The sequence below is a fragment of the Eretmochelys imbricata genome, chromosome 8 (assembly GCF_965152235.1).
Source record: "Eretmochelys imbricata isolate rEreImb1 chromosome 8, rEreImb1.hap1, whole genome shotgun sequence".
Lineage (NCBI taxonomy): Eukaryota > Metazoa > Chordata > Testudines > Cheloniidae > Eretmochelys > Eretmochelys imbricata.
The window spans coordinates 79,889,931-80,119,693 of NC_135579.1; the positions used below are offsets into that span (position 1 = coordinate 79,889,931).

A 229,763-nucleotide genomic window follows, 5' to 3' on the forward strand; every position below is an offset into this window, starting at 1 on the left:
CTTATTATATGCTGCTTCTGTGTATGCAGCCCACTTACTTTCCACCAGAGGGAGACATCCTCCAGGACCCTCTTAAAGAAATGACAGTCACTCACATTCTTCCCCACTTCAAAGACCCAGTGTCAAGGACACCAGAGAAAGGCTGGATACCTCTCCCTTGAGAATACATTATTGCTAGTCCTCAAATTGGCCAGAAGGGGTCAGTAGAGACTCCTCCTCATGTAGGGGCTGAACATGCTGCCTTCACAGCTCTCCCCAGCCTCCTACTGGCCTTGGAGCACAAGACCTACCAAGTTTGGGGTTGAACACCAGTCTCCCAAGACTTTGTTTGCTATTTGTTTTCTCCTACCAAACTCTGTTCAGGCGATTTCAGTATTTTGCCTTTGATTTTCCCCCATCTCTTTCTACACAAACTCTCTTATGAATCAGGGATGCATCTGCACCATTAAGCACTCTACATGCTCCCATTATCCAAGTCTTTCAACATTGCCTTTAAGACTTAAATCTATGGATTTTCTAATCAGCTAAGAATCCTAGAAAACATCTGTTAAACACAGTCAGAATTGATTCCTTTCTGTGGCTGACCTCAGCCAATTGCTTTCAGCAGCATCAGAAACAACAAATCATTCAGAATGTTACCCATTAGTTATTAATTCAGAGTGATTCCAGACAGCATTGCTTAACCTTAACCTACCTTCTTATCTCAGATAACCTTTTTGGCTCTGCAAGTTGTTAGTAAAACCTGCACATAACTAGCTTGACTCTGGCTTTCATCCAGTAATTTAAGGAGATGAACAGCAAGCAGTCACTCACAGGAAACACCTGCTTTTATAAAATGCTTCTACAGCTACAGCTTTCAATGTACAAAAGAAGTTCAGCAACAGATATTCTCCATTTTAACTGTGCCATCCCTGTCAATAGCTCAGTTGTAGCATCAATAAGGAAATAACAAGAACTAATTTATGTATATTTTTCTGAAATCAGGCGAAACACTTCCACGGTCTCAAATGATTTAAAGGGACTCCCAAGAGGGAAACAGAGCTACAGTCAAAGGTCTTTATAATACATATTTTGAATATGAATATAAATAATTAGAAGCCAAAATTCAGCCTTTACATACGTAGCCCAAGATTTCATTGTAACCATTGGGATTTGCATGCATGTGTCCCAGGGCAGAAATCTGGCCCAGAGACTTACTGCTCTAGCTTCCTTTAGTTTGGACACGAAAGACAAGGACATTTACAGTATCTTTCATCTCTGGGCAGTCTTTAACCCTGGAGTCTAATCCCAGGTGCACAGCACATATATGTATATCTGTTTATTTATAATTCACTCGTCACTATGGAATGCAAAGGCTCTCAAAGTTTATGTGAACATACAAGTACTCAACAAGACTGTACGATCTATTGGAGTGGATTTAGACATTTAAAAAATTAATTCTCTTGCTTCACTTTTCCTTCTCTCGTCTCTTCCTGCATCTGTCTATACTGAGCTATGCTTGGATTGCTAATAGGGAAAGCAATGCCAAGGTGGTGAATCTTGCATCTGACATCAACACTCATGAGGTTCAAGATCACTGTGATGGAAGGGAGCTCCTGCTGCCGAAAAGGTCTAGTCCCTGCCCTGATGAGTCCTACTCTTATAATAGCAAAGGCCAAGTCCATTTTGGGCCTTGACAGTCAGGATTCAAGTTGTAGATTGTGGCCAGTATTGGACAGAGTCAAAACAGCATGCTGAGCTGAGCTGAGCTGGGTAATGTGCTCAGGAGATTGATTTTGGCCTGTTCTTTCAAAGGTTCCTCTTCCCACTATCACCACTTCCATCTTGCCCGGGCTTAGTCAAGCAGCAACGCTAGACCACTGTGTGTTTCAGAGTGGCAGGAAGATCAATTTCACTGAAAGAGGCGGCGATCATCTCTGTCAGCACAGGGTCCACGGTCTCCTAACTGCTTTTCACCAGCCACAAAGAACAGGAGCATAATTGTGGATGGTGGCTCAAACCTCACTGAGCACTTTGGGGGTCTCCCAGTTGTGTGACTGGCTGTTGCTTCTCCTCGGAATCCTGGGGTCTATATTTGTATGTGACAACAGAATTCTGGAACTTTGGAGTTGCATGGTAACATTGCTTGTACATTAGCATTTTAGCCCCTTTAAAACATTTTCTGTCATTCATTAAATATAATACAAAATCATTCCACAGCAATGACCCCAAAACCACAGTAAGTTAAGGGCCAGGCTGAGAGCCCTTCACAAACAGACCCACTGATTTCAATGGGGCTACTTGTGGACTAAGAGACTATTCACTGCAAGCAAAGGATTTGCTAACCAGGATCAGTACTGCAGAATACTTGTAGTACTTCTGTTAAATACACAATTCATTTTAGTTTAAGATTTTTCTTGTTGCTCAAATTGTGATGCTTAAATCCTGAAATATACTATAAAAATCTATGTCCACTCAACATTCACAAAGCCACTGTAATTTGTAGGAGTGGAGTTTATAAGTATTACACAAATCTCTGCATTTTCCCCAAGGTGCAGAATATTCCTCTCACATCACATTTACAATCTGTGTCATCATTCCACTTAAAATAAAAATTGAGCATTAAAAAAGTATAGTGAATTTTAAAAGTGCTTAATTTTCCATATTCTTTCTATATAGCAAACGAAAGATTTAATGTGGAAAAATGCCTATTAAAATTTTGTTTACTAACGAATACGTTTTAATTTCAAGCTTATTGTACTTCAAGGCATGTTTTAAAACATCTTTATTTTTAGGTTTTAGTTCTCCATGCTATTGCTCTTACAGTACAGGAAATATTTATGCATAATGGTCCAGACTCATATCAGGTATAAATACTTCAATGGAGCTACACTGGTGATTAACTTGTCCTAATAAATGCATGCTCCTGCCTCACAAGTAACAGCCTCTTGCGGGACCTCAAGTGAGAGGTGGTTTCAAAAATTACGGAACTTAAAGCTTGGGAGGAGTGTGGCGGAATCCAGTTGAGTCTGGCTGGATTTGTAACCTTTTCTCTTGGCTCCCAGACTGTGGATTGAACAGCTTCCTCATTGCCTTATTATTGTGCAAAGCTCAATTCTTTAGACAAGGAAAGAGAATGTCTGAGAATCATAACTTAAGCCATAAATACGTGTTTATGTCCGGCACACAGAGTGCCTTAAAAGCTTAAAGGGGCTGGCGTTTTATGATCTGACAGGTTGAACTGCCAGGTACCAGATGCACTGATTACGAATAAAGTTGTGGCCTGCTTGCTTTTCACCACTGTCTGTGTGTTGTGCCTTTATTGCCATCATGTGGTGGAAGCAGAAAGTTCTGGAAAGATACAGCAGTATCTTGAAAAAACAGCTTTTACTAAAGCTATTTATAACCTCCTTAACATTGTGCCAAATGCTTATTTTGTACATCAGCGCACGCACGCTGTATACATTCACTTAGAAACCACAGCTCCTGTTCAATTGAATTACATTACCCACCAGCTTTAAATAGCCACCTTCAGTTAGTAGCTGAGCCTCTATCATTTGAGCCAAAAGGGAAAATACATTAAATATAAGCTGTCCTTGTTTTGATTACTTTCCCCCTGCAACACCCATGGTAAAGGTGAAGCTGCTAATTGAGGGTGGTTTCCGAATGGACATACAGGTATGATCCATGTATAGTTACTGCATAAGTGTATATTGCTGTGCTGTAACCAATGCTTAAAGTAGATCTCAATAGGAGGGGAAGCTCACCAGTTTTGATAGCTGTCATCAAAGGACTTGATGTTACGTGGTAATAAGGTGTTGCATCATCATCTTGTAGCGATGAGATGCAGCACGGGGGGAGAGATTAGGAACCATTTATCTACCTGGCTTTATATCATGCCCATCACTGTGCAGTCTATTTCCTTTGGAGGAAATGAGAAGGAATGTGTCTGAAAGCAGTTTATGTCCCCAAGCAGCAGGCTTGCAGCCAACCAAGCCGAAGTATGTTTCTGTGTGTGTACATGCATGCACGCAGCTTGTTGTTCCCACCCAGTGTCACTATTTAGATTTGACCAGGGTGAAGAACCTGCACCGATGTCAAAAGGAATAAAAATAGCAGGTCGTGGAGGTTTTTAGACAGGAAAGTTGGAAATACATTATTTCAGACAAGACATTGCACCAAATGCATGCATCATCTCCATCTGTCATCATCTCTGGATAGGAGGAGAAGCCAGCAGGGGAACAGAACTCTCTCTGGAACAAGTGGATAGGTGCCTCCCAGCTGGGACACTTCTCCCATCAGGCTGCTGTGCCTCGCACTGGCAGGAAACCTGGAAGCCCCAGGCAGGTACCTGGCCCGCCTACTACCCTTCTTCTAATCCCCTGCCTAAACAGTTCTCACCTCCTCAACAAAGGAGGAGCTCCCCCCATGCTATCTCCTTTGTTAATCCCTGGTTGTAAGGATGGAAGGTGCTGTGTAACTTTAGATGCTTACTCTCAGAATTTGTACAAATACAAATTCATGAAAGCTCTATATGAATAGCAAACAAAGAAGAAAAGAAAAGTGCAATGAACTGCAAAGATTAAGGCCCAGAATTTTAAAGGTAGGTAGGCATTGCTGTGCTCAGCAGTGCAACACCTAAATGATTTAGGAGCCTGAATTTCATATTCAAAAGGGATTTATGAACATCTACTGTCAATGGGATTTATGCTCCTGAGGAGTTTCAGAATAACAGCCATGTTAGTCTGTATTCGCAAAAAGAAAAGGAGTACTTGTGGCACCTTAGAGACTAACCAATTTATTTGAGCATGAGCTTTCGCGTCCGATGAAGTGAGCTGTAGCTCACGAAAGCTCATGCTCAAATAAATTGGTTAGTCTCTAAGGTGCCACAAGTACTCCTTTTCTTTTTGCTCCTGAGGAGGCAGATTCACTTAGGGTGACCAGATAGCAAGTAAGAAAAATAGGGATGGGGGGTAATTGGCACCTATATAAGAAAAATCCCCAAATATCAGGACTGTCCCTATAAAATCAGGACATCTGGTCACCCTAGATTCACTACAGATTGGAGAACAGCCTGGCCAGTGGCAGCATCTACCCTAGGAGCATGCACAACAGCACAGTGCTGGGAAAAGGCGCATACAGGTGACCAGGTGGTGCCTTGCAAATGTCTGCGATGGATAAGTTCTTAAGTAGGGCTATAGAAGTGGATTGTGCCCTAGTGGAATGAACAGTGACTGTAGGTGGCGATGCATTCCCAAAGCTTTGTAACATGCTAAAATGCATCCTGAAATCCATTTAGATAGTGTTTGGGTGGAAATTGAACATCCCGTCACTCTCTCTGAGAAGGCGACAATCTGGGAGAAGCTCTGAAGAGGTTACTCCTATCATGATGCACGGAGCATTGTTGTTATAGTAATGTTATAGGTTGTAATTTCATGTATATAGTTATGAGGCTGAAAATGTGTCCTCATGGCTTAAAACAAGCCCAGGCAAAACTCTCCAGGAACAGAGGGGCAGTTCATACCTCCTCAGGGCATGTATGGGACAAACCCAGCCCAGCCTCACAGGAACAAAGGACACCGGCCTAGGCAGCATCAAAGGATCTGTTGGACTCTCGAGTGAGTCACCCCCGCTTCCCTTGGTCAGTTTGGGATTACGATGAGGTAATGCTCATCTGACCCTGAAGGGTGGGAGGCAAAGCCAAGAGGGAAGAAAGAACATGATAAAAGAGAGGGACGTTTGCCATGCTCTTCCTCTCTCTTCCACCTCCAGCTACAGGCATCACCACCACGCGACTGAAGCAATGTTCCTGGGAACATGTGGTACGGATTTCACCTTGACCAAGTCTAGTTTGTTAAGTTTAGCACTAGAAAGCACTTTATCTTTATTTCTGTTGTAACCATTTTTGACTTTAATGCCTGGAACTTGTAGTCACTTTTTGTAGTTAAATAAACTTGCTTCATTCTTTAAACAAAAACTAATCCAGTGTTGTGTTTAAACTGAATTGTGCAGGTAACTCTCCATTTAAAGTAACAAACTGTTGGATACTGATGCCGTTACAAGGGCAACAGACCTAAAATATCTGAACTGTCCAGGAGAGGGCTGGACAGTGCAGAACACACATTTTGGGTGAAAATTCAGGACTGAATTCAATTGGCCTGTCAGATAAATTGCTCCGATGTCTACGTAATGGGCGATGCACCAGGCTCTGTGCACAGAGACTTGGATCTTTCTCCTCCTTGGCAATTTACGTGGTAAATAGACAGTTCTGTAGACTGTCATTACTTTGACTCAGAGAATTTTTGATCTTGGGTAGGCAGTGCTAGCAAGCATATCAAACTGTTCTGAGTTTGAGGATGCTGATGGAGCAAGACTCCTGGGGTCAAGATTTGCCTTGAGCTGAAAGTGGGTACCCTCACCTAACACGGAGGCAAGTAGTGATGAACTTTGTGGGAGATCAGAGCAAGAATGGAACTCCCACATAAAGCTTGTAGGGGTCTCTCAACAAGTTGTGAGAGTTGAGGACTCTATTAGGAACAGACAGCTTGTGCTTGTTGGGACAGTAGACAGATTTGAGCCAGGCTTGAAGACACCAAAAGTCCAGTCTTGCATTGAGTGTCATAAGCTGCCATCTGTCCCAAAAGTTTAAGGGCTTGCTGTGGTTTGGGGTCTCTGATGTAGTGTAGCAATGAGACTGACTTTGAGGGGAACCTGTCTGGGGGGCAGGTATGCTCTGGCAGCTGTAGTCTAGCTTGGCTCCAATACAGTCTATGTGTGGAGAGGTATTAAGGTAGACTTTTCTGAATAGAGATGAAGGGCCAGAGAGTGGAAGAAGGGTAGGCCCTTGTTGGTTGCTGACTATACCTAAAGGAAGGAGCAACCCTTGAAGAGTGAGTCATCCATATAGAGGAGGATGACGATTCTCATTTGTCGAAGATGCACTGTGATGACGAAGAGGATTTTTGTGAAGACTCTCTTGTTGGATGAAAGGCCAAAGGAAAGAACCCAGTGCTGGCAATGGTTGTTGACCACAACAAACCATAAGACTCATCAGTGAGCTGGATTACTAGCCATATGGAAATATGCATCTTGGAAGTTGAGGGCGACAAACAATCCCTTTGGATCTAGTGAAGGTACAATTGCTGAGGAATATCTCTTGCAACTGAGAAGGTGAGGGGTTTGAGCTCTTTATCGTGAACGGTCCATCTAGACCAGTACTATTTATTTTGTTAGCAGTGTTGACCACTAGAGAGTTTTGGGGAGATGGGAGAAAAAGATACTCTGAATGCTTGGCTGGTACTTAGTAGTTTTTGTTAGCCCTCTTGCAGGTAGGCAGGATGGTCACTAGAGTTTGTTATATTGTACAGGCTGGTAACAGTAGAGCATCATTGCTAGGCAAGACAATTTTTCCTTGAGGGGAGGGAAGCAAATCAGGGGGTGCTGAGGTTCCTATATCTCCTCCAAGGGGATCTGCAGGGCCTCTGATATTCTCTTCATTATCTCTTGGAAGGTCTTGAAGTCATCTGCATAGGATGATGGAGGGGGCATAACAGCCCTATCTGTTGAGGAGAGGACTTCACTGATGGAGATACCTCCTCCTCCTCTGACCTTAACTCCTGTGCCCCAGGAGGGTCTGGCTGGGGAAGAGGGTCCCCGGGTACCAGTGGCTGTTGTTCCTGGTGAGTCCCATTGCATGACAGCAGTCTATATAGCTGATCACTATAAGGGGCCTGCCACGGCGTGCGCTACTCACCACTTGAGGCGCCTCCTCCTGGTTGCTCTGGGAATTAGCTCTTTCCAGGTCCAAGGCCCCCTTCTGCTGCTCACTGCACACCCTGCTGCCGCTCTCGCTCCCAGGTGTTACTCAAGGTGCTCTGCCTTCATGGCTTGGCCCGCCGGTCTGGTCACTATAGTCCTCCTGTTCCAGGGTATCAAAGTTTTTCCTTACAGTCTCAAGCAGTCTTCTCATTCCCAATGGTGCCACTACCCTAGCGGCTGGTAGGGGAACCCAGGCCTGCCCTCTATTCCAGGTTCCAGCTCAGGGACCCTCTGATCAGCCGCCAAGGCCTGCACCATCCTGAACCTTGCTGTCTTTTCCCTGAGCCTTTCTTACTCCTCCTGGCTCCCCCGTCTGGGTTTGCCATCCAAACCCCTTCCTCCCAGGGATTAACTGCAGACTAAATTCTATAGCTCCAAACATGCCTCCCTTCCCAACCGGAGTAACTGCAGACTACTTCCTGCAACCCCTTTCTGCTACCAGCTCCCTGGCTTCATAGAAGCCCTGCCTGCTCCTGTATAGGTGAGCTTACCATAATTAAGGCTTTCCTTTCAGCCTAACTATTCCCCCAGCTTGCAGCCTAATAGGGTTAATTGGCCCCCTGGCCTACATTAACCCCTTCAGGACGAGTATGGGGAACATGCCCCATCACAGAGCCCCAGGGTTCACAAGCTCACTATGGTGAGGTCCTCACAAGGTTGACGGGACAACTGGTTCCTGGGATCTCCTGGGATATACCTAGGGGAGAGGGAAGCTGGAATGGGAAGATGGTGGAGTCTTGAATGGAAGTGTCTGTGTCTGAGAAGGTATCATCCCTGCCTCCAGTGGAGGAGCTAAGGGAGTCATTACCAAAGGCTGCATCGGTACTGGAAGCCTAGGTGATGCCCGCTGTCTCATTGTATCTGTGGCTGAGTCTTTGTTTAGTAGTGTGGCAACACCGGGGGACATGTCGGCTCTGGGGGGTAGGTTGGTACCAGCAGGACATTCCTCTCAGTAGCCCTCAGCAAGAGAGATTCAGGATCTTCAATGACTTGGAGATCCTTGTTAGAGAGGAATCTGATCGGTACCAGTGATCCTGGGCATTGTTCCTCAAAATGAAGTATGTTGAATGACACCAGAGATGATATAGATGGCCAGTCTGTACACTCTTTAGGACCTGAGGAAAACAGTACCAGAACAGGGGCCAAGAGGAATCTGTGTTTGGAGGACTCCAATCCAGGTACCCACGATGGTGCTGCACAAGGATGCTGGAAGTCTTTTCAGTGGTACCAGCATGTTGATACTGGAAGGGGTGGAAGCCTTGGCAGTACCCATACTGGGATGCAGGGTTTCCTTGCTCTCTGGCCTTTGGGGTGACTTTGCCTTTCTTTCAGGTTTCCTGTTAGGAGAATGGTAGTTTTCATTTTTAGAAGGCTTTGAAGCCTCTGAAGCTGCCCATTGGTCTATGTTTATCAGAGCCAGAACCAAAGAAGCTAGAGCACCCTTAGAGGCTGAGGCTGATGTACTGAGGGGGGTGTTCAAAGCCCGAAGAGCCCTCCATAAGAAGTAGTTTCAATCTGTCCCCCTTTAGCTTCCTGGATCTGCTCTTGAAGCTGAAGCAGACCTTACCCTTTGATGGGATGTAAGATGCACCGAGGCAGCTGGAATGCCCATCGCTGAGGGGGAAATACCTGTGGCAGGTCTGGCAGGGTTTGTAGCCTGGGGTTTCGGGTATAACCTATGTAGGAAAAAAGGCCACAAACCAGCAGAGGTCAAGGGTGGTGGAGGCCCTGATCGCAAACAAAAGAAGTGTGGAATGACCCCACCCCCACCCCAGAAAGCACAATTCTGTGCTAGAAATTAAAATAAGAAAACAGCAAAGTAAATAAAGAAAAAACAAGCAAGCCGGATTAAGGCTAGCAAGTGAACACTGATATTCCGACTGAAGCCGCAAGGGGCTGAGAAGGAACTGGAGCAGTGACAGCTCAGTCCCACCCTATATACCTCTGGGCCAGAGCATCAGGATGGGTAGGGCACAGGTGCAGATCCATGGGCACTGCTGATGAAAAATTTCCAATCGAAAGTGCACGGGCACACACGCACCTGGAGTGGAGTACCCATAGGGACAATTACTCAAAGAAGAACAAAGCATTTCCCCCCACAGACCATTATGAACTTGACATGATCAGGTACACAGTGCATATTTGCTTTATGTTTGTTTTCACATGCAGAGTGCAGAAAGGAATTCCATTACAGTCTTGGTTGAAAAGAACCCAGCAGGATGCCCCCTTTAACCAATGTAAGGTCTGAGACCTCTGTTTCCCAGCTGGAAAGCAATAAAGACAACGGCAAATGGGGAAAGCTTGCAAACCCATAAATACACCGGTTCCCTCCACCCCCAGCCATGAAAAGTAATGGAGGAATTAAAACTAAAACCAAAATTTCTTTGTTGTCTACATATAACATACCCCAGGAACTCACTTACTTTTTGACATCCAGAGCGCCATTCTCCTTGTTTTCCATGTCAACAGACAGCATGGAGAGGGTTGAGGTTTCTTTAAGTTCAGCAACTAATCAATAAGGAGGGGGAGGGAAGAGAGGTGTTTAATAATCAGTAAATACAAAAGAGAAATATAATGTAACAGAAATGAGTGTTCTCTTGCACAAGACCACCTTCCCTTTGGAGAGAAAAAGTGCAGTCAGGGCCCTGCTTTCCTCAGAAGCTGGACAAAGCTGATATCTTATAAACTAGGAAAAGCTGATGAGCAAACTCCAGAGGTGCTCTCTGCTCTACAGACAAGGACTGAACATTCGATTTGACCCTTTTCCAAAATAAGTGCTTTTTAATACTTATTTATAGGGTTTTCTATGCCCCCCTCCCATTACTCTAGCATCTCACCTATGTGTATAGAATTTATTCTCACAGCATCCCTGTGAGAAAGGAAGCATCGGTGCCCCACTCTACAGGTAGGGAACTTTGGTACAACGAGCTGGGTGATTTACCCAAGGTTACCCAGGAGGTTTGTGGCAGAACCAGGAATTAAATCCATGTCTGCTGAAGCCTACTTCTGTGCCTTACCCACACAACTATCCTTCCTGAGCTAGTGAAGCGTCTTCAGTAGCTGTAGTGAGTGCAGAGGAGAGAAGTGGGGACTCAAGGTTAGAGTGAAATTGAAGAAAATCCAATTTGTTCTCCCTTCTTCCCCACCCTGTGCGGGGATATTTTCGCAGTACATATTTTTGCACCATTATCATGTTCATGGGAGAAGTGCAGGGGTGACCCAAGACTTTTCCCCCCAGCAACTCACTCCTGTTTCACAGAGCACTGGGTAACTAACTAAATATTCAAGATGTTCTTGTTGTGGCATTAATGGATGCCTATGACATGTCACAGAGAAGAAGAAAAGAATGGGAAATCATTAAATCCATGTAAAGTTTACAAAAATCTAGGATATAAATTAACGTTTAAAAACACCTTTTGAAAAACCATTACTATATTTAATATATAATTAACAGGATGCAGAACACCAAATACAACTATTACAAACTCATCAAAAAGGTGTTTCTTTCTGTACTGTAGATCAGATCATTTAATACAATTCCCCCCAATCACGTCTCACTCCATCTAAGGAGATTACTGCAAAATGACAAGTGCAACAATTATACTATTCGCAAAATGTTCTCCCGGATACCGTGAAACAAGATTAAAAGAAACAAGCTTAAAAGAAGAAATAAAGCTGCAGGTGTGTGGTATTTTCATTTACAGCACACACAGACAAAAACTTGCAGTTTTTAATTACTGAGATGATCTGTTGAGAGTTGCTTTCTTTTTTTGCAATATACAAGGAAAGATTTTGGAAACTGAGTTACACACATTCACCATTTTATAAGCATCTCAGAAATCATTCACTAGGCAACGTTACACCACATTGTCATTTTTCTAGGAAAAAAGTAAAAAAGAAAAACCTACCTACAAGCAACTAAAACAAATCATTTTTACAAGCTTATCAAGAACAGCAAAAGAACCCCCAAGGATTTCTTTCATAAAGTAGGCTGGCAAAGGAATTCAATAAGGAGGTACAATTTGACACAGTGAAATAAGATCAGGCTGGCTCAGAGCCAGCATGACGTTAGGAACCACATACAAGCTGCACCAACTGCCTTCTGTTTCATGGCTGACTTTTTAAAGACACAGTGTTCTGCCAGCTCACTTTAGCTAAATACCTTCAGCATAATTATTTAATGCTATAAATCACACGTCTCCTGCCGCAGAATCCACTTAACAACTGCCTTGTAAAAGAGCCACAACTCTTTTGAAATTAATGAGTCTTTCCCCCTGCCCTCTTTTATCAAACAACTGCTTCCTCACAACTGCTTACACTGTTAAATATTCATAAGCAGTTTCCAACTAATTTAACCTGAGTGAAAATAAAGAGAGAGCACATTTCAGATGTTGCAGGAACAAATATGCTGCTGAGGGTCTAACAATATTTGCCCTTGGAAAGAATCTCAGAGGGTCCAGTTTAAGCAATTTCTTTTTCAGGAAAGAGTTCCTGCAAAGAGAGCAGAAAATCTTCCCAAATCATTATATGGGGGAGTAATACATTTAACATTCAGTGTAAGATTCATGATTTGCTTCTTGGGACCTCGACACTGTAAACCTTTCCCACCCACCCCTACTACCAAACGCAATGTATTTAGTAACAGTAAATTCTGTTAGGAGCAACTTTGCTCAAACTGTAAAGTAGCTGATCCAAGGAAACTTTTATGGAAAGTGGAAACAATTAGGGCTGGGAAGGTTAGTCACTGAATTCATAAATGAGTTCACTTAATAACACAAGGGACAGAATACTCCAGCCTTAAGCACACACCCAGAAATCGTAAGTGCCACCTAATTTCCTTTGAAATCTGTGCACTTCTGGTTCAGCATGAAAAACAAAGAAGTTTGAATGGAAGGGCACAGACTGTCAGAAGGGTACCACAATTGTGCTGCTGAAGGGATCAGACAAAGGCAAGAAATGAAAGAAGAAACTGAGGGGGATAAATTCATTCAGTTGATTCGTACCTTATTTCACAAGTTGGTTCACTGATATCAATGAGACTACTTGTAGAGTAAAATACTTCTCACTGTGACTACAAGTGGCTGAGTCTGGCCCAATGAGAAGCAAAACCAGGCAATTTTCCATGGCCATCAGCATGTTCTATCTATGCTACAATCATCTTATTTTAATTTCTCCCCCTAAACTTTTCAAGCAGGACATACAGTGACAGAGATTGTTTAGGTGGCTCTGCTAACCACTGCTTACACCACTGCAAATCTAAACTAACTTTCCTGGTTTTAGGAGTCTTTCAGTTGTGAAGAAATGTTTGCTTTTATGTAGATTAAATGACTGGCAGTGCATGAGGGGAAAAAACCCCAACTATGTACTGTTTGGCCGCATTAACATATTGCGGAATTCCCTCGCACTGCTTCTCAGCTATGACCCAAAGGGGTTTAAACACAATTTGAGCATGAGTTCACCTTTGACAGTCTGGGCTAGCACAGATCCAGGCATCTATTTGATACAGATTTTCTCCTATGCCAAACCTCTTAAAATTATATCCATTCAATTCAAATCCTGCCAGGGTCAGGAATGACAGAAGGAAATCATTACTATTTGATGGCTGCTTAGAAACTTACAAAGTAAGACGGAGGCCTCTCGCTGATTTCCAACGGACAGCCCATGACTTCATGAAACAACTACCGCAGCTAACACCGACAGGTGTCCCTGCTGGCAGTCTCAAAAAAAAGAGGCCGAGACTGACTATGAAGTACCTCTGCTCAATTCACACTCCAAAGATGGTCCCTCCAGAGCAGTCCTGATGCACTCTGGCTGTGTAGTAAGGGGGAAATTTTGCACTACTGTTATCTGTGCCATAAATAGTATGTGAATGGCGTACTTTGGTCTCCACGCTATTAATCTGACATCTTCATGAACACTCCAGTCATTGAAAACATGGTATTAGTGGTTTTGGCCAAAGTATTGTATGCAAGAGTTAAAGTTCATTTCCCTGGCAATTTCACTTTGCCTGCATTATGCAATGACAGGTAAATAAACAAAGCACACACAAACCATTCAAACAGTACAATTTTGTGTTAAGACACTGCAAGCAGTGATGGTACATGCTTTTTTGGTGTTTTAGAATTTATTTAGAATAAATATATATATACAGATAAATCAAATGGAATAACAGACACTTATGGGGCAGTGTTACACAGCAAAAGAACCCACCGCCATTTCACATCTCACTTAATGTACTGGAAAATGTGGCATAAATACGTGTTTGTTAGTTTAGCTACACAAAGCAATTCTCTTTGTTTCTCAAAAAGTGAGAAAGTTCTAAATGAGGACACTTTGAATTTGCTGTTTTGGGTGGTTTCTAACTTTGGTAACAAAACTGACATTTGAGGATACAAACATCAGGCAGCTATTCCCTCACAACCTCTCATTCCTTCCATCATGCTGTTCAATTAATCCTTAGAGTATTTAAAATAAAGTTCACACTGCACATGTGTTCTGCCTAAAAGTCCTTTAAAAGCAGAGATATGAATCCAATACATTAATGGCCTATGGAAGAGTTCGATGCTGAGCCCTAATCCCCAGGTTCTGTTGTTTTTAATCAGTTATGAGGTAACTTAATTCAATTAACAAGGAGATACCGTTGGAGAAATATTGCAGGAGAGGGTGCGGGCAGGCAGGGGACGGATATGGAGTCTTGTTGGACTGTTTGGCTTCTGTTACTGGTGAAAGGTATTTTCCAGGCCACACTGGGAATGAAGTGAAACTAGGCAGTTCTCCGTTCCATGCCATGGAGTCAGTCCGAGGTGGCCCTAAGTTTATGTTATCTGCACAAGATCAAACATTCAGAAATCTGTGCAGACATACATTTATTAATATCCAAATGTCGGCTTTCTACTGACAAGCTTTCCATGTTCCTGGAAGCGTTTGCAGTACAAGAAAACCAAATACCTCACACACATGCATGGCAGCAAAGTGCAGCAATCCTTTAGTGGAAGAGAGAGAGATGCTGGAATTTAGATCTGGGAGAGCAAGATAGAGCCAGATGTCTTTTCTTTTGCAATGACATGGGGGAGAAAATATCCGCAAATTTGTTCAAAGGGAAAATCAAGTGAAACAAAAAATCAAATCACTTTCACTTTGGAACTTCAGTTTTCTGCTGGACTAACTAGGCAAACTTCTCTTGAAAGAATGAAACAATTAGTGTTAAGCCATGTGGAATGTAAACTCTTAAGAGTGTGATAATCCCCTCTTTTATTCTTCTTTTTAAAAATGATGCATGATCCTTTTTGAGCTCATCTTCAATCCAGCAGCAAGTCCTGGCTCTCCACACAGGACTGTTGAAAGTTGCTCTAAATATACTTTAGGGCAAAGCATGCATTTTTAAGGAAGCTGCTGAGGGGAGGAATATAGCAGTAACTGAATCAGAAGAAGGAAACTGAATATTAAAAAAATCCCATTCCCTCTGAAGTGCCCAGCAGACCTCACTTACCTTTCTTCATAGCCAGCAAAAGGCTGCCTTCCTCCAACACAGCTGCACCCACATGCAGAGTTCCAAATAGAAGATGCTCTGGCCAATCACAGACAATCTGTCAGGTAGTGTGGCATTCTGGGAGCTGTAGTCCATAACTCCAGAGCAAGAGTAGCCTTCTAGATTTTACTGTTACTATGAGATCTCAATAAAAATATGTAGACCTACATCTGAGACTCACTAGTTGGGAAGGAGACTTCCTCCATGCTGCATTAATTTTTAAAGCATTGATTAAAGGGGCAGGGAACCTGATTTACTCTTTGCTTGTAAACAACCTAGTAAATTAGAACTGTATAAGTTACTTTTACTATGACTATTTAAAATACACTTTGATCATGGAATAAATGATGATAAAACAGACTGGGACTCCAGGAATGGAGGATTTTGCTCTGTGTTCGTCAACTGGATATTTAAAATCTTCTTATTGGTTTTCCTTATACGTCCTTGCAGTTAGACAGGAGAGACACCCCACAAATTAGGAGTTTAACAAAAGAAGAGCAAAAATGCTCAGAGATTTTATCCAAACTTAAAAAGAAGGCAAAAATCCCAAATTCCCCTTCTTAATAAGAATCTTCCACAACCCTATAGAAGATGAAAAATATCTGACGGTGAAGAAATCATCTGGCAGTTTTGTTGTTGTTAAAATTAATTCTTGCCAGGACGTAGATGGCCATTTGAAAGTGGCACAGATTTAGGCCAATCCATTGCCAGTCTACCTGCATAATATCCATAATTATCTCTTAGATCATTAATAGCAAAAAAAAAAAAAAGTGAGAATTCACACAACCTGCTTTCTCATCCCCCTCCAAACTCTCTGTTCTCCGGCTCTAAATATTCATTAACTTGCCAAGAAGGGGCTGCATTTCCCCCTCAACTTCCCACTTTCCTGTAGTTTGATGATCATTTCTTAATTGCATTAGGATAGAATCTGTTACTTACCTTGGCACACAGCTTTGAGATTTTAACATGGTTTGCCTTGCCCTACCATGCCTTCACAAATGTTAATGTCCCAAGCCACACATGCCATTACATGTGCCAGGATCAAAAACTGCTGTTCCCGAATTGAACAAAGAGGTCACTGTAGAGGAGCATGAGCTACCCTCTCTTCCCTGAGGTCCCCTCCTGGCTGAGCGTTGTGCTGCGGCTAAGCAGGTGTGTGTAGTGTGCTGGCTAAAAGCCAATGGCAGCAGAGATGTCAGTGGTTTTGAAAGGCACTTCTCAAGTAGAAAACGTGTGAAGAATACAGTAGTGTAACTTGCACAAATCTGGCATTCAGCTGGCCTTTATAATGAGTGCAAACGTATACACCAAGGCCCTGATCCAGAAAAGTTCATTACGCGCTTAGGATGCTCCCATGCTTAAAGTTAAGTATGTGCTTATAATGTGTTGCTGGGTCAGGGCTTAAGGTCATCTACTCTGATTTACACTCTGTGCAGCTACTTCAATGGAGTGACACCGGGTGTAAATTAGGGCAGAAGGGAAGAGGTTTTGAAGGAACAGCAATGAACAGGTGCATTCTGGGGTGCAATCTAGACTAGTAAGGGGTTGTATCACCACCTGCCCTGCAGCCTGGCTGTCTTACAATGCCTTGCTGCTGTTGCTCCCAACTAGGGTGACCACCTTTTCAAAAGGCGAAAGTGGGACACATGCAGGAGCCCCGTCCCCTCTGTGGCCTGCCCCTGCTCCTCCTCTTCCCTCTGAGGCCCCACACTCTGGCCAGGCTGGAAGCCAGAGCCAGGTTGTGGTCAGAGCTGCCCAAGGAGCCCGGGCCACTGTGGGGAGCCCCCAGATCCTCTACCTCCCCTGGGTCGGGGGCTGGGGTGACTGAGAGCAAGCTCCTGACCTGTATCCCCATTCCCCAGGGTGCGCCCCCCAGGGAAGGTGGAATGTCCGGTACACCCCACAGAGGCCCAGGCTCCCTGAGCAGCTCTTACTACTGCCCTGCTCCTGGCTTGGCCAGGAAGCAGGGCCTTGTGGGGGGAGAGGCCTCGTGGTGAGGGGAGGCTAAGGCCCACCTCAGTTAACCCCGTCCTCCCTCCTGAAGAGGCTGGTGCCACCCCTGAGCTTTGGGCGGTTTATTACAAGATTATTATGATGGCGTGTCTGGTGTGAATATAAGTGTGCATTCAGTCCCAGAAGAATAAAAAGGAAAGGGGCTCCGGCTATATCTTACACCTGTTTTGTTGGTGTTGGAAGGATTACGCACAAGGGAGTGTCTTGTCCCCCTATTCCTTCTCAACTTTTCTTGAGACGATTGTTGCTGTTTCTCTTCTTTCCCATCCATTTTCTCTCTCATTTCTCTTTCCTGTCTATTCTCCTCTTTCGGTCTTTCATCTTGTCTACTCATTTTTACGTCTGTAGTCTTGGTAGCCATTTTACTCATTGTGGGGTTCTCTTTGACCCCAGCTCACCCCTTCCTCCCTTGTAGCTCTGTCTCCCCCTTTCTCTCACTCACCACATGGGAAAGTGGGTGTGTTTCCTGCTGCATTACATGCACGCTGTGTGTGGAGGGAGAAGGGGGTGAATATGGAGTCCTGCAGCTTTCCCACTCATTGTTCCCTTCCTCTGCACTGCACCTGCCTTAGCTAGTTTGATGCCATGATTGAAGGTTGTTGAGGTAAGGACTGCTCCTAGCTCCTGAAGAACTAAACAGCAATTGCTAATTTCTTTTGACAAATGCACCTTCAAGTATCTTCCTTTTACCTTAGAGACAGACCTTCACCTGTCAAGAACACATTCCCCAAAGAGTGTCAAACCATTAACAAGTAGGTTCAGAATGGGTGATACCTGTAAAGAAACATAGATTGAGCTATGAATGGCTTTTAGACCTTTTGACCATAATTCCAATTTAGAATTTGCTGTAGTAAATGTTTTATTGGCCTTACAGAAAGAACGAGAGCCCACAGTGATTGTCTTTATTCATCCACTCCACCAAAGGGCCCCTTTTCCTGCACATGATGTGTTGATATCTACATACCCAGATCCAGAAAGACTTCAATGAAGGGTCCTATTCTTCTCTGGTGAAGAGTCATTCTGTGTTGGTTCTTGGGGTACCCAGGACTGTGGGTCACCTTGTTATGCCATGCCTCCAGCGAGAGGTAGACCTGCTTGTGCTTAACTGGGTGTCAGCTCTCTGACACCACCAGCCTGTTAGCCACCCAAGCACTCTCCTCTGGGCTATGCCAGCCCTCACTGCGCCTTGCAGGCTAATAATAGGTACACTGTAGTCCCTGAGCCCCTTCAAAAGGTTCCCCTGTACTATTCACACCCATACCATTGAACAATCTCAGAAATACCAGGTCTGCTCTCCCCCAGGGAAGAGTGTACACACCAGCTTGCATGATTCAACTCAGGATCATCACCAGGCTTAATTCCACAGCACGGAGATAGATTTGTAATTAAAACAACAAAAGGTTTAGCATAAAAAATTCAAGATTCAAGAGGTACTGAGTAAGGACAATGGAAACAAAAGGCTACATATGAAACAAAACCATAACATTTATCTAAAGACTAAACTGAACTATTAGGCTTACCTCCTGTCTAATGCAGGGCCGCCTGGGGGAGGGGTGGGGCAAGTGGGGCAATTTGCAATTTCGGCAGCGGGTCTTTCAGTTCCTCTCTTCCTCATCAGCGGCACTTCAGCAGCAGCTCAACCGCTTCGCTTCAGTCTTCTGCGGCAATTCGGCCACTGGTCCTTCTGTCCTCTTCTTTCTTTGGCGGCACGACTTGGGTTTTTCTTTTTTTTTTTCTTTACCACTTGGGGCGGCAAAACTAACTTTTTTTTTATGGAAGGGGCCCCCGAAATTGCTTTGCCCCAGACCCCCGAATCCTCTGGGAGGCACTGGTCTAATGAGGTCTTATCTCATCCAAAGTCTTCTGCAGCATCTTCAGCCAAGGCTAGCTGTGATCCTGTTTTCATGAATCTAAACACATCGCCCATTTACTTCCTAGATGCAGGATCAGGGGATGTCTTCCTTGCCTACCACTTATATTCCCCACGTCCACTGTCTGTACTCAGAGACAGTATAGGGTTGCCAACTTTCTAGTTGGCCAAAACTGAACACCCCAGCCCCGCCCCTTCCCAGAAGCCCCATCCTCCGCTCACTACATTCCTCCTCCCTCAGTGGCTCGCTCTCCCTCAATCACTTTCACTGGTCTGGGGGAGGGGAGTGCAGTGCGGGAAGGGGTGAGGGCTCTAACTGGGGGTGTGGGCTCTGGGGTGGGGCCAGAAATGAGAGGTTCAGGGTGCAGGAGGGGGCTCTGGGGTGTAGCAGGGAGAAGGGCTCTGGGCTGGGGGGTGGGGCCGAGGGATTTGGAGTGTGGAGGGGATTGCAGGTTGAGTAGGGTGCAGGAGGGGGTGAGGGCTCTGCGGTGAGGAGTTCCGGCTGTGGGAAGGGGGCTCAGGGCTGGGGCAGGAGGTTGGGGTGTGGGCTTACCTCAGGTGGCTCCCAGTCAGCAGTGCAGCGGCAGGGGGAAGGGTTAAGGCAGGCTGTCTGCCTGTCCTGGCACTGTACTGTGCGCATCCTGGAAGTGGCCAGCAGGTCTGGGTCCTAGGTGGCAGGGCCAAGAGGCTTCATGCGCCACTCTCGCCCACAGGCACCCTCCCTCCCAGCTTCCATTGGCCAGGTTCCAAGCCAATGGGAGTGCGGAGCCAGTGTGTGGGGTGGGGGCAACACGCGGAGCCTCGTGGCCCCGCTGCCTAGGAGCCAGACCTGCTGGCCACTTCTGGGGCGCAGTGTGGTGTCAGCCTGGACAGGTAGGGACTAGCCTGCCTTAGCACCACAGCACTACCAACCAGACTTTTAACGGCCCAGTCGGCAGTGCTGACCGGAGCCCACACGATCCCTTTTCAACAAGGTGTTCCAGTTGAAAACCGGACACCTGGTCACCCTACTCATGCAGTAGAGGCTCATACATTAAGCTTCAGAGGTCCCAGGCTTGATCCCCGCTGCCAAAACCCCTGTGTAGGAGTTGGGTACCGTAAAGTGAGATTCTTCTCTGGGATAAACCCTACCCCTGTTGGAGAGGATGACTTTGAATCTTGGGTGTACCAAGCTACCCAGATGAAGGAATAGCAATGCCCAGGTAATATCAAAAGGCAATGACTAGTTGAAAGTCTGAGGGGACCAGCCTCTGATGTTGTCAGATCATTATGCATAAGTAATCCCTCTGCTGGTGCTATGGCATATCTAAATGATCTGGATGATATTTATGAGACTATTGAGAGTAGGGAAGGTTTATACCTGCTCTTGTGGTCCACGTATCAAGAAGAAGGAGAAAAACTTTCATAGTAGATATGCTGCCTAGACAAGCTACTACATAAAGTACTGGTAAAGAAGGGGGGTGCTACCTGCTTGGATCAGGTGAGGATGTCGCAAGCACTGAAGGGTGCTTGTCCTGGCAATCTAATAGCCCTGAAGTTGCAGCTTTCGGATTCACTTTGGAATCCTCCCTCCTCCAGGCTGGTATGGGATATCAGGGAATCATGGAGATTGACTCACCACTCAGGAAGCTGATCACATATCTGTCGCTTCTATATACACTCACCTCTGCTGTTCCTCATGATGAAATAGCTGATCTCAAGAAGCGCCTGCTGTGTCTAACTGAGCAAGTTAATCAGCTACTCCAGTTGAATATTCAAGTGGGAAAACCTGACAATTCAAAAGGAGGGATGTCCATGAGCACCAATGACAGTAGTTGGTATTATCACCTGTAGTTCAAGAGACTGTTGAAACTCCTTACAGAAGTGACATCTTCTGCTACAAGTGTGGACCGTGCAAAAAGTACATCAGCATGAAATCTAACTGACTCTCAACCTTTTTGAGAAAGATTCCCTTGCCTGGTCCCCGCCAATGTGGAAGATGTTTGGAGACATCTACATGACTTGATAGCCACTGGAATAATTTCGGAGACATGAAGTCCGTATACCTACCCAATTGTTGTGGTGAGGAAGAAAAATGAGTCTCTCAGAACGTGTGTAGATTATAGAACTATCAGGAACCTTGGTCTCCCCAGAAAACAAACTTGCAAACCATTGGAGTTCACAGCCCTACATTGTGGAAAAATCAAATGCCTGGGCTACTTGTCTACCAACTAAAACCTGAAAAGAATGGTGGCCCTTTAAAGACTTTACACTGAAACCATTTACTTCCTCTGGGGCAACACGTCAGAACAGATGCTCCATCAGATATCGAGCCTAGCCCTGTACCTAGATCATCTTGCCAGAGGAGAGCCTTGACTTCCAAGAGTTCCTCTTCCAACTCCATAAGTGGTGCTATTCCTGTGCCAGACTCTGCTATCTCAAAGGATATATTTGGTCCCCACTCACGGAGGAGGTTCACCCTGACTATATACCTATGTATCATGGACCCTCAGATATGTCTTCTGGGTCTATTGTACCATCACTTGAATGAGGTCAATCTGAAAGCTCAACTGGAATGCCCCCTTTAAACTCTGAAGGTCTTCCATTCTTCCCTGTGGGAGAAGTCCTTAGGGAGTGTGCAACAATCCCCCTGGGTTTTCCAGTGTAGGGAAAGAGGTTGCTACAGATGTTGCTCCTTCTGAAATGGGTAATTCTGCAATGGACGCTGTGTCTGAAGGCACTTTATTAATACCTCCTGTAGAGGAGGAAGTAGGAATGACAGACCTTAAGGAGCTCTCAGGTGGGAAGGCAGCTAGATCCTGCCTCTTCTCCAGTCAGCTCTAAACTGAGCCAGGCTCTCTCCCCTCCAGGCCTGGCATGGCCACAGGTATAACAGGGCAGGGTTACCTGGGCCCAAAAGCTCTTGTTAACCCCTTATTTTCTGGCGGGCAATTTCTCTGCTTCACCACTTCCTGATTGACCTTCCACACAACTCTGGGCAGAAGAGGGATGGAGGGAAAAGCATACAGCAGACCCTCTGATCATGGTAGTAGAAAAGTATTTATTAGTGAACCTGGGCTGCGACCTGCTCTGTTGTCCTTTGTTGAAAACAGATCCACTTAGGGAGTTCCGCAGAGCTGGAAAATGGACCTTGCTATGTCTGGGTGAAGGGATCACTCATGCTGATGGATATACAGCCTGCTTAGGTGGTCTGCCAGTGTGTTCTGAGACCCTGGGGGGTGGGCTACCTTCAGACGTATAGCGTTGCTGATGCAGAAATCTCAGATCAGGATTGCTTCCCAATAGAGTAGTGAGGACTGGGCTCCTCCATGATTGTTTACGTGAAACACGGCAGTCATATTGTTGGAGAGCACCAATACACCATTTCCCTTGATGTGAGAAAGGCATGACATGCAAGCTAAATGGCTAGCCTTCAGCTCCCTGATATTTACGTGCAAACTGAGATCAAGGGGAGACCAGAGATTTGTGTTTGCAGGTGCCCCAGGTGAGCCTCCTACCCCAGCTCTGAGGCATCTGAGACTAAGGTAAGCAAGAGGTGGGGTGAAAGGAACTCCCCTGCATACGTTGGTCGGGCCCAACCACCAATCTAGGGAGGAGATGTGACTTGCATGTATTAAGTACATGCATTAAGATGTCTATGTGGTGCCTTCTTGGAAAATAAACCTCTGTCACCCAGCCCGGAAGGAGTCTGATGTACTGGACCACAAGTGCACACTGCCATATGCCCCATCAGCCTTAAAATGTGATGAGAGGATCAGTCTTCAGGTCCAGAATGAGGCTTTGCATTGAAAGAAGCCTCATCTGTGGTAGCAAGGCCCTGGCTGTTGTGGAGTCCAGGACAGCTCCTATAAATTAGATTTTCTGTACTGAAGACAGGACTCACTTGTCTGTGTTGATTAGCAGGCCAAGCACATCAAAGGTGGACCAGATTATGCAGATACTGGACACCACTAGTGACCTGGATTGACCTCTTATCAGCCAGTCATCCTGGCAAGGGAATACATGAATTCCTAGTCTTCAAAGGGAAGCTGCTACCACTGTCATACACTTTGTAAAGAGACAAGGGGCAGCCAGAAGACCAAAAGGGAGGACTATGAATTGATAATGGTGGGTGCCAATGGTGAATCTTAGATATTTTCTGTAGCCCTGCTAAATTGCCATGAGAAATTAGGTGTTCTTTAAGTAGAGAGTAGCATACCAGTTCCCCAGCTCCAGCTTCCGTTATTCGTTCCCTTAAGTCAGCATTCAGAATTTAGATTTTTTTTTAGAATCTTTTTAACTACTTTAAAATCAAAAATAGGCCTGAGACCCTCTTTTTCCTTCAGGATCAGGAAGTATTGGGAGTAAAACCCCTTTCCCCTGAACAATGGAGGGACTCCTCTACAGCTTCTACATGGAGCTTCTACATGGAGAAGCTATTGGATCTTATGCTGAAGTGCTTTCTTGTGAGGGGGTCTCTGAAAGGGCATAGGAATGTGGGTCAGGAATAAAACGGAACAAATATCCCACTTCCACCATGCTTAGAACCTACCAATCTGTTGTGATGTGGGCCCAAGCATAGCTGAAATGGGACAGGCAGTTTGCAGAAATTGGAACAAAAGAGCATGGCACACTCAGAACTGGTAGACATTTCTCGATCTGCCATCAAAATGAGCTCTGGAAGATGTCTCCTGCCATGATGAACCGGCAGCTGAAGATGCAGAAATGAGGAATTTTCATCTCACCTTGTAACGGGGTGCACTCCATCCATACCCACTGATGCCCAGAAACTTCTCAGACTCTCCAGTGAGCAGCACTTCCATGTTATTTATTTATATTCCCACCAATACAGTCTCATGCAGCCAAGTATTTTTAGTGGTTTCTTGCCCTTTCCCCGAGGGGCAGAAAGGAACAGAGACCTCCCTCTCTTGGGATCTCAGCACATACTGGTCTTAGCTAACCTAATCCTCTCTCCCTCGCTGTGTCTTCTTAAATAGCCTACAGCTGATGGCTAATTGGTTCATCAGCCCCCAGACTGATCAGCTTATTAACTGCATATTCCCCAGTCAGCCTTCTCCAGGGGAACTAACTGGTGCCTAAGAGATCAGAGGGCTGGCTCACTTGTTAGCCTACAGCACTCTGTCACACACCTCATCCGGGAGCTTGTCTTTAAATATTAAATCATATCCCACAGAGTGAAATGATAACATCCCAGCAAAGCTTGCTGATTCACAATGTGAAGCTATTATTCATCTGTGGAATAAAGCTTCCTCCCCAATAAATCCAACTTCTTGTCCTCTTTATTCTTTGGTGTTGAGGCCTGGTGTCTGTTTTCCCCTTTCATTAGCCATGGCAACTGCAAGGGAACCTAGAGGAGGATGGTTATTCAGGTACTTGAACTCCTGGGAGGGGACATAGTACCTTCTCTCTACTCTTTTCCCAGTCAGAGAGACAGGGAAGCTGAGGTCTGCTAAAGGATCTTGTAGGCACTAAGATAGTCTCATTTATTGGCAGAAATGTTGGGCTGCAGACGTTAGCATGTCCACTGGCTTCCAGGATTTTTCCAGTCCTTCTCTGGGTGGATATCAAGAGCCACAGCCATCCTCCTCAACAACTCCTGATGAGTCTTAAAATTGTCCGGAGGTGGAGAAACAGGCTTCGCAACAACTGCCTTATCAGAAGATGAGGAAGAGGATGCTAATGGTACTGGGGGCGGGTCCAGTATCTGGTCTTCTTGCAGTTGCTTGTGTGAGGTATCCCAGGTTTGCTCAGTACCGATGCAATGATACTGATGATGTCCAGCAGATGGAGTTGGTTGAGATGGCTTCAGGTATGTTCTTGACTGGGCAAAAAAACCCACAGGTCCCAAAATGGCCACTAGTATGTCCCCGGACTCCCACTATGCAGAGCCCAAGAATCCTTCCTGTAAACTCCCTGCTGGTACTTGGGCAGAAACCAGTCACATTCCTTCCTGATGGGACCAGTGAGGTAGTGATATATAGGAACCCAACTTCAGAATCTCATAAGGATGACGCTTCTTCTTGAGACCATGGTAACATGTGCTTGCTGGTACCAAAGAAGGCAGCTCAGATTCTTAAGAAAGGGGAGCCAGAGATAGCATGCGTGGCTTTCCCCTACATGGTTTTTGGCCTTGCTGGTATCCTGGCAGGTGCTTCCAGTGGAGCTGCTTGGTGCCAAGGTGAAGGCATCAGCGGCAGTACTGTGGGCACCAGTGCCAGGCAGGACCCTTGAACCGGTGGTGAGGGCAGCACCAAGAGGTTCAACAACTTTCTTGCAGCCTCAAATGCATCAGGAGTAGACAGCACCAGGATGCTACTCTGTGGTTTCATGGCACAAGGAGATGCCAGGGAAGGTGCTTTGGGAACTGGTCTCGACAGGCTCGCATTGGGCTCTTGAGACAGCCTCTGTGTAGAAGTATGCTCTGGGGAGTGCTTCCTCTTTGAACATCTTTATCAAAGCTCATCCTCTTCAATTCCATTGATGACCTGATTTCCAAGGCTGCCTCTTTGGTCCTGGGGACCTGATCTGCTGTTCAGCACCAGTAGCATGCTACTGACAGACACGCCGAAGTGCTTAGTGCTCAGACCAATACAGAGGACTCAGATGGAGGGTGTAGTGCCAATTCCATGATCAGATATTTTAATCTGGTTGCTTGGTCTTTTTCCATACAGGGTTTAAAGCCCTATATAAATGCTGCACTTGTTGCTCACATGAGCTTCCCCCAACCACTTCAGGCAGCTGGGGTGAGGGTCCCTATTCAGCATAGCCTTGGCGCAAGAGTGGCAGGGCTTGAAACCCAGAGAGCATGGCATACCTCTTGTATCGGGATCAATACCCCAAACTGAGTACCGGGAACCCACGTAAACAACAAAAGCCACCTCTCTCTCTATCTATAGATATTACTAACAAACAGACGGCTAACTATACCTGGGTTCTATATATCGAGAAAGACTTGCAGAAGCAAGGACAGAGAACTCCAACAACTGTCACTGGCAGTAGGAAGGAACTGATGGGGGTCTAGGGAGGTTCAGCTCTTTATGCCTGTGTGAGATGTGTGAGACAGTAGAGGTGCTCAGGCCACCACGATGGGTACTGCTCGGCCAGCTGTGCACTGGAGCACACAAACCCTACAGTGGAATGGATACATGCAGTCACTCAGAGAAGAACTTCTAGATGTTCATTAGCTGCTATGACAGAAATGTTTGTTATGTGTTAGAAATTTAACCTATTTTCCCTTCTTCTCTCATCAGCCCCTTCTTAAAAAAAAAGAACACCAAAACGTAATAGGCAATTATCTTAACCAGAAATGATATTCAAAAGCCAAGCATTTTATTATTTTTTCTATAACTTACCTTTTAAAATATACGTTTGTGCAATACTGATGTGAAAAAATTAAAATGGATAATTTTGAGCCCCTCTTCAGTTATTATTCCTTAATTTTCTCCCCTCCAGTTGCTTTGGGTCTTTTAGCATTTAGATGAAAATTGATTTATGCTTTTTGCCTGTAATTATTATCCGAATAATTAAATGGCCAAATACAAATAAATCTGTTTGATCAACATTCACATGTTTATAGGACTTTTTTTACTCAGCCAGTTTGCAAACACTTTCTCCATAAGTTTCTCATTCATTCTTATACTGGAAGATTTCATATTGTTTGGTGTTCAGCATCACCGCCAGACTCTACAACAAAGGCACAAGGTATGTTGATCTCTCCTATCACACCTATTTGACTGTAAAGTTAAGTACAGATGTGGGAAACACAAAGCATACAAAATGCAATAAGTTTCAGAACAAAGGGTAAGGCAAGACCACCTGGCAAGCAAAATACCTTTAAAATGAAAATATGTCCAAGATAGAAGGGATGTGGGGTCTAGAATGTATTTTATGAAAGACCAAAGAAATATATGAAGTATCTAGGCTAACCTTTTCAATGCAGGAACCTAACGTTTGGTGCCTAAGTCCACATTTGGTCTCTTAAATAAAGGCATGATCCAAAAATATAATGAAACCAACTGGAAGATTCCCACTTGTTTCACTGGGCCTTGGACTAAGGTCCAAGTAGCCAGATTTTTAACTCAGTGGGAGCTGAACACTTGAGTATCTGGCCACTTATTAAGTTCTTAAATGTGTATTTAGAGCCTAATTTTAGGCTCTTGTATTTGAAAATTTGGGCTTTAAAGTTTTGTTTTAAGGGTCAGAGCCTGACCAAGTCAAAATAAGAGACATACGAATATTGGTGGTTGTGGGGTTAGTTTTGCAGGTCTTTTCTGTTACTCTATCCTTCCCCTTCTCTCAGCCTCCAGAACCAAGCAACCCTTCGTTGCATTATTTTAAATAAAGGTGCCCAGAGTAGCACCTTTTTGTAATACATCACTATAAATCAATAAAACGTAAGTGCTGCTTTTGGAGTTCAAGCCAGACATCTCTTTCCTGCTGTTTTATAACTTAGTTTGCTTCCCATCCCACAGATGCTTACTGAACAGCAGCAGCAATGTTATTTGGGGTTTAATCCAAGCTCCTCCTCCTTCACAATTAACATTCAGGACACAGGATCCCCTCAAAATTAACAACACACTGAGAACACAGAGTGTTAGCAGGAACCAGTCTTACGTATTCAGACCATGCCTACCACAATGGAGGCCCAATTGTGATTGTGGTCTCTGGGTATTATTGTAATTCTGTATACATAAAATAAAACCAGGACCATGGCACTGAGGCCTTCTGAATATTGCCTTTTCATCCTCTGCACTGGCTGCTTGGTACAGAGACGTTTGAACTGAGGACAGCGTAGTACTGAGATATTCATCTTTTTTCTTTCAGATTATCTATTCATGGCAAGTTTATTACTTGTCTTGGGGAGAATGCTGAAGAATAAATACAAGTCTGCCTGTCAAATGCCAGTCAGCTCCTGAGCTGTGACGTGCATGTAATACAGCAATGGGATCACATGCTGCTCAAGTAAAAGAAAGCTGGGCTGGGCCACTTATTCCAAGAAGATTTACCAATTGGGGAATATCCAGCTTTATTACAATTGATGCAATGAAATATAAAGAGCTGTTTTGTCCAAACTGGGCTCAAACACTTCCTTTTTAAAGATGGTTATTGGTATAAGAATGCATGATTGTAGTTTAAACACAAATATTGCTATAAAATCTGTTAGATACAATTATACTTTATTAATAAAATATCACCTTAGAAATGTGTATTCTATGGCACTGATAACCAGAAGAGGCTGGCCTGATTTGTTACCTATAACATGTTTTATAATGATGCAGATAATTACAAAGGCACACTGCAATCACAGAGACTTTGAATAAATACATTGGCGTGAATTGGAAGGTTGAGTCCAAGGCTAGGACCCAGGAATTCCAGCATTCTAGTGAGGTCATTAACTTTTCTAACACAGTTGCCCTACAAGGAAAATGTCCATCTGCTTCTGAGTGTTGTGAGGATAAGTTAATATTTATAAAATATTTTGAAGCTATTAGTACGTAAGCACTAAGCATTTATTATTAATGCCTTGTGTAGTATGTTATCTGACATACATGTCCAAGGAGGCATATTCTGTTCCCTACAATTCTTCAACAAGCATTTTACATAGGCTTGTTTGTTCACACAAACTCAGAAGAAGTTAATATGTGAACTTTTCCTGTTTGTCCTGATCCAGGTCTTACTGAATATGCCATCTACTGGCCAATTCTGTTTATTTAAATTGTATCATCTTGTTACAGAGAAGCTAAGCAGAAATAGAAGTATGGTTTTTATTTTGATTGTATGCTAAAGTATTTTGGAACTTAATTTCCATAGTATGCCCCATTTACTGTATAATATTACATTTGCCAGGGCCTGGAGGTTGCAACAACCATGTTTTTCTGTATAAAATAGTTGGAGTAATAAAAAGACATGAATCAATTCACTGCTAAGAATTCCCTTGCCATTTATTAAAGTGGGAAAATCAGATTTATTTATTATTATTATTAGCAGATCAATTATGAGAAGAGCACAGAGAAACAAATTGTGTCTTAATTGCACAAATCACCATAAACCTGAGAAATAACCAGACAGTGAATATGCAAATCCCTGTTCCCCAATTGGCTAACAATATCCTCTGTCATCTGCACTGTATGGTTCTGAAATAACTGTAGAGCTATTACAGAAATAAGAACTCTTCATCCAATAAAAGTGCAGTAAATGACATAGTTGAGAAACAACAGTTAGAGGTCAGTAATAGGACTGGTCAAAATTTACTAAATTTTTTTAAATGAAAAATTGGATTTTTGACAAAATGAAAACATGCACTGAAAGTTTCTGCTTTCCTTGAAAAGGTTCGATTTTTTCTTACTGGAAAACCAATGTTTTTTTTAGCTGAAAATTGGACAAAAAAACAACCCCCAACAGTGTGGGGCCAAAAGATTTCCAGTTTCAGCAGTTTCCAAAAATATTAGCCTTTGGCAGTTTTCTTTTCTCACTTCCTCTTTTTTAAAAAGAAAAGTCAAAGTTTTCTGTGGAGAAATCCTATTTTCCAACCAACGCTAGTAGTTAATAACTATATGGCAGCCCTGTGCTACAAGGGGCTGAAGCCAATCTAGCTATATCAGTGGAATACAAAGCTGACAGAGTTAAAAATCTTAAAACTGTTAGCAGCGGCAAAGATGAACATAAAATAAAAATAGCTTGTCAATTTCACAAACACATTTTAGATTTGGGTGAAAGGAAGCCTAGAGAATTAAAAAAAATAAATCAACGTGAGAAGTTGAGAATACTTCAAATAAGGATATAGTCAATATTACTGGCAGCATTACAGTCTCTTCCCCTCACCCCTGCCCCTTCATCCTTTCTCAGAGACTTTCAACTTCTCTTCTTCTCCTTCTGGATCTCAGAACAAGTGCATATATTCTTGGTGTATAATGCAACACCTCCTTCCTTTCCCCCTCCCCGTTTCCTGTCCTTCCCTGAACAAGTTATTCCTGGTTATATCAATATTTCAGTAACAAGATTTGTCCCACCAAATCTCTGTGTTACTAATTAAGTTATAATTTAGCTTATGTACTAATACTTCCAGTTCTTCCTGTTTATTCCCCGTACTTGTTGCATTTGCGTATAGACATCTCTATGAACAGAGATTCCCCCACTGATTTCCCTCTTGTTGCTACTATGACCCGTTGTAATTTTCCATGCCCCGTCCTCCCAACATCTAGCCCTCTGTTAAGGTAACCTTTTTTAAAAATACCTACTTGTGGGCTTTTGTCATATGCCCCCTTTGAACACAGCTTAAAGCCCTCCTCACTAGGTTGGTGAGTTTGTACACAAAGATACTCTTCCCCTTCTTGGTCAGCTGGATCCCATCTCTTCCCAGTAGACCACCTTCTCAGCAGACCTTGTGATGTCAGAATGCTCCTCTGCCTGCAGCATCAAATGGCACTGTGTGGAAATCAGGCATTTCTGGTGTTCTGGTTTTCTGACTGTCACCAAAATCATTAGGGTTCTTTCCAGTGATGCCTAAAATGTTCCCGGAAACTTTGAATTGATCAGATGTGGTCTTCAAAAGCTATCACATTAGACACACAAACACTACTGAGTTGAATGTTCAGCTTCCCTTTGGTCGCTCAAATGTATCTCAAGCTGTGCCTTGTCAAATCTTCTACAGGACCTTGGAAGCAAAGGAAATGGAGACATAACTATAACTGTATCTCCCAGTGAAGAAGAAAAGCATCTGTGACGGAGTTTGGACTCCAGCGTACTCATGAATAGACCTCAGGACTTGTGTGTTTAGATTTTTTGCAAACAGAACAACAGCTGGATGTTTCCATTTGACAAAGATTGAAGATGTCATTGTCCTTGAGAAACCATTCTAGTTGGTCTGCACCGACTCACCTTGTACTATTGGGTCAAGTGTTCTTCACTTCTGCCACACGCAAAGCCAAAGGAGTCATTGTTCTGATGCACCACTCTCAGTCAGGCTACTTGTTGATACAACAGGGGAGATAGAGGCCAAACTTGGCAAATCACATACTAGATTTTCACAGATAACACAGGGGCAATCTGCACCATCTTGCCTCTGACTACAAGGAGGAATGCTTTTAGGACAAACCTTACAACCAAAATCTCTAACAGGCTGCTTGTGTGTAGAAGTAACTGAGTGTGGAAGTAACTGAGTCTCTTTCTGCTTACACATTTCATGGGTCACAAACTGACTCAAATGAGTACCATAAACATGTTACCTCTACAATCGAAAAAGAAAGGGTTTTGCACTGGTCCACCTCAGGAGTGATGTCTTGACCTCCTCAGATCATAGAACCGTGTCCAGACTGTGAGTCACCAATGTTTAAAAGGGAATTGTACCAACACTGAAATAGATTCATGTTATCATTTACATGACTTCACAGGAAAGTGTAAGTAGCCATCAGGTCTAGCACCCTTACGCAGAATTTGATTGGAGTGCAGAGTCCCGATGATGCAAGGATGATTGCCCTTTATAGATCTAGAAATTTCTTTGAAGCAGACAAGCCCTTCTGGAATCTGCAGAAACCCCTGTAAATGTTAGCACAGTAGCTCTCAGATTCAACACAGATTTTTACTCATTCACCCTCAACCTCAAAAAGCTACACAGAGAAAAGTTATCTTGAGAAACTAGATCACATCTTGACCCAACTGAGCCAGCTGTCCAAGTAAGGGAACTTCTGTATTATCCCTGCCAGACCAGCTCTATATATCCTATCTGTAAACCCTTTAGCAGTTTCTTATGGAAGATGATTTTCCTTAATAAGACATAAGAAAGGGGAATTCAGTTTGGCAACTGAAAAGCATAGCCTCATTCTATAATCTTTGGAACCCAGCAGTAAAAAGTGACTGTCCAAAGTTTGATGGCAAACAGTCCCTTCCTAAATGGTGAAAAATTATAGGAGTCATTTCCAGATTAGGATGACATCTTATCTGCTGCTTGACAGGCTGTGTTCATTCAATGCAGTGCAGAAGAAGCATAAGACACGTGATCTAGAAGACTGCAACAAATTTGTCTAAGAAAGCACAAACAAAAATCTTTAAACTGTAATATGGTGTTTATACTAGGAAACTAAAACACAAAACCAAAGTCAATAGGCCTATAGCAGCATAAAATAAACTTTTTCAAGTTCTGTGACCACAACAATGTGAAAAGAGAAGCCGAGGTACAGACAGACAGCAGTGTCTTTTAAAACATGAACTGCAGAATGCCCTGAGGATAAATGATACCAGTTTTTGCTTTTATCAATAGTTTCATGGCTTATAAGGCACACAGTCTGTACAACAAGAATCCGCAGAGATTATTTCATAAGAGAATTATTTTAAATAAAAAGAAATAAGGAATAAATGTGAGATGATAAATATGGAAAATTATTTGCATTTGATGACCAGCTTGCTCTCTCTTTGTTTTAAAAAAATCCAACTCTCATTGCCTTCTGGCAGTGCCTTCAGCCAGTACCATCCTCTTCAAAACACCCAACTTTAGCGTGGAATTTAATAGGCCCAACCTAGTATGTTCAGTACATTACTCAGAGTCTTTCCCAGTTATTAGTAAATTCAATTTTAAGAAACCATGTATGTGATGTGGTACAATTAAACAATTAATTAATATACAACATTCTAGTAAATTTTTACTATATTTCACACTATTGCAGTACTTAAACATCTAATTATTTGCAAAAAAAGTAAAATATTTTCAACACTAGGGATTTAATAATAAGGGTTTTAATGCCACTGACGAGAATAAAGAAGCGATTTACTTAATGAGATACAATCCTTTATGTTGGAAATGAAATTGCTTATAACTAGAGTACAGTTAAAATATACTATATAGTTCAACACTTAATTCCTCAATTGTGTAAAATTAACAAGCCTTTATTTTTAGATATACAATTTTTCATATGGTAAAAAGGATTTTTGAAATTAAACACAAGTATCATGACATTCTTGTGGTTATATTTTTATGACTGTGTTTAAATGAGAGGATTGCATAATATTCACATTGTCAAATGTACTCACTAATGCCATGGAAGCTATGCTCCTTCTCTTGCCCCAAATAAAATCTCATTTCCTTACTGAAGTCTATTATGCCGTGTTGGAAATTTATTTTACTTCCCATAGTTAACTGCTTGTTGATACAATTAAGAAATAGTATATCATCATGGAAATTATTAAGAGGCCGCTTCAATTTATGCCCATCTAGAGTTTAATCTGGATATCAAATAGACATGTTAGAATCAATACCCTAGACTCCTCTGTTTTACTGTACACCCAGGGTGAATGATCACTGTATTTTATAGAATAGAAAATCTCGTAACCATATTAGATTATAAATGACTGAAAATTAAAATAATAAACAATCAAACTGTGATCTCCAGCATTTATTAAAATCTTTTAAAGTTCATAAACGACAACAAAGTTACTGTAGAATTTATCGCATACAGCTAGCATACAACAGCATGTCCTCAGTCTAAATGAAATACAAAAGATTTTAACATTTTTTTATACAAAGAGTTTTTCTTTAATTTATTAATGTGATGATATATTTTTATTACATAAAATTTGCTACAGCAAAGTATTTTATACTTTTCTTGTACGTATGTAAATATGGGTGGACAAAGGCTGCAATCAGTGTCAACCTCCTAATGACGTTGTGCAAAAATGCTTGACAACCTAAAGACATACAGAATGTTGGATGTTACAGCTCATACTGGTTTGTAAAATGTCTACAAAGGCTTTTCTTAAAGGAGTGTCATACAGATGAAAAGGATGTAATGTCAATGGTTCATCTGCACTGACATTCAAACAAATACAATAGCTATGTATCAATATAGATCAGTTTTAATAAAAACGAGTCATTCTTGTATGCATGTAAATTGGTCATAAAATATGAGCCTAGTTTATTTTAAACTGTTTAGATGTGCTGTTTTAAAGACAGGTCACTGAGATATCCAGAATCAAGTGCACAAATAAAAATAGTATGGATAAGTTTAAAAGCAAAAAATAATGTGCTGAGCCACTGATTATTAATAAACACTGAAATAAATGTGTAAAAGTGCCAAAAGCTAGTACATGGCAGCAGTATCTTAAGTCAGTTGGTGAGAGTATACAAGCCCAAATTCTTACATCTGTGTGATCATACATTCTGTTTCATTGAAAGGAACTAGGTTAGAAATGAAGACGCAACGTAACTAAGAAAACAACTGTGGCAGTTTTTAAACTATGTCTCTTTTACACATGAATGAAGCACTGTAATTAAAAATCAAATGATCATAACAGTTCTCCATCCCCAGTTTACTAATATAGTATACCAGAATAAAAACTTGGCGATAACCTCTTTTATTTTAACAGCTAACAAAAAAAAACCAACACCATATTCATCTAGCAATGCATTCATATTACTTTGCATTTGCTAAACCCCCTTGTTTCCTCATAGCTAATGACAGAGCACTTTTTTATTTTGTTTTTCAAACCAACGCCTTAAGTTAAAAAAGGGTATTAAACAAGGAATACTTTCGGAGACACAACATTGACTTTTTTTAGTTAGTCATATTCTGTTACAATACTGACCAAACCTTCTTTTAAGAGTTTAGGGTTTATGGTGTTAAAAACCCATTTAATACCTACCGACTGAAATGCTGGTAATTTACTTGGTTAAATATGGTCTGAAGTTCAGACCCGGTACAGCTGTTCCTACTCAATGAGATTGCGTGTTTCCCATGGCACAGACAGGTTATGGCATATTTACCTACTGCCCAGGTGAGGAATACAAAGGAAGGAGGCAGTGAAGAGAACTGCAGGTATGTAGAAAACCAAGGCACGGGGTCTAGCTACTGTCCCCTACTTAAGCTGTCCAATTTATGTTAATTTTGGTCAGGCTCCAGGAAGTAATGTTTTTAAGTTAATTTAGCATAGACTTATGTGGCGATAAATACTACCTTCAAAAATGCTAAAAATGTTGGCTAGATTTAGTCTGAGCTACCAAAAATATATATATATATATAATCAACTGTAGTCTCAGATACAAGACAGACAAGAAGTATTGGCTGGCACAGACTAGAAGCAACACTTATCTTCCACTTCAGTCTAAATCACAGTAGCCGCAACACCTTCCATTTCACTCGCACAAATACATTATTCAAAATAAAATGGAGCATTCTTGGGTAAAACTACTTCATTTTAAAAGGGGGAACCGAACATTACACAGAAACAAATGAAACGACAGAAACCAAAGATAAGTAGGAAAGTGGTCTAGTATTCTGTGATACAGCAAAACAGTGCTTGCTTAATTGTGCCTAGTTATAAGGGTTGGTGCAAACTGCACACATGGAAGATGGCAATAAAGACCTCAGTCAGCTTTGTGGAATGAAGTAACTAGGTAACTGTTTTGACATATGACTGTCTCAGCTTCACCTCATCAGTTAATAGAGTGCAAAGATCCCAATGTAAGTCCTGATGTCATCTTGTCCTCTTACACATACTAAAAATCAGCAAATTCTTTTGCACATTTCTCTGTTAGAGACACACGAATATCTTCTTCTTCATAGTCATCAAAGTTGCTGGTATCTCCAGGTCCTCTGCACTTTGGTATAAAAGGAGCTTCTACCTATATTTGAGAGAAAAAATCACGTAAGATGTCAGTTAAAAGAGCAGACAAGTAAAAATCTACCTTTTAGATTTACTGATATGGTAACAAGCATAAAAAAAAACCCCTTGATCCTCCACCAGCACTTCTTTATCACTGGCAAGTCAGAAAGCTTAATCAGAATAACTTTACCCAATATCATCCATTATCACATTTACTTAGGGCTTTCTAAAATGAACATATCAAGTAGTGTCTAGATGTATGCACAGAAATTTAAAATCATATCACTTACTGACAAATGTCCAACAAAAATGACTTTCGTCCAAAGAAAGATTACCACCCTTCTCAGTCACCATCTCAGACAAAAGCCTAAGCAAATACAGCTATTTCTTATGCTACACGTGGAAGGTCAAAAAACTCAGATTCCAACAGACAACAGGGGAAAATGAATTTCCTGTTGAGAATATCCTGCTTCCTGGAGATGATAAAGGTAGAGATAATGCAGTGAGGGCTGCATGCAAGAGAATCTATCACAATGGTTGAAGAGACGTAAAAATGGACTCCTGGCTAGCAGCACTACCTAGAAATCCTGGGACAATTTGGGATCCAAACCTCCCAGATTAAAAAAAAATCCTTCCAAAAGACTGGGCAATACCCAATAACAGGAGCACACATCATTTCAGCTGAAGCTCCCTGACACTTCTTACTTACTGGCACCTTGCCTGCATTGAACATCAACTAGTTTGCTCTCATTCATGCCCCTATCTCAGCCAGGCATTAGGAAAGGAGAGAGCTGGCACTGAGTATAATGGAAGGGGCTATTGTGAATCATCAGCATATATACCAGATGAAAATCCAAATCTTTTGACTATCTCCCCCACAGCTTCACATACATGTTGCTCAAATATAACTTTCAGGACCCCTCATGACAATTGTTCCACATTACTCAGAGATCTCCCTAAAATGAAAAAAGTCTGTTTAAATGAGAAGCAAGAGCCCATCCAACCAGACCTAGAATTGGGACAAAATGATATGGCTACTGAAAGATTTTTAAAAAAAATCCAGGGAACTCCTTCACTATAGTTATTTCTATGAGGAGAACAATTATGTCATCTCCATGACACACCCACAGCAGTTTAGCTTTAGCATGCCTCAAAAGGCTGACTCCTGTGATTGGATTAAGTAATTGGTTGGGTTTAACAAGTTAGATAGGTCAGACTACACTGTTTTAAAAAAAACAAACAAACCCCAAGGTTGTTTCTATTCCTTCCAAAGGTATTATTCACACTATTCAATATAAATGAGGTCAGAAACTCCACTATAATTTTCCCTACAGTTAATTCTAAGAGTAAAATTGAAATGAATGAGCAGATTCACCTCATCCATGTAAGTTCAATAATCAGCTACTTTCTGCAGATGCTCAAAAGACATATTACTGCCTCTTGTGAACAAAGAGTATTAAAGATGAATATTAGAAAGACGGATATTTGAGGTTAGAAAATATGATTTATGAGGAAAGTTTGAAAGAACTGAGCATGTTTGGTCTAGGGAACAGATTGAGGGAGGGCATGATAACAGTCTTCAAATAGGTAAAGGTTGTTATAAAGAGGACAGTGATCAACTGTTCTCCCAATCCATTGAGGGTATGACAAAAAGTAATCATCTTAATTTGCAACAAGGGAGAATCACATTAGGTATTAGGAAAAAAATTTAACTATAAAGATAGTTAAGCACTGGGGGACTTCAACTAATCAAACATCTGTTGAGAAAACAACACAGCAGGGCACTGATTATCCAATAAATTCTTGGAATGTATTGGAGACAATTTTTTTATGTCAGAAGTTGGAGAAAGCTACTAGGGGAGAGGCTGTTCTAGATTTGATTTTGATAAATAGGGAGGAACTAGTTGAGAATTTGAAAATGGAAGGTACTTTGGCACTTTCAGTGACCATGAAATGACTGAGTTTATGATTCTAAGGAATGGTAGGAGGGAAATCAGCACAAAAAGGATAACGGATTTCAAGAAGACAGACCTTAGCAAATTCAGGGAGTTGGTAGGTAAGATCTCATGAGAAGCAAGTCTAAGAGAAAGAGATGTGGTATATCTTGACTTTAGTAAGGCTTTTGATACTGTCTCACAAGACCTTCTCCTAAACAAACTAAGGAAATACAACCTAGATGGAAAAAAGAAAAGGAGTACTTGTGGCACCTTAGAGACTAACCAATTTATTTGAGCATGAGCTTTCGTGAGCTCACGAAAGCTCATGCTCAAATAAATTGGTTAGTCTCTAAGGTGCCACAAGTACTCCTTTTCTTTTTGCGAATACAGACTAACACGGCTGTTACTCTGAAACCTAGATGGAGCCACTATAAAGTGGGTCCATAACTGGTTGGAAAACTGTTCCCAGAGAGTAGTTATCAGTGATTCACAGTCAAGCTGGAAGGGCATATCAAGTGAGGTCCTGCAGGTATCAGTTCTGGGTCCATTTCTGTTCAATATTTTCATTAATGATTTCGAGAATGGCATAGCATGTACACTTATAAAGTTTGTGGACAAAACCAAGCTGGGAGGGGTTCCAAGTGCTTTCAAGGATAGGATTAAAATTCAAAATGATCTGGACAACTTGGAGAAATGGTCTGAAGTAAACAAAATGAAATTCAGTAAGGACAAATTCAAAGTACTCCACTTAGGAAGGAACACATACAAAATGGGAAATGACTGCCGAGGCAAGGATACTGCAGAAAAGCATCTGGGAGTCATAATCACTGTTGCCAAAATAACAAAACAAACAAAAAAACGAACATCATTCTGGGATGTATTAGTAGGAGTGGTTTAAGTAAGACACGAGAAGTAATTTTTCCACTCTACTCTGTGCTGACTAGGCTTCAGCTGGAGTATTGTGTCGAGTTCTAGGTGCCACATTTCAGGAAAGATACAGACAAATTGGAGAAAGTCCAGACAAGAGCAACAAAGATTAAAGGTAAAAAAAATATGACCTATGAAGGAAGACTGATTTCCACTGAATGCATCTGAAGAAGTGAGCTGTAGCTCACGAAAGCTTATGCTCAAATAAATTTGCTAGTCTCTAAGGTGCTACAAGACCTCCTTTTCTTTTTGCGGATACAGACTAACACGGCTGCTACTCTGAAACCTGAAAAAAAATGGTGTTTGTTTAGTCTGGAGAAGAGAAGACTGAGGGGGGAACATGATAACAGTTTTCAAGTACATAAAAGGCTGTTACAATAAGGAGGGAAAAAAATTGTTCTCTTTAACCTCTGAAGATTGAACAAGAAGCAATGGACTTAAATTGCAGCAGAGATGGTTTAGGTTGGATATTAGGAAAAACTTCCTGTCAGGAAGCACTGGAATAAATTGCTTAGGGCGGGCTGAGGAATCTCCATCATTTTATTTTTTTTAAGAAGAGGTTAGACAAACAGCTGTCAAGATAGTTTAAGTTTCCTTAATTCTGCCTCACAGTGGATGCTAGCTGACCTCCTAAGGTCCCTTCCAGCTCAACATTTCTATGATTACAGTGCAGCCCAGAGGCCTAGCAAAAGCACAACATGCTGCCATGTGGGAATCAAGTAAACCAGTCTTGAACGCCAAGGCCTCTATCTGATCTCTGTGGAGTGGCAAGAGAAGCACACTTGTATATTACATGGTATCCTCCTATGGCCATGTTAAAAACAAAGCTGACAAGTTCCAAAGGGAGCTGAAACCACTTTCTTTGGCCCAAAGGACTGTCACTGCAATGTGAGGGCTTTCAGAGTGGAGGGAAGGTATGCAGGACAAAAATAAACCACACAACTTTATACAAAGGGAATACAGCGGAGGTGACCACTATGGTGGATTCTTTGTTGACATCAAGGGATTCTGGTATCTCACAACCACCAAGAAAGTAAAGCTGAAGTGGTTTGTGAAATCATACAATTCAAATATACCTATACAGTTTTAGTATCACCATTTTCCTATAGTGAAACCCTTATATTTTAAAGGAGAAGAGTAAACTTTGATACTGTTTTATATGATTTTGTATGGTGATGTTTCATCCGAACATTTTATGTGTTAGAGACAGAATGTGCCTGTGCAACATACTAGTGGCCAAATGGTGTTTTTGCCATTTTTTATTGCTTTTAAACCTTGCAATGGTTAATCTTATTTGTAGATTCAAAATCATAGGGACCTCTGAGGATCACAACAAATCTGCCTAGTGAAATTTGTCAGTGAATCTGACAGACTGCCAAATATTTAAAGAGATTGTGATCTGAAAACATCAGTTACTATTTAGTGTTAGATCATGACATTATGATCTGCATAGTGCAAGGAGTGGCATGTTATTGCACTGACTTGAATATCTTGAGAGGGAGACAGTGACTCCCTGCTATGCTTGGGAGGGAGGAAACTATTGTGCTTATACCCAGTGCAGCATAGGAAGGCTCCAACTTCCTGCCCCACATCTGCATTTGGATGGAGGGAAGTAGCAGCTCTGCAGAACCAGCTTCCTTTCCTGTACTGCCACCTTTGATGTAGACATACACATGTCTGGTCCACAGTACTACTCACTAATATTTGTGAAGCTAGAAATCACAAATAAGAACAGGGCCTCATTGCACATGGCTTTATACAAACATACATCCCTGCCCTCAAGGCAGGAACGAAAAAGTGGGTGCTCAATAGCCTGAGTGCATACCTAACCTATGTAACCATATGTTCCTATTGCCATTACCCTCATTCTCCCTCCATTTGTTCCCATATTATTCCCTAACAAAAAAACCAACCGAACAGACTAAAACTGGGATTTTAAGCAGCGTTTATCAAATGTGGCCACCAGGGTCTTTTCTTAGATTCATAGATACTAAGGTCAGAAGGGACCATTATGATCATCTAGTCCGACCTCCTGCACAACGCAGGCCACAGAATCTCACCCACCCACTCCTGCGAAAAACCTCTCACCTATGTCTGAGCTATTGAAGTCCTCAAATCGTGGTTTAAAGACTTCAAGGAGCAGAGAATCCTCCAGCAAGTGACCTGTGCCCCATGCTACAGAGGAAGGCGAAAAACCTCCAGGGCCTCTTCCAATCTGCCCTGGAGGAAAATTCCCTCCTGACTCCAAATATGACGATCAGCTAAACCCTGAGCATATGGGCAAGATTCACCAGCCAGATACCCAGGAAAGAATTTTCTGTAGTAACTCAGATCCCACCCCATTCTAACATCCCATCACAGGCCATTGGGCCTATTTACCATGAATATTTAAAGCTCAATTAATTACCAAAATCATGTTAAATTGGAAAAGATGGGGATCAATATGAAAATTGAAAGGTGGATAAGGAACTGGCTAACAGGGAGATTACAGCGGGTCCTACTGAAAGGTGAACTCTCAGGCTGGAGGGAGGTTACCAGTGGAGTTCCTCAGGGATCAGTTTTGGGACCAATCTTTTTAGTACAGACCTTGGCACAAAAAGTGAGAGTGTGTTAATAAAATTTGCGGATGATACAAAGCTGGGAGGTATTGCCAATTTAGAGAAGGACCGGGAAATCATACAGGAAGATTTGGATGACCTTATAAACTGGAGTAATAGTAACTGGACGAAATTTAATAGTGAAAAGCGTAAGGTTATGCATTTAGGGATTAATAACAAGAATTTTAGTTATAAGCTGGGGATGCATCAATTAGAAGTAACGGAGGAGGAGAAGGACCTTGGAGTATTGGTTGATCATAGGATGACTACGAGCCACCAATGTGATAAGGCCGTGAAAAATGCTAATGCGGTCTTGGGATGCATCAGGCGAGGTATTTCCAGTAGAGAAAAGGAGGTTTTAGTACCGTTATACAAGGCACTGGTGAGACCTCACCTGCAACATCTGGAATTCTTGTGGCCACAGCCCCCTGGGCTGTGTGGTGAATAACAGCCCCTCCCTCTCCCTGTTGGCTGCTGGGGCTTCTAGCAGGGGTTGGGCCCTGCCCCCTTCTGGAGACACCTGGAGCACAATGCTGGAGGAGCAGGCAGCGGGTGCATTCCCCACCTTGCATTCCCCACCTTCCCAAAGCCGGAGGGGCTCAGGCTTTGGGCTTCAGTCCTGGGGCTTTGGGCTCCAGTCCCAGGTTCAGGCTGCAGAATGGCAGGCCCTAGGCCACGGTGGCGCAGCTTCGGGCTCTAGCCCCCACAGAGCTTAATTTGTCCCCAAGGCTGATTAAGTCTGCTGTGAAAAGTGATTTGTATGTTAATATCACTTTTCTACAATGGACTTATTAGCTAGCAATAAATAAATTACAATGATTTGGACGTGTATATGTGCATATTTATTTGTTTTTCTTAAAGCTAATTAAGTATTTTAGAAAAAAGTGTGAGAGCGGCCACCAGCAAGAGTTGGTGGCCGCAATCTAAGGCCACCAAAAATTTTGTATTAGGAACCCCTGCTAGCTCAAATGAAAAGCCCTAGATGTTTACTTGTCCTTGCAATACAGGGTTATTTTTCACAATATTATTCTCAGATCCCTACCAGAGGAAATCTCTGAAGGTGAGCTCACAAGGGAACAGGGATATGTAATGGAAATACTGTTCAGCCTTAATTAAAGCCATATTACCAGACACGATTTTAATAAATTCCTATGCATGCATAAAGAGAAAGAGAGGATCTGATCTTATCTGAAATATTAAATAACTGACTGTATTATGCACAAGTGTAACTCAACTGTACTATTCATACCATGTTAGTTGCTAAGGAACTATTTTTTTCATTATGCAGAGTAGGTCCAGTTTAGGCAAGTGACTTTACTATAAAAAAGCACTGGTGAAAAGAGTCATTGTGAAAAGATGGCATCAAACATAACAGTTGATCTCTAGGTTTCAATACACCCTGAAATATTACTATTGTACTGTATTATTATAGTGTTAGCCTTCTAATAGTATTTATTTCCCATAATTAATAATTTCAAAGCCATTCTTCATTAGTATTCCAAATCTTTTACAAAGGATAATATAAAGTAGCAATAGGTGTGTCACTAATTCACTTTTAGATATTTCTTGCTTCTAATAAAAAAAGTTTTTGACAACAATAGGATAGTGAGGTTAAGCATATGTAGCAAAATATTAAAATATTTATTATTATAGGAAAAAAAATCAGAGGCACATCACAGAGGAATCCCCACTGCATATAAATCGTGTTTTAAATGGGCATTTAAAAACACAGAGAAGAGATAATTACAGTTCTGTAACGTTAAATCTTTTCTTAAAATGTCTCCACTTAACACAAAGAATGCAAGATGTGTTAATAGTACCCTGCCTTATAGTAATTAATACATCAGTGATTACAACTACTGTTCTGTCAATTTGTGTAACCAGACAACCAGTTACTGTTTATAAACTATTGTTAGATTTTAGGTTTGGCCTTTAAAATAATTTTTAAAATTATTATTATAGCAGCACTTTCACACCTCTGTTAGCATTTGAATAAGATACTAATATTCGCCGAAGTGTGTCACTTGACTGTAAACTCATTTATGACAAATGTCTCAATTAAAATAAATTATTTCTGCTCTCAAAATTTTCAGAACAAAACCAATGAGATTTTAAAATTTTACTACTTCCTATTTAAAGAACAGAAAAATACTGGTTTAACCTAAGAAACTGTTCATATCCTAGGTGTATGTCATCTGGGAACTGGCTAATTTCCAGTTGCTTAGTGATGCTACAAAAGTGGCACTATGTCATAGAGGGGAGCAGATTCTGGGAGCTGCTGGGAGGCAGGGCCTGCAGTAAGTCCCACCCTGCTTCACTCACTCTGTCAGGAACCAAATCTTGCCCTTCCGCCAGCCTTCTCAGCAGTTGTATCTATGATGAGAATTTTCTTAAGGTCTCATTCTGCTACAGCTCCAACAGTGGGAGCCCTAGCATAGGCTTGCTGCCAGGATTGTCTGACTGCTCAGAACCTGAGCTAGTCTAGAAAACACTGGTAAAAATGGTGACAGCCAACCAGGGCCAGATTTTCAATTAGGCACATGCCTAGGGGCACCAGCATTCTAGGGCACCTAAAAGTGAAAAGTGGGTTAAAAGTTTCATTTTTTAAAGAAAATATGAAGGTCAGCTGTAGGTGGAGGGGACAGGGATGCTGAAGGTGCTGTGCCTAGGGACATGTGAAGTGTAAATCTGGCCCTGCACCCAACCACTAGAAGGGATCCCAACATTGCTACCACTGATGGAACTGCACTAGTGCTAGAAAAACATACTGGATAATTTAAAAGAAATCTTCTGTGTGTTCAAGATTAACGAGATCCGCCGTTCTCAGAGGAAGACAGCAGAGGAAAGGTGTATGACAGCAGAGGCTGAGTGTGTAATAGCAAAGGCTGGAGACAAATCCCTGGATTAAGACCAGAGCATCTCCATGGTGAAGAACAGGCTGGCTTCTGAGAACAACTAGGCAAAGAACATAAAGATTTCTTAGTGGGAGGGACAATTTCAGTAGCCATTATATGTTAAGGATTAAGTAGAAGGTTAGAGGTGCAAGAAATAGCTCATTTTGAAGATGAGCAAGAAAGAAATTAGAGTAGAGCGTGAACCACGCATTAGGGGAGCAGGGAAGTGCATGAGGATAAGTATACCTGTCCTTTGTAATTTAATGCATTCCTCAAGACCCTAAGGAATATCATGCTTTTCTCAGAACATTTGAATTGGATGTGTCAAATTTGCTAACTTTTCCATTCATAATACAATTTAAAATACCCAACTTTGACTTTGCTTAATGAAATCAGAAATACATATAATTTTAATTAATTAGATGAGAAAGTGCCTTACCTTTCTCTGATAAATGGCAATCCAATCTGTTGTAGCAAACCACTTGTGGTTCTTTATGTCATTTACACCATTCTTTAGATTTCCATATCGTTTGGTCAAGTCTACCTGGAGTAAATTTCTTAGTAGATCCTTCAGGTCTGAACTGAAGTGTGATGGGAACCGTACCTAAAAATCACACCCATAAATTAACACCACAATATAGATTACATTTGTTTTTTCTCCCCCTTTGTGAAGTAAAGAGAACAATGCTCATATAAATTAGAACTGTGGAGTCATTCTACACTTCTAACCATACATATCAGTTGGAGCACATAGACACAGATGGAGTTAAGGTTGCTTATGCATTTTTATTTCAAAGGGCCTTTTCCAATGGCATATAACTGTCAAATTTTCACTTCTTGGGCTGAAATTTTCTAGGTCTTGTCTGTCTCTGGATTATTTATTTCTTTATTTTGAATTTTCAGTATACGGAAGTGATTCTGTAAGGACTAAGAAACTAATTTAGTTTTTACTAACTGATGTCTCTCCAACACTTCTGGGTCCCCCTTTATCAAATAATTTTTAAAACCAAATTTTAAGTTAGCATCAGATTTTGCCTCCCCATTTTTGAGAATATAACTGATTTTTCCAGTAAAGAGGGGATACTTGCCTGACTTATGCACACAAATGGTGGTTTGTATCCCACTTACGCTGGTGAAATCAGATAAATAAGTTGAAGAATGAGGACAGCAATTTTAATTCTGATTTGGAAAATCATAATTATAGAAAAGAAGACTGAATATATAAGATCTGTGAAAACTGACAGTGAAATATAAATACTTATTAAAAATTCCTACAAAATAAAAACAAAATACATGAGATGATGATGAAACTACTAAAATTCACATTGGCACAGTTGGAGCTGTAACTCCTTAGTACAATAAAAGGCTTATCTTTAACTGGTTTAAATCTTACAAGATTTATCTTTCCTTACAGAACTGAGAAAGGGTAAGCCAAAAGCATATGACTGTTTGTAGCTGAGGCCTGGACTGACAAGAGTAGTCAACGCCTGAAGGGAGGGCTCATTTCTTGGTGGATAGAATTAGGGAGGTAAAACAGATCATTATGCTGAAAACAGAATGTTTGTGCTAAATAAGATAAGTAAATAGGTCAGTAGACTAAAGAGATAGAATGTCTGAGACAGCTAAGATAAGAGGGAGAATACCCTGGGAAACATTTACTATTGTGACAAAGCTCTGCCCTTGCCTCCGTGGGTCCCGCGTTTCCTGGCGGATTTCACTAGCCTCAGAGGCTCACTGTGATCCTCCACGTAACCCTTTTCTCTCTAGAGACAAGGGTCACAGTCTACTGAGCCATTTTCATCATAAGCCAGCGAGGGAGCTGAGGAGAAGTTATCCTTCCTTGCACAGTCTCTGTTGTCTCCCGGTCTCAGTGATTAATCAGGGGGCAAAGGTGGGGGGGGGAGCCCGGGCCCACCCTCTACTCCGGGCTCCAGCCCAGGGACCCTAATAGTATCAGTGATGGTAGCTGACCTTTTAGAAACATGACATGTACAATTCCCTGGGCTACTTCCCCCACAGCAGCCCTCACTTCCTCAAACTCCACTTCACCCTTACCTCAGGGTCTTCTTCCTTGTGCCTGATATGGTGTATACTACTCAGTCTCTCCAACAGTGCAACTTCCTCCCAGAGCTCCTGACATGCACACCCACCTGACTAACTGGGAGGCTTTTAACTAGTTTCAGCCAGCCCCTGATTGACTTCAGGTGTCCCAATCAACCTAGCATTCTCCCTGCCTTCAGGAAAGTTCTTAATTGGCCCCAGGTGTCTTAACTGACCTGGAGTAGCTGCCATTTCACTTATCCTGGTACCAGGGATTTGTTTAGCCTGGAGCTAATATATCTATCTCCCACTACTTTTCTATAGCCATCTGACCTTGCCCCGTCACACGATGAACAAGGGAACAATGGACAAAATAAGTTAGGAATGTAGAGATGAGGTCTTCAAGAGGAGGCTGAGTGTGGACAATGCACGGACAGAGCATGCTGCACAGGGATTCGTTCTTGGAAACTAACTAATCCAATAACGCGTGATGCAATGTATAGCAAATGCAGTATAATGTGTAAGTGTATATAAAGAAAGATGTTTTTTGTGTAACTTTGGATGTGTGGTACACCCTATACCTGCCCCTTCACCTGAGTAGGATCAACTCAGCACAGCTTTTCTGAATGCCAAATAAAGATGCCCGAGAAATCTGGAGTTGAACTAAGTTTTTTGGATTCCAGGTAACTGCATAAAGTGTTCTCTGAGAACTGGACAAGGTGCTCTGGATAAGATGAGTGGAAAAAGTCTCAGAGGGAATCCCTCTGGTGTTTTGTGTTTAGTTAATTACCACTATAAGGGCATTCCATAGCTACTGAACTCATGTATCGGATTAGGAGGATCCGGTTTCTAATTAGTTACTAATTGCACACTCAGCAGTCATGTGTGAGAATTCAATCTAGAAATTTACCTATACTGTAATCTCACTATAGATAGCACATACACTGCCAATCAAGCTCTTAGCTGAACAATTCTGAGCATTGTTTAAATACATGAAAGTTTGTTTGCCTTGTCAAAGTAAATTTGTGACTATTTAACAGATCATCTCAAACACAAAATAGTCATATCCAGTCTGCACTGGCAAGGTAAACCAGGTTAGCATGAACTATGCTTCAATAGTGTTTAAAGAAGATCTAGCTGATACAGGTTTTGCTGCATAGTTTTACAGGGCCTTAATGATCCAAGAAACACCATCAGAAAGTCTAATGCAGGATCTGAAATTGGGAAAAAAAAAATAAATAAAAAGTCTCTCTTGCCACATCCATGCTTCCAGAATTTGGCACTTACTATGCCCAATTGATCAATGGTATTCTGTAGATATGAAATGTCATTAAATAAATTAACTTAAAGAGTTAAATGCAGTCTGCAGGATTATTTAATCTGTGAAGAGATGTGGCAAAATCATCAGCTCTGATAGCTAAGTATGCTCCTCCTATTTATCAGTCTGGGCATGTGTATGGCTCTCATTAGTGTAGTATCTGAGTGCCTTACAATTACTAATGAATATTACCCTCAAAACACTTTGAAAGGCACGAAAACGTTAATCCCATTTTACTGATGGGGAACTGAGGCAGAGGGTAGGTTACATGTCTTGCCCAAGGTCACATAGGAAATTTGTGGGTGAGCTGAGAACTGAACCCAGTTCTCTTGAGTTCAAAATCCAGTGCCCAATCCACTAGACCATCCTACCTTCCCAGAGTCAGTAAAAATATTGAATAATAAAACTAGAGAAACTTTAGGTACAATAATTACTGCAAAAATGAACCTTTTTTTTCCCCAATATGAAGATAAATCTTTAATGAATATTTAATGAATCCAATGAAGTGAGCTGTAGCTCACAAAAGCTTATGCTCAAATAAATTGGTTAGTCTCTAAGGTGCCACAAGTACTCCTTTTCTTTTTGCGAATACAGACTAACATGGCTGTTACTCTGAAACCTTTAATGAATAGGCAGTTTAAAGAATCTTTCAGTAAAGAGAGATTTATTGACATTTGTGGTCATTCTAAAAGTCAATACTTCAGGCAAAATGTAACCAAGTAAATTAATAACCTATTTTTACAGGAAGAGCCACAGGAAATTTAGTAATCACAAGTGTCCTCAATTTTATATTTCATCCAAAAGACAGACTCATCAGAAGCAATATTCTGTAACACCATGCTACAACATTGGTTCCATACTGACTTAGAAGGAGGAATGCCAGTATTTGAATCAGCAGCACCACCTGGGTTCCCCCCAAGGTCTTTTGTACAAGTAGTGAACCAGTTAAACCTGTTTAAGTTAGGAGATCTGATGAGCTCACTGAATGAAGTGATATGGCTGTACATCATGGCAATGTCTACCAGCCTAATAAGTAGGCCAAATTCACAGCCATGAAAAACGTGTCACAGACCATGAAATCTGGTCTCCCCCTGTTTCTCAAATTGGGTCCTACCCAAAAGCGAGTTGCAGGGGGGTGTTGTAAGATTATTTTAGGGGGGTCATGGTATTGCCACTCTTGCTTCTGCGCTGCCTTCAGAGCTGGGCGACCAGAGAGTGGTGGCTGATGGCCAGGCACCCAGCTCTGAAGGCAGCTCCCCACCAGCAGCAGCACAGAAGTAAGGGTGGCAATACCATACCATAAAGAAAAGGAGTACTTGTGGCACCTTAGATACCATGTCACCCTTACTTCTGCAGTGCTGCTGTTGGCATCAGCTCTGCCTTCAGAGCCGGGCTCCCACCCAGCAGCCACCACACTCCAGCTGCACAGCTCTGCAGGCTGCACTGCCGCCAGCAGCAGCGCAGAAGTCATGGTAGCAGTACCACAACCCCCCTACAATAACCTTGCGACCCCTCCCCCCCACAACTCCTTTTTGGGTTTGGACCCCTACAATTACAATACCATGAAATTTCAGATTTAAAAAGCTGAAATCATGAAATTTACTATTTTTAAAATCCCATAACTGTGAAATTGACCAAAATGAACATGAATTTGGTAGGGCCCTACTAATAGGCCATCCTCTTCTTTCTCTTTTCTTTTTTACCGTGTCTCACATGTTGCTGCCTCCCACAAACTGTTCAGTTGTTCCCCTTTCCCTTCCCCATAGATAACTCCTGTCAGCAAGTGATCAGCAAAGTAAAACTGCTAAGAATTTCTTACCTCATAGTTCATTTTTACTTTGTTTCTCCACATGGAGTTGAATGAGAAAAAAAGCTCCTGCACTGATGCATATTGGCCTAATCATATGAAACCTCATAATTTTGATTATTTTAAATTATATCTGTTCCCCAAAGATTAATTTTGGGGCATTCCCCCATAAACGGAGAAAATGCACCTCATCTCCACTGTCCCTTTAACACTATTTCATTGCAGTCTTTGTCATGAATACTGGGTTCCACTGACTGAATAGCTTAAATTGGTTCTCTTTAATGTCTGCACAGGAAGGAAGTCTCTTTCCCATTTATGGGTCCACTGCTTGTGGAATATCTTCTCTCTCACACAGAACCTCCCTTTTCTTCTTGGAACTGCCACCCTCTTCCAAATTTCTGATTGCTGCCTTACGTTGACCTAACTCTGTAGCACAGACCAGGCCTGAGAAAGAGACAGAACTTGAACAATGGGGCTCATTACAACTTGGCGGAGCTCTAGGCTAACCGGAATGGGCTATGCTTTAATCTTCCTTTCTCTGTGCTAACCTAAGGATTCCCATTGCAGTGTTGACTAATAAACCCCATTGTTTTGACAACACTTTGGGTGTCACTGCAAATGCTTGGTGAGGTTCATTAGTCCCTGAAGAATGCACAAGTCTCTACCAGGGACCAACTGAGTCTATCTCAGTTGGATTTGATCAGCAGACTTCATGGCGTGAAACAGGAGTGCTGGAGCCCCAGACGTTCAGTCTAAAGGAGGCAGTGAGGCCACGTGGCCTACTCTGTGCAGGAGTAGGCACACTGAAGGTGCCTCCTAGAGACTGTTCAAAGCTCGGGGTGTAGCATCAATCCTGTGGATTTGTGACATATACCTACTGGATTACTTCGCCATTTTCTTTTAAACACGAAAACATAAAATTCAGGGTGTGGGATTGCAAGAATCTGAGTTTTTAAACTTTAAACACAGCAATATTTCAGAGAGTTAAAAAAATGTATGCACTTTTAAAAAATTATTATTGCAGTAAGGATATCCATGGATTCAAAAGTACATGTTATGGACTGGAATTTTCTAATTCTGTATCTAAATCGCTCAACCTCTAACAAATCAGTGAATTGTGGATCCACTCAGTAGATAATCAGGTTACAGGAAAAGCTATGCAAAGACAATGGTACAAAAAAAAATTAAAAATAGACAGTTTTTGCATACCTTTCCAGAAACTATCTTTTCATAAATTTGAATTGGTTGATCTGCAAAGAATGGAGGATATCCAGCGGCCATTTCATAGATTAACACTCCTAATGCCCACCAGTCCACTGCTTTGTTGTAACCCTGCGAGATGAAGGGGAAATATTACTGTTTTATCATAGCTAATAAGATTTAAGAGTTCCTCTACACTTACAAATACAAAATATATAGTATTAGTATAAAACATTAAAACAGAATAGTTCAAAATTAATTGCCTCATGACTTCCAGTTTGTAGTAGACTTAAAACACACATGGATGATGCACTATGAGATTAAGTTCACGGCTCAGTTCTTGAAACTTCTTGCACAGATTGCTGTGCTTTGGCAGAGCCCCAGTGAAACCAATGGGACTCTGCACAGGTGCAACAACCCACCCACCCAAAAGAAAGCACAAATAGCACCCACACAGCAACCCACCCACAGAGAAGAAATATTGAGACCCAGGTCTTTATTTGAAAGAAACTTAGTTTCAGAGTAAATTAAAGACATTTCATTGAGTCCAATCATTCCTCTAGCAATGTATATACTCTGTTTCATTCTTCATATTATTTTAGTATCTTAAAACTTATTAGTTAAGTTAAAATGGAACCTCTCAAAGCTTTTAATAGAAACCAGTTTTAAAATATTTAGTTATTTAGCTTTTATTGATTCATCTATTAACTGACCTGTACTTAAAATTTATCTGAAAAACATTTTTTTTTAAACAAAAGCGGTTTACTCTGAAAAATATATTACTTAAATTACAAATACATTTACAAACAGTACACTTAAAAATACGTTCTTTTTCTGAGATCTTACCAGGACCTGAGCTCAAGCTTCAATGTCCTCCCTGAAAAAATTGATATCAATATACTGAAGTGAGAGGGGAAGGAATGCAGCTTCCTGTGCTGCTTTACATGTTAAGTGTATTAAGATACAACGACTAAGAACTATTATCACCACCAACAGTTTCAAGAGAACCATCACCCTGCACTAAGACCTTGGAAGGTTACAAGTAGTTTCGATTGACTTTTACAGACAATAGATAAGATATTGTGTAATAAGGGGGCATCGGTAAAACAGGGATAATGATACTTGCTTTCCTTTGTAAAGCACTTTGAGATGTATGGATAAAAGCCAAGTATTAATTATAATAATACCTTCTCCATTCAGATACTTGTTTTATTATTTGAAGAAAGAGATGATGTGAGATAAGCCAGTTATGCTTAAAGAGTAGTGTCACATTTGACTTTTTTATTTATATTTAAAAAGACTTTTAAAAAAAGAAGAAGATTTAATGCATAATGCTTGCAGGTTGAAACACTCCCTCAGCGGGGTGATTCCTAAATACCTGTTGGTTTATCCAGTATGCAGGTCTGGTTACCTTCTGGAATTTTTTACTAGTTCATTTTACTAGTTCATGAAAATATACCAGAGCAGGCAAAACTGGCATACACTTATGAAAAATGCTAGTGAAAAAAACTCACCTAATTATAATTTGCTTCCTGCCCCGCAAAAAGTTACTTGCAAATGTGAGAACAGAATTTTGCAAGGTTGCATTAAGAGCAAGTACTAAGAGATAATTTGGAGTATTTTTTAATAATCTCTAATTAACATAGATGATTGCATTTTGTGTACTTTACTAAGGACTGGCAATTCAGGGACTGATTTTCACAGGTGCCTAACTACTGCAGCTGCCTCAAATGCCAATTATTAAATAAATAATATTAAATTGGATCAAATGTCAGGCCTGAACAACAAGACCGTGCTTATTCTTAAGATATATATATTGAAATACCTTGCTGAGAATTATTTCAGGAGCCAAGTATTCTGGTGTTCCACATAACGTCCAAGTCCTTCCTTTTACTCTTTTTGCAAACCCAAAGTCTGTGACCTGGAGCACAAAGAAAAGTACTTGTAATTATTTTTAAATGTAGTTTAAAAAAAATTTCAATTACGAGGATGTTCTGAAAAGTATCTTCATCCACAGAAGCAATTCACCATTTATGACTTGTTCAATATGGTATAAGACTTCATCTTGTTTAGCCAGTTATTTTGATCCTTTAATTCAGACAAAAACTCATGAAAATACTGATAAAACTAAAAAAAGGAAAGATATGGCAGGTACTCCACCCTGAGCACAAGCCACTGTATTAAAAAAATGCAAAGCAATGAGAGCTAAGCATGGATTATTATTTTACAGATGAATTATACATGTATTAAATGTTACTCCCTACTGTTACTTTTTATTAAATATAAATATAGTCTTTTTATTAAATATAGCTAAAAATGTTGAAAAATGTGATTATTGATAAATGGATCACAACTTCTGTAGATGGCATAAATAACTTGACAACTGGATCAGAAAAAAAAACAGCTGGTCAAGAGATCAGCAACTCCTTGAAAATCTGGGAGATTTTTACTGCAAAATTGCATAAGGATTATATGTACCCTTTTGGCAGCATCAGTGTAACATTATGTAATCAAGTAAGCTATCATAAAGGAGGTCTTTTCAGATGATAGTAACTTCTGATTTAATCCCTCTGAAACACTTTCTCAGACATTATATACTATTCAATACAAACTCCTTTAGGTGCAAAGAGATGCAAAATGGAAGAGGAATGTTTCCATAGCTCCGCTACTAAGGTATTTCTTTATGTAGCTGAAAGTTCCAGTCTTCTTCCACATAAATAGGGCATATATCTTTGTTATTATTATTATTATTTTGGTGGAGGAAAAATACTAATGCTAATAATAATAATAATAATAATAAAATTATCTGACTTGCCACTGCTCAAAAAATCATTTATGATGATCCAAAAACCACTTATTCAGTATAAGACAAATACATATTCTTCTCTCATGCAAAGACAGATGGCTCTTACGAAGACTTTACTGAAAATAGCCAAATCACAAACACTGATCTTTGTTCTTTTCTTTTTGTGCTTTTAGGCTGAGTGGACAAACTATTAAGGTTTTCTGTTTTATAATTTCAGTCACACTGTTAATCAAACTTATCAAGAGAATTTTTATTTGCAGTTATGTTGTTTGAAGCATTGCACAGTTAACAATCTTGAGACGTATGTGGAAGGTGCCTTATGGGAGTTTTCCTGAAACGTCAAGAACTTGCTATTTGAGTTCAACAGTTGTACTGTGAGATTCAAATATTTACATTTGCATAAATCTAAGCTTTTACGCCGTTTTAGCCTGAGTGGCTAGCCAATATATGGGGTCTTGCAGGTTGTTTCCATTAGGAGGAGAAGTTGATGATAGTGAGTTATTTCTCTGATGCCATCCTGTGTATTTACAAATAATGTGCATAAAGTTCTCTTTCCTTAAACACAGTAGGAATCAAACAGAAGACAGTTTCTTTGCTCACAATTGCAAGGCTCTTCTCAATCAGAACTTTGCCCAAAAAGCTCTCTTTTGGTTCTCTCTCAAGGCCAAGTCACCAGTGCTTCACTTATTGTCTCTCCTGGCTCTCTGCTTGTTTTCCTGTTGGCATATCCGTTTCTGGCTCACAGTCACAAACAGCTCCACCAAACAATACTCACCCCTTCACTTGCATTCAGACCCAAGGACAAACTTTTCAGACTGCATAGCTCAGCACCTACTCCAGCCTTCCCATGATGGTCAGAGATTTGGGCAGTGGCTTCTTATTGTTTCAGCCATTACTAAACATAGGACATTTAACCACTCCCTCATTTAGCCTGAATGGAAGATGACTGTCACATCTACCAGCTTCAACAAGGTTTGTGACTGCCCATAATTCATAGATGCACTTCCTAGGAACTACCCAACCTCCAGCATACTACAAAACTCTCAAATATATAAACCATATAAATATATATGTTCACCAGCATCATACCTGGATATATCCTTGTTGGTCAATTAAAAGATTTTCAGGCTTTAGATCTCGGTAGATGAGGTCTAGTGAATGGAGGTACTCAAATGTTAGCACTATCTGAGCTGCATAAAACCGTGCATGTGGTTCACTGCAACAAATTAAAACATTATTATGCCTCTAACAATAGCCTTAAGGAGTTACAATATAAAACGCCACAATCTTAAAGCTGTAGACAATTTAAATATCAAGCAATTGTTTCCTGGTTATTTATGTGATAGAAAAAGAACAAAGGCAAGCAACAAGATTTTAGTATCCAAATACCCATAATCTCAATCCTCAAGGGTTTATAACATTTAAAATTGCACATGCAAGATAAGGGGATAACGTGCTCCATAGGATAAATCTTTCTGTTTATTTAATTCTTGCTTTGTTGCAAGATAATGTTTTCATTCCACTTGGTCTTTTGCATTGACTTTTGGAAACCAAAAAGACTGCCAACAACAATCTATACACTAGTCCCAGGATTCTCTCTTGTACAGATTATGAAAGCCTACATTAACTAATTGCAAACTAATACATGTAATTAGGAGACTTTCACTGCATGATTTCAGCTCACTGACAAGGGGAAAAATTAAAATGCATGTACCCATATTATGTAATTACATCTCTATTCCTTAATGATTACAGTTTTAAGAAAAAAATACACTAACTAGAAATTTTAGATTTTTATTTCTGAAGGAATAATCTAATTAAGTATATAACCTGAATCTTCCAATTCTTCTTAGATGTGAGAACATTTCACCACCAGGGACATATTCCATAATCATGTATAAATTAGAATTGTCCTAAACACCAAATAAAAAGATACACATAAATATTAAGAATTCAACATTCTAGAATCTCTAAAGAAAACAATTTTTCAAGTAAAGCACATTTTACTTTTTACTAAAGAAGTAAAAGATTAATCTCTAACCACATACTCAACACAAAACAACATAGTAGTTGGTGGAAAAGTCAGACAGAGGACACAGACACCACTGTGACGTTTGCACGCCATATGTTCTATGAAAATATGCTAATGAGTGTCAATACAATGTAACTGGAATATGCTTTATGCAAAAGGTTTTTTGTAAGGTATCATTACAAAGCTTATAATCTACTGAGTGTGTTCATCCTATATGTATGAATGTATCATTCTTTTATTAAAACTAGAAATATGAAGTATTACTCTGTATTGTAATTCTGCAAAGTGTGGTCCATTAATGGTGGTTTAGAATCTTGATGGCTCCCATTGACTAGGACAATTGGTTGTAAATGGCTATTTACTTGTAAGCCTTCCTGCGTTCCTCTGAGTCAGGCCGGGAAGAATGGAGGCTTGGGGTCTCACAGGACATGTGACCATGTCACCTGGTACTGGAATCCATCTTAAACTTGGTGCTTTTCCATTTAGAAGGAGGGGTGGGGGCCCAGAGAGACAAAAGACTCCCACCTTGTGCCAAAGCTATAAAAGGGGATGGAACAGAACAAAGGGGGCTGCTAGTCATGAGAAATTCCCTAGTTACCACCTGAGCTGGAACTAAGAAGAACTGTACCGGGGAAAGGATTGGGCCTAGACTAAGACGGAGTCCAGTCTGCGAAAGAATCTTATTGGAACATCTCTGAGGGTGAGATTTACCTGTATTCAGTTTACCTGTATTCTTAAATGTAATAGGCTTAGACTTGTGTGTTTTGTTTTATTTTGCTTGGTAACTTACTTAGTTCTGTCTGTTATAACTTGAAACCACTTAAATCCTACTTTTTATACTTAATTAAATCACTTTTGTTTATTAATTAACCCAGAGTAAGTGATTAATATCTGGGGGAGCAAACAGCTGGCCATATCACTCTTTATAGAGCACGGACAATTTATGAGTTTACCCTGTATAAGCTTTATACAGAATAAAAAGGATTTATTTGGGAATGGATCCCATTGGGAACTGGGTATCTGGGTCCTGAAGCAGTTTTTCGTTCAAGTCTGCAGCTTTGGGGGCGTGGACCAGACCTGGGTCTGTGTTGCAGCAAACTAGCGTGTCTGGCTCAACAAGGCAGGGTTCTGAATTTTTCCTCCCTTGGTATTCTACTGTTAATTGAATTGTCTCGTTAGCACTGACTCCCCACTTGGAAAGGCAACTCCCACCTTTTCATGTACTATGTATATATACACCTACTACTGTATTTTCCACTCCATGCATCTGATGAAGTGGGTTCTAGTCCACAAAAGCTTATGCCCAAATAAATTTGTTAGTCTCTAATGCGGCACAAGGACCCCTCATTGTTTTTACCTTTTGGGGATGGTGTAGATTTAGTGGGCCTTGGCTCAGTGCAGGGGGATGGACTACATGATCTCTTGAGATCCCTTCCAGCCCTACACTTTTGTATGTCTATTATTCTCATTAGGGCCACGCTCCATAAGATATATAAATGTGTCTCACAAAACATACATGCAGACAATGTTTGCTGCACTTAAAAAATTCTTCCAAATGGAGCATAAAGATTGTCATTAAAGTAACTGTAGTTATTCTGAAAGATTCCTCCCCACTGGAAGCTGAAAATTTCTCATGTTATTTTCAAGTTCTCCTTTGCTCATCAATATACAGCATGCGCCCGTTTATTTGAATGGCTTGGGGGCACCCAAAAGTTTCAAATAACGTGACATTTGAACAAACAGAAGTGCTGTTCACTAACACAGGACATGCTGTGGATTCAGATAACTAGGATTATCAGATAAAGGGAATTTGGATAATTGGAATTATATTGAATTTCACGTGGGGTATATGGCTAGTTTTCAACTATATTTTCACTTCAGTTTTGAAGGTCTTTCTAATACAGAGAGGGCATCCCCAACTCCCAAGATGCTGACATGTCACTGACTCTTGGAAAGCTCATGCTTCCGAAGCATACACCCCACACTGCGCATCACCCATCTATACACACACTTTTCATAGTTAAGAGGCACCTGTGGTTAAAATAATCTGAAGAGAAGGAATTTAGAATGTCACCTGATTAACAAGATCATAACATTAAGTTCCCTCATATTCTCTTTAGCTTCTATTTCTTGTATGTCTGCCTCATTTTAGAGTATGTCACAGATGTTTCAAAGGTCATCAAGCAAAAATGTGTAACATGGATCTCTCCGATACTTACTGAATCTTGGGACTTGTCTACACTACAAGATTTGTTGACACAAGTTATGCTGATGGACAGCCACCACTGTAATTAAACTGCTGTTTCATGTCCACACTATGCTCCTTGTGTCGATAGAGCACATCCACAATAGCACCTCTTGCATCGACACAGAGAGCAGTGCACTGTGGGTAGCTATCCCACTGTGCAACTGGACGCAGGGAGCGTTGGGAAAAGTTTTGCAAGGCCTGACAGGGGCAGGGGCAAGCGCAGTGTCACATGATGACAGCTTCTCAATCCTGTCATTCCATGGGCATCTTACTAGATTGACAACCACTTTTCAACTGCCCTGCTAACCTGCAACCCAATCATCTCTGTCAGAAAGCATGGATCCTGCACTGCTATTCAGTATTGTTCTGCGCGTTATGAACACAAGTCTGTAAGAGGAGCCCAACGGTGGGCTATTCGGCTGGAGGAGCATATTAAGACTGAGCCACAGTAATGTGTGTTGCTGTAGTGTACTGAGCCTGGCATTGTTTGTTTGCAACATGCTATGAACCTTGTAATGCTCATGCTCAAATAAATTGGTTAGTCTCTAAGGTGCCACAAGTACTCCTTTTCTTTTTGCGAATACAGACTAACACGGCTGTTACTCTGAAACCTGTAATGATTACCGTGTGTGCCCGAAAAGTAACACACTTTAAACCACTTTTTAAAGTAGCACTCGGTAATATGACCAAACTGACACTACTGAACACTAACACAAGAAGCCCACATAAGTGTGTGTGGGGGGGGTGGGGGGGGTGAGTGTGTGACAGTGAGCGTGTGTGACAAGAGTTACAGAGACAGAGTGTGTGTTGGGGGAGAGTGAGTGTGTCGGTATGCTGTCTATATGTTCAGACAGCAGCCAGAAACAACCAGTCCTGAGACAGAAGCTGGTGCACAGACAATTAGTGTCCCCCTGTCCCTCCACTGCAGTTCAGTGGAGACTAGTATACCGGTGGGGGAAGGGGGACACCCTGACATCAGTCCTCACCTCTGCACAGCACAAGTCTCTCCCCCCTATTCCCAGCAGCAGCCCACTCTGCCTGCCACTGTGGTCCTAGTACCAGGGAGAGCAGGATTCCATGTTAATGTTTGATTCTGTGATTCCCTCAGAGTACTGCCACAGCCTCCTCTCCGCACAGACCAAGGAGATCCACCCACTTCCCTGTCGTCCAGTCAGGAGTGTGCTTTCTGCCAATAGCTTTCCACGCTGAGCAATTTCAAAACTTCCTGGGGCCCTGAAAGTGGAGGGAACACATGCCTGTGTAGCTGGCTGCAGGGCAGCAGAGTTCAAAACCATGAGCGGAGTGGTCATGGTGGGCATTGTGGGATACCTCCTGGAGGCCACTTACGGCGATGTAATGAATGCAGTGTCTACACTGACTTTTTGTTGATCTAAATTTGCCGCAAAAGATTCTAGTCAAGGTGGTTTTACTTGGCCATCAAAGCAGGAGAGTTTTGTCAGTGGGAGGAGATTTATACGTCCACTGTTTTGTTGACAAAAGCTGCCTTTTGCCAACAAATTGTGTAGTATAGACAAGCTCTTATTCTCCTGAAGGAGAAAAAAGGCTTTAGCTTAGCAGATAGGAGCAGAGGCACAAGGTCTTAAGTCTTTTTCAAATACAACCAAAATGCCAACACACACACAAAATAGATAACGTGCTTCTTCATGTAACATACACACGTACTTTATTGGTTATATATATAGGCTGGTGTTGATAGTGGAAAGAAGAATGATGGAGAAAGACCTATTCTTTTTGCTTTAGCATAATTCTCCCCAGGAGTACACAGTTAAAGGGACAGCATGAACTTTAAATGTTACTTCTATTTGAAAGTTTTACTAATGATTTTTACAATTATCATTTAGATTATTACGACTGAAAGAGATGAGAGAAATGACACTAAAAAATGCAAAGCCTAACACAACACAAAAATAATTGGCTACATTTCAATTTGATAGTGTCCCTTCATGGAAAGGTTTTATGCAAAGTACATTTTACCAAAAGCATGAATTACTGCATATTACTCATAATTTACTTAGTATTTTGAACACAAAGCACATACTTTATATTACCCATGGCAGAGAAGAAAATTAATTTTGCATTAATAATTCTTAGGAGGATGTGATGTACTTTATCATAACTGCATTATAGTGCAATGGCTTTACAGACTGAGCAAGAAAGTTATCTGTACACATCTAAAATTTGAGCATATACTTCATTCACATTTTGAAGCAACTGCTTTCAAAATATTTACCTTAAAAGAATACTCCAGTCTCACAAGGAAAGGAAAGTTCACTGCCTGTAATATTCTCTTTTCATTCAGTGTGTGTTCTATTTGCTTCAGTTTGACAACCTACAAACAAACAAACAAACAATCTTTAAATTTTTCAGTCTAAACAGAACATCTTAGGTTTTCCAATAAACATATTAAAGTTGAACTGAAATGTGAAACATGTAGATACACATGGCTAAATGAAAGGCTTTCTGATACAACAACAATACGAAGTCATATTTAGAATTTCCTTCCTTAAAATTTTAAGAGAGTTTATAATTCTTAAATCATGGTTAATGGATATCTTTAGTAATTGAAGGCCTTTTTAGATCACCAAAATTGGAGCACAGGAACCAATGGGGCAAATTTCACACATCCATTACAATGCACCCAGCTGACCTAATGGCAGTCATCTGCAACAGTGACAGGGTACTGAATCTCCATACCCATTATCAATAAGGGTGTTGATTAGTTCTAATGATGAGTTTTGTGGGTGAAACATACTTATTCACAAGGAACAGGACTGAGACCCACTCATTTTGCAAAGCCCACTTAACAGCCAGGAGAAGATAATGGAAAATTTGGGTTTAACTAATAATTTCCTTACTCAGAACAGTTGCATCTGTCACACTTCACAATGGGTTTCGTATATTCTGCTGTATACAGTAATTCCAAGGCCTCCTAGCAACAGTGTCAAAATCTGAGTTTTGTCCTCTGCTTGGAAGCTACTATAAATGCTTTAATGCCAAAGGCAGTAAATGGTAGGTTCCAGCTCTCTGTTCTTCTGTTGCTAATAGGAAATAATTCTATTTCCTTTTTTTAAACTCCTGCATTAAGTAATCACTCCAATTTTCCTTACTCCCCATCACCCAATTTATCAATACCCCATTGAGAGAAAGGTGGAAGTGCTTATGACTTGAGAACCGCTTTCAGTTACTAATGATCTGGGTCAGCTTTGAACTGATTACCTGAAGATGAAAGGCTTTGTATCCCATCTCATTATCAAGGTGCTAAGCTATTAAAGTCTTTCTAAGGTGAATTAATTTTATCAAATAATATAGGCTTTCTAAAGCAATTTTAGGCAGCATGTAACAATTTTTTTTAAAACACAAAACAGAGCAAACAAGCCAACAAAAGATCATGATAAAATTGGAGCCACTCAAAAACACTGTTTTTGTTAAATAGAAATCTGATCTTACTACTGTAAATAACTGATATGCCAGGTCCCAACCAACTCTGAAGATTGACTTGTATTAGTTATTTTGGTTGCAAAATAGCTGTAATATGTAGAAATGCCCCCCTCAAAATTTTGTATGAAGATGTTTTTTCTTTTTGGTTTTGTTCTGTTTTAAACGTCTCTTCTGAGACAAATCACAAACCCAGATATTTATACTCACCAAATCAACTCAGTTTGCCCTTTCAAAAAAGTAACTATGTAATGAAAATAACCAAGCAACATCACTTTATTGATATGCTGTACCAAAAAAGGACAAAGTTTTTTTAATTACATTTTTAAGCCTTGATGAACCTTGACTTAGAATATAGAAAGGAAACACTGAATCACAATGACATTTTGCATTAGGGTCCAACATGTTATGTTGTTATTGACTCTAGACAAAAGCGGTCTCCATGACCACAAACTCTGGACTTACAAATCCCTCGGAAGTGCTGAATCTGGTGAAGTTTTTGAAAAGGAAATACATCAAGTTCATTTGTCTGTGGAAGGGAAGGCAAACTTTCTTCAGCTGACTGAAAATTGCATACAATTCTCTTTTTTAATCAGTCAGATCTCCTCCCCTCTCTCTTAGATGATAGGACACCACACACAGTTGCAAGATGGTACTAGAATTCACCGTAGAGTAAGGGTGGTGATTGTTTGAGTGACCTCTAATATCACAATGATCTAAGAGCTCTTGGCATGGCACAGATATACACTTTGCTGTCACAGGAATGTAATCTGTAAAGTCACAATGGCTGAGAATTTAAAACCTGGATGATAACAGATTGCAAATCCCAGTGATGACAACCTGGTAATAAAAACAAAAAGTACTCTCAATCATGCTTGTAGCTGTTTCCATCTCTTCACACTGACTCAGCCATTTTAGGCTTCAGTGTGACACACGGAGTGACATTTGTGGAATCTTATTTTATAGATAATGCATATGTGCAAGAAACTGAATTAAAATTGTATGGGCAACCTTAATTCTGACATTTCCTAATTTTTGAGCCCTTCGCTTTATAAGCTTAATGTTCTTTTAATGTATTTTTTTGCATGAAATTTATATAGTATCATAAATGTGTCAGTGCCTTACAAATAATATGAGACGTCTTAGTCTTGAGAACCTTACAATCTGAATTACAAGTATTATATTCCTGAACAAGTTCTAGATGAAAAATTATCTGCAAACCATAAAAATATGCTTTACCATAAAAATAAACAAAGGTATAGATTATTTTAATAATATTACTTTGCATTCCAAAATTCCAACTTTGTTTAAAATGAAATTTAAACAAATGGTAGTGTTTATTGAATCTAAAGCAGACGTGATTAAAAAAACTATTAATAAAATGTAGAGTGGCATAACAGAAGTGATTCAAACCTTAGCAAGGCATTTCAATTTTCAATAGATAGCAAATGTGTAAAACAGCAGTTCTCTCTGTAGTCTGTGGAAAGCTGTGCATGGTGTTGGCTCTCCTCTTTATTTCCAGCTGCTAAATCAGAGCACTAAAAATATTTTCAATTCTTTCCTAGATTTACTCCTCCATCTAAGGGCTTGTCTACACTGGCAAGTTTCTGCGCAGTAAAGCAGCTTTTTGCGCTCAAACTGCAGACGTGTACACACTGCCAAGCCACCTGTGCGCAGAAACTCCTCAGATACAGAGGCTCCAGCGAGCTATTGACAGTGTAGATACTTGATTGCTTTCTGTGCTGTAATTGGCCTCCGGAGCTGTCCCATAATGCCTCAAGTGACAGCTCTGCTCATTAATTTGAACTTGGCTGTCCTGGAGACATGTGCTCCTCCCCTTTCAAAGCACTGTTTCTGACAGCTGTTGCGTGCTGTGCTGATCTGCTCTGGGACACAAAGCAAACCATTAATGTGGAATGCTCGTGCTGTTGAACACAGAGGCAGGTGTGTATGTGTGTGTGTGTGTGTGTGTGTGAGTGTAAGCGAGTGAGAGATATTGCTGTGCAGAGAGCCCAGGAAGGAAGGCAGGGGCTGATGTTGCAGTTTCCCCCACCCTCAGGACTGGTTGCTTCCTGCCGCTGTCTGAATTTACAAGAGAGCTTGCTGTCACACTCTCTGTCCCCCAAAACACACTGTCTCTCTCCCCCCCCCTCCATACACAAACACTCTCCCACCCCCTCTCCCCCCACACACACTTCAGTTGAAAAGCAGCTAGCAATGTAGTAGGATGCCCCTGGAACAATGGGATTGGGAAACCTGCATCATGTAATGCTGTGCCTGCCCCATGAGGCACTGCAAACCCTTCCCAAAGCATCCTGCGGCCAATTGCACAGTGGGATAGCTACCACAATGCACTGCTGTCTTTGCTGTTGCAAGAGCTGCTAATCTGGATGCACTCCAGCATCACAAGGAGTACAGTGTGGACATGCAACAGTGGCTTAATTCCAGTGTTTTAATAAAAGTGGTATAACTTGTGGCACAGAAACTTGCCAGTGTAGACATACCCTAAACTGCTACAGGTACGTTAAATGATCATGAATGAATACGGAGGTTGACTATGGTATAAAGAATGGAGATGAAATTATCTAACTGGACAATCTCTATTTGCTTGTGGTCCACGCTATGAAAAATTTGTGGACTCTTGATCCAAAGTGTCCTTCAACATTCTTGAGCTACATTGTATCAACATGTAACAAGGTAATTTTCAATTTTAGAAGCTCAATATACACCAGGGGTTCTCAAACTGGGGGGCAGGACCCCTGAGGGGGTCACGAGGTTATTACATGGGGGTCACAAGCTTTCAGCCTCCACCCCAAACCCCACTTTGCTTCCAGCATTTATAATGGTGTTAAATATATTAAAAAGTGTTTTTAATTTATAAGGGGGGTTGCACTCAGAGACTTGCTATGTGAAAGGGATCACCAGTACAAAAGTTTGAGAACCACTGCTATGCACAATACAGTTTGCTTATGCTGAAGAATGTTTGAGTAGATTCCATCTAAACCCTAGTCAGTTACATTTGAGCAGAAGATAATTAAAAGCAAAAACGTTATCTTTAAAATCAGCTGTTTCTGTATTTTTTTAACATGATCTTTTTAGCATATTCTGTGAAACATCGTTGCTAATGGCTGCTATGAAGCAAAGACATTCCTGCACAAATGTAATTGAAAAATGTAGGAACTACCTAACAAGAAACAATCAATTAGATCTTCTTTACACTCTATTTGAACTGTCGATAGTACTAATTGTAGTAAGCAAAGAGTACTACACATGGTATATATTTAATCAGATGCATGCCAACACAAAATCTCTTCTTAGAAATATCTAGTTAATAAATTATGTGTCAAATTCTCTGAACTTGAAAATTTTACTCTTTAAAATTTAGTGCCAGTACAATATATATGGTTTATTTTGCACATGTATAGGATTACCCAATCTAGTGATACCAGACTATTTCAGGGGGCAGAGCAGGATCAGCGTAGCAGTGAAACCTGCACCACCCTGGATACAGGACAAACAGCAGACAACTCCTTTGAAAGTGACTGCCTCCCCAACAGTCAAAACTTCAGCAAGACATAGGAGTAGCTCATGCGTAAAGGGCTGCACATTCAAACAACAGCCAACCGGCCCATGCTGCTCATCTTTGTTCCCTTGGGACTAAGCTCACCTGTCCTGGCAACATGCAGCCTTCTGTTGAGTGGGGAAATGGGGGGGGGGGGGGCAAAACCCAAGAAAATAATCAAAATTAGGGCTGTCAAGTAATTAAAAATTAATCATGATTAATCAGTTTTAATCACAACATTAAATAATATTAGAACACCATTTATTTAAATTTGGGGGGGGTTTCTATATTTTCAAATGTAAGCTCAGGACTCCAGCCCCTCCCCGTTGGCTAGGGTTGCCAACTTTCTGATTGCAGAAAACTGAACACCCTTCCCCCACCTCTTCCCCAGACCCTGCCACTGCTCACTCCATCCATCCTCCTTCGCTCACTCTGCCCCACCTTCACTCACTCGCTCATTTTCACTGGGCTGGGGCAGGGGTTGGGGTGCAAGAGGGGGTGAGGGCTCTGGTTGGGGCCAGGGATGAGGGGTTTGGGTTGCCGGAGGGGACTCTGGGCTGGGACAGTGGGTAGGGGTGCAGGCTCTGGGAGGGAGTTTGGGTACAGGAGGGGGCTTAGGGCTAAGGTAGGGGGTTCAGGTGCAGGAGGGGGTACAAGCTATGGGCGGTGCTTACATCAGGCAGCTCTCAGGAAGTGGCAACATGGCCCTCCAGCTCCTAGGTGCAGGGATGGCCAGGGGTCTCCATGCGCTGCCTCCGTCCGTAGGCATGGTTCCCGCAGCTCCGGAAGCTCCCGTTGGCCGTAGTTCCTGGTTGACCGCTGTGGACAGCATATCCTGCCAGCTCCTAGGCACAGGGGTAGCCAGGGGAGCTCTGCATGCTGCCCGCACCCCAAGTGCCGACTCTGCAGTTCCCATTGTCCAGGAACCACAGCCAATTGGAGCTGCGGGGGCAGTGCCTGCCGACAGCGACAGCGCGCAGAGCCCCCTGGCCGCCCCTGTGCCTAGGAGCCAGCAGAACATGCCAGCCACTTCCAGGAGCTGTGCAGAGCTGGCCGCTGTGGCCAACTGGACTTTTAATGGCCAGGTCAGCTGTGCTGACAGGAGCCGCCAGGGTCCATTTTCTGGTTGAAAACCAGGCGCCTACCAACCCTATCCCCTGCTGCCTAGGAAGCTGCAGGCTGGGGCTGCTCCAGACTCCCCGCTGCCCAGGAAGCAGCAGGTTGGGGTTGCTCTAGCCCTTCCTCCCCCACCTCCAGAGCTGCACAGCCCTCCTGCCGCCGCCTCCAACCCTGCCCAAAGATATGCGATTAATGCATTAATTTTGCTTTAAGTTAACCACAGGTGTTAACTGCAATTAATTCACAGTCCTAATCAAAATAGGTTATAAAAAAAAAGAGAAAAAAATCCACACAATTAAAAAAAAAAGAGAGAGAAAAGACAATAGGACAATGAACAAAAAAAAAAAAAAAGATGGGTGAACCAAACGTATTCTCTTCAAAACACTACAAATCCAAAGAGCCAGGGAATGAACTATGATCATCCACGTACAATTGTCTTATGCTTTGACTAGACTGCAGGACTTATTTTTTACTTATGCTTTTAAAAAAATATTGAATCCTTAGGACAAGGTAATTCTCTCGCAGAGTTGTTAAAAAAAAATAAAAAAGCTCAACAATTCTATTTTCCTGTCAGAGGCACAACTGCCAGCTAAAACCCACTGTAACAGCATGAAAAGTGAAAATAATAAGATGCAACAATTTTTCAGACCACACACAATGATTTCAATGAACAGCATGCTCTCTGCTAGCAAAGACAGTTTTTAACCACACAAATTAGTATAATTATAAAATGCTCCAACCTTCTGTTTATCCAGTATCTTCATAGCATAATACTGTTCTGTGGATTTATATTTCACCAACATAACTCGCCCAAATGATCCTGTTCCAAGGGTTTTTTGTCTCTCAAAATCATCTAGGCCAGCAGTATTCTACATGAACACAACAAAGTATAACAGATTAATAAATAATGATTACAGTTTTGGTACACAGAGACACTTAGTGATGGAAAACGTAGTAATTTATTAAAGAGGATGGATGCAATTTCTTCTGTCACAGCTAAAAGAAACTAGAGCGCTAACTAATGTTAATATAATTTCACACAATGAACAACTGGATTGAGAGAACTGTAATAGTGCTTGCATTAAAATAGAAAGGGATTTAATTTAATTTATGTTTTAAAATGACAGAAATATTGTTATCAAGATGGTATCTAGCAAGCAGTGGGAATTTAGCTGCAAGGAGATCATGATGTTAACACAAGAAAAAAGAAAACAAAACCTGCAAAAGATTACAGTCATCAAGTTTCCACAACTAAGTTCTAAAGAGAATTCTATGTGGGAATGTGTTGAGGAACTACCATTCATACATTGTCTAGAATTCATATTTGAACACATTTATAAAAGATATCTATCACCACAATATGTGAACGCTATTTGAAAAGTAAGTAAAATTACAACTTTTTCTCCAAATAGGAAACATATACTATGCAATCTCGTTCATTAAGAGGGAAATTTCTCCCTAACACCAAAGGATTACCAACCAGGAGAGAAATTTCCAAGGGGAATGTCCAGGATATACCAACGTGTCCGGTTACGAAAAGCCAGTTGTAATAGGTCATAAGAGTGGCGAGATTCAAACTATCAAATTGTCAGTGAGAATGAATTTCATAGCAAGTAACCTATCACTAAAAATGCTCTTTCCCAAGCTTCTGAGACCAACAACCAAAGCATCTTTGCTGATCTCAACTGCAATTACAAATAATGGTGTTAAATTCTTAGCATGCACACTCCCTCAACAGTTTTTGTACTGAAAAATATCTTCGATTTTCTGCAGTGTCCACCACAGTCGTATCTGAGTACTGGATACTGAATTCATTTCCAGAAAAGCTACCAGTAAGAGTCATGCAATGCATTTGTATTTTAAATCACAGTTCCTTACCTGAGGGGGGCTTTCCCATTTTCTTAAGAAATCTTCTTTGGCTTTGGCTAGGAACTCTTTCACTGAAAATACAAAAAAAAATTCTCAAGTTCAATTCACTAAACATGTAATGCAGAGGTTTGAAACGTATCTATTAAGTATGGTTGCTTTAAATAAAAGTACATGATAAACTCCTCTTCAGTTCTCGTACACTAAATAGACTATTTGCCTTTACTAAACACAAAGCAAGCTCCAGCATCTTTAAGATTTCTACAGTATCTCTAGTAGACCCCTAACTCTTTTGAAGTACTACATATTTCTATATAAATTACTTAATCTACTTTAAGTCAGATGACCCACAATACTGTACACGCAAGCAGTCTTTAAGGTGATGTTAAGCATTGTCAAAATGACTGGAAAAAACCTGCCCTTTGCAAATAATCTACATTCATCTAAGGCAAACTTTTTTTAAAAGTTATACTTTCAATAATTGGAGAACAAAATAGTTCTCATTGCCTTTTTTTCCCCCATCACCTTTATTTAAAGGCTGATTGCAAGCAGAAGTACAAATTGCACAGCATTATTGCAAGCACAGACAAAACACAGGGCTACAACACTGCGCATTAGAGATGCCCACAGTCAGAGAATAAACATTTAAGGAATTAATTTCCCATTTGAAATTAAAGCAATGTAGCAACAGTACAATTCTGGATGACTGTTTAAAATGTGCACTAGCATATTGTAATCCAAGATCACTTTTCAGATATTTTAATCCTAGAAGGTCTTTATCAGCCAAATCAGTGTAGGATATTTTATAGATGCAATGAAAAACAGGGGCTTTTTTAGAGAATCACCATTAATAACTCATGCGTATTTTGTTTTCTTGGGGTCACTCCACATAACATGAGATTAGCAGTGGTAGGTTTTCTGTATTGATGAGTTTTGCTATCGGTAATTTCTAAAAGAAATTCAACATAATCAAGCATTTTCTGAGTAGTATACAGAAACATATTTTAACAAGATATTGTCATTTCTGCCGCTAAAAAAGAAAATCCTGTTTTATGATTGGCTAAAAACAATCATGTGATAAGTAAGGACGTTCCTTTGTTTGCTTACTCAAAGAATAGGTATGCCTCATCTATACAGAATATTTTTTAAAATTCTCCTACCATTGCTCTAGTACTGGGGCAGCTCCAGCAATGCTAGCAAATGGTGGGATCCCTAAAGCAGAGTAGCCACTGGCATTTTTACCACTATGCCACCTAGATCTGAAGTTAGACAACTCTAGGATAAAAATGCCAGTGGCTGGTCTGCACTGCTGGCACAGGGGGAAGAGGCAGGGGGAAATTCAGAAAATCCTCAGAGCAGATACAGTCTTAAAGACTTGAGCAATGTTTAAAGCAGCGGTGCCCAACTTTATTATGCAGGAGGGCCATGTAAACCTAAGCATAACCTTGTGTGGGGCAAAGAGATTCTACATATTTTAACAAGATTTAAAGTCACCTATATTGATTTATATTTTAAGTTCAACTTGTTTTGTATGTATTTAGAGAGGCTGTTTCTAAGTTCAGTATTGTCTATTTATACATTAGTGTAAACTAAAATTATGTAAACATGATGACAAAACGTTAAAGAATCGGCTATTAGTATGTTGTGTTGAAACCAGCCACGGGCCTTATGAAATGCTCTGGTGGACAGTGTACAGCTCACAGGCTGTAGGTTTGGCATCCCTGTTTAAAAGGAAGCATAATCAGTACTCACTAATTATTCAATAATCCCTAACTTCATTTCTCTCCCAGAATGTTAGTTTAAAAGAACCCAGCAATGAGAGTGGTGAGGAATACACATTATCCCTGGCTTTAGGAATCATGGAAATAGGAACACAATAGTCAGTAACTAGAAAACAAGTTTTGTATGAAGAAATTATGTTAATCAGTGTTAGAGCAAACTAAAATTAAATATTTTAGTGAGTGATCCGTAAAATATTTAGCACATCCACCCTGAAGGGGGGAAATATAAATCATTCCTTTTGCCTTTGAAGCCTAATCTCATTTAAGGAGAGTAATGGGTAGGCCTTCCCATGGCATGAAATTCCTCCTTACTACAAGAGGAACTACGAACATCTGATTTCACACCTCATTGTCTTTGACCCAGTAGGGAAAGAAGAATAAGGCAATCACTTTTTGACCAAGTTTTATAAACCTAACTTTGAATTACATTCAAGTAACCTGAAAAAATATTTCAAGTTAATAAAGACAAGAAAGCAAAACAAATACTTCAGGTTTTGTTTTTTTTTTGTTTTGAGTAGTTGGAAGGACACCAAAATGTGTGGCGTATGTAGCATTATTACATAAAGCGCTTCACCCCTTTACTTCAGAGCAGACACAAAAAATTAACAAAATTTTATGTTTTGTTATTCCTCACTGAATCATATTCTTTCATGGACATTGTTGGCCTCATTAAATATCTCCAGGGCATCTATCATTGTCTGTGTAAAACATATATATTATATATATATATATATTTAAAATTCCTCCATATTTAATTTCACAGAGAATTTATGAACTAGAGCATTTTACAAGTAACCATCCCTTTCTACGCTATTCTAATTATGGAATAAAACATTCTAAATATTAAAAAAAAAATAGCATACTGGAGAGAGAGTGTCAAGTTGCTTGAAACATGAGAAAAAATGCTGTTCAGTCCTAGAACTCCAAGAGGCAACAGGAGTTCTTCTTCCATATAAAGCCTCTACCTTTATCCTACCTCACTTTTCATCTGCTCTCTTCAGAGGCAACGACGAGAATAGCTTCTTTAAACAAAGTTTCTAAATCCCACTTATTTATCCTTTAAATATGCATACTATAAACCTGAAAAGTTATAATATGTTACAATTAACTGAAAAAAAAAGCCCCTACCATAAAAACATCTGGAGATAAAATTTTCAAAAGCACCTCAGTGACTTAGGAGCCTAAGACTATATCTACCCTACAGACGTCTATGTCGGTCAGGAAAGTGAAGAGAGGTGATCCCTTACCAACATGCTCACAAAGGCCCCTACTGTAAATGTAGCTATACCAGCAAAGCTGTGCTTTCACCAGTATAGCTTGTTTAGCTCATGGCAGTTGATTTTACTAGACTGGTAAAGAGCACAACTTTTGAGTATTGCTGCGTCTATACTAGTAGCGTTTTGCCAGCATAGTATACTGATATTCCTACACTGGTAAAGCACTTCTAGTGTAAAAATCACTTTTTGGAGTGCCAAGCTGTGACAAAACCATGTAAAATGACAGATTTATCAAATGACGACTTCCAAGTTTCCCTCAAGTGCACATTTTAGCCATTTTTCAATGTTATGATTGGACTTGTTTGGTTTTTTAATCTTCATTGTTTTTATAACATAGTCTGTGACTTTGGGCTCTAATGAAAGAATGAGCATACCAAAGGTCTCTATACGTTCACCAAGGGTTTGCAGGAACATTCACCCACACAGATGAGATGATCAGAGAGGAAAGAAAGAGAAAAAAAGGTTTTATGCATTTCCACAACAAACATATAGAGAAAACAAATTAATTCCAACCTGCCCCTCTAACCCCCCAAAGAATAGACTCCAGAGAGAACCAGTCTTCCCCCACATAGAGAAAATGGATCATGCTATATCACAGAATGTTTGAGTAGAAGGTACTAAAGCAAAACACACAAAAAACACAACACAACTCACACAGCTAAATGCTCTTATCTAGGAAGAGAAGGGCTGCATTAAAAAGTGAAAGTGAAAAGTCATAGAAATAAGCTGTTTGCAAAATTTCTGATGCGATCAAGTGTTTTTCTTTAATTTAGTCAGTCCCAACCCAGTTATATAACAAATAAATAATAATAAATAAAAACTAGATGTATTGCATTATGTTGGATTAACTACTGTAATCTTCTGGAAATCGCGAAGGGGGGGTAGGAGGGAGGTTTGCCTTCCTCTGCAGCCCAGGGAACAAGTCACTTGCAGGTTTAAACTAATATTAATAGTGGATTCTCTGTAACTTGAAGTCTTTAAATCTTGATTTGAGGACTTCAGTAACTCAGCCAGAGGTTGTGGTCTATAGGCGAGGTTCTGTGTCCTGCAATGTGCAGTAGGTCACATGATGATCATGATGGTCCCTTTTGATCTTAAAGCGTATGATTTTTTTCTGCCCTTTACCTTGTTCTAAAGACTGTTTATATGAGCAGTACAGCGGGTGTGGGCTAGCACAGAAATAGAATGCAATATCACCAAAATAATTCACAATAAAAATTTCAGTCTCATTATTGTACAATAGAACAAACTCCTTCAAAACACCGATTTGCACGAGTGAACCTAATTTAAGGTGTGTGTGTGTGTGTGTGTGTGAGAGAGACTGATTTTCAGCTGCACTGTAATAATTTATGAATATTATATGTGCTGTTTGATATACAAAGTTAATTCAATAGCACGATTGTCAGGAAATGCACTCAGGAAGTTGGGGAGGTAGATCCTAATATACAGTTTCCCAACACTTTGTAGACAATGATATTCATTTTGATGTTCATGCTTGACCAACTGCAGAGTTCACCTAAAATGGTTTTGGACTAGCAGGGCTAACAAATGCCTGGGAAGCGAGAACAATGAATGACACAATTTATCGGGAACAGACTGAGACCCAGGCCCCCCCAGAGGTTAAGTGTCTGAGATAAGCGAGGCCTACCTAAGACTTTATGTGAGACAAATGTGTGCAAATCCTTTTGGGGTTTTTAAAAATCCTTTTTCTCTTGTGCTATGCTTTTTTCCTCCTGTTAAGATTAAACAATATTCTGTTTTAAGGAGACAATTTGGGTCACTGTATTCACTGCTGGTCACAAGCTCCTGAAGGGAAAAACTGAAGATCCTGAGCCAAGTCAGGCCTGCTGGAGTAAGCACGATGAATACACAGAGTACTACATCCTAGGACCTGGTGTAAGAGTGGAGGAATCGTGGGGATCCCACTCAGAGAGATGAAGGCACGAGGTCTCACACATTGGGGGTGCACTCAGACACTACAGCTAGTACTGAACCATGACCATTTGAATTACTCTGCCTTTCTTCCCCTGCCTCCCCCACATGGACACTTTGAGAAATATGTATTTGTTTTTCTCAAGTATAACCCACCCACTCCCACAAGCCAACAAGCCAGACATTTGGTGGTGGGTGGGGAGGGGAAATCTATGGATAGGGTTGCAAAATGGAAAGAAAGCAAAAATTAAACGGATCAAAACTAAATACTGAGCACTACTATGAACACCCCATCTGCTGTGCTAAATGCCAGTTTCTGCTTGGCATTTAGCATGCCCTTTATCAAACACACAATTTAATTTCAATTCCCGGGACTATGATATAATCATTTAAAATCTGTAAAGATAATCAGTGTCATAAAATGAAATATTCTATGAAATCTCTACTCTCCAACTACTGACACAATATACAAACATGTACAGAGGCTAATCTTGTTTCAGAAAACAACATATTTACTTAGTTCATTCTGTGAGAAACACCAATCGCTTAGTTTTATTGCCTGAGAGCTAACCTTTATACAGATAAATATGAATGTTTTATGAGTGAAACATGGTACAGTAACAACTGGAAGAGTGGTATGGTCTAAATATAGGACTGGAATTCTCCGGAGTTCTAAGTCCACTTCTTACACCCACTCACGCTGTGGTCTTGACCAAGTCATAATCTCACTATTTCAGTCTTCCCTTTATGAAATGGGCATACTTCGAAAACTCATGTGGCTGAAGTGTGGATTTGTTAATCCCTGTAAAAGTCTTTGGAGATGAAAACAGACGTAAGTGCTAAGTATTAGGATGTCTCCCAGGAGATGAATGAGCTTTTCAATTAAACTTCTCTAAATAGAAACCAAACTCAATTGACAAAAACCTCAATAAAAGCAAATATCTGAGTTTTGACAATGTGAAAGATAGTTGGTAAAAATTAAAAACCAATGTCAGATTGGTGCATGGTATGGGCAAGTTAGTCAGCTCATGAAAGAAAGCTCTGTGGCTTCTAGAGTTTTGGTCAGGGTCTTCCGTGGTGGTCTTTTCTTGAAAGTCTCCAAAATTTTCATGGGTGGCTAGAAAGAAGTGATACACACATGGTGGTTTCCTAAAGGAAAAACTTCTGCTTACATACTGCCATTTTGAAGCTAGTAAATTATTTTATTTTAAAAGTAAGAGTTTTAGGCAAGCCTGTACATGAAGAACACTAGACTGAGAACTACTTAGCAATCCATAAATCATGCTCTTTTAGCTATGTAAACCTGTAGATTTCCTAGTCCCATTAGGATAGACTTCTTTAAATTAGTGGGTTAGCACTAAAGCACCATGGTGATGGGTTCAATTTAAATACACTACTTAAATCACATCTTGAAAATTAAAATGTACAAGACACCTTGTCAAGGTTCCTTCCCCACTCTGAACTCAAGGGTACAGATGTGGGGACCTGCATGAAAACCTCCTAAGCTTACTTTTACCAGCTTAGGTTAAAACTTCCCCAAGGTACAAACTATTTTACCCTTTGCCCTTGGACTTCCACTGCCACCACCAAAAGTTTATCTGGGTTTATTGGGAAAACGTTGTTTGGAAACGTCTTTCTCCCCAAAATCCTCCCAACCCTTGCATCCCACTTCCTGGGGAAGGTTTGATAAAAATCCTCACCAATTTGCATAGGTGACCACAGACCCAAACCCTTTGATCTTAGAACAATGAAAAAAGCATTCAGTTCTTGAAAAGAAACATTTTAATAGAAGAAACAGTAAAAAGAATCACCTCTGTAAAATCAGGATGGTAAATACCTTACAGGGTAATTAGATTCAAAACACAGAGAATTCCTCTAGGCAAAACCTTAAGTTACAAAAAAGACACACAGACAGGAATATTCATTCTATTCAGCACAACTTAATTTCTCAGCCATTTAAAGAAATCATAATCTAACGCATATCTAGCTAGATTACTTACTAAATTCTAAGACTCCATTCCTGTTCTGTCCCCAGCAAAAGCATCACACAGACAGACACAGACCCTTTGTTTTTCTCCCTCTTCCCAGCTTTTGAAAGTATCTTGTCTCCTCATTGGTCATTTTGGTGAGGTGCCAGCAAAGTTATCCTAGCTTCTTAACCCTTTACAGGTGAAAGGATTTTTCCTCTGGCCAGGAGGGATTTTAAAGGTGTTTACCCTTCCCTTTATATTTATGACACACCTACTATTCATAAATTGATATGAAAGATGTGCAGGGGTCATACCAGCAAGCTCCTTAGACAATACCATTGTAAGAACTACAGAATTCACTCCAGGCTGCTAGGAAGGGATGCTAGGGTTTCACAAGAATGCTTCCCTGAGAACCTTGCTAGTGAATTCTGTCTTCTGTATCAACTTGGGTCTTTTGAGTGCCTCAAATTTGAAGCCCTCCTTAATTCCAAGATTTGACTGCCAGAAATAGTCCCGCCCATTGCTCCTGTACCCCAGTTCTTTTTTTGGGGGGAGGGGGAGTCTCTCTCTCATGAATACTTCAGTCTCTGCCTTTCCTAGAGTTAAGATTTTCCAAGCTCTAGTGCTCAGCTCCCCCAAGCAGCAACAGACTGAAAATGACATTCTGGTAAGTTTCAGTGCTGCCCACAAGATTTTGAAATAGCAGCAGCGAAATTAGCCACAGTATTGTTTTAATTTTATGCAGTTACTGCTTGAAAAAACTACAAGCAATAGCAGGGCTCTGTGGCTATCTATAGTCTCAGAAAGACAGCTAACTCTGCATCAGTTCAGCATTTTAAATTAAGATCTTCACAACGACGGATATCTCTTCACTGCAGAGTTAACCCAGGCCAGCCTAGCACGGGTGAAGCATCCTCAATGCAAATCTTACTCATGCTAGGCCTGCATAAATGCCTCCACAATAGTGCTGTATTAAAAGAGTCTTCTGGGTTCTCCCAGTCCCATGGTTTTCCCAGTCCATGAAACTGTGCCACTAAGTATTAATCTGCAGGTTTTGCTCTCTCTCCTGCCTAGCATGGTGCTGAAGGCTGTGGCTGTGATGTGAGAACAATACTTAAAGTAAATAAATTTCCAATAACTTCCAACTGGAGTTTTGAAGGTGAAAGCAAAAAGCATTTGGCAGCAAGAACTTTTAATTAAAATGTCATTGAGTAATTCAGTCTGCAGACCACGAAGTGTTTTGAAGGGCACCCAAATGACTTCTCTGCCTGTTTCTTTCCTGTCCACTAAACATAAAAAAAGTGTCATTTGGGGTACATTTCTCAAAATTATGCATCTTACTGATATGACACCATAGATCTCTCAAAAGGATAGTGTCAGCTTCTGGCCAACTGGCAGCATGGGAAGTGGATTTCTTGGATAACATCTCTGTTCATATGTTGTAGAAATGCAGCAGAAATGGGGCAGGCAAATCTGGGATGAAAATGCTAGCCAGTGTGGGTAACTTTCAGTGAAGAAGGGAGGAAGTACACAAGAAAGTACAGCCAAGGTAAAGTTGTAGGTTATGATTAGAGGACTAACAGAACTCAGGCTTGACTAGCTTGCCTTCTCACTGAAAAATAGGCAGACTGCCAGCCTGGGCTGAAGAAAAACTGAAGCTCAAGCCTATATCCTCAGCTATGCCAGCTAGCCCAGGCTTAAAGCACCCTCAAATCCATGATGGAGGCTTTTCTTTGTGGATGGACAAGGGTTAGGAACAACAACTCAGGCTAGAGCCTGAGCTAACTCTGCAGTGTAGACATACACTATAAAGGGCCAGAATTTTTTTGTAAGCAAAACTTAAATTCTGCAATAATTAACAGTATAGTTTCCCTCACTTGACAGAGCAAACTTATGACTTGCCCGTCACAATTAGGAGAGTGGATTTTTCAAGCTCTGACATAGATGAATGGGACACTTAAATCAAAACACATATGGGGCATGTCTGCAAGACACCCATGTGCTGGAATATGAATACAAAACAAAAAATTAGCAAGAGAATGGCTGAGCCAAGAATACTTCACTGCATACAAATAATAGTAAAGGGATAGCGATATTAACTAATCTAATTACACCATTCTGAACAACCTCAGATGGAGGCAGAGGGCTATGGCAGAGAGTAAGAAGCAGAAGGAGAAAATGTAGGGGAAAAATATGAGGAACAGAGAAGGAGAGGGAGGCAGGATACAGTGATGAAGTAAGGGGGAAAGGAGAATATAATGGCAGCTGCTGCACCCAAGGGGTAGATAGTGGTAATTGGAACCTCTTCAATTTGCGTGCTCCACACATTTAGGAATGAATTTGAAGCTGCAATGTACACAAATTGAGGAAAGCAACTTTCACCTAAAGGCCCAAAATCAGAAGGCAGACAATTTGTTTTTCTTTAAATGGTCTCATTCATGAGTTTAAACTCTTGGCCTTGACAACACTATAACCAAGTCTGTGTTTGAACCTCAGGCAGTTACACAGTTGTTAAAGGGCTCTTGTTAGAGAACCCAACTATTTTCAACAGTTATGGCCGTAACTCTATAAGCAACAATTTCTTTTTAAGATTCAGTTCAAACAATGCAGAAGTGTAACGCTCACCTCCCTAGTTTTCGGGTACGGAATTGCAATAGAGTCTTGTATGAGAAGTTGGACAGACTTCTAAACCTAATAGCAGGGTAGGTACTGTTTCTATAGCAACCATGGAATGAAAAGCTCTTTTACTGAATTTTAAACGGGGGATGTTTGGAGATTCTTGCATAAAGAGGAAAGGGTAAATTATACTTTCTTCTCCATTCCATTATGACTTCTACAGCCAGATTGACTTTTTCTTTGATTCTTCCATCCTAGCAGGAGTAGTGAGCTCAAATATACTTCCAATTGTGATTACTGATCATTACCCCTTTATTATTAATCTAATCTCTTTAGAATATATAATAGTGACCCTCAAAATGAAAGAGGCAGTGATGCTGAAAAGGTTAAATGTTAATGTTAATAACAGAGTGGAACAGTACAATACAATGTGGAACTGATTTTGGGCCTTTCCAGGGAGGCAGAACCAAACACAAATTAGCTAATGCTGAACAGGCCTGAAGCAAGAAATGTAAAACCCTGGACTTAAAAATTCAAGAAATGAACTTTTCTGTATATGCAACATCAACTCATATGACCACAGAGACAACCAAGACTTGTACCTGCTTTGCTTTAAGAGACGATTGTTGTACACTTCAGTATGTTTTAATCATTACCCTTAATAAAAAAGTTTAAATTTAAATACATTACAAATGAACAATTAAGATGAAAGAGTGATTATTTTCTGCAGTTCTAACATTATAAAGGATCTAAAACTAAAAACATTAATACTTCAAACAGGATGCATATACTTTATCAAAGATTAAAAAGTCAAATCTAAAAGAAATCATATTGGTCACTTAATCCTAGGTTTAAAAAAAGAAGGCATTCATAATCTAAAATGTTGCAACTAGCCCAGAATATTGAGAGTTGAAGATTTCCTGTGGGAAATGACTCTCATCAGTTTTCACAACTTTCCCACCTAGCTTTATATCAATTCTCTTGACATCTCAAACCCTTGTTTCTACAATGCAGGTACATTTTGTAGTGGTGCCCTGGAAACAGTGGCTATTTTTTTGGCTAGGTGATCTCTCTTGGGTGGAAGTTGTTTAAACTGCCTGCCTATCCCAGATATATATGAATACACAACAAGCCAATCAGGTTTTCTAGTACAGACCATAATATTTAGCAGATAAAATGTATACACAAATTAAATTACATTTCTACTTATTTGAGCCATCCATCCCTCAAAATTTCCCACACCAAAAGATGTGGGCCAACCCAATCTTTTTCTTTTCTAGACACTGTACCACCCTGGCTCTGTACTAAAGGCTAGACTGTCTCTTAAAAATACAGAAATTAAAGAAATTGCTTGGAGGACTTGTTGGCCTGCTGTCACAGAGACTATTATTTAAGGTTACTGTATTAGAGAATATGTGTAAAGACCTGCAGGTAGTTGATCTGTGCATGTCACTCACTGATTAACTTCCTGCAAGGAGGTGACATTTCTATCCCACTTCTAACACAGTACACTACATACAGTCCAAATTTACACCCTTCTTGGGATTTATTTTACTGTTAACTTAAACAGAGAGAAAAACTTCAGCCAGAGCTTGCTTTAGAACTTGCTTGTTTCTAGGGTTGCTCCTTGGGAAAACCCCTCTCCCCCAACCCATAGATACCTCTGCCTCAGATAAACACAAACTCTCATATCTGACTTCAAGCTAACGGGACACATCTGGTCTGGCTACCAGGGTAAATCAGTATAGTAGCTCTGCATCTCTATGTAGGGATTCAGCAATTCACATTATGCCCGAATGCTGAAATAACCCTTGTGGAGTGTACTTCTAATCTTTAAAGGAAATGGTTGCCTACAGTAACAAATTGAGAAGTATTAGCGGTCCATTTATAGCCCTTAAATAGCACAGAGACTCTGACTTCCTGGAGAAGGAAGTCGTGTAAATAAACAAATTTTCACATTTCTATGCACATCAAGTACACACCATAATTTTTCTTCATCTACTTGAGAAAGGGGTAGGCAGAAACTAGATAAGGCTACTTATTATATTGTATAGATAATAGAGCAACTACTTTAGAGAGAGAAATAGGATAAAGCCATAGTATGAGACTATCCTGACAAGAGGAAAGGCATGAGTTGAACAGAAAAGAACTGGAAGCTCACATGCTATCCTGCTAGAAATGTCAACTGCAAGAAAAATGATCTTGGAAGTGAAAAATAAATAAGAATTGAGTTAACCAGTTTTTACGATCCAAATTAACTGCTGGAGATTCAAGGGGATATAACATGGTGTCTAATGCAGAAGACTGCTCTAAAGAATCTGAATAATAAGAGACAGGAAACTACAGTTATGCACTGTAGCAGTACAAGTACAGTAGTTACCCACACACTTAGGGTACGTCTACATGGGGATAAAAAGCCCATGGCTAGCTTGAGTCAGCGAACTCAGGCTTGTGAGGTTTGGGCGCTGGGCTGAAAAACTGCTGTCTAGACATTCAGGCTTAGGCAGGAGCCCTGGGACCCTGCAAGGATGGAGGGTCCAAGAGTTTGGACTGGAGCCCAAGTCCAAATGTCTATACAGCAATTTTTAGCCCAGCAGCCTGAGCCCTGCGAGATCGAATTAGCTGACCCATGCCAGTAGTGGCCGTACTGTGCGGCTTTTATACCCATACAGACATACCCTTAAGGAAATGAAGGCAAAGAATTCATAAAAACAACCCGGCTCAGGTAAAAACTATAAGCTGGAGGAAACAACTCTTTTGATGGAGAATATTTAAGACATGCACCAGTGATTGGTTAATCCCTAGGCTTTACAAGAAGGCCACAGAAGTACCCTTCTTTCTAGAAAACAACACCAACTTTGTTTAATGTAACCATTTTCTCTCTCAGACTCCAGACTAAATGCCTTCTTCTGAAGGCAAGATTCTTTGCTATATGGCTGCATAATAGGAGGACATGAATCTGACAACTGCCATTCATACATCTCTGAGCTACAACCTTCTGAGTCATTCTGTGGGGTGACCAAACAGGTTTTATTTTTTAAATCTATTTATTTGCACTTTCTTTAAAGCATTTCACATGAGGAGTCAGGGAAAAACATGTACCAGATTCAACATCTAAGGAAATATCCTATGCCACCATCAGTGAGTACAGATTTATTTGTGGTTTTTCCCTATCAGATTACCAAAGGGAGATAGGCATTTATCCCAGAAAAATTCCAAGGAAGATGCCAGTTCTTGCATCTGCACCACTCTGGAGTCATCTCATTGTCTACACTCTTTTCAATGACAGAAATAGTAGATACTTCCTAGAGTCCCTCAGAACACCAAGATGAGCCAATATCCAACAGGAAGATATATAACTGACAAACAAATCCTTACGATTACCAACTCTACAGGTTCTGAGATGTACTCTACCACATGCTTTACTGCCCATGATATTGTCCTCTTAGTGATCCAGACTTCCTTAGCAAGTCAGCTAGATAGGGGATTACACTAAATACCTCCTTTTGGATAGCTCCTAACTACTAAGGTTAATCTTTGAAGATCTGAGGTATGATAGCCAAGTTCAAGTTGGGGAGAGAAGCAAGTGTAAATACTGGGTTTCCTGCAGAGAATTTCAGTATCTGATGACTGGGAACCCTGACACCTGTGTAATCTCCTTAGCTGACTGCTCCTAGCATGCACTTGAGAGTTCATCTTGAATCCTACAGCATATGTTTTGATTCAGCTATTTTATGTCCAATAGCAGATAGGTGCACCAAATTTGTCAAAACATGGCTTGTCTGGAACTGACCCCTTCACGGTAATGAAGTACTCAGCAACCTCCAGAAACAGCTATCCGAAAAGGGACACAAAACAAACAACTATCCTGGATGCACAAAGGACAATCAGGAATTCTATTAAATAACCTTGGTTTAATATTGAAATAACCATTTATCCAACATGATCAATGCCCAAGCTAGCTGTTAAATTTGGTATGTTTCTTCCCTGTAGGGGAGCATCTGAGAGAAGGAGAAGTTATCAGAATAAGCATTTGCCTAGTTTTGGGGGTTTTTATCTCAGTAAAGGTGCCAAATGACTGTCCAATCTTCCAAAAAGAATAGCTAGGAACATGAATTTAGAATGTTTTACAAGTTTTGAAATAGAAAAGTTATGCTTAGAACCCTACCAAATTCATGGTCATGAAAAACAAGTCACAGACCGTGAAATCTCGTCTCCTCCCATGAAATCTAGGCTTTTGTGTGCTTTTACCCTGTATTATACAGATTTCACAGATGAGACCAGTATTTTGCAAATTGGGGGGTCCTGACCTAAAAGGGAATTGCTGGGGGGGTTAAAAGGTTATTTTTTTGGGGGGGTCGCAGTATTTCCACCCTTATTTCTGTGCACTCTTCAGATTTGGGCAGCTGGAAAGTGACAGTGGCTGGCTGGGTGCCCAGCTCTGAAGGCAGTGCCCACCAGCAGCAGCGCAGAATAACAGTGGTGATACCGTATCATTCAGAACTGGGTGCCCAGAGCATGGAAGTTGCTGATTGAGGACCCAGCTCTGCAGGCAGCAGCACAGAAGTAAGGCTGGTAATACCATACCATGCCATCCTTACTTCTGCGCTGCTGGTGGCAGCAGCTCTGCCCTCAGAACTGGGCTCCCACCCAGCAGCTGCCACTCTCCAGCTGCCCAGCTCTGAAGGCAGCACTGCCACCAGCAGCAGTGCAGAAGTAAGGTGAGCAGTACTGCAACTCCCCCTACAATAACCTTGTGACCCCTGTCCCCCCATGACTCCTTTTTTGGATCCAGATCCTTACAATTACAACACCCTGAAATTTCAGATTTAAATAGCTGAAATCATGAAATTTACAATTTTTAAAATGCTATGGCAGTGAAATTGACCAAAATGGACTGTGAATTTGGTAGAGGCCTAAGTTATGCTGTTTCAACTATCCTACTCACTAAAAGTGACATTCACTTGATTTGGTCTTCACCAAGCACTGCTCTCTCTCCTCCAATCTCTGTTACTGCGTTCCCGCTGCCCATCATGCTGTCATTCAGCCTTCTTGTGATTTCTCATCTGCTCACAGCCCTCTCTTCTCTGCCTTCTCTTCCACTGATTTGGCTGTTGACTCTCTCCATACCTCATTCTTCTTCAGCCTTGACTCTTTGCCCCCTCTCCCACAGCAAGGTCCATCCTGCCACCCCTCAGCCCTGGTTCACCCCCAAAACCCATGTTTTTTGCTCCTCTTCTCATGCTGCAAAACGTGTCTGGTGAAAATCCATGACCAGACTGACTCCCTATACTACAAATTCATTCTTTCCTCCTTCTCTTCTTCTATCTTCTTAGCTAAAGAACTTTCTCTAACTTAACTGAAACCCATGTCCTCCATCTCAGCTGTCTTTACACCTTTCACTCACTCCTCAAACCCTCCCCACTGGTCTTCCAGCCTCTGCTTCTCTCCACACAGGATCTCACCAAGAGAAAACTGACAAAATACAATGTGACCTTGCCCCTCCCCTTGGCTCACCTTCTGTTTGATTAAAAAAGAGAAACAAAAGAAATAGTATTTTTCAATTCACTTCATACAAGAACTGTAGTGCAATCTTCTTATAGTGACAGTGAAATTTACAAATATACATTTCAGAGTAGCAGCGGTGTTAGTCTGTATCCATAAAAAGAAAAGGAGTACTTGTGGCACCTTAGAGACGAACAAATTTATTAGAGCATAAGCTTTTGTGAGCTACGGATGCATCTGATGAAGTGAGCTGTAGCTCACAAAAGCTTATGCTCTAATAAATTTGTTAGTCTCTAAGGTGCCATAAGTACTCCTTTTCTTTTTACAAACGTAGAATTTTTATTATATAACTGCACTCAGAAACAAAACAGTTTAAAACTTTAGTGCCTACAAGTCCACTCAGTCCCACTTCTTCTTCAGCCAATCACGAAGACAAACAAGTATGTTTACATTTACAGGAGATAATGCTGCATGCTTATTTACAATGTCACCTGAAAGTGAGAACAGGCATTCGCATGGCACTGTTGTAGTCAGTGTTGCAAGGTATTTATATGCCAGATATGCTAAACATTCGTTTGCCCCTTCATGCTTCGACTTACAGATTGCACTCTCTTTTCTTTATCTTTTTACAGTGCAAATATTTGTAATTAATAATAATAATATAAAGTGAGCACTGTACACCTTGTATTATGGGTTGTAATTGAAATCAATATATTTGAAAATGTAGAAAAACATCCAAAAATATTTATAATAAATTTAAATTGGTACTCTATTATTGTTTAACAGTGTGATAAAACTGCAATTAATCACAGTTTTTTAAATCTTGTGATTAATAATTGTTAATTTTTTTAATAGTTTGACAGCCGTACCTTAAACTCAAGCTAACTGCCTTGTGCGGGCATGGGTTGAAGCAAGAGCGCTGTCAGTGCTGGAACTAGTAATGGGAAGCGGAGCGACGTGGCCCCAACCCGCCAGCTCCCAGCTACGGCGCTCCGCTTCCCGCTGCAGGTGACTGCAGGACCTTTCCCAACCCCCCCGCAGCAACACGGCTGGGGCAGGGTCAAGGAAAGCGGAGCGAGTTGGGGCCACGTTGCTCCGCTTCCCGTCACAGGTGAGTGCGGGGGGCATCCTTTCCCCAACCTCCCCACACTCACCGGCGGCGGGAAGTGGAGTGCTGCGGCTTGGAGGTGGCGGAGTGGAGCGGGCTGGGGCCACGTTGCTCCGCTTCCCGCCGCTGCCAGTGAATGGCTTTCGGGGGTGTGGGGTGTAGATGGGGTCAGAGCAGTCAGGGGACAGGGGGGTTGGGGAGGGGGTGGAGTCCTCGGGGTTATTAGGGACGGGGGTCTCTGGAGAGGGCGGTCAGGGAACAAGGAACGGGGGGGGGGCAAAGCAAGTTCGATATAACACGGTCTCACCTATAACATGGTGAGATTTTTTTGTCTCCCGAGGACCGCGTTATATCAGGGTAGAGGTGTAGTTAAGTTCAAAACAGACTGCGAAAAGTTACGAACGGATCTCATAATACTGGGTGCCTGGGCAACCAAATGGGAGATGCAATTCAATGTTGATAAATGCAAAGTAATGCATACTGGAAAACATAATCCAACTATACATCCAAAACGGTGGGGTCTAAATTAGCTTTTTCCAAGATTTCTTTCTTATCACTGCAGATAGTTCTCTGAAAACATCCTCTCAATTTATGGTGGCAGTCAAAAAAGCTAGGAACCATAATGAAAGAGACAGATAATAAGACAGAAAATATTACACCACTACATTGATGGTATGCCCACACCTTGAATACTGCATGCCATCCTAGAAGCCCCATCTCAAAAAAGATATATGAGAATTTGAAAAAGTACAGAGAAGGACAACAAAAATTATTAGGGCTATGGAACAACTTCTGTATGAGGAAAAATTGAGACTTGGACTGTTCAGTTTGGTGAAGAGATGACTAAGGAGGGATATGAGAGAGATCTATAATCATAAATGGTGTGGAGAAAGTGAATAAGGAAGTGTTATTTACCCCTTCACATAACACAAGAACCAGGAGTCACTCAATTAAATTAATAATCAGCAGGTTTAAAACAGATAAAAAGGAAGTACTTCTTCACACAATGCACAGTCAACCTGTGGAACTCATTGCCAGAGGATGTTGTGAAAGCCAAACTATGAGTGGGTTCAAAAAAGAATTTGATAATTTCATGGAGGCTAAGTCCATCAACGGCTATTAACCAAGATAGTCATCTATGCAACCCCATGCTCTGGGTGTTTTAAGCCTTTGAGTGCCAAAAACTTGTAGTGGACAGCAGGATATGGATCACTCCACAATTGACCTGTTCTGTTTATTCCCTCTGAAGCATCAGGCATTGGCCATTGTTGGAAGATAGGATGCTGGACTAGATGGTCATTAGTCTGACCCAGTTTGGCCATTCTTATGTTAACTCAGCACAGGCAATTTCACATATATTTACCAGGACCACATGGTACTGATCAGACTCAGCAAGTATGTCTTCACATGTGCACATGCAGTGTTCTGAAATCTGGCCTTATGTTTCAATATTTTGTCTGTTGTAAAAAAAACTTTATGCCAATAGGGAGCTGGCAACAACGCATTTCATTTCAGGGAAGTTGCCCAGAAAACAAACAATGTTACAAAGAGTATTGTGACAAAGTTTCTGTTCTACCTTGGTGGGTCTTGCGCTCATTGGCGGATTTGCTTGCCTTAGAGCTTCACGGCAGCCCTCAGCTTGGCCGTTTTTCTGAACCCACAGTCCAGGTCGACTCCTCCTGTGTCTGACCAGGAGTTGGGAGGATTTGGGGGGAACCCAGGCCCGCCCTCTACTCCGGGTTCCAGCCCGGGGCCCTGTGGAATGCAGCTGTCTAGAGTGCCTCCTGGAACAGCTGTTGACGGCTACAACTCCCTGGGCTACTTCCCCATGGCCTCCTCCAAACACCTTCTTTATCCTCACCATAGGACCTTCCTGCTGGTGTTTGATAATGCTTGTACACCTCAGTCCTCCAACAGTCCGCGTTCTCACTCTCAGCTCCTAGTGCCTCTTGTTCCCAGCTCCTCACACATACACACACACACCACAAACTGAAGTGAGCTCCTTTTTAAAGCCCAGGTGCCCTGATTAGCCTGCCTTAATTGATTCTAGCAGCTTCTTGATTGGCTGCGGGTGTTCTAATCAGCTTGTCTTAATTGTCTCCAGAAGGTTCCTGATTGTTCTGGAACCTTCCCTGTTACCTTACTCAGGGAAAAGGGACCTACTTAGCCTGGGGCTAATATATCTGCCCTCTATTACTCTCCTGTAGCCATCTGGCCTGACCCGTCACAGTATCTAAACTAAGTTATATCTGTCAGGCATGCTGTAACTTCAGCTGTCTTTCCCATATCCTATGTCATCTACGTGGGATAAATCTCAGCAGTAATAGTACTCTGAATACAGTAGAACCTCAGAGTTATGAACATCAGAGTTATGAACCACACACCTCATTCGGAACCAGAAGTACGCAGTCAGGCAACAGCAGAGACAAAAAAAGAAAAAAAAAAAAAGGGAAATACAGTACAGTACTGTGTTAAATGTAAACTATTAAAAAATAAAGTGAAAGCAGCATTTTTTTCTGCATAGTAAAGTTTCAAAGCTGTATTACGTCATTGTTCAGTTGTAAACTTTTGAAAGAATAAGCAAAACATTTTGTTCAGAGTTACAAACATTTCAGAGTTATGAACAACCTTCATTCCCCAGGTGTTCATAACTCTTAGGTTCTACTGTAATCTCAATTTGTGGAGTAAATAAAATACTTTTTTTTGAAAAAAAGGTAAATTTAAAGAAAAAGCTCTAGTAAGAAATAGATTATTTAAAACTTTCTCCATTTTGTAAACAACTTTCAAAACAAATTATTTTTCAGAAATAAAATGGTGTGTATTTTTGGTTTATATATTTTGATTCAACTTTTACTGATATGTCAAAATGGAATAGACTGCTTCACAAATCTTTATCTCAATTTACATTTATATAAAGCAGTGGTTCCCAAACTTGTTCCGCCACTTGTGCAGGGAAAGCCCCTGGCAGGCCGGGCCGGTTTGTTTACCTGCCGCGTCTGCAGGTGTGGCCGCGGTTCACTGCTCCAGGCCAATGGGAGCTGCTGGAAGCGGCACGGCCAAGGGACATACTGGCTGCCGCTTCCAGCAGCTCCCATTGGCCTGGAGCAGCGAACCGCAGCGACTGGGAGCCGTGATCGACCGAACCTGCGGATGCGGCAGGTAAACAAACCGGCCCGGCCCGGCCCGCCAGGGGGCTTTCCCTGCACAAGTGGCAGAACAAGGTTGGGAACCACTGATATAAAGGATAATTAGCAATATTAGCAATCACCAGGTTTTTGGTAAACAAATATCTGCCTGATTAATTTACTAGATCTGTTGTAATTCTAAGTGCCAAATACCTTGATTTAAGTGAGACTCTCCTTCCCTCCATGAATGACCTCAACAATTCTGCTATCCCACCATTTAGACAGAATAAAAGCTAGAGCAGAACAAGTTTGTTCATGGAATTCAGTAGTAAAAGACTAAAAATGTCCAGAATTTGAAAATTATAACAACAAAAATTTTAGAAGGCTCTCCAGTTTGAAGTACTGCTTTGCATACATTCACATAAAATTATAACAGAACAACTTAATGAAGTATACCAAAGGAAATGATAAGATTTAAATAAAGTGATTTAATTCAGGATCACATTACAAATTCCTCATCTGAAATCTGATGCCTTCTATTTACTGATTTGGAATAAGATTATTTCTAATAAGAAACCTTTAGCAATATTAAAATTTAAAATATTAATTAAATCTCTGTTATGAAAAGCAAAAAAGATACATCCTCATGTTTGATACAAAACATAAACCTTTATGATTTGTCATTTTTTATTACTCATGCTGACTCAATTATGAAAAAAGCTTAATATATTAATTTATTTACTGTTGAATATGTGGGAAAGATTGAGGAACAGGGTAGATTTTTTCCATATCGTGAAGACAGTATTATTAAATAAAAACAGACTGTAGTGTCATAGGTAATAAAAAGACTTACCATTCATGTTGAAAAGCTAGCTTTCAGAAACATATTGCTCATAATATTAATCCAACATTTGAGGAAGTTATGTTTATCTCTAGAAATACAAGAACTGATCCAGTAAAAAAACAAACACACACACACACTCTCTAACACACTGTAATAGATAGCACACAAAAATCCAGAAATCTTGTCTTCCTTAAGAACTCCTTGAGATGTGAAACAACTATCAAATACAAAATACCAGGAGTAAACACCAGATCAATGTTCAGGATGTGGATGCTTAATCTTGCTCATTAAACTACTTATTTTCTACCCAGCATTACCTCTACATGTCTAAAGCAACTGAAAATGGCAGGGGGAAAAAGCATTAAAAAACAGGATGTTTTAAGATGTTCTCAATTCTATCAAGCACTGGTTGTTTCCATGGCAACCTTAGACCAGAATTATCTGTTGAGTTCTACCCAACCAGTAGTTACTCTAAAGCTTTAATCAATCTACACAATGTACACCTTCATATTTAAGATTTAACATTTCTCCCCACACAGTTACCATTTATCCTGCTGAAGCTCTATTGTGTTTTTTCAAAGGTTTACAAGACATTCTACGTTAATACATATAACTTCTTTTAAACATATTTAGTGTCATGCTGAATCAGCAACCTAAATTAAATTCTCCCCACTATTAATCACCCATACACTCACATTTTAATGAGAATTCCAGTACTCACCTATACTAAAACAATGTAATGTTAGTAACTCTTCTAATGAGTTATGTTATCAAGATTGCTAATGTCATCTCATTTTTCATATTTTGGGAAAATGGAAGGTAGTGTGAGTAATGGAGGTAGGTGATTTGGAGACTGGGATTTGCAGCATTAAGACATATCTTAACCACTCTTATTTCCACATTAAAAAAATAGAGTACTTGCTCAACTGATCATGTTAAATTTATCTGAAACTGAAATATAGAATTCTGAATACTAAAAAAATATTAATTTGGTCCTGAAGGTTTTACAACATTATAAATGTTGGCTAATGGCGAGTTTAAATTATTCAAACACATGTGCACTCTGTCAATTTTTCCCCATAAAATTAAAGCTGTGCACTATGAAGAATCAAATTTCCTCTCACAAGAATCTAAAAATGACACAAAATAATCTCATACACCTTCTGAGGATGCAAAGACACTTTTAGAAACATTTTACCTATTTTACAGATTGAGAAACTGAAACACAGAGAGGACAAATGATTTGCTCAAGGTCAAACACTGAGTCGGTGGCAGAGCCAGGAAGAGAACCCAGGGTTCAGAATATATACCCTATTACCTTACTCATACCACTAAACCACAAGCCTAGATAACTAATGGCACTAAAAAACCACAAAGAAGCAACTTCCTCTTTAAGTGCAGTAGTTGCATCAGAAAGTGCTTTACAAAAGAGGTACAACAAAGAAACAGAGCATTCAGGACATTCCATTATAGCAGAGGGTGTTATATTAACTAAATGTACTTTTAAATTGATGCCACTTCAGTACTTAATATATTTAGAAGGGTTCTCTTGTTCATGTTTCTTTCTAGAATTATAGAGTATATTTGCTTGGGAGAGTTCAGGAACATATTACCAGGATTGCAGCATTTGATGTCACCTAAACAGTTAATAAGAACTCTACAAGTGCAGAGACACAGATAGGAGGACATTTACGAACATTTTAAAATCCCTTTATCAAAAAATTACGGTATGCAGCTTATTTAGATAAGTGCTTATCAATAAACTTAAATTTTATGCTACATTATTCCAGAAGGTGAAGGAAAGCTATTATGCAGCCATATATGATCAAGACTACTCCTCTTCTACTTTCTGTTGTACTCTGTGAAAGCACAAAGAAAGAGTCAAATATTTTTAGTATTTTCTTCTCAATAGGAAAAGCAAGACAATTTCCCACTCGGGGTAGACAAGCATTCTGTCTACACCACAGCATTCACTGTTCCTATCACCCTTAAAGCCATGATAGTAGTGAATTAAGAGTCCTAAATTTACCATATAGACACAAACCCATGTATGACTGGGCTTTATTCTTTGTCTACAAATGGTCTAAACCGAGAGCAAAGATTTAGAGTTAATATCTGCACATTTCAACTTAAAATGAGACACATATATCCATGACTGCTCGGCTATTAGTTCACAAACTTTGCTGATACAAAAATGCTACAACCAACATGCATAATTATCGCTTAAAATAGTACTTTAAGAACAAGCACTGGTTCACTATGTATATCATCAACAGACATGACATTCCATTTCCTCTTCAAACAAGTCATGCAATCAAGCTTGCCCTAAAATAGAGAGAAAGAGGCTTGTATGCAAACAGGCCCCAGTTTGTGAAGACAGTAGGTCAATACCGTTTTTTCATTTTATTAAACAAATGAATAAATGACAGTGCTGTGGTATTTTTCAAGTAGTGTTCTCAACATTATAATCATTTACTGGAAGCTTGAAATAGTGTCTGATGAAATGTATTCTCTCCCTCTTGTGAATATACACTAGCATGGAGTGGTACAGACATGTTTAGGGATCCTAGGGCTCAGTGGTTCATTAGGTTTGGTAGTTTCTATTCAGAGTTTCTCTCCCTCAAAACTCATTCTTCTATCAACAGGATTTCATATTAAGTTATTTTTAGAGTATCTGACTGTGCCACGTACATTAATGAATTAAGCCTCACAACACAGGCGAGAGGAAAAGGAGTACTTGTGGCACCTTAGAGACTAACAAATTTGTTTGAGCATAAGCTTTCGTGAGCTACAGCTCAATATGCTCAAATAAATTTGTTAGTCTTTAAGGTGCCACAAGTACTCCTTTTCTTTTTGCGAATACAGACTAACACGGCTGCTACTCTGAACACAGGCAAGTTAAGTGACTTGCTACGGTTCCCACAGAGAGCTTATGGCACAACCAAGAATGGAATCCCTATCTCCCAATTCCCATTCTTGTGCCTTTATGACAAAGCTAGCCCTCCATCTCAAAGTGTCAGACGTTTGGCCCATCCAAAACATGTGGATCTCAGGGAGAGAATAGAATCAAGGACCATCAATATCAAGGTCCTATGCTTCCATTCTGCCTTCCTTGATCCACAGCAGCATGGTTCTGACAGAGCAATACTGAGAGGGCCTACCCCAATGACTGTGGAACAACAGTGAATTCCATATCACAGAGAAGAAACCTGTTAAGTTACCTGTAAAGAAAAAAAAATTAGTTTGTGCGCCTTTTTTTACTTTTTATGTATAAAGATGAGCTGAAAAGTTTTAGGTATCTGAGGTCATGCCACTTCTCTCCACCCTCACAACTCCAATCCTCTTGCCTGCCTCCCCACAAAACTAGTATGTCTCTCCCCACCTGAGCTGGGAGATCTTGATTTAATTTATCTTCACTAAGGGCATTAACAACTTTCTGGTTTCCATATTTATCTTCCATTTTCCATCTTTTGAGATTAGGGCCATTCCTAATCATATACACTCAAATTCAAATTCACAGTAGGCACATGTGTTAACTTGGCCTTTTCCCCATGATAATACAATACTGTGACATGAGCACATTTTGCTAAGGCCTATTACTTTCAGTAGTAAAAATTGCTTGTGGTATTCTAACCCATTGCTGTATCCAAATTCATGTACGAAATTAATACAAGTTATACTTAAAAAACAAATTTAAGATAATACATAATTTACTAAATAATAAGTTGTTCTAAAAATAGGAAATGGAGATAGCGTGATACTTGACTTAGACTGTGAAAGACCTGGTACCTCTCAACTCCACTCACCAAAACATATGGTTGCAAAAGGTATGGATACAAATTCCTAAATAAACTGTTTGTTTTAAAGTGGAGTATGTACAGAGCAGTGATGACTATTTTGATCTCAATAACTTTATTAATGGTTGCCTAGAATTATGAACTGTATATTTTGTGTGATTTAGAAAATAACGGGGGGAAAGGATGCACCTGCTTGAGCCATATTTCTGATCAAGCATGTTTTATGCAATACAAATAAGTTTACCCCTTTCTCTCCCACAAATTAAGAATATTATAAAATCAAAATTATGGATAACTAATGTTATAAATCAAAATTATTACACTGAATTAATTTGAAATAGTAAACCATAAAAGTCTGCTCTAGTTTTAATGTTCAAACTCTCACCATAAAATGGATTTTGAAATATCCATTAAAAATAAAAGGACACTATAAATATTAAATAAAAGCCATGTAATTAAGGATCTAATCAGCATAACATAATAGCCAACCTTCCAAAGTTTACGACAAGGAAAACCAATAATTTAAAAACAAGTAAACTAACTATTATTGCTAAAACTAGCAAATTTAGATCTGAAATACTGGGAAGAAAAGTTCACAAAAATACATAAATTAAGTTAACATTTGCCTAACAAAAAGGAAAGCAAACTCACAAGTGAAACTCTGTTACCAGACACCAAGTCCTTGTGGAAGAGTATCAGATTTCCACCTGCATGTTCTTTAAACCAATACTTTGTATTATACTACAAAAAGGCTGATAGAATATACTCTTGTCTATTTACAATATAAAGTCTTTTAATTAACACACAAACTGAATCTTGAGTACCTACAGAACACTTACTTGATCTGTCCCACAGGGCAGCAAGTTCGGAGAAATGATGGCTCTCATTTTCCAGAGCCACTTTCTGTTCTTGTAAAGCACCCTTAGAGTGCCTATGAAAAAGTCTGTTAGCAAACCCTTCAAGTCTCTGCAAAGCTGTGGATGTCCCTGTGCACTGGTTACAAGGTAACTCCCGCTGTGCAGCCATCTACATACATTGATAATTTACTTTAAAAAAAACAAAAACAAAAATCTAAAAAGGAGCTAAAACAACTTACACAGAAGCTAAGAGCTATGCTTGTGTCACACTTCCTGAATGCAGTGTTTTCTAACCACTACTGCTGTTCTACTTCCTGTTAATATAAAACAGCACATTATGGTGTTTTTCTTAGCAAAACTCTTTTGTATCAGCTAAAGATGGTGATTAGAAGAGCTGTAATATTTGTCTTAAACTCTCAGTTTAACAACTTTTTTCATATAAAAACACATAACAAGTTAATGAAAATATACAACAGCATGTGATATAAAGTGGAGGAAAGAATCAGAAGCCAGATAAAATTAAAATAATAGTTGCCATAAACATACATAAACTAAAGGAATTACTGGAAAAAGGCAAATGACTAGTTCTACACATCCTTCCCTCAAGACAGTTTTAGTACTACTGTAATTACATTATAACATTATAGGTAGTTAATTAAATTATGGTGTCCCTACATTTTCTACAACAGTATAATTTTCTAAGCGAGGAGGTTAACTTGTTAAAACAAATGATGGTTTATACTAAACAAAAATGAACAAAGTCACCACTTTTTTCCTTTTACATTTAGGAAACCAGAATGGAGTAAGATACAGAATAGTTCTTGTGTACGTAAGAACAAGAAGCCAGATTCTGCCAACCATACTCATGCTGAGTTTTACCTTGCCCCAAATCTCTATCAACAAGTCAATGGGGCCACTTGCTGAGTAAGGTATTACCCAGTGACAGTACTGGGGCAGATCCCAGCCCTTAGTAAAGAAATATATGCATTTTCCAGCCATCCAAGAAGAAAAACAGAAGGCAATGGAAAGACTTAATTAGCCTGAAACTTTATACACTTAATATATCTGGGAATACCAGGCAATAAGTTGTACTGTGCTGGTCACAGTTCTTTTCTTAGTCATTTCCACCTATTTTGGAGGGCTGCTATCGGTCTCCCCCCACCACCCCGAACACACTTGGTCCCAGCCAACCTGTTGCTGGGACCCTATCGCTCTCCCCTCTATGAGAATTCAGGGGACTGTAAAAGGAGGGTGGGGGGATTGGTTCCACACTGTAACCCTTCTATAACACATACCTGCACTGGACATCTACCACTTTTTTTAAGTTACTAAGCTGCAACACTTTGACCAAAACTCCCTGCCTACCCTACCAGGTCCTGACCTGCTGTGGGGAAAGCAAAAACAAGAAAAAACTACACCACCCCACCTTGGCCAATCGGGCATTGAGGGAAAAATTCCTTCCTAGCCCCTAAGAAAAAGGTGATTAGTATAATGCCCACAGTAGATCATGAAGAACAAATCCACTCCTACTCTAATTCCATTGGTGGGAGAGCAGGTGCTAACCAGCTCAACTGCAGTGAGAGAAGGCTTCCCCAGAACTGCCAGGGGTATAAATATTTCCCCCTCTCCTGGAAGGGCAGTGGTCAATACCTTCTATTGGACCAACTTCTGCTGGTGAAAGAGACAAACTTTCATGCTTACAGAGAGCTCTTCTTCGGGTCTGTGAAAGGTACTCCAAGCATCACAGCAAAATGCAAGATGGAACAGACAGTTTAGCATAAGTAGCTCGCACATATTCTAAGGCAGTGGTTTCTCAACCTTTTCAGACTACTCTCTCTCTTTCAGGAAGCTGATTTGTCTGGTGTACTCCACATTTCACCTCACTTAAAAACTACTTGCCTACAAAATCAAACCTAAAAAATCTAAAAGTGTCAGCATACTATTACTGAAAAATTGCTCATGTTCTCATTTTTACCATATAATTATAAAATAAATCACAACCCCCAGGTTGAGAAACACTGATATAGAGCAGTATAAACAAGTCATTGTCTGTATGAAATTTTAGTTTATACTGACTTTGCTAGTGCTTTTCATGTACCCTGTTGTAAAACTAGGCAACTATCTAGGTGAGTTGACGTGCCTCCTAGAAGACCTCTGTGTACCCAGAACCACTGTTTTAAGGGACCATTCAAGATAGCACATATTCTGGACCACTCTAACTACTTATGCTAGACAATCAGTTCCACCTTGTATTTAGCTGTCCTGCTCCGAGTACCTTTCCCAGGCCTGAAGAGCTCTGTATGGCTTGAAAACTGGTCTCTCTCACCAACAGAAGTTGGTCCAATAAGAGATATTACTCCACCCATCTTGTCCCTCTAATATCCGGGGACTGACACAAATACAACTGCACTGCATACGTCTAGTTCAACTCTATTGAAAGATCTGCCCCTATTTTTCTCCCCGTAAAGCCCTATTTATAGCTTTCAAATGTTTGCAGATATACAAATTCCAGTCCTATGATTCTATGACACATTCTGGGATTGTACTTTAAATCCATTTGATAATGTCAGACAACTTTTGCACAACACAATCTATGACAAAATGGATACATTTTTAACAAAACAAGATCAAGACAATGTAGCCAAACATGTGGAGGAGAAGCGTTTTGGTTTGGTGTTTGGAGGGCTGTTTGCATGGGGGCTTAAAAATTCCATTGGCTCCTGGTAAGTAAGATGAGTTTTTGAGTGACTACCATCAACTTCAAAAACATAACCTTATACATTCCTCAAAGCAGCCAGCAGTCAAGGAAAGGTAGAACAGTAAAGACATCCTGTCCACCAGTGTAGTAACCAAGTGACTCGAGAATTGAGGGGAAGAATAGAAATAGGTGGTATTTGAGGGTTGAAAAGGGAAGTCCTTCTCAGAAAGCTTGATAACAACAAAGGTAAGGTTTATTCCCCGCACTTTTTCCACAGAGTTCACATTCTTCCTTTTCTTCTCTTCTCTCTCCTCCCACTCCTCGATACATCCTGGGAACTGTAATTCCTGGACTCAAAGCTACAAGAACCACCTAGGAACAAACTTACAAATAGTCACAATGTTTGTGAGTAGCTATGTGCACTGACCTAGAAACAACAGGTTGGTTTAAAATATTCCAGGAACCTATGGTGCTCCCAGAAAGGATCTAGATCAGCAAGCTAGCAGAAATCCCAGCATCCTTCTCTTTTCTAGTAAGTAGGGGAGAGTGGTTTCTTCCCAGGTCTCCTTTCTGGACAGCCCTCTTACAAGCCCATCTTTCATACTTAAGAGTTACTTAAGAGGTGGTGCTCTCCTGAAGGTGGAACATATTTGGCTTTACTTGTACCAGGACTTCAGTTTGCCAATCAACACTTTTGCCTTACAATAATTGAAATTTAACAGGGAGCCTATTGTATGGGGGAGAATGGGGACAGGCTACTTGGCTGGACTACATCTCCCATGATGCACCCCAGAGGGACACATGACTCCACTGATATGGTCACCTGGAGCCACACTGCATTGTGGGAGATGTAGTCCTCCAAGGAGCCCAGTACACAGAAGACAATGACAGGTTTCAGAGTAACAGCCATGTTAGTCTGTATTCGCAAAAAGAAAAGGAGTACTTTTCTTTTTCCGATGAAGTGAGCTGTAGCTCACGAAAGCTTATGCTCAAATAAATTGGTTAGTCTCTAAGGTGCCACAAGTACTCCTTTTCTTTTTGAGAAGACAATGAGGGGCCTGAATTACAACTCCAGTAAAGCAAGAAAAATGCAACTGAATGTTGACCTGACTCAAAACGAAGCATTTGGGTCAATAAAACAAAGTACTTCAATTTCAGGAATGTCAAAATATTTTGTTTCAATTGACTATGTCAAAAATAATGTTTCAACATTTCCAAATCAAAATTCTTGGAAATTTGCATTTCAGAAAAATATCTTAATTCCAACATTTTGTGTTTTGGAAAAACAAATATTGAAATGTCAAAATTTTCCATGAGACAGAAATTCTGAATTTCAATCAGTGCTAGTTATGAGTGTTTAAGAATATTTTTAACATATTCCAAAATTCCTGGGAAAAAGGTTTATCAATACTAAAAATGAAAACTGTTGGCACTGAGATTTTAAATAGAAATTTCTGCTAGATCTAGGGCAAAAGTTCTTTAGGTCTTTACAAAACTTTCACAATGCTAACAGCTGTAGGAGGAAGTTATCAATGGGTCATTTAGCCTGAAGGAAGTCAGAAACTATTTGCACCTTTCTTGATCCTATACCCAACTCCCTATAAACATTGTCCAGTAGATGACTCAACGGATCTCCTTGCATATATGTGGGCTTGGAAGGATTAGATTTTTGATAGTAGACCTTGATTTCGTTGTGCACTCACAAATCAACAAAACAAAATTTTTATTGATAATAATCAAAATGTACAAACAGGCGAAGTAAGAAAAATGCTAACCTAAGAGTTTGCTTTAAAAATATTTACTTTGTATATTTTGACATGTGATGTTGACAATGTGTATTTTAAACAGTTATAAAGCTTTAAAATTTATTGAATCTCAATGTCTGTGGTTAAATAAATTAGTGTGGACCTCCCCCACATAATTTATGTAGTTTCAGAGTAACAGCCGTATGCATCCGATGAAGTGAGCTGTAGCTCACGAAAGCTCATGCTCAAATAAATTGGTTAGTCTCTAAGGTGCCACAAGTACTCCTTTTCTTTTTGATAATTTATGTGATAAATCATTTATGTGATGAATTTTTGAAAACTCATGAATCTTGCCAAATTTAGCAAATCTCCCATTGACTGGTAAAACATTTTATTGCTTGAAAGATGTCATCAACACTTACTACCACCAAATTATATAATAATGGGAAATTATAAAAAGGGGAAAATTGTTTAACATATCTGAATTACAAAATGCTGTGGGGTCCCTTTATAAGCAGCATTAACACAATTACAACTTGTTAATCAAAGCATAGACAGTATTATATGCCCTAATTTTATATGCCCTAAAATATTTTGAATACTGTATAATAATAAGAATACTAAAGTATGTGTGAGATAAAGACATGAGTAAATATATATTATGTAATAATCCCTTCCCAGTTGTGTTTGAAAGCCCCAAGGAAGTCATATAAAGCCAAAATAGTTACATTATTGTTTTATAACTGAGAATAACAATTCTTCTTAGAAAATTTGAGTGTTAGTAGCAAGTATCTGAACAAGTGAAACCTTGCTTATGCTCTGCAAGTTGTCAATTTACAAAAGAGACTAGAGAGAGTTGGGGGGATAGGTAGGCTACTTTTTGGAGAGGCAGATACTGCTTCTCTACAAAGAGCGCTTCATTTTTGAGAGAGTGGAGTTTGCTTTTTTGTATTCAAAATGGACAGTATTTGCTAACACTCTACATATTTTAATTGTTTTCCATCTTAAATGCATGAAAATAATGCCCAAAGTTGGCACGCTGCTTTTGGCATACTGTAAAAGTATTAGTAATTAAACATGGTAATAAAACCAAATCCTAGCCAAAGATTATCTATACATAATATTTTCCCCTTCTTAGACCCAACATGCCAAATTTCAACTCCAATCAAGATTTATAATCAAACTGTTAATCTGTTAAAGTAGGTTTTTAAAAACAGATGGTTTAATACAAAAATAAAAATACTACAGTAACAAGTGGCACAGAAATACCTACAAGTAAAATATATACAGCAAAATAAATAATCCCACTATTTAATAATGCCTGAGATTAAATCCGTGCAGTTTTAAATCAAAAAGTGTATCTTTTCCACAAAGATTTTAACCCTTGTTAGAAAGTTCCACTGTGATGAGTAATATAAAGTTGGGCCTGCAGTACTTCTATAAATAGTAATGCTCAGAGGAAGTTGTTGCTATGGAAATGGTGATCATATTTCTATTTTAATTCGGAAGATCTCTACTGGCATCTACTGCAAGGAAGTTTAACTACAGCAGTCAGTGACAAAAAATGCTTACTTAGGAAATCCATCTATGCTAAAGCATGTAGGCTGTCATGTTCCAGTAGCATTAAACATTTCAGTTTTACATGGTGGCTACAAAAGGAATGAGTAAGATAATTCTGAATAGCTAAGAATATGCAGAAGCAAAAAAAAGTAAAACTTGAACTGTACAGTGTTCAGCATGTGATAATAAAGAGCAAGCTAATAGTTATTTGCATTATTTTCCCTTTCAGTTTAGCTCTTGAGAATTTGCTAAATTAATAATCCAAGACAATTAGGCTCTTCATTTGTCCACAGAACATTACAACCTGAACAGCGGGAGTATAAGTTTCCCCATCCACAGCTCTACTAATGGGCTTCACTTCATTGTTTTGAAGTAAATAGCCTTTAAGACAGAGGTTCTCTACCTAGGAATCATGATCCCAAGTTTAGTCACATGTGGGTAGTTGGGTTGCAGGCAAAATCCTCCATTAAAAAGAAAAACTAACCTGTTTGTTAGAAGATGGCCACTAGCATCCAATGAGAAAGTCACCACCTAGCATCCAATGAGAAAGTCACCACCTCTTAAAGCGGCCACCTCAGCTCTAACATGACTCCCCTAACCCTGCCTGGCTCCTGTTGCAGTATCGCTGACGACTGCTCTCCACCTTACTTAAGCGATACATTCCTCACACTTCAGTAGGATGGTGGAGAAAAAAAAAATCTACAATTGAAAGAGTCAACTCTGGCAAGAGAAGGAAGCTAGGGTGTCCTTCCTATTTCCTCCTCTCCAAAAATCCCAGCACCAATGAACTCTGACCCCACCTACAACACCTCTGATTTAGTAACCCCCACATCAAGTACTTCCTCAAACCCTAACCCAGCACCTATTGCCTCCAGCATACCGCAACCCAGTACCCACTTAGTAGCTCAAACCCAGCACTCCTTTTCCAGCACCATCCAATATCTAACCTACAGCACTGTCTCTTGCAGTAACTCCAGATGACTGTGGATGCAACCACAAAGTATTGTGGAATTGGGTTTTAGGAGAAACAAGAGTTGGTTTTGGGTTGACAGGTAGAGAAAAGTTGAGAAACCTGTTGTAGGCATCAGTTCCATTTCCATGGCAAATTCAGTCACCCGCCACTCTACTGAGATCGTCGATAATTCTATTTTGTATGAAATGAGGTATGGACACATGCCTTTTAGAAAATGAACTAATACCATCAACTCATTTAATTTTTGGTCTCTATAAGCGTTGTCAACTTCTGCCATTTTTTTGTCTGATATTGGTGTTCTTAAAGCCCCTGCTACTGGAGTCAAGTAATTACATGAGAATCCAACATTCATTTTAAGATACATTTAAATTTCTAGCCTTCAAGTGGTGAAACCTTGAAAATGCGAACCCTAGACTCAAGACCCAGAAAGCAAATAAGTACTCCAAATTTATTATTTTTTATTATTAATTTTAAACTGCTATAGTAGTGCACAATCAACCTAATAATAAGACTAAAAGTACTACCATTATATCATTTCTTAGTTTGCAGTCAGCTATGTGAAGATAGTATGTGATCTCTGAGGACAGGATCCTCTTCTTTGTAACTGGCTGACTTGTAAGCAGTGATTCGGGGGAAGTTAAGGGTGTTCAGGCATTCTTCAATTGTGCGTTTTCAGGATAACTTATTTTAAGAAGTTTCCATGATCAAGGTTTTTTCACCCCAAAAGAAACGCAGATATCTAGGACTTTAACTCAAGCTTAAGAATTATTTTTTGCTTGAGAATTTCTCTCTTCTTTGTAGTCAAAATCAGAGTTTAAGGGCAGAAGTGACCACCAGAATCATCTTGTCTGACTTCCTGTATATCACAGGTCATCAGCATCACCCAGCATCCACATACTAAACCAAACAATGGAAATAAGACCAAAGTAAAAGAGACCCACAGGAGACGAGATTATTATGTACCACAAGCAGAAAATAGGAGGAACTGAGGTGCACCACTTCTTGAGGCCCCTGCAATGGCAGGGAAATGATTAAATAAGATATATCCAGATAATCCTGGCAAGTGACCTGCACCCACATGCTAAAGAGAAAAGTGATAAAACCCTAAGCACTCTGCCCATCTGACCTAGGAGAAAATTCCTTCCTTTCCACACATATGGCAAATCAATTAGACCCTGAGCATGTGAGCATGAAGCAGCCAGCCAAGCTCCTGAAAGAGATAATGCTCAGTACCAAACCAGAGCCCTGGTCCACCCGACCCAGTGTGCCATCTTCAGTTCTGGCCATTCCTGATGTTTCAGAGGAAGGAGATAAAAAGCCTCTATGAGATACCCAGAATACAATCTAGACTAGTGAGCAGCTATGTCACTCCTGCCCTCTAACCTGTGGTGCCCTTTATACTGCTGTTGCCTCCACTCCTAGACTGCTCACAATCAGCCTCTAGCATGGACGTTACTCCCAGCTATGTCTGTGTGCACTTTCAGCCTACCAGTCACACCCTGGCTTTTACCAACAAGAATTATACTGAGTGACCCCAGTTCCAGATTTTTCCCCAGAAATGTAGGTCTTGTATTGCCCAGCCCTCTCCTGGGCAATACAAACTCATATATAGACCGCCTTTTTATTAATAGACATGATATGCACAAATCCTGTTATCCCAGATGGAGTTTCCCAAACACTTCAATTCAAACACACTGATTTAGATAAAACAATAAAACAAGTTTATTAACTACAAAGAGAGAGGTTTTAAGTGAATACAAGTAACGAGGCATAAAAGTCAGAAATGGTTACAAGAAAAATAAAGATAAACCACAACTAATGCCTAACAAACTGTTTTAAATTCAAAGCAAAGTTTTCCCTCACCACATGTTCTCAAGAGTTTTACTGGCCAAACTTCTTCAGTGTAATGGCTGCTTCCTTTGTTCCTTCTGATGCAGTGAATCAATGGAGAGAAAGAGAGAGAGGAGGAGGAAGGAAGGGGTGGTCTTGGGGTGTCTCCCCTTTCTGTTTATATAGGGTGACCATATTTCTCTATGCTGAATACGGGACACCTGGTAAAATTACTTGTATTCAAGTGAGTTCAGTGACAATCAAACAGAACTATGCAGTATAAACATTCAAATTAACATCAAGTTGACAGAGCCCCCGTTAAAAAGAAATACTGAGCAAGTTGGATTCTGTTTATTTACCTTCTTATCGTTAAGGCTTTAGGGTTCACACAGGGAGACGTGATACACACACTCCTATACACCCTTCTCACATGGGGATGGGGTGTGACCAACTGAGCCTCCCCGCCCTGCCCAGTGCTCTCCACCCTGTGCCAGTGCTGTGCAGAGTTTTGGCACACGCAGGGTTCTGCTCCTCCTGGCCAGTCCCCCAGGCCGGAGGGTCTTGGGCTTTCCCGGGGCACTGGCCCAGCCAGTGGCAGTGGGGGAAGGAAGGAGCCTGCTAGCCAGGCTGCTGCTGAGCTGAGAGCTCGGACCAGGGGCTGGTTCTCTGCACAGCACTGGGAGCGGGATGCGCCCTGCCGGGGGGATATAAACAAGCAGCAGGGCTGGGGAGGTGAAGGAGCAAAGCAGGGAGAGGACAGCGAGAGGGGGAACACATAAAGGGCCGATGGATGGGCAACAGAGGCAACACTTAACCGGATGTTGCCTGGCACCTGCCCACACTCACCAGCCACTGCAGCTCACAGCGCACAGCCAGTGCCAGCCGGAAATGGGACAGGGGTGTGGGGCCCTGCTGGCCAAAAGCCAGCACCCAGCAGGAGCTGTGCTGATGGACCAGCAGGGGAAGCAGCGTGGCCCCGCGTGCTGCAGCTTTGCTCCATCACCAGCCTTGCACACACACCCCCATCGTTGGCCACTGGACTCCCCACTCTCCCATTTGCCGCTAGTAGGCGGGCACCTGGTGAGTAGGGATCTGGCCAACAGCAGGAACCGCCAGCACTGATGGGGTGGGGAAGACAGAAAATATGGGACAATTTGCCCGTTTTTAAGAAAAAGTCAGGACACTTGCAGGACAGCTTAAATACAGGACTGTCCCTTTAAAAATGGGATGTCTAGTCACCTTATGTTTATAGTCCTCTACCTCCTTTGAGAAGCAACTCCCAAAGTCCATTTGGATAGGAACACCATGCTGTTTCTTTGCTAAAATGTAGATTTTTCGCCCAGGCCCCTTCCCCATTTCCTGCCAAAGAACAATCACTTAGCAGGTAATGGCCCATTGACCTTGTTTAGGCATTAGTGTGCCCTTTGTCTCTGAGGAACTGGTTAGGCCACTCCCAAGACTTGGAACATGTTATAAGATTTTACGGTACATGTATTACTAAAACATTACATACAGTGTTGCTACATGTTTTACCAGGACAATAGTGATCAGCAAATTATGAGTTTTCAAATGATACCTCACAGGTATACTTTGTACAAAAATTATTACAATAGTGTGCAAGGGGTGAATACAGGGGTACAGTCTGTTACAGCCTTCAAAAGTACATCAGGGAGGGGGTGGCCAGCTGACACTATGACGCATGAGCTTTAGGGACATAAGATATAAACCGGAAGCAAGCCCCAGTACTGTTGACCAATGTCGTTACACAACTGCACTCATAAATTTTTCTGGCTTTTTCTCAAAAATAATTAAGCCATTTGCCCCCATAACACCTATTAGGCATCTGTTCCTGAACCTTTCCCTCTAACAGTTAGAGACATTCTTCTAATTTCCAGCCTGAATTTGTTTATGGCCAACTAACACCCATTTATTCTTGTGCCAACATTGTCCTTTAGCTTAAATAGCTCTTCACCCTCGCTGGCATTTACCCCTTCCTCCCACCCCTTCACCTCCAAGTGTATTTACCGTGAGCAATCATAACCCTTATCAGCCTTCTTTTTGTGACAGCCAAGCTTTTCCAGGCTCCTTTTATAAGATAGGCCCTCCATTCCCCAATCATCCTAGTAGTTCTTCTCTGCCCCTGTTCCACTTTAAATTAATTTCTCTTAAACATGGATGACGAGAAATGTACAGAGTATTCCAAATGAGGTCTTACCAATGCATTGTACAATGCCCCAAAACTTTCCAGAGAAGTTCTACCCCATAAGAAGACCATGCCTATGAAACTTCAGATGGATCACTTCAGTTTGGATGAAGTTAGGAGGATTAAAATAAATGTTATTATAGGAAGATATCTTAAATTTAACTACTTAAACTTGTATATCCACATTGTAAAAAAAAAAAATTCTCAGAGCCATCAAAGAGATAGCAGAATACCTCCATAATAATTGTTTAAATACTTGGGATCGTTAAGGAAAAGTTAGCACATGTGACTCCATTTTTGTTTGGGGCCCACCATTGTCTATAAGCAAGCACATCATACACCAGGAGGAGTGATCCTTATATACTGAATCCCTGTGAAAATTTTCCTCCTTGTTTCTAGCCTGCCTTGACTTCCAGTATCTGTTTTTTGTCAGTCTCTAACTCCCTATCTCTTGGCCTTTGATGTGAGGTCTCCCATCCTGATAATAAAAGTTACTGATGCATGGCTTTAGGACCATGCTGTGTAATTAACATACTGGTCTAGCACGAGGAATGCACCAAGCAGGGATAGGTGGTAGATAAGAAAACGGTTTGTTTATTGGCTAAGGTTTCCGATGCACGAGGGCAACATGCTTTGCTAAAAAGTATATAACCTTTGTATAATCTGTATTCAGGGTCCCCTCCTGGCTAGCAGGGGGGCACCATGCTCGAGCGTAATAAACTTAGTGTCTTTTGGGAACTCTGCAGTTGTGGACTTTGTTTATGTGCCTCAGCCTAGATTCGAACTGTGCGTGACTTATCAGGTATAATTCGCAGCATTGGTGTGCGTGTCTTACCAGGTGTAATTCGTAACATTTGTGTGCGTGTCCTATCAAGTATAATTCGCAGCAGTTGTGTGCGTGTCCTCTCAGGTGTAATTCGTAACAGTTTTGGTGACCACGAAGGGACTCTAGGCTCGCCCTAACAAGCGAGACTACACTCCTCCTCTCGGACAGCTCCAGCCGGCACAGGGTGAGTTCACCTTTGAGAACTCTGGGGGGGGGGGAGGGGCTGTGAGCCATCGCTTAGGCGATAAGGTGGCACATTTGGTGTCCTTTTGGTAGCCCATTATGGGTTCTGGGCAGAGTGTAAGTAAGGGGACCCCTTTGGCTGAAATTCTCGAGAATTGGGGGAATATTTCTGGTACCATGGGTTAGGTAGGAAGAAAGCTGTTATTTTATGTAAGGTTGAGTGGCCAGCACTAACAACTCAAACATCTATTGAATGGCCACCAGATGTGTCCTTTGCTGGAGATACATTAACAGCGCTTAGGAGGAGGCTGGAGGACAAAGCTCCAGCCCAGATGGATTATTGGTATGTATGGGACAACTGGGCTTATGCGCGTGCGAAAGGATGTCCTCTTTCCTCCTCCTTTTCCTATCTATCTCAGGGGTTTTCAGCCCCGCTCTGTGCTATGCCTGTTTCTTCTCCTCCCCGGCCTGCTTCTGCCCCTCCCCCGGCTTACCCTCGGCTTTCTGACTTATGCCTATCATCTCCTTGCTCGCCACCCCCCTGCCCGTACGGGTCCACCACTGACCCGCCAGTTACTCGGCAAGCTCCCCTCATTCAGCAACCCCTTGTTACTTATGGTACAGACTGGAGTGAATGGCTAACCTTCCCCTATGTTCAACGCCCCTTTGGCCCAGGCGATTTAGTAACATGGCAACAGTAGATGCCTCGCCTACGTGACGATCCAGAGAAGGTTCTGCAAACCAATCGGTCTGTATTTACCGCATTTAATCCTACATGGGGAGATGTCCAGGTAATCCTAGACACACTTTTTACCCCGACGAGAAATATTCCATTCTGGATGCTAATAGGCGCTGGGCAGGGGAGAATAGTACCCGGGCTTCTTGGCCCCTGACTGATCCCAGTTGGAATCCTAATGTGCTTACTCAAATGGGCCTTTTAAAGGCGGGTAGAAGCAGTCTTTTAGAAGCTATACGCAAAGCTGGTAGTAAAACAGCTAACTGGTCTAAAATCCGTGAATGTCAGCAAGAGCTTACTGAGCAACCCTCTGCCTTTTTGGCCCGGTTGTCCAAACAAGTTTGTGTATATGGGGGCAGTATAAACCCTGAGGCGGAGGAAAACCGTCCTATGATGGTCTCCTTTTATGTTGATCAGGCAGCATCAGATATAAAAAAAAATTTTTCTAAGCATGTGCCTGGTTGGCCAGGAAAACCCCTCCAGGAAGTAGTCTGCCTGGCCACCTTTGTGTTTAATGGCAGGGACGAGGAGAAAGCACGGAAAAAATGTAAACAGAAGAAGGAGGAAGTAAGTATGTTAGCTGCTGCCTTGCAGGTTCCTTCAGGAAACCAGCATTGGCAAGGGCGCGGAGAGATGAGGGGAAGAGGGCATGGACGGGGGACAGGAGGAGGGGGAGGTTCGGGTAAAGTAAGGGACGGAAATTGTAATTATTGTAAGCAACCAGGGCACTGGAAAAGGGAGTGTCCCCTGCTTCCCCGAGGGGCTCCTTGGAAGAGCCAGGTAGAGGCTAATCCTTTTCCCCCTAACGTCCCCCAGAACCTTGTTAACCCCCAGTGACTAAAGGCGGAGGTTTTGGGGACTCTGGGAGAGTTGGAATGGGACTTGGGGTTACAGTCGCAAATTTATTTGAAAGTTGGGGAACAGCTTGTGCCTTTTCTAGTAGATACTGGGGCCACCCTCTCCACTTTAACTTTTGTTCCGGGCTCTCTGTCCGATACCAAGGTTTGGGTGCAGGGTATAGAAGGCAATCCCTGCCCGGTTCCTTAATCCTACCCTGTCCCTATCGAGCTTGGTTCTTTAAAGCTATCACATAAGTTTGTTGTAATGCCGTAGGGCCCCGTGAACCTCCTCGGGTGGGATGTGCTGGGCAAATTGGGGGCACACATATATTGTGCCCCCGAGGGGCTCCGCATGTCCATTCCGGACTCGGCGGTTGCGTCTCTTATGGCATCGGTTACCCCTATTCCTGGTGTGCCCTCTGAATTGTCCAGTGTTCCCCACATTTTGTGGAGCACAAATCCTACTGATGTGGGTCTTCTTAAATCAGCCATTCCAGTGAGTCTGGAAACAAGGGGCGGACCGCCTCCATCCGTAAAACAATACCCCTTGCCGAGGGAGGCGGAAGAAGGCATCTCACTTCTTATTGATAGCTATTTGACTCAGGGGGTTTACTCCCCTGAAGTTTGCCCTGTAATACTCCCATTCTTCCAGTAAGGAAGCCTAAACCGGGACCAGACAGGCGTCCAGTCTATCCATTTGTTCAGGATCTACGGGCTATAAATAGTTATGTTATAGCCCCCCATCCAGTTGTCCCTGATCCGAGCACCATTCTAACACTGATTCCTCAGTCAGCCACTTGCTTTACTGTCATAGATTTGTGTGCAGCATTTTTCAGTATCCCTTTGCACCCTGATTCTCAATATTTATTCGCATTTACCTGGAAGGGTCAGCAGCTAACATGGATGCGTCTTCCCCAGGGGTTCTCAGAATCCCCCACTATTTTTTCCTGGATTCTCACCGAGGATTTAAAAGACATTGTTTTGCCTAGTTTGTCTGTCCTGGTTCAGTATGTGGATGATTTGTTAATTGCCGCCTCAGATCATAATGCATGTTTAATTGACTCTGTTGTTTTGCTTACTGCAATAGCTAATAAGGGTCATCGTGCATCTCCATCTAAGTTGCAGCTGTGCCTAGATCACGTAATTTATTTGAGCTTTGTAATTAGGCCTAGTGAGTGCTTACTCTCCCCTGATAGGGTGCGGGCAATCCAGGATTATCCGCGTCCGACTACCAAAAAGCAGTTACTGGCTTTCCTGGGGGCTGCGGGGTTCTGCCGACCCTGGGTCATGGCTTTCAGGGAATTGGTGAAACTGTTAGTTCGAGCTGCTACAACACTGACCCTCGATCCTGTCTCCTGGACCCCGGAAATGGAAGACGCTTTTAAATCCATCAAAAAGGCTCTGATCTCTGCGCCCGCCTTGGGATTCCCGGATTACAGTAAACCATTTTCTCTTTTCACTCACGAACGGCAAGGGGTGGCTAGCGGCGTCCTTTTGCAATACCTGGGGGATCGCCCACGCCGCGTAGCCTATTACTCAGTACAACTGAACCCTGTTATTCAGGGCTCTGTTTCCTGTGTACGGTCTGTTCCTGCTGCTGCTGTCATGGTTGAACGGTCACGACCTATTGTTTTGGGGCACCCTCTGACTGTCTGGGTCCCTCATGAGGTTAAAATTCTCTTAAAACAGCATTCTACACAGGCATTGTCTCCACAGCGGGCTCACAAATATGAACTAATCCTGTTGGCCGCTGACAACGTTACTTTACGCTGCTGTAATGTCCTCAATCCACCCACAATGCTACCCCTCCCGGAAGACGGTACCCCTCACCATGTATGCATGGATGTCGTCGCGCAGGATGGTAAGCCCCGCCCAGATTTAGTGGACTCCCCTTTAGTTGAGCCCGATTTACTTCTTTTCACAGATGGATCCTCGTACTATTTAGATGGCCACCGGGTCTCGGGCTATTCGGTTACCTCTCAGGCAGACGTTATCGAGGCTGCCCCCCTACCACCTTCCTTCAGCGCCCGGGGTGCAGAGTTAAACGCGCTTACCAGGGCTTGTTTATTGTCTTCAGGAAAAACTGTTACCATCTATATGGACTCTAAGTATGCTTTTGGTGTTTGTCATGCTACAGGCCAGCTCTGGAAGCAACGAAGATTTTTAACCTCCTCAGGCACAAAAATCGCTAATGGCCCTCTAATCTCTGCCCTTTTAGAAGCTATTCAGGCCCTTCGCCAGGTGGCGGTGGTTCATTCTTATGCGCACAGGCAGTCTAACAGTTTTGTATCTCAGGGCAACGCATTAGCTGATTCAGCCACAAAGGCTGCAGCTCTACAGCCCCTTCTGATTTCGGCTTCCCTCCCCCTGGATGTGTCCTTCCCACCTGCTGACTGGACACTGCTGTATGCTGAAGTATCCTTGGAGGAGCTGCACGACTGGAAACGCTGGGAGGAATCTGAGGGCCCCGATAAGGTTTGGCGAATCGGGAACAAACCTATTCTCCCCCGCCGTTATCTACTCCCAGCTGCTCATTATTTTCATTCCCTGGGTCACGCTAGTATTCAGGGCACGGTGGCTGCCATACTAAAGTTTTGGGCAGCACCGCATGTTTATCCCACGGTAAAGCGGGTTCTTGGCTCCTGCCCTACTTGCCTGGCCTTCTCTGCTAAGACTCGGCTAGATGCCAACTCAAAGGTGGGGAGACCCTGGGCAAACTTCCCGTTTCAGCGCTTGCAGATGAACTACGCAGAAATGTCTAAATGCTCAGGGTTTCACCACCTCCTTGTTATAGTGGACCAACTTTCCAGATGGCCTGAAGCAATACCAACCAGAAAGGCAAATGCAAGATCTGTGGTCAAGTTCTTAATGAAAGACATTGTACCCAGGTTTGGTGTCCCTGAAGTTATTGATTCAGATCAGGGCTCACACTTTACCGCAAAAATTTACTGCAAAAAAAAAAAACAAAACAAAAACCTGTACCGGTGCTTGGGGATTATCCGACAATTACACACCCCGTACCACCCCCAGTCTGCAGGTCAAGTGGAACGCATGAACCGAACAATAAAGACAATGGTAGCAAAGTTTTGTAAGGAGACTAGACTTAAGTGGCCAGAGGCCTTGCCTATAGTTTTATGTCATATAAGACGAACGCCACGCATGCCTTTAGGCCTGTCCCCATTTGAGGTGCTGTTTGGGAGACAAGCTTTAGTCCCGGGAACTTATGTTCCTGTACATGCTAGCCTCTTAGATGGAGATAAAACTTTGGCCAGATATGTTGCTAGACTGCAGAAGGAGCTGACTGACAACCAGTCTGAAGCTCAGTTGTTTCAAACCGCACCCTTAGGGTTACAGGTTCATTCCTTTAAACCAGGGGATTGGGTAATGGTAAAAGAAATCCCCCGCACCGACCCCCTGGAACCCCGGTGGGAGGGGCTGTGCCAGGTTCTGTTATGTACTTATTCTGCTTTAAAAGTTGCAGGTAAAAGTTCCTGGATTAACCATAGCTACGTCAAGTTGGCGACGGAACCCCCACCTCACCCTGGCGAGCCAGCAGACGAGCCACTTCACGAATGAACACTACAACCAACCCATGGACTGAGCTTTCCAGTTACTGGGACCTTCACAGCCCACCAGGACTTTTTGTGTTCCTGTTTATTAGACTTACATTGGGGGTAGTGTTTTTTGTATAGTACAGGGAAGGATGTCGACATTGGTATGGTTTGCCTGGGGGGTCCTCTCCCTATTCCCAAGTCCAGTACAAGGATGGGAGGGCAATAGCTTCTTGAATTTCAACCCGCGCTATCAAACAGGGTGTAAATCGAACGCAGTGTTGAATTTGTATTCATACCCCCACATATTTAGGTCGGGGGTCCCGTTGGTAGGGGTACCTATCCCCCTTAATCAAACACTCCAAACTAAGCTATGGGCAAACACTACATTTAACTGGAATGTTACAATCCAAATATAGTCTATTGATGTGGTGGCCCAGAGTAATTATGCTTTATGTGTGTCTCGACGTAAGGGAATAAAAAATACAGTTTTTGTAGGGAATTTTGTGGAGTGCAAGGAAGCCACCCAAATCAGCTCTGGTGCAGGATGCCCCTCTACCTACTCCAGGACCCCGTGGCCAGTCCCCAAGGGGTCTGGCTGGTATTGGTTATGCATCACACAGCCTACAAGGTTCTCCCAGCAGAATAGTGTGGTATATGTACCTTAGGGGCTATAGTACCCGCCGAGACAGTACACCAGAACCTGACCTGGGAAGAGATCCGCAATCTAGTATGGAAGAACCGATGAAGTATTCCTTTAAACCCCCTTTCTCAACAGCCCAAAGGCTTTCACTCCTTTGTGCGTTGGTTTCTGCCACGGTTGGGAGTAAGCGAGCTGGAAAAAGCTATAGTTAACATTTCAGCTGCTTTGGAACTAATGGCAAATGCTACTGCAGATGCTCTATCTGCCCTTCAAATTGAAGTCACCCAGCTATCCCAAACTACATTGCAAAACCGCCTAGCCCTGGATTATCTCCTTGCAAATCAGGGCGGGGTTTGTGCTCTGGTCAACTCAAGCTGTTGTGTATTTGTAAATCAGCACCATAGGGTGGAAACTGACACCCACACTCTCAAGCAACAGGCAGCCCTATTCCACCACATCAGCCTCGACACTACCAGCGCCGGATTCCAGGAGGTCTGGGACAGGCTAACCTCATGGCTACCGGATGTGGCGACTTGGGGACGGCGTATTTTGTATTTACTTTTTTTGACTGTTATTGTTTTTGCGTTATTTTTTGTATGCCTACAATGCTGCGGTATGTGCTGTTGGCAGTTGCTAACCCTGCAGCGTGGTTACTCAGCCCCGATATAGCTTACTGATGTACAAAAAGAAAGGAAGGACTGTTAAGGAAAAGTTAGCACATGTGACTCCATTTTGGTTTGGGGCCCACCATTGTCTAAAGGCAAGCACATCATACAACAGGAGGAGTGATCCTTAGATACTGAATCCCTGTGAAAATCCTCCTCTGTCTCCAGCCTGCCTTGACTCCCAGTATCTGTTTTTTGTCAGTCTCTCAGAGTAACAGCCGTGTTGGTCTGTATTCGCAAAAAGAAAAGGAGTACTTGTGGCACCTTAGAGACTAACCAATTTATTTGAGCATAAGCTTTTGTGAGCTACAGCTCACTTCATCGGATGCATGCTGTGGAAAGTGTAGAAGATCTTTTTATATACACACAAAGCATGAAAAAATACCTCCTCCCACCCCACTCTCCTGCTGGTAATAGCTTATCTAAAGTGATCACTCTCCTTACAATGTGTATGATAATCAAGTTGGGCCATTTCCAGCACAAATCCAGAGTTTAACAAGAACATCTGGGGGGAGAGGGGGTAGGAAAAAACAAGGGGAAATAGGTTACCTTGCATAATGACTTAGCCACTCCCAGTCTCTATTCAAGCCTAAGTTAATTGTATCCAATTTGCAAATGAATTCCAATTCAACAGTTTCTTGCTGGAGTCTGGATTTGAAGTTTTTTTGTTGTAATATAGCAACTTTCATGTCTGTAATCGTGTGACCAGAGAGATTGAAGTGTTCTCCGACTGGTTTATGAATGTTATAATTCTTGACATCCTGATTTGTGTCCATTTATTCTTTTACGTAGAGACTGTCCAGTTTGACCAATGTACATGGCAGAGGGGCATTGCTGGCACATGATGGCATATATCACATTGGTGGATGTGCAGGTGAACAAGCCTCTGATAGTGTGGCTGATGTTATTAGGCCCTGTGATGGTGTCCCCTGAATAGATATGTGGGCACAGTTGGCAACGGGCTTTGTTGCAAGGATAGGTTCCTGGGTTAGTGGTTCTGTTGTGTGGTATGTGGTTGCTGGTGAGTATTTGCTTCAGGTTGGGGGGCTGTCTGTAGGCAAGGACTGGCCTGTCTCCCAAGATTTGTGAGAGTGTTGGGTCATCCTTCAGGATAGGTTGTAGATCCTTAATAATGCGTTGGAGAGGTTTTAGTTGGGGGCTGAAGGTGACGGCTAGTGGCGTTCTGTTATTTTCTTTGTTAGGTCTGTCCTGTAGTAGGTGACTTCTGGGAACTCTTCTGGCTCTATCAATCTGTTTCTTCACTTCCGCAGGTGGGTATTGTAGTTGTAAGAATGCTTGATAGAGATCTTGTAGGTGTTTGTCTCTGTCTGAGGGGTTGGAGCAAATGCGGTTGTATCGCAGAGCTTGGCTGTAGACGATAGATCGTGTGGTGTGGTCAGGTGAAAGCTGGAGGCATGTAGGTAGGAATAGCGGTCAATAGGTTTCTGGTATAGGGTGGTGTTTATGTGACCATCGTTTATTAGCACTGTAGTGTCCAGGAAGTGGATCTCTTGTGTGGACTGGACCAGGCTTAGGTTGATGGTGGGATGGAAATTGTTGAAATCATGGTGGAATTCCTCAAGGGCTTCTTTTCCATGGGTCCAGATGATGAAGATGTCATCAATATAGCGCAAGTAGAGTAGGGGCGTGAGGGGACGAGAGCTGAGGAAGCGTTGCTCTAAGTCAGCCATAAAAATGTTGGCATACTGTGGGGCCATGCGGGTACCCATAGCAGTGCCGCTGATCTGAAGATATACATTGTCCCCAAATGTAAAATAGATATGGATAAGGACAAAGTCACAAAGTTCAGCCACCAGGTTAGCCGTGACATTATCGGGGATAGTGTTCCTGACGGCTTGTAGTCCATCTTTGTGTGGAATGTTGGTGTAGAGGGCTTTTCTACATCCATAGTGGCCAGGATGGTGTTATCAGGAAGATCACCGATGGATTGTAGTTTCCTCGGGAAGTCAGTGGTGTCTCGAAGGTAGCTGGGAGTGCTGGTAGCGTAGGGCCTGAGGAGGGAGTCTACATAGCCAGACAATCCTGCTGTCAGGGTGCCAATGCCTGAGATGATGGGGCGCCCAGGGTTTCCAGGTTTATGGATCTTGGGTAGTAGACAGAATATCCCAGGTCGGGGTTCCAGGGGTGTGTCTGTGCAGATTTGATCTTGTGCTTTTTCAGGGAGTTTCTTGAGCAAATGCTGTAGTTTCTTTTGGTAACTCTCAGTGGGATCAGAGGGTAATGGCTTGTAGAAAGTGGTGTTGGAGAGCTGCCGAGCAGCCTCTTGTTCATATTCCGACCTATTCATGATGACAACAGCACCTCCTTTGTCAGCCTTTTTGATTATGATGTCAGAGTTGTTTCTGAGGCTGTGGATGGCATTGTGTTCCGCACGGCTGGGGTTAAGGGGCAAGTGATGCTGTTTTTCCACAATTTCAGCCCGTGCACGTCGACGAAAGCACTCTATGTAGAAGTCCAGTCTGCTGTTTCGACCTTCAGGAGGAATTGAACAACATACTAATCCACAGAGACCTCCCTACCAACACTACAAAAAGAAGGATTCTAGGTGGACTCCTTCTGAAGGTTGAAACAGCAGACAGGCTTGAATAGAGACTGGGAGTGGCTAAGTCATTATGCAAGGTAACCTATTTCCCCTTGTTTTTTCCTACCCCCTCTCCCCCCAGACGTTCTTGTTAAACCCTGGATTTGTGCTGGAAATGGCCCAACTTGATTATCATACACATTGTAAGGAGAGTGATCACTTTAGATAAGCTATTACCAGCAGGAGAGTGGGGTGGGAGGAGGTATTTTTTCATGCTTTGTGTGTATATAAAAAGATCTTCTACACTTTCCACAGCATGCATCCGATGAAGTGAGCTGTAGCTCACAAAAGCTTATGCTCAAATAAATTGGTTAGTCTCTAAGGTGCCACAAGTACTCCTTTTCTTTTTGTCAGTCTCTAACTCCCTATCTCTTGGCCTTTGATGTGAGGCCTCCCATCCTGATAATAAAAGTTACTGATGCATGGCTTTAGGACCATGCTGTGTAATTAACATACTGGTCTAGCACGAGGAATGCACCAAGCAGGGATAGGTGGTAGATAAGAAAACGGTTTGTTTATTGGCTAAGGTTTCCGATGCACGAGGGCAACATGCTTTGCTAAAAAGTATATAACCTTTGTATAATCTGTATTCAGGGTCCCCTCCTGGCTAGCAGGGGGGCACCACGCTCGAGCGTAATAAACTTAGTGTCTTTTGGGAACTCTGCAGTTGTGGACTTTGTTTATGTGTCTCAGCCTAGATTCGAACTGTGCGTGACCTATCAGGTATAATTCACAGCATTGGTGTGCGTGTCCTACCAGGTGTAATTCGTAGCATTTGTGTGCGTGTCCTACCAAGTATAATTCGCAGCAGTTGTGTGCGTGTCCTCTCAGGTGTAATTCGTAACAGGATTTGCAATATTCAGTCAATATTTCTGTTTCTTTGATTACCCCTGACAATTTCAGAATACAAGTGCCACATTCCATGGCACACAAAGCATTACAAGTGGCATAAGAATTCAGAGAAGAGTCAATAAAATTAATATAAAACTTTAAACTGACCCTAAAATCACTTAATAATATAAACTAGACACAGTTTTATAGGGGATGCGGTGCAACAACATAGGGTTAACAATTGACCTTTCTTGGCAGTGGTTCAATTTCTACAGAAAACTGTTCCCGTTTTGCTCAACAGGGCAATCAAAATTAATATACAAAACCTTCCCTTTTATCTGCAAACTGAAATTTTAAAATAAAGGATTATTTTAATTAAAATTTGCATTTCAGAGCCTATTTCTGAGATGCTTGTGACTCAGTAACATGGGAGTCTGACATAAAAAGTCTGAATACATTTTTCATTCTGCTTTGCTCTCAGTTTCTCATCAAAAGAGATTTACATGTTTTTGATATTTAAACAAAATGTGTAACATTTACAAGTGAGTGAACAGTGTTGTCTACATTTAATGAAACTACTATGAGTCCTGTAAGGTGACCTGTGAACCGAGATATTATTAGTAGAGCCCTACCAAATTCATATCCATGAAAAATGCATCACGGACCGTGAAATCTGGTCTTTTGTGTGCTTTTGCCCTATACTATACAGATTTCAGGGGGAAACCAGTGTGTAGTGGGGCGACTGCCCCCTCCGATTGGCAAGGGTTAAAAGCAGCCAAGCTAGGCTGATTGGGGAAGCAGCCACAGCTGTGGCCAGCTCAGTTAGGGCCCAGCTGGCCCTGATAAGAGGTTTGTAGGTCAGAAGCTGAAGGAGTCTTACTCTAGCCCTGAAGTGGGAAAGGCTAGCTGCCTGGGAGCAACGTACCAAAGCAGAGCAGTGCTGGGGGAAAGGGCTGGGGAAATGGGCAAGAGGAGCTGGGGCACTCCAGCCTGGTAAACCCCTAGGCTGCAGGCCTTGTTGAAGGCCTACAAAAAATACTAGGGCTGCAGAGAGGCAGCCTGGGGATAGGCAAAGGCAGCAGGTCCTAACCCCTTGCCAATGATGAGTGGCCACTACAGACTGCAGTCTGCCCCAGTGAGCGGGGGCTACAAGATGACTGGCAGTAGCCACTGAGGCAAGGTGGGGATAGAGGGTTGGAGGTTCCCCTGGGAGGAGAGCCCCAGACTGTGGGGTACTGCTGGGGCAGAACTCCGAGGTAAAAGGGCACCAGGGTCCAGGAGGGACACAGGGTCAGTGGCAGGCAAGACACTGGCCTGCAGAGGCTGCTCCATATCCCAGCAGCACAGAAGTAAGGGTGGCAATATCATACCATGCCACCCTTACTTCTGCATTGCTACCTTCAGAGCTGGGCGGCCAGAGAGAGGAAGCTGCTGACTGAGGGCCCAGCTCTGCAGGCAGCAGTGGAGACGTAAGGGTGGCAATACCATACCATGCCAGCCTGACTTCTGCGCTGCTGCCGGTGGCGACACTGCCTTCAGAGCTGGGCTCCCGGCCAGCAGCCGCCGCTCTCCAGCTGCCCAGCTCTGGCAGGCAGCACCACCACCAGCAGCAGCGCAGAAGTAAAGGTAGCAGTACCGCAACCCCCCGCCCCGCTACAATAAACTTGTGACCCCTCACCCCCCCAAACTACTTTTTGGGTCAGGACCCCTACGATTACAACACTCTGAAATTTCAGTGTTAAATAGATGAAGTCATGAAATTTACCATTTTTAAAATCCTATGACCATGAAATTGACCAAAATGGACCCTGAATTTGGTAGTGCCCTAATTATTAGGCTTAGCCATGAAGGCCTGTGGGTAATCAGACTTTTCTGACTTGGCAAAAGTCACTGAAACTGGATGATTGATTGTGGAGTGGAACCAAGTCAAAATAGATAAGAAATACAAGTACAGTAATAAAAAGGAGGAAGTTTCCCAATGCCTGTTAGAACTCGGATGAAGATGGGACAATCTGTGAAAAGTGGCTTGCTTTGATCCATTCTGACTCATCATCATATTTGTTTTCCATTGTATTAAAGTCCGCTCCTCTAACAAGCACTGAAAATGAAATTTGTGTAATGTAGACTTTTGTCATAAAACATGTTACACACATGTTCTGAAATAGCATTTAATCTTGATTTGTAGTCTCCTAAAAATCCAAATAAGTAAATTATTCCAGCTCTGAAGTGAAGCAACATTTGTTGTATCATCTTAATTATTTTTTTCTGTTAACCTCCAAAAGTTTGTTCTGCTTCCATAACCACGTGTGTGAAAGTCAGAGTTAGAAATAATACTGGGTCACAAATTTGGGTCATAAATTCAGGTCACAATCAGACCTTCCTAATAAAGCAGTCAATAAATCCTACTCAAGCAACCACACTTATACAACGTAATCAGCTAAATATAAGAATTTGAAATAGGACATGAAATTCATCTACTGTATGGAGATAATCTGCTCTTTAAAATAGTCACTTTTAGTGTGTACGTAAGAAAGGACTAGAGGGAAACAAAAATCCAGTAAACCACCTCAAATGTCTGAATAGCTGCTGAATGGAAAAGATATTAAGAAACTGTCTTAACAGATTTTTAATGTTCTACAATTCCCAAGTTTAGAAGTAGTCACTACCTAAATTTTAATTGTAGTCTTAAGCCTTGCGCATAAGAGTCATGATAAATTCCAGGTAAACTAAACTATTGTGTCATCAGCCACAGTAAACATTTCACTGTCTCCAGAAACAAGGTTTAAAAGTACTATTGAAAAGTGTCCTACAGGATCCTTAATGTTGCTTTTGCATATTAGTTTGTGAATTAAGTCCCTGGCATATTCTCTAGGAAAAATGGGTAGCTGTTTATGACCAAATATTTTAAAAAAGACAATTTGTTTTCCTTTCAAATTGGAGTACTTCCTGCATACATTTGCACTTCTCTGCAGGCCATGATAAGATGACGTATATGGGATTTTTAAAAATTGAACGATTAAAATGTGAAATTACCCAAAAGAAAACAGCCAGGGCTCACAAGGGTTTTGTACATAAATTAAAGGAAGGAAAGGTGCTTTTTTCACCCATTAGAAAGTACACTCATGTCTCTCACTGCTTCGAAGCATGGGGCATTTACTTTTGTGATCATGGAGATCTGAGCCTCCCTGCTGTTGTTGGGAAAGAGAACCTGTTACCCCACCACCCCAACCCGAGATAACAGGCTCCTCTGGAAAGGGCTGTCATCTCTCTCTCGACCCCCACTGGTGTTTTCTAGATATTGTGTGTGAGACAATAATAGAGCTCTCTCCAAGTAAAGGTGAAGCTGTTACAATCCAGCCTCGTCCAACATCTGAGACATGGAAGGGAAAACTCGGACAGTCTTCCTTGTAAGTACCATGTGGCTTTATAGGCCAATACCTGAGATATAATAGGTATGAACGAGGCCACCTCTAGGTTTCTACATGTCCTAAAAAAAATAACCACTATGCTTGCTAATTGGGTAGTGCCACATTACATGCACAAACACCATCCCAATACAACATCGGTCAGTTAAACGGCAGGGCTAACTGACTTGTGTTGCTTCTGCCCCTAATACTATGGTGTATAAATCAACTACAAGTCTGCACTTAGATAAAAAAAAATATGGTTATTACTACTAACTTTTTGGTTTATGATTTAATGAGGTGTGAGCCATTCTATTATAAAATCTTTATGTATTTTTGATTTGCTATTCTACTTCTTCAAAGTCCTATAAAAATACCAGCTAGTCAATCATTTAAACAGCTTATTCAAAGGGGAGAAATGCTTATCTTATGAAATTTCTAATTGCTCACTGAGCAACTTGGGTGCAATTTTCCTTAATAAGATACTAACTAGAAAGGTGGATGGGCCATTGGTCTATTCTCCCCGCCCCACCCACCACCACCACAATTTTCCCTTACACATCTTTGCATTTGTAAAATGCTTTAAGTAAATTCTTCAATAATTTCTAAATGGGGAGGAAACAAAAATAAATGAAGTCAGCAATCCTACAATATTCAAATATGGGGGATTTTTCTGTTAAAATAAATTTCAGTTTCAAGTTTATATGGACTTATTACATAAACAAGAATAAAAAAGGGCTTTTCATCATTTAAACTTAGCATTTGCAGGTATATTTTTTATTCTATAGAAATAGCTTAAGATATCAAAAACGAAGTATAAAAATGTTTACATCCTATTTTTCCTGTTAATGAATTTTGTTTTCTATCTGCTACTGACTTCACTGGAAAGATAGGCATTTAAAGTTTTCAGCTTTTTTGCTCCTAGCGGCTCTCAGCTGTTTTTAGAAAGTGTCATGTAAAATCTGTAAAGGAGTCAAGTAAAGCCATATATAGACAGAAATTCAGACAGTTCCAATTGTAAGTTTCAATTGCCACTAGGAGGAGCTACAAGAGTCAAAAACATTTAAAAGACAGGTCATCTTTCTTTCTTGAACTCATTCAAAATTAGAAAAAAAATATCAATGCAAAAATGGTGTATTTAATTTATTCTGTCATGTATTCTTAGCACAATACAAATACAGAGAGAATCTTTTAGACTTATATTTTGTAAATTTTTAATCTCTTTTCTTTAATGTAAACTGCCTAAGGTGCTGAGGCACTTTATATTTCATTTGGTATTTAATTTATTAAGAGCACTTATTGCTTCAGCGCTTACATTAAGAAAATACATACAAATACAAAAAATATAGTTCTAAAAGATTCTGTAAAAGTCTCCATATTCTGCACACAAAATAAGCCAGACTGAAGTAAAAAGCTTTATATCCACCAGGATTAAATAACTTACAAAACTAAGGCAATTCACTCAAGAAACCCTGCTGATAGCTTTACCCATGAGAGCAGACAGCAGACCGTAGTCCGTTTATCCTGTAGCAAGAATGACAGCCTAGCAAAGAGACAATTTGCCAGCATGGACCCACTCTACAGCCATCAACTATTATTTGTACTTTTACTCTTTTAAAAATTGTAGAATGCAAATTAAAGGTTTTCAGCAACAATGAAAGGGGATTATTGGTGGTTTCCATCAGAGTTTAAAGCAAAATAAACGAAGTTTATGTTTTGAATATAATTAACACAAATATTTTGTTTTATTCTAAAGAAACTATTATAATCAACACTTCAGGACAAAGTTATGTATTTGAACTTTATTTGCCAAAATCTAGTAAGACTTGTAAAGAATACAAATAATATCTATATTTTTTAAAAATAAAAACTGTTTTCCTTTGTAATGAACTTTTTACTATGCTATTTCAGTTACACTGTACAAACTGATTTTTCCATAATTACTTAAATAGCATTTAATCTGGTTCAAAAAGTAATTCAGTTATTAATTGACATTTAATTTTCAGCTGAAACAGAGAAGTCTCATCAAACAACCTTGAAACTATTCACCCACTTCTTTTAATTGCAAGAACACATAGTAACTGATACAATTAGTTTCATTTTTTAAAACAGAACAGCATATCATGTCTAAAATAATTAAAAATTCATGTTGTAAAGCTAATCATTCTACATCATGCTGTGTACAACTTTTCACTACAGGTCATCTCACAGCATTGTCAACATTGTCAAAGTAACTGTCAACCCATTTCCCTCTTAATGAAAATACAGCCTGTTGTTGCATTGTATACTAGTTATACAGAGCATGATTCTGCAAACTCTTACTCAAATAGTGACTGCTAGGGTTGCCAGGCCAGTTTTAGACCAGAATGCCCGGTGGAAAAGAGACCCTTGCAGCTCCGGTCGGCACCGCAGACCGCGCTGTTAAAAGTCCAGTCAGCGGCACAGTGGGGGCCCAGAGCTAAGACAGGCTCCCTCCCTGCCCTAGCTCCACATAGTTCCCAGAAGCGGCCGCCAAGTCCCTGCAGCCCCTACATGCATGGGCGGTCAGGGAGGCTCCGCACGCTGCCCCTGCCCAAAGGGCCAGCTCCACAGCTCCCATTGGCTGGGAACCGTGACCAATGGGAACTGCAAGGGTAGCACCTGTGTGTGAGGGCAGCGTACAGAACCTCCCTGGCCCCCCATGAGTCTAGGGGCTGCAGGGACGTGGTGGCCGCTTCCCGGAGGCCGTGGTAAGCGCTACCGGTACCCTGCACTCCGAACCCGCTTCAGCGCACCAACCCTCCTGCCCCAGCCCCTCCAGCACCCTAAGCCTCTTATCCCCAGCCTCACCCTAGAGCCCGCACCCCCAGCCGGAGCCCTCACCCCCTCCGCACCCCAACCACCTGCCCTCACCGAAGCACCCTCCTGCACCCCAAACACCTCACCCTTTGCCCCACCCCAGAGCCTGCACCCAGAGCCCATACCCCCCACGCCCCAACTCCCTGCCCCAGCCCAGAGCTCTCTCCTGCACCCTGGACCCCTCATTTCTCGCCCCACCCGGAGTCCGCACCCGCAGCTGTTCTCCTGAGACTGCACTGGCTTCTAAGTGCAGAATGGACTTTGATCTGGGAAGCCCTATACAATTTAGGTCCTGGCTACCTTAGAGATTGCCTTTCCTCACACACATTCATAACCACTGAGATCAAATGGGCTGAGCTGCTACAAGTTGCAAAATTTGAACTTGGATTCCTGGGGATAGGAGAAGCTCAGTGGAAGAGTGTCAATTATGGAATCTGTTTCCCTTTCAGATTCAAAAGAGTACAAGTTTGTTGACCATCAGGGGAATGCTGTAAGGCCCAGTGTTTTACCATGCTGGAATGGCTGGTAAGATAAAAAATGAAACTAATTGAATCAGTTACGATGTGTTCTTGCAATTAAAAGAAGTGGGTGAATAGTTTCAAGGTTGTTGGATGAGACTTCTCTGATTAAGCTGAAAATTAAATGTCAATTAATAACTGAATTACTTTTTGAACCAGATTAAATGCTATTTAAATAATTATGGAAAAATCAGTTTGTACAATGTAACTGAAATAGCATTGTAAAAAGATAAATTGGTTTGGTTTGTTTTTTTATTATTGGCTAAGGTTTTTTTATTTTTTACTAACAGATATATTATAGAAATTGTGTATGTGCTGTCAAAGGCTTACAACAAGTACACTTTATATATCTACAGATAAATAAAATAAAAAGTAAAATGGAAATTTTGATAGTGATTCCTTCATTATAGAGTATAAATGAAAAATTCATAAAGTGTTTACATAAAATGAAATACCACAAAGTAATTCTGAGCTACTATAAGTAATGTGTATTCCATTTTCATTTAGATATCAAAATACTCCCAAAACCGTAAATGAGAAATGAGAGGAATTCTCTTTAGTTTGCTTACTTTGCAGAAGGCAGTAATTGAGAAATAAGGATTTATACAAGTCATTTCAGATTAACTTCAACTGTTTAAGATTAGTTTCAGAGTAGCAGCCGTGTTAGTCTGTATTCGCAAAAAGAAAAGGAGTACTTGGGGCACCTTAGAGACTAACAAATTTATTTGAGCATAAGCTTTTGTGAGCTACTGACTGCATCCGATGAAGTGAGCTGTAGCTCACGAAAGCTTATGCTCAAATAAATTTGTTAGTCGCTAAGGTGCCACAAGTACTCCTTTTCTGTTTAAGATTAGTGTGCACCACAGCCTTGAAACTGGGCCAAGGAGACCAATGGATAATTCATGATCCCTTTTGGAGGCAATTTACGTGGAAATACATAGAAAACCTACTCAGTGATAAAAGCCACTAGTTTGCAATGCACTTTCCAAGAGTCTATCTACATTTTTAAAAAATTAGTATTGTTAGCATGTGGCAGTCACATATGTAGGCCAACTTCTCTTTTTGCACTAAATTAATAAGCACTTAGAAAAACATGAAGTGAATTTATATCCTAATTGAAGTACAAAAAGCTATGCTTTCCCTTTTGTAACAGGCTTGCCACTTTAAATATATGAGCCAAAAATCAAAATACACACTGTCATGTGGCAACAGTACTACAAGACTATACAATTCTCAAGAAGTCTCCTGTGTATGTCTCTGCATATTCAACTGTATAATAGTTACTTAACAGGTTTAATAAATATTCGCAATGAGTTCCAAGATCCTCACATGGAAAGTGCTATTAAAAGTGCCAGCTTTCATTTTTATTATTTTAAAAAAATATACTATTAAACTCCTGAAAAGATATGCTATCTCTGACAGGAGATTCAGAAATAGTTAATAGTAGAAGGATGATTGTTTCAAAACTATGTCATCTTTGAAGAGATTGACTGAGCTGCCTGCTCTGAATATACAAATAGATCACTGAGGTGCCTGAGAAGTAAGGATTTAGATAAGTCATGTGATTCCAAGTTTAACAGCTTGGATTTTCAGGGCACCAAACCTGCACAGACAAGTCAAACAACATGAAAATAGGTCTTGTTATTAGATAAGAGTTCAAGCACACCTGTACACAATTTCACCATTTTATTGTAATTCAAAGCTGAAGACACAGCTTCCGTTATTCTTATATTATTGATTTACATTCTACTGTGGACACTAACAGAAGTGTATTATGTGGTCAGTATTCTGTGATATACTGGCTTAGCTCAAATATTTTATTATTCTAAACTTAATTAATTAATTAATCAATCTGATGGACAAGGTAGCTGAGGTAATACCTTTACTTATCCAGCTTCTGTTGGTGAGACAGACCATCTTCTTCAGAAGAGCTCTGTGTAAGCTCAAAAGCTGGTCTGTCTCACCAACAGAAATTGACCCAATAAAGGTATAACCGCAACCACCCCGCCTCTTTACTACCCAAAGACCAATGCGGCTATAACACTCCATTCATTAACTTAATATTATAGATGTCTTGTATTACTTTATCTCAGCCTTGAAAAAGTTTCATAAAAATTCACTGGATCAGTCACAAAAATTATTTGTGCACTATAGCCATAATAATAATAATAAAAATAAATATCTTACTAACTGTAAAAATGAATCTCTGGGTGAGCAGAATTTTACTGTGCACTTCATATTCTGCAACAATCAGAAAACCAATTAAGACCTCATGGAAGACAAAGGACAGAGGAAAAAAGTGAACCTATCAACTATCCTTTTTGCTATTATAATTAACAATACTTAACCTCATTACATCAATAGTCATGAACAGACAGAATCTCACAAACCAAATAATTATCTCAATTTTCATATGAATACATAGATCAAAACAGTGTTGCGTGTCAGTTAAGGTTGGCCTAAAACATGCTACCTACAACCCCTCCCCCATTTGTTAAAACATCATCATTAAGATTGCGAAGTCAAGGACTCAAAAGTTAGGAAGCGACAAAAATGACGGTTAAGAAAATACGAATGGCCCCACTGGGTCAGACTAATGGTCCATCTGCCCCAGTGTCTTGTCTTCCAACAGTGGCTAATGCCATTTTTGTCACCCAGTTTATTGGAATCCCATTGTAACTCTTCACACTCTGCTTTGGCTTTAACAAATCTGGAGTAATTTTGCATCATCTGAAAATTTTGCTAACTTATTGTTCAACACCTTTGTCGAGATCATTTATAAATAAGTTGAATAGCACAGGTCCCAAACAAATCCTTGGGGAAACCTGCTATTCACCTCTCTGCATTGTGAAAACTAACGATTTATTCCCCCACCGTTTATTTCCTCTCTTGTAACCAGTTATTGATCCAGGAGAGGACCCTCCCTCTGATCCCATGATTGCTTAGTGCACTTAAGAGCCTTTGGTGAGAGACCTTGTCGAAGACTTTCTGAAACTCCAACAACACTATAACAACTAGATCACCCTTGTCCACACGCTTGTTGACATCCTTTAATAGATTGGTGAGGTATGACTTCTCTTTACAAAAGCCGTGTTGACTCTTCCCAACACATCATGTTTAGCTACGTATCTGATCATTCTGATTTTTACTATAGCTTCAAACAGTTTGACTGGTACTGAAGTTAGGCTTACTGGCCTGTAATTATCAGGATCACCTCTGGAGCCTTTCTTTAAAAAAATTAGCATTACATTAGATACCCTCAATTCATGTGGTGCAGAGGTTGATTTAAGTGATACGTTACATAGCATAGTTAGTAGAGCTCTAATTTCATATCTCATTTCCTTCAGAACTCTTGGGTGAATACCATCTTGTCCTGTTGACTTATTACTGTTTAGTTTATCAATTTGTTCCAAAACCTCCTCTGTTGACACCTCAATCTAGAACAGTTCCTCAGATTTTTCACTTAAAAAGAATGTATCAGATGTGGGAATCTTCCCCATGTTCTCTACAGTAAAGACCAAGAATTCATTTAGTTTCTCTGCAACTGCCTTGTCTTTCTTGCGTGCTCCTCTAGCGCCTTGATTGTCCAATGGCCCCAGTGACTGTTTAGTAGGCTTCCTGCTCCCAATTTTTTTTTAAATGTTGCTATTAGCTTGTGTACTTAGCTAGCCACTCTTCAAATTCTTTCTTGGCCTGCCTTATTATATTTTACATTTGATTAGCCAGAATTTATGTTCCTTTCTATTTTCCTCATTAGGATTTGACGTATTTTTGAAGGATGAGTTTTTGTCTCTAACCACCTCTTTCACTCTGCTGTTAGTCAGGGTGGCTTTTTTCTTATTTTTTTTATTAGTTATTATTATTAGGGATGTACATTTAGTTTGAGCCTCTATTATGGTGCTTTTAAAAAGTTTCCATTAGGAATGTAAATGTTTAACTGGTTAACAAATAAGCTTGATGCTTATTGGTTTCTGTTAACAGTTAAACTGCCCTGGGGTCCTGGCTGCCGGGCCCCGGGATCCTGGCTCTGAGCCCCCCTCGACCCCCGGTCTCAGCATGCCTGGGATCCCCACTGATGGTGGGGAGCCCGGCAGCAGGGATCCCCGGGCATGAGGAGCCAGCAGCGGGGATCCATGTAAAACGTGGGGGTGCTACAGCTCTCCCAGTTCCTCGGTTAAACATTTAACCATGTAACTGATAGAATTTTAATCAGTTACAAGGTTATTTTTTTTACATGTTATTTACATCCCTAGTTTCCATGCTTTTCACCCTTGTGAGTGTTCCATTTAAATAGCTTCCTTTTCTGTACTTCCCCTTTTTGAAGTTAAATGTTAAATGGGGTGGGTTTCTTTGGCACTTTCTTCACCCCTTCCTACCCAATACAACGATGTTATATTTAATTACATTAAAGTTGCTATTAGTGAGCAGTTTAGCTATATTCACCTGCTGGTGCTGATCCTGTGCTCCACTTAGGACTAAATCCAGAATTCCTTCTCATCTTGTGGTTTCCAGGATGAACTGCTCCACGAAGCAGTCATTTATAGTATCCTGAAATCTTATCTCTGCATCCCTTGTTGAAGTGACACGTACCCAGTCAACATGAGGACAGTTAAAATCCCCTATTATTGTGTTTTCTGCCTTTGTAGCCTCCGTAAGCATTTCACAGTCACCATCATCATCCTCTTCAGATGGATATTCTTTATGGATTATTCAGTAGTATATTCTTACTGCTAAACTCTCACTATTCAAGCATGGCATTTCTATCCATAGAGATTCTATGGATCAGTTTGATTCATTTAAGATTTTTACTATATTTGAGACTCTGCTTTCTTTCACATATAGTGCCACTCCTCCACCAGCACGACATACTCTGTCGCTCCTATATATATTTTGCACCTTGGTATTACCATATCCCATTGATTATCCTCATTCCACCAAGTTTCTCCCAATGCCTATTATAGGAATATCCTCATTTAATAACAGGCACTCCAGTTCACCCTTCTTAGTACTTAGGCTTCTAGCCACTGGAGGGGAGTGTGTGGGCACAGATACATTTGTCCATTCCCCCAAAGCCTGACCACTTAACCTCCAACCTGTCCCTCTGCCAATCCTGTCTCATCTCCACACCTGGCTCCTTGTTCCAGTGTCATTCTTTTTGCCTATCCAGACCCAGTCTCCACTTTGCAGGCTTCTCATCCCAGCCTCCATCTCAGTCTCCTTCTTTGGCCTTGCTATCCTAATTTCCTCTTCCTCCTCCCCCAATCTTTCCCTCTCTGCTTGACCAGTCCCAGTTTTCCCCTGCCAGCTCCTAATCTTGTCTGTTTCTTTACCCACTCCTGCAGTGTCTTCAGATCCTAGTCTCCCTCCCCAGGTTCCTCATCTAGTCCCAGTCTCTCCCTCTACCTTAGCTCCTTGCCCAATCTTAGTGTTCTCCTGCCAGCCAATTGGCTCCCAGTTGCCTTCCCCACCATTTCCTTCATGTGCGCTCAGCTCCAGTCTTCTTGCCCAACCAGTCCCAACCTCTCCTCCCCCATTCTGGTTCCCAATCCCAGTCCCCTTCTCTCCCCCCACTCAGCCAATCCCAGGTTCCGCCCTCATCACCCCAGCAAAACAGATTCCCTGTCTCAATCTACTCCTTTTCCTCTTCCATGGTCTGGCTTTTGTCCTCCCTGCATTCGAATCAGACATCTTCTTCTGCCACTTTGCCTTGGTGCCAGTGTGGTGTGGTAGGGGGAAGTGTCATTGACAGCACTAGAAAGACGGACTCCCTGCTCTCATTTCCAGGCCTCATCCCAGTCCAGAACATCTGGGAGTGGCCACTACAGACAAAGTCAGGTTATATGCAGGAGCTACAATGGGATGGCACATGCACAGTCTGGTCAGCATGAGGAGATGCAGGAGTCTCAAGCATGTTCAGTAAGGCCAAAATCTTCTGAAAATGTTGCTGTTAAAAATCAAAGAAGTCTACTTATCATGTGCAAACTACAATTGTTCAAAGGCTTACAGTTTGGCCAAATTTAGACAGATTTTCACAGAGACAGCAAAAGGTACATCTTTCATACCAAGCCAAATGTCAAGACCTTGCTCCAAAGCATGAAGGGGTTAGAGCTTTTAAAAGAAAAGGTCACTAAAATTTAACATGGACAACAATGTATTTTTTGCCAGCCTCATCCTCAGAAATGGCTGAACTACTTTGGTTGACTTTTTACCCTCTGAAAATCAGCCTTAGGCAGAAATCCAGCATGTAAAGTTTTAGGCAAAACAGTTAAAGTTTGGCAAATTTATAAGCAACTGAAACCATATCTTATAACAGGAAATGTTTGGCAACCATACTAATAGGTGGCACAACCACCCCACCTATAATCTGACAGAAAGCCTAAAAAGCAAGAAAATGAAAAGTTAAGGATACCTACAGCCCATACTTTCTATTCTTCCATCCAGAGAGATGCACCTGACCACTGGCACAACGATCATACACCACAGACCACAACCTTAACTCTGCTCCAAATAGAGATGCTGGCCTCCCACCACTTCCTTCCCTAAACAACACCATCACAAACAGATAAGACTCTCCCGTCCTCCCATTATCAGTCCTTTTGTTCAGTTCAGTGACAGTACGTACACATTTAGGTTTTGGGAAGAAAGGTGGGTGGATATATTGGAATCCCCACTGGATCTGCTCCTAAGCCAGTCAATCTCTTTGATGAAGATCCTGCTCTTCCTGAAAGGAATCATTGCTATACTGAAGATGTAGCCTTTCATGAACCTGTTCAGCTGGCTCAGGAGATCCACTCCTGAACAATGGAGCTCATCATAATTGTTTTAAATAAAAACACTTATCAAGCAATGGAGTTTTTTACCCCAAAATAAAAATGTCCCATGAAACTCATTAGGGTCTCAAACTTTTTTAAAACTATTAAATGACAATTTAAGTCTGATGAGATTGTTTTAATTTGTGCTTTCCATTTTTGGTCTTCATGCTTGGTTGTCATTTCTTAAGTGGCCTGTGTAGTTCAGGAGATCTTGGAAACCAATTGTCATGGGTATCTTGGTTGACCAGGGGACCTACTGACCTGTTTTTCCATTTGGTCATTTTCTTTAACAGTGCCACTGAACGCTTTCACAAAGAACAGCATTTTCAAAAAAAATAGGGTACTTTGTTGACGACTCTGGTCTTAACGTAATTATTAAGGCAGTTGGAGTCTTAGGACTGCACAGAAATACATAAGGATTCAGTTTTGATGAAAAAAACGAGGAGTCCTTGTGGCACCTTAGAGACTACCAAATTTATTTGGGCATAAGCTTTCGTGGACTAGAACCCACTTCATTAGACGCATGGAGTGGAAAATACAGTTGCAGGTATATTTATACATAGTACATGAAAAGATGGCAGTTGCCTTACCAGGTGCAGAGTTAGTCTAACGAGACAATTTAATTATCAGTAGTGTTATCAGACACCATCATAGGACCTAACCACATCAGCAACACCATCAGGGACTCGTTCACCTGCACATCTACTAATGTGATATATGCCATCATGTGCCAGCAATGCCCCTCTGCCATGTACATTGGCCAAACCAGACAGTTTCTACGCAAAAGAATAAATGGACACAAATCTGACATCAGGAATTACATCATTCAAAAATCAGTAGGAGAACACTTCAACCTCCCTGGTCACTCAATAACAGACCTAAAAGTGGAAATTCTTCAACAAAAAAACTTAAAAAACAGATTCCAACATGAAACTGCAGAACTGGAATTAATTTGCAAACTGGACACCATCAAATTAGGCCTGAATAAAGACTGGGAGTGGATGAGTCATTACAAAACCTAAATTTTACCACACTAATTTCCCCCTACTGTTACTCACACCTTCTTTTCAACTGTTTGAAATGGGCCACCCTCATTACCACTACAAAAGTGATTTTTCCTCCCTTGGTATTCTACTGATAAAATAAATTTTTATTACTTTCTACAGTTTATATTTTCTAAGAGGGGCCCAAAAACATCATAGTTTTGTGAATTCTAACTTTTTATAGGCCAATTTTTAATTGATTGGGACCAGAAAGCTAACGAATTTACTTGAAAATCATGAGGAAATTCAACTTTATTTAAGAAATTATCTGCTGAAAATTTGTGGCAAGCATACTGATAAACTGCTTCCTGGACCTTGTCTACGCTAGGATTTTTTTTCTTAACATTTTCTTCCATTGCTGTCACTGGTTTTGTTGCAGCAGCCACAAGGTCAGTATTTAATCCTTCATATATATAAACATGGAAATTGGGACTACTTTAAAATACAGATACCGCTTAGTCATCTATGCCTTTGTTTCTCAAGACAAGATTACTTCCCTTAAGGATTCATTTTAAATCCCTCTAGAAACTGATGTTGGTGCAGAATTCAGCTGCCTGTTTGTCAAATGGTATATTTTATTGTGAGCACGTTACACTGGCAGTGGCTGTATGAACTGCATTGCTTACACATTGTTGTTTTAGGTAGAATTTAAGGAGCTCCTTTTAACTAAAGACTTGGCTACATGGCAAGTTAGTGAGTGCAAAACAGGGTGCAACTACCACTACTTAAGCACAACTATTATAACAATTATAGATTTGATGCAATAATTGCATTTATGTTTTTATATGTTGTCAAAGACACCTAGAATTATAGATAGGTATTCTTATGTTTCCATAAATAAAAATAAATACATGAATAAAGTAAAATTGAAATTTAGACCATCTGACTTCTAAGTACCCCACCGAACTCCTCGTTGTTTTTGTCGATACAGACTAACACAGCTACCCGATACTTGACAAATAGAAAAAGTAGCTGCAAACAAACACTAATTCAAGGAATTTGTTCATCTTCTGATTGAGTAGATTATTAGACCATAAGAACACCCACTGTCAGAACTGTAGGTGTGTTGAAACCTACAACTATATCTATGCAGAACCATCAATCAAATTGTCTGTCACACCACATAAAGTTTACACAGCTTATCAAGTCAGTAAAAAAGGGGAAACCCGTGATTTTGGTTTATATGCTATCCACCATATTACTATCCTTTTTGTAAAAATATCAAACCAAAGAAACTTGCTTGCAATTTTAAAAGCCAATAGTGTCTGCAAGGGAACATCTTGCTTATAAATGTTACTATTTCACAAATTTCAAATCCCCAGAACTGTTTCCTGTTCTCTGATGAGAACCAGAATCAGGATGAATGACAGGAAGAATCTTGAAGTAAGATATATAAAAGTGTAATAGCCAACTAGATCTGAAGGCAGCCCTAGAAGAACCATACTATTAAAAATATTTATCTCATGAGATTATTTAGGAATAAGAGAAGTGAGTTCAATTTATTAAAATAAGAGGGTTATTTAATAAGCTACTGCTTGATCCAAACTACTCTGAAGAATCGTCTGGTAGTTCAGAAGACCATAAGTCCATAAAAATTCATTTGCAAGCTCTCTTTTTGGTCCTGGTTGATAAAAATAGTGTCACGATTCTTTAAAAAAACCTCAACAAATCACATAACTGCCAACTGCACTAGCTGTAGCAGAATGCCTGATTTTGCATGATACATGTTGTGCTTCAGTTTATCTGATGACATGACTGAGCTCTTCGAAGCTAATTCCCCGCTGGGAAAATTTATATAGATGTTAATTGCTCATGCAAAGTAACCTGATATGATACATCATTTGAAAATTCATTTTTTAACCTGCTTTGTGAATAGTAAACCATTCAGTCACAGCCTGAGAAAACTAAAATAGAACAATAATGCTGTCCTGAGGCATCACATGCCAGTGGAGCTTCAGGTCAGCTGGGTAAGAAGGAGACTGTGTTGCTGAAACATGCTTTATTCCATAATAAATAAATATAGCAGCAGGAAGAAGCAGCAACAGAAGATCTTCCAAAGATTTGAATAAAGCTACAATCCAGGTTATTCTTAAATCAGATAGTGTAGTTTTCAATACCTACTTCAACACTAAATAAATCAGACTTTTTAATGTAATCTATAGTCCATGCAGTAAAAACACAAAAAACCATAAGCTATTTTTTCTGCATCTTGATAGGGACTAGAAATACAAGGCAATTTAGAGGTGTGTCCTACTGAAAAAAAAAACCTTTGTTTTTTTTTTGTGCAACTGGGAATTCCTTCCAGCTATTTTTGCACAGTATAAGAGGCAGGTTCAGAAGAAGCAACATTCTCAGTAGTCCTGTACTGTGATTGAGCAGATGAAAAACACCATACACAGAAAGAATAAAATAATATTCATTTAAATACAGAGAGAGAACGCATTATGTGTACTAGTTTGCAGACATGAATTCTGAATTTGGTCAATTTTATTATGCTTACAATAATGACTTATTGCTGAAGTCTTGTAGATAATTTTAATTATCTGAGAATTTAATAGTGTACATTCATAAAATAAGTATGAAGTCATAATTTTTATTCGTTGCCATCTTACCAAAATATAAACAAATATTAGGAGTGCAGTGCCTTGTAAATTTGTAAAATAATTTCTCTCTAAAATATGTGGTCATTTATACACAATTAACCAAATAGTGCTGTATCTTATTATTTACGTAATAGAAATTTTCTATTTACATGGCTCAACAGAAAACCAAGAATGTATAACTTTATCATACAAAAAAATCTTCCGGTACTAGACCTGATTCATATGTCCTCATGAGAGGCTGAAAAAAAATCTATGGAACTAACTTGATTTCAAAGTTACAAAATTCTTGTTCCAAATTAATGTTTTCATATCCCTAGACAAGAAAAAGTATTTACCAGTACCCAATAGTTATTAAAAATCCCCCCTGAAAATTTAGGTCAAAAATTTCAGTTGGGCCTTAACCAGACCTCCAATATAGTAAATGCAATTTTTTGCCCGTGAATAATTTTGCCTCTGATTCATCACATGCATACAGGTGGGTTCTCAGTTGCTATTCCAAAGCCTATCCATTTATATCTAAGTCTTAGTAATATATTTATATGGAGGTACAAGAAAATATTACTGGCATCATGCATTGCAAAATGAATTTGACTGTTGTATTCTACAAGCTCTGCATCCATTTGAAGCCAATGGAAAGATGAATAAAGTTGTTCTAAACAAGAATATAATTATTTCAAATTTATTTTTTTCTTTCCATTTATAGATAGATATGTATGTTTATATAATTTCCATATATATAAAAATGGAAATTATATAAACATACATATCTGATACACTATATAGTTAAAAGTCTGTCCACTGACAATGTGTAAATTTTCTATTTGAAAACCATACAAAACTAAAACATAATATTTCTGAAATTTAAACAGGACACCTAGTGACCACTATTTCCAGTCCCATACACAGACCTACCAAAGTATAAACTTCCAAAAAACATTGTTTGCAGTTTCCTGGTTTTGGCCTTTGTGTATTACATGATTTTTAAGAGACCAATATTTGAGCTAGACATATTTTAATTAGAAAAAATGAATATATGCTATTTATGATATTCAGTACCTTCACTAACAATGTCTTTCATTAATCTACTCCCAACTTCTTATGAATCATTTAATGAACAGCAGCAACATATTAGTCATTCACACAAATCAGTACAGTAGAATGCTAATAACCAGATATCTTATGAAGAGATAATTAAAATAATATTTTCCTTGTTCATGAAGAACTAAAACTTGTCTTTCCCCTTCACCTCTCTTTCTCTAACTTCAAAAGCCATATTATAGGAATAGAAACTACAGACGTGGTTACCTCTTTAACCGTTCAAATGGAGACTGCTCTTCAGTTGTTGATATAGTGATTCCTGTCTATACAGTATGTGAAGTGCTTTAGTATCCTTCTGGATAAAGAAGCTACAAAAATGTAAGATATTAATTTATTATTAATAGTAATAATAAATAATAGTAATAATAATAATAATCTGTTATTTTTAATACAATAAAATACCTTTTATGACCAGATTGTTGTTTTGTTAGCATTCATCCTTCAAAAGATGAATATCATTCTTTTTTATTTTAAAAACTACCATCACTAACCACATAGCCTCTCTTACTTGTAAAGTATGAATTTCTAAAAGTGCTTTGACAGAAACTTAATACAGGACTCTAAACAGAGTGTTTTAGTACTTCAAACAGTACTTTAATACTTCATTGGATGTTCAGTTTTATCCAATGCTGTAGCAATTAAACTGAGTATATACTTTCAGAACCATACCAATTAGAAGAGAGAACCGCGTAAGAAATAAATATTTTATTTTTGTGCTCCCAGATTTAAGACTGTCTGCCGCCAAAGAGTAGCATAAAGAAGCCATGTGCTACACCAAGACAAAAATCTCAGAACATATCCCCAAGCTTCACACGTAGATGAACTCTCCCAAATAGAAACAGACATGAATAGCATCTATATCACTATCCTGTGACGAATCACCAGAAAAGGTAATATACCCTACTCTGATTCCCTCTAGGCAGTTTCAGAGGCAACCACAACCAAAAGGAGTCCCTGCTAAGGCAATGCCAACGTAACCATGCTACTAGGGCACTGCTGTGAGTCATAGCAAGTACAGAGACAAACTGTACCCTACAATGGAATAATACAGGAGAAATTCCACAATGGAAGTTGTTTTTCTTACACAAGAGTGAATGATTTGGCTCCACTACAGGAAACAAATTGATTTAAGTTGAGGGACATTATGGTACTTGTATAATAAATGATCGACCACATCTTTTTCACCCAAGGCAAAAAGAGATTCCCCTTGGTAACAATAGCTAAAAAAAAAAATTGAGTTAAAAGAAATGCCAAAATTGTATCTTCCATGTTATGAATCTTGTGTGTTTAGTGCTGAAATTTTGCAAGAGAGAGGAAAAAATATTAATAGGGCTGTCAAGCGATTTAAAAAAAACGAATCACAATTAATCACACTATGAAACAATAATAGAATACCATTTATTTAAATATTTTTGGATGTCTTCTACATTTTCAAATATATTCATTTCAATTACAACACAGAATACAAAGTCTACAGTGCTTACTTTATATGTATTTTTGATTACAAGTATTTGCACTGAAAAAAACCAAAAGAAATAGTATCTTTCAATTCACCTAGTACAAGTAATGTAGTGCAATCTCTTTGTTACAAAAGTGCAGCTTACAAATTTATATTTTTTTTGTTACATAACTGCACTCAAAAACAAATCCATGTAAAACTTCAGAGCCTACAAGTCCACTCAGTCCTCCTTCTTCTTCAGCCCACCGCTAAGGCAAACAAGTTTGTTTACATTTACAATGCTGCCCTCTTCTTATTTACAATGTCACCAGAAAGCGAGAACAGGCATTTGCATGGCACTTTTGTAGCCGGCATTGCAAGGTGTTTACATGCCAGATATGCTAAACATCCATATTCCCCTTCATGCTTCAGCCACCGTTCCAGAAGACATGCTTCAATGCTGATGGCGCTCATTTAAAAAAAAAAAAAAAGTGTTAATTAAATTTGTGACTGAACTCCTTGGGGAGAATTGTATGTCCCCTGCTCTGTTTTACCCGTATTCTATCATATGTTTCATGTTATGGCAGTCTCAGATGATGACCCAGGACATGTTGTTCATTTTAAGAACACTTTCACTGCAGATCTGACAAAACGAAAAGGAAGTCCCAATGTGAGATTTCTAAAAGATAGTTACAGCACTCAACCCAAAGTTTCAGAATCTGAAGTGCCTTCCAAAATCTGAGAGGGAGCATGCTTTCAGAAGTCTTAAAAGAGCAACACTCCGATGCAGAAACTACAGAACCCAAACCACCAAAAAAGAAAATCAACCTTTTGCTGGTGGCATCTGACTCAGCTAATGAAAATGCGTCGGTCTACACTGCTTTGGATTCTTATTGAGCAGAACCCCTCATCAGCATGGACGCATGTCCTCTGGAATGGTGGTTGAAGCATGAAGGGACATATGAATCTTTAGCACATCTGGGAAATAAATATCCTGTGACACCGGCTACAACAGTGCCATGAGAACTCTTATTCTCACTTTCAGGTGACGCTGTAAACAAAAAGCGGGCAGCATTATCTCCTGCAAATGTAAACAAACTTGTTTGCCTGAGCGATGAACTCAAGAAGAAGAAGAAGGACTGAGTGGACTTCCAGGCTCTAAATTTGTTTTATTTTTGAAGGAAGGTTTTTTTTGTACATAATTCTACATTTGCAAGTTCAACTTTCATGATAAAGAGATTACACTAAAAAGATCCCCTGGGAGAATAACATGATGGGGAAAGGAGTCCAGGAGAGTTGGCTGTATTTTAAAGAATCCTTATTGAGGTTACAGGGACAAACCATCCTGATGTGTAGAAAGAATAGTAAATAAGGCAGGCGACCAGCTTGGCTTAACACTGAAATCCTTGCTGATCTTAAATACAAAAAAGAAGCTTACAAGAAGTGGAAGATTGGACAAAAGACCAGGAAGGAGTATAAAAATATTGCTCGGGCATGCAGGAGTGAAATCAGGAAGGCCAAATCACACCTGGAGTTGCAAGTAGCAAGAGATGTTAAGAGTAACAAGAAGGGTTTCTTCAGGTATGTTAACAACAAGAAGAAAGTCAAGGAAAATGTGGGCCCCTTACTGAATGAGGGAGGCAACCTAGTGACAGAGGATGTGGAAAAAGCTAATGTACTCAGTGCTTTTTTTGCCTCTGTCTTCACAAACAAGGTCAGCTCCCAGACTACTGCACTGGGCAGCACAGCATGGGGAGGAGGTGACTAGCCCTCTGTGGAGAAAGAAGTGGTTCGGGACTATTTAGAAAAACTGGACATGCACAAGTCCATGGGGCTGGATACATTGCATCCGAGAGTGCTAAAGGAGTTGGCGGATGTGATTGCAGAGCCATTGGCCGTTATCTTTGAAAACTCATGGCAATCGGGGGAGGTCCCGGGTAACTGGAAAAAGGCTAATGTAGTGCCAATCTTTAAAAAAGGGAAGAAGGAGGATCCTGGGAACTACAGGGCAGTCAGCCTCACCTCAGTCCCTGGAAAAATCATGGAGCAGGTCCTCAAGGAATCAATTCTGAAGCACTTAGAGGAGAGGAAAGTGATCAGGAACAGTCAGCATGGATTCACCAAGGGCAAGTCATGCCTGACTAATCTAACTGCCTTCTATGACGAGATAACTGGCTCTGTGGATGAGGGGAAAGCAGTGGACGTACTGTTCCTTGACTTGAGCAAAGCTTTTGACACGGTCTCCCACAGTATTCTTGCCAGCAAGTTAAAGAAGAATGGGCTGGATGAATAGACTATAAGGTGGATAGAAAGCTGGCTAGATTGTCTGGCTCAACGGGTAGTGATCAATGGCTCCATGTCTAGTTGGCAGCTGGTATCAGGTGGAGTGCCCCAAGGGTCGGTCCTGGGGCCGGTTTTGTTCAATATCTTCATAAATGATCTGGAGGATGGTGTGGACTGCACCCTCAGCAAGTTTGCAGATGACACTAAACTGGGAGGAGAGGTAAATATGCTGGAGGGTAGAGACAGGATACAGAGGGACCTAGACAAATTGGAGGATTGGGCCAAAAGAAATCTAATGAAGTTCAACAAGGACAAGTGCAGAGTCCTGCACTTAGGACGGAAGAATCCAATGCACCACTACAGACTAGGAACCGAATGGCTCGGCAGCAGTTCTGCAGAAAAGGACGTAGGGGTTACAGTGGACGAGAAGCTGGATATGGGTCACCAGTGTGCCCTTGTTGCCAAGAAGGCCAATGGCATTTTGGGATGTATAAGTAGGGGCATTGCCAGCAGATTGAGGGACGTGATCGTTCCCCTCTATTCGACACTGGTGAGGCCTCATCTGGAGTACTGTGTCCAGTTTTGGGCCCCACACTACAAGAAGGATGTGGAAAAACTGGAGAGAGTCCAGCACAGGGCAACAAAAATGATTAGGGGACTGAAACACATGATTTATCAGGAGAGGCTGAGGGAACTGGGGATGTTTAGTCTACAGAAGAGAAGAATGAGGGGGGATTTGATAGCTGCTTTCAACTACCTGAAAGGGGGTTCCAAAGAGGATGACTCTAGACTGTTCAGTGGTAGCAGATGACAGAACAAAGAGTAATGGTCTCAAGTTGCAGTGGGGGAGGTTTAGGTTGGATATTAGGAAAAACTTTTTCACTTGGAGGGTGGTGACACGGTGGCATGCGTTACCTAGGTAGGTGGTGGAATCTCCTTTCTTAGAAGTTTTTAAGGCCTGGCTTGACCAAGCCCCAGCTGGGATGATTTAGTTGGGGATTGGTCCTGCTTTGAGCAGGGGGTTGGACTAGATGACCTCCTGAGGTCCCTTCCAACCCTGATATTCTATGATTCTATTCACTCCAGTACCTGTATTAGGTGAATTGAAAAATATTATTTATTTTATCATTTTTACAGTGCAAATATTTGTAATCAAAAATAATATACACTTTGATTTCAATTACACAGAATACAGTATATATGAAATGTAGAAAAACATCCAAAATATTTAATAATTTTCAATTGGTATTCTATTGTTTAACAGTGCGATTAAAACTGCGATTAATCACGATTAATTTTTTTAATCACAATTAATTTGCTTGAGTTAATCACGTGAGTTAACTGCAATTAATCAACAGCCCTAATTCTTAATGATGTAAGGTTACTGTTTACTAACTAGTCCACTAATAGTATACTAAACAAGGACCAATGCTAGCATATCTCCATCTTCTAAAAGGAGTTTTTCCTTCTGGAATGTTTTACTACCTTGCTTTCCCAGAAAACCTGCTGTATATGACTTGGGATCAAGAATGCACTTAAAGTACTCCAACTCCCACAATGACTACATGCATTTTACTACACCCAGTTTCTGCACGATTAAGCACAGACTCAACCTAAACCACAGTTCATTAAATATACACTTTTTCCATCATCAGGTTACCCAAAGAACAAATTGGTTTCATCACTATACTATTTAACACCTTCCCTCAGTGAAAATACCACTCTGTCTTCTGCCCACAGAAATCTAAATTCCGTCTGCTGCTTTATTGCCTATAAATGCACCAGACCCCACCTGTAATTTGCAGTCAACTTCTATAAACGTGTCTCCAGTGTTCCACAAATAACAAGTTGACTCTGACGATCAACAGATTTGCTATTGTTGTGCTCAACAAGCTGGCACCAGATGCATGTGTCTTGTTAAAAAAAACATCTTATTAGGCATTACTCACAATTCATAGGATTCCCTACCACTTTTAGGATTCCCCACCACTTTAGATCCTTAATATCGCAGACACACACCGTCTCTTATTACCCGCAGAACCCGAAAAGAACGTATAAAAGAAGTATAAAAAACAAATTCCTTCCCCCCAAATCAGTATCAGCAATAGTCCAATTAAATCAATGGTAATCTCCATACCTGAGAGATGTAGCTGAATTAGGATAATGAGATCTTAATGAACTTTCTCTATCACCAGGCAACGTAAGTGATGTATTACTATGCAGAAGTATGGTGCTAGTCCCTTGCAAGATTAAGCTAGCTCAATTTTAAGGAAGAAAATTAAAGGGGAGTCACAAATACATTGCCATTATCAATGCCATGTGTGGAGAATGAACTACATTTTCTTCACAGCATGACTGAAGCACACTGAAAGGGATTATATGTGGAAAGCTTGTACAATAAAAACTACGTTATCCAGCCCTGTAGCAACCAGAAAGCTCTATAAACTGACCTTTCTAATCTTCATAGAAAGTCCGGTTCATAGTCCGGTTGGCGCGCGGTCAGCAGGTTCCGTATCTGGCTCTGCGTGGCTCCCTGGAAGCAGCGACATGTCCCTGCTGCTCTTAGCCAGAGGAACAATCAAGAGGGGTTCAGAGTGAAAGAGGAGGTGTAGGGTTGGGGCACAGGAGGGGTATCGGGGTGCCGGACCCAGGCAGCACTCTCCTCGGGCGGCTCCCTGCAAGTGTCTACCTGTCCCTGCTGCTCCTAGGCAGAGGTGCGGTAGGTGGCTCTGCACTCTCCCTCCACCCGCAGGTGCCACCCCCGCAGCTCCCAGTGGCTGCAGAAAACTATCAGTTTCATTCATATTTTAAAAGAAAGGTTATAGCTTATTTAACTGTAGAATGAAACTACTCAGACCTTGCCCAAGTTATCCCCTTCATTTTCATAGACTGAGAAAATAAAAAAAACCAACACGTATCCCCAGATGGTGCAGAAATGTGTAAAGTGCTCTTTTTGGTGCATAGATTTCCATTGTCCTAAACCCAAGGACAAGACAGAAGATTGGAGGATCCATGCATGTGGGAAAGAAAAAGAAGTGCATAGTCCCTGTATCAACTTTGGAGAAATTTTCTAAAAACACGGAAAGACAATACCCCCTCCCAACACCTTGACTATAGGGAAGGGTAAGGCTTGCAGGAACAAAAAGTTAGAGATATTTTGGTCCCAGTTGGAAAGGAAAGCAGGCTTCCTACCATCTTCATCTGAGTCCCCTGAGCAGGCATAGACATACTGGTTTCTAGGAGATCCCCCCTCAAATCCCCAAAGACCTCAGGTTATCAATATCTCCCCTGCTTCACGGATCAAGGAAGTGAGAGTGTCAGAGGAACATGGGAGAATGTTAAATCTCTCTCCCCCTCTGCAATGCAAAAGTAAGTGAAAAATACCTTGAAAGAAATCTCACAGTTAGCAGCAACCTATATGCTAAAACCTTATTTTTGAGACATTAACAATCTGGGTCTGTTCTTCTGCCACCAAAATCAGGAGATGCTCTTATAGCACAAGTCTTGCACACTAAAAAACTACAACAGTGCTCTGGTACAGCAATTTTTTCAAAAAACATAAGTTATAACCACAGTTTTTATTATTATTAATCTGATGCAGATATTCAAACAAACACCATTTCAACAGCATTATTCTCAGTCCAAATGACTTGGAGAGCATTTGGTTGAACTAGGTCCTAGAATCCTGCTGTAAATTACTTAGATGTTTTTCATCAACAAATTTCATTGTATTGAGCATCTACGAGAAAAAGCTGCTTTAAAAGGAAAAAAGATATCACAGAAGTATAGAATATCAGGGTTGGAAGGGACCTCAGGAGGTCATCTAGTCCAACCCCCTGCTCAAAGCAGGACCAATCCTCAACTAAATCATCCCAGCTGGGGCTTGGTCAAGCCAGGCCTTAAAAACTTTTAAGAAAGGAGATTCCACCACCTACCTAGGTAACGCATGCCACCGTGTCACCACCCTCCAAGTGAAAAAGTTTTTCCTAATATCCAACCTAAACCTCCCCCACTGCAACTTGAGACCATTACTCCTCATTCTGTCATCTGCTACCACTGAGAACAGTCTAGATCCATCCTCTTTGGAAACCCTTTCAGGTAGTTGAAAGCAGCTATCAAATCCCACCTCATTCTTCTCTTCCGCAGACTAAACAATCCCAGTTCCAACAGCCTCTCCTCATAAATCATGTGTTCCAGTCCCCTAATCATTTTTGTTGCCCTGTGCTGGACGTTTTCCAATTTTTCCACATCCTTCTTGTAGTGTGGGGCCCAAAACTGGACACAGTACTCCAGATGAGGCCTCACCGATGTCAAACAGAGGGGAACGATCACGTCCCTCAATCTGCTGGCAATGCCCCTTCTTATACATCCCAAAATGCCATTGACCATCCTGGCAACAACGGCACACTATTGACTCATATCCAGCTTCTCATCCACCATAGCCCCTATGTCCTTTTCTGCAGAACTACTGCCTACCCACTCAGTCCCTAGTCTGTGGCAGTGAACGGAATTCTTCCGTTCTAAGTGCAGGACTCTGCACTTGTCCTTGTTGAACCTCATCAAATTTCTTTTGGTCCAATCCTTTAATTTGTCTATGTCCCTCTGTATTCTAGCCCTACCTTCCAGCGTATCTACCACTGCTCTCAGTTTAGCATCATCAGCAAACTTGCTGAGGGTGCAATCCATGCCATCCTCCAGATCATTAATGAAGATATTGAACAAAATCAGTCCCAGGACTGACCCTTGGGGCACTCTGCTTGATACCGGCTGCCAGCTAGACATGGAGCCGTTGATCACTACCCGTTGAGACAGACAATCTAGCCAGCTTTCTATCCACCTTATAGTCTATTCATCCAGCCCATTCTTCTTTAACTTGCTGGCAAGAATACTGTGGGAGACCGTGTCAAAAGCTTTGCTAAAGTCAAGGAACAACACGTCCACTGCTTTCCCCTCATCCACAGAGCCAGTTATCTCATCATAGAAGGCAATTAGATTAGTCAGGCATGACTTGCCCTTGGTGAATCCATGCTGACTGTTCCTGATCACTTTCCTCTCCTCTAAGTGCTTCAGAATTGATTCCTTGAGGACCTGCTCCATGATTTTTCCAGGGACTGAGGTGAGGCTGACTGCCCTGTAGTTCCCAGGATCCTCCTTCTTCCCTTTTTTAAAGATTGGCACTACATTAGCCTTTTTCCAGTTACCTGGGACCTCCCCCGATTGCCATGAGTTTTCAAAGATAACGGCCAATGGCTCTGCAATCACATCCGCCAACTCCTTTAGCACTCTCGGATGCAGCGCATCCGGCCCCATGGACTTGTGCTCATCCAGCTTTTCTAAATAATCCCAAACCACTTCTTTCTCCACAGAGGGCTAGTCACCTCCTCCCCAGTGCAGCAGTCTGGGAGCTGACCTTGTTTGTGAAGACAGAGGCAAAAAAAGCACTGAGTACATTAGCTTTTTCCACATCCTCTGTCACTAGGTTGCCTCCACAATTCAGTAAGGGGCCCACACTTTCCTTGACTTTCTTCTTGTTGTTAACATACCTGAAGAAACCCTTCTTGTTACTCTTAACATCTCTTGCTACTTGCAATTCCAGGTGTGATTTGGCCTTCCTGATTTCACTCCTGCATGCCCGAGCAATATTTTTATACTCTTCCCTGGTCATTTGTCCAGTCTTCCACTTCTTGTAAGCTTCTTTTTTGTATTTAAGATCAGCAAGGATTTCACTGTTAAGCCAAGCTGGTCGCCTGCCATATTTACTATTCTTTCTACACATCAGGATGGTTTGTCCCTGTAACCTCAATAAGGATTAATACGACAAATTTAGAAGATGAAAAACTTTTTATTCACTTATCAGCTTCTGAGAATTTCATGATTTTAAAGGGACTGTCAATTTAAAAAAAATTACTTTGGTCTGAAAATATTTGATCTATGTTTGTTATAAACACCATCTATAATTACCATAACTAAAGAGATTGGGGGGAAAAAGGTATTTTCTCTATTCTTCCAGTTTGCTTGCTAGCCTTCCAAGTTAACAAGGAACCATACTGTATTACTTAAATAACTGGAGACAATTTCTTTAATATCTACTAACGGAAAACTTTTTGCTACTCTACATGAATTGCCTGGGTGAAAATAATGTATTTTTAACAAATTTAGCTTAAATGCAAGAGTGGCTTTGTAATGTGATCTAGACCGACATTTTCACTGTGTGTCATACCTTAACAGACACTCAACAGACTGTAATAAATCTCAGTTCCTACTGGCATAGATCAACATACACGTCGCACTCCCCATCAGTACTTCACCCAAGCTGGGGAAGCTAATGATCCAACCAGTGGACCAAATTCAATGATGAATCCTGGTCACATGCCACCTGACACACATTGCGCATACACTAAGAAGAAGACAATAACTACTGACCTTGCCTAAGCCATTTAATCTCCCTTCAATGTTGCACATTTAATTTTAGCAGAGTGAGGGCAAATCATCGGTTCTGTACAAAGAGGGAGAAGTTTCTAAGGCCATGTCTACACTACCGGTAGGTTGGCACTGCTGCAGTCAATACAGTGGTGTCGATTTAGCAGGTGGACTCTAGTACTCCACCTCCCCAAGAAGACAAGGGAAGTCGGCAGGAGAGTGTCTCCCATCGACCCAACTCACTGTAGACACCGCGGTAGGTTGACCTAAGCTACGTTTGACTTCCGTTACGTTATTGATGTAACTGAAGTAGCGTAACTTGGGTCAGCTTGCCGCAGTCGTGTAGACCAGCACTAAGGGTATGTCTACACTGCAAAAATACAGACACCTCCCTCCCCCAGCAGCAAGTCTCAGAGCCAGGCTCAACTGACTCAGGATTGCAGGGCTCACACTATAGGGGAAAAATAGCTCAGTAGCCATTCAGGCTGGAGCCTGTGCTCTGAAACCAGGCAACCGGGGTGGGTTTCAGAGACTAGGCTCCAACCCGAGTGGGAACATCTAAACTGCTATTTTCAGCCCAGTAGCGAGCTCTGCAAGCCTGAGTCAGTTGACACAGGCTCTGAGATTTGCTGCCATGGGGTGGCTTTTGTTTTGTGTTTTTTTGCAGCATAGACATATGCTAAATTTGGGGGGGGGGGGAAATAGGTCAGAATGCAATATTATTGTTGTACTATGAAAACACTTGGTAGGATTTCTATCTTTCAGGTTTGTGAGGAATCCTCAGTTTTCTAGTTTTATAAATATAATTTAAAAAAACAGTATGAAGTTCACTTGTTAAAACATTCCAACAACACGTTGTTGGATTACAAGTTTATTTTCTATTATTTGCCACCTCAAATAAAAAAAACATGCTATAGCAGCTAATTAGAGTAACTACGCAAATCATTATGTTCTGTTAAGGAGGTGTACAGATAGCTGGGCAAACTTTTTGGAAGCTAACAACATAAAATATGAGTTTGAACACACCCCATTAACACTGTTTCTTGACTAAAACTGTAACAGTGTTCCGCCTTAAAAGTAAGCCACCAACTTGAAATGAATATTGAGTTAAAACCATTTCTGTGCACTGAATACCCACCTACATCCTTTAAAGTAGTGTAGACAATTAGGGAAGGGGGCTGTCACTTGGCAGAAAGATACATTTACCTTAAAAAAAGAATGCCATAACTTATTGTACCTAATGCTATACCATTCTTCACCAAAATTAAGAGCATTCAGTGCAGAAATTTAAGATTAATTCAATTTTCATTTTAGTTTCTGAAGATTTATCATTAACTTGGCATATACAAATTCACCAAGGAGAACAAAACTCTACTAAATATAAAAATAACTGTTCAATTCTTCAGAAGCACTACCCACAATGAACCTCCCAGGTCACCTAGTTCTATATGAAGCTATTGAAGACTCCGGAAACTCAAACTGCTTTGTTTTGCAATTTGATATTTATGCAGGACATTAATCTGTAATATGAAATAGTGTCTGAAATTATTTCACTTTGAAATTCAGTTTACAGAAAATGAGTACTTTTAGAAACATAACTTAGCTTAAGTATTTGGAACACGGACTTAGTATACATACACAGTAGCCAGTCTGACAATAGGCTGGAACGTTGGAATGCACTATTGATAGTCTCTTCTCCCAATAATTTCAAGCTGGAGCCCCAGTCTCAGAATCTACCTTGCATGGATGGACCCTTGTGCCTGATTTCAATGGGGCTCCAACACGAATCCAACTGTATCATTGGGGCCAGGAATTTTAAAAACAGCAACCCTAAAAACAATACTATTTTATTGATTTGTAGAGAACACTTTAGAAAAGTACAAAGATGTAGATGTATTCAGAATGGGCCTGATTCTCTTTTCACATCAGTGAAAGCAAGGGACAATCAGGCTCAAAGGACTTCCAAAGCTCAAAACAATTATTTTAATCAGGTAAATAATCTGCATTCCTAAGATTATATGCTTACCATACATAAACTAAGCTATTTTGTTACAGCTAAATGTTAAATTGTCCAATAAATCTACTACAGCTTTGTGTATTTCCCATCACTGCATGTATTAAATATAAATTAGCCATTAAAAATTATGTTCATTAAAAAAATTAAATATCAAAGCTGTAGCAGAAGTCACCAGAAATGTTAAAGATACAGCTGACACGTCTATATTAATTCAATGTGTACCATTTTCCTTTGCCATACTGGTGCATGTTAAAATACAGTCTCAAACGTTTAGACTGATACCACCTCCCACCCCCATTTTCGCCCTGCAACACTTTCTCCCTTCCCACTCCTATAGTGTTTACAGTGCTTACTTTGTATGTATTTTTATTACAAGTATTTGTACCGTAAAAAAAAAGAAATAGTATTTTTCAATTCACCTAATACAAGTACTGTAGTGCAATCTCTTTGTTGCAAAAGTGCAACTTACAGATGTAGATATTTTTGTTACATAATTGCACTCAAAAACAAATCCATGTAAAGTTTCAGAGCCTACAAGTCCACTCAGTCCTACTTCTTCTTCTTCAGCCCAACGCTAAGGCAAACAAGTTTGTTTACATTTACAGGAGATAACGGTGCCCTCTTCTTATTTACACTGTCACCAGAAAGTCAGAACAGGCATTTGCATGTCACTTTTGTAGCCGGCATTGCAAGGTATTTACATGCCAGATATGTTAAACATCCATATGCCCCTTCATGCTTCGGCCACCGTTCCAGAAGACATGCTTCCATGCTGATGGAACTCATTAAAAAAATAATGTGTTAATTAAATTTGTGACTGAACTCCTTGGGGAAGAATTCTATGTCTCCTGTTCTGTTTTACCAGCATTCTACCATATGTTTCATGTTATGGCAATCTTGGATGAATACCCAGCACATGTTCATTTTAAGAACACTTACACAACAGATTTGACAAAACGAAGAGAAGGTACCAATGTGAGATTTCTAAAAATAGCTACAGTACTCAACCCAAAGTTTAAGAATCTGAAGTATCTTCCAAAACCTGAGACAGATGAGGTGCGGAGCATGCTTTCAGGAGTCTTAAAAGAGCAACACTCTGATGCAGAGACTACAGAACCAAAACCACCAAAAAAGAAAATCAACCTTCTGCTGGCGGCATCTGACTCAGATGATGAAAATGAACATGCGTCGGTCCACTCTGCTCTGGATTATTATCGAGCAGAACCCGTCATCAGCATCGACTCATGTCTTCAGGAATGGAGGTTGAACCATGAAGGGACATATGACTCTTTAACACTTCTGGCACGTAAATATCTTGTGACACCAGCTACAACAGTGCCATGTGAACACCTGTTCTCACTTTCAGGTGACATTAATCAAAAAAGTCACCATAAATACTATTGGAGTTTATCTGTCTATTCATCTGTGCATATGTACCATTAATTATGTCATCTCCAATTCACCCGTCAGGGACAAGAACAAAAAACAGATTCTAAGTGCAGAGAAAGTAATGGTATTTTTTCGTGTTTAAATCTCATGTTTGCTCCTTTGACACAATAGCTACTCAGGGTGCCAGATTTTTCTTTCACCCTGCTTTAATACCACAATTAGTGTGTTTGTTTTTCAGTGCTAACAGCAAGGCATGATCTACACTTAAAAATTAAATCAACGTAGGTACTACGTCACTCACAGACGTGAAAAATTTCACACCCTGATTTCTGTAGTTAGGTCAACCTAACCCTCTGGTGTAGATGCAACTAAATCAAGGAAATAATTATTCTATTGACCAACCTACCACATCTCAGAGAGCTGGATTAACTACATTGATGGACAAACCCCTTCTGTCTATGTATGAAGTGTCAAAACTACTGTGCCACAGCAACACAGCTGTAGTGCAGCTGCTGTAGCATAGGATTACCCCAAGTGCAGTAGTTTACCAAGTATGCACTTGCTCTTGGCAGGAAGAAATCAGAACTCCTGGTGCCCAGTGGTTAAACATTCCTAAATTTCTATCTTACTGTTAAAAATTTATCAGCTACAGTGTGACAACAAACCCAAAAATGTGCCCCTACAAACAATCAAACAGACCAAACACGCTAGTACATCTGATAATGATGCTTCAAGTTGAAAGAGGATTTTCTAGCTTTCTTGATTGTTTTAACAACTTAGATAAGATGGTCAATTATTTTAGTCTATCTTATTCTATCAAGCAGGAGAGAGAGAAGGTGAGTAAGGAAATATCTTTTATTGGACCAACTTCTGTTGGTGAAAGAGATGAGCTTACACTTGTCTCTTTCACCAGCAGAAGTTGAAATATCTTTTATTAGACCAACACCCACCTTGTCCCTCTCTAATATCCTGGCACCCACATGGCTACAGCAACACTGCAAATGTCATGGGAGAGATATTTTATGTTTCTCAGTGTTATGAAGCGACAACTGTCTTCTTCTAAAATACCCATACTGGTTTGCAGTACTTGAGATTCTCTTTGGGCTTGTCTTCATTGCTAAAAAAGCTGATTTTTTTATGCTGGAGTAATTAGCATGCACTAACTATCCTAAAATAAAAATACAGTGAAGATAAGGCATTCCAGTTTTACTCCTATGTAAACTCAGAGGTCAACCTGGCCTCAGCAAGTTTATCTTGCAGTAAAACTAAAATGCCTAGTCTTCACTGTATTTTTACCTTAGGATAATTCATAAAGATCACCCTACTGCAAAACATCAGCTTTTTACAGCAGTGAAGACAAACTCTTCGACTGCATCTTCACTGCAAGATACACCATGGTGTAAGCAATCATGGGGCTAGCCAATTCGTGATAACCTAACCCGTGGGGGCATGACTACATCTGCTAATCCCTACAGCAAGACCTGCAATTGACACATTTTACTGGGTAAGAATACTAGAGTGTCTTAGCACAAAGAACCATGGAATATGCCCACAGGTACATGCCAGTGAGTGTACAAACAGTCAGGACACAGGAAAGCAGGTAGGGATTTGCTGTAGGAACACTTACACCGGGGCTAGGCTAATCTAGATGCTCAGATTGGTTGCTCAATCACCCAGGGATTGGTACCAATCACGGTCTAGGGTAGCCAAGTATTCAATGATTTTTCAAAACACGTTCATGACTTTTGATACTGACATGCTTGTGAGAGTGGAGAGGTGGGTAAATGAATGGGTACTACTAACAAATATATAACAACAATGCATCAAATGATTTTAGATATTTTAAAGTGGAAAACAATCTGAGCCCACAACAGGAGCAAGGGACAGTAGCAAAATGCTCAAAAGGACAGAACAACCCCAGAATGTTAACATAAACTTGTTATGCTGCTATATGACTATCTTTTCTATGTATTATTTTAAATTACTGGTAGGGAATTTTGAGCTGTGAGCAGGTTTTTTTCTTTATTAAATCAAAACAAAATAAATTGTACAGTTTACAGACAGGCAAACTATGAATTGGCATTGCACAAGATTTCCCACACATTTCAGAAAATCTGGCTCAATGCTAACCTGATAGACCTCTGCTACTCTAATCTTGAGTCTCTTTTGAAAGGAGATTCTCATATATGACTATCCCCAAAACACTAACTAGGATAATTCCACCAAAGCTATTTTCAAATGTTAGCTCAGCAAGTAATTGGAACTAGTGTTGATTTTCAGACGGTGAAACAGTAATGCTGAAAGCCCACCGAATAAATAGCAGAGACAGTTTGAGCACAAAATATAGGACAACAGTTTTAAATCTATTGTTTGTGGATGGTAGAAACAACACTGGAGTAAAGATTTTCTCTCTTAGGATATACTCCCTATATCTAATATATTTAAATGTGTAAACAAGACTTCAGAAGTTGTCAATTGGCAATTTCAAAGTCAAGGAGCATAAACTCACTGTACAAAAGGATTATTACCATTGAAAAAAACTACAGTCAAACCCTAAATATCACATCCAAAGATCCCAAAGACCATTGTTACAGGGGACTGAGTGGCTCAGGAAATTAGTAATGGAGTATAGAACTTTTCACCTCTATATTACTGGTGAGTAATGACATAGCTATGTATCAGCGAATGGCTGTTCAATGGCTGTATGAAATGAACTGATGGTCTGTCCAATTCTTAGTAGACAGGAACTGCCAACAATATTACTAATGTGTATTCGTAGTCTCAACGGAAGGACCAAATAATGACTGGACATGAAGAACAAACAAACCTCCTCCCCCCCCCAAAAGGTAGTGTCTTCAGAACAGTTGAAATTTACTGGTAAGGCAGCATGGGGAGAGTCACACCGTATCTGGGACCTTTCAAATAAACACTACTTACAAAATAATTCAGAGGAATGCAAAGAAGAAGGTCTGACCTTAATAGGTGCTCCCTCATACAGAAGGTGTTACAGTGTTGCTAGTTTGGAGAGGGGGAGAGTGAGCATGTAACAGATGTGCATTGTCCCAGACATGTGGAAAAATAAACACAAGATGCAAGGGACAACGTTTAATTAGAGGAGAACCTTATTACCTTAATTCATCTGGGAACTATCAGGCAATCAACATTATGAATCATTTCAACATGGTGGAAAGATACCCTTCAACCCCTATCCCAACACAGCTGGTCCCCAAAACATTGTTAGGATCCCAATGCCCTCCCCTCATATGAAGGTTAAGGAACTGGATTGTTTCCTCACTGCCCCAGACCTTAGGAGTCCCAACCCCATTTACCAGCTTCTTTTGGGGATGCCTTCCCCTAAGTCTATTTATAATTCTAGTTTAATCAGGGAACAGGACTCCTTATGAAACGAACACCTGCAACAGACACCTGCTAAAGTGTCACAACTTGACCTTTACCTCCTGACTAACTCCACTGTATCCCTGAACAGCTGTGGGGAAGGCCTGAACAGTCACTCCATCCTGACCAATTGCACCATAAGGGGAAAATTCCTTCCCTGTCCCTAAAAAGGCCACTAACACAATCCCCACAGCAGACCTAAAATCCTGGTACTATACTAACCAATGAGAGGGTGCTCAGGCTGGAGGTCTATATACCCTTTCCCTTTTGTGCAAGGGCTAATGACTTATCTGAGCAAACCAGCCAAAGCACCAGCTTAGGCGATGCCTTCCCGCTGCACCCACAGTGAGATAATCCTTCCTAACCTACAGGAGGGACCCTTAAAGGAGCCACTATCCATCCTCCTCCCCCACCAGTCCAAACAAACATGTAAACAATTGAAGATCCCAGAAGTTTGAGCTTGTAAAGACCTGTTACGCCATAGTCCAACCATTCCTGTAAGTGCAGGATATGGTCCTCAGGTAATGAGAGGAGGTATCTGGAATTAAAATTAAACTACACCTAATCTTAAAAGCTTCCACATCAACTCTAAAAAAGTTTAAAAAAAAAAATCAAACAACTCCATATTTTACATTATTGTTAAAAAAAAAGTGGCAAGGACAAAGACTAGTGATTAACTTAAAGGTTACAGAAATTGAGCAGTTTCAAAATGAATGTAAAGAACAGAAAAAGTGTATAAAACTTTCAATTAAATAGAAGTTAAAGAGTATTCTAATCACCTAAGTGTTCTTTAATACATTTTAGTAACTAATATTAGTATAACCAAAAAAGGTATGGTTGTTTGTTTTTGGGGGGGGGGGTTAAGTTTAAGATTTTATTCTGAGATTCAAAACTACAACAACTTTCTTCCCTCAGAGAAGATGGTAAAAGATTAAAAAACAATTTCTAAACTAATTCACGTTGTAACTGCATGTGTGCACTATTTCATAGATTAAAAAAAAGAGCAAGTAATGCAGAGCTATACACATTACTTAAAAGCACTAGACTTCTAGTAATTTATAGAAAGAACAAATACTTTCTACAAACTTTGCAATTGATGTAGCTAACTTATTCAACACTATTTAGACTGGCCAGATAATGTTAAAACATTATAAAACTGATCATGTACTCTAGAGCAAGAGATCTATTTATGAGACCAAATGTCATTTGTTGTCCTTGTTCTATTTTAGAAGACTACAGCAAAGTCACATTTCCTTTATTAAAACTGCACCCAAGACAAAGATTCATCTTAATAAAACTAACATTTCTCTCTCTCTTTTCTTCCACAGAGAGCTAAATCAACAAAGGGTTCTTTTTAAATGTAATTTGCCCCATGTTATATTTAAAATTGCACTAACCCAGATTTAGCTATTTAGACAGTGCGGCAAACCTTGTTCTCAGATACAGTAAATTCAGAGGGGGGGTTAAATAGATATAAAAAGAAAGACTTAGCCCATTGTGTCCTATTAAACGTATACAAAGACAAAAGGCCAAATACAGAAATGCATTTAAGGAAGTCCAACTTTGTGTAATTTACATCATCTTCTGATCCACTCAGCATGCAAGTTACAACTATGAATGCTCTTATCTTGCAAGCTTCTCAACCGTTGCAGACTTTTATACTATGTGGTGCCCCATTAAAGTCAATAGGGTCCACCCAGATAAAACAGCTTACTTTTTCTGTCTCACACCCCATAACACCTCACTTCTGATTTTGGCCCAATGATACTACAGATGCTACAGTGGCACAGCTATAGCACTGCAGCTGTACCACTGTAGCACCATAGTGTACCAGCATTTCTCAAAAGTGTCCACCGTGGCTGCATGCAGCCATCAGGGGCTTTTCTTGCGGCGACAGCCCCCTGGGCTGTGTGTGGGGGGGAGTAACAACCCCTCCCTCTCCCTGTTGCTCCTGGATGCACCACCTTGGTGTTGGTTGCTGGGGCTGCCAGCAGGGGTTGGCCCTGCCCCCCTCTGGAGACACCTGGGGCACAAACCTGGAGAAGCAGGCAGGCGGTGAGTGCCCCAACCTCCCAAGGCGGTGGGGCTCAGGCTTTGGGCTTTAGTCCTGGGGTGGTGAGCTGGCAGGCTCTGGCGCGGGGCTTTGGGCTCCAATCCCAGGCTCTGGCTGCACAGTGGCAGGCCCTAGGCTCCGGTGGCGGGGCTTCAGGCTCTAGCCCGCGCCCCATCTCCCCTAACTCCTCATCCAGGGTTTAATTTGTCCCCAGGCTTGGCAGGGCTGAGTAAGTCTGCTGTGAAAAGTGATATAGCTAGCAATAAATAAATTATAATGATTTGGATGTGCATATTTAATTGTTTTTCTTAAAGCTAATTAAGTATTTTAGGAAACATTGTAAGAGTGGCCACCAGCAAGAGTTGGCAGCCGCACTGAGGCCACTAAAAAATTTGTCCTGAGAACCCCTAATGTAGACACTTGCTACAGCAACAGAAGGGATTTTTTCATTGCTACAATTAACCTACCCACTTGAGAGGAGGTAGATAGGTCAACAGAAGAATTCTTCCATAGACTCAGTGATGTCTATATCGGGGTTTAGGTTTGCGTGACCCAGGGTGTTAGTTTTTCCAAACCTCCGAGCAACATGGCTAGATTAACCTAAATTTTAGATATAGACCAGGCATACGTTTACTATATACTATGATAGCCTGGAAGAGAGGGGCATAGCAGAAAAAGGAACTAACAGTATAAAACATAAAGAGAAGTAGGCTACATCCCACTTTTACATCCACCTGCTTACATACTAGATAGCAGTATGATGTAAGTCACACCAACTTATGACTCCCTCTTAGTCCCAGATACAAAAAGTAACTTACACTACCTTACACAACATAGTGCAGTAGATCGAAAGTTACCATTTTGATTCCATTCACTTGCAAGTCTTGTTTGGATGTAGTTTTTAAGATTATGTTTTGCATTCTACTGTTTCGACTAACATACAACTATTCATTCTACAACCATGCAGAGTTCATTATTAGTTACTGAAGACATTTGTAACAAAGACAAAAAGCTAAAGAAAACATAAAGATTACAGTTAAGTATCAGATTTTTCTATATAAATGGACCACTCAACCATACTGTTATAATCTACATTGACCTAAGACAGTAAAAGAGCTCTTAAGATAAACTACATTTGCTTTTGCAAGTCGTAATCACTACAAGCCAAGTTACCCTCCATTGTTCTTTCAGGGAGCTCAGTATGCCCTTGATATGCACAATGCCATGAGCTGCATACATGGATTAAGGCCATATTATCACCCTTTCGTAATCCCTGGGTATTTTTCATTAACAACAAATCCAAATCACTCTTTTTCCTGAGAGACTTTTACTCCTATAAACAAGGCTGAATATCCCTTTTTGCTTCCAATAATTTACTACATGCAAGTTTGCAATTACTTGATCCTATACAGTAAACAAATCCAGGTCTTATACAAGTGGTAGAGAAGTAAGGGACAATTTCATCCCTTAATTACACAAGTAATGTCACTACAGAAATTCCTAGTATTAAGTATGCTGACAAATTAAAAATCTGAGTGCTGCACTCTATTCAGAGCTTTCATTTTATAAGTAAACCCTTTAAAAATAAGAAAGAGAAGTTCTAAAATACACGTTTGTGGGCCTCAGAATTCCTAAATGCTTTATTTGGTGGTGTGTAAAAGTCTAATACAAGTCTTTATTACTCCCATTAACCTAAGATTTAATTTAACAAGATAAACCAGCAGAAATATGGCTGTCATAGAAGTATAATGCAATATTTTGTCATTAAGAGTTTCAGAAGTTGTCCAAATGTGAGGGTATTTTTATGTTTATAAAACCAAATAAATATGATTTTTAAGAAGATCAAAATAGTATTTAAATATCTCATATAATATTTGTAATCAAAACTCTACCATCACACACTAGTGCTTTTGAACCAGAAAGTAAAACTGAACAGTCTAGTTTCACTGGCCAAGGTCCAATCCTGCAAATGAATCCAGAAAAATCCAATGGAGCTCTGCATTAGTGGTGGTGGTGGTGGTGGTCTACCTGTGTAAATCTGATTGCAGGACTAAGTTAAAGGGATAAATAAATGGAAAAAGTAAACAGTGACAACAACAAAAAGTTTAAAGGTCCTTCATTTATAATAATCCAATAGTATTCTTAGTGACAGAGGTAAGACACTGTTATAAGAATACAGTATTTGTAAATGTTCAGCATTCCTTTAAATAAGCAGTTTTTCATTGGACCCTGCCATGCAACTTACCTAACAGAAACTTATCCAAAGTTATAAAGTAGTAAGAAAGATAGTTAACAGACAAAAAGGAGTTTGGTGCATTTAATCATCTTTAAGTTATTTAAAGATCATGAGGATATACCTGGAACAAAACCCAGTAATCCACTAATTCACATAGTTCAATATTGAGCTACAGCTCTCACTTGTAAAAACCAAAAGTAAGGTAAAATGTTTTTTAAGTATATACCTAAATAAATACTTCAATGAGTAAAACTTCTATACCCCAACAATACAGACACACTAAATGGGATTCCTACATAGTTTGTGGGGGAGGAGATGACAATGTTCAGTAACCCAGGAAGACCGGGGAGTTTCTGTCCTACATTCACACCAGTAGGATAGAAATACACATGCACCTGATAAATCACAGCATAGTTAGAAAGCTGTATAATGACACCAACTCAGTGTCGTCTCTGCTATCAAAGGTGCTGTGCAGGGGTGGAGAAATAAATGTTGTGGAACATGTGAAAGGCTGAAGGCTAGGGGGATGACAGACTACTTTAGAGCAACCCCTCCTCCTGCAGAAGGAGAGACTGGTTCTTTGGGAAGCCGACTAAGATGGAAGAAGCTCGTAGAGCAGCAGCTCGTGAGTGTGACAGACACCTGCTGTGGGACAGCCTGGCACAGCGGATCGGCGCGGCATTGGCTCGGCGGTACGCTAGGCTGGGGCTGCTGCAGGCTGGGACAAAGCGATTTAAGCCGCTTACAACGATGCTGCTCGAGACCCTAAGCCTAGGGATCGGCGATGCACCAGCAGCTGCGAGGCTGGAGGAGACGTGGACCCGGCCACCCTACAGCCTGGATCCCCCAGCGCAGAGCAGGCCCCCCTAGACAGCAGGGTACCAGGCACCAGGCTAGGCAGAGCCCTAGCTGCAAGGCCTGCGCTGGTCAGGGGGCTCCGCGCTGCAGCCCACTAGGCCGCGGGGCCTGGGCCGGCCCTGTGCGCGCTGGATTCAAGGCCGCTGGGCCCCCTCCCCAGGGGACGGGGTCTCACGCACTCACCGCTCTCGATCTCGTTGCCCTTCTTGGCGGTGGCTGCGTTCCCCATGGCCGGGCCGGGGCGATGGGGGGCGGGTGCGGTGTCGCTCCGGCGGGAGGGGGTGTCTGACAGCTCCGCCCGCGGGCGCTGCGGCTGGCTCGGCTGCCTCCCCTCCCTCACCCCGCGCTGGGTCTGTGTCTCCGGCCGCCGCGGAGGAGGAGGAGGAGGAGGAGAGCGCTCTGGCCCCCCGCCCCCACTCAAACACACGGCGGAAATGACGGCCGAGGAGGCACCTCCTCCGTGCTCCACGGGCCGCTCGCCGCTGTCCTGTGCGGCCAGGGCGGCTGGGGACACAGGGGAAGGCTGCGCAGGGCGAGGAGCCAGGCAGCTGTGTGCCACGGGGCAGCGCTCCCCCCGTCCTGCTCCGCCCACCCCACAGAGCGCCCCCGTCCCGCCACAGCTACCCGCGTCCACTCACCCCACAGAGCGCCCCCATCACCCCACAGCTGCCCCTGTCCTGCTCCGCCCACCCCCCCAGAGCGCCCCGTCACCCCACAGCTACCCCGTCCCGCGTCCCCTCACCCCACAGAGCGCCCCCGTCACCCCACAGCTCCCCCGTCCTGCTCCGCCCACCCCCAGAGCGCCCCCGTCACCCCACAACTACCCCGTCGCGCTTCCCCTCACCCCACAGAGCGCCCCCGTCACCCCACAGCTGCCCCCGTCCTCCTCCGCCCACCCCCCAGAGCGCCCCGTCACCCCACAGCTACCCGCGTCCCCTCACCCCACAGAGCGCCCCCGTCAGCCCACAGCTGCCCCCGTCCTGCTCCGCCCACCCCCCAGAGCGCCCCCGTCACCCCACAGCTACCCCGTCCCGCGTCCCCTCACCCCCCAGAGCGCCCCCGTCAGCCCACAGCTGCCCCCGTCCTCCTCCGCCCACCCCCCAGAGCGCCCCGTCACCCCACAGCTACCCGCGTCCCCTCACCCCACAGAGCGTCCCCGTCAGCCCACAGCTGCCCCCGTCCTGCTCCGCCCACCCCCCAGAGCGCCCCCGTCACCCCACAGCTACCCCGTCCCGCGTCCCCTCACCCCCCAGAGCGCCCCCGTCAGCCCACAGCTGCCCCCGTCCTCCTCCGCCCACCCCCCAGAGCGCCCCGTCACCCCACAGCTACCCCGTCCCGCGTCCCCACACCCCACAGAGCGCCCCCGTCAGCCCACAGCTGCCCCCGTCCTCCTCCGCCCACCCCCCAGAGCGCCCCGTCACCCCACAGCTACCCAGTCCCGCGTCCCCACACCCCACAGAGCGCCCCCGTCACCCGACAGCTCCCCCGTCCTGCTCCGCCCACCCCCCAGAGCGCCCCCGTCACCCCACAGCTACCCCGTCCCGCGTCCCCTCACCCCACAGAGCGCCCCCATCACCCCACAGCTCCCCCCGTCCTGCTCCGCCCACCCCCAGAGCGCCCTTGTCACCCGACAGCTACCCCGTCCCGCGTCCCCTCAACTCCACAGAGCGCCCCCGTCACTCCACAGCTGCCCCTGTCCTGCTCCACCCACCCCACAGAGCGCCCCCGTCACCCCACAGCTACCCCAGTCCTGCTCCGCCCACCCCACAGAGCACCCCTGTCACCCCACAGCTACCCCGTCCCACATCCCCTCACCCCACAGAGCGCCCCCATCAGCCCACAGCTGCCCCTGTCCTGCTCCGCCCACCCCACAGAGCGCCCCCATCCCACCACAGCTACCCGCGTCCCCTCACCCCACAGAGCGCCCCCGTCACCCCACAGCTCCCCCCGTCCTGCTCTGCCCACCCCGCAGAGCACCCCCGTCACCCAACAGCTACCCCATCCCGCGTCCCCTCACTCCACAGAGTGCCCCCGTCACCCCACAGCTACGCGAGTCCTGCTCCGCCCACCCCATAGAGTGCCCCCGTCCCCCCACAGCTGCCCCGTCCTGCTCCGCCCACCCCACAGAGCGCCCCTCACTCCACAGCTACCCCCGTCCCACATCACCTCACCCCACAGCTACCCCCATCCTGCTCCACCCACCCCACAGAGTGCCCCCGTCATCCCACGGCTTCCCCCGTCCCGTGTCCCCTCTCGCCACAGAGCGCCCCCTCACCCCACAGAGCGCCCCTCACCCCACAGCTACTCCATCCCACACCTCACACCCCCTCAACTACCCTGTCCCACTCCTCCCACCTCACAGAGTGCCCCCTTACCCCACAGCTACCCTCCATCCTGATCCTCCCACCCCACAGAGCGCCCCCCTCACACCAGATCTACCCCCGTCCCTCTCCTCCCACCCCACAGAGCACCCCCTACCATGGCTACCTCCCGTCTTGCTACCCCCTCCCACACAGCTAGTTCCCATCCTGTTCCCCCAGAGCACCCCCTTTACCCTCAGAGCTACCCCAATCCTGTGCCCCTCACCCCACAGAACACCCCCTCACCTCAGAGCCCCCCATGCAGAGTGCACGCTTGCCTGATGCATCGCTCACCCACATACAGGTAGCACACACTCACTAGCACATTAACACACTCCTACATAGACAACCTAGACTGGTATTACTGAGCACTTTTATAGCACTCCTACGAAGATATATTTACATTTCTCTACAGAGTCTTGAAAAATTCACAAAGGAAGCTATCTGACGGAAAAAGAACAATAGTATTTCTTCTAATCTCTTGCTGCCCTGGGAATGCTGTGGATAACAACAGTAGTTATATCTTTAGATGAAAATGTGCTTTTCAAGTTGATGCTCCTGTAAATACTGTATATATTTTATCGCGTCAGATACTTTTAATGTAGTTATGGTGGGACAGGTTTAGCAACAGGAGGGTCATGCCGCATATATTAAAGGTGGAGAGACTCTGAATTAGTCCATCCTGTATAGGAGCTTTCATTCAGATTTGTACATGTTTTGTCCTGACCTGCATTATCCCAGAGGAGCACCTATGTTTTTGTGGGTCATGTATGGAGAGGCAGCAGTGATGTAGCCTGGTCTTGACTCAGTACAGTTTTTCTATTCAGTTTTTGTCTACATACTTGTTATACTACTGGGGGAATTCTGTGCCAAAATTTTAAAAATTCTGCCCCCAATATTTTAAAATTCTGCATATTTTATTTGTCAAAATAAAACAATATAATCACACCAGTTTCAATTATTTTGGTAATTTATTTCAAAATACCTGTCAGCAAGTATGTCTGTAACAATACAGACAACAAAAAAGATTCAGGAAATGTTTTTTGACAAATAGATTCTTACTAGGAATATTAATACAGAACTCTGAGTAATAATTCATTTAAACTACAATACAGAACCGTATTTCCTGCAGCCTTCAGAAGCTATGCAAAGGCTTGGGGGAGTTGTGGGTAACAGAGGAGCTGAAGGAGAGGAAAGTAATTGCTGGGCAGGAGCATGAGTTTGAACTTGAAGGGTATCAGTGGGAAAAGTATGGAACAAGGAAGGGATTGTTAGGAAGCATCCCCCATGCAGACCCTGGCTGACTCCTAGCCTCTCCCATTCAGTCACGCACATCTGCTCCTGCACCCCCATATGTCCTTGCACCCCTTGTCCACATGTGTCCCTCCATCCCCACTCAGACACCCACTCCCCCATCCCCATATGGCCCTACACCCCTCCCCCTGTACCCATGTGTCCCTGCACCCCCCAGCCAGCTCCCTCTTCTCATCTCCATGTGTCCCTGCACCTCTGTCCCCACACATCTCTGTGACCCCCCCTCAGCCACCCGCCTGTAGGTCCGCCCCCCTCCCCCTCTGCTTATGTGGCCCTGCACCTCCCTCCCTGTGTGGCCCTGTGCCTCCACTCCCATTCAGCCCCTGCCCCAGTCTGTCCTCCACTAGCCTTTATGAACTCCTGTCTGACCCCCCAGCAGCCCCAGGCTGTCTGTCTCCGCATATCCCCTGTCTCAGAACGTTGCCCAACGATAGAAGAAGGCAGGCTCTTTCTCTTCCCTGTCATAACTGGGGCTGGCCAGGAGTGGCTGCTGTGTTCTAGCACCACAGTGCCCTCTGGTTGGCAAAAGGCAGAACTGCAGCAATTTTTCAGCAGAAGCTACTTTCTGCAAAAAAATTGAAAATATGCGTGGCACATGAAATATGCGTGGCACATGAAATATGCGTGCACGCAGTGGTGCAGATTTCCCCCAGGAGTATTGTTAGATGCCCCCAATTAAGGATGTCCTGGTTAAGAGCACTCTTCTCCACTGGCAAAGCTGAATCAGTTTGTAAATGCCTCAAGGAGTTGAAGACACTTACAGGTGTCAGTAGCACAGCTGATAGAACTTATATACTCCACAATCTAAATAGCTTCATATCAAGGAACTTACAAGTTTGATTAAAGGAAGCTGAGCAAAAGAAGCTTCTCTTAGAGCAAGGGTTCTCAAACCTTTTCCTCATGTGGACCGCATTTCAACACAGAGATTGTCTTCTGGACCACATAACTTAATCACAATCATGCACACCAGTTTCCATTTGTGACGGTATAATGCTTTTGTGGCATCTACAGCAGTTGTTTACATTCAAGATTTTAAACCAATCAAAGGCCTTAGATCATATTACGCACCTTAACCTCCTTCCCCTCACAATTTGAAGGAACGGCTAGAGGGCTGAGGAGGGAGCTGGGGGGAGGGCACTAATATACCTACTCTTTCAACTATTTTTATGCTTTCTGAAGCATGAAGGCACACACATTTGTCGGTTTTTAAGTGCACGCCTCAAAATGAAAAAAAATATGCCATGCATACTCAGTACACAAATGGTCACAACTTCATTTAAAAAGCAATGTTTTTCAACCCAAGAAAAGGCACTAGTTGTTGTTAAGGCTTATTTCCATGTCAACTTTTACCTTCAGTCAATTTTGACATGGCCATGTTAAATACAAAATATGTTTGAAAAAATTTGTTTAAATTAAGAAAAGTGTATTTCATTCTCTCACTCAAAAATAACAGAATTAATTTTATTGAAACTTTTCTAAAAATTTCACCTTTGGACAGAGACCAAATATGGAAAAATAAATGGTGTATGTTTTCGAAAGCTTTGAATGTGTGAAAACGGGGGGCTATAGTGAAAAGTATTTTTAATAATAGCAGTTGCTATTGGTGCCCATAATAATGATATTTCCTACTATTCCCATCTGTCTTGCTTCACAATAGCTGATTGCCTAGAAGGATTAATAGTAGATAAAGTAGGCAAAAAGCAATTTTTAAAACTGCTCTGCATATTTTGTTGTTGTATTTTTATTAGCTCGGCAATATACCTGAAGTGGTGGAAAAGCAATTTGTCACAACTTAAGCAAAATTTAAACCAAAGTTGTTAGCAAATTTGAAACAACATTTTACATCATTATTACTTTCCATGCATTATAATAGCTGTTAATATACTGTATAATTTGAAACAAAAACAAAAAACAAAAACTAAGTAGAATTACTTAGTGCATGTGCATGTTAGCTGTAACCGTTATTCTTCCCACCCCATCCACTCCCTGATGGTTATTTTCCCATTTGTTGAGTCATATTTAATACGTTCTAATCCTGCAAACACATGCTTAACTTCAGCCATGCCAGTAGTCTCACTGATTTCAAGGGAACTACTACTACTACATAAGTGTCTGTAGAATCAGGGTCTTAGATTATAAGGTCTTCAGGACAGGGAAAATGTCTATTTGTACTGTAAAGTGCCTGTCACACTTTGGGGTGCTATAAAAACTAATGCTTGTTTGCCCTTATTATAGCTTAGCTCTGCCTCACTTACCTTTTATTTGAGAATGAAGATTAATCGTAGTGCAAAAATAGTATTTAAATAAATCTCTCTTTTCCTCTATTTCCTCAGTATTATTCATTATTTTCTAAAATACAGGTTGAACCTCTCTAATCCAGCACCCTGGGAACCTGACCGGTGCCAAACCAGAGTATTTGCTGAACCACAGGAGGTCAATATTGTAACAAACAGGTCTCTTTTTCTTTTTATCTCACTGAGGCGAATAAACAGAACAACGCTTGCAACGCCGCCTAGCCAAGGTTTACCGCCTCTCTCCATAGCAAAGTGTTAGTGTTGTTACACAATTTTACTGTATGGGCACAAGGAAATAAGGAGATAAAGCATAAAAAACATAAAATAAAATCATGCCAGACCACAGATGTTGCTGGACCAGAGAGGTTCAACCTGTACTAAACAGGAGTTCCTTGTAATATTGCCTGAATAGTATAATGACAGATGCATTAGAAACACACTGGATTAGATTAGCATGGATACTAATGGTAAGCACAATAAGAATTTTAAAAAATTAGTGAGACATCAAATAACTAAATAATGAGGGAGAAATGAATTGAGGGGAAATGTAAAGACTATAAGGGGAAATGTAAGGATAATAAGGATTCTTTAATGACTCTAGTCTGTTTCACATAAAACTAAAAAAAACGATGGAAATTGTGTCACACAATTTACAACTATTATCGGGTTAAAAAAAATCACATAGGCTGTTTTCTAAACTCTCATGTATTGAGACAATAGCAAAGTAATAGACAGCTCTAGATAAAAAATTAGGAGAAAAATGGTTCAACACATTAAGGGCCAAGTTTTGCCACTTTTACTCACCTTGAATAATACTTTATTCTGCAGTTAATCCTACTGAAATCAATGGAACAAGCCAGTTAAAAGTTACTATTCAACACCAAGGGTGGCAAAATCCAGCCCTATATAAATTACTTCAGGAAGATTTGCAAAAGAATTTCAAAAGTAGAAGCAGTTATAGCCAGTGTATCTAGAACTACATTCCTGTGCAACATCTTTGAGGGACTCAGTGGATTGGAAGTCTTTCCACTTCAAGAGAATTATAGATCCAATTTGTGATGGGGTATACCAGGCCCTTTGAGCCCCCATGCTGGAGTCCTCCTGGTCCTACCATATCCCACCCCAGAAAAGCAGCAGTAAAGATGGGTCCTCCAGGCCTGCCAAGAGAGGCTGCAAGGAAGCAGCCAGTCAGAGTTCAGCAGGCTCAGTTAAAAGGAGCTGCAGGGGCTGAGCAGATCAAGTGTTGGCTGGGACCAGAAGGGTGTGGAAAGATTGGAAGGCTGTGATGGTGATGAAGCCTGGGTGAGACCCTGCTCAGGCAGGGAACAGATAGAGAACTTCAGCCCTGAGATAGGGGTGAAGAGGAAGAGGCTATGTGGGAAGTGGCCCAGGGAATAGGAGCAGCAGCAACTGTTACAGGAAGCAGCACATGACTGCTATTTATAGGGTCCTTGGGATAGGACCTGGTTGTGCTGACTCCTGCCACTGGTGGAGTGGAAAAGCCCCACGATGGGGACAAGTTTCCTTCTGGAATCCAAAAAAGGGGCTAGAGTTTAAACAGGCCCAGAGATGGGGCTGAAGACCCTGGAGAGGGCCAACTGTTTGTTGGACTGTATTACCCCAGAAAGGGTTCATCCATTTTAGATTTTGTGTGACTTAGCTGAAGGGCTGAGTCAATGAACACCTGTCTGATCAGGGCAAAAGCTGACGATGGGGCACTGCAAAAAGAGCGAGTGCAGGTTTGTACCCACACAACAGGCGCTCATGAGTGGTGGGGGTATACCATCATACAATTCCATCAAGTTTACTCACATTGAATAATACCTTTGTGATGGGTTGGAGCCCCCTTCTGGGATGCCACCTGATGTACTGGGATTTCACTGAGCCTCTCTTGCTCAATCAGCCTGGGTTCCTTCTCTCTGCTTTGCTGAATTAGGCTCTCCAGCCTCTTGCAGCACACACACACAGGTAGGGCCACACCCTGCTGCAGTCACAGACTGAAGTCAGCTATGTGTGAGAGGACTCCCCCAACACTCACTTGCCCTTGCCTTTTCATAGAATATCAGGGTTGGAAGGGACCTCAGAAGGTCATCTAGTCCAACCCCCTGCCCAAAGCAGGAGCAATCCCCAATTTTTGCCCCGATCCCTAAATGGTCCCCTCAAGGATTGAACTCCCAACCATGGGTTTAGCAGGCCAATGCTCAAACCTGGGAGATAAACCCCAAATAATACTGTCTTGCACTGTATAGAAAAAATCCGCCCTCTTCCTCAGTGTGACGAGAGATATGCATGACTTCTTGCCCCCACACCAGTTAGAAATTACATAAACTGGGTTTAATAATAAACAAAATAAGTTTATTAACTACAAAAGATAGATTTTAAGTGGTTAAAGGGATAGCAAACAGAACAAAGCAGATTAACTTAGTAAATAAACAAAAGTCACAAACTGAACTTAACACACTAGATAGGTAGGATACAAATTAACAAATTCTCACCCTGAGTGATAAACAGGCTGGCAGATTCTTAAGGCAAAAGCTGCCTTGGCTTTCCCAGGCTTTCATATGCAGGCTAAAGATCTTAGCCTGGGACCATCACTTCTCACAGTTCAGTCTTTGTTCCTCAGATGTTTTCAAATGTGTTGTTGTAGGGCAGGGGCGGGCAAACTTTTTGGCCTGAGGGCCACATCGGGTTTCCAAAATTGTATGGAGGGCTGGTTAAGGGAGGCTGTGCCTCCGCAAACAGCCAGGTGTGGCCTGGCCCTACCCCCTATCCGACCCCCACTGCTTCTCACCCCCTGATGGCCCCCCCAGGACTCCTGCCCCATCCACCCCTCCCTGTTCCCTGACCTCCCCCAGACCCCCTGCCCCTGACTGCCCCCTGCTGCCCCATCCAACACCTCCTCTCATTCCTGACTGCCCCCCTAGGACCCCTGCCCCATCCAACCACCCCTTCTCCCTGACTGCCCCCCGCTGCTCCATCCAACCCTCCCCTCCTTCCTGACTGCCTCCCCGGGACCTCTGCCACCATTCAACCCCCGTGTTTCCCGCCCTCTGACCGCCCTGGCCCCTATCCACACCCCCGCCCCTGTTGGATCATATTAAAGAAGTTCTGTATTAAAATCACAAATGAGTTTGATTCCCCAGAGTTTAAATTCCAGGGTATTACTAATTAAGAGGTCTCTTGGTTTTTGGTACTGTTTCTCTCCCTATGTGTGAAACTTGCAAGCTGCTAATTGTGTTAGTACATTCTAAGACAGAGTCTGTTCTCAAAGCAATTCACAGAGAGAGAGACTCAAAGCAATACTCTAACAACAGAAACAGCACCCAGAGACTCCCCACCCTTTTGTTGTATTAACAATTGTGATTAAAATAGAGATAGAGGATGTATGTGGATGGATGCTTGGTGTGGATAATAACTGAATGATCAGGGAGGTGCCAGCCTAAGAATCCAGTGTCCATCGGCTGAAGAAGGCGTCAAGTGGAAATAACCAGAGGACCCCCCAGAGGGCAGACTGGAATCCACCCAACAGCCTCAAGAATGGGAGAACCAAAGAACAAGATAACATCTTGGAGCCGTCAGGAATGTGCTATCTGCGATTGATTCAGCAACAGCATGATGAAGCAATTCCCATAGACTGGCATAGGAAGAAATTCCGATAAAAATAGACTCTAAAAAGTGAGAACCTTGGGGGGTCTGATTCTGCAAACCAACTTCCAGGAGCATCAGATGAGCATCTGACAAGGCCCTGCTCCCTCCTCATGTCCAGGCCACCTTGCCAGTGGCTTGGCATGAGCAACTCTAAGGCTGGTAACTATGATAACAACCTTGCAGAACCTGTGTGTGTGTGTGTGTGTGTGTGTATGAATGAATGTGTGAATAAATATGAGATTGAATGGAATGTTATAACTATGACTAACTGCTTACTAGGATTCTTTCTGTATTCACAATAAATGTAGTATTTTGCCTTTTTCCCTTTAATAAGATCCTGCTGGTTTTTATTTTATTGGTACAACACCCCCGCCCACCACCCCAAACTCCCCTGTCCTCTATCCCTGCCCCCTTACCACACTGTCTGGTGCACCGGTGGCTGGCGGCTCCATAGGCGTGCCGCCCAGAGCACCAGGACAGGCAGCCGCGCTGCCCGGCTGGAGCCAGCCATGCCACCGTGCAGCACAGAGCACCAGGTCAGGCTACGGCTCTGCAGCTGCGCTGCCCGGCAAGAGCTTGTAGCCCCACTGCTGAGAGCATTGCGCCAGCAGCACAGTGAGCTGAGGCTGTGGGGGAAGGGGAACAGTAGGGGAGGGACCGGCGGCTAGCCTCCCAGGCCAAGACCTCAGGGGCCAGGCAGGAGGGTCCCACGGGCTGGATGTGGCCCACGGACCATAGTTTGCCCACCTCTGTTGTAGGGAGAGTGAGGACCCTTCATCTTGTCATTGTCTCTCTTTTATATCTTCCCCACACTTGCTGGAAAGCTTTTTTGCTCTGACCTGGATCAAACAGTTTCCACTGTGTAGAGCTATCTCTGAGAGGTTTCTCTTGCACACAGTTCCTGAGGTGATCCTTATGCTTGTGTGCATTTCTTCAATAAGCCACTAACATTGTTTGGCCTCATCCAGTGAAGCACATTTGAAATACAGAGACATGGTCAATACTCCCAGCTTCAGATACAAAAATGATACATGCATAAAAATTAGATAAACACATTCAGTAAATCATAACCTTCCCAATGATACCTTACATGAGTCATCTTGCATAAAGTACATCTCAGTTATTTAATATCCACATCATAAGCATATTTCCATAAAGAGTATGGAGTGTAATGTCACAACTTTATTCCACAAATAGTCCCACTGAATTTTGCTCTGTTTTTGTACTACATTACGCAGGGTACCTAATATATAGGAAAGCAGTAAATATTTGTTTAGGGACATGAACTCCTTTCAGAGATATTTCTTCTCATCTTCATTGTCTTCCTCTTGCTGCATCCTGTCACTATCAGATGATGCTGTGCTGAATCACCTCTCCTCATGAAGACTTGAGGTGACAGCCTCTGAAATTGATGTGTCCCCATTAAACTCACTTGAATAAATTGAGTAGAAATAAACTGCTGGAAAAAATAACCTTAGTCCTGTAATGGATCATTTTGGGCCCAATTCTGCCACCTTTACTCACACTGAGTAGTACCTTACCCCATAAATCATTCCACTGACCCACTTTATATTTCTGTCTATGTACTCTTCTTACTTCTTTACAGGTTGGGCATCCAGCATGATATAGGACTAAGGCAGATACGAAATCTGCTGAATTCTACATTGAAGGATAGTGAAAAACCTGACCTGTAATAAAACACTTGACATGGGAACTTCTCCTATTGTTGAGAAGCACTGACTTAATCTTTAAGGTTTATTTTTTACATTAGGACCCACTTTGCAGACCTTCAAGCTGGAGATGTGTTCAGTATGTGTTGGAAGTCTTAACTTTGGTTTTAGTTTTGTAAAACTACTCCATAAGAATGAATCCCAAGTGGCTTTTTAGAGAATGAATCTCAGTTCATTAGTTCTCAAATATTAGTGTAATTACAATAAAATCATATATGAATTGTGGTTTGTACATTCTGTATTATACGGAATCTGAAAATGAACAAGTATTTTATTAAAAAGTCAGACCTCATAGTACTACCCAATATGTAGCCACTAACCACGGACATGCAAATTTGAAGATTATATCCATTCCTTACTTTCTGAGTTTTTATGCAATAGTTTCTATTGCAAACAGACTAAGCCTAAGAAAACTTTAATAGCGTGATCACTTATTCAATTAAGTTTGCACACTTTTTGTGAAAATCTCTTCAATCTGGATTCTTTCAAATCCCCAGTTACTACTAAATGGTCAAGCAGCAGCATTAGCTAAGAATTTTTTAATCATTTATGCCTGGGTAGAAGGTTGCAATCTTTTCATTCAAATACAGTCCTCACTGCAGCAATTCATTCTTTTATAATCTCTAAACAAGATTTAATGTTGTGTGCTCTACATGGAATACCTTTCTTGCTGAATCAGAGTCCAAGAGCTCTGACTTTCTTAAGAAACAAAAGTTTTTTTTTGTGATTTTATCCCTCTAACCATCACTGGCTAACATTTTTTCTCACAGTTTTTAGTTCTCAGTTTATGGAGTGTTATATCTCCTGTACTCACAGAGGGCTAGATTGTGCAACCATTATTCATTTAGTGAACACTTACCCTCATAAGTAGCCTCACTGAAGTCACTATCCATCTGGGTAAGTGCTCACCCAAAATAAAGGTTGCAAAATTTAGCTCACAAGAACTGTCAGCTGGTCATCATGGAAGGTTTTTCACCTGTCACCATATGCTTTCAGACTTCACTTAATCTTTCATCTCAAATCTTCTTGCAGCAACAGGTTCACAAGTCCCACAGCCTGTCACTTTACCTGTCTTACTAGAATATATGAAGAGGCAGGAGTCAGCATGCAATGGGATGAGATACAGTACGCAGTTCACCAGGGAGAAGCCAAATGGAGTAAGCTGTGAATGGAAAAGAGAAGATAGAATTATGGGGAAGGAAAACTTCCTCTTCATAGTAGTCATCATCAGTAGACTCATCCAGTAGTCGGGACATTACTCCTGTTTCCCCACACACAGGAGACAGCTTGACTTTGTCCTTCTTTCCTTCCTCTTTTAAATTCAGACTCCCTCTCGTGGAATGGTGCAGCCCAGCTTTTGACTCAGGAGATTACTTCCATATCTTAAATTGCATAGCCAAGTAGAAAATATGAATAAAATAATTATAGACTGTAGGATTAATAGAACAAAAGTCATAACATTATAATTTTATCAGGAATGTTTGGTTATATAGTGAAGTCCAGACTAGTGAATGTCCTCCATTATGAGAAATAAAAATTATAGGCAAGGAAACTAACTTTCTCTTACTGATACATGGGCATCCTGGAGTCTGGATGTTATTCCTGGGAAGAAGCAAGCAGTAAGAGCCAATTTGTAGGTAGGAAAGAAACATTAAATATATCCTGCTTGGAAAAACAAAAATGGAAAACTTACTTAGTTTACTTTTTGTCATTTCACTTTTATTTAAGAACATAAAAATGGCCATAGTAGGTGAGACCAATGGTCCATCTAGCCCAGTATCCTGTCTTCTGAAAGTGGTCAGTGCCAGATGCTTCAGAGAGAATGAACAGACCAGGGCAATTTTATGAAGTGATCCATCCCCTGCTGTCTGGTCCCAGCTTCTTGCAGTCAGAGATTTAGGGACACCCAGAGCATGGGTGACATCCCTGACCATTTTGGCTAATAGGCATTGTGGACCTTTCCTCCATGAATTTATCTATTCTTTTTTGAACTCAGATATATTTTTGGCCTTCATAACATCACATGGCAACAAGTTCTATAGGTCGACTGTGTGTTGTATGAAGTACTTCCTTTGGTTTGTTTTAAACTTGCAGCCTATTAATATCATTGTATGACCCTTGGTTCTTGTGTTGTATGAAGGCGTAAACAATACTTTTTTTCCATGTCATTCATTATTTTATAAATCTTTGTCATACCACCCCCCCAAGTTGTCTCTTTTCTAAGGTGAACGGTCCCAGTCTTTTTAATCTCTCCTCATATAGAAACTGTTCCATAACCCATAATCATTTTGTTGCTCCTCTGTACTCTTTCCAATTCTAATATATCTTTTTTGAGATGGGTGAACAGAACTGCATGCAGTATTTGAGGTGAGGGCATACCATAGATTTATACAGTGACATTATAATATTTTCTGTTTTATAATCGATCCCTTTCCTAATGGCTCCTAACATTATTAGCCTTTTTGACTGAGTGACTTATCCACCTGGCTCAGTGCTTTGCTATACTCTTCTTTTGTCTCCATTCAATATCCTGTCCCACACTACACTCTCATTGATTTCAACGGGATAAGGATTTCTCCCTCATTATAGAGCTCTGACTTCCCAGAAGCATTCTTTCCCCTCTTTTTTCCCAAGCAGCCACTCTTAAAATCTTTGCTCTGTGCATCTATGCTAAGTGGGTAGGTTCTGTATGAGGAGATATTATAAAGACTGGGACTTCTCAGCTTGGAAAAGAGATGACTAAGAGCGGATATGATAGAGGCCTATAAAACCATGACTGATGTGGAGAAAGTGAATAAGGAAGTGTTATTTACTTCTTTATATAACACAGGAACCAGGGATCCACAATGAAATTAATAGGCAGAAGGTTTAAAACAGATAAAAGGAAGTACCTCTTCACATAATACACAGTCAACATATGGAACTCATTGCCAAGTGATTTTGTGAAAGCAAAAACTATAACAAGGTTCAAAAATGAACTAGATAAGTACCTGGGGGATAGGTCCATCAATGACTTTTAGTCAAGAGGGTCAGAGATGCAACCCCATGCTCTGAGTGTTGCTAGCCTCTGATTGCCGGGAGAGGACAACACAATGAATCACTTGATGATTGCCTATTCTGTTCGTTTCTTCTGAAGCACCTGTCATTGGCTACTGTCAGGATACTGGGCTAGATGGACCATTGGTCTGACCTAATATGGCCATTCTTTTGGTCTCAATCATTCCTTCTGCCATTTGGTAGCATTTACCGGGAACTGAAGCAGGAAGCCAGGTTTCAGTATCATCTATAAGTTGAAAGGACTATATGTAATCAGGGTACATATGGAGTGATATTTTCCCCCGATGTCCAGTATCAAGATAGGGAACAGAATGTTTGGAGTCATGACTCTTTAGCAGGTGAATAATAAAATAATAATATAATCCATAAACTTACTTAGTATGCATACAGTGTCTTTTCATCTATAAATCTCAAAATCAGACAAACTACTGGAAGCAGCAGGTTCTAGAAGGGTCTTTGGCAGTTGAGCATAGCAGTTACAAATTGCAAGTTGTAACTGGAGGGTGGAGAGAGAAGGAAAGTGCGGTGACAGAAACAGGATCCCCTAATGGAGGAGACAAACAGGGAATGATCAGGAAGAGATGGTTAATAATGCAGCAATAAGTATTTGGCCACATGGGCATGCAAAGACACCATGGTGAGAGTGGTATGAGAACCTGAATAAAATAGAAAGTGACTGGAAAAAGGAGACAAGAAGAAGCCAGCAGAATCAGGGAGGAAGAGAATACAGAGAAATGGAAATGGAGACAAGTCACCATGAAAAAAAAAATTTAATTCTCTTTTTCTAACACACTGAAGATGCTATTGGATGTGCCTGGATTATCATATCCCCCCTCACCAGTTGTTGATTAATGAAGCTAAACCCTTTAAATTTGAATTGAGTAATGAAGCTAAACCCTTTCAATTTTGTGTCATAAATCCATCCCTCTAATCTAGAGGGACTGCCCCTTCCACAGAAAAGCAAGTGGTTGGACCATGAAAAGGAGGGCAATTTGTTTGGGCAAATTTTTAGTCTGTGGAGGTGGCCTGGCACCACAGAGCAAACAGGGCTTGGCCCTCAGGACCTGTGGATCTCAGGAATTTGCCAGAGGTTCAAGGCCATTCTGTCTCCGCTCTCAGCTATCAGTCCTCTATTGACTTCTTGGGAGCTCAGTGCAGACTCATTCACAGGATTGTTGGGCCAGGCACAATCTTTTAATATGTGTTTGTACATCCCCCAGCATAATGGGGCCTTAGTCCTGAATGAGTTCCCTGCATTCATCTGCAAAACCTTGTCACTAAAGGGTGATGATATTGCTTCCTGAATGCAAAAAAGAAACATTGAGAATTACAAGGAAAAATAATTTAAAATTCTCATATACTGTTTGACATTCAGTGTGTTCTGTAGTTCACAGCAAGAGATTTTGTATATGTATATAAAATGTCATGAAATCAACAAAGGATTTTTCTGCATCACTTATACAATTCTACACAAATAGGTCACTCAGTAAAATGGACTTTTGCATGTGATATGGGAGAATATAACTAATAGGCCGGCTGTGGCCCCTTTAAATCTCTGTGTTCTATTTGGTTGCCCAGGACAACTCCTGTAAACATCAGTGAAACAATATATGGTCTTTTAAAAAGCTGGGAACTGAACCTGATGGAAAAGGTTAGGTCATATCAGGATTCATTGAGTCAATTGTGAGTATACACCTGTACTAAGAGGCTGTATAATTTTTTGGACTGCTCTGACTTTCTCTTGCAATACCTTGTTTTATGTTTCTGGGTTTTTACATGTGATATATATATGCATTGTACTTTATTTTCTATATTGCTGTGCTATTCATACTTATAAATTAATGTATATTTGGTTCCAAATTACTTTAAATTAAATGCTTTTAACTAGGAAAGGAACAGCATTTAAAATGACTATTCACTCTGCTGATGTCATTCTGAGAGTATGATTTTATTGTTTCCAGTTAGAGAAGGGCTTGGAGAGAAGTAGAAGAGCCTCTTCACATCTTAGGTACAAGGTACAACATGGTCGTTGGAGGCATCTACAAATAAGAATAAATATAAATGACACTTTTGTGATATTAGTCAGTAACGATAGAGGCATTAAGAACTAACTAGAGGAAAAATGTTTCAGAACTTGGTCTTGCTGGGACAAATCTCCAGATTCCTCACCACATTTGGTCCTTTAGATCTAGAAAGAGTATGATTGCGATATCCTTGTGTGCTATTGTATCATCATGCCACAATTACTGAAACATTTAGCCATTGTTGTTCTTGATATTTTAGGGCAAAAATCTCCTTTCAGATGGGATTATAGGAAACATAATTCTGCATCAGATGAATGGTCCATCTAATCTGTTATTCCTTCTCTGGGAGTGGTTAGTAGATGCTTCAGAAGATGATCATTAAATATTATTATTATTTTTGTGGATTTTGAATCTGATAGCCTCTTCTTCCTCTATTTACAGATCTCCCATTATCATCAATGGGAGATCTGCTCATAAGAAATACTGAATAAGGAAATGCTCCTCACTGATCTGGGTTAAGTGAGGTATCCAGTTGAATTTCAAGTTTACTTTGAACTTCTACTTTGCTTTGGCTGCTGAAAACTCCTTTAAACACACATTATGTATGAACGAGCAAACTATTCAAAGGGAGAAGAAAAGTTTCTGTGTTATTAAGGGCTTGATCCTGCCTGGTGCTAAGCATGCTGGTTCTGATCCAACAAAACACTCAGCCCTGGTCTATATTGGGCGGGGGGGGGGGAGGAGGAGGGGAAGAAAGAAATCGATCTAAGTTATGCAACTTCAGCTACATTATTGACGTACTTAGATTGACTTACTGTGGTGTCTTCACCGCAGTGAGTCTACTGCTGCCACTCCCCCGTCGACTCTTCCTGCGCCTCTCACAGCCCTGGAGTACAGGAGTTGATGGGAGAGCGCTCGGGGGTTAATTTATCATGTGTAGACTAGACGGGATAAATTGATCCCCACTGGATCGATCGCTGCCCGCCAATCCAGTGGGTAGTGAGGACATACCCTCAGATATATCTTTAGCTTTAGCCATGTGATTTGTCCTCCAGTCCCACCCACCCTTTAGGAATTCCTCCTAAAAGTTAATTCTGGTGAATAACTACTGGCTGTTCTGCAGGGAGGAAAAACCCAACCTTTCCCTCCATTTAAACAAAGCTCAGTGAAGGGATCCTCTCAGTTTTCTTCTTCATGCTCCAAAACCCCTTGAGCCCTTTCCTGTCAGAGAGGCAACTTTGGTCTAGATGCTTAAGGTACAAGCACTATGACAAAGGATCCTTTGTTAGCTTTCACACACCCTAATCCTCTTTTCTTAAGGGTGATATTTACACAGATAAAAATATTCCAACTAAGTAAAACTAACTTCTGAACGTTGTTCCTTTATACAGCTCTCAAACACACTATTTTAATTGGCTGTTTTTATTAACTAATTAATGTTTTATTAATTAATTCACTTACAAGTGCAATTTATTAAATATTGCACATAAAATATTTATAAATTAGACTGAGGTTTTTTTTTTGTAAATCCTTTCTTGATTTAACTCTTCCAGATCGTAAATTCCATTGTGTACTATACATTTGTTAAGTGACTGGCCTAAAAGGTGTCCTGACTTAAAATTATAGAAGATTCGGGTTGGAAAAGACCTCAGGAGGTCATCTAGTCCACCCCCCTGCTCAAAGCAGGGCCAACCCCAACTAAATCATCCCAGCCAGGGCTTTGTCAAGCCTGACCTTAAAAATCTCTAAGGATGGAGATTCCACCACCTCCCTAGGTAACCCATTCCAGTGCTTCACCACCCTCCTAGTGAAATAGTTTTTCCTAATATCCAATCTTGACCTCCCCCACTGCAACTTGAGACCATTGCTCCTTGTTCTGTCATCTGTCACCACGGAGAACAGCCTAGCTGCATCCTCTCTGGAACCCCCCTTCAGGTAGTTGAAGGCTGCTATCAAATCCCCCCTCATTCTTCTCTTCTGCAGACCAAATAAGCCCAGATCCCTCAGCCTCTCCTGGTAAGTCATGTGCCCCAGCCCCCTAATAATTTCTGTTGCCCTCTGCTGGGCTCTCTCCACTTTGTCCATATCATTTCTGTAGTGGGGGGCCCAAAACTGGGCACAGTACTCCAGATGTGGCCTCACCAGTGCCAAATAGATGGGAATAATCACTTCCCTAGATGTGCTGGCAACGCTCCTACTAATGCAGCCCAATATGCTGTAGGCCTTCTTGGCAACAAGGGCACAGTGCTGACTCATTCAGCTTCCCATCCACTGTAATCCCCAGGTCCTTTTCTGCAGAACTGCTGCTTAGCCAGTTGGTCCCCAGCCTATAGCAGTGCATGGGATTCTTCCGGTCTGAGTGCAGGACTCTGGACTTGTCCTTGTTGAACTTCAGATTTCTTTTAGCCCAATCCTCCAATTTGTCTGATCACTCTGGATCCTATCCCTACCATCCAGCATATCTACCTCTCCCCCCAGCTCAGTGTCATCTGCAAACTTGCTGAGGGTGCAATTCATCCCATCATCCAGATCATTAATAAAGATGTTGAACAAAATCAGCCCCAGGACCTACCCCTGGGAAGCTGGTATCAAGCAGAATGCCCAACTAGACATTGAGCTGTTGATCACAACCCATTGAGCCCAATCTAGCCAGCTTTCTATCCACCTTAAAATATGGACTGGATGAATGGACTATAACTTGCTGGGAAGAATACTGTGGAAGACCGTACCAAAAGCTTTGCTAAAGTCAAGGTATATCACACCCACTGCTTGCCCCATATCCACAGAGCCAGTTATCTCATCATAGAGGGCAATCAGGTTGGCCAGGCATAACTTGCCCTTGGTGAATCCATGTTAACTCTTCCTGATCACCTTCCTCTCCAAATGCTTCAAAATGGATTCCTTGAGGACCTGCGCCATGATTTTTCTGGCGACAGAGGTGAGGCTGACCAATCTATAGTTCCCTGGAATCTCCTTCTTCCCTTTTTTAAAGAAGGGCACTAGATTTGACTTTTTCCAATCATCCAGGACCTCCCCCACCCACCACAAATTTTCAAAGATAATGGCCAGTGGCTCTGCAATCACACCAGCCAATTCCCTCAGCACCCATGGATGCATTGTATCCAGCCCCACATCCAGCTTTTCTAAATTCTCTTTAACTTATTATTTCACCACTGAGGGCTACTCACCTCCTCCCCATACTATGCTGCCCAGTGCAGCAGTCTGTGAAGACCAAGGGGACCAAAAAAAAAAAAAAAAAGCATTGAGTACTTCAGCTTTTTCTACATCTGTCACTAGGTTGCTCCCCCATTCATTAAGGGCCTACACTTCCTTGACCTTCTTCTTGTTACTAACATACCCATAGAAAGCCTTCTTGTTACCCTTCACATCCCTTGCTAGCTGCAACTCCAATTGTGCTTTGGCCTTCCTGATTACATCCCTGCATGCTCAAACAATATTTTTATACTCCTCCCTAGTCATCTGTCCAAGTTTCCACTTCTTGTAAGCTTCCTTTTTATATTTAAGCTCAAAGATTTCACTGTTAAGCCAAGCTGTTGCCTGCCATATATGCTATTCTTTCTGCACATTGGGATGGTTTGTTCCTATGCCCTCAAGAAGGCTTCTTTAAAATACAGCCAGCTCTCCTGGACTCCTTTCCCCTTCATATTTGACTCCCTCAGGGAACTGATGGGCAGGATCCCCTGGGAGGCTAAGTCTGCTTTTTGGAAGTCCAGGGTCTGTATGCTGCTGCTCTCCTTTTGTCAGGATTTTGACCTCTGGGACCAGAAGCTGAGGAAGGAAAGCAGTGGTAGAAAGTGACCTAAGCAGAGTAACTTAGAGGCCCCCCCCTCAGAGGCCAAATGCTGCTGACCCTCCTAGGACTCCGGGCTGCAGCGCAGTGGAGCAGGCAGGGCCAGGCTCTCCTATCACTGTCTTCATTACTGGGTGTGTGCTAACCACTAGGATGCCCAGCCCACCAAAGGACCCTCTTACAGGGTAAAAGGCAACCAAATCAGAATCTGGCCCAAAGTACAAGCATAGGATGAATCACACTGTTTTTCTTTTAGATGTGACTTTAAAATGCTAGGTCTTGTCTGCTCTTTATGGACACTGATAATCCCATGGCACTTTTATAAAAAAGAGGTTTTCCTAGTGTTATTTGCCAAAATTTTTCCCCACCACCAACTTTTGTGCAATGTGCTGTGTATCTTTTGGTGGCTGCATTTCTGTGGTAGTGTATGTATAAGGGGGTCACATAGTATCTTTCCTTAGATAAATTAGTTAGAGGGTAATACCTGCATCCAAAGCCCTGTGAATTCTCTTTCATAAAATTAAACTGCCCATAGGGAGGAAGTTTAGCACAATGTGGGGATGGATAGGTGTGCAGCCTTTGAGGGGAGGATATTTGAAGGGAACTCAAAATCCACCCTGCCTGTAGATTCCGAACCATCCAGAGAACCCTCCCCTTCCCTCTGACCAGCAGCCCAAACCCATAAGGGAACTGTGCTATCATCGGCTATCTCCCACCTTCTTCCACAGGGGTGGAAAGCATGGAGGAGAACTTACTGCTGGTTCTATTAGTAATCTCAGAGTGGATTTCTGCCTCGAAATTCACCTGATCTCCCAGGAATTAAGCCACAGAGTGGCTATTCTGCATTCCGAAAGGTATATGCACTTAGAGCAGAAGGGCCTTTGCAGTGTCTGAGGCCAGAGTATATGATGAAGCAGCTCTATGTCTGGAGTCTTTCCTGCTATATTTTGCTCCTCTGCAGCATGTGGTAGATAGCTTTGGAAATGTTGGGACATATGCTCCTTTCTGAGATCCTTTGGGATGAAAGACACTGAATAATTAATATATTATAATTTATCATTTTCTGTTGTATTATATAACAAGCTACCGTGTTACAGTACACCATACAGTACATTTCACTCTTTACTGACATCTCTAAACAATGGTTTTATGGTCTTAAATAAAATTGTGAAAAAGTTAGCTATTTATGGAATAGAGTTTACTGAAAATCATTACTGACTCTTGGTACAGTAGGAAGATATCAAAAAAATTACAGCCATTGCAATGTTAAAGACTTCCATATTATCTCTTTAAAAATGGGCTTTAAAAATCATTCTGAAAGTCCTAATCATAACAGCAAAGGCTACCAAACTGTTTTAGAAAATGCTTCTCAAAATAAGGATGCTTTAAAACAGAGAATACATGCTATTCCACTACCACCCCCTAGTGCTGCTAAAACAAAACACATTTTCACCATTTTTCATAGAATCATTTTATTGTATTACATGTGATACTTTTAAGGAAACAGCTCACTTTGCTTGAATAATGTAGGCTAATGCTAAATTCTTCATAACCTTACAGCTGATAGCAATTTATTTCATGTTCTGTTTGACTCTATAGAAAGGTCCTTTTTTTTAAATGAACTTCCTATAAAGATACTACGAAATTTGCTATATTTGGACAGACTGAGTTTTCCTGTGAATTGGCCTTATTTATCTGTTTGAAAACCAGAAATTCCTGATGTACAACTTAGGTCAACATAGCTAGGGTGCTCAGGAGTATGAAAAACCCATATCTCGAGTGCTGTCCTATGCCAACCTAACCCCAGTGTAGATGCAACTAGGCCAGTGGAAGAATGCTTCTCTTGGCCTAGCTACCATAGCTCAGGGAGATGATCCTAGAGTGACCAAGAAACCCCTTATGTCACTGTAGGCTACGTGTACAGTATGCAGTAATGCTGGCATAGTGATAGTGCTGTAGTGACGCTGCTACTGTCCTCGTAGTATTGACATGGCTGAACTTTGTTCAGGGAGGTGGTGTTCTTGCACTGAAGGAAAAAACCCTTCTGTTGGTGTAGACTGTCTACACTGTGGGATTATGCCAGCATAGCTATGCTACTACAGTCTCTGAAGTGTAGGCATACCCTTACAGCAGCCCCAGAGGTTACTCTAATGGACAGCAGTCGTACAGGGAAGCCTGTATACTCTGTTGCCCAAAGTTTGCTGGAGTGCAGTTCTGACCACTCCCACTTCTGCTCCCCCGCCCCCTCCCAGCACTCCTTAGTCTTAGGGGCTGAAAAGACAGATAGTCCATGTCCACATATGTGTATGTAGAACTTGTGCCTGGAGAATTCCACAAGGAGCTGCACTGTCCCCTGTATGCTAGTGGACCAGAGTAACAGGGCTGTAATAAGGTTTAAAAACTGGCCTCTGTCATTCTTAGACTATGAACAGCTTTTACTTTAAAAAAATAATTGGAGTTAATGTTACATAACAGCAAAGATACTGCTGTGAGCTTCAGCTAGCCACAGTTGGTTCTGCCCGCTTGCAGTCCAAAACCCTGCCTCCTAAAATGGCAGAGAAATGAACTTTGGCCACTGCAGCCACACCCTGCATTGTAGGATATTACAGTTATGATCTGGGTAAAACCTTGTTATGGGGCAAGCTAAAAAACCTCACTGAGATTGATGGGTGTAGCTTCACCTATCAATTAACATAACTGGAGGGATAAGTTAATTAAAAGCTGCCACCTAAGAGAAAAGCGTTATATGAATTTGCCTAGGAGGTCTGGGCTAGTGAGTGTGAGCACAAAACACAGAACCAAGGAGTGAGACAGCCTGAAGGAACAGCTGAAAGCATGGGGTAGGACCTTGGGAGAAACCAAGGAGAGGTTTCACAAGTTGTCATAAATAAAGGGAAGGGTAAACACCTTTAAAATCCCTCCTGGCCAGAGGAAAAACCCTTTCACCTGTAAAGGGTTAAGAAGCTAGGATAACCTTGCTGGCACCTGACCAAAATGACCAATGAGGAGACAAGATACTTTCAAAGCTGGAGAGGGGGAGAAACAAAGGCTCTCTCTGTCTGTGCGATGGTTTTGCCGGGAACAGAAAGGAATGGAGTCTTAGAACTTAGAAATTAATCTACCTAGATATGCTAGAGATTCTGTTTGTTTAAATGGCTGAGAAAATAAGCTGTGCTGAATGGAATGGATATTCCTGTTTGTGTCTTTTTGTAACTTGAGGTTTTGCCTAGAGGGATTCTCTACGTTTTGAATCTAATTACCCTGTAAGGTATTTACCATCCTGATTTTACAGAGGTGATTCTTTTACTTTTTCTTCTATTAAAATTCTTCTTTTAAGAACCTGATTGCTTTTTCATTGTTCTTAAGATACAAGGGTTTGGATCTGTGTTCACCTATGCAAATTGGTGAGGATTTTTATCAAGCCTTCCCCAGGAAAGGGGGTGTAGGGTTTGGGGAGGATTTTGGGGGGGAAAGACGTTTCCAAGCGGGCTCTTTCCCAGTTATATATCTGTTGGACTTTATTGCTGCCACCACCAAATGTCTAAGGGAAAAAGGAAAATAGTTTGTACCTTGGGGAAGTTTTAACCTAAGCTGGTAAAAATAAGCTTAGGAGGTTTTCATGCAGGTCCCCACATCTGTACGCTAGAGTTCAGAGTGGGGAAGGAACCTTGACACGAGTGCAGGCTGAAAAGAGTTCTTGGTGCTGTGAACAGAAGAAGCAGTTTCCTTCTATTTGATTCCTTCTGTGCTCAGACATACAGGACTTTGTACATTTTTATACATAAACTGTATAAAGAAATATCACCAATTTCTCCTCCTAAGTGGGTAGGGTGGGATGGGTCTTACTATAAAAGTTAGAGATATAATAGAGTTAATATCAGCATTTACACAGCATTTTACATTTTCAAAGATCTGTACAGACATATGCAGCTTCCTCAAAGTATCCCCATTTTATAGATGAGGAAATGGAGGCAGAAAAGGGAAAGGTACGTCCATCACCACACAGCAAATCAGTGGCAAAGTACAGCATGATTTTCATGGTCCCATCCTCGTCCTTAGTAAATGTTTGCCTTCATCAAACAAAACCACCAATACACAATTCTGCACAACTAGCAACCATTGCTTATGAGAGCAAAGACTCAGTTTTCAGAGCTGTTGCAAGGTAGTTGGAGGTGTACCTGCATAGGGAAGTTTTCACATCGTATGCCCAGCCTTTGTCCATTATTATAAAATCCATCTTAATGAGCAGAACGTTCACATAAGACAATAAATTGAAGAATTTATTTGAGTTCCTTGACAGTGAATGTTAGCTAACTGTGCGTGCCAGATTTTAGATTATGGTTCTGCACACATTGCGATTCTGCTTAAGCAGATAACGTCAGACATCACTGAAAGACCGCTGAGGAAAAAATAATTGATTGCTTTTTCATTTTTATGTAGCATTAGACATTCTTTGCATTTCAAAAAATGTGAAGAATTGTAACAGGAACTGAAGTTTCCCAGAAATAGATTTACTAGTTAACTATTGCATGAATTTTGTATGCAATATGAAAGCCAAAGGTATTAGAGTCAAATTACTATTTTAGAACTGGATTTATTAAGAACATGCCAATTAACATATGCCAACCATAAATTAATCCAAAAGTGTCCTTAGGATCTCAACTTGTCAACATTTCTTAGGATCAGGAGAGGGGCTGTATGATTTAGTGACCTGAGCATAGGAGTGGAATTCTGGAACAGTTCTACTCCTGGTTCTGCCAGTGACTCAATGGGCTACATTCAAAAGTGATATGTAAGGTATATCTGTTTCTTCACTTCAGCAGGTGAGTACTGTAGTTGTAAGAATGCTTGCTAGAGATCTTGTAGATGTTTGTCTCTGTCTGAGGGGTTGGAGCAAATGCAGTTGTATCAAAGAGCTTGGCTGTAGACAATGGATCATGTGGTGTGGTCTGGACATATGCCTGCAGCTTTCAAGTAGGAATAGTGGTCAGTAGGTTTCCGGTATAGGGTGGTCTTTATGTGACCATCGCTTATTAGCACCGTAGTGTCCAGAAAGTGGATCTTTTGTGTGGACTGGGCCAGGCTGAGGTTGATGGTGGGATGGAAATTGTTGAAATCATGGTGGAATTCCTCAAGGGCTTCTTTTCCATGGGTCCAGATGAAGATGTCATCAATGTAGCGCAAGTAGAGTAGGGGCTGTCATAAATATAAGGGGAAGGGTAAACACCTTTGAAATTCCTCCTGGCCAGGGGAAAGCTCCTCTCACCTGTAAAGGGTTAAGAAGCTAAAGGTAACCTCGCTGGCACCTGACCAAAATGACCAATGAGGAGACAAGATACTTTCAAAAGCTGGGAGGAGGGAGAGAAACAAAGGGTCTGTGTCTGTCTGTATGCTGCTTTTGCCAGGGACAGAACAGGAATGGAGTCTTAGAACTTTTAGTAAGTAATCTAGCTAGGTATGTGTTAGATTATGATTTCTTTAAATGGCTGAGAAAAGAATTGTGCTGAATAGAATAACTATTTCTGTCTGTGTATCTTTTTGTAACTTAAGGTTTTGCCTAGAGGGGTTCTCTATGTTTTTGAATCTAATTACCCTGTAAGATATCTACCATCCTGATTTTACAGGGGGGATTTCTTTATTTCTATTTACTTCTATTTTCTATTAAAAGTTTTCTTGTAAAAAACTGAATGCTTTTTCATTGTTCTCAGATCCAAGGGTTTGGGTCTGTGGTCACCTATGCAAATTGGTGAGGCTTTTTATCCAACATTTCCCAGGAAAAGGGGGGTGCAAGTGTTGGGAGGATTGTTCAATGTTCTTAAGATCCAAGGGTCTGGGTCTGTAGTCACCTAGGTAAATTGGTGAGGCTTTTTACCAAACCTTGTCCAGGAAGTGGGGTGCAGGGTTTTGGGAAGTATTTTGGGGGGAAAGACGCGTCCAAACAGCTCTTCCCCAGTAACCAGTATTAGTTTGGTGGTGGTAGCGGCCATTCCAAGGACCACGGGTGGAATACTTTGTACCTTGGGGAAGTTTTGACCTAAGCTGGTAAAGATAAGCTTAGGAGGTTTTTCATGCAGGTCCCCACATCTGTACCCTAGAGTTCAGAGTGGGGGAGGAACCTTGACATGGTGGCATAGTGGTGGGATTAACCTGAAATCATTTTGAGATCCAGTTGAGATTTTTTGAACTAGAAATACAGATTTTAAAAAGGAATTTTTTTTTCCTGTGGCTTTGAAGCAGCTTTGAAACTGAAAGCATCTTGGGTTTTCCCTGCTTTGTGGCCAAGCAGAGACAAAAGGGGATTATCTTGTGAATTGCAGGTTTTCTTTGCCTGGAGGCAGGGTACTTAACTCCTGCAGGGAAATTCACAGTCTTCCAACCCAGAGGTTTTTTTTTTTTCTTTTCTTCCTAAAAGTAAATAGGGGGTGTGTGTTCTACCCATTTGCTTTTTCTTTGGGCTGGGTAAGCAGGTTTCCAAGTAGTTTGGAGGTTTTTTGCTTTAAGTTGGGCCCAGAACAGAGACAAGGGAATTGTCTTTTTCTGTAGGCTGACAATCACTATCAGAGAATAGGTATTCTATTCCAGCACAGCAAAATTTTACAGCCAAGTTTTGTTTGTTTATTTCTAAACCTCGGGTGTAAAGTTAGTTAAAAACAGAGAGGTTAGAATGACCAAATCCTCAGCTCGACTACAGCTGGAATTAGCCAAATTTCAGGCTGAGGAAAGACAAAGGGAACATGAAAGACAGATAGAACTCATGCGGCTGAAGAAGGAACAAGAAAGGGAGGCAGAACAACACCAAGCGGCTGCTCACAGGAGAGCTATGGAAGCGAGGGACAAAGAACTGGAGGAGAAGGAAAAAGAGAGGAAGTATGTGGAGGAGATGGAGAAGATAAAGGCTCAGCAGAATATCCCAACAAACCCTAGTAATCCTTCTCCAAGTACCACTTCCCATCCCAGAAAGTTCCCCACCTACAAGGCAGGCGATGATACTGAGGCCTTCCTAGAAAACTTCGAAAGGGCCTGCCTTGGATACAACCTCTCTACTGACCAGTACATGGTAGAGCTGAGGCCGCAGCTCAGTGGACCCTTAGCTGAGGTGGCAGCTGAAATGCCTAAAGAACACATGAACAAGTATGAACTGTTTAAATCCAAGGCGAGAGTCAGAATGGGGATAACACCCGAGCAGTCTCGTCGGAGGTTCAGAGCCCTAAGGTGGAAACCAGACATGTCATTTACCCGACATGCCTACCACATTGTGAAACATTGGGATGCCTGGATATCAGGAGCAAGTGTTGAATCTCCAGTAAATTTGCCCTTCCTAATGCAAATGGAACAGTTCTTAGAGGGTGTTCCTGAGGAAATAGAAAGATACATCCTAGATGGGAAACCCAAAACTGTAATCGAGGCAGGAGAGATTGGAGCCAGATGGGTGGAGGTGGCAGAGAAGAAGAAAACTGGTCGCAGTTGGAGCGGAGACCAGAAGGGACCACCCCAGACCACACCCTATTACCGGGGGCCGCCCAAGGCCCCACCTACCTCCCAAAGAACCCTCCAGACCCCTTATCGTCCTGCCACCCCGTTCTCCAGCAACCCTCCTCGCCCCAGTGACCCGTCAGCTGGACGATGTTTTAAATGTAACGAGCTGGGGCATGTAAAGGCCAACTGCCCCAAGAACCCCAACAGATTACAGTTCATTGCACCGGAATCACACCAGAGGTCCACAGGCCCAGATACTTCCCAGATACCCTTAGAGCGGAGGGAAACTGTGAGTGTGGGCGGGAAGAAGGTCACCGCGTGGAGGGACACCGGAGCACAAGTGTCAGCTATCCATGCTTCCTTAGTGGACCCCAATTTAATCAACCCAGAGATCCAAGTGACGATTCAACCCTTCAAGTCCAACTCTTTCAATTTGCCTACAGCCAAGTTGCCTGTCCAGTACAAGGGCTGGTCAGGAATGTGGACTTTTGCAGTCTATGATGATTATCCCATCCCCATGCTGTTGGGGGAAGACTTGGCCAATCATGTGAAGCAGGCCAAGAGGGTGGGAACGGTCACCCGCAGCCAGGCTAAACAAGCCGTGAGGCCTAGCTCTGTTCCGGAAACTGCTATCAGGACCCAGTCAGAGGTGATGGACCTGGACCTTAGGCCAATGTCTGCAACAGCAGTAGTGGATCCAGTCCCAGAGACCCAGACGGAACCAGTCCCAGAACCGGAACCAGCCGAACAACCAACACCAGACCCTGTGTCAGCACTGAATCCAGTACTTGCAACCTCAACACCAGAGGGCCCCACTGAACCTGAACTGGCAGCAGCCGATAACCCTACACAAGAGGCTCAGCCGGAGCCTGAATCCCAACATAGTGCACCAGCGGAGAGCGGTTCACAGTCAACAGAAACAGCTCCATCCCCTATATTGCTTCCAGAGGGACCAAGCCTAGGTCCACAATCCAATGAGGGACTGATGTCTCCAGCATCAAGGGAACAGTTCCAGACCGAACAGGAAGCAGATGAAAGCCTCCAGAGAGCTTGGACAGCGGCACGGAGCAACCCACCGCCTCTCAGCTCTTCTAATCGATCCAGGTTTGTTGGAGAAAGAGGACTTTTATACAAGGAAACTCTTTCTGGTGGACACCAGGAAGACTGGCATCCTCAGAGACAGTTGGTAGTTCCAACTAAATACCGGGCCAAGCTCTTGAGCTTAGCCCACGATCACCCTAGTGGCCATGCTGGGGTGAACAGGACCACAGACCGTTTGGGGGGGTCATTCCACTGGGAGGGAATGGGCAAGGATGTTTCTACCTATGTCCAGTCTTGTGAGGTGTGCCAAAGAGTGGGAAAACCCCAAGACCAGGTCAAAGCCCCTCTCCAGCCACTCCCCATCATTGAAGTTCCATTTCAGCGAGTAGCTGTGGATATTCTGGGTCCTTTTCCGAAAAAGACAGCCAGAGGAAAGCAGTACATACTGACTTTCATGGATTTTGCCACCCGATGGCCGGAAGCAGTAGCTCTAAGCAACACCAGGGCTAAAAGTGTATGCCAGGCACTAGCAGACATTTTTGCCAGGGTAGGTTGGCCCTCCGACATCCTCACAGATGCAGGGACTAATTTCCTGGCAGGAACTATGAAAAACCTTTGGGAAGCTCATGGGGTAAATCACTTGGTTGCCACTCCTTACCACCATCAAACAAATGGCATGGTGGAGAAGTTTAATGGAACTTTGGGGGCCATGATACGTAAATTCGTAAATGAGCACTCCAATGATTGGGACCTAGTGTTGCAGCAGTTGCTCTTTGCCTACAGAGCTGTACCACATCCCAGTTTAGGGTTTTCCCCATTTGAACTTGTATATGGCCGTGAGGTTAAGGGGCCATTGCAGTTGGTGAAGCAGCAATGGGAGGGATTTACACCTTCTCCAGGAACTAACATTCTGGACTTTGTAACCAACCTACAAAACACCCTCCGAACCTCTTTAGCCCTTGCTAAAGAAAACTTACAGGATGCTCAAAAAGAGCAAAAAGCCTGGTATGATAAACATGCCAGAGAGCGTTCCTTCAAAGTAGGAGACCAGGTCATGGTCTTAAGGGCGCTCCAGGCCCATAAAATGGAAGCATCGTGGGAAGGGCCATTCACGGTCCAGGAGCGCCTGGGAGCTGTTAATTATCTCATAGCATTCCCCACCTCCAACCGAAAGCCTAAGGTGTACCATATTAATTCTCTAAAGCCCTTTTATTCCAGAGGATTAAAGGTTTGTCAGTTTACAGCCCAGGGAGAAGATGATGCTGAGTGGCCTGAAGGTGTCTACTACGAAGGGAAATGTGCTGGTGGTGTGGAAGAGGTGAACCTCTCCATGACCCTTGGGCGTATGCAGCGACAGCAGATCCAGGAGCTGTGCACTAGCTACGCGCCAACGTTCTCAGCCACCCCAGGACTGACTGAACGGGCATACCACTCCATTGACACAGGTAATGCTCACCCAATTAGGGTCCAACCTTACCGGGTGTCTCCTCAAGCTAAAACTGCTATAGAACGGGAGATCCAGGATATGTTACAGATGGGTGTAATCCGCCCCTCTGAAAGTGCATGGGCATCTCCAGTGGTTCTAGTTCCCAAACCAGATGGGGAAATACGTTTTTGCGTGGACTACCGTAAGCTAAATGCTGTAACTCGCCCAGACAACTATCCAATGCCACGCACAGATGAACTGTTAGAGAAACTGGGACGGGCCCAGTTCATCTCTACCTTGGACTTAACAAAGGGGTACTGGCAGGTACCGCTAGATGAATCTGCCAAGGAAAGGTCAGCCTTCATCACACATCTCGGGCTGTATGAATTTAATGTACTCCCTTTCGGGCTGCGAAATGCACCCGCCACTTTCCAAAGACTTGTAGATGGTCTCCTAGCGGGATTAGGAGAATATGCAGTCGCCTACCTTGACGATGTGGCCATATTTTCGGATTCCTGGGCAGACCACCTGGAACATCTACAAAAAGTCCTTGAGCGCATAAGGGAGGCAGGACTAACTGTTAAGGCTAAGAAGTGTCAAATAGGCCTAAACAGAGTGACTTACCTTGGACACCAGGTGGGTCAAGGAACTATCAGCCCCCTACAGGCCAAAGTGGATGCTATCCAAAAGTGGCCTGTCCCAAAGTCAAAGAAACAGGTTCAATCCTTCTTAGGCTTGGCCGGTTATTACAGACGATTTGTACCGCACTACAGCCAAATCGCTGCCCCACTGACAGACCTAACCAAAAAGAAACAGCCAAATGCTGTTCAGTGGACCGGAAAGTGTCAGAAGGCCTTTAACAAGCTTAAAGCGACACTCATGTCTGACCCTGTACTAAGGGCCCCAGACTTTGACAAACCGTTCCTAGTAACCACAGATGCATCCGAGCGTGGTGTGGGAGCAGTTTTAATGCAGAAAGGACCTGATCAAGAATTCCACCCTGTAGTGTTTCTCAGCAAAAAACTGTCTGAGAGGGAAAGCAACTGGTCAGTCACTGAAAAAGAATGTTATGCCATTGTCTACGCTCTGGAAAAGCTACGCCCATATGTTTGGGGACGGCGTTTCCACCTGCAAACCGACCATGCTGCACTGAAGTGGCTTCACACCGTCAAAGAAACTAACAAAAAACTTCTTCGGTGGAGTTTAGCTCTCCAAGATTTTGATTTCGACATCCAACACATCTCAGGAGCTTCTAACAAAGTGGCTGATGCACTCTCCCGTGAAAGTTTCCCAGAATCAACTGGTTAAAATCGTCCTTAAGATGTGGAAAATATTGTTAGTCTTTATGTACTTGGTAGTATATTTAGAGATGCATGTGTCTTATTAACTCTGTTTTTCCTAGAGCTCCAGGAAGAAATCCCAGCCAGTGTTTCACCCTAGCTGAGATTTGGGGGGCGTGTCATAAATATAAGGGGAAGGGTAAACACCTTTGAAATTCCTCCTGGCCAGGGGAAAGCTCCTCTCACCTGTAAAGGGTTAAGAAGCTAAAGGTAACCTCGCTGGCACCTGACCAAAATGACCAATGAGGAGACAAGATACTTTCAAAAGCTGGGAGGAGGGAGAGAAACAAAGGGTCTGTGTCTGTCTGTATGCTGCTTTTGCCAGGGACAGAACAGGAATGGAGTCTTAGAACTTTTAGTAAGTAATCTAGCTAGGTATGTGTTAGATTATGATTTCTTTAAATGGCTGAGAAAAGAATTGTGCTGAATAGAATAACTATTTCTGTCTGTGTATCTTTTTGTAACTTAAGGTTTTGCCTAGAGGGGTTCTCTATGTTTTTGAATCTAATTACCCTGTAAGATATCTACCATCCTGATTTTACAGGGGGGATTTCTTTATTTCTATTTACTTCTATTTTCTATTAAAAGTTTTCTTGTAAAAAACTGAATGCTTTTTCATTGTTCTCAGATCCAAGGGTTTGGGTCTGTGGTCACCTATGCAAATTGGTGAGGCTTTTTATCCAACATTTCCCAGGAAAAGGGGGGTGCAAGTGTTGGGAGGATTGTTCAATGTTCTTAAGATCCAAGGGTCTGGGTCTGTAGTCACCTAGGTAAATTGGTGAGGCTTTTTACCAAACCTTGTCCAGGAAGTGGGGTGCAGGGTTTTGGGAAGTATTTTGGGGGGAAAGACGCGTCCAAACAGCTCTTCCCCAGTAACCAGTATTAGTTTGGTGGTGGTAGCGGCCATTCCAAGGACCACGGGTGGAATACTTTGTACCTTGGGGAAGTTTTGACCTAAGCTGGTAAAGATAAGCTTAGGAGGTTTTTCATGCAGGTCCCCACATCTGTACCCTAGAGTTCAGAGTGGGGGAGGAACCTTGACAGGGGCGTTAGGGGACGAGAGCTGAGGAAGCGTTGTTCTAAGTCAGCCATAAAAATGTTGGCATACTGTGGGGCCATGCGGGTACCCATAGCAGACAAACACCTACAAGATCTCTATGAAGTATTCTTACAACTACAGTATCCACCTGCTGAAGAGAAGAAACAGACTGACAGAGCCAGAAAAGTACCCAGAAGTCACCTACTACAGGACAGGCCCAACAAAAAATAACAGAACGCCACTAGCCATCACCTTCAGCCCCCCACTAAAACCTCTCCAACGCATCAAGGATCTACAGCCTATCCTGAAAGATGACCCATCGCTCTCACAGATCTTGGGAGACAGGCCAGTCCTTGCTTACAGACAGCCCCCCAACCTGAAGCAAATACTCACCAGCAACCACACACCACACAACAGAACCACTAACCCAGGAACCTATCCTTGCAACAAAACCCGTTGCCAACTGTGCCCCCATATCTATTCAGGGGACATCATAGGGCCTAATCACATCAGCCACACTATCAGAGGCTCATTCACCTGCACATCTACCAATATGATATAGGCCATCATGTGCCAGCAATGCCCCTTTGCCATGTACATTGGTCAGACTGGACAGCCTCTATGCAAAAGAATAAATGGACACAAATCAGATGTCAAGAATTATAACATTCAAAAACCAGTTGGAGAACACTTCAGTCTCTCTGGTCACTTGATTTGAGACGTAAAAGTTGCAATTCTTCAACAAAAAACTTCAAAAACAGACTCCAACGAGAGACTGCTGAATTGGAATTAATTTGCAAACTGGATGCAATTAACTTAGGCTTGAACAGAGACTGGGAGTGGATGGGTCATTACACAAAGTAAAACTATGTCCCCATGTTTATCCCCCCCGCCACACTGTTCCTCAGACGTTCTTGTCAACTGCTGGAAATGGCCCACCTTGATTATCACTACAAAAGGTTTCCCCCCCTTTACCCCCCACCCTCCTGCTGGTAATAGCTCACCTTAAGTGATCACTCTCGTTACAGTGTTTATGGTAACACCCATTGTTTCATGTTCTCTATGTATATTAATCTCCCCACTGTATTTTCCACTGAATGCATCTGATGAAGTGAGCTGTAGCACACGAAAGCTTATGCTCAAATAAATTTGTTAGTCTAAGGTGCCACAAGTACTCTTTCTTTTAACACAAAATAAGACTCCCTCCGACCAACTTAGACTGATCTCCAAGTATTGTTTACTGTGTGGTCTTGGGCAATTAACTTTTCTGGCTGCGATGGACATTGCGACAGGGTGCTCTACTTACTGCAGGATGGCACCTCCTCATGGTCACTCTGGGGAATACCTCACAAGGTCAACATCACTTCCTCCAGTTGCGCACTGTCCTCCGCCTCTCTCACTCCATGAGCTGCTGCTGCTGCCACCTCTTTGTGACTCAGTCCTCCAGCCAGGTCACTACATGTTTTTTTCCCCTCCCAGGGACCAAGGGGGTTTCAAAATCTCTATCCACACTAGCAGGCTGAGGTAGTCTTCCATTTCACTGCTCTATGATACTGCTCCCTCAGTGGCCAGCACATGAACCCAGGGCAACCCTTCATCCAGCAGTCAAGGCCTACTGCCTTTGTCTAAATCCTCTCCTACCATCTGGCACTCCCCACTCTCTGGAGTTTACAAACACCTTAACTGGGAGTAACTATATTACCTGTCCCTATAGCCTCCAAATACTCCTCTCTTCCCCCAGGGAGCAACTGCAAGCTTCTCCAGCAGCCCCCTTCTGTTTCCAATTTCCTGTCTTTATAGTTCCAGCCCAGCTTGTTCCTCCTTAGCTGGGCTCCTTCGCTCAGTCAGGGAATTACCTGGCCATCTGATTCCCCAGCTGTGGCTCATTGGGCTAATTGTTCCTCTCACTCTGCATTAACCTGTGGTGTTTAGATGCTGCTTGTAATTATTAGAACTGGGAGCACTGGCTGTTGGGAGACTGAAAGGACAGGAAACAGGAAGGAGGGCGGGGAGTGGAGGAGGCTGAGTGAGAGCTACCGAGGGTGCAGCAGCAGCTTGGTAAAGAGGTTTCCACTTTAAAAATAAAGTCCTGTTGAAGTTTGTTAGTACCTTGCCTGGTTGCTACAACATAACCCTTTCTGGGTAACTGTGAGGTGAACACCTCATAACACTGGCCCAAATTCATTCCTGGTATAATACCACAGAGCTGGAAGGAATTTGAATCACTGTTTCCCTATCTGTAAAATGGAGATAACAATATTTACTTCATAAAAATGCTGCGAGGAACATTATACAATGTTTGTACAGTGTTGTTAAGTAGAATTATTAAAAGACACCTGATTATTTAGGTTAAGCTTCTCTAAAATTTTTAGTGTTCTAGATTCATTTTACCTGTAACCAGGACTTTCTGTGGTTCTCCTACCCTAAATTTAAATGAGCTGCAGGCAGCTTCAGAAGCTTCAGCCATGAAAATAAGTGTTCACTTTCCTCCTCAAATTAAATCAAATGATATCTGTAAGAGAAGGAAGATTTAGAAACCACACTTGGTCATGAAACGTGTATATTCATTGCCATTTCTAAGGTCCTGGTGACAGCAGTAAAATCTCATACAAAACAGTCATCATGTCTCCACAAATCAAACTGTTGGCCTGATGGTTTTCTTCAGATTTATGGCAATGTATTTTATATTCCTATTGCCTAATAAGGTGCAGCTCTAACAGTGATTGGGAACTGATAAAATATACTTTGCAAAAGAACACGCTGACTACCATGTTTTACACAACAGGATACATCCTGAGACGTGTGGAGCACCAAAACTTCTTTGGGGTAGGAGGCTTTATCCATTCCCTCATTTCATCTTGATGATCCCTCATCAGAACAAGAGCTCTTCCATTCCCTGTTGGCTACTGACAAGCCTGAAACAGTACTGGCAGAAGAGTTGTTCAAGCACCTCCATATTTATCCAGCAGTCCAGCAATGATATAGGCAGTACTGGCTAACGCCATATGCTCTTATTCCAGCTTGTGGATGGATAGTTTATGTGCAGTAAGCATATTGCAGTTTCATTATTTTGAGGGACCAGCATTGATTCATAGATTTCATGGCCAGAAGGATCCATTATGATCATCTAGTCTGACATCATGTATAGCAAAGGCTCTAGAACTTCCCCAAAATAATTCCTAGATTATAGTTTTTAGAAAAACATGCAATCTTGATTTAAAATGTCAGTGATAAAGAATCCACCATGACTGTTGGTAAGCATGTGTATAGTTGGCCAGCACACATAGGTTACCACATTCACGTTCCTTGAATTTGTGCCTCTTCCTTCAATCTTTCACCTCCTCGATGATGGAGAACCTGTAGGCATGGACTTTTGATGGTCTGTCTTTCATTCAGTATAGGACTATCTTCAAAAGGCTGAGGTCCTGAGATTCCATCCCTTTCCCCCTAGTAAGCAGGGGCATAGGACAGGTGAGAGTTTGATATGGGTCCTTGAGAAACTCTACATCCTAACACAGGGTTGCTAAACAAAATAAATGAAGACAGTCTGTTTTGAAAGGATATTTTATGTATTAAAAAAACAAACAATTCTCAAGTTCTTGTGGAAGATTTAATTTGAAAAGATGCCTGAAGTCAGGGAGCCAAATTAAGCCACGGTATAATTGAATGCAACTCCATTGACTTCCTTGATATCACAGTACATCTGTTTACACCCATGATTAATGGGGCCCAGAGGGAAGTTTAAATGGCGAGGACTGTAAAGTTGCAGTTTATTGTATATGAAAGGATATGTTATGCTTACAGTTTGTAAAAGCACTTTGTTCCCTATAGTAAAAAATGTTTACAGCAGCAATAAGTCCAATAAAGCACATAGCACACATTTGGTGCTATATAAAAAATACGTCATGCTTCAGGGCATTTGATTTTCAGCAGATAGTACCAGATAGTACTTTGAAGATTAGACGGATAGAAGATAAGAACCTGTAACAGTCTGGCAGGGTGTGCCTGAAATACCAGACTCTGTTAGCAGGTGTTGATGCTGCTGGGAAAGAGTTGCATGGGTTCTGCTAACTCACTGAGCAAGTGGCTTTTAAGAGGGAGGATGGTATGGCTCTCTGGAGGGGGAAAATAGATTTAGGCTGAGCAATCTTGAATTAAGAACACGAGGAGAGAACAAGCCTAGAGACAGAGTTTGGGATTAACCTTGCTGTTTTCCTGTTAATTTCTTTAATAATGCCAAACCCCAGCAAAGGGATGATTTTTTGACTCTACAGTGTGTGTGTGTCTCCTTTGCTTTAGAGGAACTTGGAAAAGACACTTCCTCACAAAAACATATTAAATGACTAGCAAATATTGTCTAAGAAGGGTGTTTATAAACAGCAGTAGACAGCACTTTTGAAACAACCGGCATTCGTACTGTACAACTATTGCCTGAGCTACACTTTCTCTGTCAAAGTTAGATGTGAAAAGAGCCTTATAGTGGCTCTTAGCTACAGCCTGGCACTGGGGGTACCATGGAGCTATACCAGCACACTGGTAGCACCTCAGGAAGGCAAAATGCAGCCTGAAGTTCCCAGGAGCACAGGAGTGCATGCCTGCAACTACATCCTTCAGACACTATGGTCCAGTGACTAGGGCATGAGACTGAAAGGAAAGAAAAGAAAAATATGTTATGATTTCTCACTCTGCTACTGTCTTCTTTGTGGTCATGACCAAAGCACTCAAGCTCTTTGTATTTCATTTTTTCCTATCTGTAAAATGAAGATGATACTTACACACTGTACAAAAGCACTGAGGCCTATGGAAAAGTGTATGGATGATAAGTGTGGAGTACAACAACGACGATCATAATTATTAAGGGAGTACATCATGTATGGAAGGATGGAACCTAGGCTCTGTCATGTATGGCAGGAAGAATGGAACAGGGGCTGGACCATAATAAGTAATTAGCTTATACCCTGAAGTATAGTACAAGCTTTGATTGACCTTATCATTATCGTACTATGTTATTTATAATAATAAAATGTACTCAGCCCCACTTGGAGCACAGAAAAAAAAATAGAAGCATTAAAAGTTTGTGAAACAGCTTTACCACTTTACTTCTTGGTTCTGCTTACGTTGTGCATAGAATTCACAACATGACTCTTACAGCATAAAAGGTATTCCTTATAGAATGTTTTATTTACAGTAGTAATTATGTACACACAGCTGTTATCTCAAGAAGAAAATTGGTTTACAATTTATAAAAACAAACAATCCTATTTTCCACTCCCACTGAAACACCTGGGCATTTAATACCCTGCTTTGCTTTGTTAATAAGTTCAAGTTTTGTTAGAGTTTCATTTCAAATATCCAGTGCAGTCCACATTAGAAGTGATTCAAAATAATGAAGGCTGTATCCAAGTTAAAAAAAAAAGAAAAAGTTGGTGAATTTTGGTCCTTGCTGTATTTCACAGCCCAACTGAGGGCCAGGAAGAGCTCAAATATTTCATTAATTAAAACTTTGCTTTGTATTGTTTCAGCTGATTACAGTTTCTCTGATGGCTGAAAGCAAGTGTAGGGATTCATCTTCCTTTTCTAAGAAGGATTTTTTTGTGGCTAGAGCACAGGCATTTACTTTTTCTCTCACACACGTCCTTAATGACGTTGGACAAGTTATGTAACCTCTCTGGGCTTCATTTTCACCACCTATAAAATACCTACCTCACTGGTGTTGTGAGGTTTTAATTCATTAATGTTTGTGAAGTGTTTCGTTATCTTTGGATGGCAGTTACTGTATGAGTATGTTTGGTTACATTAGCAAGAAGTACAACACTAAGACTATGTCTACACTACCACAGTAAGTTGACCTATGCTTCGCAACTCCAGCCTTAGGTCAAGTTACCGTGGAGTCTACACCGCGGGGAGTTGACGGGAGAAACTCTCCCATCGATTTACCTTACTCTTCTTGTTGGGGGTAGAGTACAGGGGTCAATTGGAGAGTGATCTGCTGTTGATTTGGTGGGTCTTCACTAGACCCGCTAAATCAGAGATCTCAAACTCAAATCACCACGAGGGCCACACGAGGACTAGTACATTGGCCCAAGGGCCACATCACTAAAACCTTTGCATACAACGATATAAAAGTATAGTCAAAAATGAAAAAAATGAAGAGTAATATAGTATGCTATTAAAAGTCAATGTATTAAATTTTTTAAAACTGTAATGCAAAGAGGGGTTTTAATAAAATATAAACACCTGTAACTATGTCTTATAAGGTCAGTAACATTGATGATGATCTACACTAACAGTCTATCAACATAGCTGTAATGGCAGGAACTTTTTAAAGTAACTATTCATACAAAATACGTTGCCACTTTTAACAAACATTCTTCCCAACTACTCACAGCAAAGAATCATACATGCTGAACTTCGTACCTCAGACTGCTCATCTAGTCCATGAGGCCCCACCCCTTCCCTGCCCCCATTCCAACCCCTTCCCCAAATCCCCACCCTGGCCCCACCTCTTCTCCGCCTCCTCCCTGAGTGTGCCACATCCCCGCTCCTCCCCACTCCCTTCTGGAAAGTCCTAAGTGCCGCCAAACAGCTGTGTATGTGTGGGGGCTGAGTGTGAGGGCGGGGGGGCGGGGTGTGTGTGAGGGGGGTGCAGGAATCAGGGCTGGGGTGTGTGTGTGGGATGCAGGGGTCATGGCAGGGGGCTGGGGGTGTGGGCTGGGGTCATGGGGGTGCTCCCAGCCCCCTGCCCAGAGAGGCTCATGGCAGGGGGCTGGAGGGGATATGCCCTGATTCCACCCCTCTTCCCCAAGGCCCCGTCCCCACCTCTTCTCCGCTTCCTCTGCGGAGCAGCGAGCATGCTGCGGCTCCGCTTCTCCCCCTCCCTCGCAAGGGCCATCAGCTGATCGGCAGCAGGGAGGGAGAGGAGGACAGACAGGAATGCAGCACGGGGGGGAGGGGAGGCGAGAGGTGGGGGAAGAGGAGCTTGCCTGCTCTGCAGCAGCAGCCAGTGGCGGGAGGGCGCGGAGAAGAGCAGACGGGGCGGGCAGGATTTTTAATGGCACGCTGCTGCCTGCGGGGGTCCCAGCGTGGGTTTGGCAGCGGGCTGAGCAGGGCTGGTGGCTGGGACTCGGCAGGCAGCAGCGTGCCATTAAAAATCGGCTCGCGTGCCGTCTTTGGCACACGTGCCATAGGTTGCTGACCCCTGATTTAGATAATGGCAAAAAGGGGTACACTTACAAAATTTGCAGATGATACCAAGCTCTGAGGCATTGCAAGTGCTTTGGAGGATAGGATTAATATTAAAAATGATCTGGACAAACCGGAGAAGTGGTCTGAAGTAAATAGGATGAAATTCAATAATGACAAATGCAAAGTACTCTACTTAGGCAGGAACAATCAGTTGCACACATACAAAATGGAAAATGACTGCCTAGAAAGGACAGAACAAGAAGCAGTGGGCTTAAATTGCAGCAAGGGCAGTTTAGGCTGGGCATTAGGAATAAATTGCCCAGGGAGGTTGTGGAATCTCAGTCATTGGCAGTTTTTAAGAGCAATTTAGACAAACACGTGTGAGGGATGATCTAGATAATACTTAGTCCTGCCTTGAGTACAGGGGACTGGACAAGAAGACCTCTCAATGTCCCTTTCAGTCCTACAATTCTATATTTTATTAATTGTGAATATGCCTTACCTCCCTCTTCCAGCAGCTGAAGAGATATTTGGGAATGAAAATTTCTCACTCCTCCACATTCAATATATTTCTCTTTAAAGAAAAATCTAAAGAGTTAATTTCTACTTTTTAAAAATGTACATTGTTTTGATTTATTTAGGATGAATACTACAGCAAGATTGATTAGGTTAGGGAAGAAGCAGAAGTTCCACTGCTTGAGAAATTGAAAACTATGTTGGATAATGCATCAATAAATATACTGTAAGAACCAATCCTAAACAGGTAGGAAGATGCACTGGATGACCAAATACATCTTTTCCATTCTGCAATTCTTTAAAAATATTGAAAATGCAAAATTGTGTGAAAATATTGAAAGAAAACATTCAATTACTATAAAAAATTGCTCACTTGTACCTTCAATGGATATGGAAGGTTAGCAGCATATTCAGATTGAGGCTTTCTTTAGAAATTTTTGGTAAAGGAAAAGGTTTGTGTAGAATTAATTTTTGCCATTTTATAGATAGCCAGTATGTGATACACAAAGAAAAACATTACATTTTTCTCATGCTTTTAATCATGTGGGTTCTTTTGTTTGTTTGTTTGTTTTTCAAAGCAGATGCAGAACACCAGGAGCGATGCCAGAAAAATTAGCTTGATTCCTTCAGATTTTTATATGACAAGTTTGTAAGATTTTCTACATTGCTTTCTCACTCTTTAAGGTGAAGAAGATTCTGCTATCAAGAAAACGTGCCTGTTATGCAAAATAAGGTATTTGATCTTAAATATTGTTTCTTTATGGGATTTTGGAGTAAGTTGTTGTGTAGCATGCTTTTACAGAGACAGGGTTCCTTTTTATGTCACTGTTCACAGACATGAATAAGACATTGGAATGTAAAATGTTTGGTCCATGTTCCATAAAACTTGCCTTCCTATGCATCTGTGGGGCCAGATCTCCGGCTAGCATAAATCAACATAGCTCTATTATACTAGCTGAGGATCTGTCCCTTTGTTCCAGGATATTCACAATATCTTCATCACTGTAAAATGTAAATCTTACTTATAGTTCTGTTTAACACACAACAATTTTTAACTAAGGTTTGTAAATTTGAGTTGTATTTTTAAATGCCTAAATAAAACCAATGATGTGGGTTAGAATTCACAACTTAATTAATGCATCAAAAGTCCTTTAACCAATTACTTATACACTTATTCTTTTTATTTCATTTTTGATTCTGGTATAGAGCACAGATAAAACTGAAATCTCAAATACACACCAAAACAGTTTCACAAACATCTTCCAGTGCACTAACACTAGTGATACTCTCATCCGCTGTGCCTGATAAATAAGGTGCAACTAGCATTTCCCTTCCCGGTGAGCAGCTAATGTTAGTGCACATCAGTACAAGAACAACTGAACAGGAATTTTAAAAAATGCTGCATTGTATTCAACTTTTTCAGATAAAGTTTTTGATTTTCAATTACAGATGTAAGTCAAGTCCATTCTGCAAGTATAAAGTTAACTCAGCACATTTATATTAAATGTATTTGATGATAACCAGGAAAGAACTAAGTAGAACATGTGCTTATGATGTCAAGAAATGATTACCTTTCCATATAGAATATGGAAGTTTCCCATCCAAGTCTGACATACCTTGACAGGGGGTGGATCACTTGGTGATTACCGGTTCTGTTCATTCCCTCTGGGGCACCTGGCATTGGCCACTGTCAGAAGACAGGATACTGGGCTAGATGGACCTTTGGTCTGACCCAGTAGAGCTGTTCTTATGTACCTTGTCAAGCCTAAAAAATGTTGTTGCTTTTGTTGTATAAACAATCAAGGTGGTAATGAAATCTACTTGGTTATAAGAGACAGGTTTATTAACTCTGCCTGTTACAGTACTTCATTTGTGGTGGATATTTAGGATTGTGTAGTGACTTTCCTAACTGCACTATTTCCAGGGTTTTATATCTTTGAAAACAGAATTCTTGTAGGCTGAACTTCAGTTATAGGTTCTTAGCTCAGAATCAATATTTTGGGGTAAAATTTGAGCAAAGTTGATGCTTTTGAAATCTTTCATTTTGGGGGGGATCAGACAATGCTAGAGAATATAAGAATCTGCAATACAGAACTTACATCTCTGAGAGCTCCGGCTCACAAGGGTAATTTTGAGCTATGTCTAGGTTACATAATGGTGTTTTGTAAAAAGGAAAATAGTTGTTCAGAAGCAGAAAATTATTCAGAATATGGGTGTTATACTCTAGTCTGTAATATTTGTTGCCTTATTAGGTAATGCAATGCAAATCTATGACACCAAAAACAAAGGTAGATTGTGATACAAGAATAATGTTATGATCTAGGTGAAACCTGTTATGGATTGAGTTGAAACCCGATTGAAACTGACGGATATGAGAACACCTGCCAATTAACATAACTGTAAGGATAAATTAATCACAAACCTCCACCTAAGATAAAAGTGCTGTGACCCCACTAGGAGTTTTAAACTGTGTGGGTAGGGGGCTTGAACTGAGTATTGTTGGGGGAGGGAGGACGGAGAGAACGTAAAAGACAGAACTAGAAAGTGACAGAAAACCTGAAGAAATCAAAACAAAAGGCTGTAACCAGGGTGTGGCCCTGGAAGAAGGCAGAGAGAGCTTTTGGGTCTGGGCTGACTAAAGAGGCATGAGGGGAGTTGGGGGGTGGTAAGCTAAGAAACTACTGTGTTGGCCTTTGGTTCCTCCCATGTTCACAGAAGTAGGATTTGTACATGCCTAGTAAATAAACAAAAATGCATCAAACAAAATACCAGTCTCCACCATCAATTTCTACTCCCATTCATAGCCCTGAACACTGACTAGCTACTCAAGTCAAAAGGGGGCAACAATAATTTTCTTAAATCATTAGAAATTAGAAATTTTATTGTGAGGGTTCTTCTTGTTTGAAGTCTAGTCTCCCATATACTACTATGACCTAAGTTAGGCGATCTCAGCCTTGCCTGAGCCCATTCCAGTCCTGTCCCAGTCTTGCTTTAGACTAGACCCTGTCTGGCACCCAGCCTCACTCCAGCATTGCACCCCCCTTCTTATCCCCTGACTCTTGTTCTGATTTCCACCCTGCAGTCAAGGGGCAACTCTTTGCAATAAATTTCCAGTCTACCTATCTTGCATATTCTTGTATGGCTGCATTCTTATGGTAGCTCAGCATCTCATAAATATGAATGAATTTGTCACAACACTCATACGTTTTACAGATGGGCAACTGAGAGATGAAGTTGTCACTGCTGCAGGGCTAGCTGCAACTTTCCCCCTTTCTTGGTCTGCCTCGGAGCGTTCTCTCAGGTCTAGTGCCTTTAGCTCTCCTGGGGTGGAATTCCACAAGTCTCCCACTTTTAGACCATGCCCTGGGCTATGGTACCTGGTGTATTCACTGTGTTTACCCAGCATATCCAACTGGGCTTGGCACCTGCAATTCTTCCCGTCGGCAGTCTGCAACCAGCGGTGTCTTGTAGTGACCAGACAGCCTTCTTAGAACCAGAGTATTGTTTACTTTAACAGTAGGAACAAAGTATTGAGGGGAAAGGATTTTAAAACAACAAAGTCTACAGGCACGTCATGTCTATCTTACCTGAACCCTTGCCATCACCTGCGTACCCCCAGGGGTCCCTGTGCCCTTGGTGAGAGCCACTGACCTACAGGCATCAGAGTAACAGCCGTGTTAGTCTGTATTCGCAAAAAGAAAAGGAGTACTCGTGGCACCTTAGAGACTAACCAATTTATTTGAGCATGAGCTTTCGTGAGCTACAGCTCACTTCATCGGATGCATCCTACAGGCAGATCACACCCTAATGGGAAGGTTCCCACCCCCGATCAGTTTTGCTTTGCTTGGGGCACGGGTCCGGGGGAAGAGCAGTGATGGGGAGAGCTACTCCGTATGAAGCAGCCCGGCGCGGGGGGAGGGGGCAACAGCGCTAGCATCCGAGGGGTCCCACTAGCCGGTGCGGCGGGGGAGTTGAGACACGTCCCGGCCGCGGGGCCCGCTCCGCAGCCCTCGCCCGCCCTTCGGGGGCCACCGCCGGCTGCCTCGCGCACCCACCGGCCCCCCCAGCCCGTCTCCGCCACCCCCTCGCCCGCGAATGGTTTGCTCCGGCAGCCCAGCTGTCCCCGCCTGCTGCTGCTGCCTCCAGCGTCCAGCCTGGGCGGGCTCCGGGGCAGGTGCTGCTGGCCGGGGAGGGACCCCAGACGCCGGCACGAGCGCAGGCGGGCTGGCGCAGCGCAGCGACCCTGCAGAGCCCCGGAGTGGGGGGGGGCCCCCAGCCTCAAGGTACAGGTAAGAAACCAGTGAATCGCGGGCCCTCCCCACTGCCCTTCACCCCCCTCCCAGGCGCAGCGCGGGGCGGCTGTAGCAGCCGGGTGGGGTGGTTCTACCCAGAGACCCCGAACCGTCCCCTCCTCCCAGCTCTCCTGTGGTTGCAAAGGTGCAGGGGTGCGAAGCCTCTGCTGCGCGGAGATGGGCGTCCAAGGGAGACGCCAGATGCGGAACAGCTGCTGATCGTGATTCAGCATCATTCCCTGCCAGCCACGGGGAGGAGGAGGAGGTGGAGGTCGTTCCAGGGGAGGACGGACATCAGAAGGGGCCCTTTCAGTTACCCAGGAGAGAAAGGACACAAAGTCAAAGGTGCTTATTCACCCTCTCTCCTTTCATGCTTATATGTGATGCGCAGGTAGGGTCTTCTCCCCACAGAGGTGTAATATTAGCCTTTGCGGCTGCTGGGGGGCGGAGGAGAAGGGAGAGGGAGACTCTGCCTATTCAGTTTTTTTTCTCTCTGTCTCCTGCTATTTGGCTGTGTTAAGAGTTGGAGTACAACTTATGTAAAAAATGCTCCAAAGAAGGCCCCCGTCCAGTAATCCTTTTTCTCACAAATAATGACTTACATGATAATATGATTGATCTCACTGGCACAGGTGGTGGTTTCAGGATTGAGCCCCAAATGGGATGCAGCAAATGCTTCTGGTCAGTTTAGACTGTTATGAAGAGCTTCATAAATGCAGCTGATTTAATAATTTATGTTAGAACATCTAAGGATTGTCATTTCACCTGAAGAATGATGAGCAAGCACGTCTTTTTGTCTGTGAGCATACTGTATTTTTAACAAATCAGCTGGTTTTCAGAATAAAATTTACTCCTTACTGATGTGTGTGTGGATGGAAGTCCATTTAAAAATAGCGTATGTAAGTTATATTAGAGTGCCCAACTAGGTCTCTGCAGAGAAGGGCGAGGTTACGGTGGGGTCATTTCTTAGCAGTAGTATTTAGTGAATGCTCAAATTCAGAACAAATGAAATCCACGGACATGAAAGAGAACTACTTTATCAGCTTCCTGCTGGTAGACCAACATCTGTCGTCTGTAAAGCTTCTTTTTGTAATTCATATGGTCTTAAACTGCACATCAGTTTAAGCAATATACCTGATAACCTAAATATATATTTGAACTTTGTCATCAAACATTTGTATTATTAGATTCCACCAAACAAATGTGAGACTTTTGTGTGTGTATCTTTGATATGTATTTGCAAAGTAAAAACCTAATTTAGGCACTGTTGCTCCTTATAATAAAACCAGTGCTTGATACTGTATTTCTTAGCAGCACTTCATTGGAAGGGCTATCTTCACAGTCAGGAGATCAAAAATTCCTTCTCAAGGGAAGGGGGGAAAAGCATGGATTCTAGAGAATATATCAAAATGTGCAGAATGACTGTACAAGATGCTTTGTGCCTTGTCTAATTTCCAGGGTAAAGGTTTCCTACAGGAATAGAATAGGCTCAAAATAGCACTTCATAGGACAAACACAGAAGGCTGTTTTCTACCAGGGTCTCTGCCACATTGCAAAAAAGGGTATTGTCAGCAACTTCATGTTCATGAAAGCAGCATCTGAAAGTATTATTTGCAGAGATAGGACAATGATGCACTATTAAAAATATACCAGAGCAGAGAAATAAAATTGTTTTCAGAAAATAATATATGATATTCTAGATGCTTCTTAAAGAAGTGTATTCTTACCTATAACTATGGGTTCTCACATTGCTAGTGCAATGGGGTCCTGGTTCAGGATTAGGGCTCCTGAGCGTGAAAGTAACACAAATAATAAATAATAAGGACATCACCAGTCTAGAAAATGCTACTGGGTCCAATCTGCTAGAAATGCGGACAGAGGCAGCAGGCTGAAGAATTTTGGAGCCCATGCTCAACTAGTAGGCAGGAAGTGGTTGACTCCCAGCATCTTCCAAAGCCAGTAACGTTAGAATTGGAAACACAGAATAAGCTATGGCCATGTCTGAAGCTGAGAAAGAAGAACAAGTCACAAATGGTGGGATAATAAATCATCTTGTAATCGATTATATATTTAAGTTTTTTTCGAAGATCTTTATATTTGCTAGCAGTGAAAGACATAGTAAATATTGAGGATGAGATGTGGATGCTTAATGCATACTACTGAATGCAGTGCTTACTACCAGTCATTATTGTCGCCAGGATTGAGCCACAATTTCTTGTTAAATGTGAGTCTTTGATTTAATCTATATTATAAAATAGGATACACAAAGGGCTTTGGATCAGGCTCTTAAAAAGGAATGAACGAATACATTCCTGATTGAAAAAACATCAAAGTATTCTGTTTCTTGTGGGTTGTCTTAGAAAAGACCAGACGTGGTACAATCATTGATTAATAATGAGGCATTCTTGTTCTTATGATCACTGTTAAGATGAAGGTCTCTATTATTGATGGATAAGGTAGTATACATTTTAGGTGTTTTTTTTTTTAAGTGCATTGCCTCAAAGGCAGAGATAAGGTAGTCTGGGTATCATACCCATGTAAGTCCATGCTTTCAGATGTCTGGGTTTCTTGTAAGTCCAACTTTAACTTTGAATTTCCTTGCTTTTTAATGGAGTGGTTTTACAAATGGCCACATTATTATAGGGAGATTTACTCTTAGATATGTATGCTCTGCCTTAACTTCACCTTAAAGTTGTTTTTGTCTGCAAGTCCCTTAGTTTTTTAAATAGTTCTAAAATGGGAGTAGGGAAAGCAGGTATTGAGGTAGAGAGGGCTCATTTTCCTCCTTGCTAACTTCCTGAAATCTGTAGGAGTGGATCTTCCACTCCTGATAATCTTGGGAACTATGCAAGAGAAGGGATCCCTTTTTGGGCACCTTATTAGGTCTCCTGGATGGGGAAGAGACTTGAGAAAGCAAAGCAAATGTGGTAGGGCATGGCTCCTTCCATTCCTGTGTACCTCCTGAGGCCCACATGCAGGAAGCCCATTTCTGAAAATGTTAGGGAAGTTCACTACACCTGTACAAGTGCATCCAATCTGTCAAAATTTAAGAGGCTGATCAGGGTCTTCCCAACCACAAGGTTTGGAGGCTTGTGAGCTCCATGTTAATCTTGACTTTTAGCAAGCTGGCTTGGGGGCAGGGTAGAAGGGACCTTTCAAAATCCAAGCTGCAGGCATTCGGAGGCTAATGGGATCCCCATAAGCATTAGGAGGCTCTTTGGGGGTCCCCTAATCCTCCCTCCCTTCAAAGTTTAAGAGGCTTGTTATGGGGATGCTCTCCAGCCTTTTCTCTGCAGACACTAGGTGGCCCCCTTCAAGCTTGTTGGAACCAATGAGCTATTTTTACATTAGTGTTACAATATTAATCAGTTTTATAATTGGAATGTAATTAACTAATCTGTGGACTTGTGCACAGGATCTCAACCAGAAGAGTCCAGTAAAGTAGGTTTATCTTTCTCCTTTCCATTTTTTGCTATAAAATTGGCAAAATAAATAAATAAATCATCAGTGGTATTAGCCAAGATGTACAGTGTTGCAACCCAATTTTATGGGAGGCCCTAAGCCGCTGACTGCCAGATGCTGGAACTGGACAGCAGGGGATGGATCACTTGATAATTGCCCTGTTCTGTTCACTCCCTTTGAAACATCTGGAATTGGTTAAAGTTGGAAGACAGGATACTGGGCTAGACAGACCATTCATCTGACTCAGTATGGCCGTTCTTATGTTCTTATGTTAATTAGTGCAGGTTTTTTTTGTACTCTGATAAAATCAGAAAACAGAGACCCCTTTGTTTAATTCACTTTCAGTTAGGTAAAAAAATTCCACCTTGATCCCAAATGTAACTTATTCATTTTGAATCTGATTTTTTTTTTTCTTTTTAAAAAATGGAGGGCAGGGGACAGTATGTGGCAAAATGTGCTTAAAATAGGGACTCAATTGGAACTTTAGCTATGGCCTTATTTACATTAAGGACATTGATTACAATTCTGTGCACTCCCTAATGTAGACATTCTGCAGTAGCATAATGTGATCTTACATCAGTATTATTATCAATTACTACTCCAATTACAAATCATTGAAAAATCGTGAGTCAGCCCCCTTAAAAATGAAGATTTAAAAAAATAAATTTTGGGTCCTTTATATTTTGCTTTGTTTTTTGAGCCTTATGGGTTCACATTTTCCAGCTTTTCTCTCTAACCATGAGGATGAGAAACTTTTCTTTTCTCTTAAGTTAATAAAATGAGGGGTGGGGAAATGGAAGGGTGAGGGAGAAGAAAAAATGAAACAGAGATTCTTATGTAATAACATGGTTCCAGCAGTTCGGACTCTAAGCATCAATATTGAGACCCATGATAAAATTATGAGTTGGCAACACTGTTCAGTGCATCTTATTTCAGAAACATATTATTACACCTTCCTGTTTGTGACCCATTCATCTCTCAGTTATGCATCAGACCTGTCCACAGCTTAATGTGCGTTTCAAACAATATTGGTTTTGGAAGATGCTGGGATTGAACCACTTCCTGCCTACAAACTGACCATGGGGTCAAAATTCTTCAGGCTGCTACTTCTGTCTGAAGTGCGGGCAGACCAGACCCAGAAGTATCCTCTAGATTGGTGACTTAGTATGAGAAACCATAATTTTAGGTAGAATACATTTCTCCTTAGAATCATAGAATATCAGGGTTGGAAGGGACCTCAGGAGGTCATCTAGTCCAACCCCCTGCTCAAAGCAGGACCAATCCCCAATTAAATCATCCCAGTCAGGGCTTTGTCAAGCCTGACCTTAAAAACTTCTAAGGAAGGAGATTCTACCATCTCCCTAGGTAACACATTCCAGTGTTTCACCACCCTCCTAGTGAAAAAGTTTTTCCTAATATCCAACCTAAACCTCCCCCGCTGCAACTTGAGACCATTACTCCTTGTCCTGTCCTCTTCTACCACTGAGAATAGTCTAGAACCATCCTCTCTGGAACCACCTCTCAGGTAGTTGAAAGCAGCTATCAAATCCCCCCTCATTCTTCTCTTCTGCAGACTAAACAATCCCAGTTCCCTCAGCCTCTCCTCATAAGTCATGTGTTCCAGACCCCTAATCATTTTTGTTGCCCTTCGCTGGACTCTCTCCAATTTATCCACATCCTTCTTGTAGTGTGGGGCCCAAAACTGGACACAGTACTCCAGATGAGGCCTCACCAATGTCGAATAGAGGAGGACGATCACGTCCCTCGATCTGCTTGCTATGCCCCTACTTATACATCCCAAAATGCCATTGGCCTTCCTGGCAACAAGGGCACACTGCTGACTCATATCCAGCTTCTCGTCCACTGTCACCCCTAGGTCCTTTTCCTCGGAACTGCTGCCTAGCCATTCAGTCCCTAGTCTGTAGCTGTGCATTGGGTTCTTCCGTCCTAAGTGCAGGACTCTGCACTTATCCTTATTGAACCTCATCAGATTTCTTTTGGCCCAATCCTCCAATTTGTCTAGGTCCCTCTGTATCCTATCCCTGCCCTCCAGCGTATCTACCACTCCTCCCAGTTTAGTATCATCCGCAAATTTGCTGAGAGTGCAATCCAGACCATCCTCCAGATCATTTATGAAGATATTGAACAAAACCGGCCCCAGGACCGACCCCTGGGGCACTCCACTTGACACCGGCTGCCAGCTAGACATGGAGCCATTGATCACTACCCGTTGAGCCCGACAATCTAGCCAGCTTTCTACCCACCTTATAGTGCATTCATCCAGCCCACACTTCTTTAACTTGCTGACAAGAATACTGTGGGAGACCGTGTCAAAGGCTTTGCTAAAGTCAAGAAACAATACATCCACTGCTTTCCCTTCATCCACAGAACTAGTAATCTCATCATAGAAGGCGATTAGATTAGTCAGGCATGACCTTCCCTTGGTGAATCCATGCTGAAGGAAGTGCTTCAGGATTGATACTTTGAGGACCTGCTCCATGATTTTTCCGAGGACTGAGGTGAGGCTGACTGGCCTGTAGTTCCCAGGATCCTCCTTCTTCCCTTTTTTAAAGATTGGCGCTACATTAGCCTTTTTCCAGGCATCCGGGACTTCCCCCGTTCGCCACGAGTTTTCAAAGATAATGGCCAATGGCTCTGCAATCACAGCCGCCAATTCCTTTAGCACTCTCGGATGCAACTCGTCTGGCCCCATGGACTTGTGCACATCCAGCTTTTCTAAATAGTCCCTAACCACAGAGGGCTGGCCATCTATTCCCCATGTTGTGATGCCCAGCACAGCAGTCTGGGAGCTGACCTTGTTCGTGAAGACAGAGGCAAAAAAAGCATTGAGTACATTAGCTATTTCCACATCCTCTGTCACTAGGTTGCCTCCATCATTCATTAAGGGGCCCACACTTTCCTTGGCTTTCTTCTTGTTGCCAACATACCTGAAGAAACCCTTCTTGTTACTCTTGACATCTCTCACTAGCTGCAGCTCCAGGTGCGATTTGGCCCTCCTGATTTCATTCCTACATGCCTGAGCAATATTTTTATACTCTTCTCTGGTCATATGTCCAACCTTCCACTTCTTGTAAGCTTCTTTTTTATGTTTAAGATCCGCTAGGATTTCACCGTTAAGTCAAGCTGGTCGCCTGCCATATTTACTATTCTTTCGACACATCGGGATGGTTTGTCCCTGTAACCTCAACAGGGATTCCTTGAAATACAGCCAGCTCTCCTGGACTCCTTTCCCCTTCATGTTAGTCCCCCAGGGGATCCTACCCATCCGTTCCCTGAGGGAGTCGAAGTCTGCTTTCCTGAAGTCCAGGGTCTGTATCCTGCTGCTTACCTTTCTTCCCTGTCAGGATCCTGAACTCAGCCAACTCATGGTCACTGCCTCCCGGATTCCCATCCACTTTTGCTTCCCCCACTAATTCTTCCCGGTTTGTGAGCAGCAGGTCAAGAAAAGCTCCCCCCCTAGTTGGCTCCTCTAGCACTTGCACCAGGAAATTGTCCCCTACGCTTTCCAAAAACTTCCTGGATTGTCTATGCACCGCTGTATTGCTCTCTCAGCAGATATCAGGAAAATTAAAGTCACCCATGAGAACCGGGGCGTGTGATCTAGTAGCTTCTGCGAGCTGCCGGAAGAAAGCCTCATCCACCTCATCCCCCTGGTCCGGTGGTCTATAGCAGACTCCCACCACTACATCACTCTTGTTGCTCACACTTCTAAACTTAATCCAGAGACACTCAGGTTTTTCTGCAGTTTCGTACCGGAGCTCTGAGCAGTCATACTGCTCCCTTACATACAGTGCTACTCCGCCACCTTTTCTGCCCTGCCTGTCCTTCCTGAACAGTTTATAACCATCCATGACAGTACTCCAGTCATGTGAGTTATCCCACCAAGTCTCTGTTATTCCAATCACGTCATAATTCCTTGACATCACCAGGACCTCCAGTTCTCCCTGCTTGTTTCCAAGGCTTTGTGCATTCGTATATAAGCACTTGAGAGAACCTGCTGATCGCCCCTCATTCTCAGTATGAGGCAGGAGCCCTCCCCTCACAGACATTCCTGCCTGTGCTTCCTCCCGGTATCCCGCTTTCCCACTTACCTCAGGGCTTTGGTCTCCTTTCCCTGGTGAACCTAGTTTAAAGCCCTCCTCACTAGGTTAGCCAGCCTGCTCGCAAAGATGCTCTTCCCTCTCATTGTAAGGTGGAGCCCGTCTCTCCCCAGCACTCCTCCTTCATGGAACACCATCCCATGGTCAAAGAATCCAAAGCCTTCTCTCCGACACCACCTGCGTAGCCATTCGTTGACTTCCACGATTCGACGGTCCCTACCCAGGCCTTTTCCTTCCACGGGGAGGATGGACGAGAACACCACTTGTGCCTCAAACTCCTTTATCCTTCTTCCCAGAGCCACATAGTCCGCAGTGATCCGCTCAAGGTCATTCTTGGCAGTATCATTGGTGCACATGTGGAGAAGCAGGAAGGGGTAGCGATCCGAGGGCTTGATGAGTCTCGGCAGTCTCTCCGTCACATCGCGAATCTTAGCCCCTGGCAAGCAGCAGAAGTCTCGGTTTTCCCGGTCAGGGCGGCAGATAGATGACTCAGTCCCCCGGAGGAGAGAGTCCCCGACCACCACCACCCACCTCCTTCTCTTGGGAGTGGTGGTCGTGGAACCCCCCCATCTGAGGACAGTGCATCTCATGCTTTCCAACAGCTCCTTTAAGAAAGCACTATCATATTACATATGAATATTTCACATAGCTTACGCAAACAATTGTATTTCTGTGCTCTGCTACTATTGTTGGACACTAAATAATTGGATACCTGTTAAGACAACAAGAAACTAAAGGAGAAAAGAAGAAGTAGCATATTAAATAAACTATAGTAGAAGACTGTCTTTCTCTTGTGTGGAAAATAGAAAACTATTAAAGAAAATATAGTCCCCTTAAAAGGTACAACATTAACAGCCTGAGATACTGAAGTTCTGTTTATCCACAATACACACCTACCCATGTTGCCTTGCTTATGTCCCTCCACCGAGGACACTTCTAATGAGTAAAAGATTAAGTCATTCTCAAGCACATTATCCTTTGTACTGTACTATCTTCTGACAATGCCCAAAACAGGACTTATTAGTGACCATTTTTGTGGTGGTTTAAGTGATGTGGACTGAGTTGTGTGGACTGGGAAATGGACTGAGATCAACAACCAGCTGGTAGGTGCCATGATTTTTTATTTACTGTTAACCTGGTCCAGACGTGAACCAGTAGCCTAGAGAAGAAACACTCCATATCGAATAACAAATTTCCTAAACCATCTTTTTACTCTCATCATTCTTTTTTAAATAAAATTCTTTTTCTTTGCTTTCTTCTGTTGCCATGTTTCTGAATGTTCACCCTTTATTTCACTGACTGAGGTTGGGATAATTGTTGTGGTCCTAAATGTAGGATACACAGCTATGTTACTTGTTCAATGACTTATGGAATAAATGGCAAGCCAGAAAAGGCTGATTTAGTTTCAGCCATCTTCAGTTAGGTTATGACTTGTAGATTTGTCCATAGCAAACAGATAAAATGGAACATTATTATTAATTACTTGTACTGTGATAACGCCTAGGAACTGCAGTCATGGATCAGGAGCCCGTAGTAGTAGGCACAGTACAAACACAGAGCAAAAAGACTTTCTCTCCCCCAAAGAACTTACAGCACCATAATGATTATTGTGAAGCTATATAATAAAGGTTAACAAAAACCCATCAAAAATTGAAGTGAGAATGTAATGCTGGAACGTGCTTTGTTAAATATCACTGTCATCAACATGAGTACATGATCACTTTTTATAGAAAGTAAAGTTAGTAAATGGAATTACACAAGGAATGGCTTTGGTCCAGTGTTTAGTAATCACTGTAAAAAGTTTAAGGAAACTGGTGCATAATCATCTATCTTCTTCCCCTCAAATAATAGAAGCTATAGAACCTGGATAATTAAAGAGAGCTCTAAAATATAAGTAATAGCAGTAAACTGCAGTGCTACATTCCATTACCTATTTCTGTTGCAAACAATTTTTTTCTGTAAGTGCAGGTTATTAAGTTGCTAAGTGAAATAACTTCTTAATGCATTTTAGTCCCTAGTCAGGAAACAGATAGATAGAGGCATACCTTCAGGTTCCAGTAGTTATTTAAAATAATGGTTTGTTGTTGAATTGATTTACTCTTTAGTGTTACTAACCATTCTGTTCGTTGGCCATAATGAACTAAACTATTGTAATCATGTAATTCTAAACAAACACTACTTTGGAATTTATTGCGGCAGAAGTTAGTGTAAAATGATAATGAAGGCATTTTAGGAAATGTGCATTTTTAAAAAAGAAGACTTTTATTAGATTTAAAATGTGATTTATTACAACAACAAATTCACCAATTCCCTTATTATCATGTGCCTCACAGCATATATTATGTATCTTGTTACATAAATATTGTATCATTATGCAACTACATAGTGGTATAAAGATGACTTTAAATGAGAACAGGCTCACATTCATCATACATTACTGTGTGCGCAATACTGGACTGATTTTTGTCCATTGCTCCAAATTTAATGTCTCAGTAATTGTACACTAATCCACAATATGAAGAGCTGTGATTGTGTGGCAATTCTGTGGTCAAGACAAAACCATTTGGGAAAAGGCATACTTTTGATTGCACAGATTGATACCTCTTGTATTTATTACTCTCTTCTTTCGCTAATTATAATACTTTGCCACTTTTAATCTCACTTTTAATCTAATTTTTATCTTGTTGAATGCTCACCTGTACGGTCTATGAGCTAAATATTATGCTGCAAAATAAGCATGAAAGTGCAATTAACACTTTCTGAAAGTAATAATAACTTTTCAAATAATTTATAAAATGAGCTGGACAGAGGGAGTAGTACGACTAGTTAAAAATACACATTCCAGTTCTGGTGATTTTGGGCCTAATGCATTCTGCTGGTGAATGGGAAGAGAAGTGCAGGTAACTGGGAATGAGGCAGGGAAGGGAGGATCATGGAATGTGGAAGGAGGCTCCCATTTAAATCTGGTGGACGTCTGAGCAAAAAGTCATCTAGCTACTCCACAATTGCACCACGTTGAGAGATGGATGCTTTGCACTCTCAGGGAAGTCTGTGGGAGCATGGCTGAGTTAGTCAAGTTCTATCTGTGGAGACTCTGGGATCCATGGGATGTGTTCATGAATCTTCAGGTTTCATGGGGATTAGAGACTTTGCCTTTTGCTTGTCATGCAGGGCCTCAAACCCTTCCTTCTAAAAGAGAACATGCAGCAGAAACTCCATGGAATAGGTGGTCATTTACACCTGTACAAAGCAGATGTAAAACTCTACCAACTCAGAATTCTCCACTCATTTACACCAGTACTAATACTTAGACACACATCACGTTCCCTTTGCCTTCATGTGTCTGATGAGACAACCTGCAAGACCATGGAGAATCAGGCCTCTTGAATTTGACAGCAGTCTGTTCTCCATTCTGCCTGATATTTGCAGTCAGAGTCAGAACTGGTTAGCTCCATGCCTTCATGCAGATTATATGCATAGGAACATTATTTCCCCTTACTTAATTTATGTTTTAAAGGAATAATTAAAGTGGGCATCATGCCTGCTACCGTTCTAAAACCTTCAGTGTCAGCAGCTTTAATTTGAGCTGCTCAGTGTCTCCAGAGTGAAGTCACTGAATTTGATGATAGTACTATTTCCCTTTCCATATGCAAAACTATTATAGCTTAAAATACAAAGCAGTATGGGTATTTCTTTAAGAATATCTCTGTTTCAAAGGCAGGATTTATAAATATGAGCTGCAGGTGTGGCCTAGATAAACACTAACTTATGTGGGGCAAAACCGTATCTGCTTTATGGACAGTAATTTAAATCTGAATTGAGGCTAATTAAAGACGTTACCTTTTTAATGAATGTTTGAGTATTTTATATTTTGGGACAGTGCCACTGAGGTTCCGTCTTTCTCTTTTTTAATCTCTTTCTCCCAGGACTTGGTCCGTACATCCTTTCATTTTAACATTGGTCAAGATGCCCCATACGCCCAAGAGTTAACAAAGAAAAATCATTTTAATTGGAGAATCATTTGCTTCTGTTTGCCTTCAGAGAAATGTCAGGGAAAATAAGATTTCTGGCTTTATTTATTTTTCATGGAACTCAATAAGTGGTCTAACATCTATCAATGCACTGAAAATTTAAATTGGTGACTTGCTTACTTGATAATTGATGGAAGAATACAGCTATGTATAGCAAGTAGAAACTTTTATATTTGTATTTCACATTTGTGGGCCAATGTGGTAGTCTTGTAGACCACACCCAGTACCATGCTGTGGTCTGAGTTTGAGTCCGTTACCACCTGGATCATTAGGAGTGAAATCCTGGCCCTACTGAAGTAAATGGAAGTTTTGCCCTTGGAGCCAGGATTTCACCTCCGGAGAAGAGATGTCATGCTGCACTCTTAAGTCCACTAGGTTGTGTTGGGAAACAGGGATTGAGGTCTAAAGTGGGGGGTTCAGCATGGCGTATGAGAATTGTAATGGGTGGGGTCTCAGATAACTGAGTAGGGCCTGAGGTTGTTCTGTTGAAGGGCTACATTAACACCTTATCTAGAAAGAAAACTCCTTAGTGTGGGTACTGGAAAGAGTGGTCTAAAGGGAAACACTGGTAGTTTTTCATGAAGGACAGAGCAAGCCTTTTAAAAATGTAAAGCACAATTGATATTTATTCATGAGGGGGCTTTCCCTATAGTTTAGACCTGCCTATGTGTTGACAAAGTTATTTTCATCTTTGCTTAGGAGCAAAAAGCTAAGTATATTCTTCTTTGGTTACATTAATGCATGTTTCCTTCCAGCTTTGTCCTTGGATTGACATTTGTTTGTTATTTTTAGCATCTGAAAACCAGCACAGTAATATCCCTATAGGCTATAGTGAAAGAATTGGAGTACAGCATCAGCAAATGGAGCCTTAATACTGATCTTAGGTGAGGGCTTGCTCCAGCATTTCCCCTCCTTCTTTTCTGTTTCTTTGCTTTTGCCCATATTTCCTTGGACTCATATCATAATGACTTTTTCTTCTCGTAAGGATGATTGGCTTTGGGTGGGTGGAAATCTGTCCTGGACACCTTTCCTAAGCATTGCTTCAAACACACAGTGAATTTTGCTATTAAAAAGAAAATCTTTCCAGACCAAGAGAGCAGAAGACTAAAGGTAGTGTTTTTTCAGCATTGCTCCCTAATTGGAACTGCATCACTGCTGTGATTAAAGACATGAGGAGAAATGGGCATGCTTAGGTCAGTCGTCTCAAATTTTGTAGTTATTTTAAACTACGAATTCAGAAAAACCTACAGTGTCACTGTCAGCACATTCATTGTTTGTAGCTTAGAGACAGCATGAGGTTAGTCTATAAATAGAGCTGTTCAATATTATAGAGTGGCACTAGTAATGCTACCGTTGTGGCTGAGAAAGTACTTTTATTCTGTGCTGTGTTTTCAGGCGCTTCCTAAAAAAATTACCCATTTTGGGCAGAAAATTCTCATGCTGCTTCATTTTTCTCAGCACAAAGGTAAAACAATTTGTGTGTGGAAAGTTTGATATACTTTGTTTTTTATGCTTCAGGTGTTGCATTTTTTTCAGTAAATAAAGGAATTTTTCAGAGGCTTTTGATCACATGCTGCCTTCTGCTGTATAGTGTGGAGTGTAGCAAAATGTAGCTGTGACAGGGGTCTGCACTCATTACCAACAGATAGATGCTAATTCCTGCTTAGGTCTCCGACAGTGGATAGAGTGGAGAAATGCAGCAGTGCTGAGTGATTGGAAGCCAATCAGGCATTCAAAGGAGATTCTATAAACCAGCTCCCTTTTAGTGAGAAGGAAGAGACTTTGGAGGAGGCAGAGCTCCACGTGCCGTTGTGAAAGAGCTAGATTCCTTTTGTTTTATATATACAAGTTTTAGTTTTTAAATCAACTATACATCTTGAACCCCAAGAAGAACAAAGCTGAGAGGAGAAAAGCTTGGTCATGGGATACTTTGTTGTTGGAGCTTCCGGCTTGCTCTGCCTGTACATTTGGGCCCAAGTCAGTGAAGCGTTGGTGAAAGGAGGCATTTTGCTTTATTCTCCCCCTGCAGATAATGCACCATAAAAATCCCTTTCCATAGCAAGTGCTGTGGGGAACCAAGTCTGTGGCCAGAGAAAAGCAGCTGGTCTTTATGGCATGTTCCCCTCAGGTCTGGTTGAATTTCTGAATGGAAATTAGGCCATGTCTACACTACAGAGTTAAGTCAACTTAAATTTGTTAGTCTCTAAAGTGCCACAAGTACTCCTGTTCTTTTTGCGGATACAGACTAACACGGCTGCTACTCTGAAACCTTAAGTTATGTTGAGGATCATAAACCTCTGTAATTCTATCGCTTGTACCTGTTCACACAACGCTACTTGTGTCAGCAGAGCACATCCAATGTTGTGAGCTGGGCACTGTGGGTGGCTATCCCACTGTGCAACTCACTACCTTCTCCCACTAGGAGTTCTGGGAAATGATCGCAGTGCATCATGGGGGCGGGATCACCACCTCCATGATACAATTTTCTCCGTCTCATAATTCCAAGGGCCTCCAACTGCATTTTGTGTCATTTTTCAACTGCTCCTACAAACTTTGCACCTGCAATCTCTGCCTGAAAGCATGGATCCTGTCTTGTGATCAGCATTATGAACACAACGTAGCTGATCCCGCAGTATTTCATGAGCTGCGAATCTGAACAGAAATCCATGCTGCCTGCCCTGCTGTGTGCCATGGAAATAAACAATTCAAGATTTATGTTGGCATTCATGGAGCAGCTGCACACGGTGAACCATCACTTTTGGGCTTGGGAAACAAGTACCGAGTGGTTGGATCCGATTCTGATGCAGGCATGGGATGATGAGCAGTGGCAGCAGAACTTTTGTATGCGCAAAGCCATCTTCCTTGAATTATGTGTAGAGCTTTCCCCCACCCTGAGGTGCAAGGAACTAAAATGAGAGCTGCCCTAATGGTGGAAAAGCAAGTGGCGATCGCTGTGTGGAAGCTGGCAACTCTAGACTGCTACCAGTCAGTCTGAATCAGTTTGGATTTGGAAAGTTCACCGTGGAGGTTGTGCTGATGCAAGTGTGCAGGGCCATTAATCACCCCCTGCTATGAAGGACTGTGACTCTGGGCAATGTGTGGGCAATTGGATTGTTTTGCGGAAATGGGATTCCCTAACTGTGGTGGGGCGATACATACACATGTATCCCAAACTTGGACCCAGCCCATCTTGCGATGGAGTACGTCAACAGAAAGGGCTACTTCTCTATGGTATTGCTGGTGCTGGTGGATCACTGGGGTCGTTTCACCTACATCAACACGGGATGGTCAGGGAGGGTGCTTGACACGCGTATCATCAGGAACATTGGCCTGTGCAGAAAGCTGCAAGGAGGGACTTTCTTTCCAGCCCAGAAGATTCCAGTAGTGAATGTGGAAACGCCCATAGTGATCCTAGAAGACACCCTACCGCTTACTCCTGTGGCTGATGAAACTGTACACCAGAAGCGTTGACAGCAGCAAGGAACACTTCAACAATAGGCTCAGCAGGTGCAGAATGACTGTAGAATGTGCGTTTGGCAGATTAAGCAGTTGCTGGCACTGCCTTTTTGGCAGGTTAGACCTCAATGAAGAAAATATTCCCATAGTCATAGCGGCCTGCTGTGATCTGCATAACATTTGTGAAACCAAGGGGGAAAAGTTTCCCCCGGGGTGGAGTGTTGAGGTTGATCACCTGGTGGCTGATTTTGAGCAGTCAGACACCAGGGCTATTAGAGTAGCTCAACGATGGACTATTCAAATCAGGGAGGTTTTGAAGCAGCGTTTTGACAATGAGCCCCAGTAGTGTGCCTTTCTGTAATGAATTGAGCTAGACATTATTTACTTGCCATCTTGAATAAGCCCTGTAATGGTTCCTGCCTGAGCGTTAACTGTAGTCTGCAAATGTGTTGATTGCCATTGTGTATGAATTTCTGTTGCAACCACTCTAGGTCACAAATAAAGAATCACTGTCTTTGTAAGACTAAATGTTTATTAAACAGCAATACACAGATTAACATTTCTTACACCCTTACAAAGATGTAAGAGTGTATTTCCTGCCTGTGTGTGGCTTCAGAGCAGGTTGGTATGTCTGTGTGCTGCTTTGTTTTCTCCAGAAGTAATTGCTGATTGGCATGGCAAAGTTTCCAACAATGGGGGAAGAAACAAAGCAGCTCTGCCAAGGAACCTTCAGGAGAGGGTTGCAGAGTATCTGCAGGAAAGTTTCCTAGAGACCTCTAGGCAGGATCCCCAGGAGATCTCGGTGTGCATTAACAAACTTTTCTGCAGAGCCCCCATTGCATAGCTGCACAGAAGACTATGAAGCCGATGCAAACAGCACCTAGTCTTGTTAATTTCGATTCCTTCTCTCACGTGCACCATGTAACAAAATTAAGGACACCTCTACCTCATGTAACGATGCACTATTCAAGAAAAATGAATACTTACCAGAGCTCCCCTCTACTACTTTAGCCAGTCTGCTGGGTCTGGGAAGATCCTTCCAGAGACAAAAAGAGGTCTTGGCTCGCCATGCCACCAGACAATCACCTGTCCCACATCCTCCTCCAACTTGACCTTCTTGTCCACCACTTCGTCCTTGGGGTTGACTCCGCTGGCTGCTGCCTCCAGTCCCACTGAAGTATCCATGGGGCACTTGGTGGTGGAGGTGGGGTTGCCGCCGAGGATGCCATGCAACTTCTTGTAGAAGTGGCATGTTTTCAGTGCTGCACCGGAGAAACAGTTGGCATCTCTTGCCTTCTAGTATGCCTGTCTCCGCTCCTTGATCTTAGCACGCCACTGCTGCATTCTCTTTTGTGCCCCTTCTCCTCCATGCCACCAGCAATCTGTTCATAGGTGTCAAAGTTCCTACGGCTGGATTGGAGCCGCAACTTCACAAACTTCTCTCCCCACAGACCCAACAGATGCAGCAACTTCAGTGTACTCCACGCAGGAGCCTGTTTGCTGCAGAAGTCTGGCATGGTCAGCTGGGAAGGTGTGATGTGAGATGTCCACACTGAGCAAGCAGGAAGTGGAATTTCAAAAATTCATGGGGCTTTAAAATGGGAGGGGTGCGTGCCTGTGTACCTGGCTGGAGGGCAATGAAGTAGAAACTACTTACCAGAGCGGTCATGATGAGCATTGTGGGATACTTCCTGGAGGCCACTTAGGGTGACATAAGCAAGTACTGTGAAACTGTGTCACTCTAACTTTGTTGCAAAAAGCTCTATGCTGCTTGCTGAGGTGGGTTTATTTTGTCAGCATAGCTGGAGATTTAAATTGGCAGGAGGTGTGTATACCTCCACTGTTTTGTCGATGAAACCTGACTTTTGTCGACAAAACTGTGAGGTGTAGACAAGGCCTTAATCTGGAAGTTCTGCTTGCTGAATCAGAATAACTCCACCCTGGGAGTACATTCACACTTTGCTCTGCTGGTAGGATCCAGAGGAAGCATTGCAGCCTTGTGGGAGGGACAGAGCCAGGATAGCTGTGGGTATCCTTGACCTCCGTATGGATGCTCCTGCTCCTGATGATGTGGTTAGAGCAGGGATAATCAGACTGGGGCTCAGGAGCCGCAAGTGGCTCTTTAATTTGTCTCCTATGGCTCTTTGCAGCACATGGTATTAAAACACTGATTTAATTATTAACCAGTCTAAGTTATTAACCTATTAGGATGCTTTTACTATATTATTAACCAATTGTAGAATACTTGGTCAGTCATTTTGCTGTGAAAAAAAAAATATATATATAGTAAATGAAACCATGAATTCACACTACTGTGGCTCTTGTGGGTAATGTTGGTTCCTGAATCACTGAAGTCAGAGTATTACTGGGTTAGAGCAAGGGAATGGGAGCTAGGATTATTATTATTTTTTTTTGTTCTATTCTTTGTATTGCCACTGACTTGCTGTGTAACCTTGGACAAGTCAGTCAGTTTCTCTGTGTCTCTGTTTGCAGTTCTATAGAATGGGCAGAAGTGTCCTGCAATATTTTGCAGGGTGTTGTGAGACTGAATTCAAATAATTGGGTTGTGAGGCACTTTGGGTCCTTGGGATGAAAGGTGTTAATTAAAATATTTGTTCTTCTCTCTTTGATTATATATTTAAAGAAACTGAAAAAAGATTCTTCGGTTCTGCTGAAGCTTCTTTTTAATTTTACATCAATACTCGTCCGAACCACTGATAAAGAAGTCAACTTTGTATTGATTTTATGCAGTAATATGGCAGTGAACATGGGCGGACTCTTCTTGCTAGTACCATAAAGTTAATTTTTCATCACTTAGCATGGTTTTTGGATAGCTTTTGTACAATATGTGTATTAGTTGGGCAGTACTACTAAATTCTATGTACTTCTCACGTGTCTGCCTGCTGGGTTTAAAATTGTGTGGATTTGTTTGTCTTTTTGTTTGGAAGAATGGGAGTGATGTTGAATAGCATTTTTTCATATTGTTTGACATGCTATGGAATGATGTGTACACTAGAGGGTTTAAAAAAATGCCCACTGGATGCTCAGGATCCCACAGCAGAAATAGGTAGAAGCTGGGATTCTCCAAGGAGGGTTAGTTAGGCATCTGACTCTGACAGAAATTCAACGGGAAGTGGACATCTAACTCTTTCTGATCCCTTTAAAACCCCAGCCAAGGTGTTCTGTTGTTTTTAGAAACTGTTTGTTTTTTAAATTTTTCCTGTTGTGGAATATTTAATTTCTTCCCTTTGTTCTCCTGTATATAAACAGCTTTGTATACAGCACATTTTTGTCCTTAAATTTCCCACCATTGCTACCGCTAGCACAGCTGCACTAGTGGTGGCAACAGATAGCGTAGACCAGAGGTGGGTAAACTTATGGCCCGCGGACCACATCCGACCCGCAGGACGGTCCTACCTGGCCCTTGAGCTCCCGGCTGGGGAGGCCAGCCCTTGGCCCCTCCCTTGCTTTCCCCTCTCCCCCGCAGCCACGCCACTGCATGGGCACACTCTGGCCTGCCACTCCTGCCGGGCAGTGTGGCTTGCGCCCACCCAACTCCCAGGCTTTCCAATAAGTCTGTCCTGCCACTCTGAGCAGCATGGTAAGGGGGATGGGGAGCGGGGGGAGGGAGGGTTGGATAAGGGGCAGGAGGTTCTGCGGGGTTGGGGGGTGGTCAGGAGACAGGGAGCAGGGGGGGTTGGATAGAGGGTGGGGTCCCGGGGGGGCAGTTAGGGGCGGGGGTCCTGGGAGGGGCCTGTCAGGGAACAAGGAGGAGGGTTGGATGGGTCAGGAGTTCTGAGGGGGGCAGTCAGGGGGCAGGAAGTGGGAGGGGGCCAGGCTGTTTGGGGAGGCACAGTCTTTCCTACTGGGTCCTCCATACCGTTTCGCAACCCCGATGTGGCCCTCAGGCCAAAAAGTTTGCCCACCCCTGGTGTAGACCAACCAACAATACTCTTCCAATCACTTTAATCCTGCTTAAAGCAGATTTGAATGTTGCAGTGGTTAAAATGTCACCAACTACCAATCTACACAAGTACTCCCACCATTGCTGTTCCCTGTGAAGCTATACTAATGGTAGCAACAGTGGGGAAACTTCAGAGCAATTACTGTGGGGTGGGCAGGAGTTCACTATGTACATAGGAGCCTCCTAGTTTCAGTTTCATATGTTAGAAAACCATAGACAGACATTTACCCTCAGCGTGGCGGTTAGTTTGTGACCAGACCCTGGACTTTGAAAGTGTTACTTGACATTTTGAATCAGGTTCTGGATTCTAGGCTGCAGGCCAGTGTCTGTCAATTTGCATTTCATCGTGCTGTCGGTGTGCCATCCTGGGTGCTAGACTAGCAAACATTCTGATGTGCCAGGATCTGAATTTAGATGGTGTAATTCACAGCCATAAACTCTGCAAGCCCCATTTAGAAATTACAATTAATGTCCAGAAACACTGATGGAGCTAGGCAGTGCAGGCCTGGAATATATTAGAGCTAATGGGCCAGATTCTGTGCTGTGGATAAGGAGTACTTGCTTTAACTCATCTTTGTGTTTATATCCCTGATCCTGAGGCCATCCTGGCAGTTGGCTAGTACCTGACATGCATTTGAGAAGCCTTCTGCCAGTGACTCTAAGAGGTTATTTTGACAACCAGGGATCAGCTGGGCATAAGGAAGCATGTAACAGATGCAGAGGCATATAGGGTAGACATTGACTATAGGGGCCAGGTGTCTTGCTGAAAGACACAGGTCTGCTGCCAGAAGTACAGGGGGTCTGGGTTGGGAGGAGGCACTTGGGAGTAGGAGTGCTTCCCTTCTTTCTCCATCCAGCAAAACTGAGGCCTGGTCTACACTGGGGGTGGGGGGATTGACATACTTAGATCTACTTACCGCGGTGTCTTCACTGCAGTAAGTCGATGGCTGATGCTATCCCATCGACTCCGACTGCACCTCTCACCCTGGTGGAGTACCGGAGTCAACGGGAGAGTGCTCGGCAGTCAATTTATCATGTCTAGACTAGACGCAATAAATTGACCACCGCTGGATCGATCGCTGCCTGTCAATCTAGCGGGTAATGTAGACAAGCCCTTAGAGAATTTAGGTTCTTAAATTTTAGAGGGAAGCAGAGTTTGAGCAGGATACAAAACTAAGTGTATAATGGAGATTTCGTTACAACCTTGAATTGGAGCAACTGGGATCATTCCACAGTGAAGATCTGAATTCTGTAAATCTGCAGGAAAGTGACATTCACCTGAGAGACGATTACAAAGTCAAACTGTAATCAAACTGATTACAAAGGAGGTAAGTATCATTTCCTCAATAGCTAGTATATAAGATGCAAAACTGTCTTTTTTTAAACATGCAAGACACGTCAATATATACTTACATAACTAAGAGTATATACTTTCTGTATGAGGCATCTATAAACTATAAACCAAAACAGAGTCTAGACCATTATAACACCACTTCAAATGGAGAGATAAAGTATACAGATAAAATGATTATTTGCATTTCTAGGTAATTACCTGCAATAAATAGAGTTTCTGTTTTGCTGAACAGAACTCTAATTGGTGGTAAGGGACTCGGAAGCCATTTCTATTTTAGAGGCAATGAAAGGCTGCCCTGGATAATAGTTTCATAGAATTATCAATACCTTCTGAAGTAATGGACTGTCGTGTCCATGCTATGTGCTGAAAGAGCGCACAATAAAAAAAACATGAGACAGCCTAAAGTGGTATTTTATATTCACTCATGATGGTAGGAATGTGTTCTGTAAATTTATTAGATTTACCAGACACAAGCAGGGTGGTTGCTGGTTTACTTTTAGGGGATAAGTGAAAAATGTACCTTGCCAATATTTCTTCTCATTGTTGTGATTACTGACTAAAGCTGGTGTTCCTCAGCATTTCCTTTGTTTTTGACAGACAGGCTAGATTCTGTTCGTAAGTCTTGTCAATTAGCACATTTTCTAGTGTTTAATTACATGAGCTTCTACAAATAGAAATGGGCATAAGCATGTGCTGCTGTAGCATATTGCTTTATACTACAGTCTTCTAGTTGGCTTTTAGTGTACTAATCATTAGACTGCAAGCAGAATATAAATACGCTTCTCTGAAGTATGCATTTGGCTGGCAGTCTGAAGCATGCTTTCACTCTAATGCTAGCCTCAGGGGTAGGGTTGGAGCAAGACAATAGTCTGGTTGTGCGCTGAAAGTGAAAGATATCTTGGAAGCAATATTTTTTTAAAAAGGCTTAACAAAGTTTCAACAAAAAAAATGTATTTCAGATCTAGTTAAGGGGTGGGGAGAGTCCTTTTGGAAACGGGATGCATGGAGGGGCAACCATCCTTCAGGGTAATCTTGAAAGGTCTAATGTGACTTTTGTGCCTGTTTCTGATCTCTGGTACACTGAGAGTATTGCAGTGTAGTTTATAAGAGCAGTGTTTACTTGTGAAAAGTATACGTCACAACATTTGTCACAGCAGAGCTCCTAACTTTCCCCTTTGTGCCGCCTTGAGGACACCTGCTCATTGCCATCAAATATTTTACATGCAAAAACTAACCAACCAAAACAATGTAAACACAAAGACAGGACGTACAAAAGATAAGGCTTTCATGAAAATGTGAGCGCTTCAAAATTGCAGATATTGTACATACTTTTTATTTCTGGTTAATAATTGTGTACATATTTAATATGTTATATGTATAATGTGTGTGAATTCCCAAGGAAGTCTCACCTCCAACCAGAGCTCATTCTTCCTTATTTAGGTAACACATCTTTATTTCCCCCAAAACAAGCATTCCTTTCACAACCAAGGTGACAGGCGCCATGTTCTATCACTTTTTGAAACCAGACCAGAATGGTAAAAATAGTCTGAATCTGGATCAGATACTAGTTTGTGCTAAATTATATATATACATGAACATTAAGCAATATTTTCTTTTAAGCCTCTGCTTCCATTATTGCTTAATAGCCATCAGAGTGTTTTGTTTATTAGGAGTTACACAGGCCTTAGATGTGTACGACTTTAGAGCCCTTGACTCATGTGCGCGGAAATGTTACACAGCAGCAATAAGACTTAGTCAGTTTAACATAACATTGGCTCCTCACATACCTGGATTCATGTGTTATATTGTACTGTCTCACTGTAGCTACAGTATTTAGCAAACTTAAGAATAATTTAATATATATCAAATATTCTGAAACTGTTTACTATCTCAGTGTCAATGTGTTACATGAGCTTAGTTGTAGGACTGCACATGACTCAAAATGTTTGAGCTGTGCTGATATGTCAGTTTTTATTCTGGTATTACTTTTTTTCTATCCATTCTGTTACATTAGACAGGTCAGGATTCTATTCTTTAACTGTAGTCAAAAGAGCAGATAACTAATCAACAGCCCTCTTTTCATTTTTGGCTTGATACAAAGACTGTTGAAGTCAATGGAATGTCAAGGGGATCTCAGCCAGCCTGGGTTGAAAAGCAAAAGGCTTTGGATGAGATAAACTTTTTAAAACAGGATGTTAACCTGTTATACTCCTGTGGGAATTCTGCACCAAAAAATTAAAATTCTGTGCACAATATTTTAAAATTCTGCATATTTTATTTGTCAAAATAATGCAATGTAATCACTCTGGTTTCAATTATTTTGGTAATTTATCTAAACTACAATACAATGGATGAAGAATGGGAGTGAGGAGCATTAGAGGAAATCCCCAAGCACCCTTGCCTAATAGTCATGTAGCTAGGTTTGAGCCTTTATTAATCAACAAATATATGCAGCCATATGCTCAGTGTTACATCGTAGGAAACTGAAGAGCAAGTGAGGGCTGTGGAATCAAACTCACAATTTATATTGACTACTGGCCATCTCCAGAAAGGTCACTAGCAAACAGTTCATAGAGCACATTTTGATGGGAAATTCAGTCCAAAAATTTAGACCAGTTCTAATAACTGAAACACCATAAGCATTTGTAAGGCCATACTGTCCTTTACGCCACTCTGGCAATGTAAAGGAGCCTTAAAACTTTTACACTTGTTTTATACTGCTGGGAGAATTCACAAAGACAATGGGAACAATTCACTAAGCAGGCAGGCTGCTACATTCTACTCTGTGTGAGGGGACAGAGCCTTCCCCACGCCTCCTCAGAAAAACCCTGAAGCCCTGTCCCTCCACGCTGAGTGTGCTGCAATAGCACGTGAGAGAGACAGTGTCTCTCTCTCACATGCATGACTGCCACCCCCTGGCAGTGATTTACATCTCTACTAGCTGGTCCAGGCCCCCAAACCAACCTGCCTGCACTGCCGGGGAGGGGCATATAACTGCTCTTGTGTCTTTCTTTTGCTTCCTCTTCCAAACTCATTTTTCTGTGGGGAAGCAAAGATATCTGCGGGGAACATGAATTATGCACACGTGCAGTGATGCCGAATTCCCCTAGGGGTACCTGTTAGTTAGAAAGCATGCTATGATTTGGTTTTATATAAAAACTTTTATTTCCAATATCCTTACTCAGTACCTTTTGAACCTTTCTTGTTTTCACTGTAAATATGTTTAAGTGCTGAAGTGCTGATCCTCAGTTGAATCTTGGATGCTGGTGTGTATATGGGTCCTTTGGGGATAGCAGAACAGGTGAGTAGCCAGTGGTGGGCTGGATATCAACAGGAACACTTCAAAGGGGTGCACCTATTATTAACCTTCAAGGCAAAGTGGGCTTTGAATCAGATACCAGACTTGTATTTTAAGCTTTACTGTGTCTGTTGTCTATATTTTTGGTTTGAATGATTTAAGATTTCTGTTTATAATCTAGGCTCGGAGATTTTTTGCATAGAATTTCATAATTCATGGGATGCGTTGTTTTCATAATAGCAAAATATCCCTTTTAAATTATTTTGCTGCAGTGTCATGACTCTTTGGCCTCTGTTTTTCCCAACACAGAGTATATCTGAAATACCCATTTTGGCACATGTGTATTTATTGTACAGGTCTGAGCATATATCTGTAAAAGATCTTTAAAAAGCCATGTAGTTTATATACAAGAACAAAAGCAAGAGCAAAACAGTTAAATTTAAAGATTGACGTGAGAAACAACTCCTATTAATTAGGTAAGGCAGTTTGTCTTCTTCCATATCTTCTCAAATACCCCTACACTCTTCTGTAAAAAAAAATAAAACACAAGGAGAAACCAATCACCAATTTGAATAGATTTTTGGTCACTGCTGACTTGAGCCAGAGTTTGCTTAGAGGTGCGAGATGCCAGTCTGAGCCATCTAGTTCCCAACCAGAAAAATTCTACCAAAATTATACCATTGTGTACACACTGTACAACACTTCCCTTTGACTTTTGAACTGAAGATGTAATTAGCCTGTCACTTGGAAAGAGATATGAGCAAGGGTTCTGAAGATATTTTGTTCTGTTAAAGGGCTATCAATTATGTCAGAGTCATTAGCACAAAGTAAACACAATGGGCTGCACCTTCAAAATTTGGCACTCCAGATTTGTATGTAAGACAGGAAAATGTTTAGGAACATATGCAGAGAGTGACACACCTAATTAGACATGTATAACATTTAAAACATGTGAGAATTAATACATGCATATTTATAACTGTTTCTGCACCTCACAACAAGTGTAACCTGAAAGGAGCAGTGCACAGTATTCAACTAAACAATTGTTTAATTAGCTTCTATTATGTCTGTGCAGATTTAGACCATGAAGGAGTTGCAAGACAAATGTGATAGGTATATAAATTAAAACATGAATGCAGCTAAAATGTCTCTAGAGATTCACTTTAGGACAATAACCCTTAGAAGGCAAAATCCTACAGGAAATGAGTTGGTACATACAGTAAAGTAGCAATTCCTTTTGGTCCTTGAAGAAAATAGTTTACATCAAAGTTTGAAAAATAGACTATTTGGGGTCTTTGTAAAAAGATTTGCAATCTCTTACAGAAGGACCATGTTTTAGCTGTAATGGTAAAAATTATGTAATCCATAATCTTGTTAGCAAACAACTTATTCCAAAAAGCAATTTAGATACTTTTTTTGAGGAGAACTGGAGAATACATTTGTCTTGGGCTTTTTTTAGATATATGGCCTCAATAGCAAATCATGCATTAAACATATTGATGGTGACCTGCAGCTCTTTTCCATCAACTGCAAGAGATGTGCTGAATATCCTTAGTAGCCAGGCTAAGTGTGGCATTCAGCACAAATTTAGCTCATTTACACTAGGGTAACTGAGGGCAGAATCTGGCCCTTTAACTAATAAACTTATTTTTTCTCTCTTTGGTTAGCAGCAACCATCTTGTCTGAAGATGGTGACTCTGTTTCCTAGATGATGGTCTGGCCACCCAGTGCTGTGATGCCACATCAGCTTTGGAGGAACAGTGATCTGTTAACCTAGTAACCCGATGATCAGTAATATGTCAGCAGGGTGCAGTGTGGTGAATCTGCTGCTGTTCTTCTGGCTCTGGCTAGAGGTTGATAGGGCAGCTAAGAGGGGGAGTTCCATGGCAACTGGGAGGACAGTTCGAAATCTGGAGAGACCGTAACTAAGCCAGTTGTTCCTGGTGACCGTCTGGGAATTCTAGGTTGCCTGTGTGCAGCTGGGTCCATTTTGGTTTAAGAATACATATCATAAACAAGTTACATCAGATTGCATGAAATTGGTCCTGGCTACGCTGTGGGGCAACAATATTATATGGAAATTATAGTTTTAATATTTACAAAACTTGCAGAGAGACACTTATCTGACACTCCCATTTGGCAGATTCTCCTGGTGATGTGTAGGCTTGGCAGAATTTGTTAGTTATTTTTTATAATTTCGATGGATAATATCGATGTTTGTTCAAGCATTTTTTCCCAATTTTTATCAATTTAAACTTAGTTGCATGAAATTATGGGTGTATGTGTCAGACAATTAATGACAGACATTGAAATTCAAAAAGTTAAAGCTTTCTAACTGTTAAAACACAAATTGTGAACACTAGGGTTGCCAGCTGTCTGGTTTTCCCCGGAAAGTCTGGTCAAAAATGGCACCTGACAATGTCCGGTCAGAAACACTGACCAGACACCAAAAGTCCAGTTGCTGCCTGCAGGAGCAAGGGTAATGCACAGAGGGGACATGCGGGGGCAAGTGCCCCCCTAGATTTGCCTGCCAGGGCAGGGAGAGGGGCTCTGTCCTTCTCCCACTGCCGCCGCTGTGGTTGGGCTCTCATGCTGACCCAGAGTGGAGCAGCCAGCAAGGGAAGTGAGTAGACCCACTCCTTCCGCTCCTTGCCTGGGCATGGCTGCCAGGGCTGGAGGCTGTGTGAGCTGGAAGTGTACTAGGCAGCAGAAGGGGTAGGACCACCCACTTCTCTCATTGGCCTCTCGACTCTGGGTTGGCATGAGAGCCCAGCCGCCCAGTGCAGCAGCTGGGCTGCCTGGGAAAGAACCTGGCTGTGGGAGGCAGCGGTGGCAGGCCGTAGGTAACTGGTGGGGTGGGGAGAGAGTGGTGGTTCCCAGGGTGGAGGGGAGAGGAGTGAGCAGAGGGCAGGACCTTGGTGGAGGGGGTGGACCTGGGGGCAGGGCCTCGGGGGAGGGGGCAGAGCCGGGGTGACCAGCTTCCTGAAATTGGAAAATTGGCAGCTCTATCAACATCACATATCAAAATATACAGCATAAATAATATCCATAAATCAAACTCTGGAGTTCTCATATAGCATTTTTCTTATTTTGCCTGTCCGTAAACTTCAGTTATCTATGGAAATATTTTTGCCAGTTTGTGTGTGTACAGTGAAATTGATGTTTACTGACACTGATAAAAATTGAATCCTTCCAAGCCTAGTGGTGTGACATTATAAATTCATGGAGGATAAGTCCATCAATGGCTATTAGCCAGGATGGGCAGGGATGGTGTCCCTAGCCTTTGTTTGCCAGAAGGTGGGAATGGGCGACAGGGGATGATTAGCTGTACTGTTCATTCCCTCTGGGGCACCTGGCATTGGCCACTGTCAGAAGACAGGATACTGGGCTAGATGGACTTTTGGTCTGACCCAGTATGGCCGTTCTTATGTATCTCCTTGACACCACATTGTCAACTGCTGGGGCTTCTCCTGCGAGCAGAACACAATTGAGGACTGGGCTTGCTCTCCACAAAAAAAAGTAGGTATTTATGCCAAAACAAATGACCCAAAGAATATCATTTTATGTTCAGAGAGCACTTATCATGGGAAAGAGAATAATCCTTAGTCAGAATTTGGGTCAGGTAGTACTTACAGTGCGTGTGCCTCACGCATGGAAGAGTGCCCAGGATAAAACTCCATGAGGTTCCGTGGCAAAGTTTCTTCCAAATTCTTCTGTCAAGGGGTTTTCTTCCCATGGAAGAAGCAGTATGTTCAACCTCCGAATGTCATAGGTAGCCTGAGATCTATGTGAATATGGAGGATGGTTCTGCTGAAGGTTTCTGAGCTGGCTCCAGAGCCCTCAGCAATTCTCACCAGCAGCTTGGGACATACAGCTCCAACAGAGCAAAGAAGCAGCAAGGATCCCACATACATTGAGATCTGCAAGGAGTGATTTCTGTGCATTCCCACAGACCCCCCAGGCTACATGACAGATCTTGGTGGCACAGCCTCCACACAGCTGCTGGCTTGCCAGTCCCAAGGACCAGTGGCGTGTCAAAAATCATGCACTTTGAATGTATGTTCTCCTGTTTAAATGTGGATTCATGTCAGAAAAGAGGACCTTATAATCCACATATTAGGAGTAATAATGTGGCAGAATTTAGTGCAGATTTAATCATTGTGGTCCAGGTGGAAAACACTGATGTATTGATGGTAAACTCTGGGAAGATATTTTCTGTATGTGTAAACTAAATGTCTGAACTGATTGGGTAGGTGCAGTTTGCATTCTGATGGTTTTTATAAAAAGTATTTAATAAAGGGCTACCAACTTGTAATTAGTTGGGATTAAAACAGTATTGTATTAGTAAGGCTGGTGTTTCTCAAGAAGCAATATCAGGCTCCTTATCACTTCCCCAAATTTTCAAAGTTTTTTGCCAGCATAGCTGACAAGCAGCTGCTAAGAATTTGTGTGTGCGTATGCAACTTCTTAATTGGCCAACAGAAGTGCTTCAGGTTTTTCTTCCCAGAAATGAAACTTCTCTCTCACTCTGGCAATATGCTAAGCCTGAGAAACAGATGAAAGTCAGCGAGTCACTGTGCATGCACTCAGTGCTATTTTCCCTTAGTAGTGGTTTCAAAGAGGCTTTTCTGCTGCCCAGTGTATAATGAACTAAAATGGAAAAAGGAGTGGGGGCTTTTTGGCAGTAGAATCATGGGGCCACCTTCTTGGTTGACTTCACCCAGAACAATCAACTGCCAAAGAGGCACTTTCAATCCAACTGGGGATTTTCTTGCAGAGATCAGATGCAGTAAAACTCTTCTGCGGGGGTGCATGTGAGAGCTACTGTAACTTACATCCCAACCACTTTTGCCAAAATTACATTTGTATATCAAAATCTATCTAGGCTCTTGGATAAATATAGAGGCAAATCTCAGCCTTGGTGTTGGCTGGTGCAGCTCCATTGATATCAGTGGGGTTGGCTCAGCTTACATCAGAGCAGAATTTGGCCCCCAATGGAATCTCTAATTGGGGCTGGTTACATCAATCTGCTCCTATTATCCCATTGCATTAGTAGGAGTTTTAAGGATAAATCCCCACATTGAATTGAGAAGTCACCTTACAACTCAACTTTTTTTTGCTTCCTACTAAAAGTATCCCATGCTGACCTGTCCAGAAAATGATTAAGTACATTATGATTGTATCTCAAACAAAAGGAAGAAGACTCAGACTTAATATTCTGGGCCAGATTCTGCTCTGATTTGCATCCCATGCAACTCCCCTGAGCTCATTGATTTCAGGTATAAATTAATGCAACACTTGACTGCCACTGGTTTGCCTTTTAGTTTACTTGTGGCTTGAGGAAAGGGCAGTATCAGACTTGATTTCAAGTTTCTGATGTTGTCATTTTGTATCAAAGCCTTCATGTTTTAATATGCTTTGTTGTATTTTTGCATTGCTGCATTTATATGCCTGAGGTATAATGCATGTGACTTAACATCTGCAGATTGCTTCAGCTTTAGAAATCTGTGGTTTGTCATTACATTTATCCTAGACTGAAATCAAATAAAGCAAGAGTGCTTCACATTGTCTTTACAGCTATTTTAAAGCATCTGTGCAAATACAACATACTTAAACTACATATAAAGCCAGCCCGAAGCACTTTTAACCACATTCATAATTGCATGAAAGAAATTCAAGTACTTTAAAATTATAGAAGCAATTTAAACTATTTGTCCTTCTGTGCAGAATTCATGAATTTTGGGTCTGAATCACTTTTTGGGGGGCATTTTGCCAAAGTTTTTGTTGTGGTGGTTTTCTTATTTTTTCTGTGATATGGAAGCATGACTGAATGCATGCTACCAGCATAGTAAAATGTTTAGGGCAATGTTTGATCCTGATTCAGAGTCAATTTTTTAAAGTTTTTTCCAGGCATTTTGATGTGTTGAGGGAGATTTTTAAAAACACTTGAGTATGTGAGATTTCAAATGTTATATAAATACAGTATGTCAGGCCAAAAATAAACTAAGATGGAAGTAAGGTCTCTTTGATGCAGGTTTATTGTCTATCTTAACAAACAAACAGAACAGGTCCCCAGCTCACACATCACATCTTGGGGTCTCCTTGTCACCTATCGCAGAGTACTCTGGCAGTCCTGCTTCCTGCTTCTCTGTGGCTCACTCTACCTGTGCAAGTTCTTTCTCACAGTATCCCTGTTCCCTTCCAGATCTGTTCTCACTGAAATGCCCTCTGACCCTTTATAGCCCAGAAAAAGTCCTGCCCCCTTAATTGATGCAATGGGATGCACCTGTTCTGGCACAGGTGTTCTGGACCTACTTCAGTCACAGGGGACATTCTCCCTGTGACAGCATGTTAGTGTCTGTGGTCCCAGGTTCTATGAAACTGATTTAATACATTTTCAACAAATGGTCTCACTTTTTTCTCCTCATGGTGATGGGAGCATGCATAATATTGTACTACATTATTGAAAACCTTGAAATTTTCAGTATAGTTGGAACTTACCAGGAATTCAGTGCACTTTGCTGAGGATAAAAGTTCCCAGAGTTATTGAATCTAATAATGAATCATATAAACATCTAAGATAGACAAACTGTGTAATAAGCAAAACCTTATAAACCCTTTTTCAAGAACAGAGACAGCTAAAAAGTTTTTATTCACCGTAAATTAAACAGAAAACTACCTTTTTGAGATTCTGCATTTTGATGAATAAATTGGCATATTTTTGCTAACTTGATTACGTCTCTAAAAGTAAGCATCAGTTTTGGGTACACACATTGCCAAAAACAAAAGGAAGAAACAGTTTTATATGTGCTTC

At 41.8% G+C, this 229,763-nt stretch overlaps 2 protein-coding genes across 5 annotated transcripts in view; both read right to left on the reverse strand.

The window, feature by feature from the left end:
* Positions 1 to 15,314, reverse strand: part of SAMD13 (sterile alpha motif domain containing 13) — a 24,746-nt gene extending 9,432 nt beyond the window's left edge. The window contains exons 1-2 of one of the 2 annotated variants that reach the window (XM_077824576.1): positions 15,287 to 15,314; positions 10,221 to 10,305 (exon numbers count right to left, since the gene is read on the reverse strand). In XM_077824576.1, the coding sequence (XP_077680702.1) occupies positions 10,221 to 10,305; positions 15,287 to 15,296 (95 nt within the window). In that variant the 5' untranslated portion in view covers positions 15,297 to 15,314. Of the gene's footprint in view, positions 1 to 10,220; positions 10,306 to 11,705; positions 11,807 to 15,286 lie in introns of those variants that run through there. The other variant, XM_077824577.1, reaches the window with a different exon arrangement.
* Positions 15,315 to 33,577: 18,263 nt separating this feature from the next.
* On the reverse strand, positions 33,578 to 155,226 carry PRKACB (protein kinase cAMP-activated catalytic subunit beta). Of its 3 annotated transcripts, none has more exons than XM_077823858.1 (10): positions 154,894 to 155,226; positions 67,620 to 67,681; positions 66,482 to 66,610; positions 59,856 to 59,954; positions 55,155 to 55,237; positions 54,414 to 54,540; positions 52,344 to 52,439; positions 50,528 to 50,650; positions 44,593 to 44,757; positions 33,578 to 35,817 (listed from the first exon to the last, which is right to left on the reverse strand). In XM_077823858.1, the coding sequence occupies exons 1-10, from the start codon at positions 154,937 to 154,939 to the stop codon at positions 35,692 to 35,694; spliced, it is 1,056 nt and encodes a 351-aa protein (XP_077679984.1). In that variant the 5' UTR covers positions 154,940 to 155,226; the 3' UTR covers positions 33,578 to 35,691. The 3 variants fall into 3 exon arrangements, with proteins under 3 accessions (XP_077679984.1, XP_077679983.1, XP_077679985.1); XM_077823857.1 differs by lacking the exon at positions 154,894 to 155,226 and adding an exon at positions 92,402 to 92,677; XM_077823859.1 differs by lacking the exons at positions 66,482 to 66,610; positions 67,620 to 67,681; positions 154,894 to 155,226 and adding an exon at positions 61,526 to 61,673.
* Between the last annotated feature and the right edge of the window lie 74,537 nt (positions 155,227 to 229,763).

Excerpts from the sequence above, each read along its gene's own strand:
- PRKACB (XM_077823857.1), bottom strand. The coding sequence starts at position 92,588 with ATGGCTGCACAGCGGGAGTTACCTTGTAACCAGTGCACAGGGACATCC. Across the intron at positions 66,611-67,619 it reads AATGGGAAAGCCCCCCTCAG|AATACTGCTGGCCTAGATGA; the intron begins GTAAGGAACTGT and ends GTGTTCATGTAG. Across the intron at positions 52,440-54,413 it reads ACCAACAAGGATATATCCAG|GTCACAGACTTTGGGTTTGC; the intron begins GTATGATGCTGG and ends TTTGTGCTCCAG.